Source organism: Dermochelys coriacea, chromosome 11 (genome assembly GCF_009764565.3).
Source record: "Dermochelys coriacea isolate rDerCor1 chromosome 11, rDerCor1.pri.v4, whole genome shotgun sequence".
Classification (NCBI taxonomy): Eukaryota; Metazoa; Chordata; order Testudines; family Dermochelyidae; genus Dermochelys; species Dermochelys coriacea.
In genome coordinates this window covers 53,755,219-53,987,182 of record NC_050078.2, presented here as the reverse complement: position 1 = coordinate 53,987,182, position 231,964 = coordinate 53,755,219, and the positions used below count along the sequence as shown (strand labels likewise).

At 41.6% G+C, this 231,964-nt stretch overlaps 2 protein-coding genes and 1 long non-coding RNA gene across 17 annotated transcripts; 1 reads left to right on the top strand and 2 right to left on the bottom strand.

The window, feature by feature from the left end:
* Positions 1–9,499: 9,499 nt before the first annotated feature.
* STAT1 (signal transducer and activator of transcription 1) lies at positions 9,500–54,520 on the top strand. Of its 9 annotated transcripts, none has more exons than XM_043505481.1 (25): positions 9,607–9,685; positions 17,828–18,021; positions 19,381–19,509; positions 20,343–20,487; positions 22,008–22,106; positions 23,851–23,940; positions 24,888–24,966; positions 26,411–26,502; positions 27,181–27,332; positions 28,584–28,742; positions 30,018–30,110; positions 32,275–32,334; positions 33,733–33,762; positions 33,862–33,955; positions 34,994–35,035; positions 36,143–36,226; positions 37,459–37,557; positions 38,177–38,312; positions 40,976–41,031; positions 41,875–41,969; positions 45,774–45,913; positions 47,224–47,409; positions 48,095–48,170; positions 49,312–49,387; positions 50,200–54,520. In XM_043505481.1, the coding sequence occupies exons 3-25, from the start codon at positions 19,382–19,384 to the stop codon at positions 50,221–50,223; spliced, it is 2,235 nt and encodes a 744-aa protein (XP_043361416.1). In that variant the 5' UTR covers positions 9,607–9,685; positions 17,828–18,021; position 19,381; the 3' UTR covers positions 50,224–54,520. The 9 variants fall into 9 exon arrangements, with proteins under 9 accessions (XP_038278706.1, XP_038278708.1, XP_043361411.1 ...); XM_043505478.1 differs by lacking the exon at positions 17,828–18,021 and adding an exon at positions 15,889–15,936 and having other exon boundaries at positions 9,617–9,685; positions 49,312–49,414; XM_038422778.2 differs by lacking the exon at positions 17,828–18,021 and having other exon boundaries at positions 9,500–9,685; positions 49,312–49,414.
* On the bottom strand, positions 51,675–152,088 carry GLS (glutaminase). 7 transcript variants are annotated; one of them, XM_038422783.2, is made up of 18 exons: positions 151,712–152,087; positions 139,529–139,625; positions 136,982–137,103; positions 128,126–128,255; positions 126,396–126,475; positions 123,228–123,391; positions 114,316–114,374; positions 105,296–105,328; positions 104,957–105,015; positions 102,843–102,909; positions 102,170–102,220; positions 98,611–98,787; positions 97,738–97,869; positions 95,860–95,952; positions 63,239–63,300; positions 60,271–60,347; positions 60,118–60,181; positions 51,675–57,933 (listed from the first exon to the last, which is right to left on the bottom strand). In XM_038422783.2, the coding sequence occupies exons 1-18, from the start codon at positions 152,032–152,034 to the stop codon at positions 57,777–57,779; spliced, it is 1,947 nt and encodes a 648-aa protein (XP_038278711.1). In that variant the 5' UTR covers positions 152,035–152,087; the 3' UTR covers positions 51,675–57,776. The 7 variants fall into 7 exon arrangements, 6 of the variants coding, with proteins under 6 accessions (XP_038278711.1, XP_043361423.1, XP_043361425.1 ...); XM_043505488.1 differs by lacking the exon at positions 151,712–152,087 and adding an exon at positions 151,397–151,469 and having other exon boundaries at positions 52,006–57,933; XR_006278063.1 differs by lacking the exons at positions 60,118–60,181; positions 60,271–60,347; positions 63,239–63,300 and adding exons at positions 64,052–64,327; positions 70,218–70,466 and having other exon boundaries at positions 57,648–57,717; positions 151,712–152,088.
* A 41,821-nt stretch (positions 152,089–193,909) lies between these two features.
* On the bottom strand, positions 193,910–227,651 carry LOC122458164. Its single transcript, XR_006278061.1, has 4 exons — positions 227,531–227,651; positions 215,528–215,743; positions 199,107–199,144; positions 193,910–194,197 (listed from the first exon to the last, which is right to left on the bottom strand). It is a non-coding gene; the product is annotated as an uncharacterized LOC122458164 (long non-coding RNA).
* Between the last annotated feature and the right edge of the window lie 4,313 nt (positions 227,652–231,964).

Below are 231,964 nucleotides of genomic sequence, written 5' to 3'. Positions count from 1 at the left end.
CTCAGCAGTATCTGTAGCTCTGGAGTAGCACCCGCGTGGTGCAAGGCGCACCACCGGCTCCCCCCATCCTCAGTTCCTTCTTGCCATCAATGATGGTGCTGGAATGTCTGCTGCTTCAGCTAGCATTGATTCCTTCTCTGTTCTTGTGAACTTTGAAATCCTTTAAAATACTTATACATAGTAGTTTTCTTAGTTACCCTTAGTAGTCTCAAACTCTTCGTTAGTCCCAAATGGAGCCCAGCAGGGGGTCAGGGCATGCCCCAGTCCCCAAGCTTTAAGCTCTGCAATCACTGCAAATGGCCTATGCCCGTCAGCGATCCACATACCAGCTGCCTAAGGAATCTAAATGACAAGTGCCATATCTGTAAGTCCTTTAAACCTAGGATGAAGGAGGAGTGAGATATCTGTCAGAAAGTGCTTCTAATGGAGTTGGCACTCACTCCGGCACCAGAGCAGCGGTCTGACTGCACCGAGCACTGTGGGACTCCGTGCGCAGTGCTCCGCCGGCACTGTCCACGAGCTGGTCTCCCTCCACAGCTTCGGTCAAGAAGCCGAAAAAGACTGTGAGGGGAAGATCTACCACCCATAAGGGAAAGGAGAGGGCAGGGGATGAGCCAAGACCTGTGTCGGTCAGATCAACATCCCCCTTGGGAAGTCGGGCCCCAGCTCAAGTCGAGTGGTGCAGCCCACCCCATCCCATGCCTTGCCTGCAACTCTGGATAGTGGTGCAGACCACAGACAACTTCAGGTGCCGTCGATGCCCGAAGCCCTTCAAGCAGCTCAGGAGATCCTGATGCTCCTGGTGCCACCCACACCAGCTCCTGCGGTACCCCGGTCTCTGGGAAAAGCTGCCTTGGGACCTATGTGTGTGTTCCCACCTCAGCGGCACCATTCCCCATTGAGAGGGATGTCCTGCCAGCATTCGCCTGCCCACAGCCGTCACACCTCAGGACAGAAGAGGCAGGCTCAGGGGAGCCCCCTTTCATCCCCGCACTGGGGGCACTGATCAAGGTGTACCTCGCCGGTAGATTGGCACAGACACAGTGAGGCACATGCCACCCGGCAAGAACTCCGGGACCAGCCCTAACCATTTTCAAGGGCCCAGTACTGACTGGGCATCAAAGACCACCAATTGCCGGCCCGTCAATCACCCATCTCCAAAAGGAAGGTTGCCCTACTCAGAATGATCCTCCTGGCAATCAGCTCATAGTAGTAACAATGGCTGGGGATAGTCTATTCCCAGTCCCAAAACGCCCTGGAAAAGATTGTTACCATTCCCCAGGCGATCCTTACCTCCCTGCAATGGTGGACTGACCACAGGACAGTCCTAGAGGGGGTTCTGTTTGACGAACCCCCCCACTCCATGGAATTGGTGTCGGATGCCTCGGACCTTGGCTGGGGTGTGCATCTCGGCAACCTCCAGAGACCAGGGATGTGATCCCTGGAGGACTCAAAAGTTGCACATAAACGTCAAAGAGTTCTGAGTAGTCCAGCTGGCATGTGGAGTCTTCCTACCCCACCTGTCGGGCAAAGTGGTACGAGTCCTGACGGACAACACAGCCTCGATGTTCTACATCAACAGGCAAGAAGGAGCACACTCATCGACTCTCTGTCAAGAGAAGCTCATCACCTTTCTGGTGTCAAGAATAAGCTGGTGGACCAGCTCAGCAGGGACACAGCAGCTGATAACTGCACTTTCACTTTCTTTGTATTTTGCAGCTGCAAAGTCAAAAATTGTCTAAAGATCACAAGACAACAAATATGCTGAATTTAGAGTTTTGCCACATCACCACCATGCAACGAATTAAGCAGAAACATGAATATTTCAGTTGCCACCTGGTTCTTTTACTTAAAAAGACGATACCTATAACCAGACCTCAGCAGGATTACAATCCACAAGATTTACCATATGCATTTTGCATCTGGATTTTGTTCCCTGACAATGACATTTTGAAAATTGTTTCATTAGTAAAATATCTATAGACAGATCCCAAAGTAAAACAGGAAAGGAGGCGTGCGTACGTACTGGAGGCCTGTTCCAAAGCCCAAACTTTTATTCTTCCATTGTTTTGCCAATCTTTTATTCCTGTTCAGGGGGAACAAGATATGCCCCTATTTCTCTGATATCACTTAATACAAGGCTCCAAAGAAAATCATAAAGGAAAGATAACATGCAACAAAAATAAACTATCAGAAAATCCAGTGGGGGAATGATGCTAATTGTCAGGGAAGATAATAAGGAACATTATTTTGCTTTCTAGCTGTAGTTGTTCACTAGTCAAAAACTACTGTATCTTACATGGAAATCTTGGTTATAATTTAGAAATGGGAAAGGCCAACTATATTTGTATGTCCTATTTTTAACCCTTTGCATCTTATTTCTTCCCACTGTATAATACAGAATCTGGTGAAGTTTGCCTCCATCCACATACAGTTAACCTGTAATTAATTTTAAACAGTTTAAGCAGTTCAAAATCCAATTATGTCTAGCTTCCACAATATACATGTCAACAAATGCCAGCATTGCATGTCTTTAACTGGTGGTTGACAAACCATGAGATGTTTTATTCCAAATATAAAAAGTGGGTCATTTTTCACCGTGTCTTATTTGACAGATCTTTATCCTAGAGTTTTTAAACTCTAAGAAAAAAAAAACTTCTACGTGTGAGGAAACCCAAAAATATTCAGAGCAATAAGTTCATTCCCTACTAAAAATTAGGGGAAATAATGGTGATGTAAGAAGATTTGGAAAGAAAGTGTAGCTGCAAACCTAACCACAGCATGGCAACCAGTGTTTCTATAGCTTAAACCCCCCTCATGAAAGGTCACTTCTTTCACCAGTACCCAGAAAAAATGAGTCAGTAAGTCATCACACACACAAAACCATCATGATTATTTCCTCCTCTGTACTTCCCAGTGCATCCTGTCTGCCTTGAATCCATCTTGCCTAGATTTGGAGTGACTGTTTGTATTGTGTGTATAGTAGTGTCAAGCACATTGTCAGTGCTTAATAAAATCCACAATAGCTCATTTCCACCCCAATTTTTATTAACACATATGTAACACCTCTAGTTTTATTACCAACAGAAGAATTGCAAAATCATGTTGCAACAACAAAGGAGATATTATGGTTGTATTTTTATGATGGATCAAAATTGCTTTTGCTGTTTTCAAAATATTGGTCCTGTGTCTCTGCCCTTTTAATCAGTGCTTTGAAGTGAGCTGTAGCTCACGAAAGCTTGTGCTCTAATAAATTTGTTAGTCTCTAAGGTGCCACAAGTACTCCTTTTCTTTTGGTGACAAGCATGTCTATTAAAAAAAAACTATGTTACTTCTCTTCCACCAGCATCCTGAAATGTGTTGGCAACTACCTGACACCCATCTTCCACCCCAGAGGTGGCTGCAGTTCAGTGATGCTTGTACATGCACCTCACCATACCAAGGAGGAAGCAATGGGGGGTGTTCTGCTTAAAAACTGATGGCACTCCATGGGTCATTGGTGTTAACTTGCTTTGGAATCCTTTGCATTGAAAGGGCTCTAGGCTGCCAGGAGGACGGGGATATATTCAGCTGGACACTTTCCTTGCATGCTGTACTGCAGGCGACACCTCTCTATTACTCCAGCACACCTTGAAGGAGCAGCATCAGGTTGAAAAGTCAAAAAGAAAAGGAGGACCTGAGGCACCTTAGAGACTAACAAATTTATTTGAGCATAAGCTTTCGTGAGCTACAGCTCACTTCGTCGGATGCATCCGACGAAGTGAGCTGTAGCTCACGAAAGCTTATGCTCAAATAAATGTGTTAGTTTTTGAGGTGCCACAAGTCCTCCTTTTCTTTTTGCGAATACAGACTAACACGGCGGCTACTCTGAAACCTGTTGAAAAGTCAAGCACTCAAATGAGAGGAAAGGCCCAAAGGCACAGCAACAGGGTAAAAATGCACCAGGCAGTCAAGCGGCCCCGCAGGTTTTCAGGCAGAGCATTTGTTACATGATTCAAACAAAAAGAAAAGGAGGACTTGTGGCACCTTAGAGACTAACAAATGTATTTGAGCATAAGCTTTCGTGAGCTACAGCTCACTTCATCGGATGCATTTCCGAAAGCTTATGCTCTTAATACATTGGTTAGTCTCTAAGGTGCCCCAAGTCCTCCTTTTCTTTTTGCGAATACAGACTAACACGGCTGCTGCTCTGAAACCTGTCATGATTCAAACAGTCTGTTTTGCTGGCTGGTCACCCACCGAGCTAACAGAACGCGGTAGGGAAGAGGGAGGGAAATCAGCCCGTTCCCCAGCGAGGGCACACGACCAGGGTCACAGCTGCTCGGGTTAACCTCCATTTCCCCTCCTCCGGCTGCTTTAACTTTCGCTTTCCTCTCAAACGCCGCCTTCTAGCTCCCGGAGTCCTTTCTCAGAAACCACGTGGCTCAGCCGTTCCCGGCTTAGCTCACCCCTCCTGCCTCCCTGGCCCCGTCAGCCAATCGGCCAGAGGCCGGCCCGTGTTTCCAGGCCCTCCGTGCCTGCCAATGTGTGGTCAGGCTGTACAGCCTGCTGCGGCTTGTAAAGCTCGTGCTTCTGGGCAACTGCTTCAAGTCCTAGGATTGGAAGAAACTTTGAGGTCACGGAGTCCAGAACCCCCGCACGCGCGGCAGGATTAAGTTCTAGAGCCGTGGTGGGCAACCTGCGGCCCACGGGCTGCATGCAGCCCATCAGGGTAATCTGATTGCGGGCCGGCGGAGAGACATTTTGCTGACATTGACCGCCCACAGGCGTGGCTCCCTGCAGCTCCCAGTGGCCACAGCTTGCCGGGGAAGCGGCAGCCAGCATGGTCACGGGGGGCCGTGCTTGTGGACAGTCAGTGAAAGCAAAATGTCTCGCAGCCCGCAATCAGATTACCCTGATGGGCCGCAGGCAGCCCGCGAGCCGCAGGTTGCCCACCACTGTTCTAGACCATCCTGGACAGGTGTTTGTCTAACCTGTTCTTAAAAATCTCCAATGATAGAGATTCCACAACCTCCGTAGGCAATTTATTCCAGTGCTTAACCACCCCAAAGGGAAGTGTTTCCTAATGTCCAACCTAAGACGCCCTTGCTGCAATTCAAGCCCATTGCTTCTTGTCCTATCCCCAGAGGTTAAAGGGAGAACAATTTTTCTCCCTCTTCCTTGTAACAACCTTTAACTAAAAGCTAATCTTCAATTCCTGGAGTGTCCAGGACAATTCTGGAGGGTTGGCAACGCTAGCAGACAAGTCATCTGGAAAAAGGCCTGCAGAAGAACTCTGTGGGGCTTGAAAGCTTGTCACCAACAGAAGTTGGCCCAGTAACAGATATTCCCTCACTCATCTTGTCTCTCTAATATCCTGGGACACACACTGCTCCAACAATACTGTAAACAATGTTTTAGCTCAGAGGTGGGCAAACTATGGCACTCGGGCCATATCAGGCCTGCTGGACCGTCCTGCCTGGCCCTTGAGCCCCTGGCCCCTCTACCGCTGTTCCCCTTCCCCCGCAGCCTCAGCACGCTGCACCGCCAGTGCTCTGGCCCGACACTCCTGCTGGGCAGCGTGGTGGCGTACCTGGTATGGTAACGGGGCAGAGAGTGCGGGGTCCCGGGGGGCAGCCAGGGGACAGGGAGCAGGGGGCAGTTGGATGGGGTGGAGGTGCTGGGGGGGGCAGTCGGGATGGGGAGCAGAGGGAGTTGGATGGGGGTGGAGCCCCAGGGGTGGGGTTTCGATAGGGGTGGGGTTCTGGGAGATGGTTGGGGTGGGCGGTCCTGGGAGGGGGTGGTCAGCGGTCAAGGAGCAGGGTAGGGTTGGATGGGTCAGGGGTTCTGAAGGAAGTGGAAGGGGGTGGATAGGGGGCGGGGGCCAGGCTGTTTGGGAAGACACAGCCTTCCCTACCCGGTCCTCCATACAGTTGTGCAACCCCGATGTGGCCCTTGGGCCAAAAAGTTTGCCCACCCCTGCTTTAGCCAGTGCACTATAACAATGATCTTAAAAGCTGTAACATGGATAAACTGAGGGGCAATTGAGGGACAGCTGTAACATGGATAAATTGAGGGGTTCTTAGTTGGGCATTGGTCCTGGTTCTTACTTTATTTTTATTATTGTTTAACATGTGGTGGTAGCACCCACAGGCCCCCTGTTAGGATCCCATTGTGCTAGCTAGGCATTTCCCCCAAAGAATATCATCTCCATTCTTAATAGTGCTGAACATGAATTACTTGTAAGATTCAAATACAAACCCATCTTCAAAGTAAGACTGTGATTAAAATACAATACAATAAAGGAAATGGAAAGTTAAAGCTAACGTACATATAACAGGCCCTGTTCTGCATTGACGTATCCAATGAAACCCCACTGGAGGAATACTGCTTTCCGATCCATGAAGTGGGTTCCATAGATGCAGAGGTTGACCCACACAGAGCACATTGTAGGATTGGGGCATTTATTAGCAAATTGGGTCAAACAGTGCACTGGTTTCCACCCTTTTCAATCTGTTATAAGTCAAAGCAGAATTTCCCCATGATGTGTGCACAGTGCCCAGAGAACAATTTTGGCAATACAACCCTTATTTTAATTGGGTTGTCCCAAGAACACTTGCACAGAATTCAAAATGTTCTAATGTATTTTGTGGTTAATACAAATATCATGATGTCAACTTTATGAGTTTTTTCCAGAACATACTGTTTTAAAAGTGGGAACTGTAAGTCCTCTGCTGAAAAAACATCATATTTGGATCATCTACTAGACCAGTGGTTCCCAAACTTGTTCCACTGCTTGTGCAGGGAAAGCCCTTGGCAGGCTAGGCTGGTTTGTTTACCTGCCGCATCTGCGGGTTCGGCTGATCGCGGCTCCCAGTGGCCATGGTTCGCTGCTCCAGGCCAATGGGAGCTGCTGGAAGCGGCGCGGGCCAAGGGATGTACTGTCTGCCACTTCCAGCAGCTCCCATTGGCCTGGAGCAGCGAACTGCGACCACTGGGAGCCGGAATCAGCAGAACCTGCGGATGTGGCACATAAACAAACCGTCCCGGCCCACCAGGGGCTTTCTCTGCACAAGCAGTGGAACAAGGTTGGGAACCGCTGTACTAGACAAAGCAAAAGAACTACATTCAACTTGTCTTCAATGGGAGTTCTTATTGCAGATTTATATTGGTGAAAACAAAGCTGACAATCAGAGTTGTTCAACAGATTCAAAAACAAATAAAAATGCTGATGACAAATGGAAACTACTTTAAATGATTTCCCCTCCCAATCTCCAAACAGAATTAAGAGGCTTCATGAAAAGTATGGGCCTCAAGCCAACTGTCAAAAAATCCTCCATTAGTACCTTGCATAAGTGTCTCTCTGTGGTATGTACTTTGACTTGAAACATGCCTCTCTGAAGACAATATGAGTTTTGCTATTGACTTCAATGGCAGCAAGACTGAGCTGTCAGTGAGGCAAGCCCTAAAATAGTCATGCTGAGATACTCTTATCTTTTTCTCCTTAAAGACACAAACCCTCCTCTTGTGACTTAAGCAGGAATTGGTGGCACACAGCAATTTGCAATATGGGCCCTCAATTTCTCTGTCTAAATGTCAACGTTAGGTTTCACTATCGGGTTTATTAAAGCTATGGCACCAGCACTTTGCAGCAAAACTAGTGCAGCTTTTCACTGAAATGCCTTTTTTTAAAAACAATACATCAAAAAACACTGGGCACTGGAAGGGAAAGGTTTAATTTTATTTGAAATCAAAATGCAATAGTGAAACCAAAGTATGCAAGAGGTGAACACAAGCAAGTTGTCATACAATGCACCACTAAAATTCAAAGCTAGTGAGGAGAACCTGCACTGAAATGATTTTTCCCATGGAATTTGGTGGTTTATTGATTTACTGTCATCTTTTTGCTACAATTCTCAAACATGAAGGTTGTAAGTGCCTTAAACATGCTCATGAATGGGTTTCTTTTTAGCACATGCAGCAGTTAAAATGTTATTGACCCCTTTTTGAGGAATTAATAGTGAACAATAAAAAGCTTTCGAACTCTCAGTAAATCACTTAAGTAGACATGGCACAAGGTGAGGTTGTAGTCAAAGGTCAATCTATGGCTGCAAACTGAACTAGGTAATTTCTGAAAGTTGATTGCGACACATTTGAATAAGCATAATGTGGTGAGTGGAAATTGCTGCATGGTAGTTAGCCCGATTGAACCGGACAGTGGGGAGGGTTGTGAGGGTTAGCCCTGTGGAGCAGGACAGGAGGGAGGGGGCTCTGTAGGGCGGGGGTTAGCCCCATGGAGCAGTGTGGGGAGGAAGAGGCTCTGTGGGGCTTGGGGGTTAGCCCTGTGGAGCAGGATGGTGAGTAGGGGCTCTGAGGGTTGAGGGTTAGCCCTGTGGAGCAGGACAGTGGGTGGGGGGCTCTGCGGGGGGGGTTAGCCCTGTGGAGCCGAGGGGGTGAAGGGGCTCTGCGAGGGAGGTTAGCCCTGTGGAGCAGGACAGTGGGTGAGGGCTCTGGGGGTCGGGGTTAGCCCTGTAGAGCCGGGGGGGGGGTGAAGGGGCTCTGCGGGGGGGTTAGCCCTGTGGAGCAGGACAGTGGGTGGGGGGCTCTGCGGGGGGGGGTTAGCCCTGTGGAGCCAAGCGGGTGAAGGGGCTCTGCGGGGGGGGGTTAGCCCTGTGGAGCAGGACAGTGGGTGGGGGGCTCTGCGGGGGGGGGTTATCCCTGTGGAGCCGGGGGGGTGAAGGGGATCTGCGGGGGGGTTAGCCCTGTGGAGCAGGACAGTGGGTGGGGGCTCTGGGGGTCGGGATTAGCCCTGTAGAGCCGGGGGGGGTGAAGGGGCTCTGCGGGGGGGTTAGCCCTGTGGAGCAGGACAGTGGGTGGGGGCTCTGGGGGTCGGGATTAGCCCTGTAGAGCCGGGGGGGGTGAAGGGGCTCTGCGGGGGGGTTAGCCCTGTGGAGCAGGACAGGGGGTGGGGGGCTCTGCGGGGGGGGGTTATCCCTGTGGAGCCGGGGGGGTGAAGGGGCTCTGCGGGGGGGTTAGCCCTGTGGAGCAGGACAGTGGGTGGGGGCTCTGCGGGGGGGGGAGTTATCCCTGTGGAGCCGGGGGGGTGAAGGGGCTCTGCGGGGGGGTTAGCCCTGTGGAGCGGGACAGTGGAGTGGGGGGCTCTGCGGGGGGGGTTAGCCCTGTGGAGCGGGACAGCGGGGTGGGGGGCTCTGCGGGGGGGGTTAGCCCTGTGGAGCGGGACAGCGGGGTGGGGGGCTCTGCGGGGGGGGTTAGCCCTGTGGAGCCGGGGGGGTGGGGGGCTCTGCGGGGGGGGTTAGCCCTGTGGGGCCGGGGGGTGGGGGGCTCTGCGGGGGGGTTGGCCCTGTGGAGCGGGACAGCGGGGTGGGGGGCTCTGCGGGGGGGTTGGCCCTGTGGAGCCGGGGGGGTGGGGGGCTCTGCGGGGGGGTTAGCCCTGTGGAGCGGGACAGCGGGGTGGGGGGCTCCGCGGGGGCGGGGGGCGGGGGAGGAGCGCGCCGGAGCGGGGGGCGGGGAGGACGCTTTCGGGAACGGCCGGTGCCGGCCGCCGGAGCCCGCGGATTGGCTGGGGCTCGGGATTGGGCCGGGCGCCGGCCGCGTGCCTCTCGCTTTGTTGCTGTTTCTCGGCTCGGTTTCGTTTTGCCGGCGCAGCGGAGACAGCGGGGTCCGGAGCCCTCCTCTCGATAGCCGGGTGAGTGTCCCCGCGGACCCGGCCGCCGCCTGCCCAGCCCCGCACACCGAGCTGGGGTCCGCGCCGGCGGCCGGGCACGGAGGCGCCCGCGGGCTGTTTGCCCGCCCTGCCGCTGGGGCCCTTAGCGCCGGGCGGAAAGGGCCGCGGGCTCCGAGCTCAGCCCTGACGGGGGCAGGGGGCGGCCCCGGGACGGGAGTGGCCCGAGGCCCGCCCGGGGAGCAAAGGAGGGATGGGCGCTCCCGGGGCTGCAGCGAGCCTCGCGGGACCCGCCCTCTGTTCGCGGGTTTGTCACGAGGTTCCTTCCAGGTCCCTTCATGGCTGGGCGCCCCAGGGCCGGCCCGGGGATGACCCTGCTCCCCTCCGTGAGGCAGCGCTACGCGGGGGGACGCTCCGTTCCTGTGGCGGCGCCGGCTGAAGGGCGGGGAGCGCCGGTCCCACCGAGGGGGGAGAGCAGCCGAGTGCAAAGTCGGCTTGGACACAGGCCTTGCTCAACCCCCCTCAAACTACCCGCTTGCAGTTGAAAGGGGGACACTACCACCGCGAAGATCACGCTTCAGCCTGAGCTTCTGTTCACCTGCTGTTATTGCAAATAACGTGCCGATAACGGAGAAAGATTAGTGTGTGGGGGGGGGGGAGCTTGTCGTTTACCATGGGCATATGACAACACATATAATGAGCTGTTCTCGGGCTGTATGGTCTGTACGGCGTTAGGCAACAGAAAGATGTTTGTAACAAAAAAGGAAAATGGGGTTGTCGAACCAGAAGGAAAAAGGGGAAGGTGCAGTGCCTGAAATTACTTTAAATTCCCCTTTTTTAAATGAACTGGCCTCAGACTTTTTTGAAAGTTTTATCTACAATGTAGGGCTGAACCCACAGGGACTTAAGTTTTGTTCAATATCTTCATAAATGATCTGGAGGATGGTGTGGATTGCACTCTCAGCAAATTTGCGGATGATACTAAACTGGGAGGAGTGGTAGATACGCTGGAGGGGAGGGATAGGATACAGAAGGACCTAGACAAATTGGAGGATTGGGCCAAAAGAAATCTAATGAGGTTCAATAAGGATAAGTGCAGGGTCCTGCACTTAGGATGGAAGAATCCAATGCACCGCTACAGACTAGGGACCGAATGGCTCGGCAGCAGTTCTGCGGAAAAGGACCTAGGAGTGACAGTGGACGAGAAGCTGGATATGAGTCAGCAGTGTGCCCTTGTTGCCAAGAAGGCCAATGGCATTTTGGGATGTATAAGTAGGGGCATAGCGAGCAGATCGAGGGACGTGATCGTTCCCCTCTATTCGACACTGGTGAGGCCTCATCTGGAGTACTGTGTCCAGTTTTGGGCCCCACACTACAGGAAGGATGTGGATAAATTGGAAAGAGTACAACAAAGGGCAACGAAAATGATTAGGGGTCTAGAGCACATGACTTATGAGGAGAGGCTGAGGGAGCTGGGATTGTTTAGTCTGCAGAAGAGAAGAATGAGGGGGGATTTGATAGCTGCTTTCAACTACCTGAAAGGGGGTTTCAAAGAGGATGGCTCTAGACTGTTCTCAATGGTAGCAGATGACAGAACGAGGAGTAATGGTCTCAAGTTGCAATGGGGGAGGTTTAGATTGGATATTAGGAAAAACTTTTTCACTAGGAGGGTGGTGAAACACTGGAATGCGTTACCTAGGGAGGTGGTAGAATCTCCTTCCTTAGAGGTTTTTAAGGTCAGGCTTGACAAAGCCCTGGCTGGGATGATTTAACTGGGACTTGGTCCTGCTTTGAGCAGGGGGTTGGACTAGATGACCTTCTGGGGTCCCTTCCAACCCTGATATTCTATGATTCTATGATTCTAAGTTAAACAGCAAAACAAACATGTGCCTGGAATCAGTTGTACGGAAATGTTTGTACAAAAATCAGCAAAAGTATCTGTCAGTTTATGGGTCAAACAACAAAACTCACTCACCAAGTGGTCCAGAACAGTAAAGCTACCAGGAGTTGTTTGTTCTTCATGTAAAAAAAGAGGAAGAGTAAGTTTGATGCTGGGTACCAATTGCTCCTTAGAGATCAGGGTTCATTATTCAAATTGTGTTTTATTTAAAAAAAAAAATCTTTGACCCTTTTCACTAGGGTTTGAAATTATGTAAGAATGGACTTTAGAAATGTAGATCTGAGCTCTGGGTGGGTTGAACTTGGCATGACTGAGGGAAGAGAAAAGAGGCAGAAGTGGCTGTATGCAACATTGACAGCCACCTAGGGTCTTATATATAGTCTCAGCTATAATTAGCAGAAGAGTAGACAAGCAGGAGTGTTGAGTTGTGGAAATGTAAGTTTCAGGGGTTATAGACTTTGCAACTCAATTGACTTTGGGTTATGGGATTGTTTTAACTCTTAAAATGAAAATCAAAATGAAAGGTTTAAGATTAGCCTCTCTCTCTCTCTCTCTCTCTCTCTCTCTCTCTCTAATAAAGTGAAAAATTGCCAGTATGCATCCTTCAGGAGGCCTGAATTAACTTATTTATAAAGAAAGGAATGAAGTGAGGTTAAGCCCATCCTTTGCACAAACCCTGAGCAGTGGAACTTCATGCTGGGAATAAAATTCATTCCACACATGCGCCCTACCAGTGGGAAGGCTCTGACCAAGTCACAATGACTGCTACTTGATCCTATCCAGTGGTGAGCTGGAGTCGGTTAGCGGGAACTGGTTGTTAAATTTTGAAGCCGGTTTAGAACCGGTTGTTAAAGGGGTGAGCAAACTACGGCATGCAGGACTGTCCTTTCCGTCCTTCCTGAGCTCTCGGCTGGGGAAGCTCCCCTGAGAATTTTACTCACCCAGCGGCACTCTGGGCCTTCGGCGGCAGGTCCTTCAGTGCTGCCAAAGACCCGGAGCGACTGAAGGAACCGGTTCTTCAGCTTCTGGAAGCTCATCACTGATCCTATCCTATTATACTGACCACAGCCCCTCTGCATCAGTGTCACAAAGTATTCCAATGACTGGATTCACAGTCACAGATTCAGTGATCCTTCCTCTGACCCCAAACCTCTCCTTGAGTCAGTGGAAAAACCCTGGTCCTAGTACATGCTAAGCCTCTTCCTTTGCCTGGCAAGGTAGTGGAAGCAGGAGCCAAAAGAAGAGCTTATCTCTATGGTATTCTCCCCTACAATGGGTGCAGATGTCTCGACTAAAGAGTTTAAGAACAGGTAGGGAGATTTCAGACATGTAAGGTGACTTGTAAATAGCAGCACAGATCCTTCAGGAACTATGCTGCCTTGGGGCAGCGCCACAAAAAAAAAAAAAAAACACAAAAAAGCCACTCCTTTACAGAACTGGACCTTCCCATCTCTGCAGATTTTCCAGATATGTAGGGTTGGGAACCTGCGTCACCTGCTTTCTCAGAGATTTTTTTTAGTACCATATACCTTTCCTAAATAAATACACAGCGGGGTACAACTTGGTCCCAAGATTTTAGGAGGGCATAATGAAGGAACATTGGATTAAGAACATAGTATAATGAAAAATGAAATGTAAAGATCTAGTAAATACTTTTTCCAGAGAGAACATGTACAATTAGAGAAATAACTTTCAGAGGGACTTAGGAGCCCAAGTGACTTCATAATGGTCCGTTCTGACTTAGATTTTAATCATCTGACCTGCATAACATAGGCCATAGAGTTTTGCTAAGCAATTCTTGCAATGACCCCATAATTTCTGGCTGAACTAGAGCAGTTGACTTAGGCTCATGAGCACAAGTGGCTCTTTAATGTGTATCTTGTGGCTCTTCGCAGCACATAATATTAAAACACTGATTTAATTATTAGCCAATCAGGATGCTTTTACTATGTTATTAAACATAAGTTAGACCGAACACCTGTCAGAGATCACCTTGATTGATCAGTCCATCAGCCCTCACAGAGAGAGTGCCGATCACTAGTCAAAAAGAAAAGGAGTACTTGTGGCACCTTAGCGACTAACAAATTTATTAGAGCATAAGCTTTCGTGAGCTACAGCTCACTTATGCTCTAATAAATTTGTTAGTCTCTAAGGTGCCACAAGTACTCCTTTTCTTTTTGCGAATACAGACTAACACGGCTGCTACTCTGAAACCGATCACTAGTCAGTCCTTCAGCCACCTGCTGGCCAGGCTGTTAGTGGCACCAGTCACCCAATTGGCATAGCGCACCAGCCCAGAATCCCTGAGCAATCCGCCAACCTCAGTAATCCTCCCAAGTAACTAGTAACATCCTCCCAAGTAACTAGGTAGGCGCACACCACCATGCCCAACCCTATCAGAGATAGTAGTCCTGCCTTGAGTGCAGGGGTCTGGACTAGAAGACCTCTCAAGATTCCTTCTAGTTCTAAGATTCTATTAACCCAGTGTTTCCCAAACTTACAGCAGTTGCGTACCCCTTTTGAGACATTTGTCTTACTAGCATAGCCCTTCTGTGGTGAAGATAATTTGGGGTGGGGTGGTAGGCACATTTTTATAACACTCTCCTAATTAGTTTCATTCTGAATTAAATGCTTATTAGAAATAAATACAAAATTATATTATACAGTTGAAACAAATTTTAATAGAAATAATAGTTACATATAGAAATAGTACTAGAAATAATTAAAATAAAAGCAGCGAATCAACAGTCTGGCAGAACAGCGTATATATAATATATGGTGAATTTGTATAATTCTGAAATTAAAATATGCTGGTTTGGTTAGGTTAGTGAAGAAGGCACTAGTTTTAATACTTACTATTTCGATATTGAAAAATTTTCAGTACAAACCAAACTGAATATATTCAGTGCAAGGGATGGAACTGATTTTGACCAGACACTATTGCGAGGAATATCTGGCTTGATGTTTGTGATCTTAAGATGAAGATGGGGCTCCACGTCAATAAGACTATTTGTTTTTTTTTTTTTGTTTTGATGCCAACCAGCACAGAGAATCCGATCTCACACAAATACGAGGGGGGAAAAGGCAGAAGATACTTGACAGCTTTGGCCGATAGAGCTGGATATTCAGAGCTAACCCCCAACCAAAGTGACATCAGTGTATTTTGCTCAAATTTTGTTTTCAGGAAGCTATCTGAAGCTAGCTCCAAGAGCTGTTTTTCTTCTGAAGCAGAGAGGTTATTTGGCAAAGTTTGAACATTCATGATAGAAGGGTTCCTTATCCATTCAAAAGGTGCCGTCCAGTTCGGGGAAATACTTGCGTAGATCTTTCTGTAAGCTTTCCAAATGGTGTTTCATGGTTTGCAACACATCACTATCAAGTTTGTTAGTCAAGTTTATTACTAAGTCATGAAGAGATGGAAAGGAATCCAGTTCACGACGACTAAGACGTTTATGCCACACTTTAAATTTTGCGACCATGGCGCTCACTTTGTCTTGAACATGGAATATGGATACGAGTTTCCCTTGCAAGGATAGACTGAGGTTGTTTAAATGAGCAAAGATATCTGCAATATATGCCAGTTTGCAAAGCCATTTCCAGTCATGTATATGGTCTTGCAGGTTAAAGGTTTCATCTAAAAAAAACTTGCAGTTCTTCTCGCAGCTCAAACAGGCGATTCAGAACTTTTCCACGCGAAAGCCAACTCACTTCAGTGTGAAATAGGAGTTGTGTGTAATCACTGCCCATCTCATCACAAAGCTGAGATAACAGCTGGGCATTCAGAGGGCAGCCTTTCACAAAATTGATTATTTTCACAGCTTCATCCAGTACTTGCTTTAGATCTGCCTGGTGAGTGCTTCCGTGTGAATGCAACAATGAGTCAATTTTGCTTCTGGCGCAACAGCTTGAATACGTGCAACAACTCCTTTCTTCGAACCAATCATGGCTCTGGTGCTATCCATGCTTATTCCAACATGACTCCAATCCAAGTCATTGTTTTTGATAAAGTCATCAATAACTTTAAAAATAGCTCCTCCAGTTGTATGTGTTGGCATAGGTTAACGGAACAAAATATCATCATCGTGGACTTCATTATTCAGCTCATATCTGACAAACAAAAGATTAGCTAAGTTCACAATATCAGTGGATTCATCCGCTTGCAGTGCATAGTAGCAACTCTTTTGTACTCTTGACAATAATTGCTACTTTACATTTTCGGCCATATCTGTGATTCTATGATGAACAGTGTTATTTGAGAGGGGGACACAATCTATAGCTTTGCTAGCCTTGTCGCCAATCATCACTTGCACCATTACTTTGGCTGCAGGTTTTACTAATGTCTCGCCAATCACTTCAGCAGCTCCAGACTTTGCAATTAAGTATGCCACACTATATGAAGCTTTCAAAGCTTTCATATTTTCACCTCCCGTCACATTACGAATTGTTTTCTGGGACTTTTGGAGACGTTTGCGCCTATTTTCAAAGAATTCGACAGGTTTTCCCTCGTATTCTTTGTTATTGAAATGGCATTTTAGGTTGGATGGTTTCATACTTTCATTTGTGAGAGTCTCGTAACAAATCACACATAATGGAACAGGCTCCACCTCATCGCCAGTCCATGAAAATTCCACTTTAAAATATTCAACATATTTGTGGGCTTTTTTCCATTTTCTTTGCAGCTAATACGTTCAGTAAACTTACAGATGGTTCACACGGTTCACTAATTTTGTCGTCACAATTGCAGCGATTGGCTACATCGGACATTTTTCGGCATAATTATCACTAGCATTCGTATTTCCTTCATAATTTTCTTTTGTACATTTCAAACTTCCTGTTTTTAGCCAGTGATCCATTGTAAATGGGTTTAACAAAAACAAAGAGAAATTTTGTATATTAAATACACACCAAGTATGTACTTGCTATGATCTTTAGATTACTACGAGTAGTTATTCACTTTTATCAGTCAGACTGACTTCTGCGCATGCCACAAAAGCAAGTATTGCCCAAGCCACGGTAACATGCACACATGGTTTGTGTCGGCTCTGCTGTGTTATTAGATGTTACTGAATGCGTTATCATATTAGTTACAATGTAAACCTGTATTTCTACTGTACGAGTGTACACCATTCTTGTATATTAAATTTTAGTGAATTGTTTTCTGCTGCTAAAAAAAGATAAAGTAAAATAAAAAATTTGCCACGTACCCCTTGAAATCCTTTCACGTACCACCAGGGTACGTGTACCACACTTTGAGAAATACTGTATTAACCAGTTGTAGTTGATAAGTTACTCACAGCAAAATGACCAGTTATTTTATTATATATCTCCCATTATACGGTTTAAATATGAATATATAGTACTACAGTAAATGAAACAATGAATTCACTCTACTGTGGCTCTTTTGGGTAATGTTGATTGCTAATTTGGCTCCTGAACCACTGAAGTCATGAGTATCACTGAGCTAGAGCATCTTTTAAAAAGACTCAGTTATGGAGAATCCACTACATCTGTAGGTAACTTCTTCCAGTGATTAACAACTCTCAGTGTTGAAAATTTTCACCATATTTCAAGCCTGAATTCATCTCTCTTCAGCTTCCAGATCTGGTTATGTCTGCTAAATTAAAGAGCTTTCTAATATGAGAAATCTTTTCCCTATGTAGGTACTTATAGAGGTGATCTTGGATAAGATAAACAGATTTAGATTCCTTAGGCTCTCACTGAGGCAAGGTTTTCGGACCTCAGATCATTCTTATGACTTTTCTGAACCTTTTTCAATGTGTCAACTTTTTTTAAATTCTGGACATGAGAATTGGACACAGTACTCCAGTAGTCTCACTAATTTCCTGGACAGAGGCGAGACCAGTTCCCTACTGCTTCTCAAGATGCCCCTTCTTAAAACTGGGCCACAGGATCACATTTGCTGCCTTAGCCATTGGATTGCCCTGCAAGCTCATGTTCAGCTGATTATCTACCAAGACCCCTCTGACTTAGATACTTCTGAAAATGGACTTTGAAAATGCTACCCAACATCTGAACAATCCAACCACTAACAATCCAACTCCCTTTGCTGCCTCCCGCCAACTATATACTTTTTGCTTCTCTATTGTTAGGGCTCGTCTTCGCTGCAAAGATAACTCGAGTTATAACTCAAGTTTTGCCCTAACTCTAGTCCCTTCTACACATGAAACCTTTTAACCAGTAAGCTACTATTCAAGTTAGCACAGCTCATCAGGGCTTCTAACACAACCCTCTCTGCTGCCAATTAGAGCTGAGAGGGCAGCTGTCTTATCCCACAAACATTTGAAATAAAAAAAAAAAATCCTTTTCTGCATCGGGATGAAACTGAGACCTTCTGAAAATTTTCCATGAAAAACCAATGGGAGAGACCCACCAGAGAGAGGGAGACTGACCCACTTCAGAACAGCCAACAGCCTGATGCTTAGGGTCTACCACATTCCAGGTGAGTGCCCCACACTAGGCTATGGAGTTAGTGTCTCTCTCTCTCTCTCGCTGTTCCCCTTTGTATAAATGAGTTAAATGTTCATTGGGTCAGAGAAAAAAGACGGGCTCTATGACCTGCTGGTTGGGTCACTTATCTGGGACATGTGAGATCTAGCGTCCAGTCCTTGCTCCAAATCAGGCAAAGCAAGGACTTGAAGCCCTAACCACTGGGCTACTGGCTATTCTGGGGTAGGTCCGTCTCTTGCTGACACTTTTGTGTAAAGCGTTTGGCTACGATTAGTCGGCATTTTCTGACATGAAAGTTAACAAAAAATTGTTGACCAGCTCTACTGCTAACCCAGTCACTCTGCATAGTAATGCAATTGCTCTGTGGCTCAAGTGTTATTTCGTACTATGGCCACTCTCACTCAAGGTAGGCTAACTGAGGAGTTAGCTCCAATCTAGGTAACTCGGATTAACTGCAGTGAAGACGTAGCTCGAATAGTCATGTGGGGCAGGGGAGGAAGCAGGTAAAGTTTCTTTATATTTTTCCATTTAAAGAGATCCTATCCAGTTTTCAGTATTGAGATAAAAGTCGTTTCAGGTACTGTGCCTTCACTTGAGTTCCCTGACCATTTTTATGGGTTTGCAGTCACGTTTTTAGGTCTCTTACGTTCTTCGTTCTCCTAGTGATGGATTAAAAATTCATACACGCAGATGGGGAACTGAATGAGAGACCTCAGTCCTGCAATATACAACATGCAGGCAGCCTGCTGCTCCTGCACAGAGCCCCATTGCAAGGTCTAGGACTGCATAGGGGAAACAGTGAAACTGTCTCTATGCAAAGTGCTGTCAAATGCACAAAATTAACAAATTGGACAGGGATCACTGTTATAGCAATCTTAAATGTTAATTATAACAAAAATAGGTAAGAGTTTTCAAAGAGAAGTGTGATTTTTTTTAAGTTGACTCTCCATTAAATAAAGATATAAATTTTACAAATTCTTCTTTGCATCATACCCTTAATCAGAACTGTCTGGGAAAGGATGTTTATTTCCATGCAAATTAAATTTTCAGAAATTCCCAAAAATTTCAAGAAAATTTTGACAACCCAAGAACCAAACATTTCTTGGTTTTGTTTTGTTTTTAGGTTGTTGTGTTTTGTTTTGGTTTTTTTGGGGGGGTGGGACAAAAACCTGAAAATTTTCTATGAAAATAATTTCCCCCCAAAATTTAGTTTAGTTAAAAAAACATTTTCCATCAAAAATATGTTTAGATAGTAGAGTTGAACATTTCTTCTTAAATATCTTGTATTGGGATGTAAGTATGAATAAGATTTGTGTAATTTTATTAAACTTAATTCATCTTGATTCCACAGGATGACTCAGTGGTATCAGTTGCAGCAACTTGATTCCAAATTCTTGGAGCAAGTACACCAGCTGTATGATGACAGCTTTCCCATGGAAATCAGACAGTATCTGGCACAATGGCTGGAAAATCAAGACTGGTGAGAGCAACGTACTGTAATGTATATAGGAATTTGCCATTAAATTAGTTGACTGGTGATGCCTTTGAAATATATGATGACAGGTTCTGGCCTTGTGTGCCGATGGCTCTCATTGATAACCATGCATGCACATCTAAGAACAAGGTTACCTCTGTTGCACAGTGAGAGCAAGCAGCCACTTAGGGCAGTAAAATATGAGAACAGCAAACTGTTCAGTAAATTTTTGTGAGAGCGACCATTGGGTGGTGGGAACAGACATTTAGTAGTTGCCTATGTGGCTGCTAGTCACTGTTTCCCATGGACTTCCTTCCAGCACTTAATAGTCTGGTCTGGGCCTCTTGGGTAGTGCAGGTGTTGGCTGCTCAGGGATACACAGCAGTTTCCCTGTTTGGCTTGTCCATTAGAGAGAGATGGACAATTATTATTAAAGGGATATATGAGCCAGGTGTTTAGCTTCATCTCCATTAGCAAACTGAAGTATTGTTAAAATCTCTGGAGAATATCTTTTTATAGAGCTTCATTAACATGCAAATGAATACATCCCACTTCCAGCTCCTCGGTATCGTGGAGATTAAGGAAAAATACATGTGGAAATACACAATGTTGCAAGAGTAACCCTAAGAAAAAAGCAAAGAAAGTAGTATTCATTTGAGATGAGAATGAAGGAATAAAAGGATTACAGAGAATGGAATTGAATGAAATCTAGAGATGCCTATTTAGTGCTTTTAAAAACTAACACCAGAATCTGAAAAAAATGCATTCACTTACTGTATTTTTCTAAAATACCAGTTTAATGGTTGCATTTAATATTAAAGATGCCTTAAATATTCTAGGGAGCATGCTGCCAACAATGTTTCATTTGCTACGGTACTGTTCCATGACCTCCTGTCACAACTAGACGATCAGTTCAGTCGGTTTTTAATAGAAAACAACTTTTTGTTGCAACACAACATCAGGAAAAGCAAACGTAATCTTCAGGTATGTGTGTAACTTGTTTGGATTCACACCGGCATACTCCCATCATTTTATTAGGGTCTTATTTTAGTCAAGAGAATATTCTTGAATATACTCCCGAGTACTATAACAGTTTAAAGAAATTATTTTTATCCAGTTTGTTTACTATGTTTATTTGGTAGCCCTTTGTGTAAGTTCTTTACTTTTTCCTATTTATTCAGTTTCCCTGGAGTTTGTGTGGGGGTGTTATGCTGCAATCTGGGAAAGAAAACATTTTTCAAAAGAAGTTACGGAGCCACAAAAAACTTAGCAGAGGGACTTTGGTTAAAAGAAATTTCACCCATCCATTTCTTTTAAATTGACTTGATTTCAGTAATTAATCAATCAACTTGAAAATAGGGAAGGTGGATTTATAGGTGTTTTCCAGATTGTTTTTAAACTAGATTCCTGCAAACATTTTAAAATACAGTTTTCTCATACCTATTAAAAACAAAGTAGTCTGAAAACTATCCAGCAGCAAGAGAATTTGCCTGTGAAACAATATTGTAGAATCTGAACCAAGAAACATACTCTAATGACGAATCTCAGTGAAAAGATCAAGTGTTCCCTGCACATGTTCTGCAGCTCCAGGCTCTGTAGGATTATACCAAAGAAACAAAAGTGGTTTATGTTATGGCAAGGATCAGATAACATGTTAGACTCCAGTAAAGTCAGCAGAGGCAGTAACAGTTTCAGTAATTTCGTAGACAGTGGCAAGTTATAAAGAGTAAAATCCACAGTACTAATGACACTATCGTACTGTAGGCAGAGAAACGTAATACTGAATTAAAAAGGAAATGGAATACAGCATTTGGGGATTAATATATTGTAGGACACTGCAGAATGTGGACCTGGTGGATTTTATTAATTAGTTAGTGGATTCACTGGGCACAATGCTGCCTCCCCACCACCCAAACTCATTATTCCACAAGGTTGCAGCTATTGCAGAACTGTGATCCCTAATGCAAAGAGGGTAGGGAGTCCTACTGATAGCTGGACCTCCTTGGTCTTTCTGTTCAGCCAAGCTTAGGATAGTGCAGCTACCTGTTTGTCTTGCTATCTCGCAGTTGGCCCCATACAAGCACTCTGTACACATCTCAAATGATAGGGTTAGATTTGTGCCAAGCACTAACTGGGTTCATATGCAGCAAGGAGCCTTCCCCTGAGCAGAGCAGGACACAGTAGGTGCAAGAACCTTGCAAAACCAGCACCTACAGCAGTACTAGACTTCCTGAAAGTGGGTGGGGAGTGGCCCTTGGGGTGCACGAGAGGGCATTGGATTCTGCACTCTTGGAAAGGGTGACACAGCATTCATGCTTCCTGTAGTTCTAGGGGACACTGTGCCTGACTCAGCTCCTACTGAGGCAGTGCATCTCCACACCACATCTTGGCTCACATATAACCACCACATGCTAAGCTTTTTGCCTGTCGGTTTCATCAAAGACATGAGAACTGGAGTGTTTGGTGTGTACTAATAATGGACTATTTTAATGCTGTGCAACCAGGATCATTTTCAAGAAGACCCAATACAAATGGCAATGACAATCTTCAACTGTCTGAAGGAAGAAAGGAAAATATTGAGCAGTGCCCAGTTGTCAGACCAGGTAATTCCTTTCTCTCTCTCTCTCTCTAGTTGCTGCAGTTACAGCCACCCAAACAGAGTGACAGATTGAAAGCAGAACCATATGTGCTTTCTCCTCTTGCCCATCACCTCCAGTTTTAAAAGAGGAAGCTTGATTGGGTCTATCACAAACATCCACCGCACAAGATGTGGTTTATTTTAAATTGTTTGCTTGTCTAGGCATAGTTTAAAGAAAAAGGAAGGTTTCAGAGTAGCCGCCGTGTTAGTCTGTATTCGCAAAAAGAAAAGGAGTACTTGTGGCACCTTAGAGACTAACAAATTTATTAGAGCATAAGCTTTCGTGAGCTACAGTCTCTAAGGTGCCACAAGTACTCCTTTTCTTTTTAAGAAAAAGGAAGTTAACTTTCTCCCGGTGCAGGAATTCAAGGACTCAGCTGCCTTTGTAATCCAGAGCTAGATGAAATTTACAAAAAGAAGCCAGTTTGCTTTTCTGTTCAGTTGTTTTACTTTTGATAATGGACTCAAAGTGGCCTAGCCTGCTCATATTTACTTTTGATTAGGTTAAATGTAATAATATATAGTTATACCATTGCTGTAGTAAGGACAATATTTAAACAACCGTATCAGGTTTTTTTATGACTCAGCTATAAGACTTGCGTTTGCCCTTCCAGTGTTTCCAACATCAGTGGGATTCTAGCCTGCTTCCTTTCCGCATTGTAACCCTCTACCTGTCCTGTGGTGACTACCTGATCCTTCCTAGTTTTCTGTAGCTTCTGTCTGATCTTGATGCAACAGTCTCTCATTTTTTCATTTGCTCTCTAAATATTTCTTTACCATCTTGTGTTTTCCATGGAACCCTTCTCTGCCCACTAAATTAGTAGGTAAAAAATGTAAAGGAGCCAGGGTGTTCCCTTCTTCACCTGTTAGAGTAAATCTTCTTGTTTTTCCCTTTTTTTTTTTTCCACTCCCCTGGGAGCGGTCACATTTTTTTGGTAATAAAGATTGTAAAAAACGCACACTCACACATTTGGTGCAGACAAAGTTCATACTGCAAAATGTAGCACCTCAGGTATTAGATGATTACTTACTTGTGATGAATCAGTCCTTTGGTGTTACAGTATACTGAAATGGGCCAGTTTTGGATTGTAAGTTAATAGGTGTAGGAAGCCATTGTGATAACACACAAAGCTCTGTGTCATAAAGCCAAACTGTAAAACATTCCAAGCACACAGGAAAGTCCCTTATAGCAGTGGTTCTCAAACTAGGCCGCCACTTGTTCAGGGAAAGCCCCTGGAGGGCTGGGCTGTTTGTTTTTTTCCACCTGCCATGTCTGCAAGTTGGGCCGATTGCAGCTCCCATTGGTCGCGGTTCGCCGCTCCAGGCCAATGGGAGCTGCGGGAAGGGCGGCCAGCACATCCCTCGACCCACACCGCTTCCCGTAGACGCGGCAGGTAAACAAACCAGCCCAGCCCACCAGGGGCTTTCTCTGAACAAGCGGCGCCCCTAGTTTGAGAACCACCGATATAAAGTACAAAGTTTATATATTTTCACCCCCCCCAGTCCCTTTCCTTATTACAACCTTCCTCTATTTCCAGTTATTTAAACTTAATTCTTTGACCATGATGTATATAACAATTGCTCATGAACTATCAGAACAAAGTGTGCTTTGTTAGAGGCATCATTATGGCACCAAAAACACTGTAGCTTGTGTTAATCAAAACCAAAAACCCCAATATTTTTCTTTGTTTTTGTTCACTCTACTGCAGATGCAGGTAGGGAACATACAGAATACCGTAATGCTGGACAAACAGAAGGAGCTTGATATGAAAGTCAGGAGTGTGAAGAACAACGTTGTGGTAAGTGAAAGTGGGACTCTAGGCTTTGCTTGGAGATCTAAATTTATTTTTCTAATAACAGGAAAATATTTTCAGTGTCTAAGTTCTGAAAGGGAAATCATGAATTCAGCAGTAGGGGTTTTTTTTTTTCATCTTTTTATCACCAGTAAAATGTTTTAAAAACTTTACCTAATCACTATTCAACAGTACTGCGATGCAGGATGTCCACAATGCCTGTCACACTGTAGCTGGAATCAGATTTTTAGTTTAGTCTTGGCTATACCCAAATATAGATTTCCCAAATTTCAAATACAGCAGGAGACAGTTTTAAAAATGAGATGGATGGATAGATAGAGATTAGATTGTCAGATACATATTTTAATCAACACTGTAGAAGAAAGGAGGTAGTTTGAGAAATTATATATAGTGCATTCATAAAAATTATTAGAAGCCAGATCGTCAGCTTGTATAAATCAGACCTGCTTCTACGGCTTTGCCCTGCACTTTTTTTTTTTTAAAGTAACTTCATCTTGATTGATAAATCTTCTGTAGGACAAATCCTGTAGTGCTTACTCTTACTCATGAGAGTTTTCCTGAGTGAGGGCTGAAGGATTTATCCCAACATCGTTAAATGCCATTCACTGGCCAAATTCTGCCTCATGTCGTGCACGAATTCTCCTTACCTCATTAAAGTTGTGTGGGACTATGCAAGGTCAGAATTTGGCCCCATTTTATTACAAGTGAACTTTCCGTTGGCAGAGAAGGCATTGATTAGTTTAGGGATTTTTCTTACTACCTTCTTTTTGCTTTGAGCAGGGGGTTGGACTAGATGACCTCCTGAGGTTTCTTCCAATCCTAGTCATTTATGGCCTCCAAGTAGCTGGTATCACATGATTGGCAATCAGTAAAAGTCTCAGATGACCAAGTCCATTTGACTAACAGCGTTTTACGATGTTGATGCTTTATAGGAAGTAGAACAAGACATCAAGACTCTAGAGGATGTGCAAGATGAATATGACTTTAAATGCAAAACCTTACAGAACAGAGGTGAGATTCATCCATAAGAAATCTTAAGTACCGTACAGAATTTTTTTTTTTTTTTTAAAATTGGGTTGTACCAGTAATTAGGATTTAGAGACAGCCAAATTCAGAGATATGGCAAATGGTGGGGTAATTTTACTTGTTCTGCCTTCTTATGGTATGAAAATTCATCCCTAAAATATTTCATCTCACAATGCCCACCGTTATGTAAAGTTGGAAAGCCTTTTTACTACTAGTCTAAATGTTTTCTCCTTTGCATCGTTACTAGAAACCCCAAGACCAAAACCCCATGAATTTTGAAACAGTTCAGCCCTTGATCTTATCTGTGGAGCTTGAGCTTCTCCCTGCTATTGTGTATTCGTTGCATACATAAGTAATATTATGAAATTTTATAACTTTAAATAGAGAGGCACTTGTACACCTAATATATATTACATATTAATTATATAGATCCTTGTTTTCAGTCAGTTACTAATTTTGAGATAAAAATTCTTTATGGGCTGAAACTTTACTTACTTTGTCTCCGCTAAGGATTTTCTCCCTAATGTCTTAAAGTTTGGAGAAAGTACGAATTTCTGTTTTTGAGTTAGAGGAGCTCTCTCTTTTCTCCCTTTCTGCCTCCGCAAAAGGCCTTGATCCTGCACCATTTAAGTTAATAGGAGTTTTGCCACTAACTTCAGTAGAATTGGGACCAGAGTGATTAAAGTTGGTTGGTTCTGTTTCTTAGAACATTCTACAAAGGCTTCATTTTTCAAAACCAAAGTTGGAAAGTGACTAGCCATTACTGAGGATTTGTCATCTTGCATGTTTTGAAAACTGTTGGCTTCTAAAAAACAGTTATCATTTAACGAATGATAAATTGTTTAGTATTATCAAATACAAAAAAGAGCATTGAACCGAAGATGAGAGCCATCCAGAGAGAATTGCATGCCATTGATATTGAAAGTTCAATTAAAGAACAAAGATGGTGAAACGCTTCATTATGTGACTTGACTGGTTCTACTGGCATGAGTAAGGGATGTAGGGCTGGGCTATTTGTTCAAAAGTAGAACTGGGGAGTTTTTGAACATCTTTCTAAGCATTAAACAGCATAGTATGATCTGGACACTGCTAGTTGAGTAATTTTGGTGATGCCCTGGTCTAAATCCCTAGTGAAACCTGGGTGTGAATGTAATTGAGAACTACTGAGCTTTTAAATTAAATTAATATTTTCGAGCAGAAGAAAGGATGTGGTTTTCCCCTTCTTGAAATCTTTCAGCAGTTCCCAAGTAGCCAAACAGGAAGAGACAATGCCAGGATTTTTTTTCCAACCACTAGACTCCTCAGCACTTTGTATGGACTCTGCTGCATCAGCTTTTGCAGACTTCCCAATGTCTAACAAAGTAGAAACAATTCCCCCCACCTTCCCCCACACAAAATATTTATTATTCTATTGTTTTTTATTTTATAGAAAATGAGCCCAATGGAGTGGCACAGGATGAATATAAGAAAGAACAGCTTCTCCTCCAGAAGATGTTTCTAACACTTGACCTTAAGCGAAAGGTGATGATCCAGAATACTTTAGTTTGAAAATATGCACTTTTGTTCTCTTTGGCTTGGCTTATCATAGGATATAAAAGAACCATAGTTTTAAACAAAGAAGAAGCTTGATTGTTAACACCAGTTTAAATGTTCTTGTGCCCTTTGCATTGTTATTGGGAGTCCTCTAAAAGCAATTGCACCGCTTCTATTTTAGGATTTTTCTTACTAAACCAGCCTTTTCATTTTGAACATTTATTTAACCAGCTAAAGCTGGTGAAATAACGGGAAAGGAAATGTGTCATATCTCAGTCATGCTAGAAAGTGCTGTTTTTGTTTGTTTAAACCCTTCTTAAATAGTCATACATGTCTTGTAATACTGTAAGCCCCAATTCTGCAATGAGTCTGTATGGGCACCAGGATCCACTTGCATAGAGGTCATTGCAGAATTGGGGAATCTAAGGTTAGTCACTTGGGAGAAGTCAGCGGGGTTAGCAGAGCTTTGTCTCTTCTCTTTGTGTAGCAAATACTCTGCTGGTTGAGGAAAAAGAGCAGCTCTCCAAGTTCATGTTAGCACAGTAAATTTTCTATTATTCAAAGCTCCTTGCAAAGTTTTTTGAGATGCAGCATTAATTGATAAAGCAAATAATTAAAGTACTTAAAATATAATAATTAAAGAGAGGAATCTGATATTCTCTTTAGGAAGTGGTGACCAAAATAATAAACCTGTTGAATATATCAGAGCACACACAAAGTGCTTTGATTAATGAAGAGCTTGTTGAATGGAAGCATAGACAACAAATTGCTTGTATTGGTGGTCCACCCAATGCCTGCCTTGACCAGCTACAAAACTGGTAAGACTCTACATCACAGTTCAACTGACCCCAGGGGTTTTGAAACATATCATGAAGGAAAGTCTGATAAGTAAATATATTTGAAAATGGGCATGCTTAGAGTATTTTGGCCCACAGTCAATTTACTGTTATTAAAATGGTAATTTTTTTATCCACAAGATAAAAGCATATTTCACTGTGCTCCTGAAAGTTATATAATGTTGTATTGTATTCATTCTTTTCGAGGAAGTCTGAAGAATACATTGACTGCCTTTCTTGTATAACTTTCTGTACGTGAAATACAATTTGCCTTTTTATGTTCCAGAGGCCGAATTGAGCCTTGGTGTTAAGGTTGATGTCCTCTAGGAAGTATTTGTGCCGATAAATGTTGTAAATTGACACTTAGTTTCCCCTTCAAGGACAAGTTACAGCAGAACCCCATTTATCTGATCTAATTGTGGGGCCAGATCTGATAATCCAGAGAATGGGAAGGTATAAGGCTGCAGCGCCATCTAGTGGCAGCAGGAGAGATTGCTTGCTTCTGGACCTGTGTGTGTCGGTTATTTGTTTAATAGGGAGAGCTGGATAATAGAGGGTTGGATAAATGGGGTTCTACTGTAATTTCTGGTGTAAGATGATGCAAGTCCCATTGAATTTGCCACTATCAGAATGCATCCCTAGAGAATGAGGGCTCTAATTGGGGGAGAAATATAATTTTCCTTATTAAATATCATATAAACTACCTTAAATGTCATAAAAAGAAAAAGGGAGTACTTGTGGCACGTTAGAGACTATATGTCATGTTCGCCCTAAGATTGCTTAAATATAATTTCCTGTGTTGCAGAGCTAATGCACTGCAGAGAGGATAGAAATCTCCATTATGGCATCAAATGCAGTACAGCAATTTATTTAAACAGCTTTACAATGCATGCATGGTCTCCAATACCCAAAACATGGCCTCCAAAAAACAGATGCTAGTAACTCGAGGAAATGCTTCCATTCCTTATTACTTTAAATAGGTCACAGTACTTGTATGGGAAGGAGAAGTGAAGAGGGCAGATTCTGGAGATTTAAATGTTTACCTGCACTAACAACAGATCCTTGCAAAACCTACATCATCATCATGTCTTTTTTCCACTAAGACAAGCTCACAAGTTCCTGAAGCCTGTGTGACTCCTAGAAACATACTAATTGGAGACAGAGCTGGGTGGTGTCTGACCACTACTGTAATAGCAGTGTTTGGTAACAATCAATAAGATGTGTTTTTTGCAGGTTCACCATTGTTGCTGAGAGTCTTCAGCAAGTTCGTCAGCAGCTTAAAAAGCTTGAGGAATTGGAGCAGAAATTTACATATGAGCCAGATCCCATTACAAAAAACAAACAAGTCCTGCAAGATCGCACATGCAGTCTTTTCAAACAACTCATTCAGAGGTAATGGATGCATATGTTTGTTTGGTCTGTCTGTGTGAATGGATGGTAGACTCCCCACTTAACACGTCACACACACAGGTTAGTGCCCCACCTGCTGTTTTCTTTTATTCTTCACAAAAAACGAAAACTGGGCTGTCTGTTACTAGGATTTTCCCTGTAAGCTCTCCTGTTTAAGCCCCTGATTCTGCACCTTTAAGTCAATGGGAGCTTTGCCACTGTCTTCAGTTCAGACAGAATCAAGCTTTGGACCCTTAGTCCATTTCTGGTTTTAGGCTCTAGTCCTGCAAGCTGCTCTGTGTGTGTGCAGTTGGGGTCTACCCACAGAGATACATGCAGGATGAATACCTTGGAAACTGTCCACCTCTTATTCCCTTGGGTGGGAGTTGGGATGAGTCAGATTAGCCCTGCATCTCCAGGCAATTATTTATATTCCACTGGTAATTAGAGGCCCCATCCAAGATCAAGGTCCCACTGTACAAATATGGAACATAGGATTCCTGCCCTGAAGTAGTTACAGTCTAAACAGATAAAACAGAGGAGATTTGGGAGGGGAAGAGGTCCAAAGGGGTAAAGTGATTTGTCCAAGATCCCACAACAGTCTGAGCTGAGAATAGAACCCCCAGTTCCTGAGTCCCACTCAAGCGCCCTAGCTAACCCACAGGTGAAAGAGACAGAAATCCACTCCTGCTCCATTAGAAACGGTGCAAATGGAGAAGATATAAAGGCCTAAATCTTGCCATTTTCCTTAGTCATATTCATAGTATGCTTGCGCGAGCAGGATGAGACATATTGTCCTAGAGCCTGACATCCAGTCACAGTATGAACACTAAGAATTTAGTAATCCATAGTGCTGTAGATAGAGTGTAAACAGAATGATCTATCTCACCAATGATTGTACCAGTTCTGTCCTTTATTATTTACATGCTGTGTGATTTTTTTTAAAGTTGCGTGAAGTAGCTTTCTTTTTTCTTCAAACTGTTAATTTTATTTCTAGTGCTTTTTTTTAAAAAATAAAGCTCTGATGAAATAAAAGTTTATATTTTTAGAGTTCCATCCAACTTAAACATATCACTTTTTAAGAATAGATTCCAAAGATTTAGTACCTGAATAAACAGGAACTGAAAGTGTACACAGTACCAATTTATTGTGGATATTTGTCAAAAATACTGTAGTAAATAAATTAGACTAATCTGTTTTGTGCTGGAAGTGTCATCACTTTTTAACAGTATTGTACTAATGTAGCTAAAAATGTCCATGGTTTTGTTCCTCCTGCAGTTCTTTTGTGGTGGAGAGGCAGCCTTGTATGCCAACTCATCCTCAGAGGCCATTGGTCCTGAAGACTGGAGTGCAGTTCACAGTAAAACTGAGGTAATTTTTCTTTGTGGTGGGCCTATTTCCTCATTGACTTCCTGTAGCTGAAAGGGCTGCAAAACCTTCCATCTGGCTAAGTGACCAGAAACAAAATATAGTGAGCGCTCTGTGACAGTGTTCTGGCAGGATTTCCCTGGGCCCTGCCTTTCTTCCTCCCTCTTCCCACTCACTGCTCCACTTCCTTCTGGCTGAGAACTGACCAAGATTCTGTCTGGAGCCCTCTGACTTTACTCCTTTGGTCAGAGCCCTGGTATTGAGTGACACAGTCCTGCCTCCGTAGCCAGAAGGAAGTTGAAGGCATTCAGTCTAAACCATTCTGGCCACTTTGATGTGAGGAGGGATGAACCACCATTAGCAGACTAGCCAGGGAGCACTAAGATGTATTCATGATTGCTCAGGTGCAGTGTCTTGGGGAGTTAACCCCCCACCCAAACCTGTCCTCTTCCCTTGAGCAATAGCGAGGGCCCTACCAAATTCACGGTCCATTTTGGTCAATTTCATGGTAATAGAATTTTTAAAAATTGTAAGCTTCATGATTTCAGCTATTTAAATCTGAAATTTCACAGTGTTGTAATTGTAGGGATCCTGACCCAAAAAGTTGTGGAAGGGTCACAAGGTTATTGTAGGAGGGGGCGTTGTGGTATTGCTACCCTTACTTCTGTGCTGCTGCTGGCAGCAGTGCTGCCTTCAGAGCTGGGCAACTGGAGAACGGTGGCTGCTGGCTGGGAGCCCAGCTCTGAAGGCGGAGCCACCGCCAACAGCAGCGCAGAAGTAAGGATGGCACGGTATGGTATGGTATTTCCACCTTTACTTCTGTACTGCTGCCTGCAGAGCTGGGCCCTCAGTCAGCACCTGCCACTCTCTGGCCGCCCAGCTCTGAAGGTAGCAGTGCAGAAGTAAGGGTGGCATGGTATGGCATAGCCATGCTTAATTCTGCGCTGCTGCTGGCAGGCTGCTGCCTTCAGAGCTGGGCGCCTTGCCAACAGCCGCCGCTCTCCAGTTGCCCAGCTCTGAAGGCAGTGCAGAAATAAGGGTGGCAATACTGTGACACCCTCCACGACCCCCAAATAACCTTGAGACCCTCCTGCAACTCTCTTTTGGGTCAGGACCCCCAATTTGATAAACCCTGGTCTCCACCATGAAATCTGTATAATATAGGGTAAAAGCATACAAAAGACCAGATTTCACCGGGGGAGACCAGATTTCACGGTCCATGACGCATTTTTCATGGCTGTGAATTTGGTAGGGCTCTAGCAATAGCCATTTTATACCATATTTAATGACACTTCCTTAACTAGAACTATAGTTAGTTTGCCAATATCTCCTTGCCTTTCAGAAGCTCCTTTAGTTTGCATAGGAGTCAGCTAATAATACACTTACTTTCTTTGCTTATACTTGGAATAATTCTTTGCATATAAGTGGTTAGGAATGGTCTTTTCCTGATGGGTAACAGTCAATTCCCTTCCAGGCCGAGCTTTCAAAGTTCCTGTCTTTTCCATAGTTCTGTAGTTCTCAATAATAGTAGTCTCCTTGTAAGACACTGCTACAGTTCTGATTTAGCATGGGGGCTCACACTAGATCCCCCTTGATTATAAAGAGAGGGGCTGGATGGTAGGGTGTCCTCCATCAGTGCCATGGACTCTTGATTGTACCCCTATACCTGGTCTGAAATTGAGTCGAATTGCCGCTACAGGGACCACTTGTTTCACTGTTACCTTTGAAAAGTGTTCAGTGAATTGAGGTGTAGGTAAGCGTATGGTGCGTTAGCATTTAATTATGAGCTGGAGCTCCAGAAAAATAGGGTGAGCTAACTGCACTGCATTATTTGGTTTTGTAATTACAAATAAATGATAGGGCGCTCAGAGCTTGTGTACAGTCACTGTTTATTATTCAAAATGGAAAGAAATCAACAAATAAATACATCAAAGATGACTCATCAGTGGGCAGTATCCAGTCAGTCAGAAGGGACTAGTCACACTCCCAGTGAAGTCTGTCGCAAAATGTCTGTTGATTTAAATGCAGGATGGAAATTTCATGCTGACTCATTGATTTTTAAAAGGAACTGACAAATCAAGAAGCACCAAAATAAAAGAGGAACCATGTTTCTGAGAGAAGTAAAGCCTTTGCAGTTGTAATCATCTGTACTTATTTCTCTTTCCAGATTGCTGGTGAAGCTACAAGAACTGAATTATAATTTAAAAGTGAAAGTCTTATTTGATAAGTACGTTTCATCTTTTTCATATCCTGCATATAGTTATGATGATCTGCCCCAGTAAGAAGCACATGAGATAGACACTTAATGACAGTAGACCTTGGGCCCTGTTGTAGCAGCTTCCACAGGAGGCATTTCCCCTATTTTCACTATAATTCTGCTTCCTTGCTAGGTGCAAGAGAACAGTTCCCCGTCCTCTTCCATTTCTAGTATATACCTTTGCACCATAGGGAAAGATGTAGACCCAGCCCTGCAGTGAGTTCCACATAGGTCCCACCCATGCAGAGCTCATTGTAGTACTGGAGCCTTATTTGCTAAGGAAAGTCACTCACTGTATGGATAAATCGTGTGTGTGCGCATGCACGTGCATTTCCCATTAATCCTATCTGAGAGCAGAATTTGACCCAATACTGCTATTTTCATTCACATACAGCTTTAATCATCAACTAGTCTCTGTCAAAGTTAACAGAATAGGCATTCCACATTGGGGACTATACAGATGACAAGATTAAAGTTTTAAGACAAAACCATTTTTGGGTTATCCACATGCAAAAAAGAGCCCCCTAAGATAAAAATTTGAGAAATGTCTTAACTATTAAAAAAAAAAAAAAAAAAACCCTCTGCTTATTCACATTCAAATCAGAAAACTCCAAACAAACTCAAACGTTCTAAACAAAATTCACCTGTCAGCCAACGGTGTGCTTGAGATAATTCAACACTGTTGCCAACCCAAGGCATCCAAAAATCCAGCCTTCAGAAATCATGATTGGCTGAAAAATGATTTAAAAAAAAGACATAATTAATTTTTTTATTTATCTTCTATTATTTAGTGTGCAGTGAGGCTTTTCTCCACAAACACTACAAGGGTTAGAAACTTACTTGAACAAAACAAGCAGATTCTCGCATAATTATCTGACTCCAGGATCTGGGACTTAACATCTAATATCACGAGGTTTATGATAAATATCATGAGTACTGGGCAACACTGTTTCAAGTTAAATGGTAGCTTTTTGTGCTTGAAATTAGGGGTTTAGAGTGAAAGTAGTTTATGAACTCTTATCTTACAATGGAGTACCAAAGTTATAAAACAGTGTAGTAAAGTGAAGGGCTGTCTTTGATTATAAAGGCACCTTGGAAAAATCTAAACTATGGGGGAAAATGTTCAGTGTGATGTGAAATACATTTAGTCTAGTAAACATTTTGCTTTCTTGATTACTGGAGCTGATCAAAGAATTTTGAAATTTCATTGATTTTTTGGCAAAAAAATTCATTTTTTTCCACAAGTATTTTTACCAGTTTTCAGCCAGCTCTATCAATTACAAATATAAGAGAAAATGAGCCTGTTTTTTTCCCCCTCTGTGTGTGGTTTACTTTTGGAACTTACAAAGATCTGAATCTCCTTTGCAGGGACGTGAATGAGAAGAACACAGTAAAAGGGTATGTTGCACCTGCATTCTTCCCATTTTTTTTTTTTGCCATGTTGGGTATTTTTAAAATGAATTCAAGTCTGATAACTCTCCCCCTCTCTTTGTGTAGGTTCAGAAAATTTAACATTCTGGGAACAAATACGAAAGTAATGAACATGGAGGAATCTACTAATGGAAGCCTAGCAGCAGAGTTCAGGCATCTGGTGGGGTACACTTTTCTTGCCTTCCCACTTTTAGATCACTGTCTAATATGTCTTAAGTCACCGTTTGCAGAAAGCATTCCTCTAAAGTGCCACTGCTTTCTACCCTAGTGGTACCAAATAGCCAAATGTCCCCTACGTAAGGAGTTATGCCACTGACTTGAGTGAAAGTAAGATTGGGTCCTAGGAGAGCTGGAGGCCACATTCTTTATAATTTGTTACTACACTGGAAAGTTTTTACTGCCCTATGGCCTGAAACAAACATTTCCTAATAAGTTGTAGCGAGGGTATCAGTTTCTGTGAGGAAAAGAGAGGAAACCTGCAGCAGTGGAGGTGCTGGGGCAGTAGGGAGTGTGTTTCTGGAAAGGATTCTGCAGCAAGCCATGAGTAGGGAGGTTTTAGATGCGTTGGGAAAGAAAGGTTAGAACTGAATTGTCTAGGGATGGGGCTTTTAGACAACAGCCCACAAATTTAGCAGACTAAATAATCTCACTACCATGCTGATTTAGGAAGGGTAGCCAGTATCCATCCTCTCTGGAGAGGAATCAAATGCAAATGGAGGATTCAGATGCAAGATTCTTCTCTCCCATTTGCCTAGACCTATATATAGGGCACTAACAATGGTACAGAGTCTGCCGACATTCTCCTAGACCGATTTAGGGTGGATGCTCATTGATGATAATCCATTATTTAGTCTATCCCACGCTCATCAATAACTGTTGCTGTGCCTCTAAGAAAGGCCTTTTCTACACAACCATTGCAGCATGATAAAAAGATATTAATTCAGGTTGCAATATCTGTTTTCACAGCAGAATGCTTTTATAAAGGGATAGCAGTTATCTACTGTATCTACAGTCAAATCCCCTGGTTCCCATGTTTGAGAGCTAAAGAGGATCAGAGACTAATGCAGTAGATTCATGACCAGTTATGCAGAAGGGACTGTGCAAATGCTACTTTATTTATGTAAATACGTCTTATTTGTAACAGTCCCTTTTTCAGTCGGGACTGTCATTTATTTTGGGTTGTACTTTTTGTCTGCAGCAATTAAAGGAGCAAAAAAATACAGGAAGCAGAACTAATGAGGTAAGAAGCACTGACTTTTTTCCCCCCTCTCTTTTGGTCCAGTTTTTTTTTTTTTAAATAATATTAAGTACTATAAAATGCCTGATAGTGGGCCAAACTGCCCAATCCCATGGAAAAATCCTCAAGGGGAAAATGGGCAGAGCAGGGTAGGAACTTAAAACCTCAGGGAAAGCGAGCCCTGGAATCACAGACATAGGCGCTGTTATATGTATATAAGATCCCAGCTTGGTGCTTTTCCTTTGTGCCTTCCTCCTCCTGGCGGCATTGCTCTAACAAGAATTTTTGCCAATGGCAGAATTCCCTGGGATTGCTCAGTAGCAGACATGGAGGGGACCAGGAAGTTCCTGCTGAAATGTCCATGTGCACTCTAGGGGAAGTGCTATGGACCACATCCAGTGCCCTTGCTATTACCTCTTGCAAGCCTAAGGGCAGGAGCATCTAGAAGGTTCCAGGATAGGTGAAGGCTCCTGCCTCCCAGATAGGGTGAGATTTGCCATGGAGGGTGCCCTCCATATACCTATGCAGAGGGCACTCTTCACTCCAATGTTTGGCCATTATAGTAGGCCATTGGAACAGATTCAAAGAAGTTTTAGATAACAGGGCACAAATGAGCATTTTGGTTTTTCATACAGTCCAAAGCTGTATGATATTACCTACAAACTGCCCTTTGTGCTCAATTTTATTTGCATTTCTAAAATATACAATTTTCTAAACAAGTTAGGAGGAAAAGGAAATAATGGGGGGGGACGGGGATGACTCATTCCGTCTAAGCCAGGAGACCATCAAAGATGGACACAGTAACTGCTCCCTTCCCTGCCTAATGACACACTTGTTCTAATCCCTAGAACCACTTAATTGGAATATTTGAAAAAATGGCTTATAGGGGTCTTGCTTTCACATTAACCAATGAATACTAAATGTCATTATTTGGACTGACAGTAACTTCATAGCTTATACACTGCTGGGGAAGTAAGAGGTACCTTACTAAATGCGTTCCCATACAATATTTAACATAACATATCAAGCCTAACAGCCTAAAATGTCTTATTTCCAATGTTTTAAGGATTTGAGCTTAATCAGTTAATTCCCTATGATTGTTTTTTAAAGGGTCCTCTCATTGTAACAGAAGAGCTTCATTCCCTCAGCTTTGAAACTCAGCTTTGCCAGCCTGGGCTGGTGGTAGATCTAGAGGTAAGGTTACTACGTAGATTAGATAAGGGTGAAATTCTGAGTAATTTTATTCAGAGATTGTTATTTAAGTACACTAGAAACCCCTCTTCTATGAAATAATTGGGGCCCGAGTTCAATTTTTAGGAATGTCTCAGAATTACAGTAGCTATGGTGCATAAGATGCACCATGGTGCATTGTATCGCTTTCTTGTCCTTCAAGCCAGTGCAAAGGAATTTTCAGTGCATTGAAGACATGCTTGTTCATCATCATCACCACCACTTTTGTTGTGATTTTTATTATCCTCTTGGGGAAAAAAATTTTTTGTAAGAGTGGTATTCATAAAATTAAGGTTCTACTGTATTAGAATTTTCAGCATTTTTTCTGCCTCCATTGTTGTTTTCAAATTCATTGCTAATACTTAGCAGTGTCACCGCATATAGTGATAGGGCCTTTGTATTTTGATTCTTTCAAATCTCAGCACCTAAGTAAGGCTGGGTCTGGTTTACAAAACCTCACAAAGAATACTCTATGTTGCAGAATTGGTACCTGCAGTTCTTTGGGTAGCACTCTTCCCTTCAGGTCAGAACTGAATCACTGCCCCAGGCTAGCATTAGAAGTGCTGCTGGAGGGGCCAACTTTTGAATGAGATGTAAAACTGACTTCTTGGTTGAAGGGATGTCACCAATTCCAACACACTCCCCCAGTCCCAGAAAAACTCAACTTTCCCTCCCCCCAATTTGCCAACATAGAAAACATCAATCCAAAAGGTTTGCTAAGTTATAATCGTGTGAAAATAAGGAACTGTTTTGTAAACTTCATTATAGCAGTCTCTACCACTACTTACTACATTCCTTCACTAGTGAATCTTCGATGCGTTTTGTGTGTTTCCCATTATATGACAGGATTTCTAAGGATGCTACTGCTTTTTTAGCATGGCCTTTATGAGGTATAAATGCCATTGTTAACCTTAAGTATGTCACATTGCCCCTGTCTGGTTTGTACCGGCTACAGGCCATGTCAACAATAGTGGATCCACATGCATATAGACACTAGTAATGCAGCAGTTTTTCATAAAACCACTTTACAATATTGATCAGAATTAATTAGTTGTACAGACATAGCCCGTGTTCATCACAAACTGATAATTATACATGAAAGATGATAGTATATATACCTAAATCAATTTGTGTAATAAAGTATCTACAGTAGTAGAACTGTATCCCAAATAATTCCAAAAAATCTCTTTTTATAGACCACATCCCTTCCCATTGTTGTGATCTCAAATGTGAGCCAGCTTCCAAGTGGATGGGCTTCCATTTTGTGGTACAACATGCTGACTACTGAACCCAAGGTATTTACAGAATACTTACTTCTAAGTGTTGTTGACATAAGATAGATAGAATGTTAAGTGTAAGTCAGTATCCTGAAACTATTTTGTAAATTACAAGGGAGATGTGGATTGTCTTTCCATGTTAATTCATAATATTTGACATTCATTCTTTCATCTTTATTCTGAAGTCAGTTCTTATTGGATCTAGGATTTTTTTTTGGGGGGTTGATGGGGGTTTGTTTCGTGTGTGGGCTTTTTTTTTTTTTAATCAAGCAAACTGTTTGTAGTATCCTTTATCATGTTTTATACACCTGTTTTCAGATGTTTATTTGGTTTCTCCCAGTGTATTATATATACATATTCAGTAATTTAATTCACTGCCCTTCAGTAACATGGAATGGTTTGTTGGGTAAGATTAAACCCAAAGAGGTTTCTTTTTTCTCGGAGAACAAGAGTTGATCAGTATTGTTAACTGCTTCTCCATGGTCAGCTGGACCTTTAGTCTATGTAGAAGTCCTCATTTATTGTCAAACGTCACCATATTTTATGCAAACTCACTGTTACTTTTTTGACCACACACTTGTGCTCATGCTAAGTTTCATGTGTGTTTAAGATTGTGGACATGATGTTTTCTCTCTAGAACTTGTCCTTCTTTCTGAACCCACCTTGTGCAAGATGGTCTCAGCTTTCTGAAGTGCTAAGTTGGCAGTTCTCTTCTGTAACTAAAAGGGGACTTCATGCAGATCAGTTGAGCATGCTGGGGGAGAAACTTCTTGGTATGGTCCTATAACAAATTTTTCTATATCTACAAGCCCTTTTATTATGTTCCTTCCTCTTGGTTATATTAAGTAGATGGCCTGTTTGACTGCTAGGGGAAAATGCTAGATTATTGCTAGATAAAAATTGATTGAACTTTTCCATAGAATAAAAAATGAAAAGCTTGTTTTCCCCTGCCTTTTTTTAAGTCAAATTTTGACATTTGAAATTTTTTTGACCAGCTGTAGTTACTACCCTGTTGGACTGTTATGTTTTTTTGTTGCAATTATCTACCATGGTTACTTTACGTTTGGAGAAACTTATTTTGTAGTTTTTTTTTTTATAGCTATACTCTGTAGCCCAATTTTAAACTATTAGTATTCAGTGTTCTGTAATGCAGAGAGAGTTGTATTGTGGTCACGCACTTACAGTGTTGAAGCCATTTTCCATTTCTCTACATGCTGAATAGTTTGTATACTGTAAGGGTTAGATCCTGCCAATCTCTCTCACTCACACACACACACACACACACACACACTTCTGCTGAGTAAGGGTTTATAGGATTGGGACCAAATCTACTTCTGAGAGGGCTCTGAAATATTCCTTCAAGAAATGGGTCATTTAATCCAGTAACTCATTTTTTTCCTCAGATTTTTATGTTACACTTGCCCATAGACCAAGACCTGCTATATACAGTCTTGACTCAGTGCATAAAAGACAGGGCTAGACCAAGAGACCTGTGACAGCTTTAAAGGAATGTATCAAGTTTAAAAAAAAACAAACAAAAAAAACTCCTGCTGTTCCCACCTACATGTCCTTAGCTAAACTCCAATTCATTGTTCAATTTTTGTGTATTCCCACTTGAACAATGAAAAGGTGGGAGTTTCCTGTCTGGTTCTCAGAGACCCTGACTAATTTAATTCTGTAGTGTTTGGATAAGAGGAAGGATAGATTTAATTTAAAAAACAAAAACTTTTATTAATTCCCAGAAGCATTGCCATTAGCCTTACCTTTTATAAAAGGTTATATTAAAAAAAAAAATCTAAATTGGAAATCCCAGCTGTCCATTTTATAAAGCATTTTTTCTAGCTCTATCAAGTTCTCAAATATCAAATCTTTAAAAGGTTTGGCAGCCTTTTGTAACAATTTACCATTGTTAGTTTAGATCATGTTTCTATATGTTTTAAAATTCTGTAATATTTAACAAAGGCAGAATACATTCGTCATAAAAAAACCCCCACAGGTTTCCTGCTATTAGAGAGAGAGATATTGATTATTGACACCTCTCTGTTGGTTTAGTATTTTACAACTTGGTAAATTCCCAAACTGTGATAACCTCCACTTAAGTTTGTAAACAGATATCCTCCATCTTATCATTACATTACATTTGAGTTATAAAACCCAATCTTAGCACTGGAGAGATTGATTGGAGAATCCTTACTAGCTGCAATAAATTCAAGACTTCCTTCTGTGCTGTATGTAGTTCACTCGTATATGGAGTTTGGCTGTCTGATGATAAAGCCTGTATCCATTCTTTCAGAGGTGAGGGTGTGCATAGTCTGTGCTGTGATACTGTCAATGATATTGGAAACTGAGACACATTCTAGATGGACATGGGGTGGGGGAGGAGAGAAAATGATTTCTCCCTTGTGCCTGGAGCTAGTAGTTTGATTGATAGATATTGGAGGAGGAGTAGGATACTAGACAGAGTCAGAGTTGGAAAAGCTTGCAGTTGACAGGCCAGTATGTATAGTTTGCCCCTGATACTTTGGGGGTCCCATGCCTCATCGTTGAAAATCCAGTTGTGAATATAGTGGAAATACTTAAAAGTAACCAAATCTTCGTGCTCTGTGAGCGTAGATACAATTATACACTACTTCCCTAGTTATGTTGTGTGCTTAAGGGGATTTTGAACATGTTGATGTAGGTGTGGCAACTGGGCTACAGTTTCCTTTAAAGGAATGCCTGTGGCTTTTCCCTTAAATCAAAACGTACATACGCTACAGGATTTTAATGGAAAAGAAAAGGATTCTGTGGTTAAGGGTAGGCTTGGAAGTTGGGATATGAGGTTTATTCCTCGCTATGATACAAGCTTTCTGTGGGACCTTTGGCAAGTCACCTAAAGCTGAAATGGGAATAATACTTGATCTCACAGGATGTTGCAATGATTGATGAGTTAATGGGCCAAATCTCTCAACTCACATGGATAGTCCTAATTTCAGTGTGATGGATTCTGCCAATAAATGGAGAATGATTCGACCACATTTCTAGAATTATTTTGAAGATGAAAATGTCTTAGTATAGAACAATTTTAGATTATCTCTGTATTTGGATTAGTTCCTACCCTATTTTATTGTTAACATGAAATCTGTCGCAGAGCTCCTGATTGCTTTTCCTGGTGCCTGTCAAAACATTGGTTTGTCATTGCATACGTTCTGCTTCTCCAGAACACTGTCTAGAGGGGCTACTCTGCAAAACTGCCTTGCTAGTTCTGCACCAGCTATTCGAACAGTTAAATCAACAGCTTCTCTTCCTTCTTTTTTACACTTCTAAATGAAACTAAACAAATGCTTAGAATTTAATATGTAAATAAAGATCAGTTTCACCTACATTAAGTCTTGAGCCTAATTGGTATTTCAAATAAACATGTTGTCTGAAACCAGTCTATTGGTTTGTTGTGTAGGTCCAACAGGTGGAGGGTCACTTGATGGCCTTATTCCTTGGACAAGATTCTGCAAGGTAGGAACTGTCTATTTAACAGGTTGGATAATGAAGACAAAGCTTCGATTCCTCTTGTTTTTCACTAGGCTTTTGGGAAGGCAAGGGGTGTGTGAGAATATTTTGATTCAGTTATGGTTGGTTCATGTAAGTTACATGGGGGTGAGGTTAGACTGCTGAGTTGTGTGCATCTTTTCAGGGACTGAATCTTAATTTCTGTAGAAGTCACCTAGAGCACTTTATGTTCTATTATATTGAAATACATAAATCCATAGATAAAACAATCTGCTGTTCCTGGCTTTTATTCCTGCACTTTTATTTCTTCTGTTAATCATCAAGTGAAGGAGCTTCATTGCTCTTAAATAAAGAGGGTAGGTCTCCAGTGGACCGGAGCTGGGTTAGGGGCAACACCCAAGGAAGAGCACAAGTTAAGTCTGCAATGAAGACATACCCCAATATACATGCCTGTGATGGCAGCAGGTCACATGTAAGGTCCTGCAGGCCCAGGTATCCCCTTGCCAGGGCAAGTTTCTCTTCCCTGTACCTGTGCCACACAGACCAGCTTAGGATGGTACCAATGGATGCACCTCATCCCAACACAGCATCTTTCATCTTAGGGAGTGGAGGAACTGGAGCTATTACAGATGAGGGAAGAGAGGAGACAACAAAAATAAATAAATGAAATAAAAAGAGCAGCAAAAAGGAACAAAGAGGAAATGTGTTAAGAAAAATAGGGGGTGAAGAGGAGAGGAAGGAGACACCCTTCAGCTTTTTCAGGACATTGTTATAAATTGAGTCCATTGTACTCAGATTTCTTTTTGTAACAGTTATTTGTTTCTTCCTCCCCATGTACTGTAATTTCAGGAAAACATAAATGATAAAAACTTTCCCTTCTGGCTGTGGATTGAGGGCATCCTTGAACTCATTAAAAAACACCTCTTATGTCTCTGGAATGACGGGTAAGAATCTTGTATGTTGCTAATGAAGATGAATAGCTGATGGCTCACACCTTTAGCTCTGTTAAAATGACAGTTGTGATCGGAAATAAAATACGAGTGCTAATAGGGCAAATGAGGTTTGTTCTGGGTCTTCATTGGAAGGAGCCAGATGGATCCTCTGCACGTTAGCTGAAGCAGTGGTAAAAAGACTATGAGTTTAGTGAATAAACCCATTGCACTGCCTTTTAATGCCAAAGGTCAAAGTTCAGATTAGTTTCATGTTAAGTGAGATGAGCCACCAGCTCTCAACCTACAGTACAGTGAGCTTTCACCACATCCCAAGGCAGAACTGAGTTAGCTCACAAGAACAGGAGTTTAGCAGGTGAAGACTGAGGTGCTGTAGGGGAATCTTGTACAATGTTCACCCTTGTTTAAAAAAGTGTATTTGTGAGCCTCCTGTTGGCAACAGCTGGATTGACTGAATCCTTTGATACCAGTGATGGAGTCCAGCTACAGCAGCTAATCTTTGCCGATCAAATGTTAAAGAATTAAAATGTTAATAGTAAAGCTCTTTTCCAGATTGAAAAATCAGCTCCTTTGCTAATGTTTAGAAACCTTGGATTTCAGTGTTGCTGATATTGTAGTCCCTTTAATAATGGGCTATAACTTCTGCCAGAAATAGGCTCAAAATGGGGTTTTAATCCTGCTTTTTAGTTGTCAGTTCAGATTTGACCTTTTTACAATCCTGTTAACAGCTCATATATGATGAAAGGTGCTTCTGATTCCGTGAACCTTCAGTGACTTACTGTAAAAATGGCTACATATTAAGGTTGGCAAATCAATAATTAATGAAAACAATGACAAACTTTCTTACTATTTTAATGACAGTGTTGGGGCGTTTATGCTGGTAAGATAACACTCATATCCAGGACTAACAAACATAGACCAGGAAAGTTATGGCTATAGGCTTTGATTGGACAAGGTACTTGTGCATGTGAACAACAGAAGTTCTCATGTGCTTCAAAATAGAGAAATGCTTAAGTGCCTTGCTGAATTGGGCCCACAGATATGACTGAGTTAACAGGGAAGTTACTATACTAAAGTGTGCTGTGTTCTCACCCTAATTTTCTGCTTAGCTACTACAGATATCTCTGCACTGACTTCTGCCCTCAAAGCTTCCCATTCAGATGCCCCCAACAAACTTGTCACCTCCACTTCTGAACTCCTCTTTTTCTATATATAATCTCTCTCCACTTTGAAAATCTTTGCAAACTGATCAGCACCCATTGAGGGGTCCAGATTTTCATAAGTGTCAAGCTCCCGGTAGGCTTAATAGTGGGAGCAACTGGCTGCTGAGCATTTTTGAAGATCCAGCCAGAAGACTCAACTCTCACACCCATAAGAGGTTTTTGCTTGTTTGTTTGTTCATAGGGTGAAATCTTGGCTCTATTAATGAGAGTTTTGCCACTGACTTCAGTGGAGCCAGGATTTCACCCCTAGTATCCAGGGCTCTCTCTGTATAATTATACCATTAATACCATCTACAAGAACAACATCTTACAGATATACTGAGTTGTAAACAACAAATTTCCTCCCTGTTGTGAGCAGTTCTCTGTTTGTTAGCGGAAGAGCAGAGACAGAAATAAAAGGTACAAACAAACCTCTTTTCAATTAAACCTAGAGCACATGACTTATGAGGAGAGGCTGAGGGAGCTGGGATTGTTTAGTCTGCAGAAGAGAAGAATGAGGGGGGATTTGATAGCTGCTTTCAACTACCTGAAAGGGGGTTTCAAAGAGGATGGCTCTAGACTGTTCTCAATGGTAGCAGATGACAGAACGAGGAGTAATGGTCTCAAGTTGCAATGGGGGAGGTTTAGATTGGATATTAGGAAAAACTTTTTCACTAAGAGGGTGGTGAAACACTGGAATGCGTTACCTAGGGAGGTGGTAGAATCTTCTTCCTTAGAGGTTTTTAAGGTCAGGCTTGACAAAGCCCTGGCTGGGATGATTTAACTGGGACTTGGTCCTGCTTTGAGCAGGGGGTTGGACTAGATGACCTTCTGGGGTCCCTTCCAACCCTGATATTCTATGATTCTATGATTTGCAGGCCAGTAACACAATAAAATGATCTCTAGGAACAAAGATAAAACAGGTTTGTGACATCAGCCACAGGCTTTAAAACATTTATTGGGTTTTTTTTAGGAAAGCCAAATAGCTGAAAGTTAATTAATAGGGGCTAATAACCCACTGGAACCGCAAGAGGCCCTGAATCAGACAGACTGCCAACCAATCTGTTTTTTGTACAAGGCATCATAATTGCCCCCAAATTGCCTTTTTCATATATCTAGCTGAAGATTGCCAAACAAAGGATTGGGATATATAGTCCTCAAAGGATCCTTTGTAGCTGTTACTCAAAAATATCTGAAATGTTCTTTTAAAAAAAAAAAAACCCACACAAAAAAACCTCTAACTATATAAAATGTACCTTATAGATTTCTACTATTCTCTTTTGGATAGATGGTGTATTTCCTAATTTACTGGGCTTGCCAAGATACATATTTACCTAGAGTAATGGTGGTTTAATTACATAAATGAGCGTTTGCATAAGGAAAGAGCAATAGTTCAGAGGACTTTTGAACTCCTAGATGGATAAAATTGAGTTTAAACATTAATTTAAAGCAAAAAAAAAAAAAAAACTCTTGCTTCTCCCTCAAACTCTGATCTACTGGAGAAAACCTGAATATTGCTAAGTGACTGCATCAGAGCTACCTCATCCCCAAGCATGAAAACACAGATATTACTTATGGATAGAGGTCATTGTCTTGAGAGCAGTCTCTTCCTTCATGTCCCTGTGTGAGACTCTCGTGTCATCTTGATGTTCAGACATCATCCACCTTTTAAGGTCTTCACCATCATGCCCATATAATAGATGTTACCCTGGGATACCACGCTGGCCCACTCTGCCCTGTACAGGTAAATTCAGGCATCACAAGCAAATTAGACACAGCACCATATGCTCTCCTTAGAGCTTCTTTCCTTCAAGGCCACAAAAGTCACTCCAGATCACTCTGAAGCATTGGCTGACAAAAGATAAACCTTTCCAGAGGGACAAAACATCATAGTACCCTGCGTCTGGTAATCATGGTACAAAGAGGGTGAGAAAGTTAAAGTGAGCTACTATCAGAGTGTTTCCAAGCATAAGAGAACGTGGTTTAACACACAATGTAATACTGGGATTGAAATAACCTAGACTGTTAATATCTGATCTGGCAGAGATACACATGCTGTCTGGGGAGTGAGCACAAAACCAAAGAATACCGAGAAATCCAAACAATTGTCTGTGATTCCGACAGGAGCATGGGATACTAAAGCAAACACAGGATGTCAAAAAGGAACGCAGTGACAATTTTCATTAATACCCACTTAATGCTCTCTTTAAGTTAAAACTGCCATCTAGGCCCTGGTCTTGCAAACACACGTGAGTAAGTTGAGTAATTTTACTCGTTGAGCTGAGACAGTGGTTTTGGATAACAAACCAATTTCTGATTTTAGAAAGTGTTGAGACAACAACATTTTATAGCATGTTACACATAGCAAGAGAGAAAAGGCTGAATAGCCACTCTCTGGATAGCTGCTGCTCAAGGACTACTGCACCCAGGAGTGAGAATGCACATTTTAATTTGTGCATGGATGGTGGTGTTATAGCTGCATGGGATGTTATAAACCAGTTGGAAAAATTCTGCTTTTAGTGACATGAGGTAACCTCATAATAGGCTTTGGATATACTTAGAAGTAAATTGTACAATTTTTCTTTTAATATTACAGCTGTATCATGGGTTTTATCAGCAAGGAGAGAGAACGTGCTTTGTTAAAGGACCAAAGGCCTGGGACCTTTTTACTGAGATTTAGTGAAAGTAGCCGAGAAGGAGCCATCACTTTTACCTGGGTAGAGGGATCCCAAAATGGTAAGCATAGAGTACAGAGAATAACTTGGGTTTATACCTACATTTTAAAACCAAAGTTAAAAATCTTTGGAGCCCTCCGTCTCCCTCACAGAGATTGGCAATAACGTGAAATTAACAATCCTACCCCATAAGTGCCAGACTAAGTGTACACTAGTACAACATTCCAACAACAATCGGGTAGACTGTTTCAGTTACTTCAGTAGGGACGGGGGCATTTCCAGGGCAGTCAGTTTGGCCTACAAAGTTGTGGAGGACAAATCCCCAAGGTCCCCCCAGTATCATTCTCCCCTACAGGTCTCCTCCATCCCAACATGTCCCAGTACATATCCTTCATGCCCCCCGGTGCCCCCAGCTCTCACCTGCATCTGCCCAAAGTTCTCCCATCCCCAAGGTGCTGCAGCTGCTGCACTTCCCTCCAGGGGCAGAGATCCCTCTTTTGACCCTGTAACTCCCCCTCCACCTGCTCTCAGCAGCTCCCCTGCACCTGTCTCCAGAGAGGGGGAAAGAAGACACCGTGGGGGATGAGCAGCTGGGATTCCTCTGCAATCAGCTCAGCTCCCTTCCTGGCCAGCTCCTTCCCTGCCGGGCTCAGACCTAGGCTGGCTGGGGAGGGGCCTGGGCGGGGCAGGGATTGCACTGACTGCAATGGAGAGGCTCCCTACATCTTCCTGTCTATGCTGTAGGAGTCAGATCGCCCCTAGCTGGCAGGAGACTGCAGCTGCTGATGGAGCCCAGCTGCTAAACAGCCTAGGAGAATCGGCTCTTGAAAGCTGCTGCCCCACCCATTGTTTTTCCTTCTCTGCAGCCTTCCCGCTCCTTCCTTTGCCAGTCAAAGGCTGAGGGGGAGACAGACAGTGTTGTCCCAAATCCAAACTTTCAGCTTGCAGGAGGTCCATACCCTGCTCTCCCCCATAATAAAACAGCCACGGTTGTTTGGGTCAAATCAGGTAGCAGGTGATGTGATCTGAATTTTATCAGAAAAGGCTGAAAAGGGCCCGTCTTGAAAATTTCAGCATGTTTTAATTTAAATATATGATTACAGCCTGACACAAGTCACCCCAGTCACTCTGAATAAAATATGTGAAAAGAACCGTTCTCATATATATTAGGTCATACTTTCCCCTGCATGGAGCAGTATTTGCTTTGGAAATAAAAACTAAATTGTGACAGTGCAAATTAGATTCCATTCTGTAAGTCCCTTCCTTCACTTGATCCTCTCTGAATATGTAAGCTCAGCTGTGTTTTTCTGTGTACTTTTAACCAGGCTTTTGGCACAATCTCTAGGATTCATGTCCTTCTTTATTCACTAGAACCTCAGTTCCATTCGGTAGAACCTTACACCAAGAAAGAGCTCTCAGCTGTTACTTTCCCTGATATTATTCGCAACTACAAAGTGATGGCAGCCGAAAATATTCCTGAAAATCCATTGAGCTATCTGTACCCAAATATTCCCAAAGACAATGCCTTTGGGAAATACTACTCCAGACCCAAGGAGAGTAAGTGATACCAGCATTTCATTTGCAGAAGTATTTTGAGGTATTTGTTTGTCATTGAAATGTTGGAATACCAGATAATAGCTATGATATACAATTAAATGATGGTAGTTGAACCAGAATAGTCAGTGGTTTTTAAACAACACCTGCTGAATTCTTCCCATCTAAAATGTGAGCAGTTGTATCTTAACTGTTCAACAGGTGAAAAAAAAAGTGTGGTAGTACAGGGGCTGTCAATGGGAAATCTAATCAAATTGAAAAATGTGTACGTGATAGTTTCAGGCCATACAACTGCCCCAGAGTCTGCCTGCCATATTTTGTGGTTTTACAACCTTATGCCCCCACTAGCAATTAGATCCACGTAGCTGGACGCTGGCACTTGTGTGGCGCTGCATTGACTTCAGGGGATAGAAGCTGCTGCCTGCATGGATCAGGGCCATATTTTCCTTTGTTTTTCCCCTCCCTTATGCTATGTGGGAAAAGTCACACAAGCAGGGGGAACTGACCTGACACAGTCTTCTTTAATGCACAATGGAAACTAAGTGGAAATATAGCCTTAGTTGTTGTAACAGTAGCTGGTAACACATTTTCAGGAAGAAATGCAATTTTTAACGCTGCTCCTTTAAGTCATATAAAAGATTTTTCTCAAAGTAAACATTTGCTAAGCATTGGTGTGTTTTATTTTTAGCCTCTGAGCCTATGGATTTAGATGGCCCCAAAGGGAATGGATACATCAAGACTGAATTAATCTCCGTATCTGAAGTGTAAGTTTGCCCAGAACAGTTGGATTTCTAAAAATGGGATAGTATTTGAAGCTACTAAAAATGTTGTGTATTTTAGGAGTGTTAAAGATGTATATGATTTGGCGTTAGATCTCTCCCCTGCTTTGCTAAGCCCACTGGGTAGGAAGACACCACAATACGCATAATAGAATAGAAAAAAGGCTACTATATTAAAGTACGAAATGTAGAAATATTTGGGCAATTCACAGCTGTTTCCATACTTGATTTTTCATAAAAATTAGCTACCTCCATTTTCTTTGGATGAACATGCATGACCTATCCTGTCTTGACTGTAGTAGATCAGTGTGTATTCCCACCCACACACCTCTGATTTCAGTTGTGTTAAAACCAGTCTTGCATTGCAGAGAATGAAACATTGTGTCTCAGCAATGCAGTTCAGAACTGGCTGGGCTTTCTAAGTAGAACATGCTAGCTTGTGGAACCTTCTGCTGCTGGTGATCTACTAAAGTCAGAGCGGTTGATCTTGCAGGGTACGGCTACACAGGGATAAAAGATCCATGGCACAGCTGTGGCTGGCCTAGGTCAGCTGACTTTGGCTCACAGGGCTAAAAATTGCTGGATTCTTGTAGATTCTTGGGCTCGGGCTGGAACCTGAGCTCTGGACCCTGCATCCTTGCACGGTCTACACAGCAATTTTTCAGCCTCGCAGCCTGAGTCAACTGACCTAGACCAGCCCTGGGTTTTTTATTCCTGTGTAGATGTAGTGGCAATAGGATCCATGGGCATAGGGGTTTGCACCCATCCTGAGACTTCAGTCGTACTGCGCATGGGGCCCAGGAGCTCCCTGTAATGGATTCTCTTGCTAAAGACGGTATCTTCCCGACAGCTCCCATTTGTTCAGACTGTGTAATTAACATCGCTGCAGAATGAGTAAGATGTAACTCTGCTGAGTCACCCATCTCAGTGACACCTACCTACTTGTTGCCTTTTAAACTGAATGAGAGGCAGCCAGATGCCATGGTGAGGGGCACATGCTACTAAAAATCAAATAGGGTGAAAAGAGTTTGAAATGGGAAATGAATTGACTTCAGGGGTGCTGCTTTTTCATTGGAATTAATGTTAAAACACTGAAGGTTTGTCCCTTCTCTTCTCCCCATGTCAGCCACCCTTCCAGACTCCAGACCACAGAAAACCTCTTACCCATGTCTCCTGAAGATTTTGATGAGGTGTCTCGAATGGTGAGCCCTGCAGAAATTGACACTGTGGTATGGTGGTTTTTTTTGGGTTTTTTTGGCCAGGTGGGGGAGGTGAAGGGGAGGAGAGTGGGGATGGACATGGAATTTGCTTTTAAAAAGCTCTTTTATCCTGCCATTGAATATTTCATATTTTAAAAATACTGTGATTTGAACACAAACTGGCTTTCCAGAACAAGTTACCACCTTTAGTTGGAAATGCAAATGCATTTCCTTTGCAGGCTAGAGCTACTTTGCTTCATTTTAACCTATTTCTCCCCTCTTTGGACTCCAGGACAGTGGCTCTCTTTATATGCTATGTCCTGGAGGAAGGCTAGGTAAGGCTGTGGAGGAAACACAATAGGAAGAGTTACTATACAAACAGCAGTAAGGTGATTCAGCTAGCTATTAATAGATTTGACCAGTTAGCACTGTCATATTATCTGGCTTAAGAGTGGAACAAAGTTGGCAAAATACCATTTTCTTGTTCTCACAGTAAGTTGAATTGAGAGAGCTGAATCGCCTATGGCAATCTGAAAAGATGACGTCTTCTTGGTTGGTTTAGCAAATAGCACTGGGTTCTGAAAACCCTGGGTAACACTTTTTGAATATTACTTAATAATTCTGCTGTCAGAGTTCAAGCCCCCATTAATAATAGATAGCAGCACATCAGTCTCAATGCCTTTACTATGTAACACCTTGAAAAATACTCCTACAATGCATGGTAAAATGTAAGTGTAAAAGAGTATTTTAGTATAATTCTTCGCTATGGTTTGTTTTAGGATAGATTTTAATCAACCTGTGCTCTTTCTTTACAGATGTGTTCAGCCTATCCGACTTAAGTGTTATTGGTCACTCTACTATACTGTTTGCACATGTCCATCCTTAAGTAGCTTGCGTTTTTCTGCTTCCCAGCCTGCAGAGGTATGCATCAAGGCGCTGTGTAGTCTGTGGCAAGCTTTCCCTACATTCTGAAGAAAGCCCTTGGATAGTGTGGCACACCAATGCATCAGACTGGAGCTTCAGTTAAATTAAGGAATTGAGGTTCTTAATGAATTCAGTGTGAAAATAATAATACCCAGAATAGCCTGTATATTACTGATTGTGATATGACATTTGTTTAATTGTAATTTTCAAGGAGCTAGAGAATCTTCTATCACCACTGTGAAACTCCAGCACAGAAGGTGGAGGGGGAAAAGCTGGAAATCTTAGCAATAGCGCGGGGGACAGTTGGGGCTTTTGGTTGGGACAGCATCTTGGGATTATGGGAGAAGCCTGTGTTTCTACTAAATTTATCATAAATTAAATAGTTAAGGTGACATTTACAATGTTGTCTTTAGGTTTTAAAGTAAAGGTAATTCACACCTCTGAGATTGGTTCCAGGCATATACAGGCAGACAATACAGCTTCAGTTTGCACTTTGCTCACACTTGGCTTTCTTCTGCAATGAGGAGGGCTGGAATATTTTCTTTTAAATGAAAGCTTAGATACTTTCTTAAAGGGTACAGCCACAAACTGCACTGTCTTGTATTTGCTTCTGCTCTGCTAAATCAGTGGCATATGCTAGTTTATTTTTACAATGAAGCATGTTACTAGGGTAAGAGTGAAAGCCAAAATTGTTACTGTACCGCTCATTGAGAAAAGAAACACCAGTTGAATAGGATGTCTCACAAAATCTTTCACATAGAAAATTCCCAAAGGCATCATGTCACCCCAAAGAACAGTGTTTGAGCATGTGCTGCATATTCTGCTTTCTATTATGGCATAAAGGAATTGAAAGCTAGACATTGTAGAATTACACCCAGTCCCTTACTGAAGTACAGTTCAATAAAATCTGTGAGAGGTAGCAGAGAGATGTTTTCTCAGAGGATCCTTAATACAAGCACTGCCCTCCATCCAACCATCATTGTAAGATGACTTCAAAGACACCATAGACTACCCCTCTACCGGTAGTTACTTGTGGAGGTGGAAGTGCTTTGACATTGTCAGAGTTATTAATCACTGTCCACTATGAAAATATGTGTCTAAGTATTCACAAAGCACATAAGTTTAATTTTAAGTAACCAGATAAACTAAACCAGATTAACTAAAATAAATTAAGAGTGGGGCTCCTTCATTGTGACACACTTGCCATCCAAACAAAGAGAAAATATTCTAACCCTGCTACTGGCAAGGGCATTAAGCCTGAAAAGTAAGTTGAGAATTGGAAAAAAAATTAAAAATCCTCAAGATATGCAAACTTGTCAAATGGACAGATGGCATCTGGTGGCCTGTCAGATTGCAGCTATTTTTATAGTTTACAGTTTAGCAAGGAACTGTTGGAATGGAGAAGTCCATGTTGTCCACTGAGGGCTTGATCTTGCACCTTTCATGTCAATCTATTGACTTGCATGGGAGTAGGCTCAAGCCCATCCAGAGCATAAATATGTCTTGCTTTCCTCTTTGTAGCAGCAAACAAAAGCATTCCTAGCACGTCAATCCAATAGTGAAAGCAGCACGGTTACCTTAATTGAAAAATAAACTAGTTTTAGGCCTCCAAGGATGTGGCTTTGCTGCAATAAGAAACCTGAGTATCTGCAGTGCAATTCAACAGTCCCTTAGCCCAGGCCAACTACAGGTTTTTAATTGCAACATTGACATATCCTAAGGGGCTTGACTGCAGCACAGCCCCACTGAAGTCAGTGGAACTATGTGGATATTCACTAGCTGCAGTCCTTGCTGCTTTACATGGTTGTACTGCCCATGCTAATTTTGACTGTAATCTCTTCGGGGTGACACTTTTCCTGTAGGTATTGTGCATACCACAATTAACTAAGTCACATTTTAGAAGACTTCTCATTTTTACTATTGCTTATTTGAAAGAGGGCATAGTCTCTGCATAGACACACAGTTCATTAATAGCAGTAGGATAAAGAAAGTTGAATTACAATTGACTCTGTGTTAAGTAAGTGCTTAAAGCCCACAGAAGTATTGGTACTTGGAGGAAAGAGGCAGTCTGCTAATAGCAGAGGAGCAGATTTGTTCTCTATACACTGGAGGCTAATTAAGCCACAGTTCCCTAATGAGGGTGGCCTCTTACACAGATTTCATTGAATTTCATGTCTCACTATGAACTCATAACTCCTCATGAAACTGAAAATCATTAATTATCTTGTCTCGATGTTGCAACAGCTGCAGTGCTTTGGCTCTCAGCAGCTTGAGAGTTTAGCATTTTGCTAGTTAGTTTATAAGGGATGGGGAAATTACATTTCCACCGTTCAGATTGTTAAACAATCAGCTGCTTGAGCTTGCTTCATGAAAAGGAAGTGGTAAATCCATGTAGTACATTGTGCCTGTAAAGACTAGCATGCTGTCTGCAAAGAGGACCCTTGCAGTCCTGTGATTCCATGCCAGTGTTGAATGGATCTGAGAGTATTTGCTTAGGTAGCAAAATAGTGCCAGTTTGCCTTATTTTGATATTGCTATAAAAAAATCAGTGACCATAAATGCAAAATATATCAACAGGTTAATTTTATTACAGTTCTCATTAGAGTAGCTAAATGTACATATATATTTATCAAGTGAAATGAAGTGGATGTTCCTAAGAATTGTGATGTGTTAATTTGTATATGGTGCTTATAATACCTTCACTTTTGAATTCAACTTGCATCTGACAGTCAAATTTTCTCAAGAGTCCAGTAGATGTACAGTAGCTAGCTTCATGTAATTTTTGCATGGATGATAGTTATAAAAAGTTTTACAATACTAGAACTATTTTCCAGGTTAAAAAAATTGAAGCATCACTTAGCAATTGTTTTATGGTTACTAATGAGATCATGTTTCTCTAAGACTATTGTATCAATGGACTGATGAGATTTAATTGAATTTTTGACATAAGAGGCCTCCATTTGATTGTAAGCCCACTGGGGCAGTTTCATCTCTATATGGTTGTCAGTTATTTCTATGGCTAGAGAATTAGCCATATGTTTTACTACTCTCTGGGCAAACAAGTAATCTAGCAAAGTGGCAGTCTGGCTAGCCAAGGCATTAGTTGTTGCTAATTATTTCACAGTGCCCATCAGTGTGCTATGCTGCCGCCCCTCACAGTACAGAACAAGTGACATTATCCTTGCCCCAAGGTACTTACAAGCTTATATAAACTTGACACAACAAGGAGTAAAATAATGCAGGGATGAGGGGAGACAGACAGAGGCAACCTTTTAAGAATGTGGATAGCCCAGCAGGGGGTCATGGTTATACATGGCATGGTCACGCAAAAAAAGGTTTTTTTTAGGGCTGTCAAGCACTCCATAAGGCCATCTACAACATGTTGAAACCATGAAATCAGCAACAACATACATCTCCACTCCTGGCTGCAATATGAGACCTATTTAGTATAGGGCTAGGTGATGTTGATTTTTAGTAGAATCCCTTAATTGCTTCCACAATTTTCTGCTGTGGTCTGAGGCAGGAGTTTGTGAGGAACCTTCAGGAGCAAAATGATGTATGTATATCCCTATTTCGCCCTCTGTGGTTCTTAACTATTTCAATAGCCAGACCATCCCAACTAATTCATAACTCACCAGATTCAGAGACCTTTACTTCCCTATCCCAGCGATAGCCTCTATTCCTAAAGAATAGACATTGGAGACCTCCAGCACTTCAAAGATATGAACACTAGGGTCATCTTGTTAGAATGCCCTCAGCAGGTTGGGTACTCCTTTGTAGCATCATTTCTCCATCACCAACTGGACACCTGTATTAGGTAAGGGAAAGCCAATGAGCTCCTGTTTGCTATATCAAGCTTTTAGATTTAAAACTACAGTATTCACTAGCCACAAGATGGAGCCTCCTGATGATTTGATGCTACAATTAAAGCTTGTCACAAGGTCTTCCCAATGCAAAAGTAGCCTTGAGACTGGAGGATATCAAAGCAGCCTAAAATGGAGGGCTCCACAAAGTCCACTCTCTTTGGCTACTTCAGTTGCGATGGTATTAGAAGTGGGTAAATGATGTAGCTTACGGCTGCTACTCTGAAACCTAACCAATAAAAGAACCCCTCAAACATCTCTTTTTTTGGTATTCCTGTTTAATTGTGCTGTAAAAAGCAATAATACCTGGATTTTATTCATTAAAATAAATCTTTCATTTTCAGAACCAGTACAGCTCAAGTATTTTTAAATTTAGATTTACTTACAGGAAATTGCTGAAAGCAAATACATTCATCACTGTCTGTTCCCCACAGTAAGGAATCTAAAATGTCACACCAATCTGTCACAATTGCCGATAGTACAGCATCAATAAAAACACTCATTGACATTCCAGTTCAGTAGTTAAAAAGATATCAGCCCAGTACATCACATTTTTCACAAAAAGATGGGATAATTAACACTAAGACCAGCACAATATTTCTGTGTACAAAGCATTAAGTTAGTGTAACCATTTCTAGTTGCTGTGATACACAAGAAGCACATATATGACATAACACAGAAAACTCTTTGGAGAATAAGGATGTCAGCATTTGATAACACAACAAAAGCCATTTAAATTAGAATCTACATGTCAGTGCAAGCAATGATGAGCAGCCAAACCAGTGAACTACATATATTTATAAATAAATTGCATATATAAATAAATGCACTGCTTCCAGTGGGCACAAATCTTTGCAAAATAATATCTCCCGGTACAATGAGAAAATGCTAAAACTATCCTGGTGAAAATGCATTTGTGCCTAATTCTAGCTAAAAGCTCTTAATATGGTGGAGGAAAACGTTAGGTTCAGGGACAGCCATAATCTCTAAGCTATTTAATTAAAATGCCTTTATTTTCTCAATACATATACCTACCTTTTGGAAATGTTATTGTTTGAGCAAAGTAAACTTGATTGATTTCAATTACATCAAAATAAATCACTGACATTTTTTCTGAGACAGCAGAGGATACATTTTCTTAGCAAACCAAAGAGCTATACATAGAAATCTTATCAGTTAACAAACAGAATGTGTCTCCTAGTCTGAGACCTAATCAGTACCCCCAGAGCCCAACCTGAGAAATTTTACTCCCATAGGATCAATTTGGTAGGTCTAAGAATGCTATAGAAGACAACATGGGATTTAGTTTGCCTGCTTTTATCCTGTAGGAGTGCAGCAGAGCCAGGGCCTTGTGCTCTCAACAGTGACCCATCTGGCCAAGAAGGGTTCAAAGGGAATCCCATCCAGTTTTTGGTTAAGGAGGAGGGTGGCTGTGACACAAGGCATGAAAGGTGAGGGTTAAAAAAGCATGAGGCCTTCGGATGAATAATTGACTTGAGGCAAAAAACCAGCTTGAGAGCAGTAATATCAGATCTAGGGAGGGAGGGAGAAAAAAAAAAGTGACGGATGCCAGGCAAGCATTTTTACCAATCAGATTTTAGGAGTTTAGGCTTTCAAACTACTACAAGACAGCATCTTTATTATGAGATAGGCCACTGCTTGTGCTGAATATGAAGTGCCTCCATTTGATTTCTCTTTCTTAGGAGAGGCAATGTGCATAGTGGCTAGAGCACTGGAAAGGGATGCAGGAGACAAGGGTTCCATATCTTAACTCTGCCACTGACTTGCTGGGTGACCTCTCCATGCCTCAGCATCTGGAGATCTAGGGATGAATTATTATTACTGCCATATCTTCGAGATGTGTGCAGTTCCCACAAATGGTCTCACTTCCCATCCATCTGAGTCTTGACTATCACCTACTTCCAACAAATGTGAAATGGATACTCCTACAGGAGATTTTTTTAAAGGTGACTTCATTCATATTGTAGTGTCAGGAATCAGACATATTGTTGCATTGGGCAAGAAGCTGATGTAGTGTAAAGGTCCCCAAAATAGAACAAATATTTGGATTTAGATTTCTAATGACTGGTGTATGTAGGGCACAGACTACCATGTGAAGAGTGCAAATATGACAGTTCACACACAAATGAACTGCTTGATTTGTGGCCCTGTTTCTGATTTCTTACCTTTTTTACACCAGTGTAACTTCAGAAGCTTCAACAAAACTATTCAAGGATTTATGCCAGCATAAGAAGAGAGACCATAGAAGAGAGTTTGGCATATCCACAACCTTGCTCATGCTTTGATTGGCTTTATGCCTCTTTAAGCTGTTTCACGCCATCAGTGTTTTTTTATTGTGAGCCTAACTCATTTCAAACATTTGGTTTAGTATTTTGCCTTTCATATACTTACATTCCCCGAAAAGATTTTTGGTGCCATTGCAGCTAAAGACAAAACATAAGACTGAGATGAATTATTTTGCAGCCTACAAGTTCCCCCCATGATGCACATATGCCTGTCAGGAACAAATGCATACTGTGGAAGCACCTGCTTTTTCCAACTAAAGGGAAAGTACTTCAGTGGCTGAATATGGAAGAGAGAGGCTAGACAAAGGGCAATTGAAAGAAACAGCTCAAAAAAAAAGTCAAACAAGTGATATTCCTCTATGCCATTTGGTCATCAAACCAACCTTAAGACAGATTCCCTGCAAAAATCATCTCTAAGAACAAGTAGCTCAGACCATTGACAAATGTCACTAATATATTATTTTGAGATTTATACTATGTAAACAACTGGTCAAGGTGGTGTGTGCCTGTAATCCTAGCTACATGGGAGGCTGAAGCTGGTGGATCGCTTGAGCTCAGCGGTTCTGGGCTGTGGTGTGCTATACTCATCAGGTGTCTGGTGCTACTGACAAGCCTGGCCAACAGGTGGCTGAAGGACCGACTAGAACAACATGAACAAATGCGTTGTTTTCATCAGCACGCTCTCTGTGAGGGCTGATGGACCGATCGATCTATGTGACAACGTGATGATGTAAACAAGGTTGCATGGGAAATTATTTAGGGGGAAAAAAAAGAGATAAGTTCAGATCCTTGTTCCACACACCCACACTAAATCTACACCAGCATCCTCAACTCCTGAAATCTAGCAAAACCATAGTGACACTTGCACATGGCAACAGCATGGTTCCACTTAACCACACTGTAAGAGAATTGTTTAAAAATGCAAATTCAGCAGAAAAATTCCTGACCACGGTTTGAAGATATACATAGAACACAAAAATAAATTAAGTAGTGCACAGTCAAGCCATCAACAGCGAATACTTCTTTTACATCAATTATACGAAACACAAGGTAATATTGCTCACATTACGGAGGGAGATTCTCGGGGGGGGGTTGTTTGGGGTGTTTGTTTGTTTTTTTTTTTTTTTTTGAGTGATTAGGTTTGTCCGCTGCGCATCATGAAGAAAACTCTAACACTGAAATAAATGAAATATTCTGTAAAATACACCACTGTCAGACAGAAATACGCACGCTCTTCAGACTCATTTTCCACAAAACCATACGTAAGTGAGTTGACTCTTGGGATCTAGCTGAAGACGGTTAGAGTAAGCCATCTAGATTTTTATGAACTGTTTGATTTTCCTTTCCTTTGCTGGAATCCTCTGGGGGTGTGTACTGGATCTGGAATTCTTGAAGAATTTTAAATACATCATGGTGTCCAAAATGTAAAGCTTCATCCATAGGAGTGTTATTCCATCTGAAACAGGGAGCACAATATTTCCAAAATCAGTAAGCAAGTAAATCCACCACTATGAATTCCATTATACTTTGATGTTTGAGATAACAATTGCCAGTACAGTATGTACTAAGCTCAGGGAGTACGTAAGTACCTTCAGTGAATTGGACTGTGGGTCACAACCTTTTTTGACACAAGATGTTTTCACTACTTTTTACTCCTGTTACCCCTTCAGTATCAAAATAACTAATGGAGAATGAATGGATTCCATTTCTTCTTGTGCTTCAGTATAATTGTTTAATAAATTTCAGCTCAACCAGTCACACATCCGTGTAACACCACTGTCTTCAATGTGATTTCACAGGTGTCACCAAGGACAAAATCTGGCATGAAGAACTTTTATTACCAGGGATTCAGAGTCCAAGGTCAGAAGGGACCACTGTAACCTCCTATACAACACAGGCCATAAAATTTCCCCAACATAATTCCTAGATTATCTCTTATAGAAAAACATCCAATCTTGATTTAAAAAATGGTCAGTGATGTAGAATCCACCATGACCATTGGTAATACATAAAGGAAGAACCCAACTTGATCTTCAGCCCACAGGCTGATTGTGCGCAGTTAGTCACTGGAAACAAAATATTTTTACTTGAAAGTGTGAAAACTGAACACATTTGATATAGAAATCACTAAAAGACAATAAAAACTGATTTTTTTCAGTCATTTTTCACATAAGAACTGCACTTTAATGGATAGTGTCAGACTAAACAAAACATAGCTAAACACACACACACAGGCGTAACCGCTGCTATTTTCATATCATCCACACTAAACTCTCCCAAATGTAACAACAATATACAAAGGCTATTGCGTACAATTGTATATTTTCCCCTCTTAAACAGGAGAGTAAGAGATATCTAAATATAGTATTTCAACAAAGCAAATGTATTTATTTTTTGCCTTCCTTTCACCAAGTAAATCAATCCCAGAAACGTGCCTCAGATTATTGTTACTGAAGTGTTTTCCTAGTGTTGATCTTTGACGTCCTTTTAGTACAGGACAAACTCTTCCCCTGAGGGGTTTTAATGGAAAAGCTGGTAGTTAGAGCAGGTGTAAACACAATGCAGATTTCCCACCAAACTTGGTTACATTTTAATTGTGGTGTAAGAACTCTGTAGCACTGTGAGTTCCTTTTGAAAAGGACTGTATCAAAAAGTAAAAATCTCACCCTAATAGGAAAGCTTCAAAAAATCACAGGTAATGATAAACGACTCAAAATGCTCTGCCTTTCTGACACTCCTATAAGCGCCGTAAGGAGGACATTGTGCACATAATACAAGACATTAGCAGACTTGTATTAGTCTGCACAGCATTGCATGAAATAAACTATCAAATTAAAGCTAATTCTATGCTTTACTGTTAAATAGCAAAATCACTGTTATATGGAGGGAAGCACTGAAAGGTACACGCACAGTGAAGGAAGCAGAGAAAGACAAAATGTACTTGATTAAGAGAGCTAGAGAGAGTGGATGAGCGTGGTTTCATTAATGGTGTCAGGCCTTGTTTTCTTTTGGTGAGGGACCTTGCACTGACCTATTTTTTTCTGGTTTCCAATGCCATACTGTGAGTTACAGTAATAAAACTGGAGGTGAAATTAAAAATAAAGTTAATGATTATACATAACAAACCATGTGAACTGCACCTCTCTCAGGACACCAGAACAGTAAAACAGCCTTTTTAATGGGGTCAAGTTCACACTGAAGTTTGTGAATAGTTTTAGTTACTCTGGACAGGAACACACACCGACACCTCTTACACCAACATCTGCGTGTGTGTTCTGCATGTATGTTCATACACGCATGTCAAACTACAAATTCCTTTTTCTTGCTTTGATGCTTTTTTGGAAAAAAAATTCTCTAGCCACTGATTTATTTTCTCAATCTTCCCTACTGAGGTCTGGAATTCCTGCTTCTTTAAGGGAGGAATTAGTGTTGCTAGATCAAATGGGCAGAAACAAGAGCTCTAGCACCAGCTGCAAGTTAGCTGGGTAGATCAGATGGTCCCAATTGTCACTAGTTTCAGCATCCCATGAGATTTCAGAGGAAACAAGGACTCCGGTCGATTGACTGCACTAGAGTTGGATTCACCAATTTAATTAGTTACTGGAGCTCCCCTCCTTCATACAACAGTGCAACTACTCACCTGTCTTTGGGGAAAGGATTCACTTTGCAGGCTTCCAGCAAAAATTTAATTACTTCCACATGACCTATAAAATAAAAGAAGGATTTAATACACTTTTTAAATTAAGACCACTACATTAATAGATTATATTTTATTTGTCAAGAGAGTCATTACCTTCTGCAGCTGCTACATGCAATGCTGTTCGTGAATCATAATCTCTTTGCTCCATATCCATACCCGACAAAGCAAATCTGAAAAGCCAAATTCAGAAAGACAATCTTAGAAATAATTACAAAAATACAGAAGTAATCATACTTCTACTGTAAAACAATGAAATGCCCTCTGACAGGATTTAAGTGGTATCTGTGACACTGTGATGTTATGATAGGATTATGACAGTTATGTATTTTATGCAAGATAGATCAGTGAGGTGTCTCTGGAAAGCTTATCTGCTGAATGAGATTATCCTACTTGTATGCATGTATCATTTTTGTATCTGAAATTAGGAATATTGACTATGAATCTGAATGTACTGACTATGTATCTGTGGCAATTCTTCAAGAAAAAAAACTTCAAAAACAGACTCCAACGAGAAACCGCAGAAGTGGAATTAATTTGCAAACTGGACACCATCAAATTAGGCCTGAATAAAGACTGGGAGTGGTTGGGTCACTACAAAAAAATAAATTTTCCCTCTGCTGAATGAGCTACATCCACCTTGATTGCATTGGCCTCATTAGCACTACAAAAGTACTTTTCCCTCTCTTGATATTCACCCCTTCTTGCCAATTGTTGAGAATAGGCCTCTTCCACCTTAACTGAATTGGCCTCGTTAGCACTGACTCCCCACTTGGTAAGGCAACTCCCATCTTTTCATGTACTGTAATATTTATACTGCTTACTGTATTTTTCACTCCATGCATCTGATGAAGTGGGTTTTAGCTCACGAAAGCTTAACAAATTTATTTGGCATAGTCTCTAAGGTGCCACAAGGACTCCTTGTTGTTTTTGCTGATACAGACTAACATGGCTACCACTCTGAAACCTGCATTACAAATGTGTTTACACCTGGGGAACACCCACTAGACAAGATGCTTTCATTCTAAAAAGTTGGCTGGGGAAGGGTCACTAGAGAAAACAATAGGCATTAGAAGAAGCTTATCTCCCACATGGAGGCCTTCCTGAGGATGCTGCACACTGCCTCTGAGTCACGGCTGCTGTGACACTACAGGGACATGTCACCAGGTCACCTGGTGCTGGATTCCATCTTGGGATGTCAATATATTTCCACTGACTGTTGTGGGAACTAAGCTTGGAAACAAAGGGTTTCTGCCATATGCAAAAGCTATAAAAGGCAAGGGAGTAACATTATCTTGGTTCTTCACTGACTCCCCACCCAAAGAGACTCCTAGAAACACCTAAGGAACAAAGACTGAACTGGGGGAACTGCTGGACCCAGGTTAAAGGGATTTTTAGCCTGTGAATGGAATACCTGGGGATTCCAAGCTGTAAGCAAGTGCAGCTTGCCCCTTAAGAATCTGTAGCCTGCTTGTATCATCACTTAGATCAGATATGAATACCAAATTCTCATCCTATGTAGTATATTAAGCTTAGTTTGCATTGTTTATTTGCTAGGTAATCTGCTTTGATCTGTTTGCTATCCCTTATAATCACTTAAAATCTATCTTTTATAATCAATAAACTTGTTTCTGATTTATCTAAAACCAGTATGTGGAAGTCAGAACTTGGGGCAGAAAGCTGTTGTATATTCCTCTCTAATAGAGGGATTGGGCCAATTTCATAAGCTTACCCTGTGCAGTCCCTGTGCAACGCAAGATGGTATAGTTTTGGGTTTACACTCCAGAGGGGGTGTGTGTCCAAGTAGCTGGGAAGCTCCCTAGCCGGAGCCGAACCGTACAAGGCTGAGCACAGCGTCTGCATGCAACTGCAGCTGGGTGTGTCCCTACCTGTATGTGTGTTGGTGGAAGTGCAGTCTGGTCACAGCAGAACAGTGTAAAGGGAGCCCAGGCTGGTGGGTCGGGGGCTCAGTGGTACCCCAGGTCCAAATGGCACCCCCAGGGGGAACCCGTCACAGTATCAAAAGTACATTATATTTTCATCTGAGCTTTAATAAAAGAGGCACCAAAATGACCTGGCTTTAAGATTAGACTAGAGATTTGGCTTCCTTCCTGGAATCTTCATCTGTGGTTCCAGTCAGAAAAATCATTCTTAAAATGCCACTATGGAGCATACTGATGTGCATACATACTTCTCTCAGTCCAGCCAAAACACTAGTTCCAGGCAGATTCTCTGATTGGTTAAGATCACTTTGGGATGAGAAGTGCAAACGGAACTTCCATCAGCTGGAGAAATTTCATGGAAAATTCCCTGTGTCGGAAAAATCTCTAACCAGTATAAAGCTACTAGAGCAGCTCCGCTCTAGCTTTGCCCCAGCTTTGCAAAGGTATAGTGAAGAATTAAGCCTTCCACATTTATCTACTCTCTCAATGACTCTGTGTGAAATCTGCTCAGTGTAAAATGCAAAGGATTTTTAAATACTGCCAGCCCTACAAAAAACAAAAACAAAAGAAAACTATACGTGGGATCTGAAAATCAAGCTGGGTTCCATCTGGCTCCTACATCACTAGCAATAAACATTCCTCAATTTGAGCTTTGCTCACAGTTCTGGAATTGATTCACAAGGCAGATTAGAATCCAGCTTGCTCTTCCACTACTGTAAAAATTTGTGAGGAAGATAACATAACATGACAGACACAAACTGATTTTTCCATTTATGTCAAAGCAGCGTGGTGCCATTTTATATGGTTATACCTCTGACTATAACCTGATGTACACATTATTTTTCATATTATCCACATGAAGTTTTGATATGCAGAACAAAGGACTAATTGTGTAATAAGCTTAACTCCTTGTTCAGTTGGGATCTGAAGACTAGACATTAAAAGCAGTGCTAGATCCAATAGAGCGCATTCTTTTAACACCTTGTGTGTTTAAATGACCCTGCTACCTTGGCGTATTAAAACAGTTCTAATGTCTCCTAATATGGTCATGTGTTCAGAAACAAAGTATAATAGCAGTCAAAACAAGTGATTTCCTTTCCCCAACACCATATTGGTTTTACCTTCGGAGTGCAGATACATCCCCAGTGTAGGCAGCAAACAGGAGATTTATCACAGACTTCACCTGTGAAGTGGGAAGGAAAAAAGGTTTGTTAGTTTTTTCCTCTTGAGGTGACTTGTGGGAAGAAAGCTAAGATATAGTAGGGTCACTGTTGGCAAACATGTCAACTATGTAACAATTTCTCTAGGTACATTTGCAGAACAATCTAAAAATGTTGTCAGATCGAATTCCAAACAGCTTCACCATAGGTAATTTTTTGGTTCAACTCTGAATGTATAGAAACACTAGAAAGTGGAACATCACCAATTTGTATTTTACTATGACAAAAATCTAGAAATATTTTCCTTTGTTGGCCAAATTGTATTTCTCTTTTAAATGTAACACTATATGCTACTGACTCTCTAACCCACTGCATGATTTGCATAATTCATCATGACTGGTAGTTTACGCTGAATAGAGACTTGAAGAGTAGGGGATGTTACCAGTCAGCACTAAGGGTGCCAAGGAAAAGCTATCTGAGGAAATCTGCATACAGCACCTGTTTCAATACACTGTTGTTGCTCATGTTTTCCATCACTTTAGTTGATATACTATGGAGGCTTTTTACAGACTACATCCCAGAATGCTTCACAGTGTTAAATAATAAAAAGATAATAAGGGCCAAATACACATTTCACACAGTTAGTTTCATAAGTGTTTATGGCCAGGTAGAGATACCAAGTCTTATCCTTTTACAATAAGATTTGCAACATTGCACTGCCCTCCATCACCAAGGTTCCCAAGCTTAAACTCTTCGACTCAGTTTGGTTTGAACTCTGCCTCCTTTATAGGCTATCATTGTAACAGACCAATACAGAATCACAATTCTTCTTGGTGCACCAGAAAGGAAGGAAATCTCTACACACACCCATCCAGACCTCTCCACCTGTTCCCCAAACAGCGTGGATGTGTTCCCGGGGCACTGGGAGCATGTTAAGGGGGGCTGTGTCATCGTCTGCGCCTTCCATAAGCCAGAATGCAGGAATCATTTCACATTAATTTCTTTACCAAGTACCAAATAAAGGTATTTGTTATAAAGCAGCATGGTAATCTATATGGAAAAAAGAGAAGGGCATAAACAAATCACATCTTTACAGCATATGCTGTGACCTCAAAACCTGTAACACAAAGACTAAGGCAGGCACAGTCACTGTCTTTAGTCCAGCAGTATATGAACACTAGTGGGGTTACCCTGAATCAACATTAGCAGACTCACTGGCGTACTGTCCTCCTGCCTTGCCTCCTTGTGTGGATACTGAGGCAAGGTCTCTGGGCTTTAGCACTCTGCCAACTTTCTTGGGCTATCCTAGAGTCATAGGTGCACTGGGTTAAGTCACCTGTTGCCCTTTTGTGAAGAAAATGACAAAATCTAAAGTCTATTAACTTAGGGCCTAGACTTACAAGGTGCTGAGGGCCTGTGACTCCCAATGACTTCAGTGGGAGGTGAGGACACATGCCAATTTGCAGGGTGAGACCCAAGAACGTGTTCTTGTTATCATTCTTTTCATGCTCTCTGCTATTAGCCAAGCTACTTGCTATATTTTGTTGTTCTTGTGGTGTGCTTGACTGCAACTCTCACGCACAGATAGACCTGTATCATTAACATGAGCAGGCAGGGCAAAGCATGGCAAGAGCTCAAGCTGATTACTTATGTTTACTTGGCTACCACGATAAAAAATGTCAGACTGTCACTCCAGGAGTTTTAAAACCTCCCCTTTTTCTCCAAGAGATCAATCCAACAGAGGGGAAAGGCTGTATATGCTGTCAAGTTACTCCTGTGTTTAAGTCCACTATTTATCATATACAGCTTACAGAAAAGGTTTTGTAATTAATTAACTGCCTCATTGCAATGTATTATATCCGTTTTCTAGTCTGTTTTCTACGCTGTTTTGATTTTTTTTTCTTTTAGCACATGCACAAACAATGCCAGACTGAGAGGAAAGACTGTCCAATAGTTAGAGCACTAGCCTAAGACTTGGGAGGTCTGGGTTTAATTCTTTGCTGTCAGAGACTTCCTGGGTGACATGGGGCAAGTCACTGAACCTCTTTGCCTCAGTTCTCCATCTGTAAAATGGGAAGAATAGCCCTGCTCTGCCTCACAGGGTGTTGAGAATAAAGACATTCAAGATTGTAAGGTGCCCCAGTACTGTGGAGATGTGAGTACCTAAGACAGGTAGATTGAAGTCATCTATTTATCAGGAGAAACAGCAGCAACTTCCTCACACTATCCCGCTAATGTCTCCCTGCCTTGTTATTGGAGGGGTCGCTCCCACAAATGAAAATGTAGTTCAGCTTCCATGACCATTCAATTCCTGACCTCTTAGATTCATAGATACTAAGGTCAGAAGGGACCATTCTGATCATCTAGTCCGACCTCCTGCACAGCGCAGGCCACAGAATCTCACCCACCCACTCCTATGAAAAAACCTCACCTATGTCTGAGCTATTGAAGTCCTTAAATCATGGTTTAAAGACTTCAAGGAGCAGAGAAGCCTCCCTCAAGTCACCCATGCCCCATGCTACAGAGGAAGGCGAAAAACCTCCAGGGCCTCTCCAATCTGCCCTGGAGGAAAATTCCTTCCCGACCCCAAATATGGCGATCAGCTAAACCCTGAGCATATGGGCAAGATTCACCAGCCAGATACTACAGAAAATTCTTTCCTGGGTAACTCAGATCCCATCCATCTAATATCCCATCTCAGGGGATTAGTCCTATTTACCCTGAATATTTAAAGATCAATTACTTACCAAAATCCCATTATCCCATCAACCCATCTCCTCCATAAACTTATCAAGTAGAATCTTAAAACCAGATAGATCCCACTGCTTCCCTTGGAAGGCTATTCCAAAACTTCACTCCTCTGATGGTTAGAAACCTTCGTCTAATTTCAAGTCTAAACTTCCTGGTGGCCAGTTTATACCCATTTGTTCTTGTGTCCACATTGGTGCTGAGCTGAAATAATTCCTCTCCCTCTCCTATATTTATCCCTCTGATATATTTATAGAGAGCAATCATATCTCCCCTCAACCTTCTTTTAGTTAGGCTAAACAAGCCAAGCTCCTTAAGTCTCCTTTCATAAGACAAGTTTTCCATTCCTCGGATCATCCTAGTAGCTCTTTACTGAGACTACAAATGAAAGTGCCAAACAGTGTGGTGGTTATAGCTTTGTGATATGGACATGTACTCTGTGGGTTATACTGAGATCACCAAACTCATTTCAGATAAGCTACTGGACAACCACTAGATGGTAACATGGTCACTACTGACAAGAGCTGGAGCTGTACAGTTCTGTACTCCATTACTGATCCCTTTAAGTACAGTTGATTACTGTACTTTTCCAGGTATCTCTCTGAAGTCTGTGTTTAGAAATATAAGCACCAAATGGAAATTAGCTTAACTACCTTTTAATTTTATCTGAATCCAATTCAGGAAGTGGCTCTCCCCAGAGATGAGTAAAAACTGCTACGCTGCTTGCAAGAACCCCCCACCTACTCTTTAGGTTGCTGACAGTATAAAATTTAAGAATTATGGGCTCAAAATTGTGAGCCGCTGAGCACTCTCAATTCCCAATTAATTCAGCATGAGTTGAGGATATTCTGCACCTTGTAATACAGGTGCAGAGAAAATTAAACTCTTGATTTGAGCTAGGCTAATTTGCATTTCCCAGAAGCATTTTCAAGGTCCTCTTTAAAGAGTTTTCCTCCTCCTGCTTTGCTATTAAACTGGAAAATCCAGAATGTAACTTTCTAAGCACAGATGAAGCCAAAGGATTGTGAGTGGCTACAGATCCAGTTAAAATCTTTGTATTCAGAAGTTATTTATTTTCCTGCATTTCTGTGAGCAACAGGTAACTTTGACTCTGCATCTTCTAAAAGTCTTGACCATACTATATCAATTTAGGAGAAAGTGTTCTGTTCATAAGACAAAGCAATGAGAGGTCCGAGATACAGGCACAACAGTGGTCTCATGCTCACAAGTCTTTTACTGAATTCAGCCTTCAGTAAATCACCCACATCACTAAACAAAATCTACGTCACTCCTCACTACTGGATGCAATGTTGGTGGGGACGCAGATATTTGGCCTCCTTTTACAAACCTTTGCAGAAGACATTCCTTACCCTTCTCTCTGGAGTTTCTGGGCTCTGTAGGAGAGAGAGGCTCCTTCCTTTTCTGAGTGCTTAACATCTCTCACCCCTATGTCTCACCATGAGTGTGTGACTCACAAAACAAGAGTAAGTAAGGGGACTTTTCCATAGGAATTATTCAAAAGGTAGCAGCTGAAAACCACACATATGGGCATATAAATGGATCCAATTACTAAACCTCAAGAAACCCCGAAAATCCTCTCAACAAATACCAGACATTGCTTGAATTCCACATGAGACTTTCCACAGCCCTTTTAGAAGGTTCCAGAAAGGAACTGTTTCTGTGAATTTTGGTTACATCCAAATATTGTAATAATCTAACACACCATATATCAGTCTGATAAATGCAATTAAATTCAGCAAAAATGTATTGTGAAAAGTAACTAAAAAGATGCAGATGCTGGAGGATTTATATTTATGGAAGTTAATTCAGAAGAGATCAAAGCAGTTTTTTATTTTAAAAACTAAAAATGAACAGCCTGCACTCTGAAATTGTTAGCCTGAAACAATGGCATCTACTGCAAAAGTGAAAACTTTGATATAGAAGGTAGCCAAATATTTTATGTTGTTCTTGGGAGCGGCAAGGAAATATGAGGAGCAAGATTGTGTTGCAACACAAAATAAATGAGAGCAAAAACTCCATTATGTTGTGGGAGATAAGTAGAATTGGTTCATAAACTGATAGTCAACTGCTTAGGGAAACATTTTATGTCAGTGAAACCAGTCAGTCTGATTAGAAGCAATCGCCACCACTCTAGCCACACAAATGGTAAGGAATGGCATATGTCTGATGTTCAGAAGTTGAATGTTTATGCTACTCAAATTGGTAGAAACATTTTTCTCTTCATCTTCAAAAACAAGAATAGGAAATTCACCTTATGCCTGATCCAAGCCAACTGAAGTTTAGGGGAGTCTTTCCACCAACTGCAGTAGGCTTTGGAGCAAGCCCCTATTATATACTCTGTAGCCAAGGAGATTTAAGCAGCTGAAGGACAAGCAGAAGGGAGTGATCGTTAAATGTATGTTTTGGATTAAATACCAGCACCCGGCTCCGGTGCAGAAACCAAAATGGAACAGTTATATCTTATAGTGGACCAACTTCTGTTGGTGAAAAACAGAAAAAAGTTAGTCCAATAAGAGATATTACCTTACCCACCTTGTCTCTCTAAAATCCTGGGACCAACATGGCTACAACAACACTACAGACTGTTACAATTTAACATTCTAACACAAGTTCTGACACACACGACTGATGAGAAATGTAAAGTAAACTGGCTCTTAGTGCTTGCATAGATTTCCTTTCAGAGTGCTGGAAAACAAAGTAAGGGTATTAAGCTGCTGCTGCCAACTCAAGTTTGTACCTACTTAGTTTTTCTGATTTTATTTTTGTATTCTAATTCTGACACTAATTTAAGGGGGTTTGTTACCTTTTTTTGGGAGGGGGGGGGTCTGTTAGAGGCAGTTCCAGGCAGAAAATATGAACTATCCTGTGCTCCAAAAATCAGCTAAAAGTGGCCAACATGAAAAAATATCCTGGCCATAGTTAACTGGCTTTTCAAAAGTGTTATGCTGTTAGCTTTATTATTGTAAGAACTCTCTGTCACCATGAACACAACCCCACTTGTGTAGTAGGTATTATCCTCATTTTGAAATTGAGGGAGAGGGGTTAAATGTCTTCCCCAAGAACACAGCATCTGTCAGATAGCATTCCTAGCTCTGAAACTAGTTCAACCCCTTGCCATTTTCTGCTTTACAGCCATGTATCTTTATTAAAGCCATTAAAACCGACTTAAATCTCTTAAAATGTATGACCAGAGTCAACTATTTAAGAAGGTAGCTTCCTATTTAAGCATAAACTAGTTGGCAGTCCTATGGGTTCACTCGTCTTCCACTTCATGTGGCAAACAATGCATTTTGAGCAATGTTCCATCTCAATAGTGATTGGTATGATCTGATAGCCTCACTGTCCTAAGTAGGAAGTTTTGTGCTCACAGTACAGTTTCTAGTAGACAACTGTCCATCACCACAAAAATCACTATAACTGGCACCTATGCTGGCAGCCTTAGAGGCACTAAGGATTGCATGGGCATGGAGATTGAACTGCATTTTCTCATCGCTAGAGGTGGTTCCCCCAGAGGAAACTGACAGGGAAATTGTGCACTACTCCTACTGTGGGGAAAGGGACTTTAATTTTTACAGTTATCAGTCTAGCCCCACTGATAAGCACTGATCTCATATGGGTAAATGTATACAAGGCTGCAAAGGTAGTAGTTGTAAATAGCATCTCTTTGTTTTCTCCTTTCCCCTCCGCACTAACTTTGTGTGGTATATTGTTACTGGCATTTAAATAAAGACAAAAACTGCTACTTTAGCAAGGGTTATTAAAGAATCCCCATTCCAGATTTGAAAACAAAAATCCAAGCCTCCCACATTAGAAAGATTTCTCAACTGCGCAAAAGTTTACAACCCCAAGTCAAAGACATGAGCATGGGTAGAAACAGCTAACAATGAACGGTCCTATCCACGCCACTAGAATAACTATATTGTAACCATGTTTGGAGTAAGGGGGACTTCCTGGTATTATCAAAGTAGCTGGTTTGCTGTTTTCACTGTGCAAACATGACCTCAGAGTTTCATTAGATATCTCAAAGCAAACAAATATATTTGCACACAAGTGATATGATGGGAATCATTTACCACCAGTTAGCACAGAAATGTAACAAACGTTTACTTTATATAAATAATTCTCTTTCACATGATCAGGTATGGCTGTGATGACCACCATTCAAACTCACCTCTTCCCTGAGTCACATGATGCAGAGCTCTATTCATTAGAAAAGATCCAGGCCCTGCCAGGTCGTGGATCATGTTCAATTCAGCAAGACATTGTCTGGGTCGCCCAATCAATTATTTCTGGCTTGTGGAAGTGCCAGCCAAGGAATAAGGGCGTTTGCTTAATTTATCTGTCTCTCTTCAACCCCTTAACAGTTCTGCACATGATATAGGAGATAGAAATATAGCTGCTGCGCATGCAGGAAAAAAACCTGTTTGGAAAAAATTAATTTAGCTCAAAACTGGATTAACTCCATCAGAAGCTCTTGGCTGAGCAGAGTCACTGAATCCAGATTATAATCTATTACTGTGTATCCTGCTTTTCCAAGAGCCCTCCCATGCTCTTTAGAAAGCATTACAGCCTCCTCACCCATTTTTCATTAAATAATATTATTACTGGCTTTAATATTTTCCAGGTGATCATCCTGTGGGATGCCATCCACCATGACAGCCCTCTGCCCTGGGTTACTGCTTGTGGATTTGCTGATACCACACACAGATCGTGACCAGTGTTATTTAATAAACATTATATCATGGCAAAATCCTTATATGTCTCATTCAGGGACTCGTTGCCTCTGTTCAAGCCACATGAAGATTTTTTTTAGCCAATTAGCAGCAATCCACTCAACAGGTCACCTAGAAAGCATCTACAAGGTACAAATGAAAGTACCTCTTCTGGTGGTCTATCACTAAGGCACCCAAACCTGGAAAGTTCCATATATTGCCTGTTGCTCTGAAAAATGGTGTTAGTACATCTGCAGAGATAACGTGTTTGAGGTAGACACATTGTTGTGTGGCCCAGGAAGAAGGATACCAACTACAAAACCAATTGTCATAATCACCATAGTCTTAAACTGGCCAAGTGGCAACTTCCCACAGAAAGGGTGATGTATCGTGACAATGTCCAATATTATGTAGTAACCATCAAAAGTTTCATCCTGGTCAATCAGAGCACAAGGTCATAACTAAAAAGTTTTGTTTTGATCCAAAGGTGCACATATTAACTGGGCACGTGGAAATTTGTCCCTGTTTTTGAAAATGAAACAGTTATCACCACTAATCCAGAATACTTGGCTCTAGTCCAGCGAAGCACACCAATGTTCCAGCTTCATATTCCCCCACTAGATTTAAAACTGAAGCAATTAATAGAGATTCACACCTAACACCACCTAGTAATGAAGTAATCAAGGTGGGACAAATGTTCACAAAGTTAATGGATGGAAGCGATGAGGTGCTAGCTAAATGGAGACTGGACTAAATGGAAGGATTTTGTGCAAGATATTGCAGTCGAAATAATCGTTGTTGTATTGTGTTGCATGCAGTGTAAAATCAGGGGTCTACGCAAAGGATATCAAACACCTTCTGTGGGAAGTCAACCCCAAGTTATCTCCACTCAGAATTCTATTACCTTTCAGGAGATGACCAATCAACCTCAAGTAACCCACTGAGAAGCCATGTGTGTCCATGCAACCAGCACCAATATACCAGGTACCTGAATATCCCTATGCACCTATTCATCCACAACAGCCACTAATAGGCTATCCAGTTCCTAAGCCTCCATATGGAGATATTTTAAGACCCTAAATAGTTGCGTTCATTAGCAAACACCCCATCAAAGGGGGGGGGGAGGGGCGGACGGAACGATTTGCAGCCAGCTATGTTGCTATAGATACATGGGCATATGCTAACTAAGGTATAGGTACAGATTAAGGTAATAATATAAAAGCCTATAGGTCTCAAACGCATAAAACAAAAGGTTAGCCAAACTAACAGAGGCCTAAGGCCTAAACCCTTGACATAAGTAACTAATCCCATAAATGACCCACTGTCAGAGGTCACAAGACAGAGTTTTTATAAGCAACTGTTGCTAAACTGCTGACAGGTAACCACAAAATGCCAGAGGAACTTTATATATTTTAAGTTAACAATATCAGCAGATGTCCCACCAAAAGAATATCATGGTGACTAAATGATATATATGCTAATAAACTTGAAGCAAAGACTTAATAACCTATGGGAGAAGGGCACCCCAATATTAGTAAGGTGAGGAAATACAGAAAAGGTAAAGGCGTTGAAACACCTACTAAATATGCATTAAGCATAGTACATGTTAGTGTAATCTATGATAAAAGATGGAATCTCAGCCGATGCACTCCTGAGAGATTTCCTAGAACCAGTCAGGCCAAGGACCACTCTTGGGTCATCTTACCTGCTACGGTGTTCCCCAACAAAGGACAGTGTGAGCATGCAACAGGAAGTTACTCACCTTGTGAAGTAACTGAGGTTCTTTGAGATGTGTCCCCCCTCAGGGGTGCGCCACTCTAGGTGTGCCCATGTCCCTGCCGCTACGATGAGAGATTTTTGGTAGCAGTGCCAGTTTGGGCCGCACATGCATTAGCCCCGTCTCACGCTGTACTTGGCCATTGTACAGTGCTGTGCGGCCAAACTGCCCTCAATTCCTTCTCTACCACAGAGTCTATATACAAGAACTCAGAAGTAGAGGGACGGAGGACAGGCAGTGGAGCACCCATAGGGGGACACATCTCAAAAGAACCTCAGTTACTGCACAAGGTGAGTAACCTCCTCTTTGAGTAGCATCCATATGCTTGCTCCACTCTTAGTGGTTGTAAAGCAGTGCCCCTGTTGGATTTCTTGTTGATGATGAAACAGTCAATTCAAACAGTGCATCAGATGCAGAGTCATGAGTGATAGCATAATGATCTGTAAACGTGTGAACGGACACACAGGTCGCTGCTTTACAAATGTCTGTGATCAGAACATCATTCAAGAAAGTTATGGAGGTAGAATGCGATCTTGTAGAGTGCGTGTGAGTCCCCGGCGAGGGTTGCAAGTAGTGCTGACTATAGCAATAGTTGATGCCATCAGATATCCATTTCAAGAATTTTTGCTTAGATATCGAGGCTCCTTTAGATCTATCTGCTAAAGAAAGGAACGGTCTTGAAAATTTTCTGAAAGGCTTGGCTCTTTCTAAATAGAAGGCTAATGTTCTCCTGACATCCAGTGTGTGCAATATTGCCTCCTTTTTAGCCCTGTGAGGATTGGGGAAGAAGGATGGGAGGTGGATAAGCTGATTCAAGTCAACGGATGAAGGCACACGAGGTAGGAACTTTGAGTGCAGTTGAAAAGTGACCTAATCCTTGAAGGAAACGGTAAAGAGAGAGTATGCCATGAGAGCCCCTCTCTCCCCCCATTCTAGGGTTGGGCATTATGGCCACTAGAAATGCCGTTTTCATAGAGAGGTGTAGGAGTCAGCAAATGGCCATAGGTTCAAAGGGCGGGGGGACCTATGAGGCAGCATAAAAATAAATTAAGGTCCCGTACAATCTCGAATTTGAAGATAAAGGTTCTGCATACCTTTAACAAACATCTTTTTGTTGTGGAATAAGCAAATACTGAGTGCCCTTCTATTTGTGTTGGAAGGTTGTAATGGCTGCGAGATATACTCTCAGTGAATTTAACAATAGTCTTGATTTTTTTTAGTTCCAGGATATAGCCTAGCACCAGAGACAAAGGGAGAATATAGTGGTAACTTGTCTAGTGTAACACCATATTTGGAATCTCTTCCATTTCTGAATGTGTGTGTGGTGGGTGGTTGTTTTCCTGATACTTAACAGAACTTTACTGTGTCCTCCATCTAGGAGCCACACTTTCAGGCAGAGAATTCCCAGATTTGGGTGGTGGATCTGGCCCACATCCTGAGAAAGGAGTTGTGAAATGGGGTGAAGAGCGATTGGAGGGTCATCTGTAAAAAGTAAGGGAATTGTGTCTGTCTAGGCCCTGCTGGAGCTATCAAAGTAACTTTGGCCTTTTCTTCCTTTATTTTGTGTATTACTTTAGGTTGAGGTGGCCAACCTGTGGCTCCGGAGCCACATGTGGCTCTTCAGAAGTTAATATGCAGCTCCTTGTATAGGCACCGACTCTGGGGCTGGAGCTACAGGTGCCAACTTTCCAGTGTGCTGGGAGGTGCTCACTGCTAAACCCCTGGCTCTGCCCCCACTCCACCCCTTCCCACCCCCTCCCCTGAGCCTGCAGTACCCTCGCTTCTTCCCCCTCTCCCCCCAGAGCTTCCTGTACATCATGAAACAGCTGATCGGGAGGTGCGAGGAGGGAGGGGGAGATGTTGATCGGCGGGGCTGCTGGTGGGTGGGAGGTACTGGAAGCAGAGGGGAAGGAGCTGATGGGGGATTGTTGACATATTATTGTGGCTCTTTGGCAATGTACATTGGTAAATTCTGGCTCCTTCTCAGGCTCAGATTGGCCACCCCTGCTTTAGGTATTAATTGAATTAGAGGAAACACATGTAAGAAATGTCCGTTCCACTTGAGAAGGACAGCATCCACAAGAGATCAACGACCTGACCTGCTCTTGAGCAGAAATGTGGGCATTTGCTGTTCTCGGCTGTGGGAAAGAGGTCTATTCACGGGAGTTCCCTGGGTATGAATATTCTGTGTAGAATGGTGGTATCTATTTCCCACTTGTGTTCTTGGGAAAACTTCCTGCCGAGTGTGTCTGCTGTGATGTTCTGAAGTCCTGGCAGGTAAGCAACTGAGATGCTGGATACAACAGTTCCATAATTTCACTGTTTCAGCACAAGAGAAGGTGATCTTTCTTCCCCTTCATGGTTATGTGAAACATTCAAGTGACGTTTTCTGTCATCATCTTTGGGTATTTGTTCTTGATTATTGGTAAAAACGTGAGCAGGCATTTCTTACTGCTCTGAGCTCTAGCAAGTTGATGTGTAATGTTGACTCCGAAGGGGACCACTTGCCCTGCACTGTATACTCATCCAAGTGGGCTCTCTATCTTAATAAGGATGCATTTGTAATCAGTATTAGTGAAGGAGGTAGCTAGATGAAGGTAACTCTGGCACACACATTGTGGGGATCAGTCTACCAGTTGAGTAAGTTTTTGTCTGAGAGGGCATTGAGATAAGCTTGTTTAAATTGGGTCTGTTGGGCAGTTTTTGAGTCACTCCTAGAGACAATGCATGTGGAGTCTGGCATGTGTTATGAGAAAGGTGCTCACCACCATGTGCTCCAGTAGTTGTAGGCAGGTTTTGGCTGATACCTATGGACTGGTCTGAACAGTTGAGACCAAGCTAACTAAGGTGCTGAATCTATACACCGGAAGGAAGGCTTTGGCCTCCACTACCTCAAGATAGGTCTCTATGAACTAAAAGCTGTTCTACTGGTGTCAATGCTGATTTCTGAGTATTTATTTGAAGGCCTATTTGTAAGAAAAGGTCCAGGGCCGATTGTGAGGCTATTAATGCCTTGTCTAGAGAAGGAGCTTTGAGCAAACAATTGTCCAAATATGGAAATTAATAATTCTTTGTTTTTGGAAGTGTGCAGCTACAACAGCGAGGACCTTGGAGAACACCCTGGGTGCAGATGACAGGCGGAATGGGAGCACTTTATATTGGAAGTGATCCTGTCCGAGGGTGAACCTGAGGAATCTCCTGTGTGATCAATGAATGGTAATATGAAAATAGGCGTCTTGGAGGTCAAGGGCTGAGAACCAATCCCTCTGGTCCAGTGATGGGATTATTGCTACCAAAGTAACCATCTTGAACTGTTGTACTTTCATGAACCTGTTGAGTGCCTTTGAGTCTAGAATGGGTCTCCACCCACCATTCTTTTTCTGTATCAGAAAATACTTGGAATAGAAACCCTTCCCCTTTGTGTTGGATTGAAACTAGTTCTATTGTACCTAGTTGTAGGAGTTTTTTCATTTCCTCATGTAAAAGGTGTTCACAAGAGAGGTCCCTAAAGAGGGAGGGTGGTAAAGTGGATTGAGTATACATTGGTGATAATTTCTAAGACCCACTTCTCTGTGGTGATATTCTGCCACATTTGAGAGAAGAGAGTAAGACTGTTGCCAAACTGATGGAAATGCTTAGGTTGTTGCAGGAAGTGACTTTAGGGGTGGCAACATGGGGCTTTGATCAAAATTATTGCTTTGATGTAGATGGCTGAGAAGCCGATATTTGTGATGGGGCGGTCTATGTTTTGCAGCCCTCTGTCTCTTTCTTTGTGGGTCATAGTGTCTTTGAGGAAGGGGAAATTGAGTCTGTCTCAGTTTCTGTTCACTGTGGTATTTACCAGATCTTCGCTTTTATATAGGGATCTAAATACCTAGAGACCGTAGAGTTGCCCTCAAATCTTTAAGGGAGTGGAAGAATTTGTCTGTCCTATTTGCAAATAACTTTGACCCCTCAAAGAGGAGACCCTCCACTGTGGCTTGAACCTCCCTCGAGAGAACCCTAAGAGATGAAGCCATGATGCCCTTTGCATGACCACTGCTGTCGATATCGAGCTACTAGCTGTGTCATACACATCCAAGGAAGCTTGTAATGCAGTCCTCACTAGGAGAAGACCCTCAGCCATGATTGCTTGAAATTGTTCTCTTATCAGCTGGAATATAAACTCACTCAATTTTGAATAATAAGTATGACTGCATTTTGCCATAAGGGCTTCACAGCTGTCAATTCTAAACTGCAGTGTTGCTGATGAAGATGCTTTGTGATCAAATAAATCTAAAAGCTTCTAGGCTTTATCATATGGAGTCAGTTTAGTGTGGTACTGTCTGCCACGTTCATTCACAGCATCGAAAACAAATTAATTCAGCAAAGGATGAGAAAATAAAAAAAGTCCATGCCTTTAGAGGGTACATAATAATTTTTCTCTGCCCTCTTGCAAGTGTGGGGGATTGTGGCCGGTGTCCACCAGATAGCTTTAGCTGGGTCCATCAGTGCCTCATTAATGACAGGTGCAATTTTCGCTGATGCTGATGTCTGGAGGATAGCAAACAACTTATGCTGAAATTCTTTAACCTGTTCAATGGGGAGTTGTAGAGAATCATTTTTTCTCTTTGAAGAACTCCTGAAAATGCTTGAAATCATCTGCCGCTATGGGGGGAAGAGGGGGAAGAGAGAGGAGGCATGACAGCCACGTCAAGAGAAGAAGAAGAAATATTGGTTGCAGGTGTGGCTTCTTTTTCTAGTCTCTTCTCCTGTTCCTCAAAGGTTTCCTCTTGAGGATCGAGAGGCTGTCTATCAAGGCTGATGGAGAATGTCTCACTCTCTCTTTGTGGGTGTTGTAGGGTCTGGAAAACTGCTGCCCGTATACGGTCTATGGGTCCCAGGAAGGCCATTGTGATGGAAAGTACATGGATGGGGACATCCATGGGTGTTCATATCAACCCTGTGGATCACGTCTGGTGTGGTGGCTTAGGCGCCAACTCTGTGGGTGCAGGGCAGGGGTGGAGTCGGGGCGGGGCCAGGGATAGAGGGGGATCAAACACCCACCGGTGCTAGCAGAAGTCAATGCGTATGTGTGGTGGTAGCTTATCTGAATATAGGGGTCAGTTCTGGTAGCTCCCTGTTGTGATGGGGAACCTTGAGCTGATACTGAATAAATGCCTTCCTCCTCTTCATTGTCATCAGCACTGGAGGAGGAGGAACAGTCCTGGGCAGTGGAGTAGAGTGCACGTCCGAGGATGAGATGTGAACTGCAACCACATCACTACCCAGAATTGGAGACTCAGGCATCTCTGATACTAGGGAATCCTTGGAACACACAAATTCCCTGCAATACCGTAATTGCGATAGGTCCTGTGGCAGTATGTGCTGCGACAGGTTAAATGGTGGTTTGGCACCATGGCCACTCTGTGCTCTGTTGAGCGTCCAGTAGGCGGCACTGTGATTTTTTGACGAGCTGATCTACTTGGTGCCGCATGTCTGAGCGGTTCTGTGGGTTCTATCTTAAGAGGATGCTGGGCCTATCGCTTCCACTCATTTCTCCCAACAGTGAGGTCTGTCTGAGCCTGCCCTATTAGAGTCCTTCGGCTTAACGGCAGCGACTGTATCCGAGGATCCAACTGCCTTAAAAGGTACTCAGTCATGCGCTGGTCAGTACTGAAGTCACTGACCGTACTGGGGATCTCTTCTGTTCGGGTGGTTTGGCCACACAGCGCTATACAATGGCAGAGTACGGCGCGAGACAGGGAGGGCACATATACAACCCAAATGGGCACGGCTACCAAAAATCTCTGATCCTAGGCACAGGGACAGAGACACATCTGGAGTGGAGCACCTATTGGATCGCCACTCAAAGTAGTAGCTCTGTATGCTTGTACTACCTCATCTGCTTTGTAGTGTTTGTAATACTGCTGATTGTACAAATAAAAACTATTGCAAATTCAAAAGGTCTTCCCTGAAAGAAAGTGCGTCTCCTGCACGTACTGGGATCCTTGCTCCCAAACTAACTAACTGTAGCTGATCTTGGGGCAAATGAATCCTGCCAAGTCACAGAGCGTTACATTGGAAAGGCTAAACAACACCTAACCAACAGATCAGGCAACATGCTGATGGGATTACATTACGGTAGGAGATCTTTTCTCTCCAAAATCTCTTTGCATGACACTTGAAAAAAAAAATCTCAGTGGTTACAATCTTTTGCAGGATGTTCAAAGAGTGACAGAAAAAGCAAATTTTCTTTAAAATGTGCCTGTCACTCAGCATCTTGACAGTGTCTGAACTTCAGTGTGATGTAAATGTAATTCATTTACTAGCCAGCCTTCAAGTATAACTGAAATTATTGCAGTTCCTTACTCTTAATTTTCTTGCCCACGGCTATAGGCCCTGAACCATTGTGGGTGGAACTTACCCCCTCCTATGCCCACTGAAAGAAGCTGATCATATTAAGGATGTGATGAAACATGTTCTAAAAGAACGCTTGCTAAGCCTCAGAAATGGAATGGTTTTCTCTGGACCAGTGGAGGAAAATAGCTTTGGGGCTCCTTCGTCCCCCACCCTTGTGGGAGTTCAGTTTCCTTGTGGGCTTGAGCAGGGTATGGGTAGCAAGGAAAAAGGTGGTTCTTACCTGATGGGCTGGATTAAAGGGTGCAGCCAAAGCAAATTAGCTCCCATACACCCAAAGGGAAGGTTTATAAATCCTTCCCTCTGCCCAGAAGGCTTTTCTGCACCCATGAACCACAGCTCTCACCCTCTGGGATTAAAACAGGATGGGGTTTTGGGCCTGCTGGTATCATGCTGGTCACTTCAGGGCTGGGAAGGAAATTTTCCCCATACCGCTAAACTGGCCTGGGCAAAGTGGGATTTTTCCGCCTTCTTCTCAGCAGCCCAGAGAGACAGTGGTTGTAAAATTCATGTTGTTGCAACTTGGCAAGTGTCCAGTGAAGCTACTTTTTCAAAAGGGAATACTGCAAGCAGGATAAGGGGATAGCATCCCCTACAGAAGGTGAGGAAAGTGGTTGGAGCTCCTAATGTCAGGTAGTACAGCAAGTGGCCAACCCCTTTCCCCCATACCGTCATCCCTCCTACAAGGGGAGTGGAATGGGGTCTGAGCATTGGTGCTGGGTTAAAAGGCTGGACGGCTGAGGGGCTGACAGCAACCCTCCCCCAGATAGCACAGACTATAGAAGGAAGGATGACCTGCACTGAAAGAGTTATTGAGGGATAGCTTTTCAGATACATTAATAAAGTAGCAGCCTAGTTAAACGGTCACATCTGTCTTCTTGCAGTATTGGAACAATAGTGGTGGGCTTTTGGAGGCTGACATGGCCACTGCAACCTCGGTTTCCTCCACACATTCATGTTAAAGGTCTGCTAAAAGTTATTTCAAGGCTACAGGTCGCGGTAGAGATGCCACATTCTGCTTCTGTTTATTGTCTGACCATGGCACAGCACCAAGTGATCGCTCTTCTGTGCTCCTGGCCTGCTGAAAGTCATTTTTGGTTAGCAGCTGTGCCATAATCAAATTGACATATTAAACAATGTGCAAGTGTACAGGCTGCCAAATGACTGTGTGTGCGCATCAATACTTTGTATTAAGGGCAAGTTTCCAAGACATGAATGTTGCAACAGCCGTTGGACTTCCTGAGCTTTTGCACTTATTGTTAACAGGATATGCCATCATTAATCTCTCTCTGAGCTGGATTAACTCTGAAACTCAAAAAATAGATTCTGAGCTGTTGAAGGTGAGTGTGTCTAGTGAACCTGGATTAATGTTTCACACTGAGGGGAGAGGTTTACTGCTACAAGGTTTCCCTATGTTCTCGGCTCTCAGTGGGATCTGTTTAATAGATGGTCTGTGGAAGTGGTCAAATTGCTGCTGAAGTTCAAATCAGCCCTGGAGAGGGGACTGTCTCAATACAAAGTATCAAGTTCCAAATGTAGCAAGATATAAATCACATCGCTTTGCTACTTTTATTTTAAAAATAAAAATTAATCCCTATGAAAAGACATTTAATTAATACGCAGAAAAACAATCACCCAAGTTAAATCACCTGTTACCCTGTTTTGAAAAAAATAAAATAAAATGTACCATATTTAAAACTGATACTTTAGCAGTGCACACATTCTAAATCCCAGAATGGGCTGATGTCAGATCTCGACCAGATGTAGTGATCTATACTGAAACAGAAAAAACTAAGTTGAAGTTCTAAACCCAAACTGAATATGGATTTACGAGCCTAACGTTAGCTCCCTATTTTTGAAAGTTTTGCCCTAACCTTCTGATTATGATAAATCTGAATATAATCTATCAGTGAAATGTTTCCAGTGCCTGAAATTTTAGAGTCAGAGTACAGAAAACATCTTTGAATTACAAGTAATCAGATCCTAGGTTTTTTTTCCTTTGTCTTAGATCTAGAAATTTGGATTGATAAAATAGGCAGAAAAGGACAAAAACATCAGAAATGCCACCAGAAAGGGGAATAAAGTCTACAGAAGATTCAGCCTCCAACACAGGATAATACAAAATTATTTTAGAAACAGAGATAGTTTTACATCATGTATATTGCACTGGAATGTGCCTCTATAGTCCACTAAATATATTCACATTGGGAACCATTGTCCGTGTACGGTTACAATTTTCAATGTAAAATAAACTAATCTTCTCCACCAGACACAGCCTACTGACTGTTGGACAGACGTACTATGCTTTCACCAAAAGTCCATAAAAAAATCTTGTATGTACCCTGAGTTCACATTCTTTTGGCAGTGTCTGTTGGGCCACACCTGCACCTTGTCTCCATCCCGGAGGGTAGAGCTTATTGGAACAGTATTTTCATTTTATTTTAATTTTTAAAATATAATAAAGATATGGGAGCCAGAAGATGGGAACATGAGTGGCCGCCAATCCCCTGCAACCCAATACTGGAGGAGCTATGAAGCAGGTTGGAGCTTCAAAATGCACCCCTCGTAATAGATGCCTCTGGTCCTAGAGCGGTGGTCCCCAAACTGTGGAGCGCGGCCTCCTACAGTGGTGCAGAGAAACATTCAGGAGGCATGGAGGAGCCCAGGCCATCCCCCACAGGGGCAGGGAGAAGGCGCCACCCAGCCCCGCCTCCAGCTGTCTCCCGCCCCCCCCCCCCCCGACCCTGGCTCCAGCCCAGGCCATAGCTCCATTCCTGATTATGGCCCTGGCCACTGTGGCAGCTCCGGCCCACCCTGCAGCCTCTGGCTCTGCCTGGGGCTCCCAGCACCAACTCCCAGAGGGGTGCAGGCTGGGCAAAGGGGGCAGGGGGCACAACCACAGACGTTTCGGGACCACTGTTCTAGAGGGACTATGAAGTAAACATTCTTTTAAGCTACTCAAGACAAAGTAAGTACCTAAACAGGTTTTAAAAATCTGCTTTAACAAGTATATCCCTGCCATCCATAAAAACTCTCAAGTCTTAGAGAAAAGTTTTACAAAAAAATTTCCCTAAATGTGTCAGAAGATAAAGCGTTTACAATGCTTAAAGTCAGGAGTTTAAAAATTGGAGAAGGCCAGATTTCCTGATTAGGTTTTAAAATGCTTAGTGCCAGGAAGGCAGACGGCAGGAGCGCGCACTTCAATGAGCCAAAAATAAACCCGGGGGGGGGGGGGGAAGGGACATACAAATTAGCTGTGGCTCAAGGTCAGGATTAGGAGTCAAGAGAACTCAGTTTCAGCTCATTCAGCCACTGAATCATTGCTTGGGTAAGTGACTAAAACTCTTCTTTCCAGTCTGTAAATGAGGACTGAGACTCTCAGTCTCATATAAAGCAATTTGATAAAGGACTATATGCCACTTATGAAGCTGATTTGTGCAAGTTCTCCAGTGAAACCACACAAGTATAAAAACAAGTCTGCTGTTTGGTACTTCATTTTTAGATTCTGCCTGAGTGCTTCAAAGATGGCTGAAGGCACACTGAGGTTATGACTGAACTAGTACTGAAATGGTACTCTGTGACCATAGAGATTACTAACTTGAGGCTCTTTCAGAGCCTGGTGGTAATGGAGTTAATTTGTAGCGACTTATGATGAATATTAATGCCTGATTCAGGTTTCTACACCAGTTCTAAAGGAACTCAATTTCAGAATAGGAGCTATATGTTCAAACATTAATATACTGGTTATTTTAAAAAATAAAAATATTTTAAAAAGTCTAAATTCACAGACTAAAGGAGAAGAGATGGTTACTTACCTTACAGTTACTGTAGTTCTTCGAAATATGTCATCAATATGTATTCTATTATTGATACATATTTGCCCCATGTGGTTCAATCTGGATTAATTTGGCTAGCAGTGTCCATTGGGGGCCACACCTGCATTCTAGGTGTCCTTATGCCTCCCACCCAATGGAATAAAGGGTGGAGCAACTCCAACTGCCCCTCAGTTCCTTCCCCAATACAGAATTCAGGTGTTCAAGTAGTACGCAGCAGAAGGGCCAGTAGTGGAGTACATATAGATACATTTCAAAGAAATACTGTAAGTAACTATATCTTCAAGTGTTTGTCCGTAAGTATTACACTCTGGGTGACTCACAAGCGCTATACCTCAAGAGGTGGTTGCTCGGAGTCTACCAGAACAGTGGTAAGACAGTTCTGCCAAAGAGACCATCAGATCTTGATGCCTCTACTAAGGAGTAATGCTGTGTAAAGATATATTTGAGCTTACGTTGTTGCCCTACAGATTTTTATGATTGGAACACTTCTCAAAGAAGTGGCAGTAGATGTTTGAGCCTTGGTGGAATAGGCTGTAACCCTTAAAGATGGTTAGTAAACTAATTCATAGCATACCTGGCTGTAGAGTAATTTTCAATTTCCTTTTCTGGCCCACCGACTATTGTCCATTCATAATAGCAATTCAGAGTCACTGGGCCAGGAAAAGACTGAGAATAACTCTGCAGCCTGGTAGTTAGGGCTCTCACCTAGGATGTAATGTAGGAGACCCAAGTTCAAGTCCCTGCTCCAATGACTAAATTATTTATAAAGGTGCAACAGCTTCAACAGGAGAGAATGAGAAAGACCCATACCACAATATCCCGTAGACCAGGAGTTAGAGAACTGTCGTACTATGGGAGAGAAGTTTGAATCTCTTCTACACATCAGGCAGAGGGGGCAATGGAACAGGGTCTCCCCGATTCCTGCTGAGTGCCCTAACCACTGGCCTAAAGTTTATAATGGAGGCACCACATCCATCAATTCCACCTCATCTCCCATTTTGTGAATCCTTTGCTTGCTTTTGTCAAAATGCCTGAACCTGGAAACTAAATTTTTCAGGTCAAAATGAAACAATTCGTTTCAACATTACCAAAATGTTTTGACTTTTTAAGTTCCATTGAAACTAATCAGCCAACTTGACACAAATTCACTAATAGTTTTGATCATTCCAAAGCCACGTTTGTGGGCAAATAAATAATTCATCCAAATAATTTTTGCATTTTGCAGAGCCAGGTGAAATTATATGCAATACCTCATCTTTATGATCTCTAGGTCATAATGGTCTCTAATGATGCGGTTCTGGGATCAACAAAAATAAAAACAAATGGCTACCAAACAGGGAGATAATAGGAAAAATCATTCAGAAAATCAAGGATTAAAATTTGCTGCCTTGATTACAATGCTGCAGAGTGAACAGTCAATAAGTGGAAGCACATGGTCTCATCCTCTGGTACCTGTCTCTTTTTAGGAGGTTTAGATGGTCACTACTAAGTGTAATAACTTTGTTTTTGAACAGTCTTGTGGCCTGACTTGCTTTCCTCTTGATGCAGGTGTATAAACACCTAGTGACCTCAGTGTCCCCCTAGAATTTTTTAGTAAGGGCAGGCCTTTGTCAGTTTTAGTATTAAACAAAATGCAACTTTGTTGCAACTCTCTCATTGCTTGCTCTTCTTTTGATACTCCAGATGGCTGTAGTCAAGAGGACCTCCTCACAGCAATAGAGTGGCCAGAGATCTTACGGCTATGTCCAAAATGTTGAAAGCAGCCTGGAGATAAGTATGTGTCATAAGCTGAGCCTCAGACAAGAGAATTATATTCCTCCCTGCTGTCATGAGGGAGTTTGTCCATGAATTTAGGTACACTATCCCAATTTAGAACATTTTGCCACCTTGGCATTGCCTACATCAGTACCAAGCACCATGGTTTCAGCCAGGATGGTCCTGTGTACCACGGCCCTCAGCACCGGTCATGTCTTTGGCACTGGCCCCCATATGGCATTGATGGATTCTATTGCCAGACCAGTACCCAATCACAGATATGATTGGCTCTGGGTAGTCTCCCTTTGGTGCTGAATTTAAGGCAGAGCACACTAGAGAGGGACTCTTGAGCTGCAGGAAAATTACTCTCCTCCCACTCCCTCTCAAGTCCATAGTAGAAGCTCCTCCCCAGGCACCTTATTTTGTTTTACTGTACGTACTCAAGTATTGGGCATATTACAAGAGCAATGATTTAAGGTAAAACTGGTAAACTGGGATACACTGCTCCTTAGGGAGCAGTGGATCTGGGATTTCTGAGAATGGCCAGTATCAGGGGCTGGATATGACAGGGGAACAATTCAAAGGGACTCCTGCACGAAGGGGCTCCCCTTGTTAACCTGCAAGGTGAAGACAAGGTTGGCATAACCCAGAGGAAAGGGCTTCAGTGGCTGAAAGGCTGGTGGTGTTAGAGCTAATACCCAGCCACTCCAGGCAAGACTCCTTCTCACTAGAGGCAGGGGGCAATAAGGTGACTGAGCCCTTGGGATCCTGAGAACTGTCACAGCATATTATACCCTAGCCAACAAAGACCCACCCTGACACATTAGAGATAACTCTACCTGTGCGTAGGTGGCTTCTCCCCATTTCTGAAATACTCAAGAGCTTCAAAATAAAGTTCAGACCACACCATTATCTCCTCTTATTCCCTGGTGCAAGCCTATAGGTTAGATGCAAGCTTCAGCGGGGCGGTCCTACAAGCACTCTTCAAGTAGGCCTTCGTTCACTTGCCTCGTAGCTTTCAGATGACTGTTTACGAACAGTGGAATCTGTGTCATCAATCACTCAAAGAAATTACAATTCCTTTACAGTAATTGTAGTTCAAGACATGTTGGGCACACAAATTCTACATCCAGCCTCCTCTTCCCACTCACTGGAGGCCCAAACTCGGGATTCTTATTGGTGAAGGAATTGAGCATGGTCTGCCACCCCCTCACCCCTCTGCTACAGGAACCAAGGTGGCGTGGATGGGCACAGGCATAGCTTCATGGACGCGACTATTCAAAAAAAAAAATCCGATCTCATGCACATATGATGCATGCGCACCAAAAGTGAAATATGTATAGACAACACATTTCAAAGAGCGACAGTTACTGTAAGAAGAAAAGGAGGACTTGTGCCACCTTAGAGACTAACACATTTATTTGAGCATAAGCTTTCATGAAGGCTATAGCTCACTAAAGCTTATGCTCAAATAAATGTGTTAGCCTCTAAGGTGCCATAAGTCCTCCTTTTCTTTTTGCGGATACAGACAAACACGGCTGCTACTCTGAAACCAGTTAGTGTAAGGTGACTTTAAATTACCAGATTTCTACCTGATTTCCAGCCTTATCAACACTTCTGAAGGTATGTTATTTCATCTTTTATTGCAAGACTCTTCGGGCAAAGATTTTTTTTTGCTTTGTAAAGCAGCTAGCAAGCTTTAGGCCAGGGGTCTCAAACACACAGCCTGCAGGCATGCAGCCCAAGAGGTTCTTTCATGTGACCTGCCAAGCGCCCCTCCCCTCCTGCCAGGCCCCCTGCCCCTCTGCCTACCCTGTGGCGCCGTGAGCCCCACGCCGCTCCCTGAAGCAGCCAGAACCATGTCCCCATGGCCCCGGAGGGTGGGGGGGCAGAGGGCTCTCGCTTCCAGGCACCACCCCCCGCAGCTCCCATTGGCTGGGAATGGGGAACCGCAGGCAATGGAGCGGAGCAGAGCGTCACAGGGCCAGGGCAGGCAGGCAGTGAGCCTGCCGTGGCCCCAGTGCACGCCACTGCCACCCCGGAGCAGCTCTAAGTAAGCTGTGCAGGGCCGGAGCCCACACCCCGAAGCACTCCTGCACCCCAACTCCCTGCCGCATCCCACACCCCCCTGCACTCCAACTCCCTGCCCTGAGCCCCCTGCCACACCCTGCACCTCAACTCCCTGCCACACCCACACCCCTCCTGCACCCCCTGGGGGCAGGCAGGGGGCAGAGTTGGGGTGGGGACTTCAGGGAAGGAGTTGGGAAGGGGCAGGGCAGAGCCTCATGGAAGGGGTGGAGTGGGGGCGGGGCTGGGGGCAGCAAGAAGGGGGTGTCAGTGATGCGGCCCTCAGGCCAATGCACTAGTCCTCATGTGGCCCTCATTGTTTATTTGAATTTGAGACCCCTGCTTTAGGCACTGCATAATCATTACCGCGAGGCCCACCGAGTTATACAGCCTCTTGCCATTGTAAGAGCTAGCATAAATGCGGAATATCCCATGTGATATCTGGATCCCTAAACAAAGCAACGGAACAAAACATGTACTGAAAATACAACTCACTATACATGTTAAATCGTTCCAATAACAAACAAGTATAATTACAAAAACAGCTCTCTCTGATGAACACTAACATTTTTAAATCGTGGATTCAACTTTTCAATGAAAGACAGACAAAACTTTGCATTGTTTTGCCCAATGTAAACCAAACCAAACAAAACAAAACTACAGCATTCCAGATACTAACAAGAAACAGACAGAACACTACAATTTAAATAATAAAGCTCATACTTGAAGTACTATGCTATGCATTACTAATCAATGACATGTATGTATCAAGACCTGAAATAATGAGAGCAATAATATTTTACAGTGCAGATAAGTTAATACTTGGGTGATTTAACAGTTTTCACTCTACTGGCTTTTCCACTATTCCCTTTTTTCCAGCTTCCACTTTACAATACCCAGTCCCTTTGTCCATCAAAAATTATCTTTAGTAGATAAAAAGACACATATTAAAAAAAAATCCCAAAACACAAGGGGCACATGCAACCTCTAAAGTAAGTTATTGTATTTGTAAACTCCTTCACCCTGCCCAAGAGGCACAGCTACTCCCCTTCTTTAACTTTTCTCATCTTGCTGATTGAAGACGACTAAACTCTTCTGATCAGGGATTTATTTTGTATACATTTTGAAAAAGTCCAGCACGCTTCTATTCACTGTGTTATAAAAATATTTTTCAAAGCATGTTATAAGTAACTATACTTTATAAATTCATTTGGAATAAAACTAAATCCTGTATCAGAACCATCCACATTAAGGATCTCTATTTAATATCCTGCACTCTGAGTGCACTTCCATTGACATCAATAGTAATTTTGTTACAAAGCATGCAGAATATACCAAAACCATAGTGCTCTTTCAAAAGCCAGCTATTGCCCAAAAAGCTGCAACAATTACTACCAACCTGTTTAAACCCCAAATCCACCTACCTTTAAGATGTTAAAATGCAGCGTGGATAGGATTGCCGGGTGTCCAGTTTTTGACCAGAAGGTCCGGTCGAAAAGGGACCCTGGCAGCTCCAGATAGTACTGCTGACCGGGCCAATAAAAGTCCGGTTGGTGGCATAGCAGGACTAAGGCAGGCTCCCTGCCTGCCATGGCTCCGCGCAGCTCCTGGAAACGGTCAGCATGTCCCTGCGGCCCCTAGGAGCAGGGGTGATCAGGGAAGTGCTGTGTGCTGCCCCCAATGCCGGCTCCACAGCTCCCATTGGCCAGGAACTGCCGCCGGACATGCCGGACTTTACAGGAGCAGTGCGGAGCCAGGGCAGGCAGGGAGTCTGGCCTTCGCCCTGCTGTACCACCGACTGGGAGCCACCTGAGGTAAGCACGGCCCAGCTAGAGCCCACACCCCGAACCCTCTACTGTGTCCCAACCTCCTGCCCCAGATCGGAACCCACTCCCACACTGTAACCCCCTCACAGACCCCCTACTCCCATCCCAACCCACTGCCTCAGGGTGGAACCCCCTCCTGCACCCCAACCTCCTGCCCCATCCCTGTGCTCCCTCCCAGAAGCCACACCCCAACCCTGAGCAGTCAAACTCCCTCCTGGAGCCCGCACTCTGAACCTCCTCCCACACCCCAACCCCAGCTTGAGCCTCCTCCCTCACTGCAAACCCCTCGGCCCCAGCCCGGAGCCCCCTCCTGTACCCAAAAACACACCCCCCCCCTCACAATCAACCCCTACCCCAGCCCAGTGAAAGTGAGTGCAGGTTGGGGAGAACGAGCAAGTGGGGGGGGAGGGAAGTTGGAGTGAGTGGGGGCAGGGCCTCAGAAGGGGCGGGGCCTTGGGGAAGGGGGCAGGGCAAAGAGGCTGGGTTTTGTGCAATTAGAAAGTTGGCAACCCTAAGTGTGGAATGTTTTCTAGATTATAAATAAGATTTAACAGAAGTTATACTTTAATTTTAAAAAAATGATTACTGATAGCCACAGTTATTAGTTTGTCACTAAAACCAACATGCTTACTTTCCCAATTATTTTGCCAGACCAAATATTGAACTTAAAATTATATCCTCAGCTATGTAGTTCCACAATGATATCAATGATGCTGCTATTTAAGCAAAAGCAAAAACACAATCATATTACTTTCTGCTTTTTAGAAAAGTGTGGGAAGTTGAAAAGAACCATGACAAATATTTTTATTTGCAAGCTTCTTATTTCTAACAAAAAGAAAAAATAAGAATGATTTCACAAAACGTAGACGAGAGATTCTTTAAAGTGTTTTCAATTACTGTTTTAACTAACTTGCATCATCCACCATACCTATTTTAAACCAGGATGAAGTTTCTGGAATATGTTCGCTATCTTACTTGGTCTCAGAAAATGTGCTTGAATGGAAGTTATCCTTCACTGACAGAAAAAAATACAATAAAATTGGCTTAAAATAAATTTATTACACAATACAAAAATAAGCCTGAGCAACATACATAAACACATACAATGTAAAAGAAAAATGGAAAACAAGACAAGTAACTTAAAGAACTGAGCCAAACGGTATAACACAAATGCTAAAATGAAGTTTACAGAAGTATTTACATTTCCAATGAAATGTTAATGATGCTGACAAAAGAAAAAAAAACAGCTTAAATGCTTGAATATCAAGAACTGATATTGCCATAACACAGATGAATACTAAATCCTTTATGTACTCAGAAATATCTTCAATAAAAACATTTAATAATTAGCCTCTACCACAACATTCTTTAAGACCCTATTCACAAAACATACATATAAGCGTACAGGAATTGCAATAGTGGATCAGGCCACGATCCAACTAGTTGTGTGACCTATCACCAACAGCCGCCAGTAACAGAAGCTTTTGAAGAGGAGCAAGAAACTGTGGAGAAGGCAGGTCATGGGATAGACTGGCCCAAAGGAAAGTTTCCAACTTATCCACAGTAGTTAGAGGTTGGCTTATATCCCTTCCAAAACTTAAACAAAAATATTCTGGACATTCTTGTTATCCATATAAATGTCCAATCACTCTTTGAATCCTGTACATTTTGAATCCTGTCACATTTATCACCTATGACTTGCCTCCTCTTCTCAAAATTCCATGTATAATTTAAATATTTAAATACTTAAAGCTTTGTGGGTTACCATTTTAAAATCTGAATCCAGTAGAAACAATTTCTCCAACTTCAGCTAGTTTTTAAATTAGTTCCAAATAATGTGAAATCAGCAAAGAATGCATTGAGAGCTATATTAAGTAAACCCTGCCCCACACAGGTACACCTTCATTTTAAAAAAATATTCAGCAAACGAGTTCTTTTCACTAGGGGGCACGGATGCTTTAGCCTGGTCTACACTGGGCGGGGATCGATCCAAGTTACGCAACTTCAGCTATGTGAATAATGTAGCTGAACTTGACCTACTCAGACCTACTCACCGTGGTGTTTTCACCATGGTGAGTCAACTGCTGCCACTCCCCGTCGACTCCGCCTGTGCCTCTCGCAGTGGTGGAGTACAGGAGTCAACGGGAGAGCGTTTGGGGGTCGATTTATTGCATCTAGACTAGATGTGATAAAAATCGACCTCCGCTGGATCCATCGCTGCCCGCCGATCCAGTGGGTAGTGTAGACATACCCATAGGCTCCATCCTGCAATCCCTCTGAATGTTCAATACAAATTAATCAAATACAGCAATTGAGCATATCTGAGGTGTGCACACAGAGTTTTGCTTGCAGTATCTCAGTTACTACTGTTTTACCTTAACTTTCTTATTTATGTAAAACTGTTGATTTTAAGGACATTTAAAGACCTTAACTAACTTTCCCTGGCTCTTACTTTACTGTAAACCTGGAAAAATGTAAGCAAAACAACTTGGATAAAATTATATGCTGAGTTTTCATTCAGTAATTTATGCCATTTTTCTAAAGTGCACTTAACAGTACCTGCTGCATTATTTTACTAGGATTTCAAAGTCCACTGTATGTTAATTTTCTGAAAAGGTTTGCCTAAGCAATTCTATAATTGTATGCTTCAAATGCAAATAGGCCCAATAACAGAACTATAAAAAATATAATGTATTGCTACAAGAAGCTCACTTGGATTCACTCGCAACAGTACTTGTTTATAGAACATCTTAAACAGTACTTCTACATTTTTGTGAGACATGTACTTGTTAGCTATAATCATTCCTTATATGATATGGTCAAGATAGGTTTCCTTATCACCATTCACGGAACGTCTTGCTTTACGCATTTTCTTGTTTTATAAGATCCCAAGTTGTTTTAGAGTGCATCTCTTCCTTTTAATGATTCAGGCTATATCTACCCTACACACCACTTCCAGTAGTGTATAGAGCATATGTTGTAGCTACATACCGCAGTAAAAAGTAGGCCATGCCCACACTGTGGTGTGTAGCTACACATCTCAGTGACAGGCTCTGGCAGGAGTGGGACAGCAAAAGCTTCAGAAGTTCCCCATTGCCAGAGTCTTTCACCACGGAGAGGAAAATGCTCTGGCAAGGGGAAAGCTGGGAAAGGCTCAGCTCTTCCCCACTGCTAAAGTATTTCCTTGTGGCAGAAGAAAGCTCCGGCAGCCGGGTGCTGGCGTGGAAAGGCTCTACAGCAGAGAACTGCCCAAGTCTTCCCCACTCTCCCACATTGGGGCAGACTGTGGCAGGGAGGAGAGTCTTTTCCTGCAGAGGGGAAAGGCTTTGGCATCAAGGAGGCAGCAGGACCCTACATTGCTAAAAATATCAGTGTAGACGGGGGGCACAGCTTGGGAAAGTAGACTATGTACTCACATACATACCCATACCCTTCACCCTGTCTTTCCTCTACTAGTCTAAGCTATGACTCACCAGCTACACTGCTATTTTGTACCCATGCTAGGAGGCCTACGTGGGCATGTGCTCTACATGTCTCAGAGTGGTGTTTAATATAGACATAGCCTTAGTATGTGTGCGCGCGCGCACACACACACACACACACACACACACACACACACACACACACTTTTCTGTCCAAAAGAAAATTACATATGTAGTTTGAGACCTTTATGTAAATACTAAACCAGTAGCTCTTAGAAAGAGATCTGATCAGAAGTTATTTGGGCAGATCTTTGGAATTAACAATAAATTAGGCCTTTGTATGGTGGTTAAGTGGATGGGGGCATGGAACAAAGCATAATCATCTAGAGACAAGGGCAACGGGGGTCAACTATACAGGGAGTGAAGAATTTTACAAGAAAAATCAGCATCAATAGAAACATAAAATGGCTATGCATTGGCCTCTAGAATTCAGAAAATACTGGCTTCCCTGTATATTACCACCTACGTAGTCTGAACTACTTCTAAGTAGGGGTGTCAATTAATTGCAGTTAACTCAAGTGATTGACTCAAAACAAATTAACTCGATTAAAAAAATAATCGCAATATCCATTTAAATTTATTATAAATATTTTTGGATGTTTTTCTACATTTTCAAATATACTGATTTCAATTATGCTAAACACTCATATACCCCTTCATGCTTCGGCCACTGTTCCAGAAGACGTGTTTCCATGCTGACGAAGCATGAAGAGGCATACGAATGTTTAGCATATCTGCACATAAGTACCTTGTAATGCTGGCTACAACAGTGCAATGCAAATACCTGTTCTCACTTTCAAGTGATGACATAAATAAGAAGCAGGCAGCATCATCTCCTGTAAATATAAACGAACTTATTTGTCTTAGCAGCTGGCTGAATGAGAAGTAGGACTGAATGGACTTGTAGGCTCGAAAGTTTTACATTGTTTTGTTTTTGGAGTGTAGTTATGTAACAAAAATAATTCTACATTTGTAAGTTGCACTTTCATGATAAAGAAATTGCACTGCAGTACTTGTATGAAGGGAATTGAAAAATACTATCTTTTTTACCGTGGAAAAGTTTGTAATAACATATAAAGCAAGCACTGTACACTTTGTATTATGCTGTAATTGAAATAAATATATTCAAAAAAGTAGAAAACATCCCAAATATTCAAATAAATGGGATTCTATTAATGAGACTGAAACGGTGATTAATCGCAATTTTTTAAAAATCTCATGATTAATTTTTTTTTAATTGTTTGACAGCCCTACTTCTAAGATTTATGCTGACCATTTCATATCAGATCAAACTGTTCCACAGTTGAACAGTGCATTATTTGAGACTAACATGCTCATAATTTGCAGTAAAAGATAGAAATTTTGTTACTAGGGAAGGATTACACAGAAGTGCAAAGTAGATGAACAAAAACAAAGAAAAGAGGGGGAAACTATTTCTATTAACTTATAAAATTACATTATGTGTATGTGTGTGGGTACATATATAGAGGTAAAAGATATTATAACTGCTAAAATTAATTCAGAGCAAGAAAAGGAATCATCATATTCTTGGACCAACACAGCTAGAACAACTGAAGTACTTTCATTTGCATTCAGTAAGACTTAAAACTGTTTAAAAAGTAATAATCATTACTAATTTTTCGTTGAATATATTTTCTCTTCACCTATCCCTCTAAAACTAAGATTGCTTACATTCTTTAAAATAAAAGTGGAGTGTAGTATTATTAGTAAGGCAGACTTATGAGCATAGCTGGCAGGACAGCTCCTAGAGGATCACTCACAATACTTCAGTAAGAAATCCTTCTCTTCCTAACTTAGCTAACTAAGCAATTAGAGCAGCTTTGCAAGCTACAAAGCTACTTGCTCTTCTATTAATCGAGTATTAACATGCTTAATTTAAAATGATTTGATTAAAAAAAGAATATGGTAATTTTGATAAGAATTTGGTAATTTACTTTGCTTATGTTTGCTAACATGGTGTATCAAAGGGATCTATTTATGCTAAATACATTTTGTAAGTGAAACAAAAAAATACAGGTGCTAATGTCAAGATTCACAAACCTTTCAGGTATACCTATTTGGGGATTCGTCATCTCACTGTATTTTGGTGTACTGTTTTACTTTATGTTCCAGACATATAATATTTGCATTACTCTATGTTCCAGATCTGGTAAGAGGACACATTACAAAATCTTCTCAGAGCTCCATAAAGTCCTCCTTTAATTAATGTATAAATTCTCAAATATATCAAAGGAGTTATCGTTTAAAACATTTAGATTTTTCTGTTTAAAGTAAATTTACTTTAAGGAACCATGAAAGCTGGTTGACAGATTTTTTTAAAATGTCAATATTCTATTTTTGGTATAGCATATACAGTATTCACACAATATTAAAAAAAAGTTTGTATATAAACCAAAAATATCAACGAAAACAACACAACTGAAGTTGTTTAATCTAGAGATGCTTGAGGGCTTTTAAAATGAAGAAATTTATGAAACTATAACCCATTCCTTTAGTTTTGCTCTCCCCGACCTTCCATTCTATACACTATGGTTCTGGAGATGTCCTCGTTTGACTCAGGTGACACTTTTTTCCACACTGTGCCTTTCAAAGCAAGTTCTTGCTGGAGACTTTCATAGTCCAATGGTCCAAAGGAATGCTAGTTGTTCAAGCAACATACATTATTTATTAGTGTACTTGAAGAAAGCAAATCTGCGTGTTACTGATATTTGCAATCAATGCCAAAAGCCTGAACTTTCCACCCGTCTCTACCTCTTGACATGTTATTACAAATAGTTATGGTCTGTTTTCCAGCTACACATAAAGTTCAAATTCCATATCAGATAGTTATAAAGAGAAATGTACATGCAAATAAAAACAAAACATCTTTCATATTACTGTATCTTCCCTTTGGGAGACCTCCATATCCCTGTAAAATCCTTAAGGAAAACCTTTCACTATTTGCCTCCTACCCTCAAGCACCCATAACACTTCTACTACCCTTTATTCCAAAAGAATGGAGTGACTCTTCAGAGCCTGAAAACAGTACTCCTTAATAAGGGACACTAATATAGAGTAAAATGAGGTTATTTTCCCAGCCACACAAGTGTTGAGTGCACTCCCTCTACAACCCTCTGCGGGTATGTCTACACTTGGAGCTGGAGATGTAAACAGCAGGTCCAGTAGACCTTCCCACACTAGCTCTGATTGAGGTAGTGTGCTGAAAATAGAGAGCAGCTGCGGCAGCATGAGCAGCAGAAAGGGCTAGCTGCCCCGAGTTTGACCCCACTTGAGACACCAGGCACTTGCCCCTCCCACCACCACAGCTACATTTCCATTTTTAAAAAGAAAAGGAGTACTTGTAGCTCACGAAAGCTTATGCTCTAATAAATTTGTTAGTTTCTAAGGTGCCACAAGTACTCCTTTTCTTTTTGCGAATACAGACTAACACGGCTGCTACTCTGAAACATTTCCATTTTTAGCACTCTAGCTTGATGGTGCTAGCATGGGTATGTCTCCTCGAGCCGGATTTTACACCTCTGATTTCAGTGAGATCAATGTGAAAAATACTGACCCAGGATCTCATGCACAGCAGTGCAGAACAAAAAGACTAAGCTACCAGTTGGCCAAATTTTTATTAAAAAGTAAGCAGAACAGTGAAATTCATCCTGAATATTAAAATACCATACACCCACTCTAGCTGGGGAGAAGAAAGGCTGAAGTCTTTAGCAATTATGAATCTTACACAAAATCTTGTAACTGTTTAAACCTCATCACAGATATGGCAGTCTTTGTTACAAATAAACTGTGCTCTGGTGAAACTAGACTGATAAGCTTAACTTAACTTTAAGTCTTGATGCAATACATGTCATTGAGCAGTTTTATGTTTACAGATGAACCTTACATTTTCCAGCTGACAACTATACAAAGTAGTCATTAAAAGAACATATTTAGCTTACCCGCTGATCGCCACCTTCTCTGCGAGGATCAAGCTTCTTTGCAAAGTGCCTCAAGTTATCATAATTATGGAAATTGCACAAAGAAACCAGATCCTGAAAACAGTCAAAAATAAACTACATCATCCTTTGTCTACTGTATAGTTCATTATTTTCTCAACTGAGATTGATAATGCACACACTTTAAATATTTTTGCTTAACAACAAATATGACTTACTTAGCTAAGTTCCTGACTTACACAAGAAGCCTCTTGTTACTCTCTTCATAAATGTCCATGTCTTCCATACATTGGTAATAAAGACATGTTTTCAGGTTGTAATAATAGTGTTAATTTTTTTAATAACTGAATTATTGCTGGTATTTGAAAGAAAGCTAACTTATACCAATATTTCACTGTACAGGTATTACAGCATTTGGTTTTGTAATGTATACTTCACAAACACTTGCAAGGTGCTATATATCACAGTAACACAAGACCTGTGATAGGGAGCTGAACAAGGAAGATTCAATGCAACAGTTGATTTTAATTAAACTAGAATCACTGTAGGGAAAGACATTCACAAGTATTATGGCAAGTAGTTTTTCCATGCTGTTGTAGTTTAAAGAACAAATTTATTTATATATATTTATAGCTATTTATTTGCAGCAATGTGAAGGTTGCCAATCAGTTATTAGGTCTTTCTTTATTAATAACAGTTGTTTTTTAAAAATAGTTTGATTTTAACTGGAAAGTATTGTTTAATATAGACTTAAAGCAAACATATCTAGACTGAAAAATAGTAAGAGACAATGTATTGGCGCACACACACCAGAATGAGGTGCAAACTTGGATTGTTTATGCAGCTGAAACAGAAATCACGTGAATGAAGTACTCTAAATGTTGCACAATGCTCTAAATATTGTAGTATCCTTTGTTAAGGTCTTTGATTGTCTGAGTACCGCCTAATTTGCACTGCTACCGCTGTAGGGAGAAGAGGAAGAGGCAGAAGGCATCCCTGCCATGTTCCTCTCTCTGTTTGGAAGGCCAGTGATGTGTCACCATTAATTACTACTGTGGCAAATGAAGTATTGTACAAGTTCTCTACCATCTTAAGAGGCTGGCCAGAGTCCAAATATTCCTAACACTGGCACCAAACAGGGCCCTTCAATTTTTTAAAGGTCATGTCTGCAGCAAAAGAAAAGGTAAGGATGCTTGTTTGACAGCTGTCTCTGTGGAGACTTTCAACCCATCTTCTTTCTTCCCAAACACAGAAGTATGATATTGGCCAAAATATAAGCAACACCATTCCCATTTTATTATTAGCCGCCAAAGGCCCCAGTAAGCAGTGCTAAGTAAATGAAATTATCGTTATTCTAACATACTGGAGCGAAGTGGAGTCTGTTAGAGTGTCTTTCTGTGAATAATACATAAAAAATGTCTCTATACAGAAGACAACCGTCAGCTTTGTCTTTGCTACAGACTGGACCTTTGAAAAACTGATGTCCCTGTTTGATGCCAGTGTTAAGAATATTTGGACTATGGCAAGCCTCTTTAAGATGGAAGAGATCTTGTGTTCTATATATCAAAGAAATCAGTGCCATTCTCATGTCACAAGACATTACTCCTTTAACTTTCTTCATGAACATTTTTTCCAAGATCGGTTTCACCATGTTTTCTAAATATTTGCATAGTCCGATAATAAATCTAATTTGAATTACAGCCATGAAAGTCAGAAAACAAGACAGCTTTTCAATCTCAGATCAGGTCAGACTGGAATTACGTACATGAACAAATTTAAGGATTTCATTTAAGTTCAGTTAGGCCTTAGCCATGTTAACCAATTAGGTAAATGTTGGCTGCAAAAGACAAATTATTGAAAGTTAGAGGAAGCCTTCCTTACATGACAGAAGTGAATCCCTTTAACACTGTTGCCCATTTTGTCCAAAGGAGGTGACCAGCACATCAGACCCATAACATTAGGAACAACCAGAAGAATGCCACCAGCAACTCCAGATTTTGCAGGAAGACCAACCTGTAGGAAGTTAAAGACTTAGTATACTATGTTAACATTCTAGTCTGTTGTGTTATTCGTAACATTTAGCACACAAAAAATTTTTATATAGCACTTTAGTTGAACATTCCCAGAACATTTTCTAAGTTGGGTAAGCATTATTATCCTTGACAGATAAGGCACATGGAGAGACAGAGTAGCAATTACATTGCTCGTTTAAGGTCAGACAGCATATTAGTGGTTCAGCAAGAACTATACCCCAAGCCTGATCATCTCAGTAGAGAAGTGAAACATACACATAGATATCCAACAAGTCATTGATAATTTGCAACAATGACAGTGCTACAAAATACTATTAGTGCAAAGATCCCTTTTGTTTAACCTTGACAGTTTAACACGACTTGGGTGTGCCTGCGTGCATGCAATATTTTACCACCTAATTAAGGATTTCACCAGTTATAACATTTGTTTGGATAAAAACTAAATTGAATAAGCAATGTAGATATTGCTCTTGTAAGAGATGACTTATATCTTTGAAGCCCAACCTATATTTTTAGGCTGAAAACAGTACTTGTCTGAAATACCTTGAAGTGATTAATTTCACGATGCTCTAAGTAACAGATTTTTAAAAAATGTGTTCAACTTCTGATTAATTCACGTAACAGCTTAAGTATAAAAAGATCAATCCTGGAATGTTTCTTTAAAAGCCAGTCTAGATTAATTTCACTTGCCAGATACAATTAGCATCCAACAGTTACTCACATGGAAGGCAAACTGTCCTGAGAAGTCATACATGCCACAGGAATGCATTAGACTCAAGGTATTCCGGACTGATTCAGGGCTCAGTACTCTTTCACCAGTAATTGGGCAAAAGCCACCATTAGCCAGAGTTGCTGCCATCACACTAGCCGATTCACACGTCACTTCAATAGAACACAGCTAATGGAAGGGAAAAATAATTCTTATTTGTATGTATAAACTCTATGTATATACAGTATGCTAAAGGTTAACAACTGGAGGTCTATATACTAGCATCATTACATGAGTTGATCTGTATCACTGAATAATGATTATTTTTTTGTCTCAGACAAAATGGTTGGGCTGTTTTCTGACAAGTTTTGGGGAAAATGCTGTTTTGCCCATTTTAAAAAATTTTGGTGAACTTTTCTTTGAAAAGCTCTAGCATCCCCACAGTTTGCGGCAGCTATTTAAAATTTGGCAATGGATGGCTTTTTTCAGAAATACGTCTTGTGCGAGCCGCATGAAAATCTGTCCGAATTAGGCCAAATTATAAGCCTTTGAAAAAATGAAGATTGTACATGCTCAGTAGGAAATTATTAGATTTTAGCAGCGCAATTCCCAGAAAATTCTCTCTTTTCCAACCATGCTCCAGGTGGCAGCTGGACCGGACTTTCCCTGAAACTGCAGCTCTGGGCAGCAGGCAACGTTGGGTCAGGGCACCTGAGCCGAGACCTGTCCTCTCCGGTGCTCCCAATGACCAGCCGCTGAACACAGGCAGCACTGAAGAGGAAACTGCCTGATTCACATGCAGAGGGGGTAAGAACCAGAAGTGTTTGTGTGTATTTCGGGTAGGGGAGAACAGATTGAAAAAGGACCTAAGGAGGGGAGCAGAAGACACCACAATGACATGACAGATTGGAGCAGGAGATGGTGCCAGGGGGAATGACATCTAGGACAGGCTTGGCAAACAGACTGAGAACAACGGGGGTCATGGAAGGAGGTGAGGGGAAGGGAAGATACATGCAGCAAAGAGTTGGGGTGCAGGGAAAGAACTGGGTTAGGTTGGACAAAGAAACTGAGAAAACTGCCGTGGTTGAGGGCGGGGAGTAGACAAACACTGAGATTGGATGAGGAACTGGAGAGATTAGGAGCCATTGCGATTGGGAATGTGGGCAGGGAGGTGGTATGTGAAAGGAGGCCAGAGGAGGGGACAGATCAGATAAGCAGAGGGCTGGGGAGAAGACTGGGCAAAGAGACTGGGATGAGAAGCCTGAGGAGTGGAGACTGTAACCAGCTAGCTGACGACAATAGCTGAGACAAGAAGCCAGCAATGAGACAGAGACAGGACTGGGACAAGAACAGGTTTGAGGGCACAGGGCAGAAGGAGGTCACAAGCTTGGTGGGAAATGAGCAAAAGATTCTGTGTCCGTTAAAGCACATTTCCTCTAGAGCCTACAATGGAATCCAAGATTCCCGAGTCTCACCATTCTTCTGCTATCAGCAAGTATCTGTGAAACCCACTGGCAAAAGTGTCCCATATTCCCTCTAGAGCTAGTCTACAGAGAATGACAAACTAGTATTACTCTGTTAGCTCAAGTGGCAAGAGCTCTGAGTAGTAGATCTAAAGGTTCCAACCCTTCTTATAAACTGTGTGGAAGTAAATGTGTCACATGATGGAATCTGTTATTTCAGTTTGCTTTAAAAAAAAAAAGCTAGGAAATTACACTGAAAACTGTTAGATATTAAGGTTACAAAATCAATCATTCAAATAGACAGGAAATGACAAAATTAAGATTGCTTGTGTAAACATAATTTACCTTCCTTATATGCATTATACTACAGTCTTTAATTACTTGACAGCTTACTATTTTCTCCACAGTACCAGATTTATTCACTGCACAGGATGGACCTGCTCTGAGGATGAAACAGGGTTGTGTAGTGAAAGAAGCTGTTGTCTGCAGGACCATGGCCTCATTTGTTGCAAAAGCTGGAAGGGAGTGTAGTGAATAAGCTATATAGTTTGTAAGAAGACAAAGGACGGTCTCACGGCTAACAAAGATGAATGCTGAAGTGGAAAACTGGATTCTATCCCTATGTATGGCACAGAGTTCTTATGGGATGCTGGGCAAGTCACACCAAACTTTTCACAGGTGGTCACTAATTATGTGTTCCTCATTTTCTGGAGGCCTGAACTGAAACCATGAAGTCTGATTTGCAGAGTACTGAGCACTCACAGCTGCAACAGAAGTCAATGTGAGCTGTGCTTGAATATATAAATTGTTATATAACGCTAAGTACACTTTGAGATGCCTAGGAATGGATTTTTCAAATTGGGCATCTAAAATTAGTGGATACTTTTACCTTAATCTCTTTGTGCCTTGATTCCCATTTGTAAAATGAAGTAATACCTTCTCAGCTCATAGGGATGTTGTGAAAATAAATTAATGTCTGTGAAGCACTCAGATGCTACGATGAGCAACACAGAAAAGCACATGATGAAATAAAAAATTCTAAATTCAGAGCAGGTTTTGAATAGAGTATAATAAACAAGGTATAGGACTACATACTGACAATGAGAAAGAATATGGAACTAGCTGTTCACCAAGGGAGGACAGTCCATTTTGTGCACTGAATGAGACTTAGGTCCTGTAAGGAAAAACCTGTGATATTAGAATGTATCAAAATACATAATAAATACTACAGCTCTTAAATGCTAGCGCAATCCAGAACATGTTACTACTATTCTGGACTCACTTTTACTGTTTACTAACAACAATTCTTTGACCTGAATATTAGTTTGGCCTTGTCTAGCTGAGGTAATAAAGGCAAACACTAAACTGGCCTCACAGTGCTGATGCAGCTTATCATAGATAAATGAAATAGTCAATAGGTCAAGAATCTACAGGAGTCACTTCCCCACCCATGAATGTTAAGATAAAGCTAATGTTCAGAAATACGCTGCTCAGAGTTAAGCAGATAAGAGGGAGTAATATGAACCAGAAACATGCTCCTTTTCAAAACATTGTTCTTGACTTGTTAGTGCTTCAAATTTGACAGGGACGAAATGACAAAGGCAAAATCTAGTCAGTCTGTGGACAGTTTACAGCATGCACAACATGAATGGTCAGTGGATTATCTGTGGAAAACCTCTGCTTGCCAAGTTTTTGTGTCATGACAAGTGCAATTATTTTAGATGAAAGCAAAGCAAAAAAAGGGCTATTTGACTGTTTACACAATATAGTTCCTTGTTTGGCTCATAAAAATTCATTAAACAAGAGAGAGAAGGGGTGCAAAAGTGTTGCCTCGTTTTGAATACTACCCTCAAACTTGAAATTAAAAATTTGTATACATATTATTCTCACAGCAGAAACTTGCTAATTCACACAACCGATGGAGACTCAAAAGTTAGTTTTAATTTAGTTTACGAGTTTAATACATCAAATGTTCTCTGTTCATTCAAAAAAATAGGTATTAATGAGCTCCTTTATATCTATGATTAATTCAGTTTGTGCTGCTTACACTTTCAAAACTTTATTTCAATTCCATTATAAGAACTCAAGATTAAATAAGAATCAGTCACCTGAAAGTAGAAGTCTAATACAGCAACCATGTCTGTGCCTTCTGGAAAACACTGGGAAAAGAAGTAAAAGTAACCTTTTAAACATGTTGATTATATCGAGACAGTAAATCAATTTTAAACTAAAGAGATTTAAAAAAATATATCAAATAAATTCCAGCCAGTGTTTAAAACATTAGTTTTAATTTTAAAATCTTGCCAACACTTATACGAATGTTTAAAGAGAAAACTTTAACGTTAGGAAAATTAAATGACATTCTGTTTAAAAGATGCAACTGTTAGATAGCTTAATACTCTCTAGCTACTAAAACACCTTTATGTACGACTTGAAGCATAGAATCTTTAACATATATGGCAACACCTAAAAACACCTAATGCATTTAAAAAAAAGTCACTTGTACTGATCTTTAAAAAAGTACAGGACATGACTTTAGAATCAATAATCTAATATGCAGAAATGAGATCTGGGCTGTTCTGCAAGATTACCTAAATATATGTCTACATTCGCTCCAAATTGTATGAAACAAACATACTTGCAAACTCTTGTACAAAACATACCCTGTATTCTAAACCATGTAAATAAAACCCAGATTATAAAATATAATGCCAAAAATTCAGAGGCCAACATTCTGAGCAGTAAAAGTCTTGCAAAACCAACAAACAAAAGATAAATAACCTTCTTTTCTTTCAGGTAGTAGCCAATTGCAAAATTTCGATCTCCACTCTCTCTTTCAGACTGGAACCTGAAAAGAAAAAAAAGTTTTCAAATACTTGGATTGTAGAGAAGCACAATGGTGAGAGGGTTTTTTGTTTGTTTGTTTTAAACTTATGGGCAAAGGCAGATGTCAACAAAAAAGAAACCGGCAGAGAGCACTGAAAAGCACAATTTTGTATTAGTTAAAAATCAAGCATTAAAAAAGGTATAGGAATACTGGACTCATCAGGTTGTGCACTAGCTTGTCTATGTAACCACACCATCTCAACACTGTTACCCTCATCCTCTGTCCTGCTGCTCCAAACTGAAGCCAATGGTAAAATTCCTAATGAATTAAAGAATGCAGGAACAGACCCACTGTTCATTAAACCCATTCAAGTCAAGTCTTGTCTTGAAATTAGACTGTATGTTGCTCAGGACAAGGAGTGTGTTTTATGTTTATACAGCACGTTAGACAACATTGCACCTGTGGCTCCCCCTCCAGGCCCAAATTTTAGTTAGGGGTATATAGTAAAAGTCATGGACAGGTCACAGGCCATGAATTTTTGTTTACTGCTTGTGACCCATCCATGATTTTACTAAAAATATCCGTGAGTAAAACAGTCTTAATTATCAACAGTAAAAATGACCAGTGTTTGTTTCATTCACTCTACTACTGTTTAGCAAAACTCTGAGCAACAACACAGGCACCTTCTCTCTGCAGACCTGGAAAGATACTGCATTAATTTATACTTGGTTCACACATGGAGGTTACCCTGGCAACCACAGAAATTTAAGTGTCATTTTTTAAAATACAAGATTAAATTCTGAAGAAATTGACAGTATAATGTGAATTAAAGTTTACTGTAATTCAATAACACTCTCTCTCTGGTAGAAGAGTAAATAACTATGCTTTTATCAGTGCAAAATCTAACACAATAAGGCTCAGAACTGAACTTTAACAGTTGAACAGTATCTACTTTTACTGGTTACCAATAAAATATACATAGTGTATGTAAGCCGATTTACAGGTAGACCAGTACATTTTGAAACAAAAGCACAAGACCTTTTTCTTAAAAGTAACACTGAAAGAGGCAAGACAGTAAAAGAAAGGAAAAGGAAGGACATACGACAGTGAAATACAATGAATATACACCTCCTTGTGATTTATGCAAGTACAATCAAGAGGTATCTGACAGTTAGAAAAAGGGAATCGGGTAGAGGCTCAAGTCAACAGATAGGCAGCTACCTAGGGGTGCATGTCACTGAAGTAGTGGTCTGAGTGTCTGAACAGGGTGCAGGGACAGGGAGGGTCTGGGTGAACACGTGGACAATCTCACATTTGCATGAGGCTCTTCTCCCATTAAAATTATGTTCATAATTAAAGAAGTCTTAATGAAAGCTATCAGCTGCCACAGTAAGCATTCCTGTATCAACTACACTCAGGTAAATTACAATTACCTCTCTTCCACCCAAACCAATCAGCATCCAAAATTCCCCAATGCTAACGAGCACACTTAAGGTTTTCATAGCAGTGTTGCCTCACGTAGCCCTCAGAATAGTGGAAATCCTGCAGTTGTAATAGAAAAGCCTAGTTTTCCTGCAGGAACCCTACATAAGAGTTCCATAAGGGGAGTTTCGCCATCTTAAAAAGATTAAATAAATAAAAAACCCAATAAATAACAACTGTGTAAAAGAATGCTTTATAATCCTTTCGGTACAACTAATGTTAAAGTCGGCAGTTTCATTTTTGGTATGAATGCTAGGCTTACACAGTTTTGATCTGTAGTTCCCACATAAACAGCACTCAAAGGGAGAAGACTCTCAAAACCTAAGAGGGAACCACTGTTGTACATAAGATTTAATCAAAATTATTATCAAAGAGACTGTCGTACATTAAGTACCACAAAAATGAACATATATTTAAATCAGAAAAATGTAAATCATATTAGTACTGAAGTAAGATCTTAAATATAAAGGGTGAAATCCTGTCTCCACTGAAGTCAACTGGAGCCTTACCATTGACTTAAATGGGGCCACGTTTTCACCCTAGATATTTTACCACCAAACCTCAAACAAAAACAAAAAATACTCACGTGGCATTACTGAATCCAACATACTCATTACCAGCCATATTATTCATAAACTGCATCATCTATAAAAAAAAAAAAGCATCCCAAAAATCTTCAGATCTGATAACATCATAACTCAGACCAAATTTTTAACCTGGCCTTAATTGAGACTGTTTTGGGGCATACAGAGAAAGTCATTATGATGTCTAAATACCAAATTGCACCTACAATCAGATAGCTGTTTAAACAGCTCAAGTGCCACCTGCAATTTGAAGGCAAAAATTCCATGAGGACAATGTGAGCCCCTGTATCATCAAATCTAAATATGATAAACAGCACCAGAATTTTTTAATATTCACTTACATAGTCAAATTTTTCTGCATTATTTGCTCCTTGCTGAAAGGAAAGGAAAGAATATTTACAAGAATTGTTAACATACAAAAACTATCGTCAGAAGTTCACTTAATATAATTAGTTTTTTTACTTGTATATAACTAATAAAGACAAACGTATAAAGATATTTAAATATAAATTACTACAATCATTTTGTATATTAATATAATTACAAGAAAAACAATTAAAAAGTTAGGAGAGTAAATAGCTCAGATAACATTCATACAAAGAATGCTACAAGATGTTTTTATCAAATACCTTGTATATAGGGGATGGATTTAATCAGAAAGAAAGGTATGCTTTATTTTAAGTGCTCTCTATTCAACACAACATATTGACAAAGAATAGTATATAGTAATATACGTGACACACATACAAATTTATTGTGATCAATGTTCCTTTAATGAACATAACACTGGATTACAAGCATAGAGGTTAAAAATCTTGTCTTTAATTTATATTAGCGCTGAGCACAGAAACTTTATAGGCTGGAGTCTGAATTTGTTTCCTATGGTTAGTGTTCATGCTAAAAATTTAATTCAGATGGACGACTTAAAATAAAGTGTTACCTTTACTATAAAAATAACTTCACTTAATTTAAGATAAGTATCCTACCTATATAAAGAAACTGATTATTTGGGTTAGCAAAATACGGTATTATTCAAAAGCTACAATTTTAGAATCTTAAAACCTCAAGTGACAAAACACTAAAACTACATCAACATTTTGCTAGCAATGTTTTTGTTAAAATTAGTTCTTAAGGATTTTTTCTTAAATTTGGTAAATGCCAGTGAAAGATATATTGGCCCTTATCTCAATTTCTGATAACTGACCTGCCATAAATTCTTATGGGGGGCCCAAAAAATAAAAAAAGCTCATGCATTTTACTTTGTTTTGAAACAGCCAAGCAGCTTCATTTTAATTTAAGTTCATAAAACAACAGATTAAAAATCTGAAATCATATCAGTTGGAATCATATAAACTAATAGACAATATACATCAGAGGTTTGTTTTATAAACCACTTCAGTATTGAAGATATTCTATTTAGATAAATCTTTTTGGCTAGCGTATTATCTCAAACAAATCAAGAAACATTACTCACACTATGTTTAGTATAGGGAAAACAAAAAAAACGGAAGCTTTGCATGTACCAGCATTTTACTTAATGAAATGCATAAAGCCAGTTTCATTTCCCACTCTACAAGTGGATTAAGGTGTTGCACATAACCTGTGAAGCCCTACGCATCAACTCATCTACAAGAGAATGTGCAGTCACACGTGTACGATTCCTAGCTGAAAGGAATACCACACTGCTGTGCCAAAATGATGTGCCAATGGTCCCTTACGCTTATAAAATAAAAGCTAATAATAATCTTACTCTTGGAGCCAATAATCTCTAGCTAGACAATATATAACAAACAGGTATGCTAAAAAAAATTCACAATACATTTCATCAAAATGTCTTGTATAATATACCAGAATACAAGCCTTAAAAATGTAATGCCAAATCTGTTCAATGAAAAATAATTAAAAAAAGAAATTACCAACTTCATTGAACTGTTGCAGTTGTCAAAATATTCCATAGATCCTAATGCTGTAAAATATGTAACAACATTTAAACCACAAAAACCTTTTCAACCTTTTAAATGCACAATGAACATCTTTTTGGGAAATTGGGTCAGCATTAGTTATGGGATGCTGCATCAATAATCATAGGGTTAGACATTTAAAATAAAATGAAATAAGTTATGCTTTTGTTAAAAAAAGGGAGGAGAAAGATCATGCTTTGTGCAAAAACAAAAATACACAGTATTTCGGTTCTTTCTTGCCCAAGTGAAAAAATCCTTTACACTTTATTAAACTGATTTTACTAACAAAATATAAACATGATGGGCAAAAGTCAGATGTATGATTAATATACGAGTACTAACTATTTTCGTTCCAGCATTTAAAAAATTCATTTTTCTCTTTGTCTTTTTGAAGCACCATCTGAGTTCACACTGCGGGAAGATAATCACTTTTACACAGCATCTTCTGTATATAGGTACTAACAAGCATGTTGATCAGCTGATGTACAGGACGTGATCCTGTACATATGCTTTCTTAAGTTTAAACATACAAGTAGCCCCACTGATTTCAATGAGGCTACTTATATGCTTAAAGTACATGCATAAGTGACTGCATGATCGGAGCCTATATATACACAATATAATTCAGAAAAAGAACAAAAAGTTTTATTTCCATTATGTGTTGATAACTACAGTAGTGTCAAAGGAAGCATACCACCCACCTTCTAAATCAACAGGACACAGAGACAACACATTTTATGATTGAAGTTCAAATATAGATACTAAAATTTACCTTTGACTTTCTATGGAAATATTGAAGATATTTTTGCTAATTTAAAGAACGAAAGCCAGGGCAGCTTTTGGCCTCTAAAGTTTTATTTGACTTAGCCTTAGGCTGGTTTTCCAGTTTGTGGCTTTAATTAATTGATATTTTTAAAAGCTTCATAAGCAATCCATCTATCTAGAAATGCTAATGAAAGGAAATATTCCATGCAACATCTTCAGAAACACTAATATTACATATATTAAAATATATATACACATATACACACTTATTGTAGACATGCTTGTGTGTATATTTTTGTATATGCAGTTGTGTATATACACATGAATAAACATTTATAAATGAACACAAAATAGTTTAAAATGCTAAGACAATCAATCTGATGAGAGCTAGGCAATTCAAAGTTGTGACATGCAGTTCTTAAAACTCATATGCATTTTTATTTAAACACAATGAAAAAGTTATGGCTGGCAATCCTAACTTTGAATTTCTTTGCTTGTCAATTTATGTTAGGACCTTAGTGGTTTCTAAATAGGTTGAGGTTTTAGTTAGGTGGGGTGTTCTTATTTTTTCTTTCTAAAAGCAATTAAATTATTCTGTGGAAGTTTGTTCTTATTTTAAGACAAACATTCTCCAACTTGGTATAATTGAATAAGACGGTAGCATTTTGTTCCCATAATATGTAGAGCATATGAATACAAGTGCCTCTCCTCTGTATTTGACATAGCAAAACAGAGTGCTGTAAATACTTGTCAAGGAATGCAATAATAAATCCACGTAAAACTGACTTAATGAAAAGCAACTTTTTATTAACATTTGAGTTGTAGTTGACTAGACGATAATGTAATCAAAATAATTTCTTAATTTGAAAGCAACCCAATGCGGAAAAAATATAGCAAGATGCTTAAACATACCTAACAGTTTTATTTAGAGCTTCATAAAATGCACCCTTGAGTGAACTTTATTTGACAAATTTCAGTAAAGCAGAATGCTAGGATTACATTTTATAAAGCCCCCCAGAAAACACAAATACTGACATGATTTTAATACAGCAGCAATTTTATTTCATTTGAATACATCAATTTACCTCTTAATGACTTTATTCTAGCTTTCTGTACTTACACCCTTTTTTTGGTTAATCTGTGCATGTGCTGTGAAAACTGGTGTTTTGGCTGCTTAGCATAATGTTTTCACCTCTGAAATACTTGGGGGCACAATGTCATAGACAGTATTTGATCCACCAAGAACAATACTGACATTCTTAAAATTATATATGTTTATATATAAACTATTTTCTTGTGTCCTTTATGTAAGTATTGAATACTGTGTGAGATTATAAATTCTTTACATAATTTGGGACACTGTGCATTACAGAACAGACTCTATGCCAGCTAGTGTAACATTAAGTGAAATTTACTCCAGTTGTAATAGGTCATAATAAAAAACAAAGGCAAAAGAATGTGAATATTTACAAATCACTGAATCAGATAATATAAAGAACTGAGAAACAAGAAAAATCCTACAAGTTTGAGTAATGGACGAGAGGTAAAATAGCATGAACCAACACCCAAGTAAAAGAGGAAATAAAAATCTTGGGCATTTCTATAATCACACTGGTACATGTTTTCAAATTCATATGCATACACCTATTTAAGTGTCAGACAACCAGAAGATAAATTAAGAAAAAAGATGGCATGTGCTTATGTAATTATACTATTAGATATACTGGGTGAAAAGCAGGGACTTTTCCTATCAAGTGGTATGAAGATGGAGTATGAAAACCATCTTTAAACTTCTATGAACCTAAAGGTTGTGTATTGGCACTCAACAGGACCATGGCACTGTCAGCCACATTTCTCTTTACTCGCAGTCTCATTTATTTTGAGAGTCACAGCACTTCACGACAAAGGCAATGTCAGAATACTATGAAGGATGTAGAACTGTTGGAGGACACTAATTTATATGCTTAGTTTCAAAAAGTGTCTGAAGCAGCTTAATTGCATAACTTATCCTTCTGCAAGGTTATATAAGTTTAGCTAAGGATGTGCATGCACTACTATTCTGATCTTTATTTTCTACCCCTATGCTGATAATTCTTAGCAACTTCCCCCTCTCCCCCGCAAGGACTTTTGATAGCACTCATTACTATAGTATCTAAATGCTTCCCATTTCAACTGGAAGAGAGAACTGCACTTCATGGAGCATCCAACTCTTCTCCTTTCCTTAACTGCAGAACCTTCTACTAAAGATGTTTTTGTTTTTACATTTTTTGCATTTAAGTCCTTCCCATTATGGCGGGAAAGTTTTATCAATACAGAGAGGGTCTTGCAACATGCCCTGTGGTACAGTTGCCAACTTTCGAATCACAGAAAACTAAACTCTCTTGCCCTGTCCCTGCCCTGGGCTTTGCCCCTTCTACGAGGCCCCACCCCTTCTGTGAGGTCCTGACCCCATTCACTCCATCACTCCTTCTCCCCCACCCTCACTCACTTGCTCATTTTCACCAGGCTAGGGCAGGGGCTTGCGGTGTGGGCAGGGGTGAGGGTTCCAGCTAGGGCTGTGGGGTTCGGAATGTGCAAGATGGCTCAGGAGGGGGTGAGGGGTGCAGGCTCCAAGCAGCGCTTACCTAAGGCAGCTACCAGGAAGCGGTGACATATCTCTTCAGCTCCTAGGCGTAGGTTCAGCCAGGGGGCTCTACGTGCTGCCCCTGTCCGCAGGCACAGTCTCCACAGATCCTGACCAATGGGAAATGCGGAGCCAGCACTTGTGGCAGGGACAGCACATGGAGCCCCCATGACCGGCCCTATGCCTAGGAGCCAGAGGGACATACCAGCTGCTTCCTGGGAGCTGGGACAGGGAGCCTGTCAGCCACAAGCCAACTGGACTTTCAACTGCCCAGTCAGCGGTGCTGACCAGAACTGCCCAGGTCCCTTTTCGACAGGATGATCTGGTCAAAAACTGGACACCTGGCAATCCTACTCTGTGGTCAGATTCTGAATCAATTTCTTCTCCTCTGGCAATTCCTTCCACAGCCATCATATTCTCCCACTCCCTTAGTGAAAGATCCATTCTTCCTCTCAAGCTCTCATGAGGTTTGTCCTGGGTTCCATGTGTTGTTTTCCTGAAGAAGTACAGCTGTCTTGGTACGTTATAAAAGGAGATGAGTCACCGATATAGCTAAATGCTTACACATTAGGAGCTTTGACAATCAGGGTCAAGGCCTCAGATGGCAACAGCAGATCAAATAACTGACAGGGTCACCTATACTAGATAAATATATCTCCCCACAACACTGGACCATTGGTAGTCTGCAAAAAACTGGCTGGTTACATGGTGCTGTATCTCCATGTTTCAAAGTGTTGTATTTCATTGAAGACAGCTAAAATGATAATAAATACTTTCCTAAAATTTCTTTTCCATGTGAACAATTGCTGTAATTACCACAATAATGTTATGTTATTGTACATGTAAGGGGAAGTGGCTGCCTAACCATAAATGAGAGGGGAAATGGTCTAAAAGCCTTTTTATTAAGATCCAGTCAGCAGGAGGAAAAACCTTTAGAACCCCCAAACGAAAGCACTTTTACATGGTTTAAATCTCTGAAATAGTTATGTGGGGTGTAAGTACAGTTAGAATAGAGCCTGGAATTAAGATACCAAATTTTAAATACACCAGTATATTACTGGTGTACTAAAGCTGGGCTGTTGTGCAAGCTTTTAAAAAGTACATTATGTAGTTATGCTTAGTGAGAAAAACCAATATGAAAAGTTAACAGTAAGTAAGTAATTAATTAATTAATTATAAAACCCCAATTACATATTAAGTTCGTATTCTTTTCAAAGTTATGTATAATTACAACTGTAGTCAGAATGCTGTGTATGATCCCAAGGGCAGAAATTTTCCCCTTAAGATACTTATGTCAGCAACAACTTTTGTCCAGTGAAAAATTCACCTTGAGATACTTTCTGCACGCTACGAGTACCCATACTATCATAGGTATTAAATGATAATTTGCACAAGAATTATGAGGCAACACCCAACTTTTTTTTTTAAAACTGATACATCCAGTGTAGTGTATTTTATTTATATTTAGAATACCTTTAATTTAATTGTTCAGAAAATTAACAGATCAAATAAAGGAGCTCTTAAGTGTAACTGAAGTAATAGTTTCACCAAAAAGGTAAAAGTTGGTCAGAATTTTAAAATACAGCAATAGTCTCTCCATACTTCTTGACATGCTGGCATTTGATAAAACTATTTTATAAGATTCATATATTTGATCACATTTAAGATAATGTAAAAAGACATTTAACTGCTGGATTCCAAAAGCCATGCATGGTCCTCAATAAATATGAGCAATTCCCATGGATCCCAATGATAGTGAATGCATGTGAACTGAGGGCACCATATGGTTTTAATTTAGCAGTGTGTAAGAAAATAATGATAAATCTGTATATATAGTTTATATCCAAACTTAAGTTCGCCAGTGGTCTATCCAAATTTTCTATAATTCATATGTAAGACAGCTAAATTGCAGACTATAGGTTATCTGCACAAAATATAACTAGTTAATGTTTTGTACCTGTTTATCCCGAATATACCGGTAGTTTTCCCAAAGTAACACTTTTATTATTAGTTATTCAAATGTTAAATAGCATTTTAGAGGAAGCAGTACATGAAAGGATCTAGATATTGTCACTGTGAAAACAAATAATGAAGCGATAGTATGGTATGTGTCTATCAGATGTGCAGTTACTACAGGCAAACATGTCAGTTCAATGCAATTTGGTCTATAAAAACATTACAGCATTTTTAAAACAAATATCACAGTTACATGCACTAAAATTAAGATTTGTTGAATCAATTTAACTACACCATTTATCAAGAACTCTACACGGTGTCTTCCAAATAGTCACACACTGTGCTTTTGTCAGAGAGCAATGGCCAATAAGTGACATTTTGACAGCTTAGACAAATGCAGATTTTAAAACTCACTATTACCAACGTGAATTTCAATGCTCAGCCAACCTTTAGAAAAACAAATCATGAGTACATTTACCTGTCTTACTTATGGCCATTTTCTTTCACCTATAGCTATTAAAGATAAATGTCTTTAAGCAGGAATTTTTACATCTTATTTAATACAAAACAGAAAATCATGATGGAAAAATAAGAAAGAACCTTTCACAACTAACACTTTGCAGGCAGGAGCTAGGAAATACACCAGAGGCTAAATGAGTTTCTGGATGTAATGAACACAATGTAAACAGAAATTAAGAAGTCATGCTTGGAAAAATTACATAATCTAGTTTTAAATTTTCCTACATCAAAACTATGGAGGACTGAAATATTCACTAAAAATCAGTAACTTCTAGATAGCGATTCACCATTACAAAACTAGATTTTCATTCCAAGGATTGCAGCAATGGTATGATTAACCCTGGGGCTACATCTGCACTACAGCACTTACAGCAGCGCAGATGTACCGCTTTAGGGCTGCTAGTGCGGACGCTCTAAGTCGATGGGAAAGAGCTCTCCCTTCAACTTAATTACTCTAGCCCTGAAAAGCAGCGGTAGCTACGTTGGCAGGAGAAGCTCTCCCACTCACATTGCGGTGTCTACACCGGAGCTTAGGTCGGTATAACTTATGTCACTCAGAGGGTGGCTTATTCATGCCCCTGAGCAACATAAGTTATACTGATGTAAGATAGTAGACAAGATCTGAGTAAGTCACCATACAATCTACATTTACAACTTTAACAATACACCTGCACACCCATACTAAGGGCAAAATCCTGCCTTTCAAAAACAAACATGCATTTATGCAAGATCATGGCCTAACAGGGCAATATTTGCTATGTAATCTAATGCTTACTCAAGGAAACATGCATAGCTGTTAGTTTCCAACCACTTATTTAAGAAAGTGGATATTTTATGTTCAAAGTAATAATAAATACAAAGTAATAACTCAATAAATGATTTAGCTACACAGGAGATTAATTATGAACAAGTTTAATATAAGAGCATGGAATTTAGTTGTGCAGCTCCTATAAATGATAGCTAAATTGTAAAACACTCTAATTTTACCTCAGAAGGAAAAAAAAAATCCTATCGTACTTTTATGCAAGACAGAAGACTAAGTCCAGGAGCACACTTGTAAATCATTCGGCGAGAGAAAATTTAGTGCATTTCTGAGGATGTACTCAGCCTCTGACGACAACTAAATGACATTTCTCATAACAAAATTGCACTAAACAATCTCTCTATGAGATAGTAGTCAATCTTATCTATTTGTCTGCTTCGCTCAGCATACAAGAGGCTAACTAGATTGGTAAAGTAGTAAAAATAAAATTATAAAACAGAAGAAGCGCTAAACAGTGTTTCAACTGAATGACTCCGGGTCAGATCATGGTCTCTCTCTTTCAGAAATCTCATTAATGGAAGTTTTAATACTACCGTTGTTTTGAAGTGTATACTTTGCAAGTTATAAAGCTTGTTTGCATGCTTCTGTACACTAGTTACTAAATTCCAATTAGACTGCTTATCTGTGCACACACATCAAATGTACAACACTGCTAAGCTAATTTTCCACATTCAAATGCAATACTCAAAACAAAACTAAGTGTGAACGTTTTACCTTGATTAAGGAAGTGATCACAATTGCTCCAGCATTCACCATAGGATTGTGAGGCCTGTCTGTGAAATAAGAAAATTTCAATTACATATACATCCTTAGGGCTGAAGTTCACACTTGTTTTAAACAAAATTAAAAAAAAAAAATCCAAGTCAGCTGACACATATTTGAGTTAAAAATTATACAACAAGTTTCTTGAAGCTATGGCTGTTTTATTTGATTGTAATAATAAATTACAATACTATAATCCAACTTTATATATTTGAGCAATATGTAGTGCATTTTTTTTGTATTTACAAATTCATCACTCTAGAACTATAGCATATTTCCCTCCATGAAGCGAGACATCCCCAGCTGACTTTACAACACTGCAGCCTCTACATTCTGAATTTGTAATTTTCATTTGTTACTATTCTACTACATACAGTGTTCTGAAACAGCTATGTGAAAAAGTTATTCCTAACTTGTCCTGAATTATATTTATAGTCTTAACTGAATAACGAATCCATTATCTGTACATTAACTATTATATTAGGAAACAACAGGTGGATGAACAACACATTAATTCATGTATGAACCCAAAGTCTCCCAAGCAAATGTCAAACCCAAGTGGTGTACATGCATGGTCGATTTTACTAATGAATCTCTTAATTAGCTGTAAGAGAACTAAAATCCTTAACAGGCAGATGCTGTTAGCTTCCTACTATTTATAAACCCACTAACCATGCAGGGAAGGCTTGTCTAAATTTATTCTAACACACACATTTCATGAGAGCATTTATGTACTACTGATACTAGTTTCAAAAGGGAGTATGTTAATACCCTGGACAGAACAAAAGCCTATTTTTTTTAATTTTTAAATCCGAGTGTCATACAGACTAAGTTGACATAACATACGTAAGCTTCTAACTTGAATTAGACAAATACTAAGCCATTCTAATAAAAATTAGCACTAAATAAAACCAGTGGAGCCCATACTAAAAATGCTTCTCAAAAAGTAATTCTAAGGCAGGGGTTTTCAACCAGCAGTACATGTACCCCTGAGGGCATTGTACAACAGGCCTCATAAAAAGCACTAGCGAAGTCAGTACAAACTAAAATTTCATGTAGTAGCTTGTTTTATATTACATTTCAGCATACAGAGCAAGTACAATATTTACATTCCAGCATATAAGAAGCATGTTTCTTTCCCTCAATCCATCATGGATTCTCTTTTCTCTAACATGGTCATGCAGATCAAAGTAAATAAGCAGTCCATAGGAGAAGAATCATTTGTTTATTGGAGGAATGTGTATTTACAACGGAGCCTCAGTGAGAACCATACTGTACAACAGTGAAGTTATTATTCTAATGGTTCATTACTGTTGCATTGCTGGAATAACTGTTCAGGCCTACATCCATACAATTATTCCATATGCAACACAGACCTTTCCCCTAGTAAACTCAAATTACACCATCTCTTCTCTGCCAGTTTTCCCAGTTGCTTTTCCTCTGTTGACCTTATGCCCTTTTTGTGTTGACTCCCTAGCTATTTGGCTTGCAAACTCCAAGTAGAAAAAGAGAAGGTCAACCCCTGCACAGACTATATATATGTATATTTGAAAAGATCATGGCTCAGGTCAAATACATGTCACACTTCCCAAAACATATAAGGCATTTTATGCCTTTGGTCAGGTGCACAAGGGAAGAGACAGGAAGAAGAGTGCAGAGAGTCCTACACAAGGACTGTTCACACCGACAGTCCTTTCACTCAGGAAGCAAGAAGACCCATGTAAGCATTTAGTGCTATACTCTCAAGGATCAAGCCAGGCCTTTACTTTCAGCCTTTAAAAGAAGCTTTCCATAAAGTCCACAACATGTGTTTAACCAAGTACAAACAGGTGTAACTGACAGATAAGTACGGCTCCTGTTAAGTAAGGGCTTGTCTTCATACCAGGGTAAGTCGACCTAAGTTACGGTACTCCAGCTATGTGAATAACTTCTGCACTGCGCTGCACTGACAGGAGACATTCTCTGGCTGGGTGGATTTGATTTAAATCACTAGTCAGAAAGACTCGATTTAATCATGCTTTTCTACATAAAAGTGCTTTCTTGTAGGTTGTTATAACCTTAATCATATTCTTCACAACTCAGAAATAGATGTAGGTTTCATTTTTAGAAGGTACACACTATAAATTTTTAAACAGTGATTTATTTTGAAAGCTTTTCAGATTAGTTTTACAGCTATATCAGAAAATAAATGATTGATTTGTTATTTAATTTACCAAAGGTAATTGAAGCAGATATTTATGAAGTCATTGGGAGATGAACTATCTCCAATTCAACAGGTTAATCATTAATATTCGGAGGATTTTCTTGCCATGCTGTATTAGGAGAAGAACATCACCAGAAAGACATTTAAACTGTTTTATTTAACTAAAACAACAACGTTAAGTATTCTAGATGTTTTTCTTCAACAGCAAACACATAATACTTTAATAAAACAAGCACAGTTCCCTTGCTTCTCACATTTAACTCCAGACTTCTCCTTGTCCAGATCTATTCCGCCCCTAACAATTTTCTATTCATTGAACTTTTTGAAACTTTGTAGTTTTAGAGGGGTAAGGGATTGACTCTGTGTACACAAATTTGCAGAGGGACAACAGAGATGAGGTCTGTTATTTCTCACCTCTATATATTATTTATTTAAAAACATTTTTGCTGTTTAACATGTTACCTCTGGAGACAAAAATCCCCAGTTTGAGAACTGCAAAACTAAGCATCTCTGATGGTATCTTCTAGACTAAACACTCAGTCCCATTGGGTAGATAGAAAGATTAACCTAAATAATCTATACAGAAGCCCCTGGAACCCCATAAGATTGGGTCCCTAATCCATGAACTATTGGAACTCATTTACAAAACTTTTCTTAAACATTACATGAATATATTGTCTCATACTAAAGAATTATAATTTATAATCCATATTCCATGATGAGATATCTTTGAGCTATAATGTACCTTAATTAAAACTATCTTTAGATAGGGTTTTTCCTCAAAAAGTATTTTATCAAAAAATCCGATTTAAATTAAACAAATTGGATTTTTATTTATATATATATATATATATATATATATTTATTTATTTATTTATTTATTTATTTTAAACCATTGATTTTTTATCCACCCTGTTCTCTGGTCAATTTATCTTCCCCCTTCCGAGAAGAGTGAGTACCAGGGTCGACTGGAGAGCACTCTGCTGTCGATTTAGTGGATCTTCACTAGACCTTCTAAATTGACACCGGCTGCATCAATTGCAGCAGCGTTAATCTCCCTGGTAGTGAAGTAAACCCTAAGTTATAAATATACATCCCAATGTGCATGTATCTAGCACCAGAGCATTAAGAAACCAACACACTAATCTCAACTAATACAAAGATTTATAATATCTTGGAAAAACTTCACTCGTCCTCCCTGTGCAATAATTTGCTCATTTGTAAATTAGGGATAATACACACTTTTGTAAAGCAATTTAAGATACCTAAATGAAAGGTGCTCTATTAGTGCAAAGAATTATGAGCAGAACACACCAAAATATTTTTGAAGAAGCAAACTGTGCAAATAGGAAGCCCAAATAAGTCATCCAATAGCCACTGTTCGGAGAAGAAGTGAAAAAATTTGTATTCCACAGACTTGATTTAAGGAGTTCTTTAGCTTTTTATTCTTAGAGTGTTACTTACAATGTCTTCTCTTATATGAGAGTTCTCACATCATTATGGACAGAATTTTTTAAAGAGTGGATTAACATAAAACACCACATTAACAACACTAGTTGTGATATAAATGACAAAATGGAGAAAATTCAATACTGAACTACTGAAAATTCAGCTACCTTCACTACTGTGTGAATCACTATCTTTGTGTACTTCATAGCCATTGTCAGATGCATACAGATTATATTATATTTAAATAAAGAGCATATTGATGCTTCAGGTTATTTATGATTATCAGATTAGCATTAAATACTAAATGCCTATTAAAAGTATGCATACTATGCCATATAAATATTGAGCTGGTGTACTATTGTAATTTTTAGACCTAACAGCTGAATCATTTTGCCTTTGGCTCAGACTACAGACACTTACATACTTGGAACGATACCAAGGATATGACACTATATTAGTTCTTGTGTAGTAATGAGTTGAGTAAACATGATAAAGAAATCTTAATTCTAAAATTTAAGATGAAACCCTACAAACACTATATACATGAGTAACGTTATGCGCATGCATAAGTTAAAGATTGCATGGCTGCATCCCAAGTTAGCAGAGAAAAATATAACACTATTAAATATAAAACTATGGATCATATCTAACTGGCAAACCTCTGTCTGAAGAGGTCACTTGAAAATGTCTCAACCAAAGGAAAAATAAGCCAACTGTTACACCTAAAATTACCACGGGATTCCCTACCTTAGTGAAATTTCTGCACTCAAGCGAAACCATGTTAAGAAGTGCTACAGGAGCAGAAGAGCTTACGGATAAAGAAAAAATCTGGTTTAGAGAACACTAATATGGCAATCCACAAGATCCAGCAAACAGAGCTGTAAACAGAGGAGTATGAGTGGGAATACTGATGGAGGAGGCGGGATGAGGCAAGCCCCGGTACTTGGGAAGGCTATGACAGACACAGAAACAACAGTGGCTGTGACCCAATCACTGGAAGAGACAATGAAGATGCCCAGATGTGGAAGCTGCTGAATGTACACGATCCTGGAGCAGTTACCTGAGAAGAGCTTCATTAGGTGCCGTCTGACAGAGCTGATGGAAGAGAAGATCTGAGGCTTGGAAATGCAGGTGAAAACTATGGTTGAGTTTCTAAGAGGATTCAAGCTGATGATGGAGGATTGGTCTTGGGACCAATCTTATTTAACATTTTTATTACTGACCTTGGCACAGAAAGTGGGAGTGTGCTAATAAAATTCGCAGTGACATGAAGTTGGGAGGTATTGCCAATACAGAGGAGGACCAGAAAATCATACAACATGATCTGGACAACCTTGTAAACTAGAGTAACAGAAATGGGATGAAATTTAATAGTGCAAAGTCATGCACTTAGTGACAAACAACAAGAATTTTTTCTATAAGCTGGGGGTGTTTGAGTTGGAAGTGACAGAGGAGGAGAAAGACTAGACTGACTGACTACAGGATGACTATGAGACACCAATGTGATGCAGCTGTGAAAAAGGCTAATGCAATGCTAGGATGCATCAGGCAACATATTTCCAGTAGAGACAGGGAAGTGTTAGTACCATTATACAAGCCACTGGTGAGACCTCATCTGGAATACCGTGTGCAATTCTGGTCTTCCATGTTTAAGAAAGAGAAATTCAAACCAGATCAGGTGCAAAGAAGGGCTACTAGGATGACCCGAGGAACAGAAAACCCTACCTTATGAAAGGAGACTCAAAGAGCCTGGCTTGTTTAGCCTAACCAAGCGAAGGCTGAGGGGAGATAGGACTGTTCTCTATAAATACATCAGAGGGAGAAATACCATGGAGGAAGTAGAGTTATTTAAGTGAAGCACCAATGTGGACACAAGAACAAATGGATATAAACTGGCCATCAACAAGTTTAGGCTTGAAATTAGACAAAGGTTTCTAACCATCAGAAGAGTGAAGTTCTGGAACAACCTTTCAAGGGGAGCAGTGGGGGCAAAACAAAACAAAACAAATCTAACTGGCTTCAAGACCGAGCTTGATAAGTTTATGGAGGGGATGTTATGATGAGACTGCCTACAATGGCGTATAGCTGATCTGCAACTTCGAGCAACAAATATCTTCAATGGCTGATGATGGGACACTAGATGGGGAGGGCTCTGCATTACTACAGAGAATTCTTTCCCAGATGTCTGGCTGGTGGATCTTGCCCACATGCTTGGGGTCTAACTGATAACCATATTTGGAATCAGGAAGGAATTTTCTGCCAGGTCAGATTGGCAGAGACACAGGCGGGGGTGAGGGAGGATTTGTTTTGCCTTCCTCTGCAGCAGAAGGCTCAAGTCACTTGCTGATTTAAACTAAAATAAATGGTGGATTCTCTGTAACTTGAAGTCTTTAAATCACGATTTGAGGACTTCAGTAACTCAGCCAGAGGCTATGGATCTATTGCAGGAGTGGGTGGTGAGGTTCAGTGGCCAGCAAAGTGCAGGATTTCATACTAGATGATCATGAGGGTCCCTTCTGACCTTAAAGTCTATATGTCTACTGCTAAGCATCGAATTCCAACCAATTTCATGTATTGACCTGCTATAATGATTAATAAAGGATGTCAAAGTATCCAGCACAATTCAACATTTAGCTAAGGACATTCCCTCTGCAAGTATAAAGATAAGCAGTTCTCGCCATTCTCTTGCGCAGTTAAGGCATATTAATGTATGAACAAGTCATACAAAATTTACCAAGAATTAGTCACTTTTATATTGGCAAAGGACATATATAATTAAAGACTGAACTTTGGGAGTCTTGCCTACAGAGGTACATATCATACACACCCATATACTTGGTGACAAGTGTAACAAGTTGCAGAGCCATTCAATAGTCCCTTAAAAACATCTCACCGGCAGTCAGCCCATTATTATGTAGTCCAGAGATACATTCTAACTCTTGAAATTCCTGATCTGCTTCAAACAGCAAGGTTAATTGTTTGCTTAAAAACAAAAAAACACACATACGCGCCATGGAAATGTGTCCCCCCCAATCCCCCAAAAAACCAAACTACAGTGGTCTGAGATGCAGGATGGACAGACAGTTCTGGATTCATTCCTGTGGTTTAGGAGAAGGCTTGTGGGATATTTCACAATGCTGCAGAGCTAAAAATGAGAGATTTCTATTTCTGAAGAAAGGATATTCCCCGTTATCCAAAGGGGATATAGCCAAGCCGGATGCCCTTGAAGTTTCTAAGATACCTTAACAATTAATGGTGACATTTTTATCCTTAGAAAAATTTGTTCAATTCATTTTTAGAGAGGTTTTTTTTGTTTTGTTTTGTTTGTTTTTGTTTTTCTCCTGTTTTACTTACAATTTTCCCTGTCCCTCTTTCCAGCTGGATTCTTAACACTAGCATTATAGGTGGAGAAATATAAAACCCCCCAGTCCTTAAGGATAAATTGTATAACTTCTGTTTACAAACCTGCTAATTTAAGATGAATACGTGTTCAAGAAAGATCAAATGTATGCCAGGTGCTCTGCCGCACCCAGATGACACATATGGGTTAAATTATAGCTAAACATTATATATGAAAAAATATTCCTTCTTTCTATGCAACTACACTGTCTGCCTAGCTCCTGATTCTCAGCATCTGTTCTATGGATTTGCATTTCAATGACGAAAGGCAAACTTCTGTAATTTACTGTTATTTTGCCTCTGTCCTTAGCTTTATGTCAGCCAGCAGAAAAACAACATTGTAATATACATGCCACACATTTTCAGTTAATTTGACGCAGTAGAGTATTTTTAAAAAAAAAAAAAAGATTCTCTTACTCTACAATTCTTTTGCTCTTGTTTGTTTAAACTATTTATATCAATATGAAAAAAAGACTAGTAATTAATTTTCTTATATAACTGGATTTTTTTTTGTTCTAAACCTGTATTAAAAGAAAAAAAGTAACTTCTGTGCAGCAATAAGAACTACGCTAAATTGATGATACAACATAAAGCTGGCTGATTTTCAGTAACATCCCTATATTTTAGATTGAGAGTTTTTCCAAGGCAAAGACCGCTCCTCCCCCTTTATGTTTGTACAGCCACCTCAGGATTTGTGGACACTATCAAACAAACAAACAAACAAACAAAACAAAAAAAAACCCAAAAACAAAACAAAAAAACACTATGCACGATGGAACAAAATGCTAATTTCCACATCTCAGTAATAGAAAATTCATGTTCATCTTTTGGTATGACAAATGTAAGAATTAAATACATTCCTCAACCAAGACAATGTTCTTTGGGTTAAAAGGGTTACATCTTTCATGATCAAATTCTATTAAATATTAATTGCAGTACCATGGCAACAGAAATGTTGTCTGACCTCTTACTGAGCAAGATCCACTAGAAATATTTGTTTCAGAGACAAAAATCCAGTGTTTCCTCCAAGGTTAAATGAGTCATCCTTCCAACATTTTAGCACAGTTTTTAAAAAAAACGGCACTTTTATGCTTATGTATTACTATATACAGTAAAAGTCTAGATAAATTATACAGAATCATTTTAGATTAAAGACTCTTGTGAAACAAAAAAAACCCAAATTATTTCAAACAACATTTGTTTTGAATCAGAAGCAGAACACTTTTTCAGTGTTAGAGAATCTGTGGGGAGACAATCCCATCTTCAGCTTCTATTATCTGGAAGTCAACCAGCATTTGTATCTGGCACTAGCACCAAATTCTCTGAGAATGGAGAGGATGACTCATAATCACATTTCTTTCAATCAATTTAACACATCATTCTATGATCAAGAAACCATTTTGCAGAGGGCAAGACTAGCTACCCAGCTCCACTTACTCAATGAAATAAAGAGTTGAATTCCATAATATTTTTTTAAAACATACATTATGAAAGGTACTTTACAATAATCTACATAACTAATATTTACAAAATTGTACATCGGCAATTAAAAAACCCAATGAAGTATACTATGCCAAGTCTGGAAGTGAGACAAAACTGGTAACTGTTATAATCAAAGGGTGAAACAATTCCATGGGCAAAGTATTTTGGGGGCACTGAACCTAATAATCGGCTTGGTGAGAGGATACAAATCTGATGTACTGAAAAACAAACAAACAAACAAACAAACCCAAAGAAACATGGTATCTTCCTTTACGATATTCTGATCTCAAACAAGAAGTAGAAGATTCATTATTAAATATTTAATTCTTACCATCTTCATTCAGGAACAGTTTGTTGAATCTTAATCCACTAGGCTCTTTACCAACATATCTGTGCACATACTCTGTGCCAAGGTCATTAACAGCAACAGCGTATTTCAAAGGCTTTACACAGGACTGAAGACAAAAGGGGACTTTGGTATCTCCAACAGAATGCCTAGCAGAGAAACAGATAAAATTATTTAACATTTTCCCTTTTTTGATCACTGTGCCAAGATTAATTGCTGCACTAATTCTTCAGACTATTATTTATTGCTTTTTATACTACCAATATTGTTAAATTAGATTTTAAAAGAACAGAAGTCTCTGATCAATTCAACATATTTTGTTTTTCAACATGTGTAAAGGCAACAGTGAAGTCAAACACTGGCAATCACCATATAAATAAGAAAACCGAAATAAATAAGCTGCTGGAAGTCTAGAGCGCGGAATCTGTGTCAGAGCTAAAAATCAGGAGTTCCTGAATCCCAGTCCTGTGCTCAAGTCACTAAGCTACAATCTGCACCCAGAACGGATACACCTGTTCGTGTCTAGATAATTAAAGTAATCCAACTTGGATTGGAGCTTCCAGACCTGCATTCAAGCATTAAGATTTACATTTCGAAAGGGTCTCAGTGCAAACATCTGCTCTGTAATGAGATTATGAAAGACAAAATTCGATAAAGTATATTGCTTAGTATGTTTTAACAACTAATTTAGAAAGCTTGTAAAAGCAAGGATGGATTAGCAAAAGTAGTCTGAATCTGCCTAAAATATGGGTCTCCAAACCTGCCAAGTCCTTGTCTGTCTGAGTTTTAAGAGTACCCTTTTTTGTTATATTTGCAAAAAGGAGATTCTTTTAAGAGGCCTTTAATGGAGCTCACAGAACCCCTTTGATGGCATTAACAATATATTTGATGGTCTTTCATTAATATATTTTGTAATATTCCTAACAAAGCAAAATCCTAACCTTAGGAGCATGACAAACAGGAATAGATCTTGAGTCAACATTTTAAAACTAATCTGCAAAGAACAAACAAAATGTAATTCATGTACCAGTGAAGAAAGTTTCTGAACTGGAATACTGGTAAATCACTTTTACACAAGAACTGTGTAGTATTTTCATTTCAATGCGTGCCAGTTTGACTGAACTGGATCCTGAAATTCTCTAGCCACAGAAAACACACTATTACAGCTGCCTGTTGTGTGCCTCAACACTGTTCCAGAGGGTTCACCCTTTTGGAGTGCAAGGGACAGTTGGCTGGATAGGGCACTTAGACATGCAATTCATTTTTCTTATTTGCTGCAATTAAGTAACAACACATTATGGCCCCATAGGCAATATGTATTTTTAAATAAAGTTAAAGCTTTAGAGTTTACATTTCAGAGGTTGCATGAATACACACTAAATTAATAAATATTTTGAATTGCCATATTCTCACCAGAACATATTTGTTGTGTGATTAGTTTGAATTAATATATTTATTTTGTTAAAATAAGAATAACTGCACAACTGAAAGACGAAGCTGTTTATAATGCAGTGCTGCGTTCCTATCTTTGGTTCAAATAAGTATAGGTGAAGCTGCAAACTGAATTTCTCTTGGTCTGGAGATTTTATTTTTACCACTCCTGCTTCAAGGAAATAACTAGACTAAGAGGGCTCAAGAACTTTCCAGCTTTACCGTTTTTCCCCTTCATAGCTATGTAAAATATTTTAAAATGATAAAAATACCTAAGTTGATACTGAAATGACCCTAAATCAACATTCTTGGCAAGCTGCCATGAGGCACAGCTCTAATGATGCTACTGTCAATTATTCTTTTCGGACATTCAAGCATCCCTGAATGGTGGTATTGAACCACTTTGTTACTGGAGAAAAGGGCAGTCCAAATCACTGAGGATCACCCAGGCAACAGTTATATCCAGATCAGCATACGTTCCTGAGAGAAACTCATTTAATAAATGTGAAACATAGGTCTTGTTAACTTATGTCAGTCCCTATCTTTCAAATAGATATGAAAAATCTCCATGGCTTCTATAAGCATGACTTAAAGCTATACAATATGGAAAAAAAATGCCTAAAGAGACCACTATTAGCCTACACTACAGAGCCAATGCTGGCACAGCCCTTTAGTGTGGACATACAGAGTACACTAACAAAAAGTTTTTCTCCAGATAAAGGACCACCACCTCCCTGAATGACATTAATTATGCACTCTTCTGTTGGCATACCTACCAGTGTAGACGCAGTTTTGTCAGCATATGCCTCTAGGAAATGTGTTTTTTTCACATCCCTAACTGACATAGCTATGATGGTGTAAGTTTTAAATGCAGGTGAGGCCTAACAGAGCCTTAGAGTACAGCACTAGAAGGAGTTTCAACAGTTCTGAAGCCAGAGTACACTTAAGATAAGCCTCCCATGATTTTCAGCTTAACAGTGGCCAAGTGGTGTCAACCCCCATCCTTATATCCTCCCGTAAGGATCAATTATGAAATTCCCCAATTATATCTACTGTAGTCTTCTTCACAGTAAGCTCTCCAAGCATTAGGACGATCCCAAACTTCAGATCTAAATAACAGCTGATCCAAAAACTTTGGGAGTGGGGGGTGGGTTTGGGCACAGACTGAGCAAGGGTTTGTGATTTTTCCCTTTGTTTTCCAAACACATCTACTATACATACAGTATGCCTTAAGAAAATAGTTATTTGATTACTATGGGTGAGAGAGAAGAGAACAACATATTACACATCAAAACTGGCATGCTAACTCACGGGAAGGCCAGTCCTTTTGTCAGAATACATATATTCTAATTTCAGAAGTGGAGGGGGTTTCTCAAAAGATAGCTCCTATCAAAGATTGCCTCCAAAATAAGTCCTCTTTACAGCCAATCTTCACTGTGTAGCTATTAAGAACAGAAGTCATCTACTGCAGCTGAAAAATAATTGGGCTATTACTGAAGTTCATTCATAAGATCATTACTGAATGCTATGGCCATGGATGCTGTACTGCCAAATATCAAAAGACAAGATCTGGTGGCTACTGTTCCAAATAAAATGAAGTGGTTTCTACTGTATGGGCAATACCAATAAAACTTAACTGAGCCATATAACATCACAATTAGTTGTGTTGCTGTAGTTCAAGTTACACCAATAGTGAAAATCTTAAACATGCTAAAAATATACCTCTGTCCATCCACTGTGCAAAGTGACACTCCCCACAAATCAGGGCTGAACTTGGCCAGTTGTGGAATATAGTCAGCAACCTACCCAAAAATATGAAATGAAAATTATACAGTTCATTATATTGTTAAAATGTTTATTTTCATTATTAAGCAACATACTGTAACAGGCATTAATGTCTGTGGATATTATGCTATGGAATACAGCAAATTCCATTTCTCTGAATAGCTTGGGGGACACAGCTTTTATTCAGGTAATCAGGAGTTTGGATAAGCAAGAAGACAGACTCTTGCACCAATCTCCACTAGCGCTCTCCCTTACAGTCAGAAATAGCTGTACAGGGAATAGACTTTACCATTATCACTACATGTATGCAGTAACAATAAGGCAGCAGACTCTTGCACCCAGGCTTACAGCAGCTGCTCGGTGCGTGTACGACCCAGCACTAGCTCCTGCGGGCCGCCCAGGAAGCAGCATGGAGGCTGGGGACCTCAGTGCTGCATCATCCAGGGCCACAGCTATGACACCAACCAGCTGAAGATTAACTCCACAGTGGAGGTGTGGGGAGGAGTCAAGGGGGTAGGGATATGCACTACCAGCAGCAGAGCATCGGTGCCAGGGGGATCCACCAGACAGTTGCAAGCATGCTGATGTTTTGGGGAGGGGACAAGGAAGGGATTCAGATAACAGAGAGGTTCAGATAATAGGGTTTTGGATAAACAGGAGCGTACTGTATGCGAGATATGCTGAGAATGACTAAATTAACGTGCCAACAGTCACAGATCAAATCCAAAACCCTACTGCAAGTTTACAGAAAAGTATTTTCCAGTAACCTACAACAACCTTCAGCTTAGTCTAGGAGTAATTTACATCCAAACTTACATGCATTCAGGAACTTCAAATTATAAGGATAATTAATTTGAAACAAAGAGTTTTAAAAAAAAATCTTATAAACAAAATTAGTGAAAGCAATGGATTAATTGTAGTACGCTAACAGAAGTACAGTATTGATAAATATACAATTTCCCCCACACAGGTATGCCAGAGTGTCTCAGATGCTGTCCTTAAGTGATTTATCCAAGGCTTAGAGCTCTCTTGCAGGTAAGTCGAATAATTCCAAACATAGGCAGTTCTGTTATTTATACAAATAAGCATGAGGAAACACCACCAATCATTTTTCACTTGTTAGTCCAACACAGAATTTGAACTCAGATCACAAGACGTACAAACTCCTACTGGCATGCAAACCCCTACCACTACCTCACTCAATGGAAGTCTTTTTAAACATATACTATCTAATTATTTTTATATGGTCACAGACATGAGTTAGCTCAGAACCCATTAGTTGCAAGACAGTATTTCCATGGCTTTATTAAAGTATTAGGAAATCTCTCCAATTAGAAGAAAACCCAGAGTTTGCTTAATTTCCAAAAATCATTAGAAGCTTGGCAATGCTGTCAGATGAAGGCATGTCAAAGCATGAGACTATACTACATTTAAAGCAGTTTAGGTTAATTTAAACTAAAAGTATAAAACAATTACTAAATTGCAAGAACTCAAAAAACCTCTGTAATGGATTCTAATCTCCTCCGACCCCTAAAACAGTCTTCTTAAAATATATAATATAAAAACCATTGGCTCCACTTTTAACAAACTGTGGCTCTCTTTTAGGCTGGGCTGTTTGAAGGGAAAAACAAAAAAAAATAAAACATGCCCTCTTACAAAGAAATTACCTGTCCTCCAGATTGTTTTTTAGCACTTTCATACAGCTCATCAATGTGTGAAGTAAACGACATAAAATCTGGAATGACGAACTTTCGCCTGAAGGCCTGAGTAAGCAACACGATATTGCTTTGTACACACCTGCGGAATGTAAGAAAAATGTTAAATAAATACTCCAGCTGCCTTTTATTTCTCTCAGAGGACTATAGAAGGGCCAATCCAGCCCTTGCTTATGTGTAATTCACTGAAGTAAACAGCATTATGTGCATGAGTAAGGACTGGATGACTGGGCCCTTAATTATTCCTACAGGCATAAGATATTCTTTATTAGAAAGAAGCTTCCATTCCACAAAGGTATTAGGAAAATTTTTAATTGATTAATTACAGCAGTTGAATACTGGTCCATTTTATTCTTTAATTATTTTAGTTTCTTATTTAAGGTTTCAACTGCAGGGGTGCACTGCATTTCTAATTGTACGTGACCACAAGTTTCATTCAGCCTGACACATACTAGGAGTCGCCGAGCTCCACAGGGCTGGCTCTTTCCCTCAGCCCCACTTCTAAGGGATCCTCTCTGAGTTTGGTGATTGAACTGCAAAAAGTGAGGAAATGGCTATACTCTAGCCCAGAGGTGGGCAAACTACAGCCCACAGGACCGTCCTGCCCGGACCCTGAGCTCCCGGCCAGGGAGGCTTGCCCCCATCCCGTCCCCTGCTGTCCTTGCTCCCCTGCAGCCTCACCTCACCGCGCCGCCAGCGCTCTGGCCTGCCGCTCCTGTCAGCCAGCGCGGCGGCATGACTGGCTCCGGCATAGTAAGGGGGCGGGGAGGGGTTGGATGAGGGGACAGGGAGCAGGGGGAGTTGGATTGGGGGTGGGTCTCAGGAGGCGGTTGGGGCGGGGGTATGGATAGGTGTGTGGCACTCAGGGGACAGGGAGCAGGAGGGTTGGATAGGGGGCGGGGTCCCAGGGGATCCTGAGTGGGTGCAGTCAGGCATCAAGGAGCAGTGGGGAGTTGGATGGGTCAGGAGTTCTGAGGGGGGCGGGAAGTGGGTGGATAGGGGGTGGGGGGGCCAGGCTGTTTCGGGAGGCACAGCGTTCCGTACCCGGTCCTCCACACAGTTGCGCAACCCCGATGTGGCCCTCAGGCCAAAAAGTTTGCCCACCCCTGCTTTAGCCCAAACTGTATAAAGTGCTCCATAAATGCTGAAACTGGGGGATAGCGAGGAGCTGGATGCTCCTTTAAAGCCACCTACACATCTTCATTTCAAGCTGCAACCAACCCACCCAGAGTACACCTCTCTACTCCCTTGTTCCTACAACAGCGAACAGATCCTTCCTCACTCCTCCCCCAGTACCACCCCCACTGGTAAATCCAAGAGCCAGGAAGGCATGGGACAAGGGAAGTTGTGGAAACTAGGTGCAAGAAGATTAAAGCGAGCAAGAAAGCAAAAATGGGGGAAGCTGGAAGAAAGGGAAGAAGATGTCAGTAGAGAAAGGTAACTTTGAGAAATGCTGCAAGAAGGAAAAAAACCAGAGTATGCAAGAAGACAGACAAGAAAAAAAGAATAAAAAGACAACAGGTATGTAAGTGAAACAAATATGTCAGACATATCATGAGGGGACATATGGAGGAACGGGGCAGGAACAGCTCTATTCCAATGAGTGGGTCCAACACAAAAAAGGTTGAAAACTACTGCAACACTGATAAAGAATCAGCACACTTTATCAGTCTGTTTAAGCCTCAAACTGTAGCACACACAAAAAATTTAACACTCAAAATCAGGTTAAGAGCTGCAAGAATTTTTTTGAAAAGAGACTGCATTCTTCCTACAATTGATATCATTTAGTGAAATTTCTTCAGAAAAATTAAGACTAAATTATGGTTCAAAATTCTAACATTTTAACTGGTGATATTTCCAGGAACATGTAATTTAATTACAAACAATGAAGAACAAAAAAAAAAAAAAAAAAAAAAAAAAGGATATTCCCAAATATTCTATACTATAGCATCACTAACAGCTCAAAATAAGGTTGTATGCAGGTTATTGAATAAATCTATTCTCCCCTTAAATCTGTGACACCTTTTTCTGTGAAACCCCAGTTCAGGTTTAAGTCATGTTGACTCTTCACACTCTGTGAAATTCACCCTAAATTCAACTGACAAGATTGCTCCAAATAGTAGAAAGTACCTCTCTCCAACAGTAAAGGAGAAAGACTAGAAAAGAATAAAACCAGTCTCTCTGAAGGATATGTAAAATAGTGGTTTTTATTGGTTGCAACCTGCCAAATTTCTATAGGGGACCTACTTTGTTACCATGTCAATTTGCGCATACTTCTGACATAGTTTGTAATGACAATCTATCCCTTTTTGGTAGATACTCATGTAGTTTTCATAGACCTATTTTATCTCTATGACCAGTAACCCTTACAGGTTGTTACCTATATCAAGGGGATCCCTGCCCTTTTGGAAGCATTAAGTAACAACAGTTAAGACAACTGGGCACTCAGAAGAAACATATGCACACTCAATGGGTTCAATTCTCAGCTGCACTGTGATTGGTTTGCACTATCACGATGAAGAGAGGTACCAGGAAGTCTCCCAAGGATTCAAGGTGCTCCTGAACCAAGGGTTGGCAACCTGCAGCACACGAGCCGATTTTTACTGGCACACTGCTGCCAACCGGGGTTCTGTCCGCCGGCCCCGCTCAGCCAGCCGCCGGTCTGGGGTTCTGTCCGCCGGCCCCTTGCCAGCCGAGGTCTTGGCTTCGGCCCCGCTCAGTCCACTACCGGCCTGAGTGGACAGAACCCTAGGCCGACAGTGGCTGAGCAGGGCCAGCGGCCGGGACCCCGGCTGGCAGGAGCCGGCGGAACCCCAGACTGGCAGCGGGTGAGCTGCTTCCGGTCTGGGGTTCTGTCCACCACTCAGCTCAGCCCGCTGATGGTCTGGGATTCTGGCTGCCGGCCCCTTGCCAGCCAGGGTCCCGGCCATCAGCCGCCGGCCCCGCTCACCTCGCTGCTGCTCTGGGATTCCAGCTGCCTGGCCCCCTGCCAGCCGGAGTCTGGGCCTCCAGCCCTGCTCAGCCCTCCTGGCGGCTTGGGGTACCTGCACCCAGTCCAGGGCTCTGCTCCTGGCCTAGGCCCAAAGCTCTGCAGCCCTTATCAAAAATTACCCTACAATTTTGAACACTTAAAAACTTTGTATATTACAGTAATGGTTAAAAAATGTATAAGGTTAACACACACAGAGGTTTGATGAAACCAAGTAGTTGTACTTATGTGCCTGTACTTAATTTGTGTTTTTGATGATTTACCTTCTAAAAAAAACCCAAAACACTCTGTCTCAAATCCCCAGAAAGGGCATCTCGCACCCCCAGAGGGTGTGCACACCCCAGGTTAAAAACCACTGCACTAAACTGATAAGATCTGCATTTTAATTTAATTTTAAATGAAGCTTCGTAAACATTTTTAAAACCATGTTTACTTTACATACAACACTAGTTTAGTCATAATATCAACTTATAGAGAGAGAGACCTTCTAAAAATGTTAAAATGTATTACTGGCACACAAAACCTTAAATTAGAGCGAAGAAATGAAGACTCGGCAAACCCCTTGTGAAATGTTGCCGACCCCTGCCCTGAACAAACAATCCCAAAGCAGAATGCAGAAAACATGGAACTCTGTATTCCCTATTCCAGAGACAGAAACACCATGTGGAAGTTTGGTTCATACCAGTGGTGCCCAATCTACAGCTCCCCAGAGCATTTCATAAGGCCCATGCTGGGATTCCAGCTGTCAGCTGAAATCTTCTTAAAATATGAAGAATGTGTCTGGCCCACACACAGCTGTGCTTAGGTTTATGTATCCCTCTCGTGTAATAAGGTTGGGCATCACTGGTTTATACAACAGGTTGTGTACTTACCCCCTCAGAGACTTACACCAGTCCTAGTATGCTTACTCAGAATAATTCACCATTTCTCAGGGGCATATATTAGGCTTAGATTGCTGTAACTAAACACCTCTCTCACAAATCACATATGATTTATGCCCCAGATCCTCCTGATCATAGAGGAAGGCAGCTTGAAAGGGGATCTGCAGTATGAGCCATGTGTGGGTCTGAGGGATGACAGTCACAGGGAGCACAGAGGGAGAGACAGATGAATAGAAGCAAGTGTTTAGGAGGAGAGTGGCTGATGGAGAATGTCTCAACCTGCAAGGCACATGAAATCATGTGGGAGGATAACTTTGGCCAGCTATTCCCCACAGTCAACAATTGTAAACACACTACAACCTCCATTATCTCCTACTTCCATTAATTGCCCTATGAAAGAAGTAAATTCTTCCCTTTTTTAAAATTCTTCCAGTGACCAAGACTATGCAATCTCATTCTAAAAGATCCCCTCTAGTCAGTCAATCCCCTTTTCCCCACATATAAACATTTGTCCTTTTCAACTTTCTAAGGATGCATCCAATGCATTGGAGAAATATTTCATGCCCATTACTATATGGGCCATTTACATGCTGCTGCACATATGCACAATAGTTCAGGATCAAGCAAGATGGAGAAGATGTGGTTATGGCCCACGAGTGGATCTGAACCACGCTTCACCTTAGGCTATTTCTTTTCATGTCACTGTAAGACAAGTGCATGTGGAATCCAGGACCAGGAGTGCGTAACTCAAAGGGAGCAGTAGCTCTATACCATACCAAGTAACTTGCTTATGGCAGTAGAAACAGCACACCCAAAGTCTGAGTCCAATGAGTTCTAATCAGAGGAATAGATTGTTTCCTAGCTGTCAGGTAGGTAAAAAATTGTAAAGAATATGTGAAGTCTGAAATAACTCCTCCCTCCAGCCCCCGGGCTCTCAAGATAAAAAATGAGTGGAAATCAGGCAGATTTTGGTAAGCAAAAATACTGATCAACAATCAAGTGTATGGTAAAGAGAAAAAGGGAGAGATCACCTCAGAGCCACCACTAAACTCAGTACCGGGAGCACCATCATCCATTATGCATTTTCTAGTTTTTGAGAGATTATAAAATAATTTTTATTCTGTTGCATAAAATTCTAGACAGACACTCTGGCATGTATATGCACATAACTCAGGAAGGTAAAAAGACTATACAGAATTTACAATACCAATCACCCCTGATAATCAGTGCAAAGTTTGACCTCAAAAGAAAATCAGGGGAAACCATGTCTCTTTATATAAACAAGCAGCCTTTAATTCCAAGTTTTTAATAGATGCTCACGGATTCAGCACATTCAGTTTTTATTTAAAATGTTTTAAGAGATTATAAGTAATTTAGGCTTTAACATTTTTGTATTAAGTTCAGATTTCATTTTAAACAGAGTTTTAAAAATTTAAATAAATTAAAAAAATCTGATTTAAATCAAAAATTTTCCCCCCCTCCAAAAAAAAAAATAATTTTTATCCAACCTGTCAGAAACAGGATCCCCCTTGAATTCCCCCAACTTCCACTATATGGCTGCAAATTGCATTTCACCACCCATTGTACAATTCAGGAGAAGAATTTTGGGAAGGCAGAATTCAGGGGTGCACAAGTCAGGGCTATTTTTCATCCTCCCTACTATATCCCTTATCTTCACAATTCTTCCAAGATGTTTTTCTTCTCTACCTTTTTGAGTTTGCATAGCCTGTTTGTCAATCTTTCCACTGGGAAAGTATTCAAAACATGGTCCTGATCCTGCTACAGATACAAACCTGAACTAACAGCAATTTCAATAAGATTTGAGGGTATTTGTCAATGGCAGGTTCAGGACCTATGCCAGTACATGTAACTAGTAATACTTCTTCTAGTAAAGCTTTTAAAGGAGAGTGGAGACATTTGAAAGCCTAGGCAACAAATTTAAATCACCTCAGGAAAACAAATGCAAATTTAATAATTTTTGGTAAATGAGATATTTACATTAATATGAACATTCCAAACACTCCAATGTACCTGCTGTCACAAAAGCTTTCAGACCATCCAAATGAATAAAAACATTTGTAACTTGAGGATTTAGGGTAAGTATGACTAAGCCTAGAATGGACTATTTCTCAGGAATTTGCTATCTTGATTTACATAACAGGAAGATCAGTTTCATTAAAAAAAAAAAAAAAAAGAAAAGACCACTGGAGGCCAGACTGCAGATTGTTAGATTTACATTTACAATGGAATATACCCAAATTGCTGCTTTCTACCAGCAGATCAGAGGAGATCTGGCTGAAAAGAGTGTCACTCAGGGTCAATAAAAGTGGGACAAAGTGCCTTGTGACAAAGACAAAACTTCTTTCATATGAAGGCTAAATATCCAAGTCACCTACTCTGAAAGAGAATTAGTATCTAAAATTCAGATATAGCATTATTATAGCTGTTGCTCAGCAGCTGCTACTATAATTAATTTCCATAATCTCATTTTGAGTCCCTCACAGCTTTCCAGAATTGCTTTAGCTGAAATTTTCCATGTTCCTTTCACCCTAGAAGCAATTTTGTTTTTCAAAATACCTAGTTTTGTTGAGTCATGAGACATATGGGAAAAACAACATTTCCTATATTCCATTAAATCTCCTCTCTCCCCATGCCCCCAACTACCACCAAACTGGGGACTCAAAAATAGATTTACTTTGTATATTTACTAGAGTCGTTCCTTGGCTATGTTTAAATTTCCTCCATCCTTTTTCACTAGTAATCCATGATGTTAAAAGTTAACAGCAACGAAAATTTTCAGACAGAATGTGACTTTTAAGCTGGAGAGTTACAGGTTACATGAAATCAGAAATATACATATTGTTTCAACAGTACCATTTATTACATTTTTGCAGTGGGGAAGTCGGCATGTCAGCTGGACCCTAACTTTTGCATTTCCTATTTCATGAGAGTTAAGTGTGTAAGCTTAATATTGTATTAATTTTTTTTGACATTTTTATACAAAATAGCTCATCACCCCCGAAAACAGTGTTGTGTGGCAAATACAGGGGTATAGACAACCTTTAACAGAAATTGATTTTAGTTATAAAAACTTATCAATTCCTACAGTTCTCCATAAAATTATTTTAGTGTTGAAAATCTAGAGTTATTTCCAATCTTCCGTATAGTCAGTCTTATGCACAGAAGAGCAATCAAGCCAGCTTTCCCCAGGTTATGTTGCCAACGTGCATTATCTTAACATGGAGGAGCAAACCCAAGAGATTATTCAGTCTCCATGCTCAATCTTCAGCCTTTGAATGAGTTACCAAAAAGTGCCCCAACAGATATCATTTGGTTTTGACATGGAGATCTTGTCTTTGCTAGAAAAGGTTTGCCACTATGGTTATACAGACAAACCCTTCCAGTGTAGGAGCAGATTATACTGGCATGAGTTCTTTTGTCAATAATTTATAGCTTGTTTCTTTCTGGGAACTGGTATATCAGCAAAAGCACTTTTTATCCAGTATAACTTCCCTATACTAGGGTTTCTGCCAGTAGAGAAATGTTGTAAACAAATCTCACACCCTTACCTAATATATGATATTACTATACCTGCAAATGTTTCTATGGACATCTGGTCTTGAACATACATGCATTAGTAACTGGACAAAGCTACTGATTTTTCTCATCAATTCACATGGTAGGTTTTAACTGCCTAATGATTCATGCCATATTCAATAAAGTGATCTAGAAGTGAAATGCTTTGTTGTTCTGACATTACCTGATCAAATCACTTATTTCCCAATTCTCCCCATCCTTCAAAAAAACCCTTCTAAGTAAACATTTCACTTATTTTAACTAGCAAAGCTAGGCGGAAAGGAAGGAGGAGGAATTATTGCTGCTAATAACATTACTGTTCCCCAGCCTGCTCTGTAATAGACCCCAATGACATTTCACAAACACAAGGAGTATCCCTCCCAGCACAACGAGAAGCAGGAAGCATGCAACACTGACAGAATAGTTGAATTTAAAGAGTATATTTTAAAAACTTCTATATCAGATCTAGTTTTGCTTGCAGAATCACCATGCCACAGAATAAAAATGAAAACAAGTTACACTCTACTCTTAACACAAGCCTAGAATCTCATTTCAAGATTTAAGAATTCCCAAGACTGAAAAACTAAATAGAAACAAGTTTACATTCCTTTTTAAACATCCAAAATAAACTGAAAATAGGGGAAAGGACAGCACTTGGCATGAACTGAACTTTGTAAACAGCACAGATATTCTTTAGCTAACTTGCTGCAGATATTTTACAACTCTTACACTGTGTACTATTGTATAAAGCTTTTCCATAATTAAGACTAGAAAATATGCATGTACACTTAATTGACCAAACCATTTAGCAGGCCCTGTATTATAAAAAGGTATTTAAAAAGGTATTTAAAAAGCCTATCCAATGATTGCACGTCACAGAGGTTAGTTTTTAGTGCAGGAATAAGCACACAAATTTCATTTATAAATGTAGATTCACACTTAATTCTTTGTGCATCTTACTGCACATTTAACAATACTGTAACACTGTTTCCAGTATTCTTTTTCTCAAAAAAAAGTTGAGTTTCTGCATCACTAATTAGTGCACAGAAAGTAGCTGATTTTAAGAACAAAAAGCTTTTTTTCATTTTGTGAACAATTAGGTAAGAGAGATGCAAGATTTTATTCCCTGAGTAACAACATGAACCTAGCCTGCTGTATTTCATGAGATAGTGAAATTCTCAAATACTAGTTTAATGTAAGTTAAATTAAATATGGGTGTCTCACTCCTTTTTCATTTTAACTACATATTAGATTTATACATAGTATATATATTCCATGACAGAATGTGACTTAAATAAGGCGTATGATCTTAGTACTGTATAATATAGCAACCACATCACAATATTATCAGAAATATTTTACTTTTTAAACAAATCTTTGTCCAGCATGACGCCATCCGAGGTCGTTTGAAGAGTTAGTCTTAACATATCCATGCACTCTTTCAACCGTGGATCAGATGTACGCAATCCTGTAGATTTGAGTGCCTATTACAATAAAGGAGAAGTCAGAATTACTACAAATATGAAAAATACCTTCATTGAAATAATATTAAATTCTCTAGTGCTTAGCCCTATTTGCTCTCCTCTTCCAATCAAAACATAAATCAGCCTACCAAAATTTCATCGAATTATACACGGGCTGAAAACTCCAATCTCTTGCCATGCTGCCCTTACTACTGGCATCAAAAGACCGCCACAGATTTAACAAGATCAGTGAATTGATTAAATGGGCCATAATTTAGAGAGAAGATAACACGTTGTTGGAGAATTTGAGTATACAAAAAGACTATTCCCAAGAAAATAGTATTTATTCTTAAATGACAGACACAAAGAATGCTCCAAGTGAATCCTTTCAAGTTGTGAGCAGTCTAATGACTATGAAAAGCCTCACACCGTTTGTAGTGCCTTCAGTGATAAGACTGTAAAAGCAAGGAATGTCACACAAAGTTGTTGCCTACCATGTAACAGAAAAGTTAATTTAATATTCCTGACTGCTGCTTGCTAAAGCATAAAATGTATTATCAGAATATCAACTAGCTTTTATACAGAACTTGGGAAGTAGAAAACGCACCAAGATGGATTTAAATCACCAATCTCAACCATGATTTAAATCAGAAAGAAAACCTTGATTTAATCAATCATTTTTAATCTTGGTGCATTTATAATTTAAGTAATTTTCCTAAAGAAAGGCACATATAATTTGGTACTTCTTTTTACTAACCAGCATATCTATACACTTTTTTTTTTTAAATAAAAACCACCACACACCACGAGGAGTTCTTGTGGCAACTTAGAAACCAACGAATTTATTTGGGCACAAGCTTCCGTGGGCTATAACCCACCTCATCAGATGCATGGAGTGAAAACATAGTAGGCAGGTATAAATATACAGCTCATGAAAAGATGCGAGTTGCCTTACCAAGTGGAGGGTCAGTGCTAATGAGGCCAATTTAATCAAGGTGGATGTGGCCCATTCCCAACAGTTAACAAGAATGGGTGAGTATTAGAAAGAAAATTACTTTTTGTAATGACCCAGCCAATCCCAGTCTTTATTCAGGCCTAATTTGATGGTGTCAAGTTGGCAAATTAATTCCAGAATTGTCACATTCAAAAAATCAGTAGCAGAGCACTTCAATCTCCCTGGACACTCAATAAGACTTCAAAGTGGCCATTCTTCAACAAAAAAAAACTTCAAAAACAGACTTTAAACAAGAAACTGCAGAACTGGAATTAATTTGCATGCTTGACACCATTAAATTAGGCCTGAATAAAGACTGGGAGTGGCTGGGTAACTACAAAAAGTAATTTTCCTTCTGTTGATATTCACCCCTTCTGTCAACTGTTGGGAATAGGCAACATCCACCTTGATTGCATTGGCCTCATTAGCACTTGGTAAGGCAACTCACATCTTTTCATGTGCTGTATATTTATACCTGCCTACTATGTTTTCACTCCATGCATCTGATGAAGTGGGTGCTAGGCCATTAAAGTTTATGCCCAAATAAATTTGTTAGTCTCTAAGGTGCCACAAGGACTCCTCATTGTTTTTGCTGATACAGACTAACACGGCTACCCCTCTGAAACCTATACACATTTATGTAAGTAATTATATAACTTATCGTATATTTATTCAGATTCTTAATTTTCATGATTTTTATGTTAGAAAATGGTGATTTTAAAAAAATCTAATAAATAAATGTGTCAAACTCATGACCTGTATCAAGCTGCAGTCAAATGGAATTTGGAATTCACTTAAAAAGGCACTAAGACAGCACTTTAAAATTGTTTTTGCTAGTTAAATAACTACCTTAAATGTGCTGGATACATTAGAAAAAAGTTTATCAAAACATGTTTGTACACTGAAAACTGATTTACTGAAGAAATCAAGTATTAATACCAGTTAATGAATTAAACTGTTTCTGATCACCATGTCCTTTAACACTTTAGAACTAGTAGAGCGCATCCTTTCATATCTCATTTTTATTCATAGACTGGACGAGGAGAACAAGCTTTCCTATTTTTCAACTCCCAATCTGTTTCTGAACTTTGAATGAACTAGTTGAATAGTTACATAAAATGGAAATGAACAAACAGAAATGAAGAACATATTCTCTGCACCTGCAGAAAAAGCTACTTGCTATCAAAAGGACTTCAACATACTCTGGCTTCAGATGCTTAGCCAGTGACCTCCACCAGTTCAGTGGTTTGACCCTCTTTAGAAAGTCAATATACTTGTACTGCTTGATTTTGTTGTTATTTATATGATCCTACTACAATAAGTTTTGGCCTTAACACAAGCTGTCATGATTACAAATGTAATTAAGTTTTTTTTTTTTAAAAGAAAAATGAATTCAAATTTAAAAAACCTAGGTGTTATGTATGTCAGATTTTTATCCACTCTGAAACTTACAGTAATGAATTTATGAACTGGAATTTTTTCTTGCCCTTCTGCAATAGTATAGAACAGCAAATCTTCCAAGCTAGGCAAGAGACCTTGCTTCATCTTACTAGGAATAAAAAGAAAGTCACAGAAGAGTTAGTACACATGCATTATTTACAATTTATCCACCCTAAAAAAAGCAATGTAGACCAATTCTAGAGAACTTGGGAACATTTGCAGGACGGTTATTTCAAAATTTAATTCCACTTTCACCAAAAAATTGATAGTTAAAAAAGCACCGTGTATGTTTAATTTTTTTTAAACTGTAGTTAAGATGTTTAATAGTTTGCATTAGTGGTATTACAATCAGTTTTGTATATGGCAATAAACTAAAAAATGAAACAAGAGATACAAATATTTATTCTAATATCACTTTGTGAAACTGCTATATCACATCTTACTGTTCATGAGGTTCTGTAGGATGAGAATGCATACGGACAAAAATGTTGCATCACTTCACAAGAAGGTCAAGTTAGAGCCCAATATATCGGAGAAACAAAGGGGAGGAAGAAGCACAAATTTTGTTTTGTTCACAAGGCTTAACTCCACACCTGAAATCATAAGCAGGCCTCTCACTGACTTCAGCGGAAGTTGCACATGCAGAAGGGCAGAATTTGTCTAGAGATCATAAAGACCTACCTACCTAACTGTAAAGATGATACTGGTTTTCATGAGAACAAATACATGCATTACATTTTCATAACCTACGGTCTTTTTTTCACCCCACACTTTCCCTGAACACATTCATCAAGATGAATCTTAAGTTTAAAATATTTAAACTGCATGAGATATGAAAAACAACAAAAAGCTAGAAAGTTTTCACAACCTCAGAAATTAGCATACTGGTTGGGACCACAGATCTATCTAACCCACTCTCTCCAATAGTGGCCAGTGCCAGAAGTTTCAGAGGAAGATGCAAAAATCCTGTGGTAGGATAGTTACTCCTGAGAGGATTCTGCGAGACTGCGGAGTCACAGAAAACTCTCCCCTGCAGAGAAAACAGCAGGGAAGCAAAGGGAAGCCATATACCGGGGGGGGGGGGGCGGGCCCACGGGGCGGGGAAAAGAGAACTGTGGGTGCAGTCTCCGGGGGATTGTCCCCCATCCAAACAGAGGTGAGGCATGGGGGGACACACATGGGGTTACATGCCATTGCCCCCCCCATCCCATTCTGCAAGCACAGAGCTGCCCAGCTGATTGAGGCTGTGTCTCGGCTCAGCTGACTCTGAAGCTGAATGCCGCCTCCTGCGTTCTAGCGCCACTCATGCTCCCCTTCTGTGTGCTGGGAGCCTTCTTGTTTTCTATTCTGTGCAACACTTAGTGCCCGCAGTGGGGCTGGGTAAGGGTGGGGGGAAATGAGGGAAGCGGGGATGAGGGGTAAGAGGCAGTGGGGAAGGGAAGCAGGGGTGAAATAGGGCAGGGCAAGGAGACAGTGGAAGTGAGGGTAGGGGGATGGAGAAAAGGGGAGGGGGAATTGCAGGGGAAAGCAAGAGCCCGGCATCCCCACAGAAACAGCTGGAGCTCCCCCGTTAAGGAAGCCCACTGAACCCTCACCCTGACAAGCCCTACCCCCGGAAAGCTCCAACAAGCCCTCAACCCCAGACCCCCACCCCACTGATCCCCAACCAGCTGCTCTTGGACTCGCCACCCCATCAAGCCCACTCGCCCAGCCTCCAGATCCCCACACTGAGCCCCATCTCCCTACACCCAGCACCCCCTAATGAGCCTCTGTGCATCCATATCCCCACTGAGCCACCCACATCCAGATGGCCTCACATAGAAACCTCTCACTCCACATCTGGATCTCCCACACTAGGATCCCGCTGGGCTGAGCCTCCCCACCCACACCTGGTGCACCTGGCACAGAGGGGCAGAGCCCTGAGCTGTTTCTGAGACAGGCCCAGCCCTTGCACTGTGTCAGGGTCAGATGCAGCCTCACTGCCAAGTCCCTATACTGAGGGAGGTGGGAGCTTCAGGTTGATCTCCCACCTCAATGCAGCCAGTGGCCTGTGCTCCCCACTGCCACGATGTAGCCATATTTATCTATGGACAAATAAAATTTGTGGAATTTTAAAATATTGTGCGCATAGTTTTTAGGTGCCAAATTCCCTCAGGAGTAGATAATTATAAGGTAACTTGTCTCTCTGGAAGTTTCTTCCCTGCCCCATCAGCTAGGGGTTGGCTCATGCCTGTAAGCACAAGTTTATATACTTTTTTTTTTTTAATTCTACCTCCTAGGTATGATATCGTAATATAACTAGGGATGCTTTCATTATTCGTATACACATCTAAGCAGTTTTTCAATCCGAATCAGTTCTTGCCATCAATTACATGTGAAAAGTTAGAGAAGAAACTTTTTTTTTAAAGCACAATGCTTTATAAGTTTTAAATCTGTGGCTTTTAAATTTTATTCAATGTCCTCTTATTCTTATATTATAAGAGGATGTAAATAGAAGAGCCAGATTTACCTTCTCTAAATAACTCATTTTGCACACCTCTTATCCTGTTCTCCTTGCCTCTCTAAACTGGTATTTCTCTCTGATGTTTCACCCTTAATGCAATGCTGCAGGATCAGTTCTGAAACAGAAACAGGTAGCACAATAAAATTAGTTTCCCTCCCAGCTCCTTCCCAAATTATATGATGATTAAATACCAGAACCGACAGTCTTTTCTTGAAGGTTCACAATGTCACCTCCAATAGCATGCCAGGAATTTCAGGTTTCGAGTCAGCTTTCTAGACTCTGCTCTCAGGACTGGCACGGTAATAGACTGCGGACGTTCTACCTGACGGACCTACACCTCGGAACTATTAGGAACAAAGTTACAATGGGCTTCAGATCATTTTCCTTTTCCCCGCAATAGGTTGTCTTCTACGTGCTTCAGTTTTCTTTTAAACTTAGTGTCAACTTAAAATCAATGCTCTTTGGTATTTGACAAATTTAGTACAAGATACCAGAGCATTACTACTGGGAGTCTCTAAAAAAGATAACTGCCATCTACAGAAAGGGATGGCAAGTAGTCTTATTGGTTTAAATTTACCCATTAAAAATAATAAGTGCATAAACCTGTAATTTGAAAACAATCTTCAATTTACTATATTACTAGTTACTATATGTCACCTGTGCAAGTCATATTCTTTCCTGGAAATGAAAGCCTTCAGACAAAACAAAATGTATAAACAAGCAAAAATTTGAAAAACTGTTGCCTGGCTATGAAAGCTCTCTTTTACAAGATTACCAAGAATTCTCTGAGTTATATTTAAACATGACTTGCAGGACCCCGCCTTAAGACTGCAATAATAATTATTGCTGGTAGTCACGTAAACCATGTAGACCAGTAAAATTCTGCAGATCCACACTTAAATTCAGTATTAGCGGAAACTATTTCAATGGTAGTTCAGCTTACTCATTAAAAATTAATAGTGAATCAGTGACCTAAATATATTTAATCCTATCCTTAATGTTAATGATGAGCCTCATACTGTATTAAATTCTCCTTCCCTCTACCCAAACCAGTAGTAAATATCAGACTTCCTATTAAATAAATCAGAGAAAAACACTGCATTTATTCATGCACTAAGAAAAGACGAGGACTTGTAAACGAACAGAACTTTTACTGTTCTTTTCACTTCAGAAAATTAACATTATTTTAAATGATGCAATGCTGGCTAGTGTACAGACAGGCTGGCAACTAAATGAAGACAAATACGTGCAACTACACCAGGAAAGTTAGAGAACTTTCTTCCATGCCACATTTTGCATCTTTATAAAAGCCAAGCACTTAGCTTCTGAAAAGACTATTTCTAAACTTCAAAATGTTATATATCGTTAAAGCTATAATTCTACATTTCAATAACCCAAAAGTACATAATTTTTATTTCATATATTTTAGGAGTTACTATACTATACACATTCCAAAGTCTAGTGTTATCGACTTTTGACCTTTTTACAGAGTTTCAAACTTTACAGAGTTTCAGTAAATTGCCCAATAAACTTTCTGAATTATAATGTTTCCCTTAACAAAAAAATTTTGATTTCTGGAAATTTGAAATTCAGATTTCAATGTTTGCTGTCACTTCGGCAATGGATATACTTATAAATATTTTATAGCATGCAAAAAGCTGAAATCTATGAATCTGCTCTATCACAAGCTTTATAATTATGTCCCAGGAAACTGCACCTGTCCTATTTATATCAAAGCAAATGTATGCCCTTAAACACTGAAATATTTGATAGTAAGTTTCTTACCCCTACCCTTCATAACATTTACACTTATTTCACAACTGAAGATTTTTTTTTAAATTCCCATCATATCTTTCACATCCATTCCTGTTAAATCAAGCTGACTGACCCAATATTTAACAATAAATTTGCACCAGCTGCCAAAGCAAATGAAGCTACTATTCAATATTTACAGAAAATGCTTTGTCAAATAGACTACCTTTCAATAAAGTTTATCAGTTACAACTGTAGAATAAGATGTTGCCCTTTTTATCAGTTCAATATTGTTAGTACATAACATTTGCTTAACCTAAAAGCAGTATTTTAGCACGGTAACGCACTTAGCAAGAAACTGTTATTCAACGTATGTTGCATAGAGCTAAGATACTGAAGTGGAGGGGACATGCTATTGCCATAGTTAGCTTAAAGTGGAAAATCCAATTTATTCCCTGCTTTATGGTTTGTGCTATATTCTGAAAAACAAGGAAAAGAGTAGGTGTTAATTAATTTTAGGCAAGAAAGATTAAAGTAGATTTCACAAATGTTGTTTAGTCGATGGGCTGGAATAATGGAGGTTGCCCCACACTACCACTTAACATAAAGGTTCTAGAACATACAAACAATGAGAGCGAGGATCCAACCATCTCAACCTTGCCCTTATTCCCCTCTACCCCAGCACGGAGCCAACCTACAGAACTGCAGGGCTCTTCACAAGAGTCAATTTCACACAAAATTAATAGATTGTTTTTTTAAATAGAAAACTGAAGTGTCAAATGCACTGTTGATTTTTGTCCTAAAGGGTATGTCTACACTGCAGTTAGACAACAGTGGCTCACCTGTGCCAGCTGACTTGGGCTAAAGGGTTTGGACTAAGGGGCTATTTAACTGTGGTGCAGAAGTTTGGGCTTGGGTTGCAGTCTGACCTCCAGGACCCTCCAATCGCTCAGGGTCCTAGAGCCCAGGCTCCAGCCCAAGCCTGAACATCTACACAGCAATTAAACTGCGCCATGGCCCAAGGTGAAATCAGCTGCCACAGGCCAACCGTAGGTTTTTGACTGCAGTGTAGACATACCCATAGACACCTACCCATTAGGAAATTGACAGACCATCAATGCATTTCACATTGGGTGCTCAACCACCATAATCTGGTGTTAACTGTCTTGTCATTATCACTACCTATCAGACAAACAATGATTAGAGCCATGAAAAAACTTCCTTATGAAAAACTGGTACTGTTTACTTTGGAGGGGAAGTGGATAAGAGGGGGCAAAACAGTTTATAAAATAATGAATAATGTAAATAAATTGGTATGACTTGGTCACTTCTATTCACCTTTGCATAATCCAAGAATAAGGAGCTCAGAGCAACTGAAAGGTGGAAAATTTTAAATTGATACACACATCTCTTCCACTCCAAATATAATTAGTCTGTGAAACTTGTAACCTTATGATATTATAGTTGCTAAGAGTTTAGCGGGATTCAAGAGAACTAAATATGTATACTACTGCATCTCTCTGGATGCGTAAAGACATTATTAAAAAACCACACACCAAAAACCAGAGTTTTGGGAGGGTTCAAAAGTTGCTATTTGAGGGCATGAGCCAGTTTCTAACTGATAGGGGTTAGGAAAAAGGCTTCCCTATACACCTGCATAACTGGGTTTCTTGAACCTTCAGTATTGACCGCTGTCAGATACTGGATCAAATGAACCACTGGTCTGTTCCTGTATGGCACCTTCTATGTAACCTGGGCTGGATTTGAAAATAAATTAGCTAGGTAAGGATACACTATATTGTTAGAGTCTAATCTCACCCTTTAAAACCATCCACATCACTTGTAAACCAGCCTTGAAAATTATAAAAGCACCATTAATAGAGAACCTAAGTAACTGTTTTACTGTATTTCAGAATCATAAACCCGTGTCCGGGGCCAGGGCTATTGTGATCTACCTACAACTTTAAGTCAGCTCTGCTCACAGTGTTTTGGTATTTTTAAAATAAAGAACCTAGATAACTTATGCATAAAGTGGTTGTGGCACTGAGCCAGTGAGGGTTGGGCAACCAGCAGACTAAGTGACCCAAAATCAACTTTTAAGGACATATTAAAGAGGTACTGAAATGGTAAATGGGGCCATTCCTTGTAGATAGTTATCAAAGCCATGTTAAACAGATGAGAGATCTGTATTGTTAGAGAATTAGACTAATTGTATTGGTCTGTGTTTACCTATATCTGTTAGAAATTTAACAATGTGCTTTAATTATCTTGTAGATGCTAAACTTCTGTTCTTATGATATTTCATCACTATATTATAGAGTCAGAGATCAAAAGGGGATATTAACATTTAGATGAAACTTGTGGTGTAATAATATTATTGTCTTTATTTCTCTTTGAAGTTTGTAGTAAACTACTTATGAACCGTTTGAATGTTAATTGCCTTATGCTAATCAATGCAACTAGTTATCAGTGTATGCCTAGGAAATAGAGATTTTCTTCAAAGCAACAATGTATATTACCCATTCTTCCAACTGTCCTGCTATGACAAGAGGCTTCTCAGCCTGCTTGGGAATTGAAAAGAAGGTCTCGGGCCTAATCCTTTTTTATCTAAGATCTGCTTAAACGTTGTCAGGGGAAGTTCAAGTCGCAAGACTGAGATCTCCAGGTGTGCCCTGGACTACCCCTACAAATTCTCATGGAAGAATTTGAACAAACTCTACACATGGACTGCCTATTGGACTATAACCTATTGAACTGATTCTGGAAGGAGTTTTACAAATCAGCAGCATGTCATCTCTGTTATGAAACTGACCCAAGAATTTTATTCTTATCTGTATGTATAACATTCTTTTCTTTCTTAAAATAAACCTTAGATTAATTAACAAGAGTTGGCTGTAAGTGAGTATTTGGTAAGATCTGAAATATTAATTGACTTGGTGGGTAATGTGTCTGATTTCTTGGGGCTAGTAGACTATCATATACGGTGAATAAGATTTTAAGTAATCCTCGCTACGTTAGACTTGGCTGTCTGGGTGGGAGCCAAAGGCTAGATTGCTTAAGAGGAGCTGTATTTTAGCTTCTTGGGAACCAGTAAGGTATTACAGAAGCTGTTTCATCACTGGGTTAGTAAAATCTAATTATAGAACAAACCACCAGTTTTGCAGATCATCTGCCCTCGTCTTTGCAGCTTGCCCTGACTGAATATTCTCAGTGTGGCCCCTCTAGCAACCAGGGCCACAGTGGTCTCACGTCAATAAAAGATTTTCTTTCCCCTGCTCTAAAATACAAGAGGTAGGAAGAATCATGTCCATTATGCTGAAAACAGATTTCAAGAAAGCAACATCTCAGTACATTCAGGCTAGACACAGCCAAGTACAGAAGTTTTGGAAATACTGCTTTTGGCCCATGATGCAGACTGAATGACTAAAACAGCCACGACAACTTCTGCAGATTCTTGTACCCTAAAAATATGACATTTAAAAAAAAATATTTTACAGCCGTTTCATATGCAGCCCAGTTGTCTCAAATCTACACTTCTCCCACAAACATTTGTTCTGATTTTATAAATAGGAATTTACACAAAATCCTAAAAAGAAGTATCACTCAGTCTATCACAGGAAAAAAATTACGAATTAACAAGTAGAGAAACTATGTATGTTTCTAACATGACAGAACTTCTCTATTTCCGAAAGAAGTTCCCTTTTTCTGGGGTACAAAGATATTTGATTGAAAATTATACATAATTCACAAAAAACTACATTTCAAATTCATTAAGATTGCAAAGTCAACTACTCTAAAGTTACAATTTGCCAAATTTACAGTTGTTCAACTTTAATTTTGCCCCCTTGTGCATCCATCCTCTGAACTGAATGAGACAAGGATCGTGTGGAAAACAAATAATGTGATCGAGTAATCAGACTACCATAACATATATATGCACAAAAGGGAAGAATTAAAGTTGAACAGGTACCTATAAATTTGGCATTTTTTAAACTTTCAAGTGCTTGGCCTAAATAATCTCTCTTCTCATGATTTTTTTTAAATATGCAATTTCATAGGTAGGCTTCATACATACACATTCTAAACCTTCAGCACTGCACCACAAACTTTTCCCACTTGAGCTACAGAACTAACTAGCCGACGAGCAGAAGGCTGCGCATTTCAAAACCATGAGCAGCAGTAAAGGCAGACCCTAGAGCCATTCAGTAAAACAAAGTTCTATACTGGATCAGATAATTGGGCCACCTCGTCCAGTATCCTGCCTCCTACAGTGGCTAGTACTATTTGTTTTAAATAGCTACTATAACAACTCTGGATTTTCTCGTTATCCATGTAGGCACCTAATCCCTTTCTGAACCCCACTAAGCTATTCACCTCTGTTACTGTGCAGCAGTGAGTGCAACAAGCTGTGTTGTATGAAAAAGTGCATCTCTTTATGTTTTTGATTTACCATCTTTAAATGTCCCCTTGATCTTATTTTACGAGGAAAGAAAAAAAAAGTTTGCTGTCTTTTCAGTAACAGGCAGATAACCTAAAAAAGACAGGCTGGTGGGATCCACAGAGTAGCAGCATCTCAGCCCACATCCTCAAAACAACCAAGGCAGCATGTGAGAAGCAGAGCAGTAGACAATTGTTTGTATTACACACACACACTTTTCTATATTGCACTGTACACAGAGCTACATTCTATATAAATAGTACCTAAAACCTTGTTAGTCTCTAAGGTGCCACAAGTCCTCCTTTTCTTTTTGCGAATACAGACCAACACAGCTGCTACTCTGAAACCTTACATATGTTGGGGCTCAACAAATTTTTATGGAACAGTTAAACCAATTTTTTTTTTAATTTCTCATTCTTTTCTTACTGATATATAGAGAAATATTTAAAGCTGAGTTTGGTATGCCTGGGATGCTTGTGCAATAGATCAATCCTCTGAAATCATGCATTAAGAAATTCCCAACGAGAAGCATCCAGCACTGAGCAGTTTGGCTGAAAAGTTGGGATAATTCCAGCACTGCCTGCTCAGCTGGAAAAAGAGTATTTGGAAACTGGTTATTTATTTATAAATCACTGCATAATTGTCTTGAATTTTGGCCATTCTAAGAAACTACTCTCTGTGCATTAAGCACTAAAGCTTGAAGTACATACTGACTATTAGGTACATCCATGCTTCAAAGAAAACAATGAGAATGATTTTTTAAATGTGGCTTGTGATTTTTTAGCCCCACATGTGATCAATCAGTATTTTTTTTAAGTCATATCAAAGTGATTAGACATTTTATTATTTACAATTTGCACTAATAAATTGCAGTGCATTGATACAGGCTATACAGGTGAAGTCTGTAAAACAACATAACTACTTTGGAATTAATCTACCAACAAGAATGGATAAGAATTCAAATTAGGGAGTTAGGATGCTGCCCTTTCTGCATTGGTAACCATACAGCGTAGGTTCTCTCACTGAAATATGAAATATCTTGACAAAGTTTAATAATTCTATGAACTGCATTTAGAACCACCATGGAAATGAATGTTACATTATTAATTTATATTTACAATCATTCATGAGACTATACCCAAATAGCAAACTTTGCCTATGCACAAAATATACTATGCATACACATTTTGTGCATATGAATTATAGGAGTTTAATTTAGCACAGAAAAAAGAAGCAACATACAGAAAACTCTGAAGAGCAGAGGGGGAAAGCAGGAAGAAAGCTTATTCACTCTTCCAGGAGAATGAAGGGGGTAGAGCTTCACATTTACAAGACCAATACTAGCTAAAGCAGAGGTAGGCAAACTATGGCCCACGGGCCGCATCTGGACCGCAGGACCCTCCTACCTGGCCCCTGAGCTCCTGGCACAGGCAGCTAGTCCCCAGCCCCTCCCCTGCAGCCTCAGTGCACCATGCTGCCAGAGCAATGCTCTGGGCGGCTGGGCAGCGCAGTTGCAGAGTCGCCTCCTGACCCGGTGCTCCAGGCAGCGCGGCTGTAGCGCCGCCAGCCACCAGTGCTCCAGGCAGCGCGGTAAGGGGATAGGGGAGCTTGGATAGAGTACAGGGGAACTGGGGGTGGCTGTCAGGGGTGTGGCTAGGGGTCAGGGCAGTCAGAGGGCAGGGAACAGGGGGGTTGAATGGGGGCAGGGCTCCTGGGGGGGGTTGGATGGGACGGCAGGGGGCAGACAGAGGTGGAGGATGGCGTAGGAGTCCCAGGAAAGCCATCAGGGAATGGGGGGGGGGGCTGGATTGGGCAGAAGTCCAGGGGGCCATCAGGGTGAGAAGCAGGAGGGGTCAGACAGGACGCGGGGGCTGGGCCACACCTGGCTGTGTGGGGAGACACAGCCTCCCCTAAACAGCCCTCCATACAATTTTGGAAATCCAATGTGGCCCTCAGGCCAAAACGTTTGCCAGCCCCTGAGCTAAAGGCAGATATGAAAGATGGAGCCCTTCAGATAGGCCTTTTTAGCATCTTTTCTTTTCCCAGTAGTCAGAGCATTTGTGAGGTGCCCAAGTTTTTAAATGAATGTGTTGTTCCCTAGACCTTTATAATGAAATTCCCACTCCCCTTTGTGTTTTGAACCCTTTCCTAGCTAATAAGTTTAGCACAAAGAAAAGGAGTACTTGTGGCACCTTAGAGACTAACAAATTTATTAGAGCATAAGCTTTCGTGAGCTACAGCTCACTTCATCGGATGCATTTCAGAAATGAAATTTCCGATGAAGTGAGCTGTAGCTCACGAAAGCTTATGCTCTAATAAATTTGTTAGTCTCTAAGGTGCCACAAGTACTCCTTTTCTTTTTGCGAATACAGACTAACACGGCTGCTACTCTGAAAGTTTAGCACAGCGAGTGATAAATTTTAAGTCCTCTCAGATATTAAAATGAGTTTAATGAAATCAGCTTTCGGCTGCTGTCTGTCCTTATCACTTACCCACGCTCATACAACCATGAGACCAAGACGTATATTCGGATCAATCCACCGAGCTACTCCTCTAGCCACATGCCATGGGAATCAATGTAAACATCTATAATGCACATTCACATTAATTCTACCTCTATTAATTATAGGTTGGAGATCAGATAATCTAATGGTTAACTGCTAAAAATCACCAGATATAGCAGTGTAATTGAGAACACCATTACAGGACTGACAATACTGTACTTGATAGTACTGAGATTACCTTTAATAATTAGTACAAAAGATATATAACTTTACTTCTAGTACTTTTGTTCACACAGAATATCATTCTAACAAAAAAGCATTACTACTATGGTCTTATCTGAACTGAAATGAACGTATTTCCTGCTTAACAGTACCCCAGTGCTTTTTACAGAAAAATATTCAACTATCTTCAAGCAGTCAATATAGTCAAGACTATCACTGGTCTCCGGTTTATAGCAGCAACTATTTCCCCCAGGCTATGGATCCTGACATTCCCCCCCCCCTTCGGATTACAGCAGATAATTTATAGGCCGTTAAAAAATGGCATGTTCATAATCTGCTGAATCCCGATGAAATTTGCTGATGCAATGCACTTCAGTACAGAAAAACCCATTAAAAATATCTTATTTTAAATATTAGAATAAAATAAATTTACACCAGACATTCAGAATAGAAGCCTGTACCAGAACTATTTTGAGACCCCCCCCCCCCCCCGATATCGAGGTACACTGCAATATTTTCTTTCGGCGTGTCTGCAGCCTTTATCCGCTTCCGCCCTGGGGGGGGGGGGGGGGAGAGAGAGACGCACAGGAGTCAAGACACAAAGAAGATGGTACAAATATTTAAGTGAATTTTGTTTTATTCTCTGCCGGGCCCGCGAGGGGCGACCCCGCTCCGCTCCGCGCGCAGGGAGGGGCCCTCCACACAGCGCGGGCACGGCGCGCCGCCAGCGGCATCTCCCCGCGTGGCGAGCCCCCCCGCCGGCCCCCGAGACTCACTTGTCCCCCGCGCCTCCGGCTAGCTCCGGGCCGCCGTTCTGGTGGTGGTGGTGGTTGTGGTTGTTGCCGGCGTCGGCGGGCGGCGCCCTGGCGGAGAGCGGCGGCCCCTTGCCCGGCTCCTGCAGGGCCCCCTCCGAGCGGGTGCAGACGCTGCGGGCGGGGGGCGGCAGCAGCCGCCCCGGCCCGGGGTTGGGGAGCGAGCCGGCGCCCCAGGCGGCCGCCGCGAAAGGGGCTGGCGGTCGCCTGATCGCGGAGCCTCCGGCCCCACCGGGCTGGCTGAGCCGCAGCAGCTCCCGGAACAGCGCAGAGCTCCAGAGCCGCATCCTCCCGCACCGCTTCCCTCCGCCGACTGCTACGCGCCGGCCGCCGGCGAGCCAGCAAAGCGGCGTCCGCTCTCGCCCCGCCCCGCGCCCGGCCGGTTGGCTCCCGCCGCCTAGCTGTCAGGCGCTTTGCCAGCCCATTGGCCGCCGGAGACGCCACTCACGATCCGCCCCGCCCCCGCGGAGAGCAGCCTCGGAGCTGTGGCGCACTTGGCGTCTGAGGCTGCTCCGTCGAAGTCAACGGCAGAGCGGGGGGGGGGGGCGGGGAGCGGCCGGCCCGGCTTCGGGAGGAGGAAGCGGCCGGGCCCGGCTGAGGAGTCGGAAGAGGGGTGTGGCAGGAGCGTGCCTCCCAGCGCAGAGGGCGGCGGCGGCCGGCTACGGGGAGGGTAGCGCCGCGCCGTGCCGCGCCGCGGGGACCAGGGGCGCTGTAGGCGGAGCAGCGCTGCAGCTGCGGGCGGAAGGGGAGCAGCCCCGGCTGAGCGGGAGGGTCTCGGCCCCACGCCGGGGTAGGTCGCCACGTAGACGAGCGGCCGCCCTCGCCCCTTCGTGAGCGCTACAGCACAGTCCGGTCCCCCGTGGGAGGGAGATGGGCCTTGCGGTTCTTCTGGGCCCGGCCTTCGCAAACAGCTGAAGGGTAAAACTGGTGGGAGAGCTGAGCGCCTCCCCTCTGCGAAACTACCCATAAAAACTCAGGTTTCAGAGTCGCAGCCGTGTTAGTCTGTATCCGCAAAAGAAAAGGAGGACTTGTGGCACCTCAGAGACTGAGGCATGTATTGGAGCGTAAGCGTTCGTGAGCCACAGCTCGCTTCCCGAAGGCTTATGCTCCAATTAATGCGTTAGTCTCTGAGGTGCCACAAGTCCTCTTCTTTTTTCCTAAACACTCAGGGCTTGAGAGGTTTCTTGGAGGGGCAGAGCTGGAACGATAGCTGCTGCAGCACCAGCGGAGCCAGAGCTACCGCAAGCTTTTTATAGCAAAAACTTTACCAGCTAAATCAGCCTTCTTCCCCCCCCCCCCCCCCCCCCAGTCTATAAAAGAGCTCAGCATAGGAAAGTTTACAGTAAGAGAGGGGGAAGGTTTCCATTGTAAACCAAAGAAGAAATAAAAAGAGTTAATGGCTTTCTGCTAACATTGATTGCAGCACTTTCTATTTCCATTTCTTTTATGGCGTGTTAGAAATGGATACTACGCTTGATCTTAGCCAAGGTGAAGCGAGAAGCTTCTCTCGGCTAGAAGTAGCAGGGAGTTATGTAATGTCACGTGGAAGTTACCTTGGGTACAAATGACTTCCATGAAATATCAACTGTACTGCCCCCAATGGAGGAGAGAAGACTAATTTTTTGTCAACTACCTAATTTAATTATTCAGTTAGGTTTCAGTGCTTTTCAGTAAGCCTTTTTCTAGATACTTACTGGGATCGTATACATAATACAGCAGTTTCTATGAAAATGATAAAATGGATTAAAAGGAAAACAGTAGTACAGTAGTAACAGGAAGTGGTTAATAATCCGGTTATAGTAGCTATAGGCTCAGTGGTAAAGTTCTTTGCATCTCTAGAGGCATATGTTTGGTCTGTCATCCTAAAAATCTTTTCTATTTGAAGCACAACTTTTATTCTCCTGCATGCTAAAGCAGCTCTGAATTCATATATAATAGTAAATGGGTTATAATAGGAGTTATACTTTTTCTAAATTTATGGACATAAAAATCCAGATTCAGACCTGGTATAAGCAGGTGTAATTACACAGAAGTCACCAGGTGTGTATATAAAGCAGGGGTGGGCAAACTTTGTGTCCTGAGGGCCACATCGGGTTTCCAAAATTGTATGGAAGGCCGGTTAGGGGAGGCTGTGTCTCCCCAAACAGCTAGGCGTGGCCCAGCCCCTGACCCCTATCCAACCCCACCTGCTTCTTGCCCCCGATGGCCCCTCCGGGACTCCTACCCCATCCAGCCCCCCCATGTTCCCTGTCCCCTGATGGCCCCCCCAGGACTCCTGCCCCATCCACCACTCCTGCTCCCTGTCCCCCTCCAGACCCCCTGCCCCTGACTGCCCCCCCATCCAATCCCTCCTCTCATTCCTGACTGCCCCCCCGGGAGCCCACCCTATCCAACCACCCCTTCTTCCTGTCCCCTGACCTCCCACAGAACCCCTACCCCGACTGTCCTTCGCTGCCCTATCCAACCCCCCCTCTGCTTCCTGACTACCCCCCCAGAACCCCTGCCCCCATTCAACCCCCCTGTTCCCCATTGTCTGACCACCCTGCTCTCTATCCACACCCCCACCCCCTCGAATTCCCCTGCCCTCTATCCAAACCCCCATTCTCTGACTGTGCTGCTTGGAGCACCGGTGGCTGGCAGCGCTAGCCATCCGGCTGGAGCCAGCCCCACCACCGGGCAGCACAGAGCACTGGTTTAGGCCGGGGTCTGCAGCTGCGCTGCCCCAGGAGCTCGCAGCCCTGCCGCCCACAGCATTGCACCGGTGGCGCAGTGAACTGAGGCGTGGCAGGAGAAGGGGAGACAGCAGGGGAAGGGCCAGGTGCTAGCCTCCGGGGCCAGGAGCTCAGGGGCCAGGCAGGAGGGTCACGCAGGCCAGATGTGGCCCGCGGACCATAGTTTGCCCGCCTCTGATATAAACCAAATATCTAAATTACCAGACATTGCATGGTGGAAGTATCAGTAAATAGCAATACAAAAATAGCATGTAGACACTGTACTTAGTTAAGTTTGTTGTGACGGCCAAGACCATAACAGGGTTCAAAAAAGAATTAGATAAATTCATGGAGGATAGGTCCATCAATGGCTATTAGCCAGGATGGGCAGGGATGGTGTCCCTAGCCTCTGTTTGCCAGAAGCTGGGAATGCGTGACAGGGGATGGATCACTTGATGATTACTCTGATGGGTTGGATCACAGAAACCCTCTTGGGAACTGCCAACTGATGTGCTGAGACTACCTCTAAGCCCATTTTCCCTGGCAGCTTGGGACTTCAGTGCCCTGCCTGGTTTGAGCCAGACACGCTAGCCTGCTACAAACCCAGACCCAGGTCTGAACCATGTCTCCCAAAAGCTGCATGCTAAACTGAAAACAGCTTAAGAAATGTTCCTGTTTCCAGTACTCAGATACCCAGATAAAGCTTATAGAGGGTAAACTCATAAATTGTTCACCCTCTATAACACTGATAGAGAGATATGCACAGCTGTTTGGCCCCCACCCCACCCCAGGTATTAATACACGCTCTGGGTTAATTAATAAGTAAAAAGTGATTTTATTAAATACAAAAAGTAGGATTTACGTGGTTCTGTTAAGTAATAACAGAACAAAGTGAATTACCAAGCAAAATAAAATAAAACATGCAAATCTAAGCTTAATACAGTAAGAAAGTGATTACAGATGAAATCTCACTCTCAGAGATGTTCCAGTAAGCTTCTTTTATAGACTAGCCACCTTCTAGTCTGGGTCCAGCAATCACTCACCCCTGTGGTCACTGTCCTTTGTTCCAGTTTCTTTCAGATATCTTTTGAGGGTAGAGAGGCTACCTCTTGAGCCAGCTGAAGACAAAATGGAGGGGTCTCCCAAGGCTTTATATAATTTATCCTTGTGGGTCTAAACCCCTCCCTCCCCCTGTGTAGAATCCCTCCCTCTATAAGATGGAGTTTTGGAGTCACATAGGCAAGTCACATGTCCATGCATGACTTAGTTCTCTACAGGAACGTTCCCAGGAAAGCTCAGATGTGGATTGGCGTCTTATCAAGGTCCATTGTTCGCCAAGTACTTCCGTTTACTTGAATAACCCCCTCACACTATGTTGATCAAATTTGCCTTAGGTGCTTTCTACAGCAAACACTTTAAATACAAGCATAGAGCCAATGCTCAGAACTTAAGATATAAAAATGATACATGCATATGAATAGGATGAATACATGCAGTAGAACTTAATCTTTGCAAAGATATGTTACATGGCATATGTATTATAAAACAAATTCCAGTTATGTCCAGTTATTTACATTCATAAGCAAATTTCTATAAAGCATTATGGGGTGCACAATTACCTGTTCTGTTCATTTCCTCTGAAGCTCATGGCATTGGCCACTGTCCGAAGACAGGATACTGCACTAGATGGACCTTTGGTCTGACCCAGAATGGCTGTTCTTATGTTCTGATGTTCTTAAGTACAGTATTTTGTTTATATTGAATCTATGAAATTGGAGTCCTGGATTACTCTGTATGGGAATCTTAAGCCTGTTATGTCTGAAGAGATGGAAACAGCTAACCACTGGTAGTGGGCTCTTTATGTTCAGGATGTGACCAGGTTCAATCATCACTGGGAGTTGCAGTCTGTTACCATCCAATTTCTTAAACTGTCAGCCATTTTCAGCTGCTTCTTTTTTTAAACTCAGATGCCTTTATGAAATACTCAAGCAACAGCATGGGCTTTCAATTACAAATGAATATGTATTTTTCAGAAACTATTGACTGAGAGAAGAATAAAAATTCCCAGTGTCTGTCGATTTCAAATCAAAATTCAAGCCAAAGCAATCTGGAGTTCATGACAGGACTATTGTTCAGAGGCCCATATGCTAAATTGTCCAAGGTATCAAAGGTCCAGCTCAGACTATTATATAGCATTGTTTAGGAAAAGGTACAAAAGGGAGACAGACTGAATTAAAGCTAACAAAAAGGTCTAGTGATAATGCCCAAGGACTGTGTTGATATGATGAATAGTAAACAAAAGGAGAAAATAATAAGGAAATTAATGGTGGGTCAGAAATTAGGTCTAATTAGTAGACAAAATAATCACAGGATGTACTATTCTACCTATCACCCCTTTTGGGGGTCCTTAAAAGACTCTTTGGAAGGGAAACAAAGCACCAGAGGACATGTGAATTTAAAGAATCCCAAGAAGCCCATCATGGCTGAAACACCACAATCCACCTTGACAGGAGTAGACCTTCAGTGTCCTGACCAGCCCTGAGACAGGGACAGGGAACAGATGACATCACCACCTCCACTGGCTTCAGCTAAGTATTGCACAATACCTGAAATGTAAGAATTTTGTCACCCCCTCCCTGATGTGTCCTTTCCCTTCCCCATCTTTCTTTTTATCTTTCTCATTTTGCCTTTTGTTTAATAAGAGTCTGGCTTAGCTAGCCATGACGGCATATTTTCTAAGAGTGCTGTGAGCTGTGACCAGAGTGGCAGATAAAAAGCAGTGGCCTAAACAGCCCAATGCTTGAACAAGTTTGTCCGGTCTTGGAGTGGCTAATCAGACCACGTGCTGTGCCTGTGTTTCTCTTGCAGTGAGGTTCCAAGTAGTTAGCCCCAGAAACAGATGCTGCATTTGCTATGTTTGCTATTCCTTTTACTCTTTTTTTTTTTGTTTGTGTCTTTAAGATAATAGGATTGGACAAACAACATTTAAGCCTATCACACCTAACTTCTTTTTGGGGGAAAAGAGAAGACAATTACCACCTAGACTAGACAGCTCTGTGTCGATGGCCCATTAAAAACACTTCACTCTAACAAAGGTCCATAGAAGAAACTCATCCTGCCCAGATAGTTCTCCCCCAGCATGCCTGAGACACTGGGGGCCAATGGCCAACCCCTGTAAGACAGCAAACCATATAAGGACATGTGATATGCTCATATGACCCTGGACTCCATCTTGGGACAGTAACTTTCCACAAACTGGTTGTGGGCTTTGTTTGGGACAGTAAAATTTCAAGCACATGGCAGAGGATATAAAAAGACATCTCCAGTTTGTCTTCATTTCCTGCTTCATTTCTCTGGATTGGATTTCTAACATGGAAGTTCTAAACAAGGACTGATGACCCCCAATCTGTTTGGGTGATTCCAGAGAGAATTTTGTAAGCTAGCAGTGTATTCTATTACAGCTGTAATCCTGATCTATGAATAGTGAAAATAATTTGTATGTATATGATCATTTAATGATTCAATAACTCCCTTTTATTTCTTTATTATAATTTTTAAACCTTTAGTTTTTAGTTACTAATGGATTGGCATCAGCATGATTATTGGGTACGATCTGAGTTATATAGTCACCTGGCTAATTAGCTGATCCCTTAGGATTAGAAGGACACTATATCTGATTAAATTGGTTTTCAGTAACCATTCATCATAAAGTCCAGTGTTGGAATGTCGAAGGAGACTGCATTTTTGACTTCTTGTTAACCAGTGTAGTGATACAAAAGTTCACTTTTGTCACTGGCTTAGTATAATCTAATGATAGAATAACCAGATAGACCGTTTGGGGTGAGTCTGCCCTATTTCTCATCAGTCTGTCCTGACTTGGGCATACTCAGCTGTGTCCCATTCAGCCGGGGTGGAGGAGAAAGGGGTAGTTCTGGGTTAAAGTGACCTTTCTAGGAACATTTCTTACAAATGCCTTATTATAAGGTATTGATATTTTATTCTTCCCCTTTCAAATTGGAGTTTTACTTGCCTTGTTATAGCAAAGTGCACCCATAAGACCACATAAAACAAAGAGGGCAATTTTTGTAAATTGTTTGTATATGTGCCTAGAGTTTTAGATGATCAAAGCACACAAAACAACAGAACAATCTTTGCTCATTGCTTACAACTCTCACTCACAACAACACCAGTTTCTCTGCAAATAAAATATAAGTTTTTTGGAAGCAAATTTAAACTTGTTTTAGCCTGACAAACTGTACCTATAAAATAGGCCTCTGTGGTCTCACCCATTACTAGACAGACACACTTAAAATATCACTAGAGATGTATAATGTAGCCCTAAAGTTAGTTCATATAAAACAATGCAAAGCAGTTTCAGTTCTAATGTTTTTATTAAAATTACCCAGTATACTCCCGGTAACCAATTATTGATTCCCACTCTCTGTGTTGTTTGGTAGGCAAGAAACAGTTTCAGTGTTTCAAACATACCCAATGAGTATATTAGTTTCAAGGTTAGGGTAAATTGTTCAGTCTCTGGCAAACTCCAGGACCATTTCAGTTTCAGTAGGCCAAGAAAGCCAGAGCCAGATTCTGATTTTGGTTACATCAGTATAAATCCAGAGTCCTGTAACTGGTTTCAGTGGAGCAGCTCTGGATTTTCTCTGCTCTAACAGAGCAGAATCTGACCCTCAGACTCTCATGTCTGGACAGGCCATTGCTTCTTCTGGTATATTGTTCTTTTTCTTTTACACTTTTCTATGGTGGAAAGTTTGAACATCCTAGGTTATCTTAACCATCTCTATCACCCCTCAGCAGCAGCTCAAGCTCCTGATCAAGGCCTCATCTGCTCTTTATCTTCTCCCCAGTCAACTGGCATTTCAACTGCTATGAAATTCTCCTGTCCATTGTTATTCTGCTCCCTAAAGGAGCATCAAAAAACTTTCCGTTGTTTAAACCATTCTAACTATAGGCAAACCATATCTCAGAAAGAGAGGCATTATACCCTTTTGTATTCTCTCCACAGGATCTCCCACTTCAAGGTCGCAGTCATGGATAACATTTCCAGTATGTGCATTTGGATCATTAAGGGTCTGTCTACACTACCCGCCACATCAGCAGGCAGCGATCAATCCAGCAGGGATCGATTTATCGCGTCTAGTCTAGTAATCAACCCCCTCCCCTCAAGGACTCTCCTGTCGACTCCTGTACTCCAGCTCCGCGAGAGGCGCAGGCGGAGTCAACAGGGGAGCGGCAGCAGTCGACTCACCGCCATGAAGACACCACAGTAAATCGATCTAAGTACGTCGACTTCAGCTGGAGTTGCATAACTTAGATCGATCCCACCCCCAGTGTAGACCAGGGCTAAATGTGTATATGGTCCTATCGACACTGACAAAATTCCCCATTGATTTCTATTGTCAAGGTGACATCTCTTTGTGGCAGCTGCACTCTTTTGCAAACCAGCTGCTGAACAGCAAATGAGGTTGAAAGACTTGTCTACATCATCACTTTCTTTACTATATGTGTGAAAGAAAGTGAGATGTTGCAGTATATAATAGTTTGGAATAGGTTCTCCCAGAAACATTTAATCATTCCTCTGAATATTGTTTTCTGTTCAGATCTTAGAGTCTGAAGATTGTGGGAAGGAAACATACCATACAACAGCTATACTAAAGGTATTCTCACCTCATCTACATTATAAAGTCTTGCACATAATCTTGCCCCCTCATCTCTGCTTTCATTTCCCCCAGTCTTCCTACTACTACTTATGCTCTTCTCAATCCTCTCACCTTACTCCTCTCCTTATCTCCTTCTACTATCAGCTTTGTGCCCTTCCTCTATGTCATATACTGGGAACAGTCCTCCTACCTCATCTACCAATTATCCTCTATTTTCACCATCAAATCTCTTAAGATTCACTTGAAGAAATCCCCGTTTCCTTTCTTTTCAGCATTAAAAATCCCCCTGACCTCTTCTTTCTCTGTGTGTTTTCCTGTATTTGTCTTATTTGAGTCTAAGCTCATGAGAGCAGAGAATACAAGTTCCTCTGTGTTTGTAAACATACAGTGTAAATGTACAGGTCAGTAACCATACACTTCATAAAATTTCAGGTTTCAGATTCACATAGCACCTGGCAGTAGTGATTCCCTTTCCACTCTGAGTGCCTTACCCCAGACTACATACTTCTCTTCAGGCCATCACTACTTGCTGTTACTATATTAAGCACAAGAGGGTTCACACACAGTGATGGATACACTAAAGGCCCTTAGTTTAAAATTTTAAGAGGTATATTTCACAGGGACCATCAGAAGTATAGCAAGAATACCAGCAAGGATATGAAGGTTTGCATGTAAAATTTCTAGAATGAAACTGGTTTCTTACTTAGATTTTGTTTTTTGTCTTGTCTTGCAAGCACAACAGGTGCTAGCACAATGTAAATGGGAAATAGCAAAAGATGATGATCATAGGATCATAAAAATGTAGGGCTGGAAGAGACCTTAAAAGGTCATCTAGTCCAGCCCCCTGCACTAAGGCAGGACCATAGCAAGACGATCCCGGACATGTTTGTTTAACCTGTTATTAAAAACCTCCGGTGAGGGGTTCCACAACCTCCCTTGGAAGCCTATAATCCTTATAGTTAAAATTTTTCCCTAATATCTAACTTAAATCTCCCTTGCTGCAGATTATGTAGATTACTTCTTGTCTTATCTTCAGTGGACATGGAGAACAATTGATCACAGTCCTCTTTGTAATAGCCCTTAACATATCATTGTGACGTTCCCCTCTGGTGTTGTCTGGACAGGTGGTCTGTTTGGTCACTCTAATCCTTGACTCTGGGAATCAGCCTTACCCTCTCTGCTGTGAGAACCCCCACTCCTGGGCTGTTCATGCACAGCCTCTGGCATGTAAGTTGCTCCCAGCTATTTACAACCGAACGACACTAGCCAGTATCTTCAATCCCAGACACAACTCTAGGAACCTACGTCTTGCAGTGTCCAGTTGTGCCCGCTGGACACTGCAAGCTTATATGAGTTCGTCAATTTAACAAAGAAATTGATATGTACCAGGCTTGTTATGCCAAGGGGTGTCTCTGACACACTTCAAACCAAATGTACTGCTTCAGGTAGAATAAACAAATAGATTTATTAACTACAAAGATAAATTTTAAGTGATTATATGTGAAAGCATAACAAGTCAGATTTGGTCAAATGAATTAAAAGCAAAACGCATTCTAAGCTGATTTTAACACTTTCAGTGCCGTTACAAACTTAGATACTTCTCACCACAGGCTGGCTGGTTGCTCTTCAGCCAGGCTCTCCCCTTTGATCAGCATTTCAAGCGCTTGGTGTGGTATCTGTAGATGTAGGTGGGAGAGAGGGAGAGCAAACGTCTTTCCCTTTTATCATGTCCTTTCTTCCCTGTTGGCTTTGCTCCCCCACTCCCTTCAGAGTCAGGTTCACATTACCTCATCGCAGTCCCAAACTGACCAAAGAAATGGGGGGATGACTCACTCAAGAGAGTAACAGATCCTTTTGTTGCTAACAGATCCTTCTGTTGCTGCCTAGGCCAGCATCCTTTGTTCCTGTGAGGCTGGGCTGGGTTTGTCCCATACGTGCCCTGATGAGATGTGAACTGCCCTTCTGCTCTTGGAGAGGTTTTGCTTGGGCTTATTTTAAGCCATGAGGATACATTTTCAGCCTCATAACTACATACATGAAATTATAACTTATAACAACATTACTATAACATTACTGTAACAACAGTACTCAGTGCATCATGAGCCTTCCAAAGACACCTGACATGACAAACTTTGCATTGGATACCATACAATCATTTTATAAGGATGGACATGAGGACCCTGGGTGTTCCCCTGAGGTATAGAGCATCACAATCAGGTTCCTCTTCAGTCTTCTTTTCTCAACTCTACACACACACACAATGTGTTTTTGTTAACCTTTCCTCATTGGTCGGTTTGCCAAACTTTTTTCATTTTTGTTGCTCTCCTCTTGATTCTCTCCAAATTTGTCCACATCCTTCCTGAAGTGTGATGCCCAGAACTGAACAGAGTACTCCAGCTGAGGCCTCACAACTGCTGAGTAAAACAGGACAGTTACCTCCCATGTCTTACACACTGCACTCCCGTTAGTACACCCCAGAATGATACTAGCCTCTTTCACAGCTGCAACACATTGTTGACACATTTATGATTCACTATCACCACCAGATCCTTTTCAGCCGTACTGCTGCCTAGCCAGTTGTTCCCCATTTTGTAGTTGTGCATTTGATTTTTCCTCAAGTGTAGGCTTTACACTTACTTGTCTTTACTGAATTTCACTTTATTGATTTCAAACCAGTTCTCCAATTTGTCAAACTTGTTTTGAACTTTCCTCCTCACCTCCAAAGTGCGTGCAATCCCTCCCACCTTGGTGTCCTCCACAAATTGTATAAGCTTACTCTTCACTCCATTTTCCAAGTCATTAATGAAAATATTGACTAGTACCAGACCCAGGACAGATCCCTATGAGACGCCACTAGATAAGTCTCCCCAGTTTGACAGCAAATTATTGATAACTACTCTTGAGTATGGTCCTTCAGCCACTTTTGCACCCAATGTGATCCTAAGAATTCACCAGTGCCAACTGGCAAAGGGTTCGCTGTTCTGTCAGCAGCTCCTATGAGGCCCAACAAACTCACTACACCAAACACATTTCTGTCAGCATTTATCTATGAAGAATGTCATGTGAGATATCAAATGAAAGCTGGTGACACACTGGTCATTAACATTATTGTTAAGTGCATGTATTAACACTATATAAGGAATTATGTATACCTACTAATATTAGACTTTAAATCTGTAACCAAACAAAAGGAGAAACAGGTTTCTTCCAGACCAGAAGGAATCTGTCGCATGTAGATTAAGCAGTGTGAAACATGAACAATGGGAGCTCCATTTGCATGTAAAATTGAAACAGGTTAATGGGGGGATGGGAACTCAACATGGTGCCAACACAGCGGGAACAAAACAACAGGAATGCATTTCAAAGGACAACAAGGAAATCACCCCTTATCCATTTCACTGAGGAACAATGTTGGTGGAAAGGAGTGATTCACGAAAGAATGGATCCTGCAGCTCTGCAGAAAGACTTTGAGAGAGAGAAACTGCTTTAGACAAGGGTTGTAATCTAATAAATCTTAGTCACTAGAAAGCACATTATACTTTTGTTTTGTGGGTAACTATTTTTGTTTCCATTATTCTCACGCAGTACTCACTAGAATCTGTTCTTTGTTAATAAACTCATATTTGTTTTCACTATAAATAGATTACAGAACTGTACTGATACAGAGGACCTGAAACCTGAGTTGTAACCCTCCATCTGCGTGCATATTGTCTCTTTGAGAGGCAATTTACCTGGTAAAATCTGTGAGTGTCCAGTGACAGGGACTGGATGCTACAGGGGAACGTTCTTCTAACAGGATCCAGGGATTGAATTGCACCTACTGTTAACCTGCAAAGCAAAACAGAACTGTCAGAGTCCTGAGAAGAGTGTATGAGAGCTACCAATAGACTCCCTCATGCTGGAGCCGGGGGGAAGGGGAAACATGACAAATTGAACCACAATCTGGGTGCCTGGAGGAAGCCTCACACCCACTTTATAGTAATCTGATCTAGACCACATTTCCCTAGTTTGCTTATAAGAATGTCATGTGGAACTGTCAAAAGCCTTACTAAAATCAAGATATCTCATCTATTGCTCCTCCCATCCACTATGCTGAGGCCATCTGCTTTTGTTTGTTTGTTTATTATGTGTTTAGCATAATATCCCAAGAGAAACATAAGCAAGTGAGCCACAAAAATGTTTTGCAGCAACGTGCAAAAAATATGAAATTAAAATTAATTGTGGTTTTTATTTTCAGAGACAGTTGCCTAAGCAGTTGATGGTAAACCTGAGCAAAATTATTATTAATTTCCATTATAATTAGTATTATAGTAGCAGCCCTATTGTGCTAGGCTCTGTGGAAATATAGGAAATCACAGTCTCTGCGTCCAAAAACCAACTGCAGATATTTTAAGTGGATCTCATTTGACATATTTGTATCACTTTTTATTATTTGACTGACTTTTTTACTGGAAAAAATAGTATCAAATTGTACAGGATACTTCCTTGCAAATAATATGTATTTCAGAGATTGTTTTCCCTTTTTGCAAGGGGGGTGTGCTCTCTGCTAAACCCCCTTAGGAAAAACAAGGTTTTCCCAGTTCCAGCACATCCATAACACCTTTACGGACAGGCTAAAACCTCCCATCAGATCTGCAGGACAGATCTCAGATAAGCAGCTGAAATGAAGGATTATCTTGACTATGACATGGAAATGTTTACTTTGATAATTTAAATGTCTGTGTTGGCTTCACATTATTTGTCATTGTGCACACGACTCTCCAGAAGGGGATTAAGGACGTGATACAGAAACCCTTACTCCCAGGAGAAATCCATATTCACTCAAGTAATTCTATTGACTACAGTAGCACTATTTGCACAAGTAAGATTTACTCATGTGAGTAAAGTTTGGAGAATCAGGAACGTAGCGTTACCCAAAAGGAATGTTTTTAGGTCAACACGCTACAAATTTGGATTATATGCTCACATTAAAACAAAAGGCCAATGACATTCCCCTCTTTAGGTGGAATATATGATACACAATGGATTCATCCCTGGATAGAAATAAATAAAGCAAATAAAGTGTCATTTAACCTAGAATAATGCAGGTTAAAATACTTGAACATAGTAGTCTGCAAGCCCAAGAGGAAGGAATTATTGGAAAGCATAATTCAGAGAAGGAGAGAGAGACCTGAAATAATAGCAAAGTAGAGATTGTATAATGACAGAGGTAATGGCAAAAAAATGCCAATGCCACGTTATGATTCATATGCAGCGATTATCTACACTTTTCCCCCAACTACAGTGAAACATTTGGTGCTTATTTTGGAACAGGTTAGGAATGTCATTAATTGTCAAACCTATTTGCCATCAGCTCTGTGCAGTATGTTCTTTGCTCCTCAGTCTCTGAGTGTCCTTTAGGGAGGCAGTACGCTCACTCTTCACGCAGAATGCTGCCTATAAAACTTGGAATGTTATTCTCATGTGAAATTCCTTATGTGCCAGAACCCTCACCTCATGAAATAACTAACCCACCTAATCAGAAGTCTTTCTTTATGCATCAAACACCATCCACATTATCTGCTCTAAACCAGGGGTCTCAAACACAGAGCCCGGAGGCCGCATGCGGCCCATGGAGTTATTTCCTGCGGCCTGCCATAGGTGCCGACTCTGTGGATGCTCTGGGGAAAAATTGGTGGGTGCTCTGCACCCGCCAGCAACCAAACTCCCCTCCCCCTGCACCCTCCCTTTTGAGCGCGCTGCATCCCCGCTCCTCCGCCTACCACCCAGTGCTTCATGCTGCCAAACAGCTGTTTGGTAGTGCTTAGGACTTTCCGGGTTGGGGGGAGAGGGGATGCTACACTCAGGAGAGGAGGAGGAGAAGAGGCGGAGATTTGGAGAAGGGGTTGGAATGGGGGGCGGGAAAGGGGTGGGAAGAGGCGGGGCCTCATGGAAGGAGTGGAGTGGGGGCAGGGCCAGGGGCAGATGGGGGACATTTATCCTCTCATTATAACAGGAGAAGGCACTTGTTTGACAGAAACGTTGGGTGAACTATTCAGTCATTATAGCCTTCTTCCTGTTTGTGAGTTGTTTGCAAACATACTAAGATTTTTTATTAATTGAACTTAAATTTATGCATTGACTTAACTTTAGCATCTTAAATAAGATATGTTCAAATTCAGGTACTCCATTGTACATACTTAAATAGAAATCCTATGGGCTATAAAGATCTTCCAATTGTTGTTTTATTCAGTTTTTTTTTAAATACTGCCATATATCAAATCCTGAGATTCAGGATTTTTAAAAAAGATTCAGGAGTTTTAAAAAAAGTTAATACATTGACTTTTAATAGCATACTGTATTACTCTTCATTTTTTTTCATTTTTGACTATACTTTTGAATTGTTGTACGAAAAGGTTTCAGTGATGTGGCCCTTGCGCCAATGTACTAGTCCTCATCTGGCCCTCGTGGTGATTTGAGTTTGAGATCCCTGCTCTAAAACATATTTCTAAAATGTAGTATTACAAACATCACACAGTCTAGCCACAAATATTTTCTATGTGTCAAACATCAAATATAGCTTTTTATAAGCCCATTCAGCATATTTTTAAAAAATCAGCATCTGTTCATGATACTATAGTTGCTTTACATTAAAAAATACTTATTGCTAACTTATCACATTGTACTAGGTATCATACAAACACAGAATAAAGTATAAGATACACCCAGAATTGCTTACATTCTATTTAAGACAAGATGGAATAAACACGTAAAAGGTCCATTTTGTTGAGGAGGAGACATATCCAGACTGACACAGTGATCAGCCACTGAACACGGGGTAGGCCTCATCCTGAGTAGATCATCCCTAGGCCTGACAGATACATGAAGGGTCTGTGGTTGTTACACTTTGGCAGCACTTGTATGGTTTTCATGACAATCAGGCCTCAGGCCTGGTGGCAGCAGCACTACTCCCAAAGAGACCTTTTCTAGGGTCATCTTGATCACCCACACCAGGGTCAGACATGATCCAATCCTACATCTTTATTGTTTTCAAATGACTGAAAAATTAATTCCTCCTTTTCTCAACTTTTCATGGATACAGGATGACCCAGCCTAAAGATCTGGCCCCAAGCAAGTTTGGCATAATCCAGGTTTAGGAGCAGGAGGTGGCTGGACTGTGTCTCCATGGGGAGGCGGGGGAGCACCTTCTAGGGTAGCCTCTGAACAGGTTAAGCCATAAATCCCTTTAGCTAGAATGCCAGCAGCCTGCACAAGGACATTCAGGGCTGGGGTTTCCAAGAGGAAGAATTGTTGGAGTACAGAGTATAGCACCAATACCAATAAAAAAATTGTCCCTAAATGGCAGACTAACGTGACCTGGTGAAACTGGGGGAAAAAATTTATGCCATTATATTTGGAAGCTGTAGCTCTGATGATAAATTAAAGCCAGTTGTTCTAGCAAAGATTGGAACTGTGTTTCCTGCTCCATATATTTTTATGATGTATTGCTGAAGGAGGAAGAATTGGTTAGCTGATTAAGGATTCCATCGTCCCATTGCAGATTTGGTGAAACTCCTATTGACTTCACAGGAGCAAGCCCATAAAGACTAAACAGAACAATATCTTTTTAACAGAACAGTGCTGTAATCCTGAGTCGGGAAAAATTTTGTTCTCTTTATCTGTTTATCTCTTAAGAATATCTGTATCTTTTTAGAGAGATAAAATAAAATAATCTGAAAAACAAACAAAAACACACATGACAAACCCATGGGAGTATTTAACCTTATGTTTCTGGGGACTAAGGACAGGCTACGAGCATCATCAACTACAGTGGCATGCAATGTTCCCTTATAACCCAAGGTTACTTACTGTTTGAACAAGATTATCATCGTTGAACACTTCCAAAGCATTGATAATTTCTAATGGGGATTAAACATTTATGACACTGAGTTAAGATAGAAGAAGAAGAAATAATCGGGTGGCAACCCAGCACTGATTGTTGACAAGAACTCGTGAATATTTTATTGCTAAGTCAAACCCAGCCACTGGGCATGCGCTCTAAGCATGTGTCTATATAGACCTAGCTGTATGCTCATAATTTATGATTGCACAAGTATGACTCTTGTCCAAAGGGGAGTGCTGGCATAGAACTGTGTGTTCTCAGTTAGGTAGGTGTGTTTAATTATACCACCTTTTCAAACGCTTATTGTAGTGAAGCAACTTGCACTGGAGTCAATGGATTTGTACACTTCAGATCTTATGCAAAAACACAAGACAAAGTACCAACCTTTTAATTTAACATTACTCTGGCTCTTGCTCATGTTGATGTTTCCTCTCCCAATAATATAATATGGTTCCAGTTATATGGGTTTGTAACTTGCCTGATTTCAGATTTTGTTACCAACTTGAACTCAGCCCACATTGGCAAACCTTTTCTGAAAGCGGGGTCTACTTTGGGGAGAAAAAGGCTCAGGTTCTGTGTTTAATCCACCTCTGCACAGGATCTTGCCCCCTCTCAATAGAGCCCCAATCCATTTTCCTACTTTGGGGCTGGGATCTGGGCACAGTTACCATCCCTCCTCACATCCGGTGTCTATAGGCGCAGACAGCTGATCCCATCTCACCTTATAAGATCTTCAAGCAGTGTCAAGCTTCCCCTGCTTCTCTATCTTTTGTGTATTTTAAAAGGAACAGATTGCCTGCCTTCTAACTACCAGTCAGCACCAGTGGGACCCAAAAGGCTCTATTGGTTTCTGCTCTTCTTGCTGCAATAGCTATTTGCCACATGCTAGGGCCTGATATATCCCAGATTGCACCACTCTATGGACTCCCCAAAACAGCTGTTTCTGCCACTGTACTTTTTAAAAGCATTTTGTACAATAGAATTAAAATGGAAGTAATTATCCAGTTAATATTAATTATGCTCTTCCCAGAGGAAGGATGTATTGTATGCAAGATAGCTCTGAATTGTAGAGGTATATAGGATGGTTCGGAGGGACAATAGGAACAAGGGTTCTTGATAAGTTTGTTTCTATTTGTAAACTTGGTACTGTACCAGAGGGAGGGGAGATTATGAAGTCTGATCTCTTGGCACTTTTCACCAATAACCTTAAAATGATGGGCAAAAGTGGTAGGGGATTTTGAATTTTTGGATATAGTTTCACTTAGTAGCTCTATAAAGTCACTTCAACAACCATTGCTTTAGGCAATTAAGTCTCTTGTGACAAAATTAGAAACCTTTCTGTGTGGATAAAATCATTTACAAGATAAATTTTAAGGAGAAATATAAACAATTTCTGAAATTACTAGTACTTTCTTCTGTCACTTAAAGAAAAAGCTTACCGCACCCCACAGTCATCATCTTAGACATGATGGGCTGAATATAGCAGCAAGTTTAGTAAAGTCTATCAGGAGTCTAATTGCTGTAACTTACACCTTCTTCCAGACTGCTCAACATACAGGCTACTGTAACTTCAACTCTCCATTGACATACTAAGTTTTGATTCTGTTAATACTGAAGTCAGTAGAGTTATTCTGGTGTTAAACCTGCGTAACTGAGATCAGAATCAGGGCCCTTTATGGAGGATATTTTGCTCTGATTTTAATGGGTTAAGAGAAAACATATATGAAAAATGAATTGTGGACCATATTTTAGATCAAGAGGTATATAAATAAGAAGTACCTGCATATCACTATGCATCCTTATTTTGATCATCATCTATCCAGCCTTCAAATTTCTCACCTATTGTTTTTAGCTCTTACTTGTTCCATCATGTCTGTCATTAGATTATAAACAGACTAGGACAGGGGTAATTTTCAACAGAGGCTATTAACACTCTGCAGGGGCTAGAGATAATGGATGGAAAAACTGGTCAGAGAAGAATCACACCCTATTTATTTATTTATTTATTTTCAACTCCATAAGAAGATCAACGCGTTTTTACAAATTGCATACATCTCCAAAAATTCTAGGGCCTTGTTCTAACCTCAGTTTCAAAAGGTATAAATCAGGACAAAAATCCAGAAAATTCAATAGAGTTATCCTGGTGTAAGTGAAATCAGAATCAGGTTCCTATAGAATATCATAATTCACTAAAGGTTGACAGAGAGACTATTAGGAATCTTTTTAGGATATAATATTTTTGGAATCTATATTGGATGCTACATTTGAAATTCTGGTGACAATTAACAAGTACTTTGGGATCCCAAATAAGGTTAAAAAACTCTTTTTCAGATGCATTTTTTGTTAAATCTGAAGTATCTGCAAGGGAACATTAACTTAGTTTAGCTATTGTATGGAGGCAAGGCTATAAACATAAAGCCCAATTCTTAAGTAAGAACCGTGCACATGGAATGTCATGGGCAGATTCCCACCAAAGTCAACAGAATTGCATTTATGAGCAGAGTCTGTGCTTGCTAATCAAGTTGCAAGATTGGGCCCTTAATTTATAGGAAGCATCTCTCTTCTACCAACAGAGGAGGAACAATATAGTTTTGGACTTAACACAGGTAACTACATTGTAGATGAAAGTCATCTGATTTTCTTTTTTAAACAAATCCTTTTCTGTTGGAGGTGACAGTTGGCATAATACAGAGATATAAACAATAATAGTCACAGCATTTGTAATATTTATTATGCTAGGCTGTGGTATTGTATTAAAAGACAACAATATTTGGTCTTATGAAGCTAAAGATTCGAGATAATTATAAACACAAATAAAGAAAAAGGATTATGTTTGGAAAAATACTGAGGATGAAGATGACAAAGAAGAAAAATTGAATTCTTAAGCAATTGTTTGTTTAATAATCAAGAAAAGTTGTTTTATTTCCTTGACCTTTGTCATGTGTGCATGTATGTACTCATTTAAATATCACTTGTCCTTTTAGGACCTAGTAACTTAACTTTTATATATCTGCATGTTTAACCTTTGATCATCTGTCTTCTAATTTTTATTACAGCTTCAGGATCTTCTGACTGATAGTCTTTATTGGGGAAAAGTGTAGATCTTAAATGGATCACCATTTGTGATAGTGATTCATTCTTTTTTCAGCTTTAGATGTCACTTATTTTGATTGGTATATCAATATTTTCCAGTGTGGGAAAAGCATGAACAATTTAATGTACTACCCTGATATACTGTAATATCTTTGCAAGAGATAAGCAGTTTCATTAGTCATTACCTTTAACTTACCTTGAAGTAAAGCCACTCTTTGAAATAAAAACACCATAATAAAAACAACAAGTAGTAATATAAGTACAACCAGAACTGGAAACAATCAATAGAAAACACAGATGCTAGTGATTATCAGTCTTACACTCAAACTCTGAGCTAATTCTACAAACGTGCTGAGAATAGAGATAATGCCCTTTATTTTGACAACTGAGAAATATTTATTGACATAAAAATATTTACATAACAAGCAATTAGCTTCTAAAGTTAATGAACTGATATATCCTCAGGATCAATCTAACTACTGAGAGTAGTTCAGCAAAAACAGAAGAGTGATGTGTGTTACAGAAATTACTGAATTTCTGCTGAAATTTAGTTGAACTGAAATGAAACAAAATTGTTGCTGAAAACAATCTTGCCATTTAGGGCTCAGTTTTGCATTATTTGTGGATCCCAAACTCTCATTGGATCAAATTCTGCTTTCAGTTACACCAACATCAAATTTAGTAATTCATTTTTGAATGAGAAAATAACCAAGAGTAGGTTCACCCGTCTATCAGAAATCCTTAAGAGAAATTGTACAGTATCATTTAAAACCCTCCACTCAAACTGAGCACTTAAACATTAACAGAAGTATAGAAATAGTATATCCTTTTGTGCTGATTTGTTATAGAAGTGAGATATTTATTTTCTTGTACTTTCTCTTCCCTGTGCATTTTTATTGTTTTTGACATTGTTTATGGGCATATTGAGACTTAAAAAAAACCCCAACACAGGCATTGAACACATCAGATCAATGAGACCCATTGTACCTAACAGATGGCTGTAACTGCCCAGGCAATCATGAACTGAATTCCAAGTTCACTGCTAGACTTTAGTAACAATCAGTCCTCTTAATTTTATGACGCCAGGCACAGATCCAAAATTAATTACATCTCTTTGGATTGGCTGGAGCTTCTAGCAGGATGAAGCTAGTTTCTCTGTACCTTTGTTGCCTAATGTTTTTCTGTTCAAGGACATGGGTAATATATAGTTGTGCCAAAGGAGCTGAAGATGTAACCTTGGAGTGCATACTTTAGAGTTCATTTATAAAGTCAGCCTACCTATGACAGCTGGGACAGTTTAACTTTCAACTATTAGAGTGTTTCAGTTCTGATCTGCAAATAAAGGTTTGGATAGATTCTTTTTAAACAATTTAGCATCCTGTTCTATATTATCTCATCAGAGTGGGCAAATGGATAGTAAGAAGCTCTGTCCTCTAAATTACATAACAACTGATATTCTAGAAAACAGCAGATATGTTGCTTATGTGCAAAGGCTGGTGCAGATCTTTCAAAGGGGAAAAGCGATGCATGAAGAGGAATGCTGCATACCTAAGGACCTGATCCTGTGAAAGGTGCTGAGCACTCTCAACTCCCATTAAAGTCAGTAGGAGTTCCGGATGAGCAACACTTTTCAGGATTAAGCCCCACAAGAGCCAGTTGCATTTATACTTCTGTATGTTTCACTCTCTCACCACCCTTCAAGCATTAGATAGTAGGCAGATGTCACCACCACCACTACATAGTGGTATGATGACCATGGGAATAATTTAGAGATGCAGACAATTGGTCATGATAGCCGCAGAGTATGTAACATTTATTAACACCGTTAACTAGACTTGTTCTTATGCACTGAAAACAGTATTCCGAGTCTGGTTTGATTATAAATTATGCTTTGGTTTAATTCTTACACAGGTGAATGCTAAAGAGCAGTCTCCAAAGTCTAAGTGTGGTTTTACTTAAAAGAGTGACTATTTTAAAATAATGTCATCTTATTCAACAGATTTGCCCCAGATGTATTCGGAATCATAACTCTGCTTATTGTAGATGTCAAAAATAATGTTTTTAATACTTTTTAGTCTTAATAGTATAGCAGATCCTACACAGCTATGATTTTACACATCCTTATGCATCTTTAACAGAATTGTTAGTAAGCAGATAAATTCCCATTGAATTGCCATTCTGCTGTACCATTCTCTCACATGGCAAAAGTGTAACCGAAGGTATAATATGAAGACAATGAATGTGGCACAGGTATGACAGAGAAAAGATTCTCCAGGCTAAATTCTACTACTGGTGATTGTGTGGGAGAAGGAAATAATCCATCTTTCATAGCCCAGGATGAGTTTGCAGGGCAAACAATTAGGAAAATATCCCTTTACTTGTATACTGAGCAAATTGGATATAGAATTCATTGAGACAACAAACCCAGAAACTAATATACCATTTTTACAATCACCTTTCCGAGCTAACCCGATTTGAAGCATCTGTTTTGATGTTCAAAACAATCAGACCCTTATATTGAAGGAAACCCAGCTATCATGAAACCTGGAGGAGCAGGTTTCACTGGAATTTCTCTCTTTGGATTGGTTCTAAAACTTCACTGACTCAAAAACTGACTGTCCCCAGTCAAATCAATCCTTGAAAGAAATCGCCATCAATGTTCAGGAGCTGAAAACTGTTGAAGGAAGCTGTTTGCTAAAACCCCCTGGATTTCCCAGGTCCCTAGATTTATCTGTTATGGCTGTTGGCTCTTAGTTTTTCTCCAAATTCATTTGATACTCTGAATGTACAGCCATACTAAAATTGGCTGCCAGCCTCTTTCACAACCCCCCTGCAAATCTTCAGTGGCTAGCAGGAATTACCCTGGGAGACCCCCAGCAGTTTAAATCCCACTTGGTAGTATGAAAGCAGTAATTACGGTTTCAGAGTAGCAGCCATGTTAGTCTGTATTCGCAAAAAGAAAAGGAGTACTTGTGGCACCTTAGAGACTAACAAATTTATTTGAGCAAAAGCTTTCGTGAGCTACAGCTCACTTCATCGGATGCATTCGGTGGAAAATACAGTGGGGAGATTTATATACACACACAGAGAACATGAAACACTGGGTTTTATCATACACACTGTAAGGAGAGTGATCACTTAAGATGAGCTATTACCAGCAGGAAGGGAGGGGGGGAAGGAGGAAAACATTTTATGGTGATAATCAAGATGGGCCATTTCCAGCAGTTAACAAGAATGTCTGAGGAACAGTGGGGGGTGAGGTGGGGAGGAGAAATGACATGGGGAAATAGTTTTACTTTGTGTAATGGCCCATCCACTCCCAGTCTCTATTCAAGCCTAAGTTAATTGTATCCAGTTTGCAAATTAATTCCAATTCAGCAGTCTCTCCTTGGAGTCTATTTTTGAAGTTTTTTTGTTGAAGGATAGCCACTCTCAGGTCTGTAATCGAGTGATCGGAGAGACTGAAGTGTTCTCCGACTGGTTTTTGAATGTTATAATTTTTGATGTCTGATTTGTGTCCATTTATTCTTTTACGTAGAGACTATCCAGTTTGACCATGTACACGTAGTTACGGTGCGTTTGGATTATCATGCAGCAGGGTCCATTCAATCACACAGCAAAGGAAAGGATTTCTGAGCTCATCCCCTGACAGCATTGCATGTAGTAGCGCACAGTGAGGATATAGCAAAAAATAGAAACACCACAGCTTGGCTGGTTGTACAGCAAAATTGTCTTATTGCTGTTCATGGAATAACTATTCGTGACCTCTTCGCAACCTACTGAGCAGTCTGTCTCATAAGCAACTTAACAGGAACAGCCTCTCTGTAGGTATGCATGACATACTGATGTGATGCAGAAATGCTCACAGCTAGCTGGTGTGATGCTTCTCTCCAATCCACTGGTTGGTGCACTCCAGTCAATATCTACTCACTTAGGGTATGTCTACACTATGAAATTAGGTTGAACTAATAGAAGTCAATTTTTAGAAAGCGATTTTATACAGTCCCCACTAAGCGCATTAAGTTGGTGGAGTGCGTCCACAGTACCGAGGCTAGCATTGACTTTCAGAGCATTGCACTGTGGGTAGCTATCCCACAGTTCCCGCAGTCTCTGCTGCCCATTGAAATTCTGGGTTAAGCTCCCAATGCCTGATGGGGCAAAAACATTGTTGCGGGTGGTTTTAGGTACATGTTGTCAGTCTCCCCTCCCTCTGTGAAAGCAATGGCAGACAATCATTTTGTGCCTTTTTTCTGTGTGGGTGCCATACTGCTTTCAGCAGACGGTGCAGTAGGACTGCTAATCATCATCATCAAACCACCACTTCCGCTGCCACTCTGCTCTCCTGCTCTTGTCTCGATAGCTAATTTCTCCATGTTGTCTCTCATGGGCTCCCGCTTTAACTCTGCTCTCCTGCTTTCATGAATCCACCTTGCAGCCACCACTTCCGCTGCCACTCTGCTCTCCTGGTAGTCTCACAGGGCCACTTCCGCTGCAACTCTGCTCAGCTGCTCTTGTCTCACCATAACATGGCAAGCGTGCAGCCTGCTCAGCTGTTGTGTCCTGGCAGCAGACGGTGCAGTAGTTCTGCAAACCATCATCATTGAATGACTGCTTCCGCTGCCACTCTGCTCTCTTGTAGATGCCATACCACAACAAGCATGGAGCCCGCTCAGATCACCACAGCAGTTATGAGCATTGTAAATACCTCGTGCATTATCATGCAGTATATGCAGAACCAGAACCTGCAAAAGCAGGCGAGGAGGCGATGGCAAGACGAGAGTGATGAGGACATGGACACAGACTTCTCTCAAAGCACGGGCCCCGGCAATTTGGCCATCCTAGTGGCAACGGGGCAGGCTCATGCCGTGGAATGCCAATTCTGGGCCCGTGAAACAAGCACAGACTGGTGGGACCGCATACTGTTGCAGGTCTGGGATGATTCGCATGCATAAGGGCACTTTCATGGAACTTTATGACTTGCTTTCCCCTGCCCTGAAACGCAAGAATACCAAGATGAGAGCAGCCCTCACAGTTCACAGGCGAGTGGTGATAGCCCTCTGAAAGCTTGCAATGCCAGACAGCTACCGGTCAGTCGGGAATCAATTTGGAGAGGGCAAATCTACTGTGGGGGCTGCTGTGATCCAAGCAGCCAACGTAATCACTGAGCTGCTGCTATCAAGGGTAGTGACTCTGGGAAATGTACAGGTCATAGTGGATGGTTTTGCTGCAATGGGATTCCCTAACTGTGGTGGGGCGATAGACAGAATGCATATCCTTATCTTGAGACCAGAGCACCAAGGCAGCCAGTACATAAACCGCAAGGGGTACTTTTTAATGGTGCTGCAAGCACTGGTGGATCACAAGAGACGTTTCACCAACATCAATGTGGGATAGCCGGGAAAGGTACATGATGCTCGCATCTTCAGGAACTCTGGTCTGTATGAACAGCTGCAGCAAGGGACTTACTTTGCAGACCAGAAAATAACCGTTGAGCATGTTGAAATGCCTATAGTTATCCTTGGGGACCCAGTTTATCCCTTAATGCCGTGGCTCATGAAGCCGTACACAGGCACCCTGGACAGTAGTCAGGAGCTGTTCAATCTTAGGCTGAGCAAGTGCAGAATGGTGGTAGAATGTGCATTTGGACGTTTAAAAGCGTGCTGGTGCAGTTTACTGACTTGGTTAGACCTCAGCGAAACCAATATTCCCATAGTTATTACTGCTTGCTGTGTGCTCCACAATATCTGTGAGAGTAAAGGGGAAGACATTTATGGCGGGGTGGAAAGTTGAGGCAAATTGCCTGGCCACTGATTACGTGCAGCCAGCACCAGGGCAGTTAGAAGAGCACAGCAGGGCGTGCTGCGCATCAGAGAAGCTTTGAAAACCAGTTTCATGACTGACCAGGCTGTGGTGTGACAGTTCTGTTTGTTTCTCCTTGATGAAAACCCACCCCCTTGGTTCACTCTACTTCCCTGTAAGCCAACCGCTCTCCCCTCCCGCCTTCGATCACCACTTGCAGAGGCAATAAAGTCATTGTTGTTTCAAATTCATACATTCTTTATTAATTCATCACACAAATAGGGGGATAACTGCCAAGGTAGCCTGGGAGGGTGGGGGAGGAGGGAAGCACCAGGTGGGGTGGGGGAGGAGGGAAGGACAAGGCCACACTGCACTTCAAAACTTACTGAATGCCAGTCTTCTGTTGCTTGGGCAGTCCTCTAGGGTGGAGTGGCTGGGTGCCAGGAGTGCCTCCCTGTGTTCTTGGGCGTCTGGGTGTGGAGGCTATGGAACTTGGGGAGGAGGGCGGTTGATTACACAGGGGCTGCAGTGGTGGTCTGTGCCTTTCCTGCACCTCAACCATATGCTGGAGCATATCAGTTTGATCCTCCAGTAGCCTCAGCATTGCATCCTGCCTCCTTTCATTATGTTGCCGCCACCTCTCCTGTTGCTCTAGCGATCTGTCCTCACGTTCATTTTGTGCTTTCCTGGACTCTGCCATTGTCTGCATCCACACTGGGCTCTTTCAGTTTGGGTGGACTGCATGAACTCAGAGAACATTTCATCGCGAGTGCGTTTTTTCACCTTCTTATCTGCGCTAACTTCTGGGACGGAGATTCTAGTTGCAGCGTTGAAACATTTGCAGCTGTGGGAGGAAAAAAAGGGAGATTAAAATTGAAAAAGACACATTGGCCATTTAAAAGGAGGGGCTGATGTTTTCGGGTTAACATGCAGCATAAACCCAACTAATCCCCCATACACCCAATTCTCTGGGGCCTGGCGCAGAGTGGGGCGGGGAAATTTTCCCTGTGGGTGCTCCAGCCCCGGAGCACCCACAGAGTCGGTACCTAAGGCACCACTTTTGATGTGATCAATGGGGGGGAGCAGCTGCTTCCCTACTCCCCCCCAGCTATGCTACCCCGCCCCTTGGAGCCAGAGGGACCTGCCGAATGCTTCCTGGGAGCTGCCCCAGGTAAGCAATGCCGGGACTCCCCACCTCGCCCCCCGGCAGGTCCCTCTGGCTCTTAGGGGTGGGGTGGGCACTCACTACGGTGGCCCATGAGAGCCTCCTGCCCGGTTCTGGGGACAGTCAGGGGACAGGAGAGGAGGGTGGATGGGGCTGGGGTCCCGGGAGGCGGAGAGGCGGGCCACAATCCCCTCGTGGGGTGAGGAGGGAACCGGTTGTTAAGATTTTGGCAGCTCATCACTGCATACAAGGATGGGGCAGTGGTAGGGGTACCCCCTAGAATTGCATGCAGCTCATCATAGAAGCGGCATGTCTGGGACTCTGACCCCGAGCGGGCGTTTGCCTCTTGGGTTTTTTGGTAGGCTTGCCTAAGCTCCTTAAGTTTCACATGGCACTGCTGAGGGTCCCTGTGATAGCCTCTGTCCTTCATGCCCTTGGAGATTTTTTCAAATATTTTGGCATTTCATCTTTTGGAACGGAGTTCTGATAGCATGGATTCATCTCCCCATACAGCGATCAGATCCAGTATCTCCCGTTCAGTCCATGCTGGAGCTCTTTTGTGATTCTGGGACTCCATGGTCACATCTGCTGATGAGATCTGCACAGTCACCTGTGCTGATCAGCTTGCCACGCTGGCCAAACAAGAAATTAAATTCAAAAGTTCGGGGCTTTTCCTGTCTACCTGGCCAGTACATCTGAGTTCAGAATGCTGTCCAGAGCGGTCATAATGGAGCACTGTGGGATAGCTTCCGGAAGCAAATACCGTCAAATTGCGTCCACACTAACCCAAATTCAACCGGCGATGTCGATTTCAGCGCTAATCCCCTCGTCGGGGAGGAGTACAGAAATCAATTTTAAGAGCCCATTAAGTCAACAAAAATGGCTTCATTGTGTGGACAGGTGCAGGGTTAAATTGACACTGCTAAATTCGACCTAAACTCATAGTGTAGACCAGGGCTTAGCCTATGCACATCATAAAAAGGTGCAGGTTACACACAGTTCTTTCAACATTCTTGTCACGCTGCCTGGTATGGGACATGGCTAAGAGTGCCAATCTAAGATCAGACTGCCAGAAAGCAGGGCATGTACCCCAAACAGGAGGTAAGACTTTACCAAGCCAGTAACAAATGTGTGCTTCCAAAAATACTTTACTATTTATTATGAAGCCACAGTCAATCCCCTTCAGGCACTTTAGCCCCTTATGTACACCCAGGCAAACCAGACTTCTGTGATAAATGATTATGAAAACCCAAGAGTCAGATATATTAGGTTCTTCCAGTTCCAAAGAACCAGACATGCCCCAGGTCAAACACAATTCAGATTGTATCCAAAAATCATGCCAATAGCCAATCCTTTAGCAACTAAAGGTTTATTAGTTAAACTAAGAACAACAGGTTTATTAATATAAGAAAAAAGAAGAGTGTTATTAAGAAGTTAAAATGAATCATATACAGTTGATTTCAGAATTTGTAGATCAGGATAATAGCAGTGATATTAAATCTACCAGCCTGTAATAAGTCTCCCTGGATCACCCAAAAAGATTGGGGGTCATCAATCCTTTGTTCAAAGCTTCCCTTTGTTAGAAATCATAGTCCAGAGATGTAGAGCAGGAATGAAGATCATGAATGATGTCACAGTCCACAATTTATTGCTCTTATTCCCGGTGCATGGAAAGTTACTGGTACAAGCATAGAGTCCTGGGTCACATGTGCCTTACTGAGTTATTCATTGCCTACCTACTGCCTGAAGAGACCTCACAGTCCCTGGAAGAACTGATTGTCCTTAATGGGCCATCAAGCAGGCAGGCTAGCCTTGATGTAAATCTGTCTTGGGGGCATAACCCAGAAACATAACAGGTTTGAGCTACAAACACACAGAGTTGAATAACTTCATATACAAGAATGATACATGAATCAGGATAATCATATTACCAGTCTATAACTTTTCCAATGATACCTTACACAACCTACTTTGTGCAAGATTTATCACAATTGTGCAACAATGGCGATACATCAGTGATGATACATTAATGTAAACTTGGTCACCTTTCTTTTAGATAATGACACAATTGTTATGTCCCCACTTACCCAGCAGGCAACTGCTATGTTCCGGCCATTGGCTGACTGCCATCTTCACTCTCACAACATTAAAGATCAATGAGTCCTGGGAGAGTCCAGAAAGCATGTTAGAAAATTTGCAGTAAGATGACTGGTATCACTGACCACCTGCATATTTAGGATGTGACAGCACTTTCTATTACAGTATAGCTTCCTTCTCTCCATGGTGGAAGGGATAGCTATATGAGTGCAATAAGTCACCCTCAAGATATTCAGAGAGCCAGCAATGGGAAAGAACTTTTCCTTTATGCACATTATATGTATTTGGGGCTGGACGGGAAAAAACATAGCAATCACAGCATTTGAGCATTGCTGATATAGGTGGCTGACAATTTCTGGCATGGAGTGGGGTCACATCAGCCATAATCCATAAATAGGTGCTCTATGACAGTAACAGAGAGGGCAGCTGTTGTCTTTTGCAATCAAATCAGTGCATCTTAATGTTTGGAAACTGGCTCTAGGACATAGCTCAATAGGTCATATAGCTCACATATTGCCAGGGCTGGCCTTACAATGAGGTGAACTGAGGTGGCCGCCTCAAGTGCTAGACTTGGGGAGTGGAGGGGGGGGTGCTACTAGGACCCAGAGTGTAGAAAATTGTGTCTGCTCCTGGTGCATACGTATTCTCTCTGCTCTAGATGCACAGAGATGGTGGAGTGCTGTGCTGGAGGAAGGAGGGCACAAGAGACATAACAGGCAGGCAGGAGAAAAGGTGAGAGGGAATAACAGAAAGCAGCAGGAGCTGCAGGAAGAGAGAGGAGGAGGAGCCTCTTATGTACCTCTCTAGCACCCACAAGAGCCTGGACTGATTAACACCAGCTTCTCAGGGAGTTTCCTGTTTCCTGCTGCTTTCCTGAGCCCACTTGAGGAGAACAGGCAGTCAACTGAAGTAGTAGGAGCCAGTTAGGCCCATAACATGCTGATATCTTCCCTCACTCAGGCCCCACTATCAGCCTGCTTTTTTTTCCCCTTCAATTGAGTGTGGAGAGCCACTGTAGCTGGCACAGAACAGCAGTCATGAATGAAAGAAGAAAACGCCCCTCTGGGGCAGCATTCAGAAAAAGAAAAAGCTTTTCTATCTAAGCAGGAAGGAGCTCTCCTGAGATACATAGACACAAATGTTCATGGTGAGCCTTCCGGCCCCAGTGAGGATGAGAGTGGTGAGGAGATGCCTGATATTCCAGTTAGTCAGAGTGCAGGTGACCTGGCAGCTACAGCAGCATCGGTATCTCCATCTCAAATGGATGTAACCATGCACATTCCTGAAGAAAAGTGTAGATCAGAGAAGAGTGGAGGCGCAAGAAACAGCTGCTGCTGAGTTTATTTCCTTAAGTCTAGATGATCCAGGACTGTGGACCCACTTGAGCAGTAGCCTGAGGGACTTCCTTGTACTGCATGGGCCACAGCAAATGAAAAACTTCATGTTCCCCAAAGACAATGAAAATAGAAGTTTCCATCCAACACATTACTGGTGCGAAATCCCCAATGGTGACAAAGTGTAGAGGCCATGGCTTATGTACTCAAAAACCCAGAATGCTGCATACTGTTTTTGTTGCAAACTCTTCCAGTCTAATGTTCCAGCCACATTGGTTTCTACAGGAACAAAGGACTGGAAAAATCTGGCTAGAAATCTGGCATGCCATGAGAAGGCAGCAAATCACCAGAGAGCATTTCATAAGTGGAAAGAGCTTGAGATGAGACACAGGGTACCCGCTGGATCGGCGGGTAATGATCGCTTTATCGGGGATCGATTTATCGTGTCTAATGTAGACACAATAAATCGATCCCCGATCGCTCTGCTGTCGACTCCTTTACTCCATCACAGCAAGAGGCAGAAGCGGAGTTGATGGGGGAGCAGCAGCAGTCAACCCTGCGCTGTGAGGACGCTAGGTAAGTCGACTTAAGATACATCGACTTCAGCTACGCTATTCTCGTAGCTGAAGTTGCATATCTTAGGTCGATCCCCCGCAGTGTAGACCAGGGCTAAGGGTATGTTTACACTATGAAATTAGGTCGATTTTATAGAAGCTGATTTTTCGGAAGCGATTTTATACAGTTGATTGTGTGTGTCCCCACTAAGCGCATTAAGTTGGCAGAGTGTGTCCACAGTACCATAGCTAGCATCAACTTTCGAAGCCGTGCACTGTGGGTAGCTATCCCACAGTCTCTGCTGCCCATTGGAATTCTGGGTTGAGCTCCCAATGCCTGATGGGGCAAAACGATTGTCACGGGTGATTTTGGGTACAAGTCGTCAGTCGCCCCTCCATCCCTCTGTGAAAGCAACGGCAGGCAATCTTTTCACAGCTTTTTTCCTGGGTTAACCGTGCAGACGCCATAGCACTGCTAGCCATCCTCATCAATGGTGTTTTGCTTGCTTCGCTGCTTCCGCTGCAACTCTGCTATCCTGATCTCCTGCGAGCTGGAGGCTTCTGCCTCAGGCTGCTCTCCCAGCCAGCAGTACCGCGCGGTGGCACCTACCCCAGCCTACCGCTTGCTCCCATGGCTCATGAAGCCTGGACAGTAGTAAGGAGCAGTTCAACTATAGTCTGAGCAAGTGCACAACGGTGGCAGAATGTGCCTTTGGACGTTTAAAACCTCGCTGGTGCTGTTGGTCAGACCTCAGCACAACCAACATTCCTGTTGTTATTGCTGCTTGCTGTGTGCTACATAATATCTGTGAGAGTAAGGGGGAGACGTTTGTGGTGGGGTGGGAGGTTGAGGCAAATCGCCTGGCGTCTGATTTTGAGCATCCAGACACCGATTAGAAGAGCACAGCAAGGTGTGCTGCGCATCACAGAGACTTTGAAAACCAGTTTCTTGACTGGCCAGGCTATGGAGTGACAGTTGTGTGCATTTCTCCTTGATGCAAACCTGCCCTCTTTGTTGATTTTAATTCCCTGTAAGCCAGCATCCCTCCCCCCTTCGAAATAAAGTAACTTTTGTTTTGAAACCATGCATTCTTTCTTTATTAATTAAAAAAAATTGAGATAATGGACAAGATAGCCACTGGTGGTTTTGGGTACATGTCATCAGTGATCCCTCCCTCCCTCCATGCAAGCAACGGCAGACAATCATTTCTTGCCCTTTTTCCTGGATTGCCTGTGCATACGCCACAGTACTGCAAGCGGGAGCCTGCACCGATCACCGCTGCAGTTGTGAGCATTGTAAACACCTCGCATTTGCCCTTGGAGATTTTGGCATATATATATTGGCATTATGTCTTTTGGAATGGAGTTCTGATAGCACGGATTCGTCTCCCCATACAGCGATCACATCCAGTTCCTCCTATTCGGTCCATGCTGGAGCTCTTTTGTGATTCTGGGACTGCATGGTCACCTGCACTGATGAGCTTGCCACGCTGGCCAAACAGGAAATGAAATTCAAAAGCTCCTGGGGCTTTTCCTGTGTACCTGACTAGTGCATCTGAGTTGAAAGTGCTGTCCAGAGCGGTGAAGCACTGTGAAGCACTCTGGGATAGCTCCCAGAGGCCAATAACGTCAAATTGCGTCCACACTACCCCAAATTTGACACGGCGATGTCGATTTTAGCGCTAATCCCCTCATCAGGGAAGAGTACAAAAATCGATTTTAAAAGCCCTTTAAATTGACCAAAATGGCTTCCTTATGTGGATGGGTGCAGGGTTAAATTAACCTAACACTGCTAAATTCGACCTAAACTCGTAGTGTAGACCAAGGATAAGGTTAAAGGCCACCATAGATGATCAGCATCAAGAGAAGATTGCAACAGAGACTCTTTACCAGCAAAATGTTCTGAAAAGGCTCATTGCCATTGTAAGAATGCTTGCTACCCAAAACTTAGCACTGTGTGGCACTTCAGATCAGCTGTATGTGCCAAACAATGGAAATTTCCTTAAAGCTGATGACTGAGTTTGATGCTGTACTCCAGGAGCATCTAAGAAGAGTCACCACCCAAGAAATGTACACACACCACTACCTTGGAAAAACAATTCAAAATGAGATCATAGTTACTGGCAACAGAAGTCAAACAGAATAGTGTGGCAGATCTGAAGTCAGCAAGATATTACTCTGTTATTCTGGACTGCACACCTGACATCAGCAATACGGAACAAATGACTTAAATGGTGCATTTTATAACAACAACAGAACCTAGTGAAAATGTCCCTGCAATAGTGACTGTCAGAGAGCATTTTCTAGAATTTATTGACACTGATGATACTACAGTAGCTGGTATGACAAATATGCTTCTTAAAAAGCTGGAAGATACGGGAATTGCGATAGCTGACATGAGAGGTCAGGGCTACAATAATGGTGCCAATATGAGAGGAAAGAACAGAGGAGTACAGACACGGATCCGAGAGTTAAACCCTCGAGCTTTTTTTGTCCCATGCAGTTCTCATTCATTGAATTTGGTGGTCAGCATCAGATTCTAGTGAGGCTGCTGAATTTTTAAATGTAATTCAAAGCATCTATGTATTTTTCTCTGCATCAACTCATTGATGGCAAATTTTGATGCAACATCTGGGATCCTCTCTGACACTGAAACCACTTGGTGCCACACAATGGGAAAGTCAAGTGGAGGCGATAAATCCTATCAAACACCAAACTGGGAAGATAGATGATGCCATAGTTGCTATTATGGAGGATAATGCTATGACAGGAACGGTTCGTGAGAGAACAGTGGCAGAGGGAAATGGAATCACCAGAAACATACATAACTTCAAATTTCTGTGTGACTTAGTGCTGTGGCATGACATACTGTTTGAAATAATGTTGTAAGCAAGAGACTCCAAGGTGTTGACCTTGATATATCTGGAGCAATGAAAAAATTGAACAAAGCAAAGTCATACCTACAGTCTTACCGGTCAGATGAGGGATTTCAAAATGTTCTGAAGAGTGCACAGAAGTTGGCAGAGGAACTTCACACTGAAGCTATTTTCCCACCTATTCAAGAATACAAGAGTCACCGAAGAAGATGACATTTTGATTACAAGGCACGGGATAATCCCATAAGAGACCCCAAACAACAATTCAAAGTTGAATTCTTTAACCAGGTGCTAGATTGTGCAATTCAGTTAGTTGAAGAACGTTTCATGCAGCTCAAGGAACACAGCAGTATATTTGGGATGTTGTATGATATTCCAAAACTCCTCACTATACCCGAAGAACACCTATGCCAGCAATGCAGGGCACTAGAGACAGTGCTGACACATGATGACATGCACAATATTGATGCGAGTGATTTAGGTGATGAACTGAAAGCCCTTTCAAGATATATTTCAGCAGGATCAACTCCAAAGGCTGTTCTGGAATATATGTGCATAAATAAGATGATCACCCTCTTTCCAAATGCTTTTGTTGCTCTGTGCGTACTTCTAACACTTCCGGTAACAATTGCCAGTGGAGAACGCAGCTTCTCCAAGCTGAAGTTAATAAAAACACATCTACGCTCCATAATGACACAGGAGAGGCTGGGCGGCCTTGCAACCATCTCAACAGAGCATGACCTGGCCCAGACTGTGGATCTTCAGGAAGCACTTCAAAGCTTTGCAAGCAAGAAGGCATGGAAAGCACCACTTTGATTATTCAAACAGATAAAAATGCCAGTGTTTACTATGCAGACAAGAAAAGTTAACTTTCAAATGCCTGAACAGCAAATGTAAGTGTTACTTAAAATTTCTGAACAAGGCATTTTAAGTTGTTAGTTCTCCTTTAAGGGATAGGTAGCAGAGCAGTACCATGAGAGGAGTAGAACAGGAAGAAGGCAGAATTGAGACCTTTCAAAGTTTTGGCCCAAGTGAGGGGGAATGGGGGCGTCATTTAAGCTCCCCATCTCAGGTGCCAAAATGTTGTGGGCTGGCCCTGCATATTGCCCTGGGATTCAGGTAGACCTATTGCAAATGCTCAACATGATTCTCTCCCTTGCTCCTCCACTGAACCTGAGTTCACACTGCAAAACATACAGTCAAGTCATCATCAGAAACTAATTGAAAGACTGTATTAGGGCTTGCCATGCACCACCCTTTGGGATAGCAACATGAATATACACTTTGCAACGGTATCCGAGAGGAGACACCTATGGCAGAACACAGCCTAAAGCTGCCCAGAAAGGTCACATCAATAACCACATCAGCTAATTGCGTGTGTATATGAGTTAGAGACCAAGAGACTGTTTGAACATTGGCACAAACTAAAGCTACAGTGATTCGCATACAGTATTATAGGCTCAACCTCATCAGGCAACATGGTGTGCATCCCATGGCAACAGCCTATTATAATATATCCACGTTATCAGATTCCTTTCTCTAAGCACAGAAGGCCTGATTTACATAGTTATGGCATTAGCACATCACTGAGCCCCAATATCAAACAGGTATTCATTCAGAATAATTACAATCATACAGTGACAGTTCCACTCTACAAGTCTGAGTTCTATTACTTCTTGAATTAGTAGATATTGTGTTTGAGGTCATGGCCAGCAGCAGCAACCCCTAGGCCAACTGAAGCCAGCAGGGAATTCCATCACTGGAGTGTAGTACATAAAGATGATGGAGACCACATAGATCATAGATAGATATAGGCAGAAATCTCAGGGCAGTAGTTCTGGTGGCTGGAGAAAGAGCAGAAATGCTCCTGGACAAGAAAATGCCAGTGAAACATCCAACAAAGTAACTGAAATTGCCCAGGTAGAGGTAGAGATCATAGCAGATAGACAAAAATCAGTGCTGCGGGTCCAGAAAAACTGACTATATCCTAAAAATGACTGTGAAAGAAAGATAAATCTCAGGGCTAATACACTCTGTGTCTGTAACTAAAACATGGGGGAGATGGACCAAAAAAAACCCAACAACACGTCAAGGAATAGGATGCTGGTCATAGTAGCAAAGTGGGAGAGTAATCACCAGAAGTGAATCCATCCCCATCCAACCTGTTGGTGCTGATTAGCCTGGGGGAAAAATTGGCCTCACTGACAGAAGGAAAGATGTCTCAATGGAGGCCAATGAGTGCATCATTTGTAAGTGTAACCACTACATAAAAGTTATGTGGATAAATGGCAAGCAGCCCACTGTAAACAGAAAGCCATCGATAATATGCAATGACTCCTCTCTCCGAGCTAGACAGGTGAAGTCACATTACATTTAAACTGCCAGGAAGCCAGTGTAGTACACTATATATTCCTAAGATAGTCTTGAGACCCCCTACTCCAAACACTTGTGAGTAAAACGCAGAACAACTTCTTCATTCTGCTACTCTGTCTGATTTCCCCACTAGTGAAGGTATAGCTACACCCCAAAACTACATACTCCAAAATGTGTAGTCTCCAGTTGTCTGGCCCTTGCGTGTGTGTGTGTGTGTGTGTGTGTGTGTGTGTGTGTGTGTGTGTGTGTGTGTGTGTGTGTGTGTGTGATCCTATGCACCTATTCTATGGTTAGGGGACATTACTTGTCTCCTTCAATGGGTATTGGCACTGTATTATTAGTACTTGAATTTGCAAATAAAAGTACCTGAATTTGCAAAATACCCATCACCAACACCTGTGATATGATCACTCTGAAGACTTTTTTGTTTTTTTTTCTACAACCCCAGCCCATGGCATGGTCAGCCTAAAGATTCACCACCAACATGGGCTTCAAAAGTTCTCTTTTTTCAACCAGGGTAATGCAATGTAATATATTGTCAATGAATACATACAATCTTCTAACCTTAAAAACCTTAATTCTGGATGATGAACTGCAGAATGAGCAAGGTTGTTACGCTCCAGCACAATGTACATGTAGGTTATGGATGGTACAAGTACAAGCTAGGCATGGTCCTTTCCACCAAGTGGATGTAAATCTCAAGCAGTCTACATGACTGCTCCCTCACGCTTGAGAGTTTAAAAGGGCATGGCATTGCTGTAATAGGGGCATGCCTGAGAGGATACTAACTGCTGCATGATCATCATGATGCTAATGAGACATTTAGCTTCAAACTCCCTTCTCAGGCCATTCTCCTATTCTAGGCTAGAGTAACTTGGCAGGCACATAGTATCAGGTATCAGATGAGGATCCACCGCTAAATGGAAGAGGGCATGATGTCAAAGGTCTGTGAGACCCACTTGAATAACTGTCAGGATGCCACTTGCCATTATTAATCATCTATTATTTATTTTCAATTGTGTCCACAATGTGCTTAGCACTGTACAAAACACAGAAGGAAACATAGCCACTGCCTCAAAGAACCTACGCTCCAAAAAGGCTGAGTAAGGTTAGATGAAGGGGAGCAATATACAAGTGATTGGCCATATCCTTATGATGATGGTCTATAATAATAAATATAATAATACAATAAAATAATAATAAATAATAATAATAATTAATAATAAATCTTCAGCTACCCTCCAATCTCTCCATAATCTGCTCGTCCATTTCATATAATTGTCATATTAGTGGTGAGTCTTTAGGAGGAACATGAATCTGGAAAGCACAGTAGTCCTGCATCCCAGCCCAGGAAGGGTGTTCCATGTAGGACATAGCATGGCATGTTTACCCTATGGAAGCTGCCACATGTCAAAGCACACAATGGGTGTGCTACCAAACATACAGCAGGAAAGCCCACCTAAAGGGCAGTGCATCAAACCATTGGTGACCGTAGGTGTTTGTGACCTATGTGGTCACTTAGCACCTTGCTGTTCCAGGAACTCTGTGCATATCCGACACCATCCAGCTCAACTTTTAAACCTGTCAGTATATGGCTGAAGCAATCAAAATGTCTGACAAGTGACCAGAACATGGAATACCTATATTTTGTTGCATGTAATACCATCAATGATAGATTATAATGGCTTTTAACAATAATCCCTGCTTTAAGTACATTACTTGGTGCATTAATTAAGTTAACCATTTAAAAAGGAAAACTGGAAACCAATTCCATCATGCAACTGTAAGAAACTCTCCAATGGATCAAACCTGGGACCTCAAGATCTCTATACAGACAGCCAATATTTGAGCTAAAGGAGTAGTGTTATTTCCTTGGGAGAACCAACCAACCATGAAAGGAGCTTGCAACATATTTTGCCAGTATGATACGTAACAATTTGCTAGACAGCAGCAGACTGTTGGAGATCAAGTCTCCTGAGTGTTATTTCGGACTCTGGGAATGGAGGGTGGTTTCGTGGTTAGAACAGTGGCCAGACATAGATTTGGCACCATGCAGTCTGAAAGAAGTTGAGGATAAGAAAAATTCTATTCCCAGCTCTGCCTCATGAGACAGCCTGCAAGGTCTCGCTTTACTTTTTAATAAAATGGGAATGAAGGCTATTTGACTGCCTTCCATCTGAACAGTCTGAGGCCCTGCTCAATAATGAGGGCTATGGAGTACACAGAAACAAACTGGTTTCAGAGTAGCAGCCGTGTTAGTCTGTATTCGCAAAAAGAAAAGGAGTACTTGTGGCACCTTAGAGACTAACAAATTTATTAGAGCATAAGCTTTCGTGAGCTACAGCTCACTTCATCGGATGCATTTGGTGGAAAAAACAGAGGGGAGATTGATATACACACACAGAGAACATGAAACAATGGGTTTATCATACACACTGTAAGGAGAGTGATCACTTAAGATAAGCATCACCAGCAGCAGGGGGGGGGAAAGGAGGAAAACCTTTCATGGTGACAAGCAAGGTAGGCTATTTCCGGCAGTTAACAAGAATATCTGAGGAACAGTGGGGGGTGGAGTGGGGGGGAGAAATGACATGGGGAAATAGTTTTACTTTGTGTAATGACTCATCCATTCCAAGTCTCTATTCAAGCCTAAGTTAATTGTATCCAGTTTGCAAATTAATTCCAATTCAGCAGTCTCTCGTTGGAGTCTGTTTTTGAAGCTTTTTTGTTGAAGGATAGCCACTCTTAGGTCTGTAATCGAGTGACCAGAGAGATTGAAGTGTTCTCCAACTGGTTTTTGAATGTTATAATTCTTGACGTCTGATTTGTTTCCATTCATTCTTTTACGTAGAGACTGTCCAGTTTGACCAATGTACATGGCAGAGGGGCATTGCTGGCACATGATGGCATATATCACATTGGTAGATGCGCAGGTGAACGAGCCTCTGATAGTGTGGCTGATGTGATTAGACCCTATGATGGTGTCCCCTGAATTGATATGTGGACAGAGTTGGCAGCGAGCTTTGTTGCAAGGATAGGTTCCTGGGTTAGTGGTTCTGTTGTGTGGTGTGTGGTTGCTGGTGAGTATTTGCTTCAGATTGGGGGGCTGTCTGTAAGCAAGGACTGGCCTGTCTCCCAAGATCTGTGAGAGTGATGGGTCATCCTTCAGGATAGGTTGTAGATCCTTGATGATGTGTTGGAGAGGTTTTAGTTGGGGGCTGAAGGTGATGGCTAGTGGCATTCTGTTATTTTCTTTGTTGGGCCTGTCCTGTAGTAGGTGACTTCTGGGTACTCTTCTGGCTCTGTCAATCTGTTTCTTCACTTCAGCAGGTGGGTATTGTAGTTGTAGGAATGCATGACAGAGATCTTGTAGGTGTTTGTCTCTGACTGAGGGGTTGGAGCAAATGCGGTTATATCGTAGAGCTTGGCTGTAGACAATGGATTGTGTGGTATGATCTGGATGAAAGCTAGAGGCATGTAGGTAGGAATAGCGGTCAGTAGGTTTCCGATATAGGGTGGTGTTTATGTGACCATCGCTTATTAGTACTGTAGTGTCCAGGAAGTGGATCTCTTGTGTGGACTGGTCCAGGCTGAGGTTGATGGTGGGATGGAAATTGTTGAAATCACGGTGGAATTCCTCAAGGGCTTCTTTTCCATGGGTCCAGATGATGAAGATGTCATCAATGTAGCGCGAGTAGGGGCATTAGGAGATGAGAGCTGAGGAAGTGTTGTTCTAAGTCAGCCATAAAAATGTTGGCATACTGTGGGGCCATGCGGATACCCATCGCAGTGCCGCTGATTTGAAGGTATACATTGTCCCCAAATGTGAAATAGTTATGGGTGAGGACAAAGTCACAAAGTTCAGCCACCAGGTTAGCCGTGACATTATCAGGGATACTGTTCCTGACGGCTTGTAGCCCATCTTTGTGTGGAATGTTGTTGTAGAGGGCTTCTACATCCATAGTGGTTAGGATGGTGTTTTTAGGAAGATCACCAATGGACTGTAGTTTCCTCAGGAAGTCAGTGGTGTCTCGAAGATAGCTGGGAGTGCTGGTAACGTAGGGCCTGAGGAGGGAGTCTACATAGCCAGACAATCCTGCTGTCAGGGTGCCAATGCCTGAGATTATGGGGCGTCCAGGATTTCCAGGTTTATGGATCTTGGGTAGCAGATAGAATACCCCAGGTCAGGGTTCTAGGGGTGTGTCTGTGCGGATTTGTTCTTGTGCTTTTTCAGGGAGTTTCTTGAGCAAATGCTGTAGTTTCTTTTGGTAACTCTCAGTGGGATCAGAGAGTAATGGCTTGTAGAAAGTGGTGTTAGAGAGCTGCCTAGTAGCCTCTTGTTCATACTCTGACCTGTTCATGATGACGACAGTTCCTCCTTTGTCAGCCTTTTCGATTATGATGTCAGAGTTGTTTCTGAGGCTGTGGATGGCATTGTGTTCTGCATGGCTGAGGTTATGGGGCACGTGATGCTGCTTTTCCACAATTTCAGCTCGTGCATGTCGGCGGAAGCACTCTATGTAGAAGTCCAGGCTGCTGTTTCGACCTTCAGGAGGAGTCCACCCAGAATCCTTCTTTTTGTAGTGTTGGTAGGAAGGTCTCTGTGGGTTAATATGTTGGTCAGAGGTGTGTTGGAAATATTCCTTGAGTCGGAGACATCGAAAATAGGATTCTAGGTCACCACAGAACGGTATCATGTTCGTGGGGGTGGAGGGGCAAAAGGAGAGGCCCCGAGATAGGACAGATTCTTCTGCTGGGCTACGAGAATAGTTGGATAGATTAACAATATTGCTGAGTGGGTTACGGGAACCACTGTTGTGGCCCCTTGTGGCATGTAGTAGTTTAGATAGCTTAGTGTCCTTTTTCTTTTGTAGAGAAGCAAAGTGTGTGCTGTAAATGGCTTGTCTAGTTTTTGTAAAGTCCAGCCACAAGGAAGTTTGTGTGGAAGGTTGGTTCTTTATGAGAGTATCCAGTTTTGAGAGCTCATTCTTAATCTTTCCCTGTTTGCTGTAGAGGATGTTGATCAGGTGGTTCCGCAGTTTCTTTGAGAGTGTGTGGCACAAGCTGTCAGCATAGTCTGTGTGGTATGTAGGAGTCAAAGTTGGGACCATAACTCATAGTTTCCTGGCTCCCAGCAAAGTTCACTTTCCCCTGTGCTAAAAGACCTCTCTCCTGCCTTTTTCCCCTTCCCTCGTGTGTCTCTGCAGAACACTGCCTGACTTGGTGGAGCAAAGCATGAATTAGCTGAAACACAAAGTCCTGCAAATCCACTACACAAGATTGATTGTCTGCTTGTCCAACTCTGGCACCAAAAGGCTGGCACAACCATTACATTCCTTACTGCCTGCCAAAACGGTTTCCCCTGCTCTTCATGTGGCAAAATGCATTGAGGTTCTGCCTCTTGGCTTGCCTTCCAGAAAATGTATTTATCCAGAAGTCTTTGCACTTATTCCTGTCAAGTGCAGGCATCACACAAAGCTGCTGGGGCATGCAAGCTGATCAGCTGGCATGGCAGGAGCTTCTCTGTCATGCCAGGGCATTACACAAGGGGTATAGTCTTCTGGCACTCCAGGAGACAGTACTTCTGCCAAATGAAGGAAGTGAGCCAACTGCAGTAGATGGCAGAGGGATGCTCTATTGCTGTCAGAGAGAAGTCCAGCAAGTTAATTGCTTCATCACCATGTTGAATTCAGACAAACATCAGAATAAAGCTGCCTCGACTGCCTGCTTTTGTCCCCACTGACTCTCTCCCAATCACCCCCCATGAATGGCTAAGACAATAGTCACTGTTCCCCCCTCCCCGTAACAAAAACATTTTTGATACAGCCCTGGCCTCATTGCCAAGAGACAAGGTTGTTGCTACCTGAATTGTAGGTTGTAAACCTTCACCACACACAGAGTCTCTGATTTCAGTTGCCTTACCTGAGCGACACCATGCCTATTCTGAAAAATAAATGGAGTTTTTTCTGACAATGGAGCCTTGCCAAAAGGCTGGAAGAGTTGAGGGAAGAGCCACTGCCTGGGCAGCCAGCCTTGGGAGTGGGGTTCAGGTAGAGGTGGAGGGACCCATTCTCCAGAGAGGAGAGCATGAGATGGTGCCCCATGCCTTTTACTTCACGTAAGACCTATTGCCAGTTTGCATGGTATCCATGAGTAATTGCACATGAGAATGTGGGATAGATGCCAGGCAAGATAACACACATATGCAGTATTGCCAACTCCAATAATTTAAAAAAAAATCAATGAGATTGGCCAAAAAAAAGATTAAATGTTCTTGAGCTGTCTTCTGTTTTTTGAAATTCCCCTGCTCCCCTGTGTGAGAAAATTAGTATTCTGATACATGAATATCTCCTGTCTACTGAGAAGAACTTGTGTAGGAAAGGGCAAATGATGGATTTTTGGTTCACTGGCAATGCCTTTTTAAAAAAATTTGGCTTCCTGTTGAACCAAAAATGAAATTTTTTGAAATTTTCAGTGAAAAAGTTGAAAAAGATATTAGTTTCAGGTCAAACAAAACCTTTTCTTTCAACAAAATCAAAACCTCTCATTTCAATTCTGCCCTTTTTAATGTGTAATTTTATTTTTAAAATCCCAATAAAAAGAAACTTTGAAACTAAAGTAATTTCAAACCAAGAAAGTCAAAATGTTTAGTCTAGAAAATGTCAAAACAAAACATTTTGACTTTTTTTGGCATTTCTTTCCTCCACAACAGAAAAAAACTGGCAAAAATTGACTCGAATTTGCAAAACATTTAGGTGTTGCTGAACCTGCTTTTTTCATCAAAAAAGTTTTGCGCAAAAAATTTCATCCAGCTCTACTCCTGGAATGTTGAGAGTGTATCATCCATCCTGTGCAGCATAATCCCACCACAAGATTCCACACAATTTGCTGGAAGAAGAAGTTTTAGATGCACAGGGCATGTATGGAGATTTGCAGACTATCATATGGATTACACAGACATAATCACACCATCATGCTACAGAGCTGTGGTCATATCGGATATAGTTCCCTAGCAAGCTATTGAGAAACAGGTGCTACGTGTTCCTAATTTATGTGTCGTATATTGATTGTCAATATCAGAGGGGGTTTGTGGAAATGTAACCTTAGTTAATACTTCTTTGCAACTGCTGTTGCTAAGATCACCCTATTACTCTACACCTGTAACTCTGTTGCTTAGAGCAGATGAGGAAATGCAGGCCATATGCTTTGCTTGCTTTTGATGCTAGATAAATAATTTATACAGGATGCAGGTTGCTGTTATAACAAAGATCTCAGTTATAGCTCCAGGCCTTTCTGTGATGTAAAGCTAGTACCAGATCCATGACTGCCCAATAACTACAGCTGAGTTTTTGATGTCTTATTTATTTGCAGTAGCACCCACTATGCGTTAGGGACTTTCTAAATGGAAAAGGACAGTCCCTCCTCCAATCTAATGGATGTGTTCCTGTTGTGGCAAACAAGTTTGTGCAATCTAGATACAGTCACATGGGCTATTGCTGGCACACCTTACTGTGATCAGGATCTAGATGTTGCAATCAATTTGTACTAGATCCATGCCATGGCTATGTTGGGGATTGCTTATGAAAATAATTGGTGTCCTTGATGGTATATTATCACTTACATGGGGGCTGTAGTTATGCTGATTTCACACACAGCAGGAGCAATGGGAACAGCATACAACTGACATGCCAGTACCCGTCTTTGAAAACAGGTTGCAGATAGCAGTCTACATTATAATACTATCACATTCCAGAGAAGAGCATAGCTTTCCTGGTATCTAACATAGCTTGGGGCTTGAATGAGCGCTAGCCCACTGAGAATGAGCCCAGACAAAACTGTAAATCAATAGTTTGTCCCATACTTGCAATATGGTTAGCTATTTTGTATTTGTATAGTTCCTTTAATTTCAAAGCACTTTACAAACTAGATTATACAATATAGATACAATTTCTTGGGGAAGAAAGGTGAAAACTAAATGGCAGATATAGAGTGGAAACATTTTGCTCAAAGATACTGGGATAAACCTCTATTCTTTTTTAAAGAATCACGGGATCTTGAAATGGTCAAAGTGAACAGGTTAATGTCTTAAGCAAAAGGCAATGAATACACCGCCTGCCTAGTTTATTTTCTAATCTCACCTGTTTGTCAAGTCCATATTTTAGACTAATCTAAGACTTAATCTCTTCTGAGCAGGAATTTATTTTAGTTATTTTCACTGAAGTACCTAGCATATTGGAAAGGGATATAAATTATTAACTTCAGCCAGAAGATGCAGGGTGCAAGTTAAATCCTTTTGAGGGACACTTTTCATCTTTCTAGATTTGAGGGGTCCTGTTTTGGGCCAGTTGTATTCATTTAGTTGGAATAAAGAGGCCCCAAAAGTCAAAGATGTTAACAAGACCCTATCACTGTCCAACATTCACAAATTTAAACAAGGTTCAGGTTTTGGTATGCAGATATGTCAGCCTGCTTAGTACCATGGCAAATACACCATTAAAAGTCCTTTTAACCTTTTAATAAAGATACAGAAAAGAAGGAAAAACAGTTAATACTTTACATTTGAAATGTTTTAAGTATGACTTTCATTTTAACAACATCCTATGTTTCATTTCCTTTTAGCTGGAGGGAGTTTTTGAAGGAAAACCCCTTGTTTGTCTTTTAGATGGCACCAATGACACCTGTCTTTTTTTGGGAAAAAAGAAGTTAGCTGAGATGGGCTGGAGCTGCTGCTATTCCCAGTGTTGTTAAAGACTGATCCCATTTCCTAAGACAAGAAAACAAGATAAACACACACAAAAAAGAACAGCAAAGACAGAAAATGACTCTTCTGTCTCTGGTGTTGCCTCTTGAAACTGCACTGCCTGGAAAAAAACACAAGCACAACACAAGTCTTATCAGTCGCTTTGAGCCCTGGCAAACTTATAACACTGTCGGGCTGTTTAGGGCATTGCTTTAATTTGCCTCTTTCTTGTTACAGGCTTACAGCAGTGTTACAGAATATACAGTCTTGGCCAGCTAAGCCAGACTCTTACTCGACAGAAAGAAAAAGGAGAGGGATAGGAAAGAGAAGACGTAAGGTTGGGAATGAGAAGAACACACAAAAAGGGATGGGGAGAAATGTGTGTCTGACAAGGTCTCACATCACAGGTGGTATTTGGGATTTAGATGGAGCTGGTAGAGGTGGTGATGTCATTTGGTTCCCTCTTTCTAACCCAGTCTGGTCAGGACATCTCTCAGGATCAGGAGACAGTGGGGGTGGCAGCCATGATGGTGAAGCTCACTCCAGTGGCTAATTTTTCTCCCCAAAGTCTTTTTCTTTAAGGACCTCAAAAGGGAGTGGTGGGTGGAATAGCCCATCCTCCCTTTGTCCACCAATTAAATTTAATTTCTGACACAGCAATTTTGGTCCATTGATTTTTTTGGTCTCACACAGTCTTGTTTACCAAGCATGATGTTAACACAGTCCTTGAGTTACATCACTAGGCTTCTTTGTTTGGATTAATTCAGTCTCTCTGTCTCCCTCTTTTGCAACTTTTCCTATCAACTTTTGCTGTTATAGGTTACTGTGACACTTTGTGAGCTCAACTGTGAAAACTGAGTAAAATTGTAGGCTCAGTTGTTACAACAGGCCCTATTCAAATAGGAGTGGTTGATGTTCTGACATAAAGCCAATCAGAAGACAGGACACTGGATTAAATGTTCAGGAAAAAAAATAAATTAATAATGGTAGATTTTGCACTGAAAGCAGCAAAAATTAAGTTTTATGGAGACTAATGCTATAGAAAAAGGATAATAAAGGTTAAGGTTATGATAAGATCTCATGTGAAGGAACACAAGGTGTAATATTTTATACTACTGTACAATAGGTAACATTTTAGTCCCAAATCCTGCAGATTTACTTCCATGCTTTAACTTTACACATTAAAGTCAGTGGGACTACTCACAGAGTGTAAAAATAAGCACATCTGAGTCTTCCCAAGATCAGGGTCTTAGTTTGGAAAAGACTTATTTTTGCACGGTTCTGTGTATAATTTTTCACAGTTCTGTGATTATCTTTGTTATTTTAGTATTTTGTATTGTTTTCAACTGTTATTGTTGATATCTGAAGATAAGTGTTTCACAGCTGAAATGAAAAGACGGGATTTTGGATTTTCTCTTTTGTAGAGCTTGCCTACATGGAACTATGTCATTATGTGGCTCAGTAAAGCTTTTTGGGGGATTTATGATATATTTGTCACTTCAAGATGATCCCATATCCACTCTATTTTGCTGATTATGATTATGATGTCATCTGCCATTGTTAAACAACTTCTCATTTTGGATGTGGTCACAGGAAGATTAACATATAAATTGTACTTAGCTTGAAAAACAGTGCATTCTCTGAGGAGAGAGAAGTGCTTCTTTTAATAATGACAGCAACTTGACATCATTGTCCAGGGGTTCTCAAACTTGGGGTCATGACCCCACAGGGGGTCACGAGGTTATTAGGTAACGGGTTGCGAACTGTCAGCCTCCACCCCCAAACCCGCTTCACCTCAAGGATTTATAATAGTGTTAAATATTTTAACATGTGTTTTTAATTTATAAGGGGGGGTTGCAGTCAGAGCCTTGCTGTGTGAAAAGTTTTAGAACCACTGCCTTTGCCCCTTTAAAAAAATTACTAACTGTTCTACTGCCTATAGGTGTATGACAAATGGCTAGCACCTATATATGCTCCTATGAACATATTCTGACCTGAACCTGTTCCTTCTGAAACAAGGAGCAAAGTTCCAACTCACAAAAAGGGAGATAACCTTGCACTGCATGACAAATCAGAGGTAAATGTATTAGGAAGGATACCATCTGAAAACAAAATCTAGCCTTTTCCTCTCAAACAGTGGGACTGACTCGAGTCCACTGCACAAAAGTACACTGTACAGCAGGAAACACTAGAAATATATATACACAGATATAATAAGGCAAGCAAACAAGTGCTTGTATCAAGAAATAATTGAAATTTGCCACAAACTAACCTCCAAAGAAAGAGTCTAACCTAATTTTATCAACTGTCAGCTAATTTTAAAAGGATATACTGCAATACTTGCAGGGATAACACATTTCTTGAATGTTTGGAATTCCAAAAAAAAAAAAAAAAGAGCACATGGTCAGTTTCTCAACTGAATGGAGGAACTGCCATATGGATGAGTTAACTTGTAATCCTTCATCCGTCTGCCAGTAAGTTTTTCTTGGCTTGCAATCACAGCATCTGAGGGTGTATATTAAATCCCTGGTTGGGAATGTTGCCATAATTTTGTGCTTTCGGAACACTGCCCTATCCCATACACAGAGGGCCATATTCTCTTATGCCTGAGGGTCAATTTGATTAAATTTTGACTCACTGAATGCTCCAAAAACCACAATCACACAATTGAAACACAGAAGTCCAGCAAAGTCACGTGACTACATAATGAATATCAACAGATCCATTTATATTAATTTACACTTCAAACAAATTCATTCACATCTATGGTTTACAACATTACATGTAATGTATACTTTGGTGTTTTATACAAGATTTACCATACAGATCACAATGTGGTTGTGTAGGCAGTAAGCTTGGATTTAATTCAATAGTGACCTGGTTAATAAACTGGAAGGTTAATAACCTGAGCTCACAAGATTGGACTTTAGTCATCTTGACTGGGTGACGTTCCCCTTTCATAATTACTTCCATCTTTAGCTCCAAAACATGTCACATTATTTGCTGAATTTCACAGCAGCGTTACTAAAACTGTTTACTTTAATGTCATACACTGACCTTTCCTGACGTCAAGTTCATGAACAGGCTCCAGGAATCTGCAAAGTTGATGAACATTCTGAGTTATCAGAGTAGCAGCCGTGTTAGTCTGTATTCGCAAAAAAGAAAAGGAGGACTTGTGGCACCTTAGAGACTAACAAATTTATTTGAGCATAAGCTTTCGTGAGCTACAGCTCACTTCATCGGATGCAGAGTTATGGTTCTTGTGCATTTCCCACTGCAATCAGTTCCTTCGTAGTGGCACATTTCTAATAAAAGAAATAGCATTGCATCACCACGGTTCATTTTGAAACTTTTCATTCAGTGGAGACAGTTTTTCAGATTGCTGGAACTTGTGCCATTTATAAGAAAGGAGAAACTTAAGTGAGAATGCAAACTTGGTCCTTTTAAAAAGTACAAATTTAAAAGCAAGTGCTAGACTGAAAATATTTTACTGCTATTTTCACAAATGCGCCTGATTTATCCCATATACTCCAGAAAGTGGCTTTTTGTCCATTTGCCCCAGTGCTTATTAGGAAGTTCTCCATGGTATACTCCTGGATCATATTCTTCCAACGTAGCCCCCTTAGAAAAACCTAAGTGACTAAGTGGACTTAAACTTCTCTTGCAGCAGAGATGAATGCAAAGCTGGTGCAATTGAGACTGTGGCCCAAAAGAGTCTGTGGGCACAATGCAGAGCAATTTTACAAATTAATGGTCTCTGCAAATATTTTTTTTAAACTTTAACAATGCCCTCAGTTAACCTACTAACAACTGCTTCCTCCCCTTCCCATGCAACTCATGCTACTAGAAACGACAAAACCAAACCAGAAACAGTTTAATAGCAAAACTGTTAGCGATAGTTCTACATATTTTGCCTATGTACAGTCACCTACTACAGGACAGGCCCAACAAAGAAAACAACAGAACGCCACTAGCCATCACCTTCAGCCCCCAACTAAAACCCCTCCAACGCATCATCAAGGATCTACAACCTATCCTGAAGGACGAGCCATCGCTCTCTCAGATCTTGGGAGACAGACCAGTCCTTGCTTACAAACAGCCCCCCAATCTGAAGCAAATACTCACCAGCAACCACACACCACACAACAGAACCATTAACCCAGGAACCTATCCTTGCAACAAAGCCCGTTGCCAACTCTGTCCACATATCTATTCAGGGGATACCATCATAGGGCCTAATCACATCAGCCACACTATCAGAGGCTCGTTCACCTGCGCATCTACCAATGTGATATATGCCATCATGTGCCAGCAATGCCCCTCTGTCATGTACATTGGCCAAACTGGACAGTCTCTACGTAAACGAATGAATGGACACAAATCAGACGTCAAGAATTATAACATTCAAAAACCAGTTGGAGAACACTTCAATCTCTCTGGTCACTCGATCACAGACCTAAGAGTGGCTATACTTCAACAAAAAAGCTTCAAAAACAGACTCCAACGAGAGACTGCTGAATTGGAATTAATTTGCAAACTGGATACAATTAACTTAGGCTTGAATAGAGACTGGGAATGGATGAGTCATTACACAAAGTAAAACTATTTCCCCATGGTATTTCTCCCTCCCACCCCACCCCCCACTGTTCCTCTGATATTCTTGTTAACTGCTGGAATTAGCCTACCTGCTTGTCACCATGAAAGGTTTTCCTCCTTCCCCCCCCTGCTGTTGGTGATGGCTTATCTTAAGTGATCACTCTCCTTACAGTGTGTATGATAAACCCATTGTTTCATGTTCTCTGTGTGTGTGTATATAAATCTCTCCTCTGTTTTTTCCACCAAATGCATCCGATGAAGTGAGCTGTAGCTCACGAAAGCTTATGCTCTAATAAATTTGTTAGTCTCTAAGGTGCCACAAGTACTCCTTTTCTTTTTGCGAATACAGACTAACACGGCTGCTACTCTGAAACCTATACTTTTAAATAGTTTGGGATCCCTCTAGTCAGCCTCTTCCTAATAAGGTAATTCAGCACTGGGGCAAATGGACAAAAAGCCACTTTCTGGTGTGTATAGGATAAATCAGGCGCATTTGTGAAAAAATCAGTAAAATATTTTCAGTCTAGCACTTGCTCTTAAATTTGTCTTTTATTGCCAAAGCCCGCAGATCCTAACAGAACAATAGCATATATAAGTAGCTAGGCTTTTGTAGGTTTGGATGTTTGTATATAGTTAGCAAGCATTTTTGGATTATTTGGAACCCATTGGAATCCATGTGGTTTTCTCATAGTACTAATACTTTGTATAGACAATAAAGACACAACGTTATGCTTAATGAAAACAGTAAGTATCTTTGCCTGCCTTTGTATGGTTGCACATTCTCACTAGGCATGATCCTATACTATACTGAATTAGGGCTCCTCACAGTCCACTTCCAGAAGAACCATCCCTGCTTTGGCTCTCTGTACCTAGTGCATACTGTACTTTTCCATTGCTAGCCATCAAACATATAGGCCAGATTCTGGCCTCAGTTACACCAATGCAGCCCCATTGATGTTGCCCATTGGCAGCACTGCTGACCTTACAGATAATTACGAGGAAATGTAGGTATTGCTTAAGGGATGCCAATGTCTTCAGTTCCCTGCCGACATCCTGCAAAACTCTTGTCATTCTCACTACCTTCATCTTCTTTCTCTTAAACAAACCATTATTTTACTGCAGCTAAACCAATACTTCAGTTGCAGAAGAGATACTAGATGCAAGTGCACTGTTTGCAGATCTGTTTTTCAGTCTTTCCAAAGTGGCAAACTACCACGTGCCATTGGCAATAGCCACAGGATGCCTGTGGTGTATTGAAGACTGCGCTGGAATTACAAACTATCAGTTTAAGAGTGGGAGGATGGGCTTCCTTGGTCCTGCTTGCAAGCTAAGGGGCTCTGTCGTGAAGCATGCAATCTGGGAGCAGCAGTCAATCTGGAAAAACCCAGACTAGAACAAAGTGGGGTGATTTGTGCCTCCCTGGTTTATCGCTTTCTGGTTTTGGTTATTGCGTATTATCTTCTGGATTCTAAGAATAAGGGCTTGTCCACCCAGTGCGTTAGTGTGCACCAGCTGAGCAGTAAATGCTAGCATGCACCAATGTGTGGCAGACTAACCATCCAGGTGGACCCTATTGTGCTCACTAAAAGCTCACTAGTGCACATTGATGTACTACTGTTTGCACAGTGTCAACACACACTAGAGAAAACTTTTAGTTCATGCCAGCAGGGTCCACAAGGACTTTTAGTGCATACCAGCATGCCACACATTAGAAATTGCACCATGCTGCCATGCACTAATGCACCACAAAGAGGAGCCCTAAAATAGTGTTACATTGTAACCTTCCAGAAAGAGTATTCTATGTTTTTATCTAACTTCTCTGTTGGATGCCATGAACACGCCCTCCAGCATAAATGACCTATAACTGCATGCTAGATATGCCAACACGTATGAATACTCACACAAAAACCAGTGTCCCATAGCAGGCCTCAGAACAATCACTATCCAAGCAGACAAAGCAGCAGTCACAGGAGCTGAAAGAATGTGTAAAAGCTTGTGGAAATCCCATATAACAATGGTCCAGACCAGCACACCACCCAAGAGACTAGCACACAACAGCACCAATCTCGTGGGTATGGAAAGAATTGGAGTTCATAGATTTTATAGCTGGAAGGGACCAGTCTGCCTGCCACATAGCACAGGCCTTAGAACCTCACATGGCAGTTCTGACAGCAAGTGTACCATCATCTTGTACCTTCACTGGGATTAAAGCCAGGATCTCTGTTCCCATCTACCAGAAACAAACCCCTGAGTCATGGCACACTGTGCACCTCGTCCCATCTCTCCCTGCCTGCCTCCAGCTCTATGCTAGACACTAATTTCAAACACATATATCACCCCCAGTGCTCCTTTTATATCACACTGCAAGTTATGGCTACTCAGAGTTAACCCTAACTTGAGGAGCGTCTTGTCCTCTATTTTTCAGTCAGTTTGCATTTATGCAACCCCTTTCCTTCAAGGAATACAAAGCACTTTACAAACATTAACAAATTACACCTAACCTCACCACACCCCCTAGGAGGGCAATATTACTATCCCAAATGATGCTCCTTCCTGTAGTCCACACCACACCATAGTTAAGCAGTGTGTTGTTACTGTGTGGCTATAATTATTATTATACCAGGCTGCCTTTTGGGATTGAATGCTTGTGGCATTCACATCCTTACTGGAGTTTTACTGCTGCCTTTTAGATTACCTTTAAACATGCTTCTCCTGTCTGCTGCATACCAGAAGGAAGCACATGACCTCAGGATAGTTACTGCAACAGAGATTACAAAGTGAAAGCCCTACAGAGGGATTTGCGAGATTACGCTGATTGCCAAAAAAATAGAGGTTATGACATAACCTCCTGCATTTTCCTGCAGAAAAGATTCTTACTGAAGAACTGCACTTTTCAGCGGTTACCACACATGGTAAAACCTGTGTACAGCACTGCTTAGCAATTCCCACAATCCTTATTCTCTGTTATGAAAATAGACCTACACTATAGCATCTCCAGTATCAGAGTCAAAATGGAAACAAGAGAAACATGTTCTGTTAAATAACCATTTACCTCAACAATTGATGAGAACTAGCATATAAAATAATGACGTGTAAAATGCAATGTAAATTTTTTAGGAGTACGGGATGCTTTAATGCTTGTACAATCAATTCTGCACAGCAGCAATATCTTGTAAACTCTTTAGAGGAGGAACTCTCTACCACATGTTTGTTCAGGCCTAGCACAATGGGGCCCTGACCCAGGCCTGTGATCTCTAGGCACTACTATCATAATTTACTCGTGGGGGAATTCTGCACCACTGTGCAATGCAGAATTTTGTAGAAATTAATGTTGGACATGCAGAATTTCCTCCCCTCCCCCCGCCCCCATAGAAATGAACTGCAGAGATATTGGCCACCACCATGGGCCATTGTACCCGGCAGAGCCCAGTTTGCAAATAGAAGACAAGGCCTCGGGGAATGGGAGGGAACTGAGGGTTCCCAGTAGCTGCAGTTCCCCACAAGCCCTGAAGTAAGGAGGCAGCAGCAAGCAGGAAACTCTATGCAAGTCCGGGACCCAGCATCAGGGTGTTTCTCCCTCTGGAACCCTGGGCTGTAGGAGAGCAGGGTCTGTAAGTGTCTGGGCTGGGGGAAGGCACAGCTGGGCACTATGGGGTGAGAGTGTCTGGGCTGGGGAGAACCCATGGCTGGGCTCTGGGGGAAAGGGTGTGTGTGTGGGCTGGGGGGGGCAGGGAGTGTAAGTGCCTGGCCCCCTGGCTGGGCTGGGGAGGGGGAGGAGGAGGAGGAAGGAGGGAAGGGAGAGGAGAGAAGGCAGAGAAGCAGGAACTGGGCCTTCATAAGGGTTTCTTTAACTCTCTATTCCTGGGTCTTTTTGAAATAAATTACCAAAATAATTTAAGTTTCAGAGTAGCAGCCGTGTTAGTCTGTATCCATAAAAAGAAAAGGAGTACATATGGCACCTTAGAGACTAACACATTTATTAGAGTGCTCTAATAAATGTGTTAGTCTCTAAGGTGCCACAAGTACTCCTTTTCTTTTTACAAAATAATTTAAACTGGCATGATTATATTGTATTATTTTGACAGATAAAATTCGTAGAATTTTGCAGAATTTTAAAATATTGTGTGCAGATTTTTTAAATGTTTTTGGTGCAGAATTCCCCCAAGAGTATATAATAAAAATAATAAAAATATGGAAAATATTTAAATCCCTGCAAATCAATTCCCTGTAATTTAGTGGCAGCTTTGAAAAGGCATCTAGATTAAAGAAACAAATTGCTTGTATCACTTCAGCAAACTCCGGTGTCAGCACTAAAGTAAAGTGAAGTTCACACATAATTCCACAGGGAATTTGAAATGAACAAAAGGGGAAAAATAAATCCCAACCCAGTGGTTGGACTCAGCATTCCCATTTGATCAGATTATTCTAGGAAATTTGCTATGATCAATGCAAGAAAAGGTAAAGGTCTGTGCAGAGCTTGGGATATGTTACACACCAATCTAAGCACAGTACCTGGCATCTTAACACACACAGTGCACCATCACAAGTGTTCAAAGAACAGAGGGTGCTGATGCAGAGGATACTGAAATATTGGGCGTATGTCTTTTCTTTCACCAGCCTTTAAAATGTTATTTCAGATTTATACTCATATAAAACAGTAGGATCAGGGCCAACTCCTTTCTCAACGGCAACTTCAGGGAAACTGTTGGCATCTGGAAATTAACTACGATGATCCAGATGGTGCACAGTAATAATTAAGGAAGAGAAAAACAAGGAAAGGGTTAGTTTTAAGCAGGGGATGATGATGAGTGGCTAATTCCTTGCTGGCAGAGAGGTTCCAGAAGGCTGTACTGGGAAAGGGGCCCAGGCAGGGCTGGTCTTAGGGAAAATGGCACCCTGGACGAACTTGCACTTTGGTGCCCCCGGCCCCTATGGGCTCCCCTCCCTCCCTTTGCTACAAAGTCCTGCTCCCCCTCCTGTGCCCCTAATCCCTGCACCCCCTTCACTCCTAACCCCTGCATCCCCTCCCTGCACTCACAAGGGGAAACTGACCTGGATTCACAAAGCAGCTGGCATTCCTGCTCACTCCCCCACCCCCCCGCCCGGACTGCAGCTCCTCTGCCCCGCACACCCCTCCGGAGCTGGAGGGTGGGGGGGTGGGAGCGAGGAGCAACATCAGGGCTCCTGGCATCCAGGTCAATTTCCCGCCCAGGCTGTGTAAGGAGAAGGCACAGAGCAGCAGCTCCTGATGCCACACAGCCCAGCCTAGGTGGGGAAAGTGAGCGGGATACAGGAAGCCCTGGTGTGTTTGGTCCAGTGACCAAACTGGACCCAACCCACATCCCTCCTCAGACCAAACTGGACCAGACCCGCATTCCTCCCCAGACCAAACTGGACCAGACCCGCATTCCTCCCCAGACCAAACTGGACCCAATCCACATCCCTCCCCAGACCGAACTGGACCCGACTCCCATCACTCACCAGTCCGAACCCCCTGAACTGGACCCGACCCGCATCCTTCCCCAGACTGAACCGGACCCGACCTGCAACCCTCCCCAGACCAAACTGAACCAGACCCGCATCCCTCCCCAGACCAAACTGGACCCGACCCCAATCTCTCCCAGTCCGAACCCCTTGAACTGGACCCGACCCACATCCTTCCAGACTGAACCGGATCCGACCCGCATCCCTCCCCAGACCAAACTAGACCAGACCCGCATCCCTGCCCAGACCAAACTGGACCCAACCCACATCCCTCCCCAGACCAAATTGGACCCAACCCACATCCCTCTCCAGACCGAACTGGACCCAACCCACATCCCTCCCAAGACTAAACTGGATCAGACCCGCATGCCTCCCCAGACTAAACTGGACCCAACCCACATTCCTCCCCAGACTAAACTAGACCTGACCCCCATCACTCACCAGTCTGACCCCCTGAACTGGACCCGACCCACACTTTTCCCCAGACCGAACTGGACCCAACCCACATCCCTCCCAAGACCAAACTGGATCAGACCCGCATCCTTCCCCAGACTAAACTGGACCCAACCCACATCCCTCCCCAGACTAAACTGGACCCGATCACCATCACTCACCAGTCTGAACCCCCTGAACTGGACCCGACCTGCATTTTTCCCCAGACTGAACCGGACCCGACCTGCATCCCTCCCCAGACCAAACTGGACCAGACCCGCATCCCTCCCCAGACCGAACTGGACCCGACACACAACCCTCCCCAGACCGGACCCGCATCCCTCCCCAGACCAGACAGGACCAGACCTGCATCCCTCCCCAGACCAGACCCGCATCCTTCCCCAGACCGAATCAGACCGGACCTGCATCACTCCCCAGACCAAACTGGACCCAACCCACATCCCTCCCAAGACCAAACTGGATCAGACCCGCATGCCTCCCCAGACTAAACTGGACCCAACCCACATCCCTCCCCAGACTAAACTAGACCCGACCCCCATCACTCACCAGTCTGTACCCCCTGAACTGGACCCGACCCACACTTTTCCCCAGACCGAACTGGACCCAACCCACATCCCTCCCAAGACCAAACTGGATCAGACCCGCATCCTTCCCCAGACTAAACTGGACCCAACCCACATCCCTCCCCAGACTGAACTGGACCTGATTACCATCACTCACCAGTCTGAACCCCCTGAACTGGACCCGACCCACACTTTTCCCCAGACTGAACCGGACCCGACCTGCATCCCTCCCCGGACCAAACTGGACCAGACCCGCATCCCTCCTCAGACCGAACTGGACCCAATGCACAACCTTCCCCAGACCGGACCCGCATCCCTCCCCAGACCAGACCAGACCAGACCTAACTAACCAGTCCGAAACCCCTGAATTGGACTGGACCTGCATCCCTCCCCAGACCAAACTGGACCAGACCCGCATCCCTCCCCAGATCAAACTGGACCCGACCCACAACCCTCCCCAGACCGGACCCCCATCCCTCCCCAGACCGGACCAGACCAGACCTGCATCCCTCCCCAGACCAGACCCGCATCCTTCCCCAGACCGAACCAGACCGGACCCGCATCCCTCCCCAGACCAAACTGGACCAGACCCGCATCCCTCCCCAGACCAAACTGGACCCAACCCACATCCCTCCCCAGACCAAACTGGACCCGACCCCCATCACTCCCCAGTCCGAACCCCTTGAACTGGACCCGACCCACATCCTTCCACAGTCCGAACTAGACCCGACCCGCATCCCTCCCCAGACCAAACTGGACCTGACCCCCATCCCTCCCCAGACCAAACTGGACCCAATGCACAACCTTCCCCAGACCGGACCCGCATCCCTCCCCAGACCAGACCAGACCAGACCAGACCTAACTAACCAGTCCGAAACCCCTGAATTGGACTGGACCTGCATCCCTCCCCAGACCAAACTGGACCAGACCCGCATCCCTCCCCAGATCAAACTGGACCCGACCCACAACCCTCCCCAGACCGGACCCCCATCCCTCCCCAGACCGGACCAGACCAGACCTGCATCCCTCCCCAGACCAGACCCGCATCCTTCCCCAGACCGAACCAGACCGGACCCGCATCCCTCCCCAGACCAAACTGGACCAGACCCGCATCTCTCCCCAGACCAAACTGGACCCAACCCACATCCCTCCCCAGACCAAACTGGACCCGACCCCCATCACTCCCCAGTCCGAACCCCTTGAACTGGACCCGACCCACATCCTTCCACAGTCCGAACTAGACCCGACCCGCATCCCTCCCCAGACCAAACTGGACCTGACCCCCATCCCTCCCCAGACCAAACTGGACCCAACCCACATCCCTCCCAAGACCAAACTGTACCTAACCCACATTCCTCCCCAGACTGAACTATACCCGACTCCGATCACTCCCCAGTCCGAACCCCTTGAACTGGACCCGACCCGCATCCTTCCACAGACTGAACCGGACCCAAACCTATCCCTCCCCAGACCAAACTGGACCTAACCCGCATCCCTCCCCAGACCCCCATCACTCCCCAGTCTGAACCCCTTGAACTGGACCCAACCCGCATCCCTCCCCAGACCAAACTGGACCCGAACCCCATCACTCCCCAGTCCAAACCCCTTGAACTGGACCAGATGCACATCCCTCCCCAGACCGAACTGGACCAGACGCGCATCCCTCCCCAGACTGAACTGGACCCAACTCACATCCCTCCTAAGACCAAACTGGACCAGACCCCCATCATTCACCAGTCCGAACCCCCTGAACTGGACCTGACCCGCATCCTTCCCCAAACTGAACCGGACCCGACCTTCATCCCTCTCCAGACCAAACTGGACCAGACCCGCATCCCTCCCCAGACTGGACCCACATCCCTCCCCAGACCGGACCGGACCAGACCTCCCTAGATCAGACCCGCATCCCTCCCCTGACCAGACTCACATCCCTCCCCAGACCGGACCAGACCTGCATCCCTCCCCAGACCAAACTGGACCAGACCCGCATCCCTCCCCAGACTGAACCAGATGGAACCCGCATCCCTCCCCAGACTGAACCGGACCGGACCCGCATCCCTCCCCAGACCAGGGGCACTGGTGAGGGGCTGGGGCAGGGGACACTGGGTCTTCCACAGGGGTTCTTGGGGTGGAGGCCAAGGGACTCCAGTTGTTCTGCGGGGCCCAGGCCAAGGGTTCTTACCTGGAGCAATATGGTCAGGGTGTCCATCCACTGGGTGCTGGTGCTGCCTTCTCCCCAGCATGGTCCAGGACCCCCACGCTCCCTGAGCTCTTCATTTGAATAATGATGGGGCCATGGCGGGCTCACGGGGTCGGGGGAAGCTGCATTCTCAGCACTCTCCCACCAGCGCTGCCCCAGGCCTGGCAGGGGCCCGAGAGCCGCCCAGGGAGGAGACGGGGGCTACGCCACAGGGGAGCCCAGCTGTCCACAGCACACAGCAGCCTGAAACCCCCAGGCCTGCCACCGAGTCTCCCTCTTCCCCTCCGCTCATTCCACCAAGTGGTATGAGCCTTTGGGGGGAGGTGGTGAGGCCGGAGCAGAGCTGCAGCAGCAGCCGGGCCAGTGCACGGCACCCTCTTTAGTGGGCCGCCCTGGGCAGCCACCCCGGCTGCCCACCCCAAAGGCCAGCCCTGATTGCTTTTCTGCTTACATCAGAGGAAGAAATACTGGCGAGGAAGTAGAGTTATTTAAGTGAAGCGTGAATGTGGACAACAACAACAAATGGATAGAAACTGGCCATCAATAAGTTTAGGCTTGAAATTCAACAAAGATTTCTAACCATCGTAGGAGTGAAATTCTGGAACAGCCTTCCAAGGGGAGCAGTGAGGGCAAAAAACCTAACTGGCTTCAAGACTGAGCTTGATAAGTTTATGGAGGGGATGGGATGATAAGACAGCGGACAATGGCATGTAGCCAGTCTATGAGTGCTAGTAGCTAATATCCCCAATGGCCGGTGATGGGACACGAGATGGAGAAGGCTCTGATTTTCTACAGAAAATTCTTTCCTGAGTGTCTGGCTGGTGGGTCTTGCCCACATTACTTCTGGGGGAACTCTCTGCCACTGGGCAATGCAGAATTTTGTAGAAATTAATGTTTGGCGCACAGAATTTCCTCCCCCCACCCACAGAAATGGGCTGCAGAGATGTTGGCCAGTGGGAGGCAACTGGAGGGTTCCCAGCAGCTGCAATTCCCAGCATGCCCTGAAGGAAGGAGGTAGCGGTGCATAGGAAACTCTCTGCAAGCCCAGGACCCAGCATCAGGCTAGTTCTCCCTCTGGATCCCTGGTCTCTAGGAAGGTAGGGTCTGTGAGTGTCTGGGCTCAGGGGGGACTCTGCAGCTGGTCTGTGTGGGAGGAGGGGGTGTGAGTGTGAGTGTCAGGGCCAGGGAAGGCCCCAAAGCTAGCCTCTGTGGGGGAGAGGATGTGAGTTTTTGCCCCCCCCCCCCCCGAGCTGGACTCTGCGGGGATAGAGGGAAGAGAAGATGGAAGTGGGTTATCATAGGGGCTTCTTTAACTCTACTCCTGGGGGAATTTTTGTGTGTGTTTATTTTGTTACAGACAAACTTGCTGACAGATATTTTGAAATAATTGAAATTCTTGTGATTATATAGTGTTACTTTGACAAATAAAATTTACAGAATTTTGCAGAATTTTTAATTTTGTGGTGCAGAATTCCCCAGGAGTTCCATATACTCAGGGTCCAACTGGTTGTCATATTTGGGGTCAGGATTCTCCTGGGTCAGACTGGCAGAGACCATGGGGTTTTTTTTGCTTCCTCTGCAGCCACAGGTCACTTGCAGGTTTAAACTAGTGCAAAAGGTGGAGTCTCTGTAACTTGAAGTCTTTAAATCATGATTTGAGGACTTCAGTAACTCAGCCAGAGGTTATGGGTCTATTACAGCAGTGGGTGGCTGAGGTTTTGTGACCTGCAATGTGCAGGAGATCAGATTAGATGATCACAGTGGTCCCTTCTGGCCTTAAAGTCTATCAATCTATAAGCAACCGCTGGGAGAATAGCAAATAATATTCCTTCCAGCAATCTCCTTCCCATACCAAAATTTATAATGGAAGTAATAATACTAGTGCTTAACATAACAGATCTATTATTTGCTTCCCTTCCTCTGTGCAGCTGCTTACATTGTAAATGCCTCAGGGCAAGGACCTACCTTCCATGTCTGAAGTGCCTAGTGCACTGTTGGCATTAAAATAATAATAACATATACACAAAAGTGTGTGTCTGTGTGAATTACTAATGCACGTTTATGATTCTTATTTGGCTATTTTGCTGAAGCTGCCTTTACCACATATTCCAAATTAATTGTCACCATTATAGTAAAAAGAAAAGGAGTACTTGTGGCACCTACCTATGCACCTATTTGCATCCGATGAAGTGAGCTGTAGCTCACGAAAGCTTATGCTCAAATAAATGTGTTAGTCTCTAAGGTGCCACAAGTACTCCTTTTCTTTTTGCGAATACAGACTAACACGGCTGCTACTCTGAAACCTACCATTATAGTGTTATACAAAGTTAGAGGTATGTTATCAACAAAAGGATCGAAATTAAACTTGTCAGACATATTACAAAAAGTAAATAAAATTGTAACAAGAGGAAGAAAATTCTAGCAAGAAGTCTGTCATATAAATAGGTTTCAGAGTAGCAGCCGTGTTAGTCTGTATTTGCAAAAAGAAAAGGAGTACTTGTGGCACCTTAGAGACTAACAAATTTATTAGAGCATAAACTTTCGTGAGCTACAGCTCACTTCATCGGATGCAAATAAATTGGTTAGTCTCTAAGGTGCCACAAGTACTCCTTTTCTTTTTGTCATATTAATGTATATGAAAAAATAGTAAGACTAGGAGCATCTGAGCTAGAAAACCTGTCCACAGGCACAATCTAGTGGTAGATAGAGATATTGCAATGCAAGTACTGGTGTTTAAAGAGCATGTTCATTTGTGAATCTATATGCTTTAAAGGAATAACCTTTATATTTTTTAGGGAGGCAGCACAGACTATGGAATAGGACACTAGAAAAGAGATCTATTTCCAGCTCTGCCAATGACTTGCTGTGTGAATGGGAGCAAATCACTTCATCTTTCCATGCCTCTTCTCTACCTTTTGTCTGTATTGTCTCTTTAGATTATAACCTTGGTGGGTCAGCGACTGTCTCTATGTCTTTGTACAGCGCCTAGCACGATAGGGTCCCCCGAAACTTGGTTCAGGCCTCCAGGAACTACCGTAACATCAATAATAGTAATTAATACTATTAATAAATAACACCACTCCCCAAAGACAACCTGTGCTTGCCGATAGTGGAGCGGGGGACAGAGTGAGGGAAGCCGGCTTCAGCAGTGTTTCTGAGCATGCTCAGTACAAGCCAAGCAGCAAATCAGGGTGGCGGGGACTGTGATCCCACATGTCTCACCTCACGCATCGCTTCTGCTGCTCCTTGTGTGAAATGAAGAAGAAATAATAATTGTGCCTGTGAGGTGGTAGATAGCATCCAAGGGAAATGATGCGTGATATAGATTAAGATTAGAGAAAAACATATGAGTGAGAAACATGATTAATGAAATAGGAGCTGCCTTCTAACATGCAAGACCAATGCAGCCAATAACTCTCTCGGAGGAGAAGCCTCTATACATGCAGAAACACTTCCTGAATCAAGGGCAAAGACACTTATCTCACCCCAGACCTATGCTATGTAAATAGATGCCATTATACTCAAATTATGTATGTACAAAGTCCCTGGGTTTACTCTGAAGTGATGTGTCTTAAGTTACAGGAGATGAAAAGCTCTTTGCTTAGGAAAGTGGAGTCTTCTTCATTACTAAATAAAACTGGGACATATACTCTTCCCAGTATATTGGCTTCAAAGTGCATTGTATCATCTATGCCAGTTAAGCAGTCACCAGGTAATGGTGTTCATACCTATACTTCAAAGGAAATGAAATTGTATAGGAGACAGACCCTTAGAAAAGGGAATTGATCCAGAGTCTAGCTGACGGTTATGACCTCAAGCACCAGGATATAGAGATAAAGGCAGAACTCATGATAGATGGAGAGACAGACACAGAATGCTAGAAATGTAATCTCTCATTTACTAGTACTGTAACTATAAGATTTAACCTACCTCGCTTGGCTGTTGCCTACCCTCTATGTTAGGTATGGTGTTATTCCATTTACATGGACTATTCCTGAAGTCAAATGTCTGACTTCAGGCAAGATATAAAAGGAGATTAAGAGATAACTGACATGCAGGGTTCACACCAAGGCAAAGTTGTGTAGACAGACTGACCGCAGTTAGCAAGGAGCATGGGGGAAGGCTAGTGATCAAGAGTAGCAGGGAAGTGAAAATTACATTGATGTGTATATTAATCACATTTTTTACCTTAGAACATTTGGATCCTTTTCCTGGCAGAGTAAAGTGTGCAATATCATCATGACTTCAAGTGGTCAGGAAAATTTGTTGTTTGGGGAAAAATCAATGAGAATGAACAAAAACTAGACTACAAATATGTACACTGTTAAACAGGGATAGTAAATGGTACAAGCAAAATGTAGCTTAACTCCAAGATGTAGCAGAATTTCCAAAGAGCTCCAGCTAATAGAGTTGTATTCAGGCCAACCGCTATTCTGATTCTCTCTTCTCTCTCAAATTCTGTTCCAATAGTCTCTAGCAGTGAAAGATCCCCATCTAAACCTCAGACACATTGATTGCTTTGCAACACAAAATGAAGCCTATCTGATTTCAGGTATCAATGACCCTCTCTCCTGATACAAAGGCTCAAGGGCCTACATTTTCAGAGAAACTAGTAATTTGGGTTCTCTCAATTCTGACACCTTAAAAGGGGCCTGATTTTCATGGGTACACAGCCATTTCTGAAAATCAGGCATCCAAATGATGTCTCAAACTGGGCACCCAAAAATCACTCATTACTTTTGAAACCATAGAGCTCAATAAGTCTGAAGAGGTATCCTTCTCATTCAGTTAACTCAGTTTGTTACTAAAGTCTTGTCTACCCTGGGAAATTGTCTGGATTAGCTATTGCAGAATCAACTATTATGGAATAGCTCCCCTTGTGCGCACACTATTCCAGAATAAAAGGGGGGTAAATTTGCAGTGGTTTTTAATGCTGCTGAGGTGAGGCATGGGGACATGCCCTATTTTTCAGAATTCATTATTTTCACATCTCAACCAGTTTAACTAGAACACAATTAATTGTTTCCCATGTATAATTAAGGTCTCATGGTCAGACAGGTAACGGATTTTCAGAAAGGACTGCGGTTTGGCTTAAGTCTGACGCCAGTAGACTCAATGATAAAACTCCCATTGACTTTAACGAGAGCAGAGAGTTAGGGTAACTCTCAGCTCAACACTTTTGAAAATACCCTGATTATTACCCAGTGACTTCTGTCTGTTATCAAGGTTTTGTTAAGGGAAAGAATAAAAAAGAGAAATAGATATGAAAAAAATAGTTAATACGGAAGCCATGAAAAAGGTAGGGCGATTTCCATCTTATGTCAATACACAAAGGTATAAGTACTTTTGCATTATCACTAAAACACCAGCAGACTGTGCTTGTGCACCAGTTTTCTAGCTCATACATAACTAATCTTAACTTTCATTTTAAGTGATGCCAATTGTGCTTTGTCATTAAAATTGTGATTACAAAAAAAATACACAGCCAACTAGTCTCATTCATAACCTTTGCTGCTCACATACTCCCCAACTCTCTAAAGTATTATAATTAAGACAATGCTACAGCCTCACAAGATAAAAATAAGCAGTAGATGGAGAGACTGGAACAGCCTCTGTTTTTCTAATAAACGTAAAATGAGGTTAAATTTCTGTTAAAAATGATCAGGGACTAGGAGGATTGGCTTGACAGACTTGACCACAGTGATCTATAGAACTGTAACTTCAGTCCTATGTAGGGGCGTAAAGTTTTGAAGCCAGACTCTGTAGGAACTCCAGCAGTTAGATGCCTCCCTGCCTGCTGGGCCAATAAAGAACACTTCATTCTGGTACACCAATAAATTCACTGGCTACTCCTCAAATATCAGATATAGGGTAGAGTCCTGGTTCTGATCTTCAGGCTGTTTTATCTCTTGATACCTCAGAAGCCGACCATACACCTCCAGTAAAACTCAGTTTCTTCAGCGGGATAGGAGATAAAATGAACAGTAGCATAGCTCTCAAAGGAGCACACACAGAGAGTCTTTCTTACAAGCTGCCATCTCATTAAGTCCTAGGTTCAGTAACTGACCAGTTTTGAACTTCGACATTTAATAGGTGCTGTCACACAGAAAAAGTCACCATCAATTCACAAAGCCACTGTACTGACACCACAAGAGTGTTCAGTGGACCATCTCAGAACCTACCTCTCCCCTCTGCAGCCAAGACAGTCCACAACAGCAACGATCCTTCAGAAAAATGGTGCGCTCAAAAGCAAGAGATAGACTACTGGCAGCTGGAGAAAGCATCTTTTCAGCCTGTGGCTGAACTTCCTGTAGAATGTTCCTTCCACAAAAGTTAAGAATGCCCATAACGTGGCCATCTTCTGACCCTTATCTGCACCACTGCTTTTCCATAATAATCTATGAAAGAGAAAAAGACACTCTCATCATACTCCTAGTAAAGGGGAAAGAAGAGAGACTTATGTCAACTTATAAAGAATTTGTTCATTCGCCACATGGATGGTGTACACCAGAACTGAGAAAATGATCCGTTCAAAAGACATGAGAGAATGGTAGTTCAGATTTGGAACAGCTTGGTGTTGCTAAAAAGGGGATATCTGGCTTGCCTGTGTAATGATTTTAGTTGTCAGAGTGCTTCTCTGAAGCATTGTACGTTACAGTATCCTTCATGTTGTCCTGTAAATGCACCTCCACTGACCCAAAAGAAATACAGCTGGCAATAAATCTATTTTTGACACTAATGGGAAAAAAAGTGGATTTTTCTCCTCCCAAACTGTCCTGGATGATCACTTACTGCCATCTGCTCTTTGAAGCTGAAATGCCATCAATTCATAAAATGGGGCGAAGATTTTCAAAAATAGTAAGCCTACAGTTAGACTCCTAAATCAATCTTTGGGCATTTGCCTGATCTTCAAAAGCACTGGGCACCCACCAGCTCCAACTGACCTCGCCTTTCAGTGAAGTTGAGGATATTAAGCACCTAGCTACCTTACAAAATCTCCTTTTAGGGCCCAAATTTTCAAAAGTATCTAGTGATTCTGGATTCCTTAGTTTTTGGAAAACTCAAGACTCAGCACCATCCTCCAGAAAAAAAAAAAGTCAAGCTCCATTAGGCTGTCCAACTGGGCACCCAAAATTTAAGGGACCCAAAAATCACTAGTCATTTTTGGAAATTTGGGACAGTGTCTAGGTTTAGCCTCCTGCTTTTGAAAACCCTGGCCTGGAATTTTAATTTCTTCTTTATGAACATATCAAAAGAGAAACCTAATTTCTGAGTGTTACAGAATTGAAAATAGTTTTTATAAAGTATCAGAACTCTTTACACAGTTTTAGAGGGGTGCATATGGTCCATCACATTACATTAAAGACTTTAAATAGCATCCACGAATCTCTCTTACAGCACCTTATTGATACATAACATTCATTTTAACTTCAAGTGGATACGAAAAACACATTCGCCTATCAACTGTGTATGTAGCAAATATGTCTGTGAAGACATTTTTTTGCCCTAGTGGAGATTTGTGTTTATATAATACACTAGTTATAAAACATAAAAACCTGAAAAGTATACAAGATGTTTTCACTGTATTAGTGACTATCATTTTGATGTGAAACCCACTTTAATGACTACCTGACAAAGAAACCTTTTAAAAGGAATGATTTTCCTTGACATGAATGCATTCAACTACTGTTTGTTGAGTGATATCTTCTTAAGCAGCTAGCAAAAGAACACAGTATCATTGTAAATCAGTGGTTCATCACCCTTGCAGCACTGAGGATTGTAACGGCAACCTGTCACTAGCCTGAGGGCGGCACTTAAGTTGCAAATAAATTTACATAAACAGATATATATGTATATAGGATGTTGTTTATCTTGTTTTTAACTATGTCTATATTAAAAATGTTTTAACATTGTAAAATGACAACATATGCCTTGAGGGCTTCACGGCTTTGATTCAGTCAAAGCAGGGTCCCAAACATCCAGTTCCTGTTGAGATAGTCACACATTCTATGGAATGAAGTTCTGAGACTGTTAAGAGATTGCAATGTTTGGATTTGTTCAGAGGTCTGTTCACAAATATATAAATATCTCCAAGATCCTGTACCAATAGCAGCCCTCATACCAAACTCTAGATTATCTCTCCCTTGACAGACCTTTATACAAATCAGCACATTTCATTCAAAAATGCGGACTGAGGTGGATGTAAGCATCATGAGTCAGATCCCGAGCTGACATGAAGGGGCACAGTTCCATTGAGTTATGCCATCCTCCAACCCAGCCCTGTAAATCAATAATTCCTGCTGAATTTCAGCTCCACTTCTTCAGACTGATCTGAAAACCAGGGCTGCAACTCATATTGCTTGAGCTTTGGTTGGCAAATCAGGCAGAAGTCCATTTTTCTGAAGCTGCTCAGAATAACATACTACTGCAAGGACAGGCCTCTACTTCACTGGCAGGTGCAGACAATGGTACCAATTCCCTTGGGCTCCCAAGGAAGAAAGCACCAACCCCCTCCAGCCCACTAGCTTAGGATCTTCAAGCAAAGGCCTCTCTGCAACTTCTGCTCTCTCAGCAAAGGTCCCAACTAATCCAAAACTTCCTCTTTTCAAACACCTAAAACTAGTATTTTGGTAGAGGCTGGAAGCCAAGAAGCAGATTCAGACTTGCAGAGAGCAGAGTGCTCCCTTAGCCTTGCAGAGAACAGCAAACCCTACTGCAGAGAGTCTTCTACGAGCTACCCTGACTGGCTGCTAGCAAGCTCCCAGAATCTAACACAGAGATATGGCACTTAAGTGTCATATTTATATTTTAAATAGGACTTTGCACCCTCTACTCTAATATTAAAACTATAAATGTCTGATTTATGTCCACATAGATACTGGACAGTTTTATTTTTTTATATATAGCTGTCAGTAAATATGAGTATTGAAATTACCTTGCAACTTTAATGGAAGTTATTTCAGGTGAAACCCTTTTCTTATAATTTCAGACCTGATCCTGAATTCCTTGCATACCCCAAACTCCCATCAACACCTATAGAAGTTTAGAGTGCACAAGGACTACAAGCCTTATCATAATGTAACAATATTGCCTAAAATAAATGATTGAGAGATCTAAATAATGACTGGTACCTCGACAAAATAGTAATTGGCTTAACAGAAACACATAACACATAACAGTAAAACCTCAGAATTATGAACACCAGAGTTACTAACTGACAGGTCATCCACACACCTCATTTGGAACCGGAAGTACGCAATCAGGCAGCAGCAGAGAGGAAAAAAAGCAAATATAGTACAATACTGTGTTAAACATAAACTACTAAAAAATAAAGGGCAAGTTTTAAAAAAGATTTTACAGGGTAAGGAAATTGTTTTTGTGCCTGTTTCGTTTAAATTAAGATAGCTAAAAGCAGCATTTTTCTTATTCAAAGTAAAGTTTCAAAGCTGTATTAAGTCAATATTCAGTTATAAACTTTTGAAAGAACAACCATAACGGTTTTTTCAGAGTTACGATCATTTCAGAGTTAAAAACCACATTCATTCTTGAGGTGTTTGTAACTCTGAGGTTCTACTGTAACTGGCTAATATTAGTGTATATTGAAGGGTTTATTTTTTGAACATGACACTTTCACATTTGAAGGTACTCAAATTTACAACATAAGTGACCCTTTCCAAGTTGTGAATTAGTTCTTTATGCAACAGCAGATCAACATACAGTAGAGTAGAATTTTTAGCCTCATCCTCTTTGCAGTTAATGAGATCCATGCAATTTTTATATTAATGAGATCTTTCAACAAGAGCTTTTAGTTAATGGGAATCCCAGGGGCTAAAATCTGTGATGATTCATGCCCCACCCAAAACCATGGACTTTGGCCGTATACATTAATTCAGAATCTAATCTGCTTTGATATGTTCCAGTGACCAGATCTTAATAGTTTTTTTTTTAAATGTGTTGCGAACAGCTTGTGCTGTATAATTAACAATAGCCTGCAAATTGCTGGAGAGACATATGCTGATAAGGAGGAAGGATGGTCCTGTGATTCAGGTACAGGAGTGGGAGTCACCAGATCTGGGTTCTTTCCCTAGCTCTGTCAGCGTCTTCCTGTGTGACCTGCAGTAAGACAAAGCCTCTTGGTGCCTAAATTTCCTCATCTGTAAGAAGGGGGTAATAATACTTCCCAATCCCAAAGGAGTGATGTGAGGTTAATTCACTAATGTTTGTAAAACTCTGATTTCCTTGGACAGAAGAAACTGTATATTTATGAAACAGAGCCCCATTGATGGTTCACTACTGTCTCAGCAACTCTTGAGAGACCTGACACACTATAGCTAACACACTGTTGTCACAATATGTATCCAGAAGGTAGCATGTAATAAATCACTGGAAAACGTATAACTCACTGATCATTAATATTTTTGTATGATGTATGCTCAGAGTGTGTACAAAGTTATAAATATGTGCTAGAATTATGTTCTTAAAACGTGTTGGTCAAGCAATGCATAAGCCCATTCTGCCCTAGACAAAGCAATGTATACTTGCTTGTCTGACTGTGACGTTGCACTCTGTATGATTTTATGGAAGTATGCTGATGAGTGTGAATATAATGTAACTAAAATATGCTTCATGCAAAAGGTCTCTTGTAAGGTATCATTACAAAGCTTATAATCTACTGAGTGTGGTCATCCTATTTGTATAAATGTATCATTCTTGTATCAGAAACTAGAAATATGAAATATAACTCTGAGGTCCTATTGTAGTTATGCAAAGTGTGGGCCATTAATGGTGGTTTGGAATCTTAATGGCTCCCATTAACCAGGACAATTGACTGTAGATGGCTCTGTTTTACTTGTAAGTCTTCCTGTATACCTGTATGCTGGCAAGTGGGTAATGAGGTCTTACAGTGACATGTGATCATGTCACCTGAACTGGAATCCATCTTTAACCTGGTGCTTTTCCATTGAGAAGAAGGTGGGGAACCCAGAGGGACAAAGGATTCCCGCCTTATGCAAAAGATATATAAGTGGCTTGAAGAGAACAAAGGGCGCGGCCATCATGAGAAATCCCCTAGCTACCACCTGAGCTGGAATGACAGCTGTACCAGGGGAAAGGATTGTGCCTAGACTAGGAAGGCATCCAGTCTGTGAAAGAAACTTATTGAAACATCTCTGAGGATGAGATTTTATCTGTATTCAGTTTTATTACTGTACTAGACTTAGACTTGCGTGTTTTATTTTATTTTGCTTGGTAATTCACTTTGTTCTGTCTGTTACTACTTGGAACCACTTAAATCCTACTTTCTGTATTTAATAAAACCACTTTTTACTTATTAATTAACCCAGAGTATGTATTAATACTGGGGGGGGGGAACAGCTATGCACATCTCTCTATCAGTGTTATAGAGGGTGAACAATTTATGAGTTTACCCTGTATAAGCTTTATACAGGATAAAACAGATTTATTTGGGGTGTAGACCCCATTGGGAGTTGGGCATCTGAATGCTAAAGACAGGAACACTTCTTAAATTGCTTTCAGTTAAGTCTGCAGCTTTCGGGTACATGGTTCAGACTCTGGGTCTGTGTTGGAGCAGACTGGCTTGTCTGGCTCAGTAAGACAGGGTGCTGGAGTCCCAAGCTGGCAGCGAAAGCAGGGGCAGAAGTAGTCTTGGCACATCAGGTGGCAGTTCCCAAGGGGTTTTCTGTGATCCAACCCATCACACTGGCCATCTAGGTTGTCAGGCAGAGACAATGAAGGTACATTTACATAAAAGGCAAACAAGCGATCAACCTAGCAAGTTGGGGAGATAGCCTCAACCGCCATAATGGGGGGCGGGGAAAGGACACTACAAAAATCAACATGGCGTCAGCTCCCTGGTGTCAAGCATCAGAGGGGTAGCCGTGTTAGTTTGGATCTGTAAAAGCGGCAAAGAGTCCTGTGGCACCTTACAGACTAACAGGTGGCACAGGATTCTTTGCAGCTCCCTGGTGGACACAGCAAGCTGAGCCCCCAAAAAGGCTTCCTAAAGCAAGGTCACGGAACTTCAGAAAGCCATTTTGGCATCTTTCACTTGAGAGGCTAAAGGGGTGAGAGCTCTTGAAATCACAGAAAGTTGGATCCTTCAACACCAGTGGTTGAAGTCTCTAGGAACTGACTATAGGTGAGAAACCTGCTTAGGCAAAAGGTTGGAACTTGCTGAAATTAAGTTTTAGTCCTTAGAAGTGTATTTTTACTTTGGTTTGTTTGTAACTATTTCTATCACTTAAACCTATGATTTTCTGTTCAATAAACTTGTTTTACTTTTAGTATAAATCAATTCAATGCTTTGATTGAAATAAAAGGTATTTATCAAACCCCAAATAATGAGCTGCCATTTACTGTCTCTTTAAAGGAGCAGCAAACAATAGCTTTGAAAGTGCTCCAGAAGAGGGATGTACACTACTGGGAGAGGTCTCTGGGGAAATTAGGGACTGGTGTGGTGTTTAGATCACCCTGCATAAAGTAACTGAGCCGTGGAAGCCAGGGTGTGAGCTGTATGCTTGTAAGGCTGGCTGGTGGTGTCAGGGCTGTGAGCCACAGCAGCATAGCATTGAAGGCATCCAGTGCTGCAGGGCAGGCTGTGACACCCTCCCCTCAGTCTGGTTGAATCCCAAAGCATCACAGAATTATATATGGATAATCATCAGACCATAGGCTCCCATTTAACATGGACACACACTGCCTCTTTAAAACATCCCATCAGCCTGGAAGTGGGGCAGAGCCAGCATTTTAACATTTTAATTAGACCCAGACATTGACTCCTACTGTTGATAAAGACTGAGGTTCTGTTGAATCATCCTGAGCACTGCTACATCAGTAACAAGCACCTTTCAGGTCTTGAAGTTGCTTCAGACTTTATGCATTTGTTTCAGCCATGCAGGACTGGCTCTGGGCACTAGCAAAGCAAGCATGTGCTTGGGGCGGCACATTTCCAGGGGTGGCATTCCGGCCATCCTTTTTTTTTTTCCCGGGGAAGTTGCGCTCTCGGAGCTGCGCCACTCAGATGAGGCAAGGGCGCTGTGCCCCTGGCCGCAGCAGGAAGGGGAAGCCCCGGCCCCAGGATTCTGAGCTGCCAGGGCCCAGCCACTACCTGGGGAGGAGAGGGTGAGTCCAGCCGGGGGGCCGGGGCTGCGCCACTTCCTCTGTGCACTGGCTGCTGCGCTGCCTTGTGCCACCCCTTATCTCGGGGCTTCTCTGTGTGGGCGGGCGGGGGAGGGGGTAAAGCCCCTGCAGGCGCTGGGAGAAGGTGACATCACTCCCTCTGCTTCCAACACCGTCTGCGAGCTCCAGCCCCACCTGAGCTTGGGGCGGCAAAAATCTAGAGGCAGACCTGCTGCCATGCCACAGGAGAAATGGGTATGTGTAATGGAGTGCAGTTTTGTGTCTTTTAAAGACTCAGTAGAGCCTGTTTTTTGTTCAATTCTTTGGAATAAAAATGGTGGGTTAAAATGCTTCACAGTAGCACACCAAGTAATTCTGTACCTGGAAGAGAAGCTCCTATCCATGGACAACATACCCATGTATAGCTGTGTGTATGTACCTGTGGCTGCCTGCATACCAAAATGCAGAATTCGTCTTGTACCTACATGTAAATAACCCTTGGAAATATAAATATCACTATTTCAAAAAAGTTTGGGCTATTTATTTCTTCTGCCAAACTAAGCCAGGGTAGAGATGAGACCAGGGTTTAAAACAAACACATGCCATCACATAAAAGCATTTGCTTGAAGTTTCCTGCTGAAATTAGATTAGTTGACAGAGCTTTAAAACAAAACACAAAAAAACAGGACAACCCTAATTGCTTATTACAGCTGATGAAGATGGGAAAGGATGATGAAAGGAAATTTAAGTGACTGACACTACTTCTTAGTCATATATTTACACCTTTATTTGTGTTTCACAATTTCAGTTCAACGTTATTAACACAACCTTGAATTTCCTGGCTTTGTTGTTAAGCACATTGTGCTCCCTGCTGTATTACTTTGCAGCAGAGGGTCAGGAAACCAAGAGCCAGTGCTCCCCCACAAGCAGCATGGCAGTTTCTTTCCATCATGCAAATACAGCACTAGAATAGAGAACCAGCCAGACTCCAACCATGTACTACTTCCCCCAGGGGACAGGATCTGTGGGTTGGGAGTGTGTGGCACCTCCATTAACTGTGTGTGTGCTGCTGTCAGTAAGAAGAACTGGCTGAGATGTGCACTTCACAATGAGCCCCACACAATCCTACTTGTGGGCTCCTGTATTTGACCTGATTCAGCAAGGTACTGAAAGTAAAGTTAATTGGAAGGAAAAGAAAGGAAGATGAAGGGGAAATAACAGTGGCATCAGTAATAAAGGCTCTCTTATTCAACTGTTTGAATGGGCACTGAACTGCTACTAATGTTCATCTGAAAAGGAGATCAACATTGAATCTGTCATTTACACTGTATTTTGACATTTTTACAATGATTGCACATTACCGCATGATGTTTTACTGAGAGCAATAATATTTGAGACATTATCGAATTTATGCATTGTGCAGAGCCAGATGCTCCTCTCCACTTAAGCTAATAAAAGGAGACAAACCAAAGAAAGTGGGTGCAGGGCATGAAAGGGGGCAGCAGAAGCTCTGTGGAAATGTAGGCCTTCTGCCACCACCTTTGAAAACCTGAACAGGGCAAGAGGCTGTTGGGGCCAGGGCCTGTCACTGCCAGGATATCGGACTAGATTGGCCACGGCTCTGATGTTGTCTGGCAATTCCTATGTACATCTGAAAATAGTGATGCTGCGGAGAATAGATGGTGTGTTTTACTCTCATCCTAGCTTCCCATCTCTCTTGCAGAGAGGCCAGAATGCAGATGCACAAGAACACTGCTTCCTCAGCATGACTGAGAGACTCCTTTACGGACCAAAACCACTAAGTGCCAAAATTTAGCCCTCGCTGCTTAATTAAAAATTGCTTAACATATCATCCTACTCTTTTCCTCCCTAAAGGATGCTTATCTGTCCTATCGGAAAACATTAACAGAAGAAAGACGCATTTTTGTAAATCTTTAAAACAAGTAATTGGAAAAATCCTGCATTATCCTCATGATCTTAGTATTATGCCAGTGTCACTGCTTCTCTCTCTCTCTGATGCAGGGTGTGAGCTGCTAGGAATTTAAGAAACTGAGCTAGTCACTCATTCCCAGCTTGGTCTAGAAAACAAGCTGCCTCCCATATTTCCTAGGACCCTGATGAAAATAATTTATGCACGTGCTTAACTCAGAGCACAAGCAGGCCCATGAACTCCTTCCGTGGAACTACTCACGTTTCAATTCAGCACGCACTTTGCTGAAGTGAAGTTTAATTGCTTCAATAAATCAGGCCTATGTGAGTATTTATTATCAGACTGTATGAATGTGATGTCTTGGCCTCAGATTTGCAAGCGTGATGTATTAATCATCACACTTTTCTCCTTGTTCATGTCAGCATTGCTGTTGAATTACAAGTGTTGCAGACAGAACAAACATATTGATTCCTCCACCCACAACCCCACTAGAGGTTAATTTACAGGTACATCCCAAAATATAGGTGGCAGTATTGTACCGTAGAAGTGTGCCCGTGCACTGTCTCTCTGCAGAAGCACAGAAGGGAGAGGAATCATAGATGTGCTATTATTCCTCCCTCACATGCACAGCATGCACAAGGTGTGGTTTGTGGATTCATTTGAGCACTTAACCAGACAGTGCTGAGGAAATAAGTGGGAGACACCTTGATCTGGAAAAGATGAGATGTTTCAATCTGTACTAAGTAGCCGCTGCCCTTAATGATTTTAAAAATAAAACAAAAATAAATGAAATATATCAACAATTAATATTGTCATATTATGATGTCACTAGTATTGCACAATATAATGTGTATTGCTACTACTGACAAGTCATGAAATATTGTAAAAATAATACAACTACTAAAACGACATAAAATCAAATTTGAAATAATGTTTTGAAATTCTGAAAGCAATCCAAAATGAACTTTTTTTTTCAAAACTGGAAATATATTTTTTTAAATTTCAAATATCCTCTCCCTGGAAATTTAATCAGAATCAACATGATTTCACAAAAACATCGAGGTTAGTCAAAACAGAATTTTCCAGTGGAAAACTGTTTCAGTGAAAATTTTCCAAACTACAGCTTGAATTCCAACATATCAGGGGCTACCTCGGAACATCTTGGCTATCAGTAAGTTACATGTGGTGGCTGCTCATAACTATATGATGACAGCAAAACAAATTCATTTCCTCCTGCTCCAGAAGCACAGGCCTCTCTCAAATATCCATGAGCTGATAGCAGAAGGGGTTCTAGGACACAGATGAGCAGTTCTGATTCCATCCAGTGACAGTGATGCACAATTACAATTTTTTTCAAGAGTGATTAATGCCTTTCATCCTTAAAGATAAAAGCATTTGAACTACATACAGGCCAGGCAATGTTCAAATGCAGCCACCTCTAGGGTGGCGATTGATACCCAACTGCTTGGCATCACTGCACAATTGAACATTTAGTCAAAAATGCTTGCCCTGAAAGCTTTAGTTCAATAAACACCACTAAACAACCATCTCCCTTGGAAAGATGAGTTGACCCTGCTAAGGCTTGGATTTATCATGGTTATAAGGAGCCTAGGGAATTCAAAGGCCCCTAAGATTCCCTCTGATTGTGCAGCATGCAATATGGGTGGGAGGGAACAACAGTCAGCTAGAAAAAATACTATACCTTTCAAACATCCAGGGTGATTAACAGAAACTATGCAAAAAATATTTTTTTAAATTCTGAAATACACCACAAGAGTCCTTTTAAAAAGCGAGCAGCAGCAGAACGGCAAATAGCAGTGTGTAAGGGCACTCAGGAAGGGGGATGACTCAGTGTGACCAAGCAGGGCGAGGGCTGTGAGTAGGATTGGCTGAGAGTAAATGGACGTGGGTGGTTATGACTGAGTATCACCATGGAGGAGCAAATTAGCGAGACTTCATTCCAGTGACTGTTGGAGGGGGAGTCATACAGCAGCAATTTCATCCTTTAAATCTTTTAGAAATGAATACACTTTCTTCAATCAGAAAAACAATAAAAATAAAGCTGATTTTATACAAAGATACAAACCAGAATACTCTAGTCATTAAAAACCTGGGGTTATATCATGTGGTCCTTACTCGGGTACTGATCTATGAAAATCTTGAGTATGCCTTCACTGCAGAGTTACCTTGGTTTTTTAGCTGGGTTTCAGCCCTAACTCCCCTACTGTTCCCACAGAAAAATCTTTTACCAGGATTTGTGTGTGCTTTGAAACCAGGCTGATTTATCCCACAGGGGGTAGAGCGTAGAGGTTTCACTTTAACATGAGCTCCTACCTATCTATTTAGCAGTGTACAGGCCGTAGCCTGGTTTACAGAACTTAGGTGCTGAAAGTCCTCCAATGCCCTCCCACTCTCCTCTGTGGGCTCGGTTTCCCTGCTGTTTTATCTAGTGCATTGTTTAGAACCATGGGATAGGCTGCTCCTACTGCCTAACCTGAGTTACTGCAGTGTCTACCTGGGTGTGACTTGAGTGTTGTCTAGCAGGGTGGAAGGTCACACCTGGGTTTGGCTTATCCAGGTGCCCAGATCTAGGTAAACTCTGCAATTAAGACATACCCTTTGCTTGAGTAAAACAGTACAGCAGATGCCACAGTGAGGGGAGATACAAATCCCGAACGCCTTTCAAGAACAATTCAAAGCCTGTCATCAGAATTTACTGCTATTAACAGTCTTGAGAGATGACTGGATTTCAATTTTGCAAAAGCCCTACACACAAAACTTTCCACACAGAGAAATCATTTGAGCAAAAAAGGGTTGGAAACACACAGCCTTCATGGCACTGTAAATAGCTTTCCAGATTGAGCGATCATTATAATTAAAATGGTGTCCAAGTGTCATGGAAGAGCATGGAAGTAGCTAAATTACCGGTCTGAGAGTTGGGGAGAAGAGCATATCTGACTGCATGACAATCAAAAATAGTAAATTAAATTTTGAGGTCCAATACACTGTAATCATATCCAAAAGAGAAAAAAGGATGAAATGTGAACATGCATCTAAAAATCTTGTCAACTTAATGTCTATTTGTAAAAAATTTTGAATTATAATCAGGGAGCAATACCTGTATACACTAAGATTTCTCCAAAGCATATAGCAGAAATAAAAACCAGATGCTCCCACAGACCTTCATGGAAACAACGAGGATAGAAGTCAGATTCTCAAGATCCAAAAACCACAGGTTTGCTTTCATTTGTGCTAAAGGATAAGGTTAATTAGCTGCCAGCAGTATGTCACTTGTGCCTATGATACATTTGAGCAGTTCTGATCTTCTTCAGTAGAGGACAGTATAGCACGTCTGTTGTAATTAAGTGGGTAGAGTGTAGTATATTGGAGAAGCACTTACATATTGTACAATTAATTTTTTTTAAGTCACCTACATGCTGCTTCAAGATATTTTCAAAATCAACACCTTTCTCTGTTTGCAAAAACATGCTGGGTTTGTTAATCCACATCTGGAATAATCCAAATCTCCCCTTTTTGCATGGAATTTCTCTAAGAAAAATACTACATTAGAAAATCCGTCCCCTTCACAGACTAGCCTCCTGCTGAAAGGCAGGAAAAGATGTAGGTATACCAATCCGAGCAGGACAAGCTGGGCCTGGGGGATGTTTTGCCAAGTGACATGCTGGAAGAAATTAACGGAAGCCCTTTGTTAAAATTCCAACAGCAAATTGAAGGGAAGGCTGAGTTGATTGTCTTGCCTGGAGGAGCTCACTCCCTCTCTGGAATCTGGTAATTCACCCCTGGTGCTTCTAACATTACTACTGAAGAACAATTTTATTTTACAATTGGAATTTGCCAAGTGTCAAATATTTTAAAAATAATTTTCAGGGGCATGATAACCACAGACCTCTCTCCAAGGTCCTTACCCACCCCACCCATTTGAAAATAGCACAGCATGGTGCTGAGCCTGTGTATCGGAACTCTTCAGAGTATTTTTCAAGAACAAAAGTATAAAAACCATATGTCCAGCAAGCGCACTTAAGGGAAGTTTTGTTTGCCACAAGTTGTTGTGTTGTATCTTCAAATGAGATAATCACAGTGGCCCCTTCTGTCTTTATAATCTCTGAATCAGGGATAATGTGGGAAGAGGGAGAAGAATGAATAGGATTCCCCAACATCTCACCATTCCCTTCTTCCAGCACACTTTCATGTGTTAAACAGTGGGTATTATGAACTGGGAAAGGAGGGGGACCTTCGCTGGAACCACTTGTTAAAATTTGCCAGGATGTCATCAATTTGGTTCTTTGGATGAGTAAAAGATTTAACCACAGATTTTGATCCTGGGAGCTGGTTTGATGGCATGCACTTTGCTACCATTGACACATAGAACCAGATGCACAGAAAATATAATTTTGAATCATTATAAAAAAAATTATATAAGACAGACATTGGGATAAAAGTGAAGACTTCAGCAGAAAGTTTCTTCCCCTCCACCCCAATAATTTTTCAGAATGGACCATTAGGGATATGATTTCTCTCCTCCCCTCCCCCCAAATCACTAAACATAAATTTAAATAGAATAAAATAAATGTGATGTTACCAATTACATCTGCTCCACTGCTATATTTAAACAAAATTAAGCAAAGTGCAGTCAGTAAGATCGTATGCAACTACAGTGATAAAACCAGAATGAACAGGACACTTTAGCCCAGACCAGTCTTCTTATGAAGAGGACAGGGGTGGAAGGAGTAAATTCTGCCTTCAGATTTGTATGCTAGAGTCATACTGAGGTTAGCTGGAGTTGCTCCTGCATATCTGAAGTCAACATTTGGCCTATAGTTGTTATGAATGTCTTTGTCAAAGAGAAAAGGTTATGTCAATCCAAAGCAGGAATCTAATACTGCCTATTTCCTGCATATGTCATGCAGGGAAGCTGGCTGGCAGGGCAGGTTTATAGCCACAACATTCCCATTTTGTTCAGTGCTTACTAGAACAGCTAGTTTTATGCAATTATCCAGAGGACCAGAAAACTCTGTTTGGCCAAGTGTGAAGTTGCTACTATTTTTAAAAATTGTTAACTAAAGTGTCTCTACACTCCCCAAATGCATCCGATGAAGTGAGCTGTAGCTCACGAAAGCTTATGCTCTAATAAATTTGTTAGTCTCTAAGGTGCCACAAGTACTCCTTTTCTTTTTGCGAATACAGACTAACACGGCTGCTACTCTGAAACCTACACTCCCCAAAGGTGCCATTAGAGGAACTTGACTATGGAAAGTATCATGCAACAAGAAGATGAAAAGGAGAAGCAAGCAGGAGTGACCCCCATCTTTCTCCATCCCTTGAACCCAGGATAACACAGGAGGGGAACTTCAACCCCTTCTGGGACTGATCACCCCAATCAGTGCACAGAAAGCTTGGCAATTTAAACCTAGGTGGTGCTTTTCACATGGATTCTTTTTAGGGAAGCCCTACAAGCCAGCAGGGCTCTTATGGTAATAAGCTGTGGCGTGACTTTTGAGGATCTAGTCCGTGGACCTTGCGTTCAGCACAAGCTATAAAGGTACAATTCAAATGATACCATAATTACTGAAGCAGTGAAGGACAAACATCAAAGGAGCCAACTCCATCGGCATTAACTGTGACTAATACCAAGTATTCTCCAGGTACTTTAAACAGGGAGATCTATCCTGAGTCAACTAATTATGGGTTGAGTCCTGTTCTCATGGAAGTCAGTGGAAAAAGTCCTACTGATTTCAGCAGGAAAGATATCCAGTTCCAGTGCTTAGATAGTCGGGTGATGAATGCTATAGGAAAACCTTAGTCCAATAGTTGCCTATGAACTCCGGTCATGATGCTGGTCCCATGAAAGTGAATGGGAGTTTTGCAATTGACTCCAACGGAAGTAGAATCTGTTCCCATATCTTTGGCTCCTTATCCTTGCTGCTTCGCACACCTCTCTTCCCTACTTCTTGGTTTTCTTTACCCAGAAACAGCCAGTGTGTGCATGTGCTTGCGTGCATGCACGTGTGGAGGTCTCAAAGGGATCTTGTCTCATTGCTAAGCAGTTCCCCTCTTTGGCAGGCACATTAAGGTAGAGTTTAGTTTAAGTTATTTCTAGCCAATTTTAAGTAAGAAGCACATAGAGTAAACTTGTGTATAACAACTGGTAACTGACACCCTTAAGTAGAATTTCAAGTAGGAAATGTCTACTGTCTTCAGATCTGTCTAAAAGGAGCTATTTTAAAGTGCACATTTGAAATCTGTGCCTTTAAATTCATTTTACTATTACAGTCATTTCACTAACTACTTAATTGTAGCCATCTATCTGCGTCTGTCTCACTCCGACACCCACAGATGCACCCACCCACATGCCCGCCCACGCAAGCCTACACTCTGACTCATGCTCAGAATGGTTGTCAAAAACCCCACTCCCTGCCTAACGCAAACACTCTTGTGCTGCTTCTTTGATCTATTTCCATGTATTTCTATGAGTCATCTGATCTGTCTCTGATCTAAACCCAGTAGACTAGAGCCTACAAGCCTTCCATGAGCTTACATGTGATGTTTTGCATGCATTTGACTTGAAATCGAGAGCTGCTTGGGTGACCACACTATGGTACGCAGGCATGCAAGATCAGAAAATTCCTGGTAACCTTTGCCATAAAGTAATAGCTGATTTAGCCAAAATAAGAGCAATTACTTCCACTTAGAAGAACTATTTATGCTCTAGAAACCACAGGGAAATATACCAGGGATATTATCATCCTTCAGAAATAAATATCATAATAATGCTTATAGGCACTTTCCATCAAAGAATCCCCAAGTGTGTTATAATTGTTAATATATAGCTTCTTAACACCCTAAGTATTATCGTCCTCATTTTTCAATGGGGAAATGGAAGCACCATATGATTAAAAGCATACTTCAATGAGGTAACAAGCTATTTTATTACTATTGACTTAAATGGTTTTAAGTCAAAGGCCATCCAGGGCACTTACCACTTCAGGATCAGGCCCTATGGAACTTACCCACAGTTGCCAAGAAAGTGTGTGGTAGCATCCAGCCTATAGCCCTGGCATCTAGTTCTGCCCCACAACAAGACCATCCTTTTTGCTATCCTCTGACAGATTTTCTGTTACTTGTTATCACCTGTCCTCATTTGGATAATCCACTGATTGCCATTCATGATAGGGCTTGGGATGTGCAGCAATTCCCCACGAACAGGGATATCCATGGCTGCATATGCAATATTCTGATTGTGTCTATGATCTGTCTGCAGACATGGATCATTTGTTGAGCCACCTTCCTGACAGAGCTCATGGGTTGTAAAATGTTCATGATTCAGTATTCTATGAAATACCTCTGTCTTCATCCAGATGCAAATATAGGTGACGTGTATCGCAAGATCCAATTTTGTTGTGTTCCTTCCCATAACCTGTACTTGCCTAACTGTTCTTTTACTATAAACATCTTGGGCAGAGAGCATCCTTCTTGAACGTTTGGAAGGCATCTAGCATGTCGTGGGTGCTTCCATAAGCTATGAATGCTTTGG

Excerpts from the sequence above, each read along its gene's own strand:
- STAT1 (XM_043505475.1), top strand. The coding sequence starts at position 19,382 with ATGACTCAGTGGTATCAGTTGCAGCAACTTGATTCCAAATTCTTGGAG. Across the intron at positions 38,313-40,975 it reads GCTGGGGGAGAAACTTCTTG|GTCCAACAGGTGGAGGGTCA; the intron begins GTATGGTCCTAT and ends TTTGTTGTGTAG. Across the intron at positions 41,032-41,874 it reads CTTGGACAAGATTCTGCAAG|GAAAACATAAATGATAAAAA; the intron begins GTAGGAACTGTC and ends CTGTAATTTCAG.
- GLS (XM_038422783.2), bottom strand. The coding sequence starts at position 152,034 with ATGCGGCTCTGGAGCTCTGCGCTGTTCCGGGAGCTGCTGCGGCTCAGC. Across the intron at positions 137,104-139,528 it reads CAGTTCATAAATTCATTACT|GCACTCAAATCTACAGGATT; the intron begins GTAAGTTTCAGA and ends TTATTGTAATAG. Across the intron at positions 114,375-123,227 it reads ACTGTTCCTGAATGAAGATG|ACAGGCCTCACAATCCTATG; the intron begins GTAAGAATTAAA and ends CTTATTTCACAG.